Source organism: Cololabis saira, chromosome 13, assembly GCF_033807715.1.
Source record: "Cololabis saira isolate AMF1-May2022 chromosome 13, fColSai1.1, whole genome shotgun sequence".
NCBI lineage: Eukaryota > Metazoa > Chordata > Actinopteri > Beloniformes > Belonidae > Cololabis > Cololabis saira.
In genome coordinates, this window is record NC_084599.1 from 18,898,167 (window position 1) to 19,178,217 (window position 280,051).

A 280,051-nucleotide genomic window follows, 5' to 3' on the forward strand; every position below is an offset into this window, starting at 1 on the left:
AGGTTTTCCGTGTCTTTTAGTGTGGAAGTAACTGAAACTTCCTGAACACACTACAAAAGTAAATGTTGTAACGATAAAATAAAATAAGTGCTGAATGTTGCACAGATAAAATAAAATGAGCAGTTATTATGACACTTTTTTTTAATTAGCTATCATTTTCATTATTTGCTTCCACCCTTGAATCTCCTTGAAATAAATAAATGGCAGCTTTGTGCTAATAATGATAAGACGTGAATTTGTTTTGAGAACATCACACAGTATTTAATCACATTTACATTTCTCATCAGATCACAATTTATCACTACTGTTATCACTTTTACTGGTTCATTTTTGTAATTCACCATTTTTATCATCTTTATTTTTATCATTTATTTTTTTGTCACTTTTACCTTTTATACCACTCAAACCGCTCAATCCCTAAAGAGCAGAGAGAACTAAGGGACCCCGTTATGATTGATGTTAGAATAAAATGCCTGACTTTTTGATCCAATTTTTCTCTGTCATTTATGAAAGTTTTAATATATGACCTCAAACATGACACTTAAAGTGACGTGGAGTTTTTTTGTTTTTCTTTCCATGTTGAAATATCAATGTAAACTTCACATGAAGTTGTTTTGTAGGAAGCATGTAGCTCTTGTGATCTCGGTCCCTAGTATCAGCAAACACCAGCCAAAGTAGCTTCCGACTCCTGTCCTGTCTGTCTCACATCAACAACACTGGAGCTAGTTCACAAAGCTACAGTGGAAATCACTTAATAAGAGACTCAAGGAAGTACTGATTAAAGAGAAGCTGAGAAACTGAGCAGGAGACTGAACATGAGCAAAGCTTGGGTAGCGTCGTAATAGTAACTACTATTTGATGCCTATAGAGGGACCTCTGACCTGAAGATTTCCAAAGTTCCTGAACAAACTAAGATATCGTTTAAGCACTTAAATATGTATGCTAATTCCCGGTAATCTTAGTCTTGCATAAATTCCGGTTAATATTTGTGACACTGCAGGATTACCTCCATCTCATCGGCGACAGACTGTATATCTGCATGTATGCCTGACCTCTCAGGTTGTGTTTTTACCACCTATCATTTTTATTCCCCTGTCTCTGTGTGTTAGCTAAACTCTGAAATGCAAACACCTGGAGTGAAAGCAGCATTAAGAGGAATGTATTTGTAACCTGCTGAAGCTGGTTGATGAAGTAATTACCCAGAGTGAAGCCTGTGAAATGAAATGAGCACACCCACAACGGGGCGGCCACGGCATCGGCACATCTGCTAGGTTACTGGCTGAGACTTTAGGCAGGGTAATTCGCAGAAACTAAACTGTAAAAAGCAGAAATGTGAAAGCAACTGTTTTGAGAGGGCATAAAATAAGTGTGGGGGCAAGGAAGAGTAGACTGTTCGTCAAGAAATAATACAGGTGCAGCAGAGAATATTTGCAGACATTTCACCATTGAAAAAACTGCTAATCTTATCGTTGTACATGCTTTCTCAAGCCTTTTGCCTTTTGTTTTCAGTTTATATTTTTTAGTAAAGAAATGACCAAATATGTCATGATGCCCATGTGACACAGAAGTTAATTTTATCCGCCCCCCAGATTGAGGTCACTTGTGATGCAAATGACAGGATACACTTTAGTTCAAAATGTCCGACGGGTAACTTATTCCAGCCTGTTTCAGTTGTACCAACTCATTTATTGCGCTTGTTCTATTAAATGTTTCTAATGAACCACAATTCAAATGGAGTCTGTGATTTTCTTTTGTCAATTTAGAATTTGAATACATTATCATTAACATTTGTATTACATTTGTTAGTTTATAGCTGCGTTTTCTTTCCTTCTGCATGTTTTTTTTCCGACAGGGACATCTGTCTCTACTTTTAAAGTCCATGTTTTGGAAAAATGATAATATAAAGTAAAATGATAGTATAAAGTAAAAACACTAAGATGTTTCACACACCTTTAAGCATCAATGTAGTTCAAAACATGTTGTAATGTTGGAAAAGAGAGAAAGAGAAACCATCAAGAGGCATTTTACTGATTTTATTACAGACAATCGTGTTCTGTGACGACTGAAACACACTTCAAAAGACGTTAGGTGAGATTTATGGCTGTGGTATGAAAGTGTTTAAAAAGTGAGTTAAAAAGATAATGTTTCCCCCACTTCCTCTAGATACAATATTAAGAGACAATTAAAGGAATCTACAAGCACATAAAAGGGCTACCTGGAGACCCGTTAACCCCTCAGACCGAACTACTGGCCTAACCAAATGAGCCACACGTTGCTTATTAGCAGAGGTGGACAGAGTACTCGACCCCAGTACTTGAGTAAGAGTACAAATACTACTGGTCAAAATTTACTCCGTTACAAGTAAAAGTAGCTCAGTCAAAATATTACTCGAGTAAGAGTAGAAAAGTACTTGCTTTTAAAGGTACTTAAGTATCCAAAAGTAAATGCTTTTAAATTTACTTTAAGTATAAGTAAGAGTAAGAGTAAATTTCTTATTTTCCACATCAGTAAATTATTATATTTTTTCTAAATTAATTTAAGGATCTTTTAACTCTTTTTTCTGAGAATTCGATGTTGAGTTGTTGAAAGCAGAGAGGTAGTTCTGCTTCGGCAGACACAATAAACATTTGAAAATAAATGTCTGTGGTTTGTCTCTGCCCTCGTTTTTTACTCGGTCGAACTCCGAGTCCGGCTCATTATCAGACTCAGACGACTCAGCGGATTGTCTTTCTTCTCCTGACGCAGGCGTAGCCATTGTTGCGGCTCTGTCTTGACTTGTTGCGGCTCTGTCTTGACAAACGCAGGCTACTTTGGCGCTATCGTTTTGAGGAGGCTTGACGTATTTCCGCTTTACGTACATCCCAGTGGAGAGCGTGCACTGTGATAGGTCTCCTCCTTTGACAAAAACAACTTGTGTCCAATAGGATTTTAGGGAAGAAGAAAAAAGAGCAGACCTGAAAGTAACAAGTACTTTTCAGCCTTCCTAGAAATTTACTCGAGTAAAAGTAAAAATATTTGTCTTGGAAATGTATTCAAGTAAGAGTAATAAGTACCAAAGAAATCTAATACTCAAGTAAAGTACAAATCCTCTGGATATGTACTTAAGTACAGTACTCAAGTAAATTTACTCCGTTACTGTCGACCACTGCTTATTAGTCGAGCATTGCAATTTTATGGAGCCAAGGTAACAAATGCCACAGAAACACCTCACTCTGCAACAAGGGAACTTCGTTTAAACCATTTCATAAGGTGGCATCCACATCTCTGCGATGGACCATCACATGGCAGAAACACGTTCTGTGGTCGGATGAAGCAACACGTTTTGTCTTCAGACTACATCTTCATCATCTACTGTTCATTTCAAACGCTCCAGTCCTTCAAGTAAATAAATGAACTGCAACATTACAAAATCAGAAAAGATTTACCGCCCCAATTTATGAAAGAAAAGTCAATGTAAGAATCAGTTTTTTGTTTGTTCTGATTCGAGTTTCAGTATTTTCCACTTGTTTTAGTAGCGCCACAGAAAATGTTTAGTTGGTTTTTAAATGAATGCCATACCTGAGGGCTTTGAGCACCATGTTGTTGCAAACCAAATGATGCTGCGGCAAGTGCAAAAGCATTTTGACGTGTTAAATTTTACAACAGATGAGCTCAAAAACTGTCAAGAGGTTCAACCATTCTTGTCACATGTCAATGTTTTGAGAGCTCCGAAGTTCTTTAAAGTCAGGCCCAAAATCAACCTTTTTTTAAATAAATAAAAGTGTGGAAAAACAGGCAAAAGCATGGGCAGGAACAATTCTGGTCAGACCACCAAAAGTGATGATAAGACTGGGTGTAGGAGACCTCGACGAGTGTCTCGCAGCTGAATTCCCCCAGGGTAGACGGGCTCATCGCCCCCTCTTGTTCCCTCCATCAGCTGCTCACACGTACGACATCCCACAATACACACACACTTACCCGCGTGTGCGCAGAGTCTGGGAATGCTGAAGAAAATAGCCCTCATTTATTATTGCCACACTCCCTCGACTCGTCCCCTCGGTTCAGCGGGTGCGCCGCCAAAGTACGTCTTCAACCAACAATGTCACACAATTACCTCTTAACTGCTCAAACAAATAGAGCGACCCAGAGAGTGACATCAAATCAAAACTGTCACAGGTGATTGAGTCTAGTCATCAAGGCGACCCAGCCGCTACCTGTCAGGAGAGTGAGGGAATGAAGGGAAGTGCGTGAGAGAGTAGACAGAATGTGATAGCTGCCTTATAATAGACCCCTAATAATGTATAAACACCCCCTCTCTCTCTCTCTCTTTTGCCCGCCTCACATTAAAGTTGGGCGAAGAGTGTACGATGCCCTCCTTTTCTGCTGCTCCGCTCCCTCTCGGGACTCAGGATGGAGAGAAATGGCGGTGAATGGAGTAATGATAGGGAAAATGATAGAGGGGAGATTGAAATTTCCATCCTCTGAACCATGCCAGCTCTGCTCCTGAAAAGACATTGGTTGCTAATGGGGTTAGATCACATGCATGAGAGTTTGTGGGCTGAGTGATGTTGACACTGAAGACAAAGATGCAGAAAAACAACAACAAACTACAACACTTTAGAAAGGACAACCCCCCCACAAACCAAAAAAAAAAAAAAGTCTGAACCCTCTGCACAGGAAACTCACGCATGAATCCAATCAGCAGTTGATGGCGGTTGTGCAGCTGCGATGCAAAGGATGCCAAAAAGGTGCAAGCGGGAATTCGAAATGGGGGAAAAAAAAAAACAACTAAGAAATAAAGAGTCTGAGCAGAAGGGTTGAACAAGAGCAAACCAAGGGGACATTAGAGACATGATGATGTTGTCAGTGTCTGATGTAAATTCAGCAATGACACAGTCAACGGACACGGCTGACTGCTCGATGCAAGAGCGCACCGGGGCCGTGACACTGACAAATGGAATATTTCAGAGGACTTAATCAGAGGAAATGGGGTTTGGTCTGCAGGTGACACAAGTCCCGCTTCAGCGCTCACAAAAAGAAAACTGATTGCCTGTCTTGAAACCCCCCCGTGTTTCTATTTCTCTGCGGCTGTCTGTCTCTCTGTCACTTAGAGTGGGTTTGCTCTAAGCGTGTGAAACAATTAGATCCAATTGTTTCAAGAAGAGAAACACACGGAGGCACGCGCAACTCTTCGGGAGAAAAGTGACGGTAATCAAGCAAAAGGAAATGAAACAAAGGAGTACCAATGAGTTCCTGGACTGTTGGAAAATATTACTTTTCTTTTTAATAAAAAACACTAGTAAAAGGTATACAAAATGATTTTACAACAGTTCCTTCTACAGCTGGTGTGACAACAAGCACATTTTTTGGTATGATCACACATTAATTCTGCAGCACTATGCAAACACAATGACAGGGCAATGGTGCTAATCCCTCCCCTAAAAAACACCACGTACTGAAGTCAGCACAAAGGCAAAACTACAATATACTGGCATGTAATACTAACACGAGTACAAATACGCTGTGTGTACCGGTTTATAACCAGTGGAAAGGCGATGCAGAAGGAGAGAAAGAGGAGGGGGAATAATAGGCGAGGATACAAAGAGAGCACACTCGGGAAAAAAGTTTTTCACCTTCAGCAGGTAACTTTTTTGTGTACCCATATTCTCAATTCTCCTGCTGGTAATTAGCTTTATATGAAAGTGGCTCACAGGAGAAAAAAAAAAACTATCAAACCAACCAAAATCCATCTCCGGACATCTCTGTTTCCTGGATCTGGCATGGCATTGCCACCAGAAGCTGGGATGCTGATATCAGATTGCTGATTTGGTGCCTCAAGTCCTGCAGTCCCACGCCGGGCATGAATCACGGCGAGGGCCCGATGCCCTGTCACAGCGGCTGCAGATCAATGATAATTACCACGTTGACATGAGTACGCTTATTACTGAACAGGATCAGGGACAGGGGCCCGAGCCGCGGTGGCCGTAGGGGCCGATCGATAGCTCAGGAGTAATGGCTCTCTGGGGCCCTAGATTGGACTTTGCCACTAAACAAGCCATTACAGCCGCACGCATGACAGCTTAGGTCTAGATATGCGTCCTAACTCTCCTTTTCCTGAAGGGTTCCTTCTCAGAGCTCGCCTCACTATGGCTCCCACATGCCTCAGCACTCAATCTTGTCGTGGACCGTTATGGGCAGGCGAGACACATGCCTCTGGCTTTGAGACGTGTTAACCAGAAGTGAGTGATTAGGGGAGGCATGCTGCTATAACACAGTGTGTTCCTGTGCGACACACCGGAGAAAGGGGCCTTGCAATGTGACCTGATGATTGCCGCCGAGTATTGAGATCAAACACAGCAGCACCTGTGTGTGTAGTGTACACACAGCCTGCACACAAACAAAACACACACAAAAGCAGCACATCAATACGTATTAGCGATGCTGATCCGTCTATGGCAGCCCCTCATCTTCTTTTCTCTTTGATTTTTACCATTTCCCTCCTTCAGATCCCTTGTTTTTTTCCCCTCTCCTTTTTTTTTAATCCGGTCATACCTGTAATCGCTCTCTGCGACAGGAAACTTCAGAGAATCAATTAGTCCTCGCCTCATCCGGGAGCCAAGACGATTCCTCTCGACTTGAGCCGCAAACTCCTTCTATCAGGAGTCATTCTGCCTGCCTAACACCCAGACTTCTCTCTCCTGAGCCCGGATAGGTTTGACTCTAAGCCTCTAAAACGTTGACAACCGAAAGCGCCTTTTTCTCTGCAAGCCCTAACCGCCTGCCTCACCCCGGCCCGTTTTCCTCTTTTCTACCCATCGTTGCTTCTAAATAAAGAAGGATTTGTTTTTTACTCCGTGGCAGAACCGTGATAATACCGCTGCGTTTCATCCGCAATTAAATAAACAGTACATTTCCAAAGAATTCCAGTTAGATAAGAGCGGATATGAGAGGTGAAGCTGAGGACTCCCGGCCCTGCTTTGTCTCTGGGAAGTTGGCCACTGAAGAGAAAGCTTTGTTTTTAGATGCCGCCACATGCCACAAAGGAAACCGCAAACCTGGGACTCTTCTGCCAGCTCCAGCAGGCCCTTCAGCCGAGACTAGAACAAACAGAACATTGAGGGGTCAGATTTAATACCCCGCCCCTGCCTTTTGTATTCAGATTAAAGACTAAGGAGGATTTGAAGGAGCCTGGAGTCTCTTGTTAAAAGACTGTGTTCTCCACTTAACCTGCAATTTACCTGTCACTTAAACCTGCTGCAGCAATCATCCACACCTCTGGAACTGAAAGGAGATGTTTTTTCCCCCCCTTTTTCACGTTTTCACAACTTTGAAGAGGGGTTTTATGTTCACTTGATCCAGTGAAAGTGGCATGATAAATGCTTGGACAGATGCTGATTAAACCGGTGACGGTCTGCACAAGATACTTGGAAATAAGTAGAAAACAGTTTGGCAATAGAGCACTCGCTTTCATATACGGCCAAGTTTTCTTCCAATATACCAGAAATGACTTTTCGACCAGTCAGACTGTTCTGATGGGGTTGAATTCAGTGTGTATTCTCCGGAGTGCCATGAAAGAGATGCCCGCGGGTCAGGCAGCCGAAACACGCCGCCGAGCCTCTTGACTTGATTTGTATTTCCAACCATCCTCATCTGCTCTACTGAAAAAAATCCTGCCGGAGAAACCCGACCCTCCTTTTTTCCTTCCCCGACCCTCTCACAGAAGCAGAGCATGATTCATCTCCGCCCTGCAAACTAAAGTCAGGGGAGTGAATGAAAACTGCCGTCATCATTCTGCCCTACCTCATCCATTTCATCCTCTCCTGTGAGTTGTCTTGGCCTCGACTGGACGGCCATAACGTCCTCCTAAATCTTCCCTCTGAACAGAACTTGCAAAGGTGCATGGTAGCAATAAACTGGGCCATTTGTTTTCAAAGCACAGGCAAAAGGAGTAATAGGAGTGATATGAAGACATTATCAGTCGCTCACTTGCTGCCAAATCCTTGGAAGTCACTTCTGCTCTCCTCTTTTTTTTTTAATAATAATAAAAAAAAAAGCATTTGCAGATGCCCACCAAACAGCCACAAGACTCTTGATGGAGCTTTACACAAGTCTTTGATACGTCCCTTAATCTCCACTAAACTATCCCACTGGTTTTAACACCCTCACGCATTAGCCTATGTCTTATAACTTAAGAGTTTATCGTTATGCACTAAATTTAGACGCCTTTACTTAAGACTCAAGGCAGCTTGGAAGCTGTGTGCATATGGCATGGGAAATTATAAACCTTTCTAAATGTAACAAAGAAAGACGAAATGTTCATTGTTTTAGGACTCAGGGCAATTGAGCCATGACAGATTTAAGGAGCAATCATCTGGATGGAGGAGATACTGTGATTTTCCATTTCACTTGTCCGGACATTCTGATCAGAAAGAAAAAGCAAATCTCTTTAGAGAAGGGCAGGCCCGAAAACAAAAGTCACTATTCTGCCGAAGCCCCTCGTCTTGATTTTGTTGTGTTAAATAGTCTCACTGTCTGGTGTGTTTTATTTTTAGAACTTGTTCCTTCCCCTCATCTCATCTTTATCCCCCTCCTCCTCAACCAAACCTGTTTTCTCCAGCACCCCTGAGAGTCATGCGTTGTGGAAGAGCCCACCTGCCCGCCACGTATCCAGCCCATCCCCAGTGGGCATCTGTGTCAAATTCCAAAATTAAAACCCATTACTGAGCCATCATCCTGCTCATAATACCGTCTAACGACCTCATTTCCCTAAGTGTCAGCCTAGTCAGTCATCAGAGGCCCCGTCAGCTCGACCGCTCGTGTCTGACGCTCCTGGACGCTCTGGAGCAGCGCCGCTGTCCCTGAGCACACCTCAGTCTGCACTCATCAAAAACAGGATAGAAAGCTCAATCTCTAAAAATATGTCAAAGCAGAGAGAGCGGGGACACAGGGGGTAAGAGACTTTGGAATGACAGTGCCGGGTATTTCATTTACCATATCCACTCTATTAGTCAGAGTGGTGCAGTCAATCAGAGCCCCATTTTGATTTGAGGGGAGTCAGAGGAGCGAATTGGGGACGCGCCAAAAAATGGCTAACGGTCACGCCGTGGCTAGTCCAGCTCAACTGAAAACGGTTTGAGGAGCTGGTGGGTACAAAATGGATTATTACCATGTGGATCCAAAATGTCACCGTCTGCCCTTGTTGAGTTAGGATCCAGTACTGAGCATGTGCAGTGAGATGGGGAGGGGTTGGGTTGAGGAGGAGAGAGTCGAAAGCTGTACGCGTGCACGTGAGCGTGCTTGTGAGTGTGAGCTCACTGTCTCCTCTCCAGGTCTCCCAGCGCACCTTTCTGTGAAATGATTTGGTAAATATGGAAAGGGGCCCCTAGGCCACACAGGCCCGGCTCCTCTTTAGGACGGGATAATTGACTCCTTTTCCTCCTTGATAATTCATTGCTTGCATATGCCAGCTAATACATCAGCTGGAAACTGCCCTGGCCCTCATCTCCCTTGACACACACACACACACACGCACACACACCACTACCCAGAGGAATGAGCGACTGCAGAGACTGAGCATGAAAAAAATAAAAAGAATGGGGATGACAAATGGGAGCACTTCTAGATCTATGAATGAATTATGTCTCCTAAATACCTTGAGCAGAGGCAACTGTCAGCTGGCGTCTATACTAATCTGGGACAAAATATGACCAGCTCCGCATTAAAAAGGAGGGAGCGGGTCTGCTAGAGAATGAGGCGAGAAATGAACGAGCAATCAGGCCATTAAAATGTGCTGTCTGATTCAGCTTTGGCGGACATTTGCACATTTATCACGAGTTACGGAAATATAACCCTCCCCTCCCTCCACTTTTGTCATTTTAATACAGCCCCTTCCGTTCAAATAGATTAGGATTATTCCAACAGGACAAGAGAAATCATTTGTTTTACAATAGCAGAGTCAGCACTCATGGCAGTCATTACGAGTTAGATGGAGACTTTGCAAAACTGAAAAGAAGGATGATATTAATGGCGTTTCATTTCAAGAGGTGGGACGTTAAACGTTTGTTCTACCTCCCGACAGAGGTGGAGATGAAAGACAAATGGTTGGTACAAGATGCCACATCTGTGTTTGAGTTCAGTCAGTGTGAGACACATTAGGTCACTCACCTGATGATGATTATGTTCGTACGCAGGGGTCAAAGACACGGCAACCTTGCTATTGTTCTATCTTTTGATTGTCTGGGAGGGTGATGCATATTACCTGTGGGAAATGTATTTTTCAGAGCCAACCTGGTAGTGGAGCACGGCCGCAGGAGGATCACCGCATCACTCTCAAACACAGCGAGGAGGAGGAGGAGGAGGCCCAAGGACATCGCAGCATAGTCAGAGGCAATATGTAAGCTGTGATGCATTCAGGGCCCGCTCTCTGTGGATGTGAGAAACTCCTCAAAGCAACAAAAAAGAAGATTTCAACAGTGTGCTTATGAAGCATTTTAAATACAACAAAGCAACATTTAAAACACATATTATTCTGAATATTTAGACACACTATTTGTTAAAGTTTTTACATATTTTCTCATTCCGTTAAAACCTGGCGTATGTGACTAGCCATTTAAGAATATTTCTTGTGGGCCGTAAAGATACTTTTTTGTCTGATTTATTTTTCCACAAAAAATTGGTCATTAATTTTAAATACTCTCTACCTCCTCAATTAAAAACATCTAAACTTTTCATGTCAAGGATTTATTAAGATGCAAAATGAATAAACTAGCTGTAATGTTACACTCAGATGAGCAAGAACACACCTCTTACTTGAGTGAAAGGGAAAAGCAGCTCCCTGGTGTTAAACTCTGCACTTGCTGACTGCTGACACATTAAAGACAAAAATACTGAACTGATCTGGTGGTTATGTTACGCTGCTCGGTTGAGGTTCAGCTGTCCCGGCAGAGTGATAGATGACTACAAATAATATATTGTTTCCTATCTTACAATGAAACATTTCTATCAACTAAATGTTGAGGATAAAATGGGTATCTGCCAGCAGCAAATTATTTATGAATTCGTATAAATAACTGACTAAATTCTGCTTTTCGACTAAACATTAAAAGCTAAATAAAACCAGATCAAATTAAGCAAGCAAGCTCTTTTAGGTCCAAATGAAGCGGCCGCTACCTGGAAGACAAGCATGTGAACGGCGACACCGCCCCCTAGTGTCCAAACGCAACACTGCACCTTTTGACATCCTCGTTAGCTTTCCTCTCAAAAATCATCTGGCAAACCATGTAAACAAAATGTCTTAAGACACATAAAAATGCGGGTTTTTTTATTTGTTTTTATACAAAAAAGGTTAATTTATTTTAAAATGACATCTGCTTAACTCCCACGACAAAAACTAGTCTCAAACACATTTTAGACTACAAGAAAATAAGATTAAAAATAATAATCAAGAGTTTTAATTTGTACATTGTTTCCAACTTAAAAAGGAAAAAAAACGATGTGTTTCTTCGCGATTTATTGGGAGCCGTTTTTTATGAATAGCCCATGCTTATTTTTTTTCTCCACAAGATGGAGTCAAACCACCAGAGACTGTAAAAACAGTGTCTGACATATATAAGGAAAATTTTGTTTTTTATTTTAATGATGAAAAACCTTTAGTAATTAATTCAACTATTAGATGTGATTTCAGTTCATTGTATGGTGTCTGGGGTTATTAAACATTAAACTGAATCAGCCTTTTGTGAATCACTGACCTCTCAGTGACACAGACGCAATCGTGCACCGTCTGCCTCATCATTATTCAATGCATAATTACAACTTATTACTTCGATGAGTGGGGTGGAATGACTTAATGACTGCAGCAAATTGTCTGTTTTCATTTAACAACACAATTTCCCACATGGGCCATAGTAAGTGTGGTTAATATGAAGGGAAAAGACTGGAATGGTTGTATGATTGAACAGATAGGATTATATCACCGCTTCAGGGAATTGAAAATTATGGTGAAATTTTCAATACTCTTTTTTCTGTTTTTAAAAGTGACATTATTTAAAAAAAAAGATTTTTAAACAGGATATTTGTATTACCGGTACTCCTTGCTGTCATATCCCTGAGTCTGTGGATACAGTGAGAATGAGTGTGTGCACCTCTTCAATCCTGCTCTAATATTGACATTGCTGGTGTGTGTCCACATGTGCGTTAGTGTATTTATGTGTGCAATATTGTTCATTTTTTGTGGTGGTCAAAGTAACGCGGCTAGTGCTATACAAATAAAGTTTATTTGATTGACTAATAAAATCTAATCTGGTGTTTGAGGATGTGACCATTACCCACTCAAGTGTAAAAACATATTTCTATCCTTTCGGTTGTGTTGGACCAAACAAGGAGCCTGGAGCACCAGAGAAGGACAGGAACACAGTTCTCGTATCTTTCCGATAATGATTATTCATTTTACTTGTAAATCTCTCTGTTATGTCGACTACATTTCCAAATTAACTTGCACAACGTAAAAAAACGATTTCAATTTACACAGAGGATTTAAGATGGTTAACTTTATAAATGCACAATGACATCAGCACACATCTGTTTTATTCAGGAAATGCTATATTTTGAAACATACAATAAACATATATGTAAATGCTGTTATAATAATAATCTCATACTCATCCATGACAGTTTAAGTAGTTAATGCTGTATGATGTACGTTTGTTTGTTACACTGTATCCAGCCATAGAGCACACAAGAGAAGCCATATAGATATGGTCAATGAAAATATATATAAAAAAAACCTCAAAATTAATTTTTGCTGGTAAAGATCAAAGAAGAAAGGAAAGTTTTACACATTTCACCATCAGTGGAGTTGAGAGGCTGTTACAAAACTGTCTCATCCTTAAACAAACAGCTGCTCTGTTATCATAGTGCCAGTTATTTACAGAACAAGAGGTGTTGTACCTAGAAATGAAAGTTGGGGAATATTTGGTTGCTACATTATTATTTGTGTGTTCAATAACACAAAAGGAGTATGATTTTTCCAATTCAACTTTTAACATTTGGTCAAAGATTTTTTTTCTGTGCACAGTATCATCCCCACTGGCTCATTCTCTTCAAGAGACCTTCTGTAATCCTAACTGGCAAACAAAAAGGGGTGTTCTCAGTGGAGGCTTCAACCAGCATCCCCCAGAGGCTGCGATCATCTCTCTGCTCCTTTTCCACTGATGCCAAGTGGTCATGCTCAGAAGGCCACCTGCGGTGTGCAGGAATAGAGCCAGTCTGGGGCTTAGAAATGAACCCACATGATAAAACAAGTCAAAACACCAAAATAAGATCACATTTTTGAAGCTCCTTGTCAAATAACAAGAGTTTACTGTGTGATGGAACATAAAAAGCTGTTTTTTTGTCTATACGGTTTTATCAAAGATTAAATGAACTGAAAAAGAAACTTAAAGTAATTCCTTATAAACTGATGAACCGACTCGACCGGTGAATGTGATGAAAACCGTTATCAGTCACTTTTGAAGTTATATGCACAGTTGAGAAGAAAGAACACTCAAAGTTGTAAAAGAAGAAGCAGAAAATATGACGGGAACACAATTAGAAAAGGCAACTCTGCCCGGGATGAATCCCATTGTGCCATCCCTCAGAGCAGCGAGACCTCATTATTACCTCCATAAAATAAGATCAGGTTGCCAAGACATGTCATCCTCCTCATATAAACACTATCAGTCGTATTCCTGACTCATCTGATAACAGAGTCACTTACACAGCTTGATCTACCGACGTATTAAAAAAAAAATACTCCCAATAACAGCAGGCAGGCAGCTTTGTCATCTTTTCCGGTGGTTGAGCTGCACCAGGGGATCATGCGATTTTTCCCTGGCTGTGTCTCTGGACAGCAGATGTATAATGATGAGTAAACAGGCCTCTTGCTTTTTGCCAGCAGCTCTTGTGTCAGATGCCCACTGATGGGCAGCATGTCAAGAGGCAGGTGTTTGCACTGACATCGCTGGTGTCTCTAAGATAACAGTGGACTTATCTTCGGCCTGCACACCTGTCATGTGCAGTTTGACAAAGGCGGGTTTGTTACACTGTTATTTCTCAGCGCACGGTTAAATATTCATAACTCCCACATCCACATATCTCTGTTGTGTATGTTTCCCAACATAAAACACAGAAGGTCCACTTTTATTTATATATTAATTCATAAACAGAGAACATGAGGATTTGTTACACAGCTCAAGGATACATCGTCCCTCACCGCAGTTGATGCAAGCCGCAGAAAGAAACAGTCACAATGATGCCAAAGTTTGCAGGAGACTGTGACAACGAGGAACAGCTATTAACACGCAGAGATGCTTGAATTAACCAAAGTAATCCATATCAAATGCAAGTTTTCCACAGTGACTACACAAGCTGGCAGTAATTGCTGATAAGATAACCTTCAACCGGGAACTTAACACATAACGATATCCTGTGACACCAATGAACAATTACAGCCACTACATACACACAGTGACTGTGAGGCGCACAACATCTCAGAAAACACAAGAAAACCAAAAACCCAACAGCTTCAAAGCGTCTCAGAAGGGCTTCAGAAGTCACAGCTAAACAGAAATCACAAAACACTGAGATGCTTTTCATATTTCTAACTTTTAAAATATATAATACTGTGCTGTCTTCAGCTTATCTATTGTTTTGTGCATTGCACCTCTGGATTAAGTCTGGGTGTGCCTGTTAGTCATGCATGATTACCTTTGCCTGTTTATATGTTTTAAAATACAGATCAATCTTATCAGTTTCATCAGACAAATCCATCCTGTTAAGAGACAAATAAACAGCCACTTAAAAAGTCAGCTGCAGAATAAAGTCCATGCTACGAAGAGGAAGTGTTTTGGTCAGGCAGCAGCTGCGTGGAAGTGCTCCCCTTGTCAGAGGTCAGACTTGCTTTATCTCTGGCCTCGTCAGACATCTCTGATGTGCACAGCCCACCGACGCCATCGTGGCAGGAAGGTGGAGTGGCGGGACCCCCATGGCTGGAGCCGGACTTGTGTGAAGAACTGGGGGAGTTGGTGAGGCTGAGCTGGACACCCGTCGTGTCCTGAAGGGTGTGCTCACTAGTCTCCATTTCAAAAGCTGTCGTCCCCATCCGCATCAGCCGCCACTTCTCCCCTCCTTTGGCTTTGCCGGCCACATGGGCTGGGGGTCTCCTGCTGACCATGCAGCAGGCTGTGAAGAAAGCCAGGGCTATCAGTAAGAGAAGAGGCCCGATGATGATGGGGGGGTTACCTGTAGGGATGAAAGTGCCAAAGGCAAAAGCTCCAACAAGGGTGATGTTTATGCCCGCTAGAAGGACACAGAGGCCACAGGCGCAGCACAGAGCCGGAGAAGGCAGGCTCTGGTGCTGCAGGGCGCGCTGCTCGGAGATTTTCCTGGGAGCGGGTGCTTTGGAGGGTTTATCAAGTAGCACCATGTCTCATCTGAAGCCACCAATCAGATGCAGCGCTGCATTACATCTAACAGAGATGATGACACTGAAGGAGAAACATGAAAGATGTCAGAAGCTGAATAAATGTCATTTGTTTTATTTAATGTTTCTTACATTCAACTGTGACTATAATTCTTTCAAACACATTTCTCAAATTATAATCACTCAGTACCTCATATAATATTTGAAGAGCTAAATAAACAATTTCTGACTCAGTACAACACGCACAACTTTCTCTTGTCTCAGTCACATTTAGTGGTCATGCTGCCAGTTGTAGGCAAACAAAAAAAAGAAGAGAAGACGCTAAAAAACTGAAAATCCCAAAGCCATCATCACCAACATTATCACATTCTTCTGAATCACTTACCTTCTATCAGAGCTGCAGTCCTGTGGGATATTGTACCGTTTTTTTTGTCCCTGGCATCGCAGGAGCTGCTGACTGGATGTGATCTCTCCCTCCTGCAGGTGGACAGCAGACTGAGCTGCTGCTGCGCTGTTAATCACTCACCACTGGAAATGCTGCGGAGCCCCTGAAACTCTGTCAAACAAGGTTTACCGTGTGATTCAGTGTTGAGTGTGAATGAATGTCTGACTAAACAGAGCAATGGGAATAGATGTTAGAAACAGGTGTACATGATGTACGGGTGGATGTGCGGATGATTATCTGGCAGTACATTTCTATAAAAGCAGTGCAAAGGGGATGGATAATCTTGCATGTTACAACTACCTGTCAATTGAAATAACTGTCTTGTGGTGCATTTTAGGCTGTTTAAGAGGCTAATGTTTCCTCCAAAGTGAAATAAATCTTAACAAAAACACAGCACCTGAGAAGAGAACTACTTAGTACTAGTAGAACAAGACAATTACTTACAGTAAAATGATGAAACAGATATTAGACAAGATGCAACATTTTAGATCCTTTTATTGAGAGCACAGCGTGCCAACACATTTGCTCCACACAGCTTTATGTTCAAGATCCAATTAGAGCTTAGTGGGATCTCCATTATGTACCAATTATTGTATCTCATTTTGATACTATTACAAGCCGAGAGGGGGAAACAAGTTCTGTTATGATTCATAAGAGTGCGAGGCCTTTAACACAGGTTGTTTCCTCATCTCTGAGAAAACCTCTGTCAATTCCTGCCAACCTATGAAGGCCCTTAGTTGCTATAGGGATGGGGTGTCTATGGCAACGGACTAAAGTAAGGGGACATGTTTAATGAACAACACATAAAGTTGACACAATTAAGGGAAGTAGAGGTGATATGCTGCCATCAGGGGTTCTATAAAAATATAAACTACATTTTCAAATAACACAAGCAAAAATATATATATAAAAAAAAAAATCCAAGCAAATGTCACAGATATTACAAACTCAAAATCTAAAACAGCTTTCGTCACTCTCCATTGGCACAGTCACAAAACCACAGATGCATTTTTTTTTTCAAAATATACATACAAACACACACTTTAATTAAAAAAATTAAAAATCCCATTCATCACAGTAAAGATGCTTTTAATCCCACACCAAGTGAAACATCTGTGAAACATCATTAACAAGTCACTTCCATTTGAACTGCCTACCAACAATGGAAAACTAATGCAATTCTCACAGTTCAGTTAATCCAGCCTGAAAATACTGATACAAATTACTTAAGACATCAAGAAACCAAACATGCCTTCTTGCAGAAGTTAAAAACTGAAATGCAGCAGATTAGTGATAAAGCTCAAGAGAGCAATATATGGGTGTTTTACAATACTCCCCCCTTCCAGGTAAACTAAAATGTTTATTTCAAAGTACATCAGTGCTACAGGTAGCTTGTGTTGAAGGGAAAGCTAGAAACAGTAAGAACTTCAATATCTCTGCACCCCTGAAACTTCTATAAAACCCACCCGTCCTCAGGTTGTTGTATAGTTCAACATAAACCCTAACCAGTAAAACTGAGAGAAAACCTGGGCTCCTCCAGGTGTCAACCATTTCTTATCTTCATATATAAAATATAAATACACACACATCCACAAACATGCTTTTTTTTTTTTTAAAGAAAAACAATAGTTTCTTTCTAAAATTATTTTAAAAGCCTTCCCTATAAGATAAATAAAACTTGATAAGATGATACTGCATTAGTGTAACAACAGCAGGACAGCTGTGCTGTACTGTCTAAAGCTGTTTAGGTAATGATATGCACTTCAATATAAACCGCTGGCATAAAGAGAGGTCTGTACTGTTTTGGATCAACATAACACATAAATAAATCTGTAAAGATTAAGTTAATATCTAAAAACTAAAGCTATTCTGAGGAGGAAGCCTTTGTTTGAAAATGAGGCAGCTTAAAACTGTTTTCAATCAGGAGGTTATTGTAGAGGATTAACCATCCCCTGGTGCTCAAACACTCTAGATGAAGAGATTACTGGCCATGGAGAAGAGCTTTAACACCAGTGACAGTCATCTGTGATACTGTGCGGCTGTTGCTGGTCTAAAAGGTTTCCTGTGAAAACAAAAACACCCACACACAAATAAAAGAGCAGGCAATAGCTGAAATCAGTGCTGGGCGTAGTTGTGCTGGTGTTTCAGGCTGCAGGGTCATCAGAAGCAGGAGCAAAGTCCCTACTCCGGAGAGCATTGGACTGCGCTCGTCTGCGGGCCAGTCTGGAGTTGGAAGGAGGAGACAGCCTCATGGAGCAGATGATGGCTCCTGCATCCTCCTGCTGCTCATCGTGCTGGGATAGCTGCCGGTTAAAGGCAATGGCTTCTGCTGCAAACTGGGTCAGGTCTTTGGTGCTGCTGTTCCTACAGCAAAACAATGTGGATAATATTAGAGGCATACGTGTGAAGCCATAAGAAAACCCCTTGTCCTGATGGTCCCCATGAGCAAAAAAAAGGCTTCAATTTGCTAAGGAACATTTCTGCATACGTCAAGTCTTACTAAGACCCCGTCCACACGTAGCCGGATATCTGCGGATATCTGCTAAACCGGAGATATTTTCCTACGTTTTGACCTGTCATCCACATGAAAACGCAAATAAACGAAGGTTTAAAAAAACTCCGGGCAAAGTGAAGATTTTTGAAAACTCCGTTTATGTAGATGCGTGTAGACCTGGTGTAGACAGACACAACCGGAGTTTTGCGTTTTCGAACGTCACATTATGCGCCAAAACAACAACAAATCTGCTCTGACGTGCGCCTTTTGTTTACTACAGAACTACAGATGATCCAGCATCTGTTCTCCAAGCTATTAAATAAATGGTCTCTGGTCTTGACCACCGCTTACTGCGTTACACCGACACAGAGCCTACGCCGTAGGGTACGCGGCGACGCGCACCCTACGGCGTACCCTCCGTGGGGGAGAAGGAGACGCGCCTGCCGGGGAGGTGCAGCTTCCCCGGGAGCCGCAGATTATCTACAGGTTAGAATGCTTATGAATGTGGTCGAAAACGCAGATCTTCGGTTATGTGTGGAAGGGGTTTTTTTTAAAAACGATGTAATGTGGATGCAAATTTTTTTATAAACGGATGGGGGAAATATTCGGTTTTAAAAATGTGTGGACGGGGTCTAATACTAATTACTAATTACTTCATAATGCCACACATTATTAAGATCTAGTCATCAATACCTGTTTTTCATTCCTACCAGAATATACATATTTCAAGATGACAACACCAAGATTTATTGTGCTCAAATGATGAAAGAGTGATTAAGGAGCGCAAGACATTTTCAATCATGGATTAGCCACCACAGGGTCCAGACCTAAGACCTGCTGGAGAGGACTTTATGCAGCTCTCCCATAATCAAGACAAAAGCTCAATTATCAGGCATCATATCACTGATGTTTAATTCATTTCATTTGAGGGATTAATAGAGTATTTCTGAAATGAATTGAATGTGAATCTTGGCAAGAAATGAATGCAACTCAGGCAAAAATAGATATTGACATTACACAAGTTTGTACCACAGTGAATACTTGCTGTGATCAAATCCAAAAGGTGCACCCAAAGAATTTCAAGTGCAGCTTTTTTTTTTTTTTTTTTGACAAGGCTGTGGATCGACTTCAGTGACACAATTTTTTCAGTTGAGTTACTTTTCACCCATGCACTAATCGGCTCCTTGCTCCTCTACTTCCTTCAGATGACTGAGACATTGCTTACCCTAAAAGATTGATCATTCACTATAAAGTCCTAAAATTCAAATACATCCTCAAATATCCACCATACTGTCTAAAAAAAAAAAAAACAGTATGGATTTTTATTTTTGCAATGCAAGACATAAGAAATTAAAAAAAAAAAAAAAGGGGGATGGGCAAAAAGAGACTCTTCTCTCCCATTCAAAGTTGCATACATGTTTGGATGAGCCCATTTCCCTCCTTTGATTCCATCTGCTCAAATTATATTTCAAAATAACTTATAAGTGTAGAAATGCAAGACAAACCTCTGCAAAACATGAGGAGTTGGAAGACCTCTCTCCGGGGCATTCTGTTGAATGAGACAAAAAAAAAAAAAAAAAAAAAAGAATAAGCTTTATGTCCAGAAGGCAATAGGGGAACAAGTAAAGAAATCAACCATTTTGGCAAATAAATTACAATGAAACCCACCCCCTGCACCCAGCAGTGTTTGAGGACCTGAGCAGCACTGAGGCGTAAAGTGGCATCTCGAACCAACAGCTTTGATATGAGATCCTTGGCACCCTCTGTGATGTGAGCCCAGTCCTTGTCTGGAAACTCATACTTGCCTTGCTGGATGCTTTCAAACAGGTGACTCTGATGAAACAGGGTCAGATATCATCTTGTAAAACAGTTCAGCTGCCAGTGTTGAAGAAACGCAAATCTTGTGAGGCAAAAAGTGAATCTTGTGAAGCAATAATTTCATGAAGCATAATTTCTCTTAGAAAAAGAGTTTTATAAACAGTGAACGTACCTGACATGCTCTACAAGTTTCTCCTCGATCCCAGCCGCAGTCTGTGCCACAGTGGCCAATGAAGGGGGGGCTTCCACTCAGCAGGATGTAGAGGATCACACCGAGGCTCCACAGGTCACAGCGCTTGTCGTAGAAGGAGGCCTCATCAGTGAACACCTCCACCACTTCTGGAGCCATATACTCTGCTGAGCCACACTGAGAGGGTGGAAATTGAAAATACATAAGAGGCAGCACACTCTTTACCCATTAAATTAGGTCTGTGTGAAATGACATAAGTCTGCATTTACTGGTGTGGTGAGCTCCGGAGTTGTTATAGGAGTACAGGCACTGCTGAGCTTCACGCCACTTCCCAGATCAAAGTCACAGATTTTTACCGGCGATACCTGAGTGGAAAGATGAAAACATGCACATTATATCCTGTCACAAGCTATAACTTCAAAAGGTAATTAAAACCTTTCTATCAGCTTTAAAGGCCAGTTACCCGATCAGTGTATTCACATAGTATGTTCTCCAGCTTTAGGTCTCTATGGGCAATGCCTGTGAAAAAGCACATTGACACCATGACAAAGCTGGTACATAAAAGGCAAAGAAAAATAGTTTTTTCTTTGTACTTTGGTAGCTTGTTTATACCTACCTTTTGTATGTAAGAAGTCAAGAGCTTGGGCAATGTCCCTGACTACTTTACTGGCTTCCAGTTCATCAAAATGCCTTCGGTTTTGGATGTGTGTAAGGATGGAGCCTGCAAAGGGAGAAAAAAATTATTTTTTCCCCTAAAAAAAAATAACACAAACTAAGTGAATGAGTTTAGGAGACATCCTTTTTGTTCGTTATTCATACTTACCTCCACACAGCTTTTCAAACACCAAATAAAAGCAGGAGTTGTCTTCAAAGAACTGTATGAGTTCTAGAATGTTTCTGTGTAAAGACGATTTGAACCAATCATAATCTGTTTCATTTAAAGTTGTTTACGTTTTATGAAATAATGACTAAATGCCTTACTTGTTTCCTTGGCACTGGTAGAGAGTCTCCACTTCTCGAAATACTCTGCTGCGGCTGTGCCCAGCACTCTTTTCAATTATCTTTGTAATGGAGAATGCAGAAATAGCAGTTAGTTTCCAAAATCATGCTGAATTTAAAGCATCACTCTCTTCATCTTTTAGATACATTTTGAAAACTTAAAATGACAACATTTATATCACCTTCACAGCATATTCCTGCGCATTTTGCAGGCTCACGCATCCTTGAACTTTAGCATATGCCCCCTGACCAAGTACTTCATCAGTCAGTTTATAAAGATCTGAAAAAAGTGAATGTTCATCAGGTGAGAAAATAACAATGTCATGTTTTTGCACTTTTTGCATGAGTCTCACAACAGTTTTTGTTTCATTACCATCAAAAGTGCCTGTGGAGCTGTCTGTTGCCCGAGTCCGTTTCTTTTTCTTTCTTTTAGCTGCATCTGGGATGTTCACTGGCTGGCTTGCCTCGATTTCTGCATCAGACCAGACAAACGTATATGAAAACAAATGAGTTAGAATCTGTACAGATTTTGCTAGCGTATTTTAAAAAAAGGTTGCACACCTTTAAAGCGTGTCAAATAAAGCCTAAGTACCTCCTGAGCCGTGGGAGAGCTGTCTGGCTGGCTGGTTTCCATTCTCCTGAACTGCCCCACAGTTTTTCCCTGCTTGGCCCACAACCAGTGAGTTGCCCTGTAGCAGAGTGGAGGCCATGTATAGGGAAAGTGTGAGAGTAACAAGAGAGAGGCCGGGTGGTGTTACAGTAGAGAAAACACGAGAATCAATGCAAAGTTTTCTCACGTGGCTTGACCGTAAAATACTAACACTACTTTTGTTGTTGAATGTTGGAATAATAATGTGGATTTATGTTAATGCAACAATGTGGGTCAAATATAGTTATCTAGTGCATGTGGTTGCATGTTTACTACAATTAATCTAGTCATTATGCACCTTCCTGTGTGGCAACAGTGTGATAATGAGAATACAGGAAATGCTAGCACTAGTCTTACATTACCCTGGGAATTACCAGAAGTATTTACACAACTATTGACAGTACATGACTCATGGAGAATGATGAAACTTCTATCTTTCATGGCAGATATCCTTGACATTTTCCAGACTACTTTGTGGCAGGCGGTAATAGTCCAACATGTTCACGAAGTGAAATCATCAATGATAACAGAGCATGATCAGACCTGTAGAGATTGCTGGATGGTTTGCAGCTCCGTCATAACACTGTGCCTCACCATATCTGCCAACTGAGAGATCATCACAAATACACTCAGTGAGTCAGGAAAACACTGCTGGGGCATGACTCTTTGTAACAACGATCCAGTACAAAACGTTGGGGAAATGAACAGAACTTGAGCTATCAATCATCCATGTACATGTACTAGTACATGTACATGTACCTAAACTTCAAATATTTATTTGTGCGTACAACAAAAAGAAGTTTTTGTGTATCAGTTTGTGGAATCAAACTGTGGAATGATTTGAATTTGGAGTTAAAATGTACAAACATAAAACAATTTAAGAAGAAATATAAAGACAGTTTATTTGAGGTATAAAAATGAAGACTGTGTTTAAAGATCAGCAGCTGTGTGTGTTTTGCTATTTCGTCATGTTGTTTTATATGTTTGTATAGATATACGTATTATATTTATATCATAGTTATATTTCGATCATAGTCATATTATATTTATATCATAGGTACTGTATATTATATTTATGATAGAGCTTACATTTGGTATTAAACAGGTTATTTTTGTAAAAATTATATATATTTATTTATAAAAATTAGTGTATAGTATAAAACGTAAATACAGGCATATAATTTATGTTTAGTTGTGGAAAGGGGGTGGGATTAAATAAATGTATACTTCCTCCCACTCCTTTTCGAACATGTAACTGAAATATGTGTTTTGATGTGTTTTTTTGTCTTTATGTGGTGGAATAAATAAAAACGAACGAACGAACGAATGTAACACGTGTATCAAAGAATTGCTTCTGTAATAGTTTTCTTTACTATCAAATCTAGTGAAAGCTGGAGAAAACACTGGAAAATTAGGTTACCAAACATTAGAAACTCCATATCTAACAACTTAGAACTCAAAAGTAGTGGGTTGACATTAATAAAAACATTAACAAAAAATAAAACAAAGTCCCTTTTGCCATGAAAGTGCAATATGTGATCATAAAAGCGTTAAAAGTGTGTGTACAAAGCGTTTGTTATTGTTCTTAACCTGTGCAAGCTATTGGCCCGCTAGCATTGACACTTCTTAGCTTGTCCTGCCAAATATGATCAATTTGTTTGTCTGACCAAAACACCCGAATGAAAATGTGTTCAAATAAAAGCATAAACACAGTCACCTCTCTGACCTGAGTTCCACTCCAGCCAAATCTCTCCAGTCAAAGCCTCTGGCAGCGGGGGTTAGCTCTCATCGCTAACTGAGATCAATCAGGCCGACAGCAGTGACGCAGCCGGCGGGAAACCACATAAACAGATGTTGGCCCCGCCCCTTCTGAAATCCCGCCTCTCCTATTGGACGGGAACGAGCCAACCCATATCACGTGACTTGGCCTGTGCTGCCGCCACGCCTCAATCCACGTAGTGGGAAATTTTGGAGCGTGATGTAACTGCACAGTCTTTTCATTTTAAACCATTTAGAAAGGTTTAAAAGTGACAGAAGGTACTATTCACACTTCAAAGAATACGTTTTTGGTTTTAGTTTTTAGTTTTTTTTCTTTAATCTTATCCAGTAAGATCTTTTTTGTGCCTTACATCTCTCACATTTCTTATGAGTCATAAAAAAAAATAAAGACAGAGCGTAATAAAGTTCAAGGTGTTATTTTATGTCTATCATCAAATTTAAACAACAAAAACACAATATATAAAATAGTTCACAATATTCACACACTGTATATAAAAACACATAAAACAAACAAATTCACATGCACAAAAGGAGACCAAAAAGAAAATGTAGGGTGGAGCTATAGTCTAACCAACACATAATATAAACATTTCACAGCACCATAAGGACTGTAGGTAACATCTCCCATGAAGATACAGCGCAGCCACATGAAAAATAGTTATAAGATATGCTTGGAAAACCAGAAATATAGCTGAACATAAAAGTTTTCCTATTCTGGAGGGTTGTGAAGCTGATCTTCTCTCATGGGGCTCAGAAAAAGTCATAAAACAAGCTCCTTCATCCACTTGGTCCTGCTCAAATGCATATCTTCTCTGTCATCTCTCTCTGTAGGAAAGAAAGCAAATTACACGTTAAGATACACGTCAAATATACTGTATATGTATTGTATAATGAGATGAAAAAGGGAAATTGCACTTTCATTGTCAAGCATAACATATTTTGTTGCAATCTGGAAAGTTGTTGTTCCTCTAAAAGACCAACAACAGGAACAAGCCTTTATAGCTGACGGTGGAACAGTAAAATAGATCTGTTTACAAGATAGGCCTACATGGTTTCCCAGTATGGTGACTTTAGTGTCTCTTCCCTATTTCATTTTTCAGAAGGAGTTACACTACTCAGGCTTGGTTATGATGATAAGTGATACTTGAAGTGGCACTCCTTATTTGATCATATGTAACAACTATACAAAGTCTCTCATTATTAAATGACTGCAAGAAGTCAATGAATCCTCTTACAAAGCTTATTGCTTCACACCAAGTTATTTTTTTTCTCTAAGCAGTTTCTTATGTCATAAAGAATGGGATATTTTTACTTTTACGGAGCTGCTGCCTAATCTCATTGTACCAGTATAATGATAATAAAGGCTTTCTATTTCTATTTCTATTTTTCTATTCTATATAAACTTATTATTTTAGACAGAAAACACACGAAAAGGCAGAGTTGTATCAGTATAAATGTGCTTTCAATTCAATTTTCAATTAAATTGTATTTACATATCATCTATTACTATACAAGTTGTCTCTAGGCTCTTTCCAGAGACCCAGAACATGACCCTCAAGCAATTATTACATAAACAATGGCAGGTGAGAACTCCCCTATTGGGGAGTTTTAATATTTTTTGTACTATATGTGTGCAAAATGTAATCTCACTTAGCATGCGCACAAAATTATAGATGGCAAGGGGGCATATGTTCCGCACAGGACAAACATTTATGACAAAGCTACAGATAACCATCCCATTAGACATCCTCCATCTCTCCCATGTTACAGCTTTCCACCCCCACCCATCTAAGGTCACACTGAAGACTCACCAGGGGCTCTAGTTCAGAATTATCAATGAGGTTGAACTCTGAGATGAAGTAGTAGTAGTGTTTGTAACAGGTATTAATGTGGGCCTCGGCACCCATGCTGCAGATGCTGTCAAAATGATGGATGTAAACATGCACAAACACCCTGAAGAGACGACTCAGAATCTTCTTACACACTGGCTGGAAGTTCTTTGGGAAAGGTACACCTACAGTGAAAAAAGGAGGAAGACGTGAGTAGATTCCACCCCCCAAGAATCATTAAATTTAACATAAAACAGTCATGTCATACCTGAAATATTTAATTTAGCAGTAATGTAGTATTCAAATTTCTTGTCAACAGCCTTGATTTTTGAGTGAAAATGGGAAATTCTGAGCACTATTTTATTTCCTTGCCCTGTAGGCTGTAATGTGTGGAATCTATAGATGGCTAACATAATACAAACACAGTGGTCCCATTGAAAACACATCAGTGAAAAAGTATGCCAGCGCTTTGTGTTGACAAAACTGACCGAAGCCCCTCATAGAATTACATTCCCACACATATTTAAGTAAAGGTGAAGTATCTCCGAAGTACATGAAGTTTTCCTTGAAAAGCTTTGACCTTTTAAGTAAAAAAGACACTAGACTGACTATAAAAAGGACTACGAGGATCATTGCACTCTTCACACTTCTATGGGTTCCCCTCCAGCCCACGTGTGCGATACTCCACACAGAGAAAAAGAGAGGGAAGCAAGCTTAACAAATTGCTGAGGGCTAATGCATAGACAATACCATATTTAAACGTGTGTGGAAATGTCATTTTTTATCTCACATAATTCCAGTGCATCTATACTATTAAAGAAAATCAGAACTCCCTGAGAGATCAGTGAAAAAGAAATTGAGACATCAGGGGTAAAATCTATACAGGGATGCCCTAGACTGATGCATCCACGTGGCTATTTTAGCGAGAATGCAAACTGATGCACTACCCCTGGCTTATTGAGGGAATCCTCACCTCTAATAAATGTTAATTGTCAGATTTGCATTAACATAAATTAAAACCACTTCTACTCTAAATGCCAGCACAGTTTTGTAATTAACCTCTTATTGAACTTAATCATTGCATTTGAATGCTTAATGAAGCAGAACAGCATCACACCCACACACTGTCAGCTCAGCACTGATGCGCCGCATCATTGCGATTGTCAGTCATTACGCAGATTACACATTCAATAACAGCCTGCACAGCTTCATTTGTAGACTCCTCACACACACCTACTCTGGTGGGGAAGATGTCTTCATTATTGATGAGTGACTCTATCCAGTCCATGAGCAGGTTCATGTACTTCAGAGCCGGCAGCTTGGTGGGTTTCTTGTAGTCCTCGCCATCCTGCCATCTGTACTCGTACCTTAGTCCCCCAGACATGATGGGGCACGTTCGCTCCGTACAGTATTCACTCACTGTGCCATAGATCAGGTTGATCCTGTTAAAGAAATCCACCACATGAACCGCGAGCCAGTCGTTGAGGTTCTCTCCCTCCGGTAGCTGAACTACTTTTCTCAGGTCCAAGCCCGACTTGAGCGACGCTTGGGCCTTCTTGTAGAGTTCGAAGCGCTGCGTGCCGGGCTCAAACCGTTTCCTCGGCCTGAAGGTTTTGTCTTTGCTGAACACTTGTCCGAGACACAGCGCCATTGGACAAGTCGATCCCCCCGATGTAAGGGGAGAATAGGCTCGCCACGATATTAATTAGGTTTGACTTTGTGACCTTTGCCGAGAAAGGGGGAAACCAGGTCACCAGAGGTCAGCGTCTGTCACGTAGAGATTGCAGGGAGCCGTTGTTTCGGTCGGTGGGATGTTTCTGCGAAGCAGAAAAACAACAGAGGTGTTGGATTTATTTGATCAAAGCAGCAAAAGAAAAACTAAAGCATGTACATATCAATGTCAGATTGGGGACAAAGCAATTTAGTTCAAAAAAGGCATGAAAGCCGAGCATGGTCAGAAACCTGAAATGAGTCAGACGATACCAAGTACAATGCTGTACATTACTGTTGTTGTGCAAATTAAATGCATCCCTGTCAGGACTATAAATAGAAACTTAACTCCTGAAAGACCAACGACCAAAATGGGCCTTTTAATGCCCCTTGTGCTCCATGAGGTCAACATTACCTAATCACAAGATTTGAAGTCACACCAGTGACTAAAAATAGGATGAATTTACTGAAGCAAGAGTCAGGCCAGTGGAGTCAAGTTTAGTTGGGAAAGTAAATCCTGCAGTGTGTCTCCCTATGAAGCAATTCTTAAGAGCACACAGAGAGAAGTTTATTCAATTAAATGATCTCATTGCTCAGATCTGTGACAGAAAAACCCTTTAAACTTGGTGTTAAAAATACTGAACTAATGGAAAACAGATGAGCAGTTCCTCCTTTGGGATATGGATATGAAACACAGTCAATAGATGACTGATTCCTTTTTCCTAAGCTGTTATCCAGCTGGCAGGTAGTATGCGCCAATTAGGACTGTAATCTAATAATAAATACGCAAAGTATTCTGATTAAAATGAACGAATGAATGATTGAATAAATCATTGATTAAATGAAAATAGCTGGCTGTACAGACAGGGTTAAGAATCAAGAAAAGAAAAGCTTTAAAACTCGACAAAGAAATAATTGGGGTGGTTTATGTGGAAGACAGCCAAGCCAACATTTTATTGCATTACCGTAGTGACACTTTGTTAATTTAATAATTTCATTTTAGATATTTGGTTGCACATGTTGCCTGCATAGATCTGACACACAGGCACTTTCAAGGCAGTGGTTGCAACATGATACTATATCCGCATTTGTGTCATGAGTTCCATTTTGAACAGATCTCTCCATTTCCTGCGGTTGCTTTTCTGAATCTGCTGTGACCTAAATAAGCAGAAGTTTGTTTTTTTTGTTATTTTCAGAATCAACCAGACACACGACAGACCAAGCACCGGTGCAGATTTTTGGGGTGGCCTTTTGTTGCTTCAGTGACTAAACCCACGCCCCACAAACAGCTATGTGTGAGGTTATAGCTTGCCCAAGTTATGTTTGTGAAGCTAAGAATGCAAGAGTGATGAAAGAGTGATAATGCAAAGAGCAGTAATTACATAGAAGGGATGTCCTTTCTTTGTTTTCTCAGTTTAGAACTCGCCAGTGGTGGAGCATGAAAAGTGGTCACAAGATACTGCTGAATGGGTTCATAACAAAAAGACATAGAGAGGCACTGTCACAGTTTGGCTTGGAGACACGGGGAGACACACTGTCTCTGCCAAGTATGAAACTTTCTTTTTTTGTTTTGTTTTAAATGACTTAAACATAAGAGTGGTGACAGAGATGTGAGATAAATGACTTGAATTACAACCACTTTGCATCTCTCAACATGCCTCAACAGCACCAGACTGAAACGTGTCTGATCACGAGCAGTGGCGGACCCTCCTCACATGATTTTCTGGTCTTTATGGAATTTACCACGAACCCTGGAGACAAATAAAAGTCCTAAAACTCATAGAGATGAAGAAAAAAAACTACAGGCAACAGACAGTACAGACAGGGTTAAAGAAGCAGAGTAAAAATGGAAAAGCTTTCTGCACTGTACCTGACTGAGATCCTGCTGCGGAGACTTTGGAATGTGGCAAAGTTGTGGAAAGTTCAGGGAGGATTGAGCTCCCTGCAGACATCAGCTCCAGCTTTTCTGACCCTCTGGCTCATATGAATCTTTAATCTTTGCTGGTTGCTAACAGTCCAAAAGGTTCAAACTTTACTCTGGAATACAGACTACTTCACAGTCAAAGGAGGGGAAAAAAATTGTTTGGCTCCTCTTCCAGTGAATGATGTCACATCCTGACTTTGTCCATTGCTTTGCTGCTCCGCTGTCTGTGTGTGTGTGTGTGTGTGTGTGTGTGTGTGTGTGTGTGTGTGTGTGTGTGTGTGTGTGTGTGTGTGTGTGTGTGTGTGTGTGTGTGTGTCTGCATGTTGATGTGTTTGTGGAGAACCAATAAAATGAAAGAGAAAAAGGGCTGGAAAAGGGCCTTTCCACGCCCAGGATCTGCCCTTTTTCCTTACTGGCTTTTTTTCTCTTCATCTTCTTCTTCTTCTGCTTCCTTCTTTGTCATCCTGTAAAGCGGAGCAGCCAGCCCACTTATCTCAGCAAAAGCCCGGCCCCTCTGGTAAAGGTCCTGAGAAAACAACCCTTTCTCTTAAGCCACATGTAGGGCAGAGGGAGCAAGAGTGCCCACAAATATTTCTGGATGTCTGGCAGGCGACATGGCCATTTTCTTGAAGTCTCAGTAACATATTATTAAAATTCCTGACCTTATAAAGACACTGTTGTGGAATTTACAATATAGGCAGAAAAAAGCCACTTGCTGCACGACTCAAGTTTCAGATCATCAGCAAACAAGATGTGTTTGTCTGAAACTATTTACCTTCCATAAATCTTTAGGGGCTTACTGTTTTAAGAAAACAGACTTGAAATGAATGAATGTCACTGAAGTGTGGCGGCTATCAACTTCTGTGTTTGTGGGGTTTGGTGGTTATAGGATGAAATGACACATTGACATTCAGGTGGTTGTTTTTTATAATTTGTGCTGTATGGAAAAATAAGATTGTAAGTTTAACTGCAAAATGGTAGGATTTCTGATTTAAAAAAAAGTATTTATTTATCTGCGATAAACTGGCGACGTGTCCAGGGTGGACCCCTGCCTCTCGCCGGTGATGAGCTGGGATAGGCTCCAGCAGACCCCCACGACCCTGCCCAGGATAAAGCGGTAATAGAAAATGAATGGATGGATTTATTTTTAATTTCAGAATAATGAGAATTTCTCTCTTTTTTTTTTTTTTTAGATATGTTTAATGATTTTCCTTAAAATGAAATGTTCACATAGCTTGACTGGGTTGAAACAGCTAAGGCAATTCCTCATGGTGATGTTTTAGCACTAGAAACTTCTGACAGGCTAATTGAAAACAAACAAAAATAAATGATCATGGACTTTCACAAGTCATCCTTAGGTATGATGTCCAGACACATTCATCTCTTTTAACAATAATATACAAGTAGTTATAAATGTTATGGGAGTACACAGTCATCATACTGTTCAGGAAGAAGAAGGTGCTCGTCTGTAAGATGTGAAATGAACCCCAGAACAACGACACAAGACCTTGGAAAGACCTGAATGAAACAAGGTGGAGAATGTCATCTACAGCAAAAAAAAAAAAAAAAAAAAAAATTCTGTCGTGACTCTAAAAGCCACACAGCAGAAGAAAGCCACTGCTCCACAATCCCCATTAAACAAATCCGATTACAGTTTGCACCTGGAGCCAATTATCTCAATTTTTGGGAGTGTTTCCTGTGGTCTAAAGGGACTAAATCCAACTGTTTGATCATAATGATCATTGTTATGTTTGGTGGAAAAAGGGGTGAGCTTGCAATAGTATAATAGTATAGTATAGGGGAGTACAGCATCATGTTGTGAATCTGCTTTGCTTGAGGGGGGACTGCTACCCTTCAACAAATATACGGAATCATGAGGAAGGACAATTCCTTGAGTATAGTAAAGCAACATTATAAGACATCACCTGAATTGAACTCATATTTGAGTACATACACAGTACCCGTTAAATGTCTAGAAACATTTCCATCCATCATCTATACCCGCTTTATCCTTTTGCAGGGTCACGGGGGTCTGCTGGCCTGGAGTCTATCCCAGCTATTTTCAGGCGAGAAGCTGGGGTTACACCCTGGACAGGTCGCCAGTCCATCGCAGCGCCACATATAAACACACAACCAGACACACTCACACTCACACCTAGCACCGGGCAATTTAGAAACACCAATTAACCTAGCATGCATGTTTTTGGACTGTGGGAGAAAACCGGAGTACCCGGAGGAAACCCACGTAAGCACGGGGAGAACATGCAAACTCTACACAGAAAGACCCTGCTGGGCATGGGAGTCGAACCGGGGACCTTCTTGCTGTGAGGCAACAGTGCTAACAAGCCACCGTGCTGCCTAGAAACATTTATTCAGTCAAAATAAATAGCACATTATGTCCAAACCTTGACAGGCACTGTTTATTCTACATTAAATTTTGCCCGTCTGTGACAGTGACAAAAAAGAAGAAAAGAAAAAAAGGTTTGCAGAAATCCAACACTAGGGGTCGCCACGACTGTAACTATACCATTTTAAGACACATGATAGTCCAGGCATTCAGGAAGTGATGAGTAAAGTAAACATCCTTTTTACAGGCAAGAAGGGGATGTTCTCAGTGCATCTCCGTTTTGTTATCTAATCGTAGTGTAGTCAGTTAGGAGTATACTATTGAGTGGACTGCACAACCTGTGAAGGTAGTGTCAAGTTAAATGAGAGTGGTCAGATTGTGTTACTGTTACTACACAACTACAGACAGAATACATTGCAAAACTGGGAAACAATGAGAGTCCAACTGAAAAATGTGTTTGTTTAGGTAAGTTAGAGTTTAACAGTTTTGGTCTTACCCATCCATGTCAATATAACTAATCAGTGAATTTTCTGAGCGTGAAAATTAGCTAAAAGTAATTGAACTCATAAGTCTTTGTGTCAAACTAATGCCACTGGCTATAATGACTGGTCTCAAGTAGAAAGTGAATCCAAGCGTATAGCCCTAACCACAGTAAGCCTATTATGATGAAAATAAACAGTCATATTCCATTTTAATGTGAACCAAAGAGACAAGTTTCTGCTGTCGATAGATTTTAATTAGGAACACATGTCAGAATTTCTGCAAATACATTAAATGTGCTTCTTCAAGAAGAGCTTTTGCATTAGGTTATCATATTAACACATTTCGTGTCAAGAAAGTCATGGCAGAACAGCTAAAATGTTCCAATTTATGTAGAAACAAATGCTAAACAAAAAAAAAATCCTCTGCTGCTCAGCACAGTATATACTCTGTAAATATATCGTAAATATATTATATTATAATATTATACGTATTAATGACATTTTCATTCATATGTTTAAAAAATGTATCCAGTGATAATTCACAGAAAAGAAGGGGGTGAAAAAACTGGTGAACTATATGATCAATTAACCTTGCTGATTGCGTGGGTTTTCTCCGGGTACTCCGGTTTCCTCCCACAGTCCAAAAACATGCATGTTAGGTTAATTGGTGATTCTAAATTGCCCGTAGGTGTGAGTGTGAGTGTGTCTGGTTGTTTGTCTGTATATGTGGCCCTGCGATGGACTGGCGACCTGTCCAGGGTCGTGTAACCCCTGCCTCTCGCCTGAAAATAGCTGGGATAGGCTCCAGCAGACCCCTGTGATCCTGCAAAGGATAAAGCGGGTATAGATAGTGGATGGAACCTTGCTGATGCCCTTTGCTCTATATTTCTCTTAGTGTGACAGTAATCGTGAAAAAATGTGACAGAGGAGGAAATAGAAGCAGCCAGACCTTTTTCCCCAACTCAGTACTGTACGTTTCCATTATTCATTAACTTTATGCCTTTAATTCTAACCATCTTAGATAACAACATGCCAGCCACATAAAGTTTCACATAAATGATAAAAGACTCCCCTCCAATGTATTGTATATGTATGTGAATACACATTATGCGAGTGTAAGTGAATCGGACATCTTTTTAAGTATTTAGGATCCGGTTTTGTGAATGCAGTTCTGTGTCACAGAAGTAACTACATATAGATTAATGTTAGTGTGACATGAGCAGAGAAGAGACAAGGACAAGGTTGAAGGTATTTGTTTTAGTTATTTACATGCGCATGAGTTATAATCACTAACGCAATGAAGGTTTCTGACACGTGTCACAACTTTGCATCAGGGATGCCACTGACTTACTGTCGCCCTTCATTATCTCTCTGTATCACTAAGCTGCTCATCAGGAAGTCAGTGATAAACCGTGACACTGAAACATCGGGCCACTTCTATCACCTTAAAAAATAAATAAATAGAAAACAGTGATTGTGGGATCACTTTTACACAGTGAATATCAGAGACTTTCTTGTGTTGTATAAACTGACACATACTTGACACAAAGATTGGATTACAGCTCTGTATGTAAGACAAAATATTTCTGCTGTTTGACAAAAGGTACAAACAGACCTTGATCCTATCTTAGCATCACACTGTGCTGCGCGAGACCTTTAGGCTCCTAAGTAAAGTTATGTTTATTTACCTTTGTTTTCTACCTGCAGTGCACCGTGGAGGAACACAAACACTGAAGACGGAGTAAAATGTGCTGCTGCTCAGACGTGCTTTCAGCTTAATTCGATTCAATTCAATTCAATTCAATTATTTATACAGTATAGCGTCTATTACAACGCAAGCTGTCTCTAAGCACTTTTTAGAAACCCAGAACATAACCCTTGAGCAATTATTACATAAACAACGGCAGGTAAAAAACTCCCCTAGTGGGAGAAAAAGCTTAAGCCAAACAGTGGCAAGGAAAACTCCCCTTGAGGAGGGAACCTTGAGCAGGACCTGGATCATAAGGAGGGACCCTCCTGCCTAAGGCCAGCTAGCAGAGCAGGAAAAGGGAGATCAGAAAGAGAGGATGAAGAACAGACAGAGGAGAGACAGAGACACAATGGTTTGTTGGTGCACTACAGTGATGACTACAGATTTAGACAGCAGACACTGGGTTGGTCAGAAGCTGGGACTGCAGGTCAACATGCAGCTCCTGAGGCTCTGGCCTGCAAACAAGCACAGAAGAAAAATGGAGACCAGCAAAACAAACTAAAGAACAAATGAGAACAATTATGGTTATGAGATACTTATAACTGAGGGTTGATCTGAAGAAAGGAAAGAGAATAAGAGGACAGGAGAAGGGGTGAGGGGTAACGCTCAGTGGATCAGGTCGGTGTCCCCTTGCAGCGTAGGCCTGTAGCAGCATATCCACAAAGAAACTATGTTTAAGACGAGTCTTGTCTTGTCCTGTAGCTGCAGCTATGACTACTGGCCCTAACACACTGGAGTTTACACCAACTAGAGGCTTTTTTTTTCATTTCATTTCATTTATTCCATTCATGGTATATCTTCTTAACCATGTTGTACAAAATTCCAAGAAGTACACATTATCACCATGAAAGAAAAGGAGCAGGAAGAAGAAAACTTATGATACCTGCGCCCCTCTGTTAATACAATTACATTGACTTGCTGAACACCAACAAGAAAACAAACAAAAATACCACTATTCTATCTATTTTTTTCTCTTTCTCCTTCTTCTTTTTTGTAGGCACTTATCTTTTCTTTTTTAAACATTTTCTTAAGCTGACACAAACTTGTGCAACTTTTCAGTTCCTTGCTTTGTCTATGCCATATTTTTACACCTGTAACAGAAATACACATTTGTTTTATGTTTAGCCTTGCAAAAGTATGTTTGAAATCAAATTTAAGTCTGTTATCCTCATCCTCCAGTCTGAAGCTTTACTAAACAGAGACGTTTTAAGTTTGGTTTTAAAGGTGGAGGGTGGTGTCAGCCTCAACCTAAATTAGGTTAATAGCTCTATTATTTATGAATCATTTATATTTTCAGATATTTTAGTGAGCTACATCATTTGCCAGATTAAATTGCCAACAAATTACTTGAAAAAAAAACGGCTGAATGGACTGAATGATTTCTGAATGTTTCTGTCAGTGGCGTCAATTCAGTCAAAGCTAAGGTATGGCAAGGTTACGAGTCACAGAACTTAACTAGAGTATCAATCAACACGTCCAGCAAATACTCATCACAGAAGTCTGATATGGAGCTTATCTGTGTAGTCAAGAAAATTTGAACTTTTTCAAATGCAGTCTCGCTCACTGCAAAAACTCAAAATCTTACCAGGAATATTTGTCTTATTTCTAGTTAAAATGTCTCATTTTTAGTCAAAAAATCTAATTACACTTAAAACAAGAGTCATCACCAGAAAAATAACTTGTTATTTGACCATTTTCACCTGTTTCAAGTACATTTTCACTTGAAATAAGTAGAAAAATCTGCCAGTGGGACAAGATTTATCTTCTCATTACAAGCAAAACAATCATGTTCCACTGGCAGATTTTTCTACTTATTTTAAGTGAAAATCTACTTGAAACAGGTGAAAACGGTTGTTTTTGAGTCTTTTCTTAAATGTAATGAGATTTTTTTTTACTAAAAATTTGACATTTTAACTAGAAATAAGACAAATATTCTTGTTAAGATGAGTTTTTGGAGTGTATAATATAATAACTAGTGAAATCGATCATGTTCTGATTTGCATTTGTAGATATTCTATATGTATTAAGTAATAGAATAATCAATAAAAAGAGAGTAATTCCATAAATGTATTTGAAAAAACAAACATTTACATTTAACCCTTGAAGCAAAGGTGTGGCGGCTGCCATACCTTGCCATACCCTGGTTTCTGTCATTTTTTAGAGGAGCACCGTCGCTCAGACAACAGGAACTGAAAAGTAACGGAAACCAACAGTGAATTCTTCCACCGTGAAGCGCCCATGGATGTATTATAGAAGCGCCTCATCGAGTCCGTGTTTGGGACGTTTATTCTCGATAAAGTCGGAGGAGTGTCCGTGTTAACGGCACTCACGGACCGCAGTTGGGGGGAAAAAAACTCCACCTTTTTTTTTTCTTCGTACCTCCATCAGAGAGGGGCGGCTTTCTCTTCAGGGGCAGATTTAAACGGAGAGGAAGAGGAAGCGCCGCTAACTTTACGCAGCAGAGGCGCGCCTTGTCGCCTTATCGCCTCATCGTCTTTCGGGAAACCGCGGACGTTTTTCTCTCAAAGTGAGTACATCCTCGCTCCGAAAATCACACAATTTGAGGGTTAAAAGGTGTAAATATCTGCGTTGTGGTGTTTTACTTTTAGGTTTGTTTTCTGGCGAGAAGGTTTACGGGAGAAAGGTTTGAACGCAACGCCTCAATGAGTTGATCAAGGCGGATAGATACAGTTTAGAAAATTAAACTTTGGTATTTGAAAAGGCTCCTAGGAAGAAATTAAAACATGCTTTTCTGTGTTTTTTTCCGTTCTTTCCTCTTTAAGTTAGGCGTCACCCCGGACTTCATGTCCGGTGTTGTAACAGACGTCACAATTACGCGCTTGTCTTGTTTGATTTGCATATTAATTACACTCGTTATCGGGGTGAGTTAAGCCTGAATTATGGTTCCGCGTTAAATCGACGCAGAATAACGCCGTAAGGTACGCGTACCCTACGGCGTAGGTCTCTCTGCGTTAGTGTAACGCGGAACCATAAATCAGCCTTCAAGCGTGATGTCACAGATGTGTGGGTGAGCAATGGATGATCAAAACTTCCCCTCAGTCCTGTCATGTGAGGATGCATGTCTTCATTACCTACCGAGTCAAAGCCAAGCTCTTAACACATGTTAAAAGATTTGCTGTTTTGGGGATATTCCTAAAACTACTAGGTTAATTCTAAATATTGAAATCTGATACATCCAAGGACCTTGCAGAGAAGCGCTTTAATACAAGGAATCATACATGTCAAGTTTTGGATTTAAAAATAAGGGATATTTTCCGCCACCCGCTGTCCCACCAGCCCAACCGAGGTCCAGTATTACATTTTAAGACAGATTTAAGAGAAATCTAAAATAAGTACCTGTCAACCACTTACAATCTACAACTAGGTGCTCAGAATCTGACAGGCCGACCTTTGTTGACACTGAAATGCTGTGGACATTCCTATGTATGTAATTCCTATAATAGAGCCTAAATGAAAACACTAAAGGGAATTAAAGCACACTTATTTATTTTAAATATTGTTAGTGTATATACACATTGATTTACATGTTCTTTTAATTTGTCATTTTCACTCATGTGGCTCTCTAGTATTCACTGACTGATGACACAGACGCATGTTTCTGAGCTCCATCCTGCTCATCTTTAGGAAAGCAAATTCGGTATCCCATTTTTACAGATATTTACACAAAGTCTTCGCTTTTTTGGCAGAATTGCCTCCTCTCTCGTTTCATCCATCCATCAGATTTGTTGTTCCGAGTTTGTTCCTGTGTTGCCACTAACCTTGCGAGAACTGCCCCCCAGGCTACAGCAGGTGGCAGTTCTCGCGAGGTTAGTGACAATTCAGTTTGGAGAGACACAGGAATGCTTTTTAAAAATTATTATATTATAAAACGGGAAATTTACAGGAAAATACTAAGGACTGCGGGAAAAAAGGGGAAAATACGGTAGTTTCCCGGCCAAAACGTGAGACTTGACAGGTATGCACAGAATACTGTATGAGTAGAAGCTGTTACAGTTTTAATGACACCCATATTTATTTTCCAGTCCCTCTAAAGTACACACAGGATCCCGGCTCTCTTAAAACTGAAAGGAAAAGAATCCTCGGTCAGTTTGCAATAAATATCATTGCAAACATCTGTAGGAGTCGGTCTCCTTAAATAGAGTGCAGTCTGTGGTTAGTTCTGAGGGAGGTCACACCTATGACTGACCTTTGCCCATTGAGTAGAGTCGAAAACTGTAGAATGGAAAGTGGGATTTCCTTTCAAACATTGTGTTTTTTATTTTGTGTACACATTATCAAGGCTGACCAATATAGGGTTTTCTGTGGGATTTTTTTTTAGTTTTTTTTTTTTTAGTAAAATTGCCTATAAATCAGCTTTCTGATTAATTAGTTCCCTCCAATATGATCGCTGTAATTTCTGTTTTTGAATCTGAATAGATTGAGATAGCAAATATGGATGGTCTTTCAAAACTTTGATAGAAGAAGCTAGTGTGTTTGTTTAAATAACTTTGTCCTTATGGGAAAAAGAAGAGATGTCTTTATAATGTACTGTGAATGTTGCACACAGAGAAAACCATTGGTTTTTTACATGAAAATCAAGCGGGTAATTTCTCACAAACGAATCCTCATTGATGTTTTTGTTTCCACACAATTGTCCAACAAGTTAGATTATGCATAACTGACTGACTGTTGACTAAGCAAACATTGGCTGCAAAGAACAATGGAGAGATAAAGGCAGAGTCTCAAGGTCAACCCGCCCTGGTGTATCTCTGTTAATAATGTAAATAGTGGGGCAGCACTGTGTCTGTCATTGCTTCTATGTCACATTTTGTTATCACTCCATCAGCCTCCAATGTTAATCTGACCTGATGGGCTTGTATATTTAGGATAGTAATGTTATAGTAATGCCGATGTTAAAGTATAAGCCTCAGCTGATACACTGACATTTGCTCTTTTAAACTTGTTGTTTGTCAAAGTGTCCTTCAGTCTGATCTCAGTATGTTTTTGTTTGAGTCATACTAACCACAAGTGACCGCAAACCGTTAGTCTTATAGCGCACTGCCTGGTAGAGAGGAAACCAAGTTTGTATCATATTTTAAAAGACGATCTGTTTGGGGAATTTAAAAAAAATAGTTCTAGAACATTTGACATTTTTCTATCTTGCTCTGATAGAGGCATCTTTAATCTTCCCTAGAGTCCTTGAATTAGATATAGATGTGCGTACAATCGTCATTTACCTTGTGTCCGACTTTTGTCTTAAAATGATAAACTTGGAACATTCATGAAAGGATTTATGGATATTGTAATCATGCTTACTGTTAACAGCCTGAAGGAACGAACATTTCTATGTTGCATGGTGGTGATTATAGTAGTTAGAGGTCATTGTGTAAACAAATAGTGGTAACACAAGATTCCACCTCTTTGTCTGAAATGTACTTCATTGCCAAAATAAATGATTGCTGACATTTGGTGCCCCGCCCCAATTTTGATTATTCCTCGCACAGGTAAAACTATCATCAGTTTGTAATGTACTCATCCAGGGAACGGCTCTGAAGCAGCAATAACACTTAAAAGACAGATCACCAGACAGAATTGTTTTTGTGAAATGGTGCCTATAATTTCATTTGAGATTCTTTCATTATAGATTTCTTGACCAAACCAAGCTTCTTATTAATATATAGAGTTTGATCCTATTTATTTATACATAATTATCCATATTCTAATCAGAGTACCTGATTGGTCTGTCACTGGGCAGTCTGGCCTGCATAAAGGATGGCCATTTTCATATACCAACAAAGTATCTATGCTCCTTTACATAAGGTCTAATGTGTAGGATGTAGTGAGATCTAATGGTGCAAACTGCTAATTTCACCTGTTCAAATCCACCCACACCCCGCTCTTTTTTTTCCTTTGTCTCCAAAGATTTCAGGGACTGTGAATGAACCAAAAAAATGCAAATTGCAATTGTAGCGACGAGGCCACAAAACAACAATAGCTCAGTTACTTGAACTTAAACTTAAACTTAAACAAGGACTTAAACCTTAAACTAAATAGTTGCTGCTGCCTGGCGTCCTCTATGGACTTAAGGAATCTTAGTGGATACCCAGTTAAAGGAACTAAAGTGAATGGGGAGGGCAAGGGTTAAACAATAATCACTAATTTAATATCACACAAAATATATACAAATTCCAAATAGATAATTTCTTATTATTAGCGCAACAGAAACAACACACAAATTGATTTATCTAATCTAAACCTTATGGAAATATACAATGCCTAATTAACCCTATTTAATCCTATTCTAATGTCGACATGTTGCCCGGGGGTGGAGCTCTGTGAGATGGAGGTGACAGGGATGCAGAGTCCTGAACACAGACGAGAGGGGTGAGCAGGGGGAGGGGCGTCCGAGCCCCGCTGCTGTTCAGTCGAAGGGGAGGGTGGAGATGTCCGCGTTCCGTGCGGGATGAGAAGGGGGCGTGGCGGGCTGATGAAGGCAGTCGGCAGGCAGGTGGTCCGGTCCTCAGGACAGGGGAACTTTCCCAGATTGTCCGACGTCGGGGTTTCAGCCGTGAGCAGGAAGGATGCGTTAGCATGAGCTAACGCGGCTAACTGGCTGACTAGTCCAACTTACTAGTCAGCAAACTCCGACCAAACTACTGTACATGAGACAGTACAATCTTCAGGAGGTATCCTCCTCTTTAGAGATAAGCAACGTTACTTATCTCAATAGAAAGTCACAACTTAATGACCAACAGTTATCTGCTCGACACGACGTCGACTCCTCTCAGCTGTTCTCACTCTCAGCTGTTCTTGCTCTCAACCACCGATGCGCGCTCCCGCGGGCTCCCGTTGGAACCAAACGGACCGTTAACGCTCTTCCCGCGTGCACGCACACACACACAATAATAAAGTACATGCTGTCACGTTCTCTACAATAACATAACACAGTACCGCAGCATAACATAAAATGCAACATAAAAACGTATGTAGTGCATTAACATAACTTTTTCATGCAGAAAACATAAACCAAATATAACAAATAAACAAATAATATAAAAATAAGATTGTACAGGGGCTGACTCTAGCTGGGCTTCAATACAGCAATGTTATATAGAAGGTGGTGAAGTTTTTGAATACAATTTTGTGGTCTGAGTTGGTTCATATTATCCGTCTTAAATGTACTCTAAAGAATGTTGCCCAAGGCACTAGGCGTTGTATTGTTGCAAAACTACAGTGAGGAAGGAGATCTGAATGTGTGTCACTTTGAACCGTAACTTCCTGTATACCACACAGTTCAAAGGCTCAGGGACCTGGTTTACTAACCTTCATGTCAGTCACCGTTAAACATGGGTAAGAAATAGTAATTGCATCAGGAGCTTTTTTCTTAGAACATTATTTGCACAATTTAAGTAATTTCCTAAGCCATGCTGCTTTGTGAGTCTAGACATTTCACAAGTAATGACACCAAGGGATCAGGCCGATCATAACTATAGTGATTTACAATTCACGGCCATTAATAGTCGGGTATACCACAATATATATTTATACTGTATAAAATTCCTACTATTAATTTGTGTAACTTCTAAATATGTCAAGATTTTTGATGTCTAATAACCAAGGACCACCTGAAAGAATAGTATTGAGTCCAAGGGGTAGGAGTTTCATAGGTTTTTTTTTATTTCTTCCCACTCCTTTTCGAACATGTCAAGACTGCTGCTGCTACAAAAAAAAAGTGTCTCTCTTGGATTCATTGTTTAAACGTTCAAGCATGTCAGTTACTTACACTATCATGTTCGAAATAAATATGTTTGAATTTAATTGAAATTGAACATTTGTGTCACATGATGATGATGATGACTATTATTACATGAACTCTCTTCTGATCAGAAGTCGTCTCTTTGATTTAGTGAAAAAATTAAACCGGGTTGATGGAACGAGTGAAAAGATTGCACAAGTTGCATCATACAAATGTGAGTTAAGAGAAATAAGGGAAAATACAAAAGAAAATATAGGAAATGAATACAAGAATTAAACGAAGTGCTTAAAGAGGAACAGAAATGTTACTGTCAAAGTCACTGGTGTTAACACACAGCAGAAATGTGACATTTTAAGATATTAAACACACTATGTCCTCCTTGAGCAGCGGGAATCGCACAAGCAATGACAATAGTTTGCATACTTAAAGAGCTGCACAATTTAAATGATGTGTGTTTGAGCATCAATAATTGCTTTTCATAAAAGGGTTATCTTAAGCTTTGATAAATGTTATGAGAAGAAGTCTGACTACACATCTAGATTGTTTGTTTTTTTTTAATATGGTTTACATTACAGTGATGAGGAAGTGTAGCCAGTTTTTATTACTTGATTTAAATTTTCAGCTTTTCTTTAACGCTATGGAGAGACCACATCACTTGGGGTCAGTTTCCCACCTGGTCGCTGGTTTAGACAGCTGGATCATCTGATTTTGGGAAATTAGGTCAGAGGTCAAATGATCAAATGTAGCAATTTGAAACTGTATTAAAGGGAAACTTTACACTTCTTTTCACAACTAACACGTTCTTGAGTCTTGCAAGCTCTCGCTCTGTCTCTTAAAACAACAAAAAACAAACAAACCTTCTGCACCTTTTAATCCATATTTACAATCTGATTTGCTTTGTGTGCATTTCGGAGATGAATAATTGCAGTTATCTGTGGAAAGTTACAGAAACCTGAGTCGTTGGTGGGTAATACCTGCAGGGGAGATGGAGAGGGAAGGAGGGGCATTAAGAGAATGAGACTAGTGTTTGGTATGAGTTGTCTGAATGGTTGCAGGTAGGGGTGATACGCCCACCCACCACAACACGCACAGCACAATGAACAGATAGTAGGATGTCTGAGGCAAGTTCAGCAGCATTCCTACGCTGTGGGTGAACAATCTCTATACCCTCCTGGCTACGTTTTGTCTATTTAAATGCTCTCTTAAAAATGAAAATATTAAATGCAGGAAAAGTTTCACACAGCATTTGAACTACAGAAGTTGAGTTTTTGTTGTTGCTATTATTATTATTATTATTATTATTATTTTATTATTATTATTATTATCATTACAATTATTATTATTATTATGTTCTTCTTATTATTTTTATTATTAGTAGTAGTAGTAGCAATGATTTTATCTTTAAAAAATACTTAATTACTTTTATATTTAAATGTATTTAAAGTGAGTGCCAAACAAAAATAAAGAGGAAAAAATGAGTGCAGATGTGTGTCTGTGTGAGTATGCGCGCTCATGTTTTGACCTGTCAGATGCCCTCATACCCAGATGGCCCTGCAGACTTCACAAATATGTGATGTGAAATAAAGAGGAGCTTTCCTGAAGGAGGAGCATTTTATCAGTTCCTCTTTGGTATGGAGCTTGTCACCTTGCAGGCAGGACTGGAAAATACCATTGTTTTTGAAATGCGAGACATCCTGTTAAGTTGATATAACGACCTGATATTAGATGTTGGCTGGTTATGAGGTTTTTTATTGCCAATGACAGGACTGGAAAATATCATTGTTTTTGAAATGCGAGACTTCCTGTTAAGTTGATATAACGACCTGATATTAAATGTTGGCTGGTTATGAGTTTTTTTTATGACCAATGGCGGAAATTTGGGCAACTGATGGACACTTTATGTTATGTCTTTTATTTTTTTCCCCTTCAGTTTTCTCTGCGTGTTAATCAGATATGTATTGTCTAAAATGCCTTCATATTTAGTTGGTGTGGATTATTTAGAAAAATAAAAAAAGACTGATTAGAAGACTTGCCAATCAATTGTTCTATGTCTTGTTGATATACAGTACTGTCAAGTTGTAGAATAATGCTGCTGACACTGAAGCAATTTGATGATTCTTCTAAGCTGTCAGTAGATTGCAGACTGGACAGGATGCTCAACTAAAGCTTTTACATCAGTTTCTCATGGAAGGTCTTGGAGACCCAACCTTTTCAATTGCAGAATAATTAGGAATGCGCTGAATATTCAACTGGTGCTTGGAATCAGATGACTTTCATTTTGAATGACCCCCCCCCCCCGGTCAAGTGAGCATATCATGTGCATATTGGCTTATATCCTCATGCTGCAATTGCATGATTTCAGTGTGGAGCTTTTTACTGAATTGGGAAGATTAATTCAGCTGCCCAACCTCTGTCAGTCCCCCGAGGGCTTTAGGAAGGCTCCCACTGAGTAGCACAGGTGCCATCTGCATAGGGGTGGCCAAAAATATTGATACGGTAATATATCGCGATACAAAGTCTCCCGATACGATATCGATATTCAATGTATGTATTGCTGTATCAATATTTTTGCCCACCCCTAGCTGCACTTTATTTTGTGATTTCAGTGTGGGTGAGACACTGCATTTTATTTTTGTCATTTTAAGTCAGGGGCAAGTAGCTGTACTGTATTTTTGTGATTTCAATTTTTAGTGTGGGTGAGACACTGCATTTTATTTTGAGTATTTTTTATCTAAGAATAATGCACACACTGCACTTTTCATTGTGTTTCAGTGTGTTTTTTCATGCAAATATGTTGCATAATTAAAATGGAAAGTTTGAATTACATTGTTTTGACTCAGTCTGTCCAATGCATTATCACTATCATCTGATGTACATATATACAACTTGGATTTTAGGATGTGTAATGCATTTTTAAATTTTTCGGTGAACTATGTAGAACATCGCGATATATCGGGATATATCGCATAATCGGGATATCGCAATTTGTATCTTATCGTGGCTCAAGTATCGTGATGCGTATCGTATCGCGAGGTCCTTCCCCATACCCGCCCCTACATCTGCAGCATGGGGCCACTGGTTGGTTGTCTTGTTTTCCATGGTGGGCTTTTGCCTGGCAAGAGAATCCACATGTCTTATTTACGTCTGGCTGTCCATCAAATGATCCCACTGTCAGCACCTTGGTATGTGAGTGCAGCTGATGTACATGGAGATGGAGGGTGGGTGCGATGCTCCCATCCCACGACTCCCCATCTCAGGTTTGCATGGGCTGTCCGTCGTGTGAGTCTGGGTATTCACTTTAGGCACAGTTACACAGGGCTTTTAACATGTGCAGTCATGGTCTGTTATACACACTGGAGAAGAGAATTTTAGAGGCCATGGTGTTTGTAAAGTGGAAAAGAGGTTAAAATGTGGTATAGATTGTTAAAAACACTGTCCTTTTACATAATACACAACATGGAGCTTAAGGTTTTCCAGTGACGGAGAGAAGCTGTACAGCGTATCCTGATATTGGTACAGTAACACAATGACAGTCAAGACTCTTAAAGTCCCTCTGAACATTTGGAAAGAGCTAGTGCTTCAATATATTTGTTGCATATACAGTTTTGCATTTACAATTTTGTAAAATATCAGCAACTTTTTTTTCCCTCCACATTTATAACTTTGCAAGGTTACACTGAGCTTGTATTAAAGAGGGCATGAAATCACTTGTTTAAAAATGTTACTTGTTGTTACTATAGTGGTTTCTAACAGGCCGTGAGTCAGGATGCAACCTTTGAGTATAGTTTTCATCACATTTCTATCAAGTGTGTCTCGAGTCGGGGGGTAACTATTTTTGTGAACTTCCATAGATAGCATTTGAACATCCTTCCGTTTTTCACTCCATGTGTCTTGTGTAGTACAGTGGAAATGAGGCATGTTCATAGAACAAGATGACTATCTTGCACGAGCCTCAGATCATGCAAAAAAAAAAGAAAACAACAACAAAAATTCTTAGTTACAGGAAAAACCTGCCTGGTCAGACTCAAAGCACAAGATTGTGTTTATTGACAAGCAAGTGTGTACGCATGTGTGTGCAAAGTTTTCAGATCTTTGATTTTAAACAGCCAAGTTCAACTCTTATCTACTGTAACACGGACTTTAGAAATGTGGTAGACGTGCTTTGGATTTCATTTGACTTATTTCATTTTACAGACTCTTTACATTGATTTATTGGATGAGAAAACAACATAGTCAAATTCTCAAATGTTGTTCATATTGACAAATAACAACCTTTATCACTAAGACTTTTTAGATGCATTTTTTTTCTTCTTAAGCCAGTAGAATTTACAAATTTGTTGACATTGTGACAGAAACAACGTGCTTTCTCCCAGTGTAGGAGGTTAAGAGACTGTTACTTTTATGTTCCTGTTTGGGACAGCTCGGCGTGGCTGGGATTTTCTATTGGACACAATGAAACTTCTTTTACTTAACCCTCGCTGAAGAATTTAAACTATTATTGGCATTAGAAAATGAGTATAACTGATGCATAACTTGCTCACTCATTTTTTTTCGTCTTTCCCTGTCATGGGCTTAACGATCCATCCCTGAGCAAATGGTATCATTTAAGATTTTTGCTTAAGAATACGTTTGGGAAATACTTAAACTATTACACTTGATGTGGGCCATTTGAGTCACGACATTGTCTCTCCTGAACCGCAGAGAAAGAAATGGAAACCAATTTCCAGTTGCTTCATGGGTGTAAGCCGTGCAAAGAGCCGGCGAAGGCGTAACAATGACCCCCTTCATGATAACGGACCGCACTGATTTCTCGCCCTCTCCCTGTGAATAATATCATCAGCCCACCCCCGAGAGAAAACGTACAGGGCGACTGGAGCGGGTGCAGGGTGTGACCAGGAGAACAAAGAGGAGGGTGAAATGTGTTGAAGGGAAGGGCGGTGGTCGTTGCATCTGGCTTCTTTTTGCTTTCATGGGTTTTGTGGTTTGGGTTTAAAATTGGGTGCAAACTCTGTACCTCTAAACCCAGTTGCGCTGTCCCACGTGGACAGTGCAACACACAGCACTCACTCACACAGCACTCACTCTTCTCTCTCTCTTCCTCTTTTTTGCTCTCCCTTTCTGGCTCGGCCTCTTTCCTCCCTCTCCTTGTGAGAGCGAGTTATTCATCCACTGTGTGAGTCAGGGAGGGTGGGGATTTGGAAGACTGCTGTACCAGTCACACTTTGACAGTTTACTTTCTTATTCCCCTTCCCCGTCTCTCTGTCTCTCTCTTCCTTCTTTCTTTTTGCTGCGGCCCACCCTCCCTTGCAGTCTTCAGAAGGGCTTTACTGAACCACCGATATAAGGGGAAAATTCAGTTTTTAAGAAGGTAAGTTTCTTAGTGTTAAATAGAGGATGAACTGACTTGTTTGAAATCTGCTCTCATGCTTGTATTTTCTTGGGTAGTGTTTCTCTTCTTTTGGATCTTGGGGTTCTTTAATATAGGATTTCCTTCTATAAAAGACACATTTATAATGATAGATGTTTCTTGGCAACGTATTAAGGATTTTTCTTCCCCCTTTCCTTAATCTGTTCTCCAGTATGTTCATCATTAACTTCTAACCCGTGAGTTTGAGCTCCCTTTTTCCATCCCTATGATTCATTGACATGACTCTTGGGCAATGCCTGAGTCTTTCCTTGATAGATGTAAATCAGGCGCTTTGGAAATAAATGGGTGGTTGTGTTGGGACGTGTTGTGTTTTTTGTTTGTAGTTATTATTTTAGTAATTTAACTCAACTTTATGCAGATTTGGTTAACAGAAGTCAAAGTGATGTAACTTGTTTCTGCTGAGAAGGTACAGAGGGCATTCACTAAGGTGCTTAAGTGGTCACATGTCCACAGCTAAATTGCATCACTGTGTCATGGGAATACTCGCAGGCACTTTTTAGACCCCCTCTCACAGTCGTGAGAAAGTTCTTGTCCTCGTGTGGAGTTATTACAGTAGCACAGATGTAGCAGTCTGCATGCAAACCACTTTATTGTGTGCTCACCCAGGATCCTGATGTCATCCATGAGCCTTAATTAATGGAGATTAGAAGCAGTCATTATGCAAGGGAACACATAACTACATAGAAGCGTTTTCTGTTGTGAAATGGTTGTTCTAGTTTCACATAGCTGAGATGGTTGTTTTTTTTCTATCTTCATCTTAATCTCAGGATAATGAAGAGCTCTCTTCTCTTGTTGGTGTTTCGATCACGAGATTATCCCCCTGACTTGCACAATCATAAAAGTCCACAGCAAAAGAGTCACATGTTTCATATTCACAGAAATCTGAAGGTTTTTGTTGTTTTAAAAAAAAAAATTTAAACTACAGAACTTTTCTTCTTGGAAGTTTGGTTATGAATGCACACTTGTATAAAAATCTAGGATCAATGTAAGATCAAATATAAACTAACGTAAATAAGAGCTTTATAAGGAGTTCACTTGTATCAAAGTACGTGAGCAGAACAGAGATGGGAGAGAAGCAGCTGACTGTAGCTACTTCTGTTTGGCTTGTGTTGACAGTCGATGTAAATAGTGTCCTCCTGTGATAGTGATGATAAAATGGCAAATATTCACAGAAAATACAAGTTGAGCTTCACACAAGCAAGAGGTTGAGAGTTTGCAGACCCCGCACAACCCCTGATCTGCTCATTGCTGTGTAAATTACCTGCAATTCAAAGAGGGAAAGCTAAAGGAGTGAATGTTAAAGAGATGGATCAGTTTAAATGTTCATTGTTTCTCTTTGGAACAAGATCAAATCTGCACTGCGGGTGCAGGCATGATAGGCATTTTGTTAAAACGTGAGTTGCCTATGCCTCGGAGCGCATCAGAAACAAGCATATCTTTAGATTTTTCAAATGCCATGTACCTGGCCTGTTATGCAAAACCAGAATGTGCATGTTTGATGACATGTCAGTCTTGTAAATACGTCACGCCAGTTTTTATCATACTAAAGGAAGGATATTCATCAGTAGTGTGACTGACAAGTGAGTCTGGAATGCTGACTTGTCTGGAACCTAACAGGAAAATCAGCGTGGAAGAAGATGTGTTTAAAAAGTGCTTAAAAGTAATGTGGTGAACGACTGAAAAGTTGTGGCATGGGTATTTACGAACATTAGAAGCACCCACTTAGTAAGATATGATCTGTTGTGTAGTCTGTAAACCTGGACTCTTCTGAATCAGTTTTGATATATTAAGTGTACAGAAGGGAAAGATGAGACAATTTATCCCTAGAGGTTTGTGGGGAAAGAATTGTCCTTTTTTTTCCTCTTAAGGATATAACAGAATTACTATACCTTTTCAGATTAATTAACTGACAAAGCTGCAACTGTTGTCAATGCTTTTTCTCTCAATGCAAGTTAGTTTCAAATAGAAAATACTGTTATTAATTTTGTTCAAGTGTTCAGTGAGACACTTTTTTCAGATTGAAGAGCCATTGGGGCAAATATAGTATAACCTTATAGTGAATCTCCAGGATTTCTTTACAAGTCAATTTTCCTGCTTGATATCTTCAAATACAGAAACATGATAAATTGATCCACTGGTCTGGATTTAGTTTTTTATGTCCTGTAGAGCTGCAGTTAACATTTAACTTATTTTTTTTCTTCTCCCTACATCCGGGTCTTGCCCTTATATTTAAATTGCAGCATCTCCTTGGACTCTGATCTGGCCTTCACGCAACACGCTGAAATTATTAGCTTTTAATGATATTGGTTCAAGGATGGCCACTGGCCATGAAAACTCTGAGCATTGTAGATTGTGCATCAAACAATGGCTCCCTCTGGGCGGACCGCACCCTGCATGTCCTTTTACTTGGTGAATGCGCTTTTCAGTTTGCACTTGATATGATAAGCTTTTGTCAATAGAAATGCCTAAGTCCAAAACTGTAGCAACATTGCTTGGTGCAGAATGAGCAACATGGCTCTTGCCACTGGTGAAATACTTATCGCTGCATTTGGAGTGATGCATTTAGATTTTTGCAGCCAGTTCCTATTAAATCAGTTTCAACAAAACAAGAAGGATGACCTGGGCTGAAACTTGAACAGTCAGCTTTATGTCAATATAAGGGACATTCTCCCAGTTCTCTGTGGCGCCTCCTCTCTGATATCAGGCCATGTCGAATGAGCAGTCAAAGCAAGGGCAAAGCCTACCGGGACTTTCACTCTCCTTCTGTTTAGCGGCGGGATTGTTTAGTCTGAAGGATGAGCTGTTTCTCTGTATAATTGTTTTCAGTCTTGCTGAATCATGAAATGCTTCACGCTGAAGTATTTTATTTTCTGGTCAGAATGGCTCACTAAAGAGACACCTGAAGGAGAATACCAAAGTTTATTAGTTTTTTTTGTTGTTTTTCTTTTCAGTATCTGGAAATGAGAAATATTAACCCTAATAGGATTAAACAAAAATTTAAAAAGAATAAACAATTTAAGTTCTCTCTTCCTCTCCTCCACAGGTAATTGCGTCACAATACAAGAAGCCATTATGCTTCGGGAGATCCAAGAGCTTGGCTCACATGCCAAGGATATCTATGACTACCTCGTGGCAGGAATTGGTAAGTACTATTATTGTTTATCTGCGAAAATCATGCACCTTGCACTTCATTGTTTTCCCTCTTTTTCCCTCTGTTTCCTTCTAGATCCACGGGTAGCGGAGTACCCGCTGATGCAGAATCCAGTTTCCATGAGTGCAATATTGATGAGCTACCTTTTTTTCGTAATGTACCTTGGGCCTCGGATAATGGCCAACCGCAAGCCCTTCCAGCTTAAGGAAGCCATGATAGTCTACAACTTCACGCTAGTTGCACTATCGATATTCATCGTATATGAGGTAAAAATGTCTTAAATAGTTGGATATTTCAAATGACTTCATGCACATTTAAAGCGTTTTTACACAATCTTAGCAGCAATATTTCTGTTTTGATTTTTGTACAGATTTATGTTTAGACTCAGGTTTTTCCACAGGTGACTTAAGTATTTAATCGGAAAGTTAATAAAACCATCTTTTCATTTCTAGTTTCTGATGTCCGGATGGGCCACAACCTTTACCTGGAGATGTGACGCAGTTGACACCTCTAACAGTCCTCAAGCCCTACGGGTAAGTTCTCAGCTACTCAACTGCTACCAGTAAGTGAAATCAGTGGCGTTGTTGTTAATTGGAGCTTTTTTTCATTACTAGATGGTGAGAGTTGCATGGCTCTTCTGGTTTTCTAAAATCATCGAGCTAATGGACACAGTAAGTCCAGTCGCTTTCACCAAATGTCTAAGTTCTGAATAAAAGTAGAATGTTGGTCAGCATTCCTTCAGATGAATTAAATCAGCATTTTCTCTCTGTTAGATCTTCTTTGTGTTGAGGAAGAAACACAGCCAGATTACATTCCTGCACATCTTCCACCACTCGTTCATGCCCTGGACCTGGTGGTGGGGAGTCAGCTACGCTCCTGGTGAGTACACTTTCAGTTGATCTGAAAATAATGGAATCGAGGAACAAACCAGCCACAATCTCCTTTGTTTGGTGTTTGGTTAGATGGCCCTGCAGGAGACATTGTGTATCGTGTTTGTAAAGCTTACAGTTGTGTGTAGTGATAAACTGATTAAAAAGATACTGTGCATTTTATTTTTAATAATTTTTATCAAAGTTGGATTTTTGTCACCTGCCCAGACATTATTTTGGTGCCAGGGGTTGGTCTAAACGCTTTTTTTTTTTATCACTTAGGTGGAATGGGATCCTTCCATGCCATGGTGAATTCCTCTGTGCACGTCATCATGTATTTCTACTACGGCCTCGCTGCTTCTGGACCTCGTTTCCAGAAATTTTTGTGGTGGAAGAAATACATGACTGCCATTCAGCTGGTATGTATACCCTGTACTACTGTATGTACTAAGAGATGCGCTTAATTTGTTTTACTCTTAATTCTTATTCCATGGACCTTTTTCCATCTCGAACGGTTTTCTTTTTCTCAATTTTTTAATGTCAAATTAATATGTTTACGCTAAAGGCAACACATTATTCTACATCTATCTTCATCATGTACATGACTGACTCCAAGCTTTATTTTATTGTTTCCTCCGAAACAGACCCAGTTTGTCTTGGTATCTCTCCACGCCACTCAGTATTACTTCATGGACAGCTGCGACTACCAGTTCCCCATCATCATCCACCTCATCTGGGTGTACGGCACCTTCTTTTTCGTTCTGTTCTCAAACTTCTGGGTGCAGGCTTACGTGAAGGGTAAGCGACTGCCAAAACAGGAAGGTATCAATACAAAACAGTATCAGAACAGCACAGCAGCATGCACAAAAGGCAAGCATAACGAGAACGGAAAGCGCCATGAAAACGGGAAGCTCTGCGAGAACAGCAACGGCATCAACCACGAAGTTTCCAATGGCACCAGCAACGGCTCCGCCCACTTGGAGAACGGAAACCCCCAAAACAGCAAGATGAAGAAGGCTTAAGGACTCTGAAAGTAACTAAGAAGTATGAACCAGTCAGCCTGTTAAAACTACTACGGATTCCAAAGATAACTATGTCTGACTCTTTTCCAGCTTTTAGTTTTTTGTGCAAAACATGGGAACAAATGTGGTCAATGATTTCCACAGCTGGGGTTCCACATTCGGTCGGTTTGAGTTGTGGACCCATCTATGGGGCACGACATATGAAGAGAAGATGTTTTGACATAAATGTTTTCATCTTCACTGATTAATGCAAGCAGCCTTCTAGTTCAGTTTCACACCAGTGGCCTTTCAGTCCACCTGTTGACCTGTCCGACCCCCCCCCCTGTGGACAGATGACTGTACAGTTTTATCAAACTTGAACATCCAGTTTTGTAAATAGTTTTACAATAAACAAACAAATGTAACTCATTATATTGGTGTGCTTTATACTTTCTAAATTTTGTTACAATTCCTTATTTAAAACTTAATTGCCAATAAATCTTCCTTTTAAATAATCCTTCCTTCATATATTTTTGTCAGATTTGCAAAAAATAGTCTTTTAAATGATTAGATTTCTTCTTAACAGTTTTACTTCCAAGATATCAGGCCGTTGGGGCTCTCGGATACGGCTGCGTTGCAACAAAGAAACTATTTACGTTAGTTGCATGTGCCTCTTGTCTTGGCCATCCCGAGTATGTGCAGTACGTGGGAGGTAAACAAAAGATCCATTATGTTTTGTTTTAAAAAGGATTCCTGGCACGAGGCAGAGAAAAGCATTCTGCTGACGGGATCTACTTCCACCCCACTCCACCATCCACTCATAAATGATCTGGTACTTTTATTAAAACAACTAAGAAAGGCTTTGTTTATAATGCGTTAAAGCTGTAAACACAAGCTCAACCAACCAGAGGTGTGTGTTTGCTAAATGAATAGCATCCTTTGCAGTTTTATATTTGTAATGCATATATACAGCTGTAACAGTCCATCAAATTGTATTCATTTATTTAAATTATTTTTTTCAGCAAAAAATCTTAAGTGGGTTAAATTCAACTTACTATCAACCAGCCAACGACTGAAGCAGTTCATCGCTCCTAAATGGTGTTGCAGGGTAACCAAGGAGCCCTGAGTTCCCCAAATACTTCCATGATAAATCCTGACTTTCTGATGAACATAGTTTATATTAATCAATTTGAGAATTTCCTTATGTTTGCTCACATATACAAAAGTTATTTTCTGATAAGGGTTCACAAACATTTCTGGTGCTTGAGAGAAGTTTAGTATTGCCAATGCCTTTTGTGTCTGTCTCAATTCATTTCAATGTGTTAATGTTTAAATTCTTGTAATGATTGTTGAAAAAATGCAATAAATGAAAAAGCATGAAGGGGTGGCGTCCCGACTAAATGACCACTGACTCTCAGTCAATATTTCAAGTTTAATTCCAAGCTGACATTACATTTCATGAGCAGTCAATTAAAATTTGTCTGGTGTGACGAGATTCTCAAGCATTCCTCCAGTGTGCATCACATTTCTACAGAGCTACTGCATACAGTTCTTAAAGTTGTTGTCTTTTTCTGTTTTAGAGTCACAGGGCTGAATCCAGATCTCACTTTAGAGGCGTACTCCGTATGGGAGCGTGTGCTGAGCAGTGTGACATGAAGGGCGCTAAGCTATGAAGATGTTAAAACAGTGCAGACGCTGCACCCTGATCTGATTTGGGGGTCTACCGTTGATTTCACGTAGTGTAGTTTAGGTTTTGGCTGAGTGAAATCAGAGGGCCGCTAAAAGTCAGACTGCTCGTCTCCCGGCATGCATGAATGAGATACGCGAGGACCTTGGATGTGATCCTGGTTTGATATTGCAATTTTTTTTCTTTTTTGTTGTCCTGGAAGATGATTATAGACACAACTGTCTGTCTTAAGTGACGTTCTCCAGTATATAAAAGATGAGTTCCATCACATTGGGCTCGTCTTCCCTCTTCCGCCCCCTGCTATGGATAACTGGGATCAGTATACTATCTAAAGCATTGAGGTACTGGGAAGGAAGGGGCTGCCCGTTGCTCCCAGCGACAAACCCCACCTGCAATTAGAAAAGAACATACACTTACTTTTAATACAATCTCACACTTGTTTGAGGTTTTCATTCCTAAAATGGTAAACTTAAGAAAAATGTTCAGGCTGCCAGGAGACTCTGGGATAAAGGAAAAGAGTTGATATTAGTTGATATTAATAACTAAGAAGCAATTGCAAAAGAAAAGGAAGTAATCAGGCATAAATATCTAGATGATATTTCATCCTCATCTTTTTCGGACCTCTTGCGGGTCAAAAGTGACACGGAGACCCAGCTTGGCCATCCCATCTTCTTTCAGCAGTTTCAGATGGGGACACAGTGCCAGGCAGAATGCCCGGGCGATCCGCTCTGTAAGTCGGCTGTGCTCAGCAGAGTCAGTCGCTCCCCTTTTTGGATTTTGGCCCCTCTGCAGGAAGAACACCTGCACAAGCAGAGTTCACATTAGTGTAGAGGGTGCTCGATAATGCTGGTGGACTTGATGCTGATATTTGTAGCTGATCATCACACATACTTCTGTCCAGCGAATTATCTTCCCATTTTCTTTGTATTCAGACTTCTGGAACATCTTCGTACTGCTGATAGACTCCATAGATTTCCCATCGATGGGGCTTATGACGCTGAAAAGCACAAGTATTGTTTAGGGGCCTGACTGTACAGTTTATTACAAGTCAATCAATCAATCAATCAATTCATATTTATTTCGAGCAATAAACATAACATAAGTTACCTGCGTGCAACATAAAATTAAACAAATACCTTTTATCAGGTTTTTCAGGTGCAGGTTCAAAATACAAATTAATTCGTCAACACTCGAAAGGGAGTGGGAAGAAGAAAACTTATTTAATCCCACCCCTGTTTCTCATTAACAACTTGACAGATTTTTTTTTTTTTTAAGGCTTCCTCCTGTCTCAACATTTGAACCAAAAAAATGAAAAAAAGACCTATATCAAATTATAATAAAAAATTTTCTACAATTCACCTCACCTAAATTCACACACATTGTGGCCACGAAATGCAGATGCATTACAAGTGACTAAGATGGATGTTTATGTTCATTTTTATTATAACCTGAATATTTGTCACCTCCTACTGATTAGCTCTTCCAGTTGTTTTCTTATCATCAGCTCCCAATCATAAATGATCTGAAATGTCATTAACTCTTGGCTAACCTTGTTCCGTTGAAATGACCACATGAACTTCAACCAGCTGGACACACTCACCCCTTGTTCACAGTGCATTTCTCCTCCACCCACTGTAAACAAACAAGCTCCTGGCTCTCTGATTGGTCAAGCCGTCCACATGTGACGGTGTAGTCTTTCATCTCCCGGAGCGACCGGCGGATCTCCCCCATGGTTTCCACGGTGACCTGCACCATGAGCCCATCTGGGAAGAGGGGACAGCGATACAGAAGAAGCACACACACACACACACACACAAACACACACACACTCTCTCTCTCAACGTGTGTCAACATGCATACACTCCTACACAAACAGTGTTAAAATGTACGCGGACACACACACACACACATACAAAGATCAGCAGACTCTGAATAAGACAGTTCTGAGGTAGGGATGCTCAACTTTTGACAACAGAAGCTGTGAATTTCCTGCAAGCGGGAGGGAAAAACTAAAAGATGTGTCTGTCTGGCCTCCCTTCTTGGTGGATATCCTACCCTCGACAATGCTGGACTTGGCCAGGTATCCTGCAGATGGTTTCAGGGCACTACTGAATATAAAAAAGCAGGATCCAGTGACTGAAAGACAAAAAGGAAGTAATGTTTCAGTCTCATTTAAATCAACGAGACAAACATGTTGTGCCATCTAGTGTTACATGACCGGGAGTGCAGCACTATTGTCCACTTGAGCTCATGTTGCAACTGTCAAATACAATCTTGTAATATTCAGCGTTATTTTGGACCACAACTGGAAAGAGAAAATGCCTGACATCTTGTGATAAAGTCGTGCACTGTGAGGTCACCTTTGCGAGGCTGATTGTGGATGCTGATGGCTTGGGTTTGGTACTGGCCATCATCCGTCTGCACACAGATGAGGTGGGAGTCTGCGGTCTCGTTGAAGCATGCTCCGATTGCCAGCACCTGCTCGTTGGACTTACTCAGGGCTTTCATCAGCTTTCATTAATTAACAGAAACAGGCAAAAGAAAAGGAGGCTTAGGAAAAATGACAGACACAGTTGATACCTCCTTGTGGCTTCATCTTACTTCATTATAGCCAGTGGTCGGCATCTTTATGCAGGTCCTCTGAGCTTCCAGATCCACAGTGAGTCCCGGTACCATTGGTAGGCTGTATCGGTAATTCCTAAAGTCCTGATGAAGAAGAAAAGAAGAAGAAAGTCAGTCTCTTTTAGGAGAAGTTTGGTAGAAATTGTGAAACCAAAAATCTGACTGAAGCTGGGAAATGTGATTTTGTAAGAAGTGACAGCTATTACAAAATATCATACTCACCACTAACAGTCTCATTATGGTGTGGCCTATTTCCCCAAACAAGGGCTTCCTGAAACGTACACTGTACAGAGGACACGGGTAAACTGCAAATAGAAACAAACGGGGATGACCAAGGGGAAATCCTGTTAGCAACTTAGCTGTGAGATTTTATTGAGTTGCTCTGCTTACATCTGTACTCAGCCCCCAATCGCAGCATGAGGCGAAGGGGGAAGGCTTTGGCCCAGGCCACCTCCGCTCTGTGGACCAACAGGCCAAAGAGGTAGGGCTGGTTGGGCAGAGGTAGACCTTGGAGGGACTGGAGGGTGGAGCGGACGTACATGAAGCCTGCATGATCACTAGTGCCTAGGAAGCGACTGCCAAACAGGAACAGTGACAGGTGTTTTACAACCTTCCCTGTGGAAACAAAACAACAGAGGGACGGATGAGCAATGAGGAAAATGATTCTGATAGGCAGGTAACGTTCAGTGTACAGTACGAGTCGGGACTGGCTCTGACCTGCGACCGTGTCCCTGTACAACTGGATGAAGTGGCTGAAAATGTCTTTGGGGAAGGTTTTCTCTTCAGGCAGGCACTGAAGCAGCACCACCACCTCCACTTGGCCAACAGCATGCATTCCCTTAGTTGTCACACACCAGCACTTCCTGTTCACATCTATGGCACAATCAAAGCACAACCTGAGTGGAGAGTAGGAATGGGCGATATTTTACCGTTCACGATAAACCGTCAAAAAAATTCCCCACGGTAAGAATTTGTCATCTCGCGGTAAAAACGATAAATTGAGGAAATGAGAAAGAAAGAAAGAAAGAAAGAAAGAAAGAAAGAAAGAAAGAAAGAAAGAAATTAGCCTGAAAGAAAGAAAGAAATTAGCCCGAAAGAAAGAAAGAAATTAGCCCGAAAGAAAGAAAGAAAGAAAGAAAGAAAGAAAGAAAGAAAGAAATTAGCCCGAAAGAAAGAAAGAAATTAGCCCGAAAGAAAGAAAGAAAGAAATTAGCCTGAAAGAAAGAAAGAAATAAAGAAAATTAGCCTGAAAGAAAGAAAGAAAGAAAGAAATGAGCCAGAAAGAAAGAAAGAAAGAAAGAAAGAAAATTAGCCTGAAAGAAAGAAAGAAAGAAAGAAAGAAAGAAATTAGCCTGAAAGAAAGAAAGAAAGAAATTAGCCTGAAAGAAAGAAAGAAAGAAAGAAATTAGCCTGAAAGAAAGAAAGAAAGAAAGAAAGAAAGAAAGAAAGAAAGAAAGAAAGAAAGAAAGAAATTAGCCTGAAAGAAAGAAAGAAATTAGCCTGAAAGAAAGAAAGAAAGAAAGAAAGAAAGAAAGAAAGAAAGAAAGAAAGAAAGAAAGAAAGAAAGAAATTAGCCTGAAAGAAAGAAAGAAAGATGATGACACTTTTTGTATTGGTATTTTTTTTATCGTTATCGGGATAAATGCCAGAAATTATCGTGATACATTTTTTAGTCCATACCGCCCATCCCTAGTGGAGAGGTAATTACTTATTCTTTGTTTTAACGTCGTAACATACACTTTGTGCAGTTTATGAGATGCAGCACAAAGAAACAGAAAGGAAGAGATGAAGTACGTACAGTTGACCAGCTTGACCATAGCCAGCAGGTTGGCATTGAGCACAAACACCAGCGGCTTGGGCCTGCCGCTCTCCAGCTCCTGGATGAGCAGCGTCTCAGAGGGCTGCTCCTCCACAGTGTAGTCTGAAGATACAGCAAACAGGCTTTCTGTTTTCTTTTTTCTTTTTCTGATGTGCTGTTCCATAAAATAGATCTAGATAACTGTATGAGGGCATACTGTATATGTGCAAAAAAGGCAGTGCAAATAAAGCTAAGTAGAAGGTTAACAACTGTTCAAGTGTGGATTTGGATACATGTAAATTTTCAGAATAAACCAGTTTAGATGTTTTGATAAAATTGGTCAGTAAGTGCTCTGGCTTTAGTCCTTCATGAACTTTAGAGACTACAAGTATTGTGCTGCCAAATTGCAAAGCATGCTTATTTTTTTGTTTATTTCATCTGAAATAAAAGAGAGAAGAAAGCATGACATGAAGTCTGGAAAATACTTGCATCTGGAGGACTGTAAAAAGAGGCAAAAAGTCTGTTTTTCAGACATGCTGTAAAATTACCTCCTTTGACTCCTGTAGAGGTGAGGATAGGCGGCAGGCCGTCCAAAGGAATGAGGTTGGCAGAGCTGCTCACTAAAGCTGTGGTGCTCCAGCCGTATGGACCGCAGGCCTCCTGCAAATGAATTGGGGCAGAGGAGTGGGGTCACATGACTCCCTGATCTACGAAACGTTGACAGGAATCATTCGTTTGTCTCAAGGGCAAAAGCATGACAGTTAGTCCGATCTGCACGGTATTTCCACAGCATAGTTTTTTTTAGGGTGAACATACACTGATGGCGGTCCCATTTGGTCTCAAAGTTCTCCTGATCTGTGGTGAACCCACAGGACTTTTATTGGGCCCACCCAGCATTCGCTTCATCAGCGGCGAGAAGGACGGTCCCCTCAATGGTGTGGTCGGAGCAGACTCCGACTGCTGATTGCTGCACATTTCATCCGCAAACCACACCCTCCTTCTTCCCCTAGGAGGTGTCCCTGAGAGAGAGGATGAAAGGGTTACTTACGTGTATATTTTTTTTTATTTGTCTTTATTGTCGTCTTTACAACATCAACAAAAACCTGCACTCACTTTTTATGAGGGTTGAATGACAGGAAACGCAAACCCGACCCTCCTTTCCATCCAGATGTGTAAGTCTGAACTTCAGATTGGAACACAGTGCACAGAACACCTAAAAACACACATATGCACGTGTAAACATCACTCAAGGACAGACACGCACACGCACACGCACACGCACACGCACACGCACACACACACACACACACACATTCACATCAACTATAAATTAAGTGAGTTGTGCTTCAAATTTGATCTCAGATCTTTTTAAAACATGCAACGTTTTTAATTTTTAATTACTTTCACCTTCCCACAAGCTCGACAGTGGTGCCTCCTCTTGGTAAATGTAAACTTGACCCCACACTTCATGCAGACCTGAGCTTCAGCATCTGGGACCCACACTGGAGCTACCTCCCCAAGGACAGTGCCTCGATCTTTGGACAGAATTCCAGCGGGGCTCATTTGGGCCTCGTTATCAGGATCCACAGGAAGACCTGCACACTCTCCCATGGCTCCCTCTACTTGGGAATTGTTGTTTTTTGTCCCATCTTCCCCTTCAGATCTGGCTGTCTCACACTGGCTAGGAAACTCCCCGGCCCCTCCTCCGCACATATCCTCTGCTGAGAGGCTGGAAGGTGCACTGACGCTGCAGGAATGCTCTTGTTGCTCCAGTCCAGTTTCCTCCAGCTCCTTCTCCTCAATCACAGAGTCCTCTTTGGAAGGAAGATCCTGGGTTTTCTCTGCTAGCCCTTCTTTATTCTTCTCCTCCTCCAGCCAAACAGCCTCTGCAGCGCTCAGCACCAAGGTGCTGGAGGACTCCCTCTCGCTCCATGCGGAGATGGCAGTCACAGTGCAGCTTCCCTCCTCCAAAATGGCCTGGTGTGAGGCCATTTTGGTGTGGCGCTCCGATTTCTGCTCACATGGTCTAAATGTACTTCCAAGTGTTGCATCCGATGTGGCGTTCGATGGAGATTCTGGTCTGATCTGAGCACAGCCAACATCTTCTTTGTTGAGCACCAGGACAGAGGGTCTATTCAGCCAGTGCTGCTTGGTGTCCTGCAGGGATGGGTTTTCTCCCTCATCTGTTTCAGAAAACAGACAAACATGAAAATCATACAATGGATGTGTTTAGCAGCTGGAATTAAAAAGCAGGGTAGCTTTGGGGACAAAAGTAGCTCTAGTTCAAACTCGCATCAGAATGGGGAAGAAAGGTGATTTAAGTGACTTTGAACGTGTCATGGTTGTTGGTGCCAGACGGGCCGGTCTGAGTATTTCACAAACTCAATCCCATATAGAGCACCTTTGGGATGTGGTGGAACGGGAGATTCGCATCATGGATGTGCAGCCGACAAATCTGCAGCAACTGTGTGATGCTATCATGTCAATATGGACCAAACTCTCTGAGGAATGTTTCCAGGACCTTGTTGAATCTGTGCCACGAAGGATTAAGGCAGTTCTGAAGGCAGAAGAGGTCCAACCTGGTACTGGCAAGTTGTACCTAATAAAGTGGTCAGTGAGTGTATAACTCCTGTTTCAGTAAGAATTAGTCAATAAATTAAATAATACATTACAATTAATTAAAATGACAATAAATAAACAAGGTTGAATAAATAAAAACCTGTATCTGGCTGATGAAGACCTTTAGGAAGACTGAGCAAATTCTCGACTGATGGTGCTAAACCAGCGTAAATTTTGAACAAATGGACTGATAAATTCCAAAGAAGTTTGTAGTTGCAGCGTGTAAATGTATGCTTGAAGGAAAAAAAAGTGCACAATTTCAAAGGAACACATGCTCATCTGAGCACAGGGATGGCTCGTCCATTAGGTTTACATCGCAGACGTAAAAAATATATATATCCTTTATTTAACCAGGTAAAAAAAAACTCATTGAGATTAAAACCTCTTTTCCAAGGGTGACCTGGCCAAAATGGCAGCATAAAAACAATACAACAATACATACAAACACAGACAGTCAGTCACACATTCCGGGGAAACAATAGTAAAACAATAGTAAAATGTACACAAACAAACAAATAGCCATCCTAAGCTTCATTCCCTTTGGAAGTCAACCAACTTTAACTTGCTTATGTGTTTACAAAAGCAGGAATTTCAGAGATTGATGATGGAACAATGACATTCCCTAGAGAACAAAGGCTGTAATGGCGGTCCACTCTTGAACTGACCCCGTACAGTGGATGTAAAATGTTCACAAACACAAAAATTGCATGTTTTTCTTTTTTTTTTAACAATATAAAAATAGAACAACAACGTAAATATCACACTTGTTACATTGCACACCCTTTCACGTCACACTCAAAGCCTGTAGTCAAATGGCAACTGCAGTTAAAAGTCAGTTGTTGCTGCAATGTTTACTTGGATGTTGAGAGTTGCCGTCTTCTGAGAAGCCATGGAGTATAAATAGCTGCCAAAGAAACTATAAGGCTTTCATTGTTGAAAGGCACCAATCAAGAGAGGGTTGCAAAAGAACATCAAAGGGCACTGAATGTATTACTGTCAAAACCACCATCAATAGGAGGAAAAAATGGAGCACCAAAGATCATGACATCCCTCCAAAGTTGATGAGAGGATGAGGAGAAAACTTATCAAGTCAAGTTTATTGTCATTTCTGACACGTGCAACACAATCAAATCAAAATGACCTTTGTCGAAGGCCTACGGTGCCACAGCTTAACAAAAAATTTAACAAATGCGACAAAGTTGCCAATATAAAAATTAAATATAAATTACAAAACACTATTTAAAAAAAATCAGGGACTCAGGTTGAATTTTAAGAGTTTTCTAATAAACATGTTTAATTCTTAAAGTGTTACATGGACTTGCTCCAACTCCCACATCTGACATTTTTCAGCTGAGCACTCAAAGTGGACGCAGGACCAGGGCTTTCTCTGCAGGGGACGGTGTAAATCTCCACAGAACAACTGCCTTTGGACAAAATACACTCACAATGAGAGCATGTACCACGTTTCCAGCTTTTAAAACACAACTCAAATGCTGACTACCGGTAATAGAAAATCAGTTTTGTGATCATGTATAAACATTTCATAATCGTCTTATTTTATGCCTTATTCTTTCATTGTATTAACATTTTATCATATTATTGTATTGTGTGTTTTTCTTGGACTAAGGGTGCAAATTAGCTTGTTAGCTATTATCTGGCACACTTACATCTGTTGTTTGAAGATGTCCATAAACATGCACTGTCCCTATGAAATAAACAAATAGAAAAATAACATTAAAATACTGGAGGCCAACAGCAACGCTGATGTAACATGCAGGTTCTGGCAGGTTCTGGCAGGGACTGGTCACTCCTTACATAATAATAATGATAATTAGGAAAAAAAAGTCACCCCAAATCATGGAAGAATTTGTGTTATAATCTGAAAAGCCGAAGGTGGAACTTCTTGGCCAGGTCCAGTCAGAGCCCAGAGCTGAGTCCCATCAAAAACATCTGGAACGATCTAAAAGAGCCACGAGATTCTCCAACAATCTCTCCAACAATATATATATATATATATATATATATATATATATATATATATATATATATATATATATATATATATATATATATATATATATATATATATATATATATATATATATATATATATATATATATATAAATTCCAGTTATTATTATTTTTTCTATTTTTGTGTTTGTTTGAATAAGTTATTAAAGATTAATTACATTTTGAAAACCTGCGGTTTCCCCCGAGGCTGTGTAGACTTTCTCCGTATAGTCAAGATCTATATGTAGTAAATATGCACAGACGCTGCAGATAATCTGAGCCAAACATTTGATCGTTAAAAGTTAAAATAATTTGAATGTGCAGCCTCCTGTACAGATAAGTGAGCCATCTGCTCTCGAAATGTTTGCATTCATCAGTTTTGATTCAACATAATGATCAAATACCTCCTTCTGCAGCCAGTCGCTGTTTAGTGCTTCCCCTGTAAAGGCTGATTTATGGTTCCGCGTTACACCAACGCAGCGCCTACGGCGTAGGGTACGCGGAGACGCACACCGTACTACGCCGTAGGCTCTGCGTCGATTTAACGCGGAACCATAATTGAGGCTTCAGAGTTGACCCACATGAGCTGGGGAGAGGACAGGCAGCGCAGGCTGTTCATTTGATGGAAATGATGGATTCAGCGTTGCAAAAGAAAGATTCAGGACTCATGGGGGAAAAAAATGGTTACATGATTAATCCTGCAAAATAAACTGCATTGCAGCTACTTAGACGGATGGGGGGGGGAGGAAACAGAAATAATGCTGCGTTCCATTTACCTCGGAAGTCGGAAGTCGGAACTGGGAATGACGTCACAGCCGAGTTATCAGCGTTCCAGTTACAAAGTAGGTAAACAAGTTTGTAGTTCGCATATACCACATGAAAAATGTAAATTACACTATAGCAGCATATATATGCCGAACAATACTTGTATACGACTGATTTAGTGTGACCAAAACTAGAATGAAGTGCTACGAATTTTTACGGAGCTCTCTTCTACTGTTTACAACCGGGGCAGCCATCTTGGAATGTGAACTCGGGGGTGGTGAAGACTCTCCCACTTTACCAGTGGGAAATCCCACTTCGACGGGCGTTCCAGTTGAAAAATCCAACTGGGAACTGGGAAATCCCCACTTCCGAGGACAAATGGAACGCGGCATAAAACAGCAGGGTCTGGTGTGCGGGTCTGCACCATGCACGGTCTGCACCGATCCGGCTCACTGCGCGCTCTCTTCCGGGACAGTGACGCATTCAGTACATGTGCTCATCCCCAAAATGTTGGGAGGCAGAAAGAAAGAAAGCAAGTGGCGGTAATGCGACACGTATACCCCCGTTACATCGGCTCAGGCCGGGCACTTTCACTGAGAGGATGCTCTCTGTGCGGGCATGTCCTAAGCAGCCGCACACACGCCCGCTGAAGTGTATCTGTGCAGCAAAGTGCTGCCTCAGCGTTTCCTCTTTTCCCTTTAATGGGCAAGCTGCTGCTGCATCCTTTAACTCACACGCACAATAAACGAGACTGTCATATCATTTCCCGCCTAAAAATCCACGCACTCCCTCTTACCTTCTGTTATCCCCCCCAAAAGGCTTTCGTTGTCGTCATCCCGAGCGGAGAAGAACTTCAGCATTTTATCCTGTTACATCTGAGCGCCGAGGAAACAGCAGTGCATTGCTCACTCACAAGCGGAGGATGGGATGATTCCCCCCTCTCAACCCCCCTCTGTGAGATCTCCCCCCTCCCTGGTGTCTCTCTGCAGCTCTTTGAAGAAACTCAAGAGGTGTGCAGAAATGTCCCTCCCCAGTTTGCTGTCCAGTCAGCCCGCAGGACTGCATGCAAGCCAAGACCACAGCGCTTTTGATGCAAGATACATAAAGCAGCCTCATGCACAGTCTGTCATACTGTAGGAACCTGCAGTGGTTTCACTAAGTCAGCACAAAAGAAGCACTGAATTATTTCCACTGTGATTTCCACTCTGATTGTTGAGGGGGGGGAGAGGACATCCGCAAAGCCTTACCAGTGACCACAGAACCATATATAGGCCCTACGTAAAAAAGTAAAAATGGTAAAAGTCCAGTCTATGTGCACACACGTGTACCTCGTGTCCATTTGCCTTCTTTTACGTCTCATCAACGTTCTCCACCAAATCTGCACTACAGAGCAAAATGGAAACAGTTATATAACAGGAGGAAAGCAGAACATCATACTCTAGTTACTTAATAAGATGCAAAATAGATGTCCGTTTGTATTTCCAATAATTACAGTTCACAAAAGGTCAGTCAATAAAAATGTTTTCCTTTAGTCAAGTGAGAGACTTATAAAAGTTATCTGGGATGTCGCCATCCTCTTTTTCACTGTCCTTCACCTTTAGATCAGGGGCGTCAATTGGGTATGGCAAGGTATGGCAGCCGCCACACCTTTGCTTCAAGGGTTAAATGTAAATGTTTGTTTTTTTTAAATATATTTATGGAATAACTACAAATGCAAATAAGAACAACATGATCGATTTCACTAGTTATTATACACTGCAAAAACTCAAAATCTTAACAAGAATATTTGTCTTATTTCTAGTTAAAATGTCTCATTTTTAGTCTCATTTTTTTTTTATCTCATTACATTTAAGACAAAATTCAAAAACAACCATTTTCACCTGTTTCAAGTAGATTTTCACTTAAAATAAGTACAATGGAACAAGATTGTTTTGCTTGTAATGAGAAGATAAATCTTGTCCCACTGGCAGATTTTTCTACTTATTTCAAGTGAAAATGTACTTGAAACAGGTGAAAATCAAATGGTCAAATAACAAGTTATTTTTCTGGTAATGACTCTTGTTTTAAGTGTAATGAGATTTTTTGACTAAAAATGAGACATTTTAACTAGAAATAAGACAAATATTCCTTGTAAGATTTTGAGTTTTTGCAGTGAGTGAGACTGCATTTGAAAAAGTTCCAATTTTCTTGACCACACAGATAAGCTCCATAGCAGACTTCTGTGATGAATATTTGCTGGACGTGTTGATTGATACTCTAGTTAAGTTCTGTGACTCGTAACCTTGCCATACCTTAGCTTCCACTGAATTGACGCCACTGCTTTAGATCTTTGTTTTTGAGAGCTGCAGTGAAACACGACCACCCACCCACCCAGGAGACATATGCACAAGGGAAGTCAAACCAAAACTTAACCAAGCAAGTGACAGTAAAATAGAAGTAAGTCACAAAGGAGCACACGCAAACCAAACCAAACGTGGAGAACCAAGAAAAACTTCAAGAAATCACAAGAAACAAAAACCAAAGCGCTTTATTATAACGCTACAGGCTTTTCCTTTTATCCCCTGTCTGCTGCCTCTTCCTCTGTCACATCAACCAACTGCTCATACTCTTATAACACATCCAGAAATCTCCTCTCTGGTTTTATCCATTTTCTCCTTCTTCACATGTACTACTTATTTCCTCATTGTTCCACCTACTTCCCTTTCAATTACACATGTATTCTGTCTTTCTGAAGCTCTTCATTCCTCTTTCCGGCTGACCTTCGGCATGAGGGTCCCCTCTTATGATTCAAGTCCTGCTCAAGGTTTCTTCCCTCCTAAAGAGGAATTTTTCTTTGCCACTGTTTGGATTAAGGTTTTTCTCCCACTAGGGTAGTTTTTACCTGCCGTTGTTTATGTAATAATTGCTCAGGGGTCATGTTCTGGGTCTCTGGAAAGCACCTAGAGACAAATTCTGTTGTAATAGACGCTATATAAATAGGATTGAATTGAATTCCCTGTAGCGCTTATCTCCCCCTCTCCAGGTTTTCTTCCAACATCTCCCTACTCTCTCTACAGATCACAATGTAATTTGCAAACATAGTCGTCCATCGAGACTCCTGTTTGACCTCACAGTCCACCTATCCATCACAGCAGGCAAGAAGGCAGAGCCGATCCTCGATGCAATCCAAGAGGCAACATCGATCTTGTTAGGCTGATTCAATCCAGGAAGTCTTGGTGTGATGATATATGACCAAATAAACTGGAAACCCCATGTTTAAACATGTACATGATGACCTTTCAAGAAGCACTGCAGTACAAATCCTAGACCAGAAATCACTCCACATTCTCGTCTGTTCATTTGTCTTACCAAATGTTACTGTGCAGACTTTTATGACTAAAAAAAATTACATTATCACCACTAATAACATTATTGAAAAGACTGATACGGAGACCACACAAATTCAATATTTTTAAAATCAAGAGCTCTACAATTGGTTCTTTTTCAACCAGCACAGCTGATGTATAAAGTAACAAACTATGGAGGACCAAAACTGACATAATTAAAAATTAAAGCAGAAACATATATATATATTTAGTTTTTCCTTTTCCTTATACGCGCATTCTTGTTTTTTACATTCCCTGTTTCCTGTTTTTACTTTACTTTATGCTTTTCTGCCTCATTATGCAAACGAGGAAGGCTGCCCTTCTTGGTCCAGCTCCTCTACTATTGGTCAATAAACAGGAAGGAGCAGGATTGGGCCAATATTAAGACTATTGCGCAAGCTAAAGACTAAAACTGATAATAATGAAATCAAGTATAATGCACAACCGATGGTGACACACTGGGATAAACACACACCCCTCACATTCGTTGAAGTGCATGTCTAATGCTGCTCTCACAACCTTTTTGTTTTCACAGTCAGCCCTCACTGAACACTGAATATTGTCTAATGGGTGAATTTCTTAAATGATCCATTAATGTTATGTGGTGTAGGGTAGACACGGGGACATTATAAAACCAACAAAGCAGCTAGTGTATATTACCTTTAAATCTGGACATTATTAATATCTTTAGTTTTTGGGTTGCGCAATAGTCTTGATTTTGACCCGATCCTGCTCCTTCCCTGCAGTTCTTTTAATACAGTCAACACATCCCCACTTCCACCTGAAACCCATCTGTTAGTCGTACCTCACTCTTCGGCACTGTCATGCTGCCCTCATTAGTGTCCTGTACTTCTCTGCTGCTCCAAACCTCCTCATGCAATATTCCAATTCCTCCCTTGGCACAATGGCGTATGCTTTCTCTAAATCTACAAAGGCACAGTGCAACTCCTTCTGATCTTCCCTCTACTTCTTCATCAGGAATCTCAAACCAAAGTTTCACAAGAAGGTCACAAGTTATAAGAAAAAGAGGAAAGATCAAACTTCAGGGATTCAATTTCCAGATATTACATTTGACATTTGACTTCATATTACTTTCAGCACACTTGGGGAAACTGGGGAATGAAAGGGCACATAAATTGTCAAAAGAAGAAGCCAAACAATAGAGGGTTGAAGTAAAATATTGAATCATCAAAAAGCATAGTGTGGAGAAAAATAAATGATTAATGGCAAAACAAATAGGATAATAACACAAAAGGTGGTACTCTTTTTCAAGCAAAAGTGAATATCTTTGCGATCACGGCCAGGTGGTGCAACATATTTTGCAGTATGCAGAAACTATAAACACGGGAGACATGATCTGGTGGCAAACCAATGAGAAGCAAGACTGACAGATATTAATGTTAAAGGTAAAACCAGTAGTGGTAACACTATCATGAAGGGCACAAAACTGATATTTGGGTTCTTGAAAATAACTGGACCTGAGTGATGGCTATAAGCTTTGATTGATGGAGACTGAACTGGAAGGAGGCATGCCAGCTGATGTAAAACACCACAGAAGAAGTATAAGACGAACTCCTTGTTTGTTTTCCTCCCCTGCCCTGTCAATGAGATGACTTCTGAGCAGTACTAGTTTAAGTTTCCTTTTTGTCACTGGCAGAGTGACCAGTCATTAGAAGACCAGTACCATGATATTATCAAGCATCCTCTCTCCTTAAGAAAGAATTGTTCATTTTGCAAGAGAAGGGGTCATATCCAGCATCTGCAGCAGATCAAGGGAGCAAAGCTGATGACCAGCAGGTGGCGCCACATCACTCTATATTAAACTTGAATCAAGACCAGACTAGGACAAAGTGGTCAATGACACAAAGTAAAGAAATAAACAGAATTTTATTAATCTATTTGATTGCGTACTGTAGATGCAGTTGACAGAAAGTAAACATTGATTCTTGTTGATGAAAACACAAAGCGAGAGCGAGAGAAGGGTAGGTGGTGCAGCATCGGTACCAAGAGTGCCAAGAATCAATGAGGTTGGAATGAGAACAGCTTTGAAGGAAAAAGAAAAATGGAAAGTTCACAATGACATATTGGCAGAAGTATAACAGTGTCTAGGAGAGAAGCGACGCAAGTATTTAACTAGATTGTTCAGCATCTTAGACGGTGAAAGAAGGCCTGAATAATGGAGGAAAAGCACATTAGTGCTGATTTTCAAGAACAAAAGTGTTGTCCAGAACTCGGATCTGAAATACAAAACAAAGACACTTCCAATCCACCCTTCTCTTCCACGGATGCACCGTTTTTTTCCCTGCAGCTTCCAGCTATCATACAACCTAAATCTGGACTTAAAATAAACTGGATGCCTGTTGAACCAAGCAAGTAACTATATGAGAAAATACAGAGTACAGACTACGGCCTCAGCAAACAACAGGCACTGATTCATCTTTAAAGCAGCTTCTTGTCAACACTTATGCCTTAAACTGGCACGTGACGCCCACAGCACAGATATTCTAATTTTTGTATGAAGTTTAAAATGCTGTTGGTGCATTCAACAGATTGTGGAAAAATTTAATTTCCTATTTGCCACCAAACTGGCAAAAGTAAAGTTATAAGTTGTATTTATTTATTTTGAATTTAAAATGTGTAACAAGGACTTGTTGATTGAATTTTGTGGGCATTGGTTTATCCACAACTCTGTTCAGGTCCTACCACAGCATTTCAGTCAGGTTGAGGTCTGGAGTTTGACTGGGCCAGAGTTTGGGATTATTATCCTGATGCATGAACACATTCATTCAAACTTTAGCTATTGGTTAGATGCTCATCAGTCTGGAAATGTCCACAAAACCATTTCCAAACAAATTGGAGTCCATCAATCTACATTGAGAAAGATTAGGCGAGAAAAAACATTCATGAAAGTTGCATATCTTCCCACCAGTGGCCTCCTTTTATCTCAGCCCGGTGGTTGGTACCAGGCCACAACAGCCCTCTGAAACCCTCAGATGTTTTCACTTTAATTGACTCCAGTTTCCATGCTTTATTTCAGCATTCGTGTTGTTGAAAATGCTTTCCGCTGCAGATGATGAGCAACATTCTCTGCATCCAGCACTGCTTAGCTCCTCTTCTTCTCAGGACACTGGATTTTGTAGCCAACTCTGTAGGCCTGCAGGTACACACGAGCCTGGTTCATCCTGGAAACATAAAAGGCAAGAAGAAGCTATCACATGTTGATTTAGTGATACAAATCCTTCAATTCCAGCCAGATTACAACTTCATGGACTAATTAATATTGGACAATGCACTTGTAAAAGAATTAACCTGTATTTAGTGCAAAGCTGGACACCCAAGGGTCCACATCGATCAACATAACTTTCCCTGAATGCCTTCCTCACTGCCCGAGCCATACTGACCACCGTGGTGACCACAGGGCATGTCCTAAGATGCACACAAAGACAAATATTCACGTGAGTAAGACGTAGCATTTTCAATCACAGCAGCCGGAACTGCAAGCAGCTGAGTTTAGTTTCACACACTTACAGCCTCTCACAGCGGAGACCTGCCGTGCCCTCCGGACAGGTGCAGGTGTTGTGAGGGCTGCAGGTGGCTCCATGTTGACACGGTGGGATGCAGGGTGTGGTCACAGCTGCAGACACACAACACAGCCAGCGTCTTCATGTTGAGTGAAGATTCACGTCTTTCATCCGCATATATGCGCACATTATTCAACAGTCATGCACCAACCTGTCTCACAGTGATGTCCAGTGAATCCTTTGTTGCAGCGACACCTGTTGAGGCCTACGCACACTCCACCGTTCTTACAAAGCTTCTGACACTCAACAGGCTCTGATAGAGAAAGAATAGGAATAAAGCGTTTAGTCATTTAATTTAACATTCCTGTTAGTTAAGGTTGGTGATAAGAAAAAGCATTCACTTATAGCAGGACAATAACAACTGGCCTGGATACTGGACTGTGTTTGCTTTCTGGGCTTTCTTGAAAGACTGAATTTTAGTTGTAAAATACTACATTTTATCTAAAATCAAGGATCAAGGCTTCATAGTGGCAGCATCATAGTGCAAAAGAGTGTATATACATACAAATGTAGGCATATTTGTTGGTAAAGAAAGAAAAACCTAAAAGAACTTGAAAGTGACAAAAGTAATAAAAACAAAAAGAAAACTGAAGAGGTGTGGTACGTTGCATTCCTCGATCCTCTGAACAGATTTCACTACTGCAGCTCTGTCTTCTCTGTCATGTTGCAGCAGCAGCAGCAGCAGCAGCACTCTGTAATGCAGGAAGTCAGCGTGTTTTCCATCACACACTTGCAGAAGGAGGTGAGGATATTCTTGTTCAGGCCCACCTTCTTCCGTTTCCTCAGGAAATACAGATGTTTCTTTCTTGATGATACCGTGTGTCTTATCTGACTAACTGCCAGAGAGGTGCACACAGACATATTTATGACCTTGAACCGTCTCCACAGTTGTGTCATCAAAGTCGAAGTTATTCTGCTTGAGCCACCGTTCCACTCCATCCGACGCTTGCTTGTGCATGTACAATATAGTTTTTATCAATAACTATTCAGTGCAGAAGGCAGTTAGTCCAGCCCTCTTTTTTTTCCCTTTGTATCTGTAGAGAGCCATTCCTTCACATGGGATCATGTGATTTGTTATAATTTCTTATCTTTACAGACAGAAAGCAATAGAAAAAACATATGCTAGCAACAGAAAATTTGCAATCTTACCTATCTGGCATCGAGCGCCTTGCCATCCACCAACACATGTGCATTTGTTGACATCTACGCATCTTCCCCCATTTTGACAGGCAGGAGTGCACAGAGCTACAAAACACACACAGTCATATAAACACACGACTTGATAGAGTCTTTTTCTCAGTGATATAACTCGTATTTAACCAGTCAATCGAGTCATATATTAAACACAGAAAATGACAAACTGCTGCTCCCGAGGAGCACTGGCATGTCTGGTGTAAAGCACAAAAAATGTGGTGATACTCTGTCACTCACGCAAAAGGCACTGAGGGCCAGTGTAGTCGGAGGGGCACTGGCAAGTGTCAGGGCCCACACAGCGACCGCCGTTAGCACAAGGCAGCTCACACACAGCTCAGAGAGAAAAAGGGAAAAACACACAGAGATGTCAGACCACAGAGTCACAGATATAGCTCAGTTTGACCAAACATGAGCTTGGGAGCATCTGGAACAATAAAGTATTGCAGTATGTGCATACAGTATACAACAAACTCTGCAAATAAGTTGGCTCCTCCCAATACAGTTTATCATTTTGTTGAACATTTTCCCTTCAAACATAAACTTTTATGCAATTTGCTTGCACGATCCCACAGAGAGAGTATACCTGTGTGGCAGCCTGCTCCCATCCAGCCAGGAGGGCATAAACACTCGTCCCAGCGCATGCAGGTTCCTCCATGCGCGCAGGGTGGAGAGCATGTGGCTGAAACACACAACCAACACCGGCTTATCCACTCAGTCCCTACAGAGACGTCAGCTTGTGCATTTAAGCCACTAACACTGAATCTGTGTCACTGTACTTCAGAGAATGTTTCTGTTTTGCAAAAAACAGAAAAGAGAACAAAAACAGCATCGGTAGAATCTACATGATTTTGTTTTGTGAAACATTACAAACCATAATTGCATGCACGTCCTCCTTCTTTTAGGATTTATTGGGTCTAACTTTGGGAGTGTTGGTGTAAAACAAGAGCAACATTTCTGTCCATCGTTAAAAAACCCATCAAATCTGAGGAACTGATTGAAGTGTGGATCATTAAACCTCAGCTGCAGCAGCTTATTATCTTGTTAACAGAATCTTGATGTATTCAAAATGTCTCAAATTGATATTATTTAACCAGTTTCTGGAAAAGTTTAGGTTGACTTATGTGTTCTGCACGACAAAAGTATATCAAAACAACTGAAATATCACTTTAAATGCAAAATGTGGGATTGGTGGATAGCACTGTTAGTTAGCACTCTTCCCACACAGCCAGAAGCTCCCAGCAGGGTCTCTCTGTGTGGAGGTTGTATCCTCTCCTAGTGCCTTCATGGTTGTTTTTTCTTCAAGTACTACAGCTTCCTCCCACCGTCCAGAAACATGTATGTCAGGTTTATTAATGATTGAAATTTGCCCGTAGTTGTGAGAGTGTGTTAGTTTGTCTAGTTGTGGTCCTGTGATCGACTAGTGATCTGTCAGGGTGAACCCCTGCCTTTTGTCCAAGGAGAACCAGGGTAGGCTCCAGCAGAGCCCTGTGACCCAGAATAGGAATAAATAAGTAATGATAAGTGGTGGATGGAATTAAACGACAAAATATTGTAACTACATTTGTCTCAAATCCAGAAGAAAAAAAACTACTCCTTTGTTACAGTCTGTTATATCAATAGCAATCTGTGGCCAGAAATACATTTAATATTCATAACAGCGCTTTTATTAGTGTAGAATTATATAAAATAAGAACAAATTAGCTTTAATTACTTTTAAACATGTCCCCCTCACACTTCAGCTGTGCTGACAAACTCTCTTAGGGATTAAGTGGGGGTTCAAGAGATTGTAAATTGCGCCACTAGATGTCACTTATGCTGCAGGGTGGAGTTATAAATCAGTACTGGCACTACCTGGTTTAGATATTCACAAAGTAGACGAGAGAAGGAGATGTGTACCTGAGCAGCCCACGCCAGGATAACCCGGAGGACAGTCACAGCTGTTTGGCGCCACACATACGCCGTAGTTCTGACACGGGGGATCACACGTGGCTGGAGAGAGGTTTGTTAACATTACAGTCCAGTGCTTTTTAAAAAAAGTATTATTGGAATGATATTTGTGAGTATTTCTCAGTGAGATTTCTCCTGGTCATTGTGTGAGGTGCATATTGTCACGACTCACGCCGGCACTTGTCGGGCTCATCTGTTCGAACGTCGTAGCCCTCCCTGCAGCTGCAGTTGAAGCCTCCAGGATGGTTCACACAGAGCTGCTCACAGCCTCCGTTTGTGAAGTCTCCACATTCGTTCACATCTGACAGCGAAAGACACACCGGCACGAATTTCAAAACAGTGCACTTAATGATTTAAGAAAAAAAGGCATTGCCTTAATGCTGAACTTTTACATATTAACATCAACATTTATATTAAGAAAAAAGGGGACACACACAAAAATGCATAAGCACTGCTACAGGTGCTACAAATAAAACACACCTAAAACACAGAGAATTAACTGACCCTCAGTGAATCTGACCACTTATATAATAGCATGGTTTGGCAGTTTGCTGGTCTCAAGTATTCAGGTGATTTTCAACATTATACCAAGGAGGAAATACATCAGCAAAGATATTACAGAGGGAGTTGTTGTATAGAGATTATTCACAAGCAGAAAAAATTCAAGACAGTTTCCATTTTTCCCGGGAGTGGACGTCCCATTAAATTCACCACAAGGTCAGAGCATGCAAAAACTACATGTAAGGCTCTACAGGCCTCAGCATGCTTAAAACGTTAACTATAGTACAATTAAATGGTTATCTGGGTACTTTGTATTAGCTATACTACTTATTTGTGCTTTGCACTTGTCCTCTACAAACATTTCACAACTCCCATACGTATGTGCAGGTCATTTAGTGCCGCAAAATGAAAACTCCAAATATAATAATGTAATAATAATAAATATAATTAAATATATATATATATATATATATATATATATATATATATATATATATATATATATATATATATATATATATATATATATATATCTTTTCTTTGTACATCCATAGTAACAAAATGTGTATCTCAAGCTGACTGGGAATCTGTGCATTCACGTCAGTCAGGTTAGACAACTATAAGACTTTCATTGCAAGATTATATACAATCAATGCATCAGGCTGATTTCAACTTATTCAGTCTGATTTCTTACACAAACATATTAGTGCTGAAGTCACTTAACAAGCTCCCAGTCAACATAGAATTTTAAAAGGTAAAATTAAACTGAAATCCTTTCTATTCTCACAGGCCTGCAGTTAATAACTGTGTTTGTGTGTGTGTGTGTGTGTGTGTGTGTGTGTGTGTGTGTGTGTGTGTGTGTGTGTGTGTGTGTGTGTGTGTGTGTGTGTGTGTGTCTAAGTAGTTTTTATTATCCATTGTCTACATAAATCCACTGAATGACTTCCAACACAGCAGCAGATCTACAACAGAAAGGTGGAAACAGAGAAGATGGAAAGTCTTGCAATGGCAAAATTCAACCTACAGGACCTTAAGAAGAGTATAAATGAGTGTATGTAAACTTAAATTGGACGCAAAAATGATGTAAAGGAGAACGGAACAGAATATCTAACATTTGCAGAGTCCATGGACCTTTTTCACCCAGCTGATTTAATATGTTTTTATAAACTTTTTAAGACCGACAGGTGCCAAATGAATAAGAATTTGCAGCAATAAGTGTTTACAAAATAATATCTGGATGGTGGTTTCAGCAGATGGCATTATTATTTTGAAATTTGATGCGATTTAAATCAGTTGGCCCAACACACGTTCCTCTAAACCATCACCAGCTGTCCTTTTACAGCTTGATCCCAAGAGGGAATAAAGAGACAGAGCAGAGTCTCACCAACGCAGCTCCTCGTGTCTTCTCCCAGCTTCCAGCCCGCTGCACAGCTACACTGGATGTGGCCCTCTGCCCTCACAGCACATACGTGCTCGCATCCACCATTTCTCCACTTGCAAGATGTAACATCTGCTCACATGAAGAAGAACACAACTGAACATTTATATATTGCAAAACTTTATAGTTCAAAATGGGAATCAATTTTGCTAAGTTAATAAACACAAGCCAGTAAATGATCAGAAGAAACAGCTCTGTATGAAATGCAGAACTATTAAGTGCTATTTTCTACCCAGAACATTCCAACTTTCAGAGTTTAAGAGAGTAAAATATAAATTTGTAAAGAAGCTTTGTCACAGTTTGTCCTCCTTTGTTTCTTTTGAATAGAGACGCATCATGTCTTCATCTAGAGTAACCTCAGCCTCTAAATTATGACAGTTCCAGTATTATTTTTCTTTGTCTTATTTGAATGTCGAAGCATATCTTTATTCTGAAATTGCAAATGAACACATAATGAGACATAATTTGTTCCAACCCTCATTCAGGTGACAGAGCGGTTAAAATTGAGACATGTTTTAATAATGACATAAGGAAATAATCTAGGTGAATATTTCCAATTATTCTTTTGAACAAATCTTTTACAAATCTGGTTTAATTTTTTTCCCTTTCTTTTGTTTAACATGAACCAGCCTGGCCAGCCATCTTAACTGTTCCTTTTCAATTTAAAGAATTGGTCCGGCTCATCCGGATTTGAATTTGATTTCCAGGGAAATTGGCCGATGGATGCAGGAAAAAATTCCTCTGGACACCTTTGAGTGGGCATACAACCAAGAGACGTGAAGCATGTGACTTAGGTAGAGCAACAATCAGACCAGTATCATCAAAGTGGGTCAGAGTGGCACGCAGTGGAATGAAGATGCCAGTGATTAACTGTCGTCTGTTTTACAGTAAAAACATATAAATACAAGATGTTATTTGCAATCCTGCAGCCATTTATTTTGTCTGGAAGTGTGACTTTTAGATCAGTCATCACATAAATCCTGACTGGAATCGATCTGGTATGTTCTGTGCTGCTGGAAATGGTTGGGATTGGGAAGGGTACCAAAGCCATTTCATGAAGGAGAATTTAGATGAAGTAATTGAGCATACTGGCCGGGCCAAACACACACAATAATGTAGTGCTGTGCTGAGGCACGTACTGGTGCATCGGAGGTTGTCTGTGTCCAACAACAGGGGAGGTGGGCAGTGACATGCGTATCCTCCTGGAGAGTTGGTGCAAGTTTTAGAGCATCCGCCATTCTGGAGTTTGCATTCATCAATGTCTACATCCACACAGAGAAACACAGGAAAAACTTTGTTAACTTCTTTTCTTTCTTTGGGCACTTGTATCTCCCTTGTGAATGCCATCGCCATTGAAGTCAGGCTTTCTCATCTCACTTCTCTGTCTAAACGTACCCCTAGTACTCCCACATGTCCAGCCAAAAAATACGCATTTGCAGAAAACAAAAAATGACACATTCGTAGCAGTACGGATGCATTCTGGTAAATTGCTGACAATTAGCTAGTTTAAATGGCTGAAAATGAGCCGGAAGCTGCAGTATTAAGTGAGTGAGTATCTGTGAGCAACTGACCCACGCAGGCGCGGCCATCAATGTGCAGCTGGTAGCCTGGCCTGCAGGAACACTGGAAAGATCCCAGAGTGTTGATGCAAATGTGATCACAGGTCCCATTTAGAGCTCGACACTCATCCAGATCTGTGGGATCAGAGACATTTGGATTATAGTTTTGACACAACTACAAAACTACTGTTAGATGTCCCATAAGACCCCACTCAGTCAGCAGTGCTATTTATGACTCAATTATGAACACATTTTTGCAAAGCTGGGGAACAAGTTATGGACTGCAGTGATAAGTTGGCACAATCATTTGTTATACTGTTACTCTTCATAAACACATTTGGTAATTAACTTACATTCACTGTTTCTCACCTATGTATATTGCACTGAAAATGTAGATCCAGGACTTTACAATTTCTTCCAAAACATTATTCAACTGCTACTACCTCACACACAGGATTGATGCCAGAATGTCTCAAATTTCCAGAGAGGTGTCATAGTGCAACATGTCAAGGAAGCAAACTGTCTATTTTTCACAAGCAAAAGCGCATGCTACTGGATTAAACGAAGAGGAACAATGTGAACGTGATTCAGAGGATGAGAGACGGCAGCATGAACATTTGACTGCAACCGGTTCCAGCTGTACGTCTATATTTGGTCAGGACCTGCTTATAGTGGGATATGAAGGTGGTGTAAGATTTTGAAATGTTACCAAAAGTACTTTTGAGAAATACACGAAAATGTCATCTGCAGGAGAAAAACAACTAACTTCAGCAAGCACTGTCAATAATTTGCAAAATAGATAGATAGATGGAGATGGATAAAAAGTGTCCAACTACTATTTTTCTGAGACCAGAACACCAGGTAACCTCCTGTTTGGACTACTTCTCTCAGTTTGGTGCTTTACCTGTGCAGTTGTGTCCATCCTTGTCCAGCTGGTAACCTGTGGCACACTGGCAGGTGTACCTTCCATGCTCATTGGTGCAGTTGTGTTCGCAGTGGCCGTTGTCCATGAGACACTCGTCAATGTCTGTAAACATAGACAACCTCGAAGGACTGGTGGTGTGGAAGTACTGGGAGCGTCATACGTGTTGTGGACGAAAGCACAAACAAACGACAGCCCATACTCACCAAAACAAGTGTGCCCGTCTCCGTTAAAGCCCTGATAACACTGGCAGAAATACGAACCGATCACGTTGCCGCACCGAGCGTTAGTGTCGCACCTGTGACCACCTGATGCACACTCATTCTCGTCTGGAAAGAGAATGGGATTTTTGCAAAGTCACATCCCCAAAAAAAACCCAGTTAATTTCTATTTCACATAAATTCTGCCTCCAGGGGTCATTTTAATGGAAGGCATAACTGCAAACGTCAAAACTTGTGCACACATGGAAGTTGACCCTGTCGCTGGCAGTTTTCCACGGAGGGATATAAGCATTAATTTCTTACCTTCACAGTATGTGCCGTTTCCCCGGTAACCGGGCCCACAAACACACTTGTAGCTCCCAAGCGTGTTTTCGCACACACCCTGACCATCACACACCCCAGGATTCTCCAGACATTCATCCACATCTGTGCCGAAAAAATGATATAATTACAACAGTATTTTTTTTCCCCAGTTTATCCACTTTTTTTCAAACGCAGTATTTAAAAATTCTCATCACAGCTCTTTAAGAAATCATGACTGTGGTTAAACAGGGGGAGAAAACATGTTTTCAACCACATAAACACAGATTTGCTGGTGGTACAATTGTGGCTTTGACCCCTGAAACATAAAAAGCAAGCACCATAAGCATGGGCGGTCGCCGTACCTTGACACATGGTGTAGTCCGGACACACGGCACCTACAGAGCAGCAGTGAGGAAACGTGCAGAAGTGTGAAAACAAAGCAGAGATGTCAAAAAGAAAGCAAATGAGGGATGTATCGAAACATTTTCACTGGACATGAAAGGAAAGGTCTCATTTGAAGACGAATGCAGGAGATACAGGCAATGACGCAAACTAACAAGGAGGCAAGCAGAAGCAGCCGGCTGCAGTTTTATATGCGTTCAGGGAGCTCTGTACTGTTGAGAGAAGGCCAAAGAATCTGCTGTACCGTCAGCAGATGCTATGACTGTGTGTAAAGAGAGAAATACTAATCCAACTTTGGACATCCGTCTGAACCTGATGTGGTGATATTTAAAGGTGCGTTTACCGGCGCAGGCAGGAGTCTCTGCCCTGAAGCCCGGCTGGCACTGACACAGGAAGCTGCCCGGAGTGTTCACGCACACGTTTCCCAGTTCACGGCGACATTTCTCCTCGAAGCTGCACTCATCCACATCTACACAGGGGAAAGAACAACAACTCTAAACAATGGCTTATTTTGTTATGAATCTTTATTTCGGCTTGTACAGAACAAGATGAAAAGGAAGAAAAAAAACAACATTTCTTTTGCCGAAAAGGTGTAGGCTGAAGCCGTAGCTTATAGTGCCTACCCTTTTTTCTTATGATCAGCAAAAATATGAGACATTAGCTTTTACTCAGTGAAAACAAACAATACATAAAGAAGAAAAAAATAAGTAAGACAAAATATAAAATTGACATTTCACATCCTAGAATGTTTTTGATAGTTTACTTTATAATTATAGTGTTTTATATTTATTTACAATATTTTCTTTAAACAATTTCTTAAACTTGACGATAGAGCGACACATTTTTAGGTTGTTATTACAACTATTCCAAATTTCTCTAGCCTTAAATGATGTACATATCTTTTTAATATTAGTTCTTGCTGTCGTCATCTCAAACATGAGTTTCTCCCTCAGGTCATAGCGGGTTTCTTTTATCTGGAACAGGTCCTGAATGCAGTTTGGAAGCAGTTTCTGCTGGGCTTTAAAGGCAAATAAAACAGTTTTCTGCTCTACTATATCATGGAATTTTAAGGTATTATATTTAATAAAAAGATTATTTGTTGGTTCATAATAGTCGGTTTTATTAATTATCCTTAAAGCTCTTTTCTGTAATAGAATTATTATAATTTTATAATATAATCATATTCAAGAAGAATATCTCATAGAAAAGTCCAGACAATGACCCCCCATCTAGCCCTCTCTGTTGCAAACTTAAACTTATATCTTAGTGCTTGACAAGTGTTTCCCGGAGTACTCATTTCCCATGTGGTTATGTCTGCTCTTGATACATGACAGCTTTTTATGCAGTGCAGTCTGCAGGACTGCAGACCCCAGGGGACCATGTCCGGTCTGCGTCTTTGCATTTCTATAGATTTCTTGATATATTAATATTATGCACTGCGGAAGTATAAATAGGCAAAACCTGTCTTAGCTTTCTTTGAACATTATTTTCAAACATTTGAACGATTTTCTTCCACATTTGTTGACAATGCCGAGATCCTCTACCCATCTGTCCCCCTCAAAGACTCTTCATGGATACGGCTTTAGTACCAAATCGTCATTATAATCACATGTTGATGTCACCAGTGAAAATTATTTTTTTTTACATTTTTTTAAAAACCATTGTTTAACCCCTCACAAGTCCTTTACAAACTTTTTTGTAATATTCTGTATGCCTAAAATGACAAAATATGTGTATTTTACCACATAAAATAAAGTTAACTGATAACAGCCAACTGAGTCTAAGTAAATCACAGCTTTCAAAACTGTCCAAACGTTTTTTCCGATTGAGAGTTGGATAGTCATGGATCCCGGTGCTCCCATCAACCCCACCTACGGTGCCCCCATCAACCCCACCTACGGTGCCCCCATCAACCCCACATACGGTGCCCCCATCAACCCCACATACGGTGCCCCCATCAACCCCACCTACGGTGCCCCCATTAACCCTACCTACACAGGCTTGTCCAGTTAACGCCTTTACATGTCCCACGGGACATGAACAGGTGAAGGAGCCCTCGGTGTTTCTGCATTCCACTCCATCTGGACAAGCCAGCAGACCCGTCACTGCAGCCAGCGCACACTCATCTATATCTATAAAATCCATAAAGAGAACATGTTATAACCATACTACAACAAAATCGCAGCAAAAAAAAAAAAAAGCACATCGCAGAGAAGAGAAACTGACAAACCCTGGCACCCTCCAGAACCCATCAGGTAACCACGGATACAGGCACATGAGTAAGAGCCGGGGGTATTAGTGCAGCTGGCATGGAGGCCGCATGGTCTCTCTCCTTCACATTCATCAACATCTGTTGAATGGAGAGAGATAACTGGCTCTAGGTATGTATGACACAGTGCTGAACATTTCAGTGCACCAATATAGAAGACAGACTCCAGCAGAGTGACCTGACCTGTCCTTTTTCAAATAAATGCCTTCAATCATTTACACAAAGTATATTTTCTGCTTTGCATTAGGGGATAAACATGCACATCATCCCCTATAATCTTTGGTTCGGCCCTCTGGGTCTGTCTTTGTCCTACCTTTGCACTCGGCTGCTCCCTCCAGAGCAAACCCCGCAGGGCAGGTACAGTTGTCACCAACCTCCACTGTTCCGGATGGACAGCCACAGCCACTCTTCTGCATCACCTGATTTCCTGGACACCGAGGAGCAAACGTGGAGCTTTCGGGAGGTGGAGTAGTCAACAGAGCTGCTAATGTAGAAGGAAAGATGGGGACCATGTAGGTAGAAAGTTCATGGTAAGTGATAAAGACAACGATAAAATAAAAAATAAAAAAATCAGAATACTCACTTGTGGTAGGTGTCTGGTTCTGTGCCGGTTCACTTATGTTTCTAATTTCATTTTCAATCACCTGATTCTAAAAGACGGGAAAGCAAAAATAAGAATTTAATAATAAGATAATTAAAAATAAATAAATAAAGCCACAAGTTGCAGTCACTGGGATCCAAGACTAATCACAATAGTAGCAATCCACAGTTTAATGGCTTCTTAAATGCTCCTCTCAGATGAAATTTTACCAAATCTAGTCCAAGAAACGAACAGAAAGACACAGAAATTTTCACAAAATTAAATTTCGTGACAACTGTAAGAGGCTATGCAAAGGGGTTTGTTTTCCAACCCTTTTTATATAATTGTAACTGTTGGCAATCTTGAAGGAATAGAACTATGGTTATAAGATAAATTGAATCAGAGGAACTATGAAGAATATTTCTATCCTCTTTAACTTTCAATATAGAAGCAAAAACCTATATTTGTTAATAATAGCGCTGCTGACTGGCCAATTCATTCCAAATTCGGTGCATTCATCCCATTGCTACCATGAATGAGCCTAAAAACTTGAATGTGCATGAAAAATTGATCATGCACATTTGTGAATGTTGGCCTTTAAAATGTTCTTGGCTGTTTAGTCAGCCAACGTTTTGCACATGTGCCAAATTTGAGAAGAATCAGAAGTCGGATTTAGGCTCTACAGGTTAATGAAAAATTATTGACATGTGCAAGCTGTAGCACCAACTCCGGACCAAATATCACCAAATTTGGCACGCTTCTAAAGGATGGTGCACCCAGCACCCAGAATTGATATTGAACTTAGTTAGGTTTGGATTAGTACACATGATACGGGCCATACAGTAACTTTGCACCACATTTACTTAATTTCTTTGTTTTATCATGCTAATTATACACTAAACAACTTGCAAAAACTTCAGAACAATTTTTAAGAAGATTCAAACGCTTCCAGACCTTAAGATTTTAAAACAAAAGTTTCAAATCTTAGACTTACAACTGTTGATTTTGCAGGATCATAATTTCCACAACTACAACCACATTCCTTTTCATTTTCATTTTCTTCTGACTATGGACATTTGTCTGCGGCTTAAAAAGCCCTTCTGAAACGTTACCATAAATATAAGGTTGGCATAAATTTGAGATGGACTCTCCAATGAAAATGATTTCAACAACTTTTCATGAGAGTTGTCATTAGCCATTAAAACCACTTTATATAACAATATTGCACCTGACAACATGGAGGGACATAGTTCTGCTGCGTTAACAGAGCCATGGACAATGCTGCACTAAAGTCCAGTAATTGTCCTGTAATACCATTGTGTCCCACTAGAGGTTGAACTATGTTTCATCTTATGCCAGGTCTGACTTGTGAATGTTACCCCCATGTAGTCAGATATGGTATTGATGCATAAAGTGGCTGTAACTGTCATTGATACCAGGTTTTGTAAAAAAAACGAAGAAAAAAAAAAAACAGATAAATGATTTCATATTATTTTGTTGAAGTCTTACTTTTCATCTCTATGAAAAAAAAAGTAGCAAGACCTTTTTTATGGTGGAAATAGGTGAAAATGGCTGGGTTTGATTCAGGAGCTTCTAATGAATCAAAGAGAAAAATGACTTATCACTCTGGCCATACGTTTCATGCCACCCAGAGAACTGCCAAAGGTCAGGCTGAATCTATAAAAAGGGTTTGGTGTCTTTACTATGTCAAGTTGTTGCTGCTTAAACACTCAGACTAGTTGCTACAACAGTTTTTCCAGCATCTTTGCTTCTTAGAGCTCCACAAAAGTGCAAGTCTTTCAAACTGAGGGTCACCGACTTCACTGGCTCGGCTCCTGAAGGGCCCCATCGTCAGGACTTCATTTTCATTTTCCTCCAGGCTGCTCAGCGGTTCGGCCGCCAACAGAACCAGCATCGATGCCGAGACGAGAGTCCAGAGGAGAGTCATCACCTGAATGTGCAGCAGAAGAGGGAGATGAGGTCTGCAAGTTATTATTTATCAAAATACTCCAGATACCCATTTTAAACCTCTGACTGTATTATTTAATTAATTATTTAGATTTGTGTTACGCTGTCCTTTCAGAACACATCATTGTTTTATGTTTGATTCATTGAACTGGTTGCAACCCAAATCTAGACGGCAATTTCACTGGCTTCAGTTCCTTTTTAAATGTGTTTATTTTCACTGTCCTTCATATTTAAAAGAACTCATGATTCCATATAACTCTCCATACTCACTCAGACATATGAATTATCCTTTTTTCTTTGTTCCTAGAATTTCAAAAGAGGTTGATCATTTCATTTTAAAGCTCCATCAGATTGGAATGGTCCTCCTCTCTTTTTGCGTTCTATTACCTCTTTTCATTGCTTTAAGTTGTCATTATACTCTCATCTTAAAACAAATTGCCTATGTTTTTAATTTATTTATGTATTTTTTTGTCCTTTTTTTCTATTTTTTTCTCTGTTATGTTATATTCATGTTATTGTTACGGTTATTAATCTATTTTGTAACTAGACTTATGTGGGTAGGGGTTGTGTGTGGGAGGGGGTGAGCAAGATGTCTGTTTGTTTTATGTCATGTATGTCTATACTGTAATGTGATGTATTGTAATGCTGTATGTTTTCTTGGGACCCCCTTGAAAATAAGATGGCACATCTCAAGGGGCTATCCTTTAATACATTCAGATATACTGTAAGTCTGAACACACAGCTTTCTGTCGGAAAACACAACAGTTCTAGTTAAACATGTTTAGGCACGCAAAGCGACACGGGGGTAAAACAATAAAAGCACCCTGCTATTAACACCCCCCTCCTCTGTCTGTACTACAGAACAAAAGAAACTCACTTAACTTTATTCTCCTGCAGTCGCAGGTTAAGTGAATTGTTAAATTGATTTGATGCTGTCTAGTTTGTGGACAAATAAGAGCGTGATCCTGGAACACTTTTACCTAGTACACCTCCAGTGACATGACAATCGCGACTGCAGGAATAAAGAAGTTGCGTGTTGATGGGAATTTGTGAAACAATCTTACCGACAGAGATTGGGTCGCTCTCAAAGCCGCTGGTCGGGACGCTGAAGACAAACCGACGACTTTCTCACATAACAATGTTGCGTTTTCCTGTGCAGATGCGGACGCGTGGGTCGGGGGCTTAATGATCCAGCAGTGACTCCACATCCTGTCCCGCAGCTCTGCACTTCCCATTCCACAAATCCCGAGCAACCGCAGCAGGAGGAGAGTCCAGTCTGGATGCGTCTCAAGCCTGATTTATGGTTCTGCGTTAAATCGACGCAGATGATACGCCGTATGGTACGGCGTAAGGTCTGCGTTGGTGTAACGCGGAACCATAAATCAGCCTTCAGTGGTTTCGCTGTCAAGCCTCCAAACATGGGGAAGTCAACATCACAGGAGAGAATCTCCTATGAAATACATAGATAGCCTACATGAATAAATAAATCGATAAATAAATAAAAAGAGTTTAAAAGATAGAAGATCATTTCCCACAAGACCCAGATGGTTTATAATTGGCTTACTCATATTTTCATGATCATGTCTACAGTAATTTTTTTCATCTTCTTTTTTAATTTTTTTATTATTTTATTTTCATTCATGTTCTACATGCAATTTTTATGATATATTATTTATTTTTATTTTTATGATTTTGTATCCTCATAACTATTTTGTTAAATGTTATTAGGTGGGGGCTCCTCATAAGCCTACTGGCTTGCTCGCTCCTCCCTGCACAGTTTCTTTTAACTGCACTTATTTGTGTAATGTTATTTTTTTATGTTATGTGCTAAATAAAACTAAACTAAACTAAACTTATAATTGGCATTATAATTTAAGGCGTGTTAGTCATCTTGTCACGACGAGATGTCTCCTTACACTTTATTATAGTTTAATTTATCCTTAACTCTCATATTGTAATATAGTTTGGGCAAATACTTTTCCTACAACTCTTCACAAAATTCTGGTCAGAAACTGCACAAAAACATTTTGTTAGGATTGCAACTCGATCAGTCACATATGCTTCATCTACTCCTTTATTTCAGAAACTCCAGATTCTTACTATTTATGATATCAATATTTTTCAGATATGCGTTTTTATTTATAAGATACATTCAAGTGAAGAGAATATTCCTGAACAGTTCAAGACTTACTTTAAATCAAATTCACAGGTTCATTCTTATTCAACTCGACAATCCTCAGATCTTCATCCTCCTAAATTTCTCACTTGCAGAGGTCAATTTTCTATGAGATTTAGGGGCACTAAGTTGTGGAATGATTTTTCCCACTTGACAAAGAGCTCTTCCTCTTTGAAATGTTATAAAAGACGTTTGAAGGACCACTTGACTGCTGTTTTGTAACTGTTTTCCCAATGTATTGTACATGTATCCATGTTTTATTTTTTTTTTTTTGCTTTGATATTTTTATTAGGGGGTAAGGCACAGTTGAACAGGAATAAACAAAAAAAAGATATACAGTCTACCTCCTTTTTTTTTTTTTTGGAATTAAGAACAGAACAAAAAATCCACACAAAACAATGACAAATACACGAAAATTATTATATTCTTATATACAAGTAATATTTAAGTGTTTAAGCTAAACAGTATGAATTAAAAAAAAATAGATAAATAAAAAGGGGGAAAAAAAAAAAAAAAAAAAAAAAAAAAAAAAAAAACCCAAAAACAAAAGAAAAGTAAATAAAAAGATAAATAGAAAGGAAAGAGAGAAGAGAGGGGAGGGGGGGGATCCGTCAATCAGGAGGCAGGGACTGGAGAGAGTGGAAGAATGTGAGAAAGGGAAGCCACTTATTATAAAATTTGTTGCAACTACCCTTCAGTGAATATTTAATCTTTTCCAGCTTCAGAAAAAACATGGTGTCGTTGAGCCACTGGGTACTAGAAGGAGCCTTAGTCGACTTCCAGTGGAGAAGAAGGTGGCGTCTTGCCAGTAAGGAAGTAAAAGCCAAAATGTCTTTTTGGTTTGAAGTAAACCGGCCATGGTCCTCTGGGAGCCCGAATATGGCAACATGGGGGGAGACTTTTATATTCACCGAGAGTATTTTTGACATGGTGTCAAAATAATTCGACCAAAAGCGAGAAAGTAGTGGGCAAGAGTAAAACATATGGGTTAAATTGCAGGACGAGGCATGACATTTGTCGCATTCGTCAGTGACACTGGGATAGATCTGTGAGAGTCGAGCTTTAGAAAAGTGGACTCTAAACAGTACTTTAAACTGTATAAGTGTAAGACGAGCGCAGGATGAACTTGTGTAAATTTTTTTAAGAGCAGCGTCCCACCAGTCATCCTCCAAATTTAGATCCAGTTCATCTTCCCAGGCAGCCCTAACTTTAATAACTGGAGAGAGATCGAAAGACAGAAGGTCATCGTAAACCTTAGAGATCAGTGATTTTTGAAGTGGATCATGGTTTAAAAGCACCTCCCACTGTAGAGTCGGCGGAGAGGATGGAAAAACTGGAAACAAAGCTTTAGCGCAGTGTCTAATCTGAAAGTATCGAAAGAGATGAGAAGGCGGGAGATTAAATTCACCTGAGAGATCTGCAAAGCTGCGAAAGATACCATCCTTGTAAAGATCTCCAAAACTTTTCAGGCCCTTATTATGCCATATGAGAAAGGTTGAATCTGTAAGCGGAGGTCGAAATAAATGATTGTTCAGTAATGGAGCTAAAGTAGATGCTGACTTAAATTTGAAGTGTTTCCTAAATTGATACCAAATTTTAAGTGTGGAGTGAACCACTTGATTATTTGTAAAGACAGAGAGGTTGGATGGAATAGATGAGGTAAGTAGAGCAGGTAAAGAGGATGAAATGCATGACTGTGCCTCCAATTTACACCATGGCATATTCACCGATTTGAACCAAAATGAAATTTTTTGAATATGTGCTGCCCAATAATACAGTTGGAAATTGGGAAGTGCCAGTCCGCCATTGAATTTACATCTCTGAAGTGTGGATTTGCGGATTCTAGGAGCCTTCCCACACCATAAGAAGTCAGAAATAGTTTGATCAATTATTTTAAAAAAGTGTTTTGGTAAGAAAAGTGGAAGACAATGGAACAGAAATAGAAATTTGGGCAAAATATTCATTTTAACTGCGTTAATTCTTCCAATTAATGAAAGAGGTAAGCTTTTCCATCTATGGAGGTCAGATTTAATTGTAGACATTAAAGGTGAGAGATTAGCAGAAAAAAGAGAGCTTAACGTTCTGGTTACGTTGATCCCAAGATACCTAAAGCCGGAAGGACTAATCTTAAAAGGGATATCTGACTGTACGAGCTGTGTTGCTGAGTCATTAATGGGATAGCATTCACTTTTAGATACGTTCACTTTATAGCCTGAGAAAGACCCGAATCTCTGGAAAGCAGATAAAATTGAAGGAATGGAGAGGACAGGATCCGAGACATATAACAGTAAGTCATCAGCGTAAAGTGACAGCTTATATTCTGTTCCCAATCGGGAGATCCCAGTAAAAGTGGGGGAGGACCTCAGAAAGATTGACAGGGGCTCTATAGCTAGTGCGAATAATAGGGGAGAGAGGGGACACCCCTGTCTGGTGCCACGGGCTAGAGTAAAAAAATTGGACTGAATGCCATTAGTGGAAACGCTTGCTTGTGGAGACGTGTAAAGGAGACGAATCAAAGAAATGAACCCATTCCCCAGCCCAAACTTCTTCAGTACAGTAAATAAATAGTCCCATTCAATCCTATCAAATGCCTTTTCAGCATCGACTGAGATTACGACTTCAGGTGTTGTGGTGATAGTTTTAGAGTGAATAATATTTAAAAGTGTCCGCACATTAAAGAATAACTGTCGCCCCTTAACAAATCCTGTCTGTTCATTTGAGACAATAGTTGGCACAATGTTCTCCAAGCGATAAGCCAAGGCTTTAGCAAGGATCTTAGCATCTACATTTATTAACGAAAGAGGTCTGTATGAGCCGCAGAGAGTTGGATCCTTATCTTTTTTTAAGAGGAGACTTATGGAGGCTTGCCTTAAAGTGGGAGGGAGAGTGCCATGTTCCAGTGATTCCTTATAAACAGCATGCAATAAAGGGGACAATTTATCCTGAAATTTCTTAAAAAATTCCACTGGAAATCCATCAGGGCCAGGAGCTTTGTTATTTTGCATACTTCTCACAGCGAGATTAATTTCTTCTACCGTTAATGGCGAGTCAAGATTTTTAGCAGCATCGGAGCCTATAACAGGAAAGTTGAGGCTATCTAAGAATGAATTCAATTCAGTGGAGCCAGATGGAGATTCAGACGTATATAAAGAGGAATAAAATGAGTGAAAGACAGAATTAATGGCGGTGGGATCCTGATGCAATGAGCCTGATGAATCTTTTATCTGAAGGATCATACGTGAGGCTGCCTGGCGACGTAGCTGATGAGCCATGAGCCGACTTGCCTTGTCTCCATGTTCATAATATACGGAGCGTGATCGTAAGAGAAGTCGCTCTGCGTCATTAGTGGTAAGGAGATCAAATTCAGTCTGTAAATCGACACGTTGCTTAAGAAAACTGGGAGAGGGGCAAGTAGCAAGTTGTTGGTCCAATTTTGTGATCTTAATAGAGAGTTCTTGTAATTTGGCTTTCCGGGACTTATTCAAGTGAGCAGAGAAGGAGATAATTTGTCCCCGCAAATATGCTTTTAATGATTCCCACAGCAGTGAAGATGAAATTGGTTCCATATCATTTTGATTTATAGAGATGTAATCATCAATTTTAGTTGTAATAAAATTGGTGAACTTATCATCTGAGAGAAGTAATGTATTGAACCTCCAAGATGTTGAGTAGCGTGGCTGTGAAGAGAACTGAATATCCAAAGAAAGAGGAGCGTGGTCGGAGATCACAATAGGATGATAATCAACAGACAGTACTTTGGGAATTAGTTTAGCATCAATAAAATAATAATCAATCCGAGAGAAAGATTGATGCATCTGAGAAAAGAAGGAATATTTTTTGGTACAAGGGTTATAAAATCTCCAAGGATCGGTGCAACCGTTCTTGGACACAAAATCTGAAAGAGACCTCGACATTGAAGAAGGAGTCAGATTTCGTGGGCTGGAGCGGTCTAGTTTGGGGTCAATTACGCAGTTCATATCCCCGCCAATTATAAGAAGACTGTCGTTCAATGAGGGGAGACATTCAAAAAGCTTGTTCATAAAGTGTGGGTTGTCAAAATTGGGGGCATATATATTAACTAATAATATGGGAATATGAAATAGCGTACCCGCCACAATTAAGTATCTGCCGTTTTTGTCTGAAATCACCTTAGATGCTGAAAACTGCATTGACTTACCAATTAATATAGCAACCCCCCTGGCCTTAGAGTTGAAATCAGAGTGAAACACCTCAGAAACCCAGGGACATTTAAGTCTGACCTGGTCTTTGGTGCGCATGTGGGTTTCCTGAAGGAACACTAAGTCAGCTTTAAGACGTCTCAGGTGAGCAAATATTCTCGATCTCTTAATTGGACTCCCCATGCCTTTAATATTCCAGCTCAACAACCTCACAGAAGTACCAGTATTAGTGGCCATATGTTAAATTCCTAAAGATAGAGATGTACCGAATGCGGATCCCCAAGGAAGGAAAGGAAAGAAAGGGATGGAGGGAGGAAAGAAAGAAAGAAAGAAAGAAAGAGGAAAGAAGAAGAAAAAAAAAAAAAAAAAAAAAAAAAGGGGGAGAAAAAAAAAAAAAAAAAAATACAAAATAAAAAAATAAATAAAAAAAAGGGGGAAAATTGAAAACAACAACAAACTTAACCTACTGAACCCCCCACCCCCCACCCCCCAATTGCACTTACAACGACCCCATCTCCAAACGATGGAGAACCCAGTGCAAACTCCAGAAGGAGTCAGATCCCTGAAAAGAACACTTACGGCTTTAAGCATAAATAACAAGATAATAACTAACAAGCTTCGTGTTGAGCTCCTGCAAGCCCAGCAACATTAACAGAGAGGTACAACCAATCACGACCAAGTTAAACTGAAAACCACATACCGTGTATATATGGGAGAGAAAAAAAAAAAAAAAAAAAAAAACCGACACTGATGAACTGAAAAAAGTTCAACTAGACTTTGAGCGACGTGATGAAAGCGCTGGCCTCCTCTGCCGACCTGAACTCCCTTTCTGCGCCGTTGTGGGTGATGCGGAGGCGGGCGGGGTACAGCAGACCGTAGCGGATCCCCGGGATCTCGCGGAGCCGGCGGCGGACGTCATTAAAGGCGGCTCGGGCACGGGCCGTCTTCTGGGTGTGGTCGGGAAAGACAGAAAAAGTCAACTCTCCACACGTAATCCGTTGCTGAGCCCTGGCTCGGCGCAATATATCCACACAGTCTGTATGATAGTGCAGACGGGCGATGATGGGACGAGGGCGCTCTCCGGGCTTCGGCTTCGGCTGGAGGGTGCGGTGCGCCCGGTCCAGGAGAGGCTCCTTCTCCAGGCTGAAAGCCTCCTTGAGCAGAGAGGGAATATCCGTAACAGCAGAAGAGGTGGAAAAATCTTCAGGAATTCCCACGATCCGTATGTTATTGCGCCGGGATCTCGCCTCCAGATCCTCGCATTTACCATCCAGCCTCATCAGTTCAGCTGACAGATGCTCCACTTTAGCCTGTAAGGTTGTGATGTCATCGGTGCAGGATGAAAGAGATGTTTCCATTTCAACCACGGTGTTCTTCAGAGCGCGCACATCAGACTGGATGTTTGTAATGCTTTTTGATAATTCCGACTTCACCGCTTGCAGCTCAGTCTTGATGCTCGACAGGTTTTCATTTAAAGCAGTCTGAAGCTCCGATTTAAAAACAGCCGCCATCTCAACGCGGAGTGATGCGAGCAGCTCGGCCTTAAAGTCGTGTGAAGGAGCGGCCCCGGCGGCCTCGGCCAGGCTGGACGGGGGGTCACCACGAGGCGGGGATGCTGCGTGCGGAGAGGGCCGCGGGGGTGGTGCGGATGGATTGAGTTTTGGAGGCATTTTGGTCGGCAAAAATACGGGGCCAAAGTAGAATAATGAAGGTCGGGAAAAATAAACCGAAGGAAGATGAAAAAGCTGTACCAAAAATAGATATTTTTAAAGGTTGTTGCAGGAGCTCAAAAAAACACGTCCTAGTCCATTAGTCGCTACACCGGAAGTCCATGTTTTATTTTATTATTTTGTGTTTCACTCATAGTGACATGATAATTTCTACCATTAGTCTTATTTGCTCAGAGTCAATACAAGTTGTTAAAACAATATCTCACGCACACTCACACACACACTTATTTTTTGTCTGTATTCTTTATAATGTATATATTGCATTATTAGTTTGCCATCACTTTTGTGTAGTTATACTTTTTGTTTTTGTATGTTAATCTTGTGTTTTTTACAATATGTGAAATTTTAATAACTTCGGTGGAGGCTTCAAATAAGCCCATTGGGTTTTTTGCCTCTTCCTGCACCGTATAGTATTTATATCTGATATTTTCTTGTATACCTTTAAAACTGTGCAAAACAATAAACTAAACTAAACTAAATGGTTCACAATGGGAATATTTTGTTAAATCAGAATAAATTGGCTACCATTTTTCCTCATGCATGGGGGTCAAATGCAAGGGCATGAAAAGATTGTAGTGATATTCAGCCCAATTATTTTACTTTAGAGAAACACACAAAAGCCTTCATGAAATCCTACTTGAAGGAATTCTAATAACCCTTCTGCTTATCTCAAAGGACTGAGAGGAAGCCAAAAAAATCCACTCCTACAGACCTCACAGCTACGGATGGCTGGGGCATATTTCAGAAAGTGTTTTTTGTGCAAAGTGTGAGTATGTTAAACTGAGCCACTTGGACCACTGGAGGTCACCAGAAGTCTCAGACAGTGCCAGTCATACTGCAGAGCAGGACAAATATTGAATGTAGAATTACAGAAAATAAATACCTGGTTCAAGGGGAACACGCTATCTCTTAATATCAGAAAAACTAATTTCATTTTGTTCAGACCTAATAAATCTGTACCACTCATTGATCACGTAATTCTCAAAATTGAAAATGAGGAGTTAATGAGAGTAAGTTCTACAAAGTTCCTGGGGGTCCTCATAGATGAGTCCTCAAATTACTAACTCCACACGGAGCATCTCCTGACAAAAAGTCTAAATATGTTGGCCTGTTTTTTAAATTAAAATATCATCTGCCCCTGTCCACACTCATAATTACCGGTATGTACAACACTCTCACCACACATTAATTACTGTTAATAATGTTATATGGTACAACACTTACACCACTTATCTTAAGAAACTTGAAGGCCTTAAAAAGAAGATAATAAGAACTGTGTCATGGTTCGAGTTTAATGGCTCCACATCCCATGTATTCCGCTGCTTTGGTCTCCTTCGGCTAGAAGATTTAAATGTGGACCAAAATGCCTATATGAGGTTCCAAATTGTAAACTAAACAAATATTGACTGAGCTCGTTCCAATCATTGATCCACAGCATATCTATAAAACCAGAAAAAAACATCTCACCTATGGCAAAAAAGAAGACTTAAAAAATTGTTTGTAGGAGAGCTCGACGGGCCTTGAAATTCATCTCCACCTTTCAAAAACAGTTAAAGACCAAATAGCTTTGTTCATACCTGGGACCACTTGTAGCACCTGTAATTGACAGATCAGAGGTAATATAATCTGTGCTGTGAATGGACTGTAGGATACTGTCAATGTATGATGTGTTTTTGTTGTGTTGTTATTATAAATATACTATAACTGTATGTAATTGTATGTATCCAGGCTGCCTCTATAAGCTTTCAATAGCTTCTACGGAGACTATGTGAACATGATTTGCTATGTGTGTGAATAAAACTTAAAGCATAAACTAAACTTAAACAAACAGTATGAAGCAACTGTACGTTACAGTCACTACCCTCTTTCAATAGGCGCTGCATTTCCTGCTCTGCTGGGAGACTTTCTACCTTATGAATTTCTATGGGTTTTGCTTCCTGCTTTAGATTTCGGTCTTTATCTGCTATTTGACACTGCCAGCTGTCAGTTTGGCTGTATATGAGTCCTTCAGCCTCACCTTGATAATTACTTTGACATGACTGAGGTCCGCTGTTATCACATATCTCATTTCTTTTTTTCATTATTAGGAATCTTTACAATGTATTTCATATATATTCCCACTGTTCTGAAAGGACTGTCTTTGTATGGAGTGGAAATAATGGAGAGCTCCCAGTAATGGGTCCCATTAGTTTGTTATTAAGGTTGGAGTTATTTTTTCTAATCATCAAACTTCTTTTAATGGCTTTTGTTAATTCTCCTCTCCATTTGCATGTGAGTCATGCACACACTCCTCCACAGATTAAACGTACCATATTATTCTTCTCATTTTCCCATTCCCATTATTTTATTGGTTAGTTTGCTTTGTCCGTGTAAAAAGTCTACTGTCACAATCATAACATTGGTTTCCTGTGTCCTTCTAAAAACAAAAAAATGATGATATTCAGGCCACTGCTTTAAAAAAAATCCTTTTTATTTTTGAGTTTATTTTGGTGGAGCAAACAAGATTTTTTTAAATAACTAAAATAAAAATGATGTTATTTCACAAACCATTAAAACACCACAAAAAGGCCCCATGAAGTTTCATCACCCAAACCTAAAAAGGGCAGTGACGGTAAGAGCCGACAATAACACATTATACATTCAGTTTAAGGCAATACATTACGTACACTGAATAAACATCATTGTAATACAAATCACAGACGGAGCAGATCTAAGGATCGCACTGATTTATGCTCCCATAGTCTTGTTTTGTAACTTTTGATTACATCCATATTTATTTTCCAGCCTTAATGCTCGGTCACACAAAATAAAGGAAATTAATTATTATCATGTGAAACATCTGGGAGAGACAGTCTCCATTAAGTGTCAAAAACTAACCTTTGCTTGGAGAGTATTTTTTGTTCAGAACATTGTGTGGTTTTAGTTTGTGGACATATTATCTAGAAGTCAACCAACATTGGTTATTCTATGGCTGATAGTCATTTTTTTCTGTTTTTTAAGTTCCACTAAACAGACAATGGCTTAATCGTTTAATCCTTCTACTTTTAAGATCACTGTGCTCTGTTTGTGTGAAGACTGAAAAATAAATACGGATGGTTTTAAAACTTGTGCAAACCAAAAAGAGAAGGGCTTTTCACAGTCTCTTAAAAACTCATGCAGCTGTTAGCACTGTACAGCATATTGGCGTGAATAATAATAATATTTTTGAAATCCTTTTGAGTTATTACAACAAGAAATAATGAAGTTCTCTGCTGAAAAGCAGCTGGCAGTGGTAATGCAGGAGGGAACAACCAGCTCCAAAACTCCAGCATAGATCGGTTCCTGTTACGATGTCTGGGGTAGATGGAGTCTGAAATTATTTACATCAGTGAAGCGGTCAGACTTTCAGGGCAATCCAGGACCCAGACCAGGAACAACTTATCCAAACTTCTTCTTCTTTATCTCTGCCATCCATTTCAAGTCATCCTGCTTTTGCTGTACCTCAAAATGGGGAAGTCCAAAGACTTTTTTCAGTGTTTTTGCTTTATTTCATTATTAGATTTGCAGTTATATTGTTCACTTACAGTAACTTACAATAATAATAATGTTCTACCGGCACTGTGTGAAATAACCATAAATCCATTTGTCCCTCTCCCAAATGACGTTTAACTCTCTGTACACTGCAGGGCAATGGTCCTCGATTACAGAAACAAAGTCAGTTGAAATGTTTCCCACATGAGCAAACGTTTTTAAAGATCAGTTTAACAAAACACATTGGAGTGGAGCAGCAGTGAAGCCTGACATTCGTTGAGTCTCTGTGCAACAAAGGAACTACATGCTCACGAACTGGTGACTGGCTATTACGTGTTTTTGTGCTCGTTCAAGGCACGACTCCAGACGAGACTGTGGCTGCGTCCCAATACTCCCCCCCGCCCTCGTTTTCTTCACTAACCCTAACTTTTGCGCGTTCCCGTGAAGGTAGTGGTGTCCCAATTCCTCTTTTCACCTAGGGGGAGGGGGCATAACGAGGGCTAGGGGCTGAGAATAGCCCCTTCAAATCGAGGGATTTCAGATGCTCACTTGGCGAGCGAGTGGGTATGAAAATTTCCCAGAATGCTTTTGCCGTAGGCTCTGCGTCGATTTGACTCGCCGACCGAAGGCAAACAGGCAGACTCGTCTCAGAGAAATACAGAGAAATAATCCTGTGACTCGTCAGATTTGTTTTGGATGTTTCTGATATAATAGTCTTCAGAAACCACAAAGTAATCCAGCTGTTATCTGGGTAATTTACACACTTTCAGATAAAGTTGCTGAAGAACACGCCAGAATAAAGGGATTTATGGTTCCGCGTTACACCAACACAGAGCCTACGGCGTAGGTTATGTAACCTACGGCGTAAGGTCTGCGTCGATGTACGCGGCGACGCGCGCCGTACGCCGTACCCTACGCCGTACCCTACGCCGTACCCTACGCCGTACCCTACGCCGTACCCTACGCCGTACCCTACGCCGTACCCTACGCCGTAGGCTCTGCGTCGATTTAACGCGGACCCAAACTCCGGAGCCGGCAGACAGAAATCTCTAAATTTCGGAGCAAATTTCTTAACAGGCGTAGCTACAACTGTTAGATTTCATCTATTAAACCAACATCTTCCTAAATGATTTATTTCAGCCAGCGTAATTCTCAACAGAGCTGCCGGGAGTTTCTCTCCCGGGACGACGCAGCAGCTTGACCCGGCGGACACGTCTGTTTTCGGGCTGTGAGCTGAGGCTGCTCCCCGGGGGCGGCGGCTCTTCTCATCTCGAAAACATCGGGTCAAATTTCTTAACAGGCGTTATTTGGATAAACTGAGCTGAAAAAATATTAAAACTTAATAAAGTGCCATATTAACAGCGCTACAGCTGAAATTAAAACAGCTTTTGGCTCTCTGCTTCCTGATTAGGTTAGGGATGAAAACGAAGGGGAGTAGGAGAAATGGGACAGGAACCTGGGCCAAGTGCCCTAGATCTCAAGTGCCCTAAAATCTCCCCCTTCTTTTTTAGGGGTTAGGGAAGAAAAGAAGGGCGAGTGGAGAAAAGAAGGGCGAGTGAAGAAAAGTAGGGGGAGTATTGAGATTGGGCCTGTGTCTTACAGAGCGATCAATGGCTCACTCCACTTCTTAAAACCAGCAGCTGTGAACACAGCTGTACAGGCTGGAGAAGAGAGCTGTGGTTTTGTATCTTCATGGTATTTTGACCAAAGCATGATTCACATAGCTAAATAAATAAATAAAATCACCAAAATTTAATGTGAAAAAAAGGCTAAAAAGAAAAAAAAAGGTTTGAACTTGCATTTTACTGTGTTCTTCACAGAGAGAATTATTAATGAAACAAAATAGTGCCATTGGACAATGTGAAAGTAATTAATACTAAAGTCCTTTGGGCATCAGTAAACTACAGCTTCAAGAACAAAGTCTGAAGTATCACACTTTAGAGGGACTGTCAAATTTAAATCTAGAATGTGATATTTGAGGATATGTCCACATAGTGAGGAAACTAGAATTCAAATGCCACAAGTCCTGTTTCCCTGAATAAAAACAAAACCTATTTTGCTTTGCAGTTGCTGTCTATTTAGTTGTTGGGCCAAGCCTCCAGCTCAGCAAAGTTATAATTCCTTTACTTGACGGGTAATGGCTCAGAGGAAGTCTAAAAGCCAACCTTTCTATGTGGCCATTGTGCCAGTTTGGAAGATGCTAATGAGTATTAGCAGAAGCTGTCATGTACAATGTGTCTCTGTGTTAAATGTCACGGGATTGCATTTTAATAACTTTTCACGCCGAATGTTCACCTCACTTCTTAGATTCTGGCTGCAGAACTTCGCTGCAGGTTGGAATAGCTTGTAGGCTGACAGGCGTCAGTGATGCAGAGATGACGATGAGTTGCGACTGTTACCGTGAGTGCTGTACAGCTTGCTCGAGAAAATATGCACTCACGCAATGCTGCATCCTGGCCTGTCATTCTAATTATTTTCCTCGCGATACAAAGAAGTAGTCTTGTTTCTCTGGATATCACTTTGATTTCTAGGGGACAGTGCCAAAAGATGAAGAAGAAATCGCTTCTGGACACGATTGGATAGGACAAGTCAGTGAAATGAAGCAAGTGATGCAGGCAGAGCGACAACCAGACTACCATCAACAAAAAAATCCAAAATCACATGCAGTGGTGGAGGAACGTCGGTTTTGCAGTAAAAACGTGTTGATCCAGGGAGTTATTAGCAATTTAGCAGCCATTTAGGTCGTTTTAAATGGTTACTCTTTAGTGTTTCTGTATGAGTCGTCACGTAAACCCCCTGCCACATCGTGTTTGGTTTGGTACATCATATACCAGTGGAAATGCCTGCGCATGGGAGGTGGTCCAGACCTATTTCACCACAGGGGGTTTTTGAAAAGTGAATAGGTATGGCTGGCCAGATCAGCAATCCCGTGCGAAGCTTCAGTTAACAACAGTCCTGCAGGAAGATGTCAGAAGGGCGTGTCCATCTGGCTGCCCTTTACAGCAGGCGACACCACTCCATAACTCCTCTCCTGCCACCTCAGAAGCTGCATGTGGACCTCTTTCTGCACCTGTCAAACACACACATAAACACATGGGGTTCTCAGCACACAAGGTTGGGATATGATATTCTGAATCATATTTTGGAAAGTTGATTTATTTCAAATTTAGAGGAGAAAACACATGTCATGTATTTAGTATATTGCTCAAGGAACTGGAAAGCTGTCCAGACTAAATTCACCAACCAGAACCTCTTTATATCCCAATATACATTCAAAAGGGACAACTTACTTGTAAACGTTCATGTTTTGAAGATTAGTGTTTATGAAGCCAGACTTGGTGTCAACAGTGTTACACTTAAAGCAGCACAACGTAACTTTCAGCTTTTGTTGAGTTTGGCGTCTCCTTTGGACAAAAGCGGTAGTGCTTTACCAGTAGTTTGGCAGGGTTCCTACCATGCTCCTCCAAGTTACATAGTGCCAGTGAAGGCGATACAGACCCCCTCAGACCATGACAGAGGTGTCATTAAACCTGTTGGAAGTTGATATACCATCACAATGACTCTGGAAATATTAGATTAAGGTGGAAAAGTTACATAGTGCTGCTTTAAGCAAGAAAAACAGTCAAGGCTTTTATTCTGAAGAGAACATATATAGTACATGTAAATTAAAGGAAACAATTCATATGACAATTAATGGACTTTGAGGTTTTATCCCTTTGGCCTTACTGCACATTGACATGGATTTGAGTCATTGCACATTGAGAGTTAAACAAAGGCAAGTGTTGCCCCGGGGGCTGATGTGGAGTCAGCCTCACATTATGCATGATGGTTACGTAAGCTCTCAAGGTCCTTCTCTCGTTTAATGAGAGGAAGACTGTTATTTCTGAACTTTAAGCCCCAGCATATCTAAACCTTTCACCTATCCCTGGGATATGAGCTGAAGGAGATTGATTGTGCAGCAGAGCTCCATAAATCACCTGTGAGATTGTTTTTAAATACCATAATGGTTTAGAGTCGTGTGGTTTGTACTGACCTCTTGATTTAGAAAGCAGTAGAGGACAGCAACAAGAAGCCCCTGCAAAAGAGATTATGTCTATCAGTAAAATTTAGATTCATTGACAGGTATCCCATGGTTTAAATGTCTGACACAAATGAGAGCTGATATGTTCAGAAATGAGTAAATCTTTTCCTAAAAGAAAAAAGTCACTTTCTTTTTAAGCTTTTCTCTTTTAAAGATTACCAAAAATCACTGTGTTCTGCCCACTGGTTTGGCTAAATAGTCAATACCCCTTTAATCCCTTACATGAAATAATACACAAAACATATTATTATTATTTATTTTTTATTATATATTGAAATTAAAGACACCCCCAATTTTGTCTTTAACAGATTCTTAGTAATTATTATTTTGTATCATTATGAATACAGTGGGTCATTTTATGCATTTTTAAAATGTATTTCTTTTATGTTTTTATTTTTTTTATTGAATACAGTATTTTTTTTAATTATTGGAGTGGTTCAGAGGTCTCAGAAATTCATGTATCAAATATGTTACATTCAGAATTATTGGGTATCTTAATGCACTGCTATGTCCTTTTTATCTTTACACGCAGAAAGGAAGAATAAGTATGGTATTTTTCATTTAGGTGAAACAAGAGGGGTCACCGGCAAAAAAAGTAAACCAAAAAAATTCCAATTTAGGGTTCAACATTTAGTTGAGGACGTCATTGTGGCTCTTCTGAGTTTGCTTGTCTGGATGATGAAAATACCCTTCCACGCAACCTTTTCTAGCAATCCCATCAACACAGCTGAACTCTAATTCTTAATTCTACTTTCATTTATGTGTGAAATATGTGTACAGATGCAGAAAGAAAAGCAAGCTCAAACACCTGACTGACTTTTAGTTAGAGAGTTTGAGCATGAGAATAAAAATCTACTCAGCATGCAGCCTCAGTGAAAGGTATTTACTCTGATAGGATTCACTCCCACACCATAACACAGAGCGTGAAACACAGATTACCATGAGGGTTTGCCAAAGAGGTCATAAAAATGTGGTTTTGTGAGAACAAGAAGTGGCTAAAAGGGATGTTTTTTGGTTTGTATCTATTAGGTAATTTGACAAATAGGCCACTTGTCACATATATCCTTCGGACTTCAGGAAATTGGATCAATTTAAAAAACAAAACAAAAAAAACATGGTATAATGAGTCTGCTTTCCAAGATACAACTGAAACAGGATTCTTGATACGAGCTGAGCGACAACGTCATGTCTGTACCTGGAAGGATCCGATGCAGAGCTCAATACAGAGGCGCAGATTAACGTTTAAGTAGTCGGGCAGGAAATTGAAGAACATGTAGTGGGTTCCAAACAGAGGGATGAGGAGCAGGGTGGACTTGGCCAGTCGTCTGTTGCACAGAAGAAAAGAGATTAGATGCGGTGGTGACCTGAGAGAGCGAGTGAACACTTGTCTCATTTAAATGCTATTCCTGATATTTATGATAGCCTCAAGCATGCAAACACAGTGATGTTCACATGGCCAGACAAGGGTTCTTCTCTCCGTTTGCAGCTTTTATTCATGATTCCAAAGATAGATGCAGGTATGAAAAACTATATACAGGTAACTGTTGCGATTAAGTCAAGTATCAGGTACTTCTAACGAACAGCATAAGGGCATTGGCAGTCAGTAAGTGAGATTATTTCAATTAGAAATTCAGACAAGTGTTGGTCTAGGTGCGTGGAAAAGCAGATGTGACCTGACTGAGTAGATTGAAGTTCAGTGGCGACTGTATGAATTATTCAATACCTGCTGAAGTGTATCAACAGTTTCTGCACAACTTGCATCTTCCAACATCAAAGTGCCTGCCTCAATTTAAAAAGTGTTTTAAAAAGTGTCACTCTCCTCGCTGAAAAAGACGAACAGTTTAACACAGTATACAGTGAGATGACCTTGAAAAATATAAGACTGTCTGGAAAAGATGAATTTAAATCTAAAAAAACATCTCGCTCCTAAGAGATTCTTATATGTCCATTTCTCTTATAAACAGATCTCCAGAGTTCAATCTTTATTTCAACTATAGAAGTAATTGACAGATGAGAACTTGCATCACTGCTGATTTCCAACTGTCTACAAATGTGTCTATGGAGAAAGGATACTGTACCTGTACTGAGAGGAGTTATTGAACTGGATCAGCCGAGGGTTGAGCTTCTGTATCAGGATTCTGATGATGTTCACAAAAAGCATGAAATTGACCTGTTGTTAGAAAGAAAAAGATTAGTGAAAAAAATGTTTTTGTTTTAACAGGTTAACGTTTTGATCGGCGGGAAGCTGTACCAAGTGATGCTCACGCCAACATAATTATTGAACGCCATGGCAACAGTGCGGGCAGCCAAGTGTGTAAATGACTTGGACAGACGTGACATGGATTATTTGCACTCTATTCTTGTGGTCTCAAAGGAAGTTTTTTCTTGTTTTCTTAGCCCGTTGTGCCAAACGTGTGTCTCTAAAATAAAACTGCACAAATTGTCTACATTTAAGACTGTATTATGCTTTACGGATGATTAACAGTTTATTATTTTGTTTGTTCCAGCATAATGGGAACATTTACCGCAATGGAAACAACAATTGGGCCCTTGATGATCCACCAGTAAGGCGAGTCCTCGTTGATGTCCCAGCACCTGCAGGAGAAGACATTTTGACATCGCACCAGCATCACATACTCTGAGCTGAAGTTAAAGTATAACAAAGATAACTTTCCAACAAAAAGATATCGAAATGCTCAACTATAATGAAGAAGTATTGAGGTAGTATTGTATGGTGATGTTGAATAAAATAAAGGTTTCAGAGATCTCAAACTGTGTCTCATGTCTCTACTAACTAAAAGATCATTGAATCCAACTTTGAGCAGCTAAAGTATAGTGGTTTTTGAAGTGGAACTGGTCTGAGGGCGGCTCAGTGCTCTTAAGATGGTTTACCATCTGCCAAATCAAAAGATGTGAAGCAAAAGCTAACTTCAGTGTCATGGAAATAGTCAGAGTAAAAGTGAGTACAATTCTTAAAGTAGTTGGAAAGTTAAAAGCATTGAAAATAAATCCTTATTCTCTTTTAAACATGTATAAGTGTGTATTTTAAATTATTGTGACTTTGAAAACAGAATACAATACAAACTCTGTGTCCTCAAAATACACCCTGGATCCAATCCACAGGACTATAAAGACAACAGGAACACCTGCGGGGAGGTAGGAGACCAAACATGTAATCAAGACACACCGAGGGTGGCGCAATCGTAACTGCACAGCTGCAACTGTACAAGCCTGTACTGATCAGTGGTTTTCCTGACACAAACTCCTTGCCATTAATTCTCGTTAGCAAGTTAAGTGGCGGCGAGTGTTTGTTGCCGTCATCAGTGACCTCTGTCTTGCAAGTCTACGTATTGAGATGTTGAATTACATTATTGGGGATCAGCAAAGGGGGGGGGGGACCACATTTTGTCGGATTTGTTTTCTCAAGATGTCACTGAGGCATGCAGGAGAGTTTTGAGCTATACAGTATTTCCTCTCTCTCTTTTTTTTTAAAGAAATTAGCTTGATTCTTTGTTAAACTTCCTTGAAGCAAAGAACTGACAAGCAAGGAAACAATACTGAAGTCTTCAGATTAGGTTTGTAATTGTGCCTTTGATTTTAAAAGATGTTATATCCGTATATATTTAATTAGTCAATAGTTTGGACATAAACACATTGTTGTCAACAGTAGAGACGAGACCAGGTGCTAATACATAACATTTTAAAAGACATTTTCTTTGCACATTAAATTTCAGAAAATTTCAGTGATAAACCAGCATCACGCTGGTGACCATGTGTGACTTATAAAGAGCAATTTGCATCAATTGAAATATGTCACATATGTATTTAACAACAAAACAAAACAAAAGAAAAAAACTATAAACTGAAAACGATAAGTTTTAACATTAAGAAATGTTTTCCAAACTGTAAGTTTGATGATTGGAGACACAAGAGACATTTCTAATTGTACAAACCACAAGTTTTGGAGATACTCATTTAAAAAATCAGATCTACTAAGATAAAAAAAAGAAGCTTAAATTCTTGCAGTAAAAATATTCTAGCCGCATAAACACAGTACAGGAGCTTCTTTACATAGAGGTCTTAATAAGATGGGCAACACTTATCAATTATATACAAAGTTATTTGGGATTTGTGTCACCTTTTATGCATGCAATGTCTGAAAGCAATATGGTATTAATGTCGTCGTTGTTCACCACCCTCCGTACTCTCTGAAAATATACTCACCCCATCCCAGCAGGCTGAAGCCCCAGAGACACTGGCGACTGTGGTAGAAAGATGAGAGCAGCAGGGAATTGAGGTAGAGCGCCTCCACCAGGAGCCAAAAGAAATTTGCCATCACACAGTAGTGACAGAAGACCACAGAGGTCTTACAGGCAAACTGGGCGGCAAAGCAAGGAAGAAAAAAGGGGACAGAGAGCAAAAGCAGAAGCAGGCATTTCGGTGCATAATTACAAAAACCAGGGACATTTGCCCAGAGGAACTTCTTAACTCTGCCAATATCCTCCTGAGCAGGGTATAATTATCTTACTGTGGAGAGGGTGCAGTGGTTGGTGTCATCACTTGAGAACAGTGTGGCATCCTTTATGAAGACCGCCACAGATTTCAAGATGAAAGTAATGAAAAGCTGGATGTGAATAAAGTTCCTGGAACATCGCAGCCTCCTGGATGAAAGAACAAACCAAACAAAAACACATTGAAATATATTAAAAAAGGAACTTGGTTTTATGTTATACTATAACTACACTTCAAGTCATAGCTGGCTGATAGTGGAGATTAGTTCACCTTCATAATTATCTATGGCTTATTGCATCACTATATTAAAATATGATTGCTTACAGTCATCTGCATATTTACTGTACAAATTTGTATTTGCTTATGTACACTTTCATTTTATCCATTTTATGTTTTCATTTATTCATTTTCATTTCATGTGCCTCACTTATTTTCTCCTCTCACCACCTACCAGTCTATTATCTCTAAAATAGTGACGTAACCATGCAGGTTGTTTTTCTGTTTCCAGTTTTCCCACTAAACTAAGTGAGCTGGGAGGTCTTTGTGGCATTAAACGTGGTCTGTGAGGATACCAAAGGGATAATCAAAGTCTTTTATATGAGGCACATCTGTGGGGCAGAGCAGGAAAGAAGTCGTATTTGGTGTGTGAAAACTTGGCTGCTGTACTGACAATGATTGCAATCTTATTATTTTTTAAATTTCTACACTGATGACTGGCAGCCATACAGTAATTAAAAGCTTGAGTCTCTTTGATTCATGTTCGTTTTCTTTTTAATTATTCCACAAACCTCTCGTGGGTCGTCCTCTTAATTAAGTATGACTGGAAATTAAGCCAAATAATGTTCTGCGTAAAATTCAAGGAGTTACTAATAATCATCAATACTTTTTGATACCAGAACCCTCTGGACCCAATTTGCTCATACCTGAAAAGCAAGAGGATGAACACGGCAAAAGCCAGCACCAGTAAAGAAATGCTGTAGCCGATGGTGTATATGAGCTTCACGGTGCTGAAGTACAACTCCTCAGTCTGGAATCAAGATGGGAAAAAGGACATTTCATGCAAAGACATAACACTTTAATATCAAAGCTGTTCAAACACAAACAGGCTTCAATATGAGCTTAATGTCTCATAATGAGACAAAATTACAGCAGATTCAAACTCAACTCCGGTGAAGAGACAACTGCAGAATAACAACAGGAAAAGTCTTTCTTTTTTTAAGCTGTTAGAATATTTGGTATCCTCTGAAAACTACAGTAGGTTTCAGTAGCCTTCTCTTTTTGTAAAATTAAATCTTTTTCGGCTACTAGCCAGAGATTAGCATAACAATATTCTGTCCGTGGAAGATACACTCACATTTACATGTGAATGCATCTTCTCTTCTGCTCCAGAGAAACAGCTTCCCAGTTGGCTTTATTTTCATTTTACTTTCATAAAATGCAACTCTTGAAATTCAAACATTTAGTTTTATTTTTTTTTATTTCAAAAAGATGGTCTTGTGTCTCCATGCTGCTGCTGTTTATCCTCCTGCTTGTATTTTTCCCTCTGACCTCTGCGCTCCCAGTCCCCCTTCTGCCTGACCTCCCAGCTGCCTCGTCTCCGCAACTCTTACCTCGGGAATGTCATCGTCCACATTGCAGGCAATATGGTACGGTGGGAAAAGCGTCGACCAGCCTCTGCTTGTGCAGTTACGGCTCACTGACCCTTCAGAAAGATTTTGAGAGATTAAGAAGTCAGCAATGCGGTAGAGAGCTTAGCGTTTCCTTAAAGTCAGAATAGATTTGAGTGAAACTTTCTTCCATTTAGCCACACACTCACTTTTGTTCCACCACATTTGTCAATACTGAAATGTCTCAACAATTATGGCCAGCATTGACTGACATAACATCCCTTACATGATAAATAATAACTCTTTTTTTCAGGTTTCACCTGCAGAACTAAAGACGTGTTTTCCGTGGGGCACTGACAGTCTCTTGGCTTTCCTTGTAGCCATTCAGAAGCTCCTTTCACTTGTATACTAGCATGTTCATATATTATTCTATTGTTACGGGTTCAGAATGAAGTTTACAGGAGTCCCTGAGGAAATGGGAAATATCAACTTCATGCAGAGACAGTCGATGGAATTTAGGTCAAAGCTCGTGACTAGACTGCAGATATCTGTCATTTTTAACAATTATTTGGGTTGGCTTGGAGGTTTGTGCTTTATATAGAAGACCCTTGCTCTAAAATGCTTCAATAATCTTCTGATTTCATAATTACTTTGGCATATAAAAGCACTTTTGCATTGAAAAACAATCATTTGTTGACATTTATAGTCTTCTACTTTTACTTTTACTACTTAGGTGTGTCTCCTCGGTTTCAGCGTACCGAATATATATATTCGGTATATATAATATATATATTTTTCCATATATTCCACAACGTATTCAAGGTTGTCACTAATTCTCACAAGGACAGGATATCAACTTGTGTGATATTTGTGTTTTGTGGACATGTTGGCATGTTGCTTTCAGGTCATATCAGAGTAACTTTCCCACTTGTGAAATGTCAGCATCGCGGTTTAAATCACAAACTGGGAAAGTCAGTATTTTCTGAAAAGCTGCCATATGACCTATTTCTGCTACAACAAATAAATGGTGACGCCTCATGAAAATTTGGTCCATTGTTCAATCCAACGTACATATCTATTTTTAATCTGTGCACTTATAAATCTGTCATCATACAAAAAAATGCTGAACTGTAAAAAAGTATGCTTGTAAGTCGTCCCGGCTTGACCGTTCATCCGATATGACATGAGCATGGCATGTGCATTTAGCCAGAAGCATCGCCGCGCTCACAAAGCTCAAATACTTGATGTTACTCTTGCTTGCTCTTTTTTCAAAACATCCTGGTTTTTATTGTCTGTGCCCACCTTTAAAAGCTACGTTTTTATTTGTCAGGAAAGATTTAATTAGATTCCATTAGATCAGTGGTCCCCAACCCCCGGGCCGCGGCCCGGTACCGGGCCGTGGGTCATTTGGTACCGGGCCGCACAGAGAAAAAAAAAAAAAAAAAAAAAAAATATATATATATATATATTTTTTTTTTTTTTTTTTTTAATTAAAAAATTATTTCTGTAGAATCCCCGACTGATGATGGATGACTCTCAAACTGATGGTTCACAATGTTTTTATTCCTTGGATGTAAATACACTGCAAACACACCCTAAGAGCTATAAAAGAATAAAATAAAATAGTTAGTCTTTCTACATTCATATAAGTTTAACTTAAATACAGACCGACGCAGCTGCTCGCTCGGTCGGCAATAAAGCTACCGCAATACATGAGCGACCAAACTCAAGCTGGACATAAATACGGTATAAAATTTGCACAAATCCTTATCAGCAGGTGCTTTTTGTGTCAGTTAGACACACTTTAGCATTCCTGACACTAGTTTAGTCTTTCAGACACACTTTCTACTGCCGTTAAACTTTTACCGTTAAAGTCTGAAGCGCCGGATGTTTACGAGTTATTATTATTATTATTATAGCGAAAATACCACAGTTTTTAATGCCGTCATTTTATTTAGTTTTTATCAACTACACCTTTAGATTGGGCCGTGAAAATATTGTCAGACATTAAACCGGTCCGCGGTACAGAAAAGGTTGGGGACCACTGCATTAGATGATCCATGAGATAATCTGGCAAGCCTACTTTAATCCCAGTGCACCAACAAGACCCAACAAACCACTGAATGAAAGGAAATACTAACACAAAACCCATTTGCTGAATGAGCCCAGGATTGTTTATTTGTGCTGTATGTGATCGTACGGTCACCTGTGTTGTTTTTGAAAAGAGAGAAGACAGCAGGGCAGGCTTTCTGGACGGTTTCCCCGGCAACGGCCTGAGGCCAGCAGGTGACTGCATCCCAGAATGGTCGGCAACCTGTTTGGGAAACGTTTTGGAAGAAAAAGAAATTAAGTAATGTGAGGAATGGATTAGTTAATCTGCAAATAAGAGAGGGAACATCTTAAAAAACAAAACAAAAAAAAAACAGTTAAACTATATAATCAAGTGGAATTTCACAAAAAGTCAAAACTTTGTAAACATTCATCCCATCCATCCCCCTTCTGCATACAATGAAATATCACACAAAAGATTGCAAAAATGATTAACTACAGTAGCTGATATTTATCTTACGCTCAATTTCATGTACAAATAAAGTAAATTTCATACGGCGGCTACAGCCCGACTTGGATTTATACGAGCCGCTGCTACAGGAAACACACCTTCTGTGCTTCGGTTTTCCTGCTCTGCAATGTACTGAAGGCAGTGGCGCTCCTCCTTCTCCAGCTGAAACATGTATTCACACTCCGGGTGCAGACGTGACCAAGCCTAGAGGTAGGAAACAAAGCATACAGGGAGAGCAAAGGGGGGGCATGCTCCATTATGTTTGGCGATATATAAGCAGGTGGACTCTGTGCCCACTAAAGCCATCAGGAAGGTATTCCATTTGCTGAAAAGTAAAATAAGTGCTACTCCTCTTTGAAAGGGCAGTGACTCATGTTGTTCTCCCACTGACACTACCTGTATGACAAAACACACCTTTTGTCCATTTGTGGCACTCAGGACGATAATCTTTCATTAAAGTGCACAGAGAAAGGGAGTTTGGGTGATTCATTAAAGGACTTGCTTCTTGAGGATGAAGAAAAATATCTTAGCCTCCAACCACTCTGTCATCCATCCATTTAATTCTGTTCAGAAATTCTTTGGTTTGTTTTCCGTTGTCAAAAAAAGAAGAAAAAGAATGATTGGATTTGCATTTGGGGAGCTTGACATTTATTTCCGACTTCAACAGTTGAATATCTTGTTTCTGAGAAGGCAGTGGATTGATTGAAGGTAAACTGAAACTAATGTGAGAACAGGGTTGATAGAGGAAACAGGAAAAGAGATGAGACCTGCATGAATTTATAAACTATAAGAGCAGTTTGGTGCTGTTTATAGTTTTTTATTGCTCATTTTCTTCTCACTGAACAGTTGATATGCATAAAAGATTCTGAAAAAGATTGAAGTTGTAAGGTCATGAAATTCAATTTCTGTGAAAGATTCATGCATTTTTCTAGGCATTCATATCAATAAATGAGCACACAGGGATTTTAAGACTAAGTCTAAGGTGACACAAAAAACTCTATGCGGACTATTTTTGAAAGAATTGTGTCTTGATTACAGTCTGAATGAAACTAGACCGTATGAACTGTATGGCCGTATGTACCACATCAGGGAAAATGATATGAAGCCATAAAATGCTACAAAATCAGGGTTGTAGTCTCTTGGCTGGTGATGGGAATAGCCTGTGGTTAGTTGTCATCCCCTTAGCTGCTTTGTGGTTGGTGCTGTCTTGACGTGAGCATATTCATTTTTATTTTAAAGGTATTATGGCTTGCTGTGCAGCTGGCTCTGCTAACAGACAGCTGCGACCTTTTAGGTTGACCTGGAACGGTTAGAAGGCAAAGCTTATCAAAGCTGCCTGAAGCAGCTACCTTTGCTGTGGTCTGAAAGCTGTTCTGGCCAGAGTTAACCAGGGGACGGCAGCTGGACCGCCTCAAGCTCATCAGCTCCTACCTCTTGCAACAGCTCCGCTCAAGCCTCCCAAGTTGACTGACTGAAACTCGAGCCAACGAACTCCAAAGCAAGTACTGCTGGAGCTGGCATGAGAACAATAGCAATTGATTATTGTTCAGTTATCTGGGCATCTGCACCTAAGTCTGAGCTTACAAAGTTACAAACAGCTCAAAATAGGGCAGCTAGACTTACTCTTAACTGTTCTTATAGATCTAGTGTTGACCGAATGCATTCTTGTCTCAGTTGGCTGAAGGTGAATCATAGGTTATCTACCAGTTTATTATTATTTATTCGAAACATTATTCATAGCAGGCATCCCACTGCCTTCTCAAATCAGATTAGTTATAGTGCAGATGTTCATCATTACAGTACCAGAGCTTCAACTCAGCGTCAACTTACATTACCAAGACCAAGAACTAATTCAATGAAAAACACTGTTGTATATAGAGCAATTTCATCATGGAACACTCTTCCTTTAAATATTAGGAGCATTCAAAACAAGAAATCATTTAAAAAACATGTTAAGTCATTTTTTAGATTGGAGAGTTAATAGTGTTATGTTATCATTTTGGGAACTGTGATTTATGCTTTTCTTTTTCTTCTTTTCTTCTCTTTTTAATTGCAATTGGATCTGTGTATGTTTTGTAACTGGAATTGTATGTTATTGTGTATTGTTGTTTATATTGTACTTTTTAAATAGGACCCCAGGAAGACTAGCCTGGCGTTTGTGCGTCGGCTAATGGGGATCCTTAATAAACATAAACATAAACATAAACATAATAGCAAAGGTGTGCTGAAACGTGCAGCTGTAGTTCAGAAACGATTCAAGCTGTCTATGTTCACTTCTCATCTGAGGTCTCATCTTATTGTATATATATGAAAATATTGCTCTGCTATTAAGTAAATCCTTACTTTCAGTTACTCATTTCATGTGTTAAATATAGCGTGATATTCACCAAGTAAATGATTGTCTCATTTGGATGAAAAGAACATGATAATACTGGGTTTTCCTAAGGGCAGGGTTATTTTAGGATAATCATAATAATCATAATAATCAGCTGGAGACTTCTTCAGTGCCACTTCAAAAACTAACCATACAGAAGATCTTTGGGAGAGCATTTACGCTGTGCTAAGCACCAGCAAAACATGAATAACTAGTAGGCGTTTGATAATTAAACTCTTCTGGTTGTTTTTTTGTTTTGAATTTCTCTCTCAGACTCTAAATGAAGGCCAAACCAAGGAGACTGTGTTTGATCCTCATGCGCATTCCTCAGTTAAGACTCTCGGTGCACTTTTTAATAATGCCTTTATGTTTGATAAACAGATTTAATCAGGAGTAAGGTCAAGATTATTTTGACTGAGGCTGTTTTCTAAAGTCAAGGTCCATCTCCCTCTTAATGATCCGGAGAGAGTGATATAATATCGTGCCTTGAATACTGCAGTTCCTTGTGTGCGGGTATGGACTACAAGTCCATCCAACGTCTGCAGCTGCTCGACTTTTAACTGGTGAGAGGAAAAGGGACCACATCACACCAGTCTTGACTTCTCTCCACTGGCTTCCAGCTTTCAGTTCAGGGTTCACTTTAAACATTTATCCCTGGCACCTTTGTATTTGACTGTGTTACTTCATGCTACTCCAGCCGGAGCATTAAGGTCATCCAATCAGTTGCTTTTAGAGGTGCCAAGAACACAATTCAGAACCAGGGGCGATGGAGCTGTTATGGATGCAGCACCTAAATTATGGAACAGGCTTGCACCGTACATAAAGATCTGCTCCCATGTTGGGACTTTTTAAATCTCTCCTGAACACTCATCTATTATCCGTAGCTTTTGACACAGACTCAGGGTTTTATCTCAACAGTTTTTATGAGTTGTATCCTTTTAACAGTTTACTTTTTGCGTCATTGCTACATTAAACTTTACAACCATTTAATCTAATTCAATGACGTATGACTTTTGAAGATTTAGTTGGGAATTCAGAGACCATGTTTTGTTTTTGTTGGTGGAAACAAGTGGAAAGTGGAAACAAGGTATGACGAGTAAAAACTACCTGGCTCTTTAACTCTTTACATAAATTATTTGTTTCCCTCTTTTTACTTGTGGGATTGTGGATTTTAATTTGATTAGAGCAGAAACTTGCAGAAACGGCTCAGTTTCTCAGTCAATCTCTCCTTCATTATTTAAAAACAAAAACAAAGACGGTGTTGTCTAAATTGCTGAAATCAAGGCTTCAGAATGAATCGTCGACAAACTGGCAGTGGATATCAAACATGCTTGGTCTTTGTTTTTTTCTTCTTCAGTAGGCCAGAAAGTCCACACCTGCCTTCAAAATATCCACTGCCTGCTGCAATGTTTTCATGTCTTTTCCTTCATTCTCTCTTTTTTGTGGTAAATTCTTCTTTTCATACAATTAGTACATACAAATAGTTTCATACAAATATTTTGTCACAAGGAATTTCATCCAAAACAATACAACGACAATATAACTATATATGTATATGTATATATATATATATATATATATACAGAGCCGCTTGAGAGATTTGCAAGGCCCTGTGTGAAATGGTGGGGGGGGGGGGGGGGGGGGCCTCGCGAAATTTTTGGGTTTTTCGGGTCGGATTGAGTGTCTATATGTGCAATTTTAACTCTCCAATTAGCAAAATACTGGATACCTTCCCCTGCCTCATCATCATCTCTTGCCTCGACGAGGGGCCCCGCGGCTGCTTGAGACCCGGTCGGATCGGTGATTTTTGTAACAAATTTATCAAACGAGCCTTTCAGAGAGGCATTAAACTCTTCCATTTTCTTTAGTTTTTTTCTTTTTTCATCCCCTGATGGAAATTTTCTGAATCTGTCTCGTTCTCTCGACATTGTGTGGCAGTTTGTTCCAACTCCATCGTCTGGATCAGAGCAGCTTGTGTCTGCGCTTGGTCTGATCAGTTGTATTGAACAACAGACACGCACATCATTGCACATATATTTATTGATATGCACAGACTAGTACACATTTAGGTCTGTAATGGAATGTGTCTGTTGATATTTATAAGGGAAAAAAAAAAAAACGGCCCATAGCGCGAGGCCCCTTGGGGCGCGAGGCCCTGTGCGGTCGCACGGTTCGCACACCCCTTGCGGCGGCCCTGTATATATATATATATATATATATATATATATATATATATATATATATATATATATATATACATATTTACATATAACTTTGTGGCATTATGGCAGCTGGATTGGTTTAAGGTTTTTTCAGCCCTTTGACAGATGGCCTTTGATCGATTACAACCATGACTTTTCCTGGATTGGAACAAAACATACTCAAGCCCACAAAGTCTGCAGCATTGGTCTGATTGGCTTTAGACATTTTAATGTGGAAATATTACATATTTAAACCTCTTTACTTGCAAGGATGGTGGTAAGTGGATGGAGGGGCTAAACCAACACCACCTTGGCTTAAACTGAAACGATCCATTTATTTTGTTCTTATTTTCTTCATGCAGCTGGTGACCTACAGTGGTCTCAATCTAAAGGTCAGAGCAGGAAGCTGGGTCTTGTTTAGTTTGCTAGGACATGATTCACCAACAGTGTGCTGCGTGATTAAATGTCCTCCATCAGTGTGGTTCTGGGATCCTTTTGCATCCTTTGAACACAAAGCAGGAATATATCACCATTTTCAGACTGTTGTAACAAAAGCTCATTTTGTGCTGTTAATTCCAGGCTATTATTTCCATTTCAAATTTAAAAACAGACAAATTTGTTCTCATTTACTCGCCCATCATTTCCTGTCTTCTGTTCTTTTTTTTTCTACTGTTCAAAAAGCATAAATCATTTCTCCGCGTGGGTCTTGAAGACCCTATGAAACACAATGTGATGTCAGTGGGGATGACAGCGGTGTGTGCACGGGTGTTTGCTCACGGTCGAGGTATTATTCACGTGGCGAGACCTTAATGCGTTCAGTCACTTCATGTGGCTGTCTCTTCTTTACAGGGATGAAGGCAAGTTCTCATGATGTTAATCAGGGTAATCTAAAGTCAGGGCTCAAGGCTTATACTTACAATTCAAGTGATCATAGCTTTCCAGAAAAAAGTCAGTATAGTGTCCTCTTTAGACCGAGATATGAGAGCCGGTGTGTTTGTGTGTGTGAATGTGTAGACAGCCGATGTACGGTACATTGAAAAAAAAGACAAAAGTAGAAAAAAAATGCATGTGAAAGAATCAGGCATGTCATCTTGATGCCTGTCCATTTTTGTAATTACTCAAAGGAAGAATGCTTTGCATTTTCTTTTTCCTATGTTAAGTAATCTTCCAGCTGCCGTTTGAGTTGTTCTTTTAGTTTGAAAGAGATTCACATCCAATCAATGCAGCAGGACAACAAAAGATGTCAAACAGCATGAAGCCATCTCATCTGCCTCCTTCCCATTTCCTTTTAAAAGAGCTGGAAATGTTTCCTCGTGACACGTCCCCACCAAACTCTTAATGAAATAAAGCTTCTGAAGGTACATTCCCGTGGGTTCACAGACGCCTCTCTGGGAGAAGCAAATCCCTGCCAGCCACCAGATTTCTGAGTGCTGTTTCAAAGGAGGAGCAGCTGCATGCAATAAATATTTCCGTTAAAAAGATCTAAGAGTTTCTCTGCAGGGTAAACACGATCAGCACGATCAGCACCTTCACAAATGCATGGCCCTTTACATCGAGTAAGATATGAAACTGTTGGGGAAAGGATAAAAATTTCAGGGCTGTTGAGCCAATCCTGAAAAATAGCTCTCGGCGAAGTTACAAAATGCAACATAGGAAGTATGGTAATTCAAAATGTGCCCATTTTTTATCACTGTTAGACATTGAAGTGCAGAAAATGACTAAGGGGATTAATGATTTCATGAAAAATTTAGTGAAATTAACACATTTTTAAAGAGGATGCATAGTTTGTTCCCTGAAATTCATCAGGATGATATTTTCTGTTTAGTCGTGTGCAATAACTCACTGTAGCCCTTATTTTATGTTGAGCCATTAATGCATTTGTCTTCTCACACTGACACAAGTCATGGCATTTTCAGAACCAAGCCAGTTTTCTTTTTTACTTGTAGTGACAAATAAACTTCAGCATCACATCAAAAACAGCAACAAAATAAACATGATATGAGAAACGAGTTGGTTATGCACATAATCATGTCAGCAGGAAAATGTTTTCCCCCATCACTTTAAGTTTAGTAGGAACAAATTATCCAGGCATGTCCTCATTACCCCCGTCTCTGTTACCATCACGGATGGATGAAAGTGTTGTTAACCCCTGATGGCTTTCGCTCATCCTAAAGCCATGTTATTAACATGATACAAAGTGTAAATGTGTAATTTAGTCAACAGTTATTTGTATTACAGTTCAAAGGCGAGCGAGGAACACAGGTTTGCATTGTATTTGTTTATAGCTGCCTTTTAATTATTTAAACTATTCTGAATAGAGATTTATTTATATTTAAATGGCAGAATCTGCTCTCTCTCTCGAGTCATATAAAGGTAAATCGTACCAGAATTTTTGAGTCTACAAACATGGCGCATTACAATAACTGCTTATACGATCCCCTAGCTGTTGACTTTTTAGCCTAAATGTTTCAGAGGAACTGTGTGTAGTTATGGGTTTTGTTAATAATAGTGTGCTCATGTATGTACTATGCATTGAAAATAGTCAGTGTGACAAAACAGTAACTTTAATGTAAAACATTTACTGCAATTGAATGACGATCCAAACCTTATCCCAGTGTATCCAGCCAAAAAAGTAATTGTTCAATCATCACTTTATATTTCCATGTGTTGTGTGATCTACAGTTTTTCAAGCTTTATTTTTAACAGCTGGTTTAACTAAAACATAACACATCAATTTCATCCAAGTAAATGAAAAAAAGCGTAATAAATCTACCTTCAATTATTGGCGTTTATGTTTTCCTTGTCGGCAAGGTTTGGCAAAGTTACTTTTGGATCATGACAAAATGAACACTAATAATCACAATGATGATGTTAATGCATTGCATTCAATAACGGTAACACTACTGGACCGAAAACCCAGTCATTAACTGTTTCTTGAAGAATTATTTGAACAAAATTTGCATCTGTCTTTCTGTAAGTATAGATGACATCTTACCATCTGTTTTTTACTTTAGATACCTGTAAATACTGGGAGCTGCGTCTTTCCCATCTTATATAGAAAGACTAATAATTCAGCAAAACTGCATTTCTCAATTGGACGGCATAACTAGGCGCTAGAAAATAAAGTCTAGTTATAGACAAATGACACATTTCCAAAGATATGATATGCATATTTTTAATTAATGTCTCCCTTCTGCACTTAGCACAGAGGGGACAAAACACTGTTCTTCTGTTCTTCTTAATGTGATACAATAAATTAATCTTGTTGAAAACACATACTCATGTAGATAAGTTATTTAGCACGGCTTGAGTAAAGTGCTAGAAAATTTTTGAATTACACGTTTAAAGTGCTTGAATTTCACGGGGGGGAAAGTGCACCCTGTGGTGTGCAGCACGTCTAAAGGACAGCGGTACAGTGTTCCCAACTGTGGTTACATCAATATGATTTCTGAATGAAGTGAGCGTTATGGCATTTATTGTTATACAGTAAGTATAGGTATCCTTTTCTGTCTGTGTTGGATTTCAGTGACATTTAGATTGGCTGGTCTCGAGCCCCTGGATGCTATTTTCCACTCTGCAGTCGTATTATCATCACTGGGAGCTCCACTCTGAGGTCGAGTGGCTCTGAGGTGTGATAGATGGCAGGTTGTAATTATTTATAGACCCTTGCTGGTTATTTACACCCTGACACTGCCGCCTTTATTGTCGGCGCTTATTACAACACTGTTAAATGACAGGATTACATTACAGTTTCTGGCTGATTTTTACTTGATTTATAAATCCAGTATGTATACACATTAAACACATTATACACATATATGTATACATGTATGTATACACATTAAACTGGATTTGGGGGATTTAAATTAAGTCATTCATTATTTTACTTCCAGGGTCTGATTTCAAACTTTAGTTATTAAACCGTTCTTCTATGGTTTATGTTTTTTTTTAAATTCTTTCTTTTCTAGCTGTATTGTTAGTGCAAAAGTTATATTTTCTTATGCATTAATGTTATACCTTTTATTTGCTTGCTGTACAGCACATGGGTTGACACAAGCAGTTTAAAGGGCTTTACAAATACAGTTGGTATGGATTTATATCGTTCTCATTTTTTTCTTGGATTTCTATCAAGTAAATGGGATGTACGTATTTGCATGTATAACCAAAATAAATCAAGAGTAAATCGATGAGTTAGGGAAGACCAGAGGTTCAAATAACTATAAAAAAAACTAGTAGCAAAAGGAAACTTAACATAACACGGTGGAACATTGCAGTAAAACAAAACTACAGCATTCAAAAATTGGGACATTATCTTAAAAAGGACTCCATCACAAGAGTAAAACAAAAACCACAATTTCAAGAATTGTGAAATTTCACAAAACACGACAAAAACTAAACAAATACATTTCTGAATCCAAAATAAAATATCAAAAAAATGTAGGAACAGAGAAAAAAATTGATTCATCTTCCCTGTAGGAAAACCTGTGCTCTCCCGAGACCAACCCAGACGACCTGGAAGAAGGTATCAGCCAAATGTAACACCTCTGATACGGAGCTCAGCTTTCATACGAGGGGGATGCTGTGAGGACATCTTGTGAGACATAGGAATTGGAAAACAGATGAGAGGAAATGAGGGTGAGTATGAGGGGGTGAGGAATGAAGTGAGTCAAGGGCACATGACATGTCCATGCAATTTATCTACAATACATGATGTGATGAAGAGAGACAGTACGCTGCATTTGGAAGAATGAAAGAGAGACGGCAAACGTGAGAACGAGAGTGGGGAGGCTACATTAGGTACATCTGGATAATATGAATCCTGAAACCAAATGCAAAGCCAAAGGCTGCATCACCCTGCCAGATTAGCGCACGGTGAAAATGCTCTCAGAGAGGTGAAGCCCATTATCCACGAGCACCAGGCTTGGTTTTCAGATGTTGGGTTCTATTTTTAAGTGAATCAGGTGCACTTTTACGCTTGTGTACTCTGGAGCCGCATGGACATATAAAACATGTTCTGTCCTTCAGGAAGAGGGCACAAACAAGGTCAGCCTCTGAAGTTCAGATTAAATACACACAAAGGAATATTTTGACACTCTTTCAAAATAAGTTCATTTGTTTTCTTGCCAAGAATGAGCAGATAGAAGATCCAGGCTGGAAAAAGCAAGGTGGAGCATCTGTTTGTTGTGACTGTGTTTTCCTTTGACAAATGATTGTGTGTTTTAGGGATAGTTCATTATAAATCCCAGCTGTCCCGAGCAGTGAAAGAGAATGAAGAGGTGGGCGGTGATGAGTGCATGCCCTGTTCCTCTCTGTGCTGCACTGATCATCACACCACCAGTTTGCTTGTTTCTCACATTTCTATTCTGTTAGGAAATTAGTGAAGTGGCTGTGCAATAACAGCCCCGTAAAGCTGTTGTGTGCGCTGATGAATCTGACATGACAAACTGTGTTAGTGTGGCATGTGCACAGTTCTTTGCCTGATGCACCTCTTCACAGCTGACTGGACAGAACTTGTAAACAATTTGCGTTCACAATGTGGCCGGTACTGGACAATAAAAGTCAGCAGCAAAAGTAAGGAGCTCATAGTGGACTTCAGGAAAAAGAAGGGTGACACACATGACCCCTCCCATATCAGTGCCATGTCTGTTGACATATCTCCAGCTGCAAGTTCCTGGGGACTCACATCTGGGAGAACCAACACTGTCAGTCTAGTTAAGAAGGCCCATCAGTGCCTCTTCTTCTTGAGGACACTGAAGAAGAACCACCTGTCTGCTGACATCCTGGGTGACTTCTGTGCGATTGACAGCATCCTGACCAATTGTTTCACAGTCTGGTACGGGAATTGCTCTGATTCTGACTGCAAGGGACTGCAGTGGGGAGTGAAAGCTGCCCAACGCATCACAGGGACTCCACCTCCTGCCATCGAGGATGTCCAGAGGAAGAAATGTCTGCACCGGGCACGCAGCATTCTCAGGGACCCTTCTCCCCCTCTCATCCTACCCGTATCTCTTTCAGCTCCTCCCCTCCACAAGGCAGGAGCCTTCAGAGCAAAACCAGAACAGTTTCTCCCAACTGAAGTCCCATTGACCCTTCCCTGTCCCTTCTCCCTCTTCACCGCTTACAATCAATCACCATAACTGTACCTTACACAGCCTCACTGTAAATACACATATTCTTTGTATATGTACACACTTACACTGTATATGTATATAGTTACACTGATTACTGTTATATTATTTTCCCAGTGCTTTCTTCACTACTGTATATAATCATTGTAGATCTGTTCACTGCACATCATAAAGAACACTTTTTTATTCTTAATACTTCAGATACTATTTATATAGCACTTGCTACTCTTGCACTTATGGTTAGATGCCAAACTGCATTTCGTTATCTTGTATTCATACATGTGTGATGACGATAAAGTTTAATCTAATCTAATCTAATTAGGGTCTAATTTATTTCAGCAAATAGTGATAGTAAAATAAAACGAGCTACAACATTTTTTTTCTTGATGTATCAGTTGTGTTAGGAATTAATCTTTAAAATGCATTAAGAAAAAGTGAAAAATATCCACTTTAATATCCCAAAATCCAAAGAGTAAGGCTTAGTCTATTTTTCACAGGAGTTAAACTAAATAAATAAATGATACTCTTTACTTAGCAAACAACTTATTTTGGCATTTCCCTTTATAGATGTCGTCTTTGTAGTGAATCATCATGTTCCACATGTTGATTTGGCAAAGACTTTCATGTTGGATGCCCTTCCTGGCACAACCCTCTGCACTTATTCAGGCTTGAAACTGGCACTATGAGCGGCTGGGGTAACTGGGGTAACTGGGGTAACTGGGGTAACTGGGGCAATGTGTTCAGGACAGCTGGCATGTGACGAGATCAATGAGGATCGATCCGGTAAACTTCCGGTTAAAGGGCAAGTGACTCTTCCCAGTACACCACAACCACACCCTAACATTTAATAGTTGCATCCAGACTCAAAGATGGAAGTAGAGTTATACTGTATACTTGGATATCTAAATATATGTATGTTCCATTCAAACATAGCTAAATCCATCTACACAAAACATCCTTCCCTGTTTCACATGAACCATATTATTCCACATGGGCAAACAGATAATATTTTGCAATGACGGCATGAAAATGTACCGTATATGTAGTCAGACTGGTCTCTTGAATGTGACAGTGATCTTACTGGACTGAAATATTCCTCACAGTCACAAAATCTCAGTCTAGAGGCATGCCTTCGAGATGTGTGTATGTGTATGTGTATGTGTGTGTGTGTGTGTGGGGGGGGGGGGGGGGATAACACCACTTTCATATGAGAATCTCCTGTGAGAAATGTTTCCATGCTTGCCCCTTATGTCATAAGTCCCAACACACACACACACACACACACACACACACACACACACACACACACACACACACACACACACACACACACACACACACACACACACACACACACACACACACACACACACACACACACACACACACACACACACACACACACACACACACACACACTGATGCAAAGTCACTTAAATCTATCAGTTATATTTGAACCTATAAAAAGGAGGGGTCTTACATATTTAAACATCTTCTTAACAATATCACCTCAAAGGAAGCTGAGGGTTCACGCTTTAAGCTCATATTCATCATGCAGCTGTAACTTTTTATATGTAAAATAATATTGTCAGTGTAAGGCTATCCATAGTAGATGGAAGTCAATTCACAGTCGACAAGCTGCAGATGTGTTCTGTTCATTTAGCATGTAAAGGTCCAATTGAGGGAGCAATGTTGGACCTGTGTGAAGGGCCAGGTGCCTGCAGGCATGTCTCCATTAAATACGACGCAAGTCTTCCCAATAAAACGATTCTCCTAATTACTTTTCAGCTTTACAATCTATGATTTCCTATAGGTTGCTTCAAGTTATAATTTAGGCTTCTCTTGTTCTTATTTCAAACGCATGCAGTTATAATGAATCACTCACTTGTCGGGCCAAACACAGAGAGAGAAAGATCCCTGTGATGCGGAGATGGGGCATGCTGACTCGTCCTCCTCCGGAGTCCAACTGCAGCGCTCTGAGGCTGAGCATCAAGCCTCAATTATGGTCCCGCGTTAAATCGACGCAGAGCCTACGCCGTAGGATACGGCGTAGCCTACGGTGTGGGCTCTGCGTTGGTGTAACGCGGAACCATAAATCATCCTTCAGTCCCGGATGGGCGGGATGCTGCGCTCTCTCCAGGTGAGAACACACTTGTCAGATGTGCAGCAACACAAAGCGGGAATTACGATATTTACTTTCAAAGTAAAAGCCTCACCTTTAAGGTGCCAGTAAAAAAGGCTTATGAACTACTTTTTTTTTTTTTTTTTTTTTTTTTTTTACATCACCTCTGTTATGCAATGAATACAACAAATAAGCCATCCTAAAAACGGGGGGTCTACGGGTGATAAGTTGGGCTTTATTCGTACACTACAAGCTTGTATTTTATTTTGGAGCAAAACATAATTTCCTGCTTCTCATTTGACACCTCGGTAATTGCCACAAATGTACCCTTGTGTCTTGAAATTTACATACATACCATAGGTTTAGTGAAAATATATATATATTTTCAGGGGTGGAAAGTAACAAATTACATTTACTCACGTTACTGTAATTGAGTACTTTTTGTGAGTAATTTGTAATTTTCTAAGTAGTTTTTGAAATATGTAATTTTTACTTTTACTCAAGTACATTTTGACCCAAGTATTTTACTTCGCTACATTTGAACCCCCTCACGTTACTGAGTACAAAATTTATGGTGAAAATCTTGTGGGCATTTTATTTTGGTTTATTGTGAATAGCAGGATCCTGCAGCATTGGGCACTTTATTTTGTGTTTGAATACTTTGATTCTGGTTTTAGTGTTGTCGGTTGGACAATATGACTGAAAATAGTTTGCACTTTACAGTACAGGTTGTGACTGTCCTTTTTGACCTGTTCTGCGGAAGTAAAAGGATCATGATACTGAGCTCAGCTGAGCTTTTACAAGTGTGGATGTGTACTTTAATATGCCTCGAAGTTGATTAAAACAACTTGTGCTGGATTTGATTCGTGACTCATCCTTTTTTTGCATTAAATAACTGAAAGTAACTTTTACTCAAATTACATTTTAAATGAAGTACTTTTGTACTTTTACTCGAGTACATTTTTAGATGAGTACTTTTACTTTTACTTTGAGTAGAATTTAAGCAAAGTAAAGATACTTTTACTCAATTACAATTTTTCAGTACTTTTTCCACCTCTGTATATTTTTTAGTTTAGTTTAGTTTAAGTTTATTTCAGTCATATACAGTATACAACAACAAGGGACAACAAGGAAGAGACATTTTTTTTAACAATTTGACTGAAAAAGGCTCAGGCAGAAGCAGAGCTTATTAATGCCCGCCTACTACACAATTTAAGCTACACGATACATGGTGTCAAGTGTGAAGAAAAAAAAAAATAGCAAAAAAACAACCAAAAAAACAAACAAAAAGCAAACATATGATATACCTATACTGTACATACTGTACACTTGCATACATACTGTACATGTACACACGTAGATGCATATACATATCTCTTTTCCCCTTTTTTCAATTACAGCCATAACTCCCAAATATAAATACACATAATGATTTTTTAAACATAACAAATGAAGTACATTGCTTAAGTTTGAGATCATCTATTCCACAGCTGGACGAAGAAGAAGACTGTATTTTTTTAAACTTATTTTATCGCTTTTGGTAACAAAAATCTGCATCCATCTCTTAACTCATATTTACTCTCAGACGCTATGAAAAACTTCTGCACACTGTCTGGTAATGTTTTATGTTTTGCTTTAAACATGATTTGCATTGTTTTATAATAAACCAAGTCTCTAAACGTCAGAATATGAGAATTAAAAAATAATGGATTAGTATGATCATAATATCCCGCTTTATTTATTATGCGTATAGCTCGTTTTTGTAGTAAAACAATTTTATCAGTCATGGTTTTAAACGTAGATCCCCATAATTCCAGATGTTAAATAAGGAAATATTAGTGAACAGTAAATTAAGTATAAACTTTTATGATTTAGCTAGCATGTCTTTCGTTTTGTACATGATTGCTATTGATTTTGTGACTTTCCCTTAAATTCAACATGTTTTTTCCCAATAAGTTTATGATCGATCACAACACCGAGGAATTTGGTCTCTCAAACCCTTTCAATTTCAGTATTAAATATTTTTAATTTAATATTACTTCCAGCTTGGTTTCCAAATACCATGAATTTGGTTTTCTTTATAATAAGAGATAATTTATTAACATCAATCAAAATGAAAGAATTAATCTCTGATTAAATCTAGGTGGCCTTTTTTAAGTGTAGGCTACTTTGAGAAAGCTGAGAGAGAAATACAAGGGAGGCCACAAGGAGGTGCACTGGTGTCTTTGTTGATTTAAAATTAAAACGTTGATGAGAATGCTAAGGCAGGAATTGTGTTAATGTTTGCATGACGAAGCCTAGAGAGACAGAAAAGTATGTTGAAGTGGTTCAGGACATGTATAAAAGAGCAGCATGACAACGGTGAGATGTGTATTAGCAGTGACAGTCTGCTATCAGGTAGAAGTGGGACTGCATCAAGCAGAAATGTCAACCTCAAGGCCTGTGGGCAAAATCTGGCACCTCATTTTATCTTGATAACAAGGACATGCCTCTTGAATGGCAATCAATGTGTGTCTTTTATGAGTTGTTAAATGCAGAGGAAATTATGTTTAAAAAATAGAAAATGCATTTAGGTGCAGTAGTTATACAACCAGCCCTCTGACACAAACATTAAGGCTGATGATATAGAGTTTGACACGGAAAGAATTGACCCAGATCCCCCTCTTGTTTGCCATAGCTATGGCTAATAGGTTGACGCATGAGGTCAGCAGGATCCTCCACGGACGATGGTGTTCGCAGATGACATTGTCATGTGTAGTGAGAGTAGGGAGCGAGCGGGTTAGAAGAAAACCTGCCATGCAACACATATGCAAGGTCATTCGGAGCAGGACCGAATGCCTGTGTGTAAATGACAACAGAGGAAAAAGAGAAGGAATGGCGAGGATGCAAGGATTGGAGGGGAAGAAGGTTGAGGAGTTTAAATACTTTGGCCAAACGGTTCAGCATTGGGAGTCTGAAAAAGAGGTGAAGAAAAGACTGCAGGCAGCGTGGAATGGGAGGAGAAGAGTTTCTGGAAGCATCTATGACAAGAGTCGCAGTGAAAGGAAAGGAAAATGCTTAAAAGATGGTTTGAGACCAGCCCTCATCTATGTCTTAGAGACAGCAGCACTCAGCAAGAAATGGGAAGCAGAACTGGAGATGGCAGAGTTGGAGACATTGAGATTTTCAATAAGCGCATCAGCGGAACAGAGAGGATAAAGAAAGAGATGAGATTAAAATGGTTTGGACAAATAGAGGAGGAGAGATAGTGAATAAGTTGTTAGAAAGGCACTGGAGCTGCTGGCCGGGGAATGGAAAAGATCAAAGGGAAGATTTCTGGATGCAGTGAAAGAAGATTTGCACATGATTGTTGTGGCAGAAAAGATGCAGATGGCAGACTAAGATGGAGATGGATCCCTGTAGAAAAAAAAAAATTCTAATGGTTTTGTTTCGTATTTTTGTATATCTATATTTATATATATCAAATTTAAGAAATATTCCTCCTGTAGTCTCATTAAAATGACTTGTATTATCTGAAGGTTTGATACACAGTACACAGAATACTGTCTAATCATGTGTTTTCTAAAGCTTGATGACAAACAAAGATCTCTCCCGTTTACACAGAGCTCAAGAATCTTGTAACTATAGCTGCCCGCTGTTGTCAGATTGAGGAGAGAAGTTTGGAGAAGTAAAATGTTGATCTTGAAACTGTGAAAGTCCAAACAGACATGCAGTGTACCAGACAGATCAGTGAACGAGAGACACGTCATCACTCTCATATTTTATTCATGTTTACTTGGTGTTTGACACATTTGATTTGAGTTACAACACTCAGCACCTGTCACAACGATTTTCCACACTTTTTTACTCCCCTTAAAAGAATCCTTCAAAAAAAGTAGGTAGAAAAATCTGTCCCTGTGCAAACTATTTGACCAATATCAAGAGTTTTGTTTATGACAATTAAAAATATAATTTGCAAAGTGCAGGTCTGTAGAGGAAATAGGATGAGGATTTGAGTACAATGTGCATATATTACCATCCCTCAGAAGTAGAAAAGTCGTCATATGAAACACAAACCGACTTCTCCAAAAGCAGGATGTATTGCTGGCTAAGTAGTGTTAAGACCGAGTCCACGAGTGACCCAAAACAGAGTGTAATCTAATACTACGTCAAAAACAACTCCAGAATTTAAAATAAAAGCCAAATGTGGAAAAAAAAAATCCCTTTACTTGATACAAACATATGTGACTGTGCTCAATGTGACTTAGGTGAAACCTTGTGTGATGGTTTGTGAGGATAACAAATGGTCACACATACCATTATTAAAGCAAACTAGTCCCTGGCCAGTAGAACTAAAAGGCACTTTAAAGATACAGTGGCTCTGTAGCTGACAATCAATAGAATAATTTAACTTCAAGCCGCTGTAACAACACAAACTATCTAGAGTCTGAACGTACACGGTGTAGGTTCAGCGCAGGCTGGATGGAGAAAGCTGGTGTGCAGGTTTCCTCACAAAGTAAGAAGTCTGTGGTGTTCTGTTAGTTCCTTCTGTGTTCTTTTAGGACATGCTACCGAGACGACTATGTTCTCATCCTGAGGTTTGCACAAAGGTTTGTGCTTTGTTATGAAACACAAACTGTGCTTTTTAAAAGCTAATTTCAGAACTTGCAGCAAGTAAAACACTGGCCTGCAGTTCTTCGTCTTTGTTTTTTTCGGGGTAGAGGGGGAGGTTACAAATAAAAGCACAAATTTAAATAAAAAAAAAAAATTCAGGTGAATTTAAAAACATTGCTAGTGCTACTTGTGATGATTGTCCATCTGCAAAATCTTACAGCATATTTGGAAAAAATTCAATTAAAGAAAAAAATTGAAGACTCCTAAATCAAGAAGATAAAAAAAAAAAAAAGAAGAAAAACCAGAGTAACTTGAAGAAAAGTATTCAGATTACTTGGAGACTATAGGAGACTACAGTAAATGTGCTCAAACTTGCATAGCTCTAACATTATAAAACAGTTTTCCTTTTTTAAACAATGACTTACTTGGGTGACACAACACCTCTAGATCAAATAAAAATCAACATTTCTAAAATATAAAAACACATAAAACACTTGGTTTGCAGCACAGAAGAGGAGGAAAAGCCACTGAAATGTCAACTTGTCAGTTTCCCTTCAGCCGTCACAGAGAAGGCGACCTCTGCGGGAGCGTCTGTAGAGTTACACATCAGGGGCCGTCACTTCCGTCGTAGATTATGGGCTTCTCCATGGTGAGATGGTAAAAAACCTTCTTGGAGATGAAACTGTTGAAAAATAGCATTTAATCAAAAAATCAGGAGACACTGGGGGACAACAGACAGCTTAAAGACCAAATGCACATGCAGACACAGAGGATGATGAAAATTATGCTTCTTCTATTTAGAAGGCATGAAATATCTGTGCACTTCGTACCGTGAGAAGGAGTTGTCAAAGATGAGGGTGTAGAGGCCGGGGTGCCGCACTTTCAGCTGTCCTTGAATTGTCTCTTTATGGGAATTGCAACGAGTGAGAGGAATGAGGACCTGAGAGCAGAACAGAAACACTGGTCACAAGTAAATCCCTGCACTGAAACATTTGCCAGAAACGGTCCAACTTCTCCTCTGTTCTGGATTATTTATCATCGAGTGGAAGATTCCACTCTAACTTTCTCCCCTAATAACACCAGTTCTCCAGACAAATTATTAAACCAAAAGCAGAACGTTTTAGCAGGTATATAAAATGAACAATTGAAGGAAAATAAAAGTTCTCTTTCATGTTCCAAAGAGAAAATAAGAATGAAGTTTGGTTTAAAAGAGAAAAGCTGCTTTGTTTTAAACATGGATGCTTATAAAATAATCTGTTTTGTAAATAAACTAAAATCATGAGCAGATAATTTTTCAGTTGTCCTATTGAGATTACATGAATATTCATGCAATACGTTGTTGACTGCTGGCGTTTACCCACTATCAATGCAATGTACATAAATTGTGTCATTTCAAATGATTCACTTTAATTGCATGTTTTTCTTTTAAATAATATACTGTGTTTAATGAAAGTGGTGAATGGAAGCTTTTTCTTTATGTCGTGGTTGGACTGATTAGATGATCCTGCCTTGTAAGTGCTCCTGGCAGATGTTGCAGTTCATCCGCATCTGCAGTCATTCCATCACTCTGGTATTGTGCTTTATGTTTAGTATATCATTTGTGGTTGAGTTGGCTTTTCTGACCTCTGCTGGGCCAAACAGCACAGCAAAAATCAGAAACAACAGAGGACAGAGACAGTAATCCAGATACTGTCAGACAAATCATCTTGAGCTAAATAATGAGAAAGATACGAGTTTACTTTCTGAACTCTTTGCATCCTTCGTGGAATCAACTGTCCTCAATATGGACTCGCCAACCTAACGTTTCTGTTCTGTTGTGTAGTAATGACAAATACCAAAGGGTATCTTGAGGACAAGCATTTCAGAGGAATTTCAGGTTTACATAAAAGCAGTCCTGAAAGTGAATGTGAACGGTCAAATTAGATCTTTACCAAGTCAAAATTGTATCAGGATTGAACAATGTGGCTCGTGATGTTACCAGGGGAAACAAATAGTCATTATCAATGTTACTGAATGTCTTTTTAGCTGTCAATTAAGTCAAATGTTTAAGACAAGAAAGAAAGAAAAAAGAAATATCACAAAATAGAAAACACTAATAAGAGACGACGGCACAAGGGGAGGTCATAAATTGTTTAAAGCCCCTGACATATTCAGTCCAGGATGTCCACACCGTCAACCTGCAGTGGTTTTCACAGGCTCATCATCGTTGAAAGATGAAGTAAAGTGGCCCGATTCTCTGCGTAGATCACACAACACACTGTGTTAAAGTTAAACCACATGCAATAAGCAAGTCTACCTTTGACTGTTCCACCTGAGTGTCACAGGATTCCCGATAAACAACGCTAAAAGAGATACTCTTGGGTTCGGAGGAAAACACCCAGCTAATACTAGGCCCACAGTCGGCCACAGTGACGGTGATGACACTGTAACAGCTGGATTTGATGAAGAGCTCTCTGGAACCGTCACCAAACTGAGAAATCTCATCAGTGCTGAGGGGGACAGCCATTCTGTAACGATAGATTTTAGTTTAAGGAGCATTAGAGACGTATTTATTTGTGAAGGGACTAATCAATCATGCCTGTATATAACAGATCAAAACTAATACTCACGTGATCTCTCCTGATTTGAGAAGGTTAATCTCTGAATCCTGAACAGTGGGCACTTGTTCCTCATCAGGGGTCACATCTCCTGTGCCTCTGCAAAATCCAACACAGAAAATCCACAAAGGGAAGAAATTATTTTGTGAAATATGGAGACATGATAAAAGAGAGGAAAAACGGTTTATTTTACCATGAGTCACTGCTGGCTGTAGCCAACAGTGCTTTTTTTCAAATTATCTTGGGAACATGCATCATGGCCGTGCATTTCAACTGGACGATCAATTTTACCCTCAGATTAGTGACTGTGCATTGTAATGGACCATCAGAACATTTTTGTACATTTTAACCCAGTTGTATAATGTTAGACAAATATATGTGCTTAACTTTGATAAATGTCTTGCATGGCCACATCTTCAGCTTTGTGTTAGACCTAGACACCAGATCCAGCTAAGACATACATGCATTACTACTCGCGGTGAATGGCCACCCAGCATGGGTATTCCAAGAGTTTAGATCCTCGAAGTCAGTCTAGCTGGACACTAACAAGTAGTTATCTGCAACATCACATCTTTACAGCATTAATGCTAGCATTAAGCTTTAGAAACCTGAAAATCAAGCACCTTCTGTTGGGGAGGTTTCCAGAGCGAAACATAATGGGAGTTTACGCAATTGAAAACTGGAAGAGGCATTATCCACGGAAAACCATGAGTTAATTCTTAGTTACAGTGCAACAACAAAGGGATCAGTGAGGAGGACAATAAGTTAAAACCCCTTCAAGATTCTGTATTTGGTAATTTTGAATCAAGCAACTCTAATACTACAGAAAACTTAATGTCCTTTCTGTTGTCTACATTTTATTTATATCATTAAATCATCAAAAGTACATGTGAATGTGTTTTGATTTACCCTTTCAGATTGAAGGTGTGTTTTTGATAACACAAAGTTCTGCATATGCTCACTGCTGGGGTGTTTTGTGTGTTTTCTTTGTTTCTTTTTTTTTAGTGACTGACTGACTTTTCCCTCTGAAATTCAAAGGAATCAAACTTCTTGAAGATGTATTACCTTCCATCCGGATGGCAATGTCAATTCGAACTGACTGGTGTGGAGATCCGAGCCGCCAAAAGCAGATTTTGATTTGTACGTGCAAGTTCTCAGTGTACCTCAGACTTCCATCCTCTATCACATGAATGTTTCAGTCAAAAAATGACAGCTTTTTTTGCTATTTGGATGCAAAATAAAATCTGAAATCCAGATCTCTACACCACTGAGCAGAGACCAACCGGCATCTGCTTTCCATTCACCTCATCCACTGGAGCATGAGCTATCCATTATCAGAACTCTACACCCTCTAGCTCAGACTATCCCCACGATGACAGAGGAAAAAGACAAGCAGCACAAACAGATCAAAGTAACACTTCAGATCTATTCAATCTGGGCCTTTGTTAAGTCAACCAAGAACTCAGGGACAAAAAACACCACAGTACTAAACAGAGTAAAAGAAGAAAAAAGACAGGAAAAAAGGTTGTTCCTCCATATTAACCAGGAGTGTCTGAGAAATTAAGAAGGATATTTTCCAAGCATGACATCCCAGTCCACTTAAAATCGAACACCACCCTCACACAAAGCCCAAAGGCTCAGCTTATTTAAGTCCAGGTTGAAAACACACCTGTTCTCGGCTGCATTTGAATGAAGTTCCAAACCTGCAATTTTCCTTTTGAGCTTGAGTTTCAAAACTTGATCATATTTTAACTACTGTTTTTATCTATTCTTCTTTTTTGTTTAAATTCTAATTCATGCTTTTTATTTTCTGCTATGTGATGATGTTTTAATGTTTCTGTAAAGCACTTTGATTCAACTTTTGGAAATGTGCGAGACAAAACCCACAAACAGGAACTGAGTAGCACTGCATATGACGTCCAGTGCAGTGAGGAAAGAAACTAGACAACATCTCCATAAACACCTAGCAAAACACAGGTAAACAACTTACAGAGAACAAAAGCCTTTAATGACTCACCAGTGATTGGGATACAACTTGAACAGCGTATATACTTCAACCTCCACCATAAATCAGTTTAAACTGTCAAAATCCTCTGGATGAATAATGAAAAATCTTACAGAACCAAAAAACAGAAGCCAGATTATCTTCATTTAAGCCTTGGAGAACTACCATTGTCTGGATGACTGAGAATCTACACCAGCGTGTTCACCAAAGTGACGCGACCTCCTGCCACACCTCACCTGAATCCCACAGCTCAGCCCTCAGATAAATGTTACACTTACATTTCCATTGCTCCTGGAAGCCGTAGGTCTTGTTCCCCCTCCAGGGAGCCTCCCGTCGTTTGAGATGCAACGTCACTGTCGTAGACGCCATTCACCTCCTCCTCTGTGATGATGTCAAATGCTCCGTCATCAGACCTGTTACTGGGGTCGATAACTGGGAAAATAATTACTACAGTTAATTTTTCTAAATTTAAGTAATGACATTAAAGCAGTAAACTTGTTTTAAATGGAAATAAAACACAGAATCTCATTACTTATGCAGTACATGCAAGAACTACATTTAACCAAAAATGGAGACATGGAGGAGCAACACTTACAGCAAATAAATTTGGTTGGGGACACATTTATCACAATGGTGCATTACTTCTTCTCTCAACAGCACTAACAGTTTGGGAATCGTAAATATCAGTTAATGTAGTGCAGACAGGAAAAATACTGTCCACTTCTTTCTTAATATATATAATATAATATAATCCAATTTTTGGGGCCTATATTATACATTGTTTTTTATTATTATTTTATAATCTACCACCTATTTTAAAGACCTTTCATGAAAAAGATTCCTTCTGGATGGCAGCATATGTTCTTCAAAACTATTCAGCATTTATGATGACTTCATGCTACAGGCATTAAAGGACGCCTACACCAGCACTGATGCCGGACCTTAAACAGCATCACACAAACACACACACCATCTTTTGTACAATGATTTCTGGGATAGACACTCCGTGGCCCAAAGCACGATGAATGAGGTATACAAAACATGTGGATGGATTTCAGCTAAGCGTGGGAATGGGAGCATTTTTGTCAGGAAATGTATACATACCGGTACATACATACATTTAATTTTTCTTCCTTTTCCCTATACATGCATTCCTTGTTTTTACATTTCCTCGTCTCCTCATTTTACTTTACTGTATTGATTTCTGGAAAATCTAAATATATACTTATATTTCAGCTTTTATTTTTAATAATGTCAGTTTTGGTCCTCCATACTATACTGTACATCATGTCTAGGTGAATTCAAAGTCACGGGCTGACGTGAAATCAACACAGATTAGAACTGAGGCTGTTGTTCTCATATTATTAACAATGTTTACAAAAATTGGAATTTAAAAATGTAATTTCCTGTGGACACGGGTAGATTGTGCGTAACCTCTAACAGTGTTTCAGTTTATTGTTTTGGGAGAAAAAAGCCATCTTTCTCCATTATTTCAGCCGGGACCATATCTTTAGCAATGTTGTAGGGTAATCCAAATATTTTTTAGTCTGTTTGCACTTATTTCTTTTGGGGGGTAAATACAACTTGCAGCGAGCGTTGAAGCAGAAGGTAGACAGGGCCTGGAATTGGCCTGTTGCCTTGGTTTTGTGGCACTGACAGCAGCAGACCAACGGTTATAGCGCTGTTGTACATGGCAATAAAGTCGGTTTATAAGAATCTTTGTCTAGAAAAAAAGAGCGACAACAAATACCCATAACTATGTTCTTCTCTCGAAAGACACCTGCACCGCGGGCTTTAGAAGAAAAAGACGCTACAGAGTGAGTCAGGATGCAGCGGCATCAGAAGAGCAGTGAAATACGTGCAAATCACAATTTGTCCTACTGTACTTATTGTATTTTTTTCATAATCATTTTTCATTTTCTCCTGTTCAAATCCAATAACTCGGGTCGCGGTGGGGCGGGGCTGATCTCTCCAATCAAAGCCTTGTATTATCATTTAAAAAATAAAATAAAGGTTACTACTTCACGGATTTCCACGGGTTCTTTTTGGAATGTAACCCCCGCGAAAAACGAGGGATTACTGTATATTAACATACCAATATATCGCCCCAGCTCTATAAGAGCAAAAGCTGCTATGAAGAGCAAGTAGCTCAACACTATACCTCCAATATCAGAACAGCAATTGCACCCTACGAGTGCAATCTACTGAATCCAAGTAGCTTTAGTTAGTGTCTTAGCCTGAAACTTCACTTACATTAACCACCAGGAATATTTAATGGGTATGTTCAATAAAGACATGAAAAATTATAATTGTTTGGGTGTCAGCTTAATCACACCACGTTTGTCTATTATTGACTTGAAGATGAACATCAGATCACATTTTATGGCAAATTAGATCAGAAAAAACACTGATTTCTAAAGGGTTCGGCTACTTTGTGTGATGGAGAGGAATGCATTCCAGTCAACAACTATGTCACTCCAAATAAAATTAAAATCTTGATTTATCAAAGCATGGGACAGTCTTCCACTTGGCCTTATGCCATCTGGGATGAGGCTTGACCTAGAAAAGGCTGCAAGCATTACTGGGTCTGGTTTGTTTACGTTTTTAACTTGGATTTTTGAGTGCAGAGATAACCTGTGTCTACTGACATTTCTGCAGAAATGCAGGTATTTCTGCAGACATTTGTTTTGGGAAGTGCGATTTGAAAATAAAAGTTAAACAATGTTTTTCTCCTGATTTAAATGTCACCATCTTCCCTTTTGTGTGCTAAATAAAAGATTCAAACCAAAAGTTTCGATCCCTCTTCCTCACTGGTAAAAAAAAAAAAGTCTTTATTCTCATTTCTGCTTAAATATGTCCTGTTGACCTACTGTAAGAGCGAGGACAGGGGAACAACGTGACTTACCCGTTACCCTGGGAGTGGGTTTATACGGAGCTGGTTCCAGAGGTGGCTGAGGTCCAGCTCCAGGGGGAGGAGGCAGAACATCGGAAGGACTCAGCTCTGCTTCTGTGAACCTCTCCACCACCGCACTGTGCTCGGTGTAGCAATCTCTGCAGCACCGCTCCTTCTTCCCACTGTGCTTGGTCATCACGAAGTTGTTGCTGCAGTAATAACAGAAGATGCGTCCACAAAGCCTAGAACAGTAGAAATAAACAAGTTACAAACAAGTCACACATGTTGTGACAGAGCTGCTGCATGCAGCATGCAAATCCAGTCAGGGTAGGACCAGCCTTGAGCAACTACAACAGGCTTGACGATGAGTTAAAGCAGACCTGCAGTGATGTCTGCGCAGCCACCAGGTGAACTGGCCCTGGCAGCCCAGACAGTGTGTGGCCTCCTTATCCACCAACCACCAGCGCTCTTCCGCTCGCAACTTCTGCTCAAACTCCAAAGCGTCTGACTTCTGCCACAGAGCATCTTTGTCCCTGGTGGAATTCAGAAAACACAGAAGTACACAGGAATTTAGTGTCATTCAGTGACATCTTAACACATGTTGGCAGGTGTTTGGAAACTCATAACCTGCACTTATACATTACATGCACAGTAATTTTGTATATAAAATTAAATATGTACTTAGACTAAACCATAATTTGGTGGAGAAATGCTGCAGATACTAAACAATGGAACTTTGCAAGGAACTTGAATTTCCCCAAACCCCAGCTGAAAAATGCAGAAGGTGACTTATGATACAAGAGTCCACAAGGCTGAACTTGTGCACAAATGCCACGGGAACTGACTAAATATATTGTTTTACCCCGCTGAGTATAAGAGCTTTGGAGGTAACAGCGTCACTGAACAGAAAAAAGAAATCTGTTATCTGCTTCAGTAATGGTTCCCCACCATACTTCACTTCCTTTATCCCTAACCTTTCCATAATTGCTGTTGACTTCTCTTAACAGAAGAATCAATTCAAACCAGACATTTCCTAGTGACCATGAAAGTGCAAGCAAAAGCAACAAAATGCTTGAAATTCAAAGAGAAAACAAAGCTGAGTGCTACTTTCATTGAAAATCCCTCTGACTGTTTCAACTGACAGCATTTTGGGTAGCGTTTACAGAAGGAGGTCATACTTTATAAGCTCAATGAGCCGCTCTTCAAGGTTCATCTTGGTTCTGTTGAGGTCATCGATCTCTGCAGTCATCTTCAGATGCTCGCTTTGCTTGTCAGCTTCTGTTGCCTCTAGTTTCTGCTTCAGTTCCTCACACACCTTTTGCACATTAAAGTGTGCCTCTTCAGCACTAAGAAGAGAAAACAGTGAATCAAAATCTTCTTTATTCGTTGTGATATGAATTGATGGTAATGATGTTGACATCCGCACCTGGTTGCTGCGTTTCTGAGCTGCTGAATCTCGTCGTTATTCTCACGAATGGTTGCTTCTGTCTTTGTGATGTAATCATCTTTCTCGCCTATTAGTTGCAAATATTCCTCAGTGGCAGCCTTTAACAAACATTGTGAAAAACATAAAATATTCATAATCACAACCCTGATAGCAAAATATGAGGGAATCAATGTTGAAATATGGTTAGGCAGAAACATTGAATAGATGTTGAATCCATGTTGAAGCCTGGTCTGAGACAAACAGAATACGTTGATTCAACATTGATTACATGTTGGCATTAGAATTGGATGATTGATGGTTAATCCACCATCAATCATCAACCTTAACCAAAAATCAACCTTTTTGACCATAATTCAACACTGATTTAACATCTTTTGCTACCTGTGTTGGTAGGTTATGAACTCAAAGCCAGCTTTGAAATCAAATAATTTGATTAGAACCACATATATTTTTCATCTATTATTCATTCTGCAATCAAAGAAAGGAAACTGTTTTCACAATCAAGGAGCCGTACCAGCTATTAAAAAAAAAAAAAGTAAATAAAACAAACGGCTAAATACTCTAAAATCATCAAATGTTCTTACTGATTACATAACAGTTCTGTCTTCGGCTATGTTTCTCCAGTTCCATGCATTATTTCTTTAAACTCAAAAATATAAGCTCATCCCTAAATGTCTTTATCCACACTTTCCATCTCTACAGCTACTGGAATCATTACTAAAGTATGGACAAAAATGGGGGATTTTGTGCTTTTTCCCTCCCAATGCGTTTCCCGTGTATAACATTATGTATTCTACGCAGACTGCACACATTTGACCATCACCAGTCCAGGACATATGAAATGCATGTATTATTGCAAGACACAAACCTCTAGTTCAGAGACTTTGGCGTTCAAGGTGGACACGTTGCTCAGCTCTTCCTCCAGCTGAGCTTTCACCGCGTCCAACTGTTCATTAACACTCTGAAATGTGAGATTGATAAAAAGAAATTAACATCTGAATGCTAACAAGCAGGTTGGAAAAAAACTATTACAACTTCAAATACTAATATGAATGAATGCAGTGAATCCTAGATTTGAGATCTAATTAATTGCAGAGTATGAATCCATGATATTTTGTCTTCTCTTATCAACTTCATTTCACGTTTATACACTTTATCCATTTCTGTATATAAGGCATCCAACGCATTCTTACAAAAATTGGGGTCCACAGTAATTAAGTGCTAATAAAAGTAAAAATGGTACATGAATAAGAATTGTGTGCTTAAAATCCTCAGAGCTTGAGGTTTTTTTTAAGTGTTATATAAAGAAAAATGACAACATTGCAAACAAGTAAAAGATTTACCATCCAGCATCTTTTTGAATGGGTTAAAGCCTGAAAATATTGCAAGGAGATTGCTAAAGGATACAAACTTTATTTCCATATTCACAAGGGGCTGGACCCTAGTTCAGATGTCTCTCAGAAAGAGGAGGGCTAGACCCGACACCCTGTTTCGTTTGAGCGGTTTGGTCAGGGCTGGACCAGCCAATTCAGGTGAGTGTTCCCACTGCAAGTCAGACGGCCACTGGCCATGCAGGGTTTAGATAAAACGCCGAGCAAGGCGTCATACTAGTGCGACGACAACAATGGAGGTCATCCAGCTGTTTGTGTTTCTTCTGTTTGGCTTTTGGTTCTTTGTATGTACAATACATGCCGCACTATAAGAGACAAGGTTGCGGCTGACCAAGAGAAACACAGCTGAAAAGAGAAGAACACTTCTTGCTTTTGCCGTGAGCAGTGATGTTTTTATGTCCGCCGATGAACAGATTGTATAAAGTTGGTAAGACATAATATTAAAAATCTGGGTTTGTGCTACCTGCAATTAAATAAAAATCAAAGTCAATGAAGGATTTTTTCCCCCTACTGAGTATGGTACCAGTACAACATTTGGACATGATGACAAAATGAAGAGATAGGTTGGTCCATTTGATAAAAATTAATTAACTGAACCCCATTTTATTTTCACCTCAATCATTTAAAAAAAGGATTGTCTTGATCGCATTACAAGTCACGATAATCAGTCATGATTAAATTACCTTGATCTGGACCTGGTGAGTCATGCTCTCTGAGCTCATATGGAACTTGGCAGCCTCCACCTCCTCTCTGCAGGACACCTTGACACTTTTCATGTTGTTCTTTGTCTTTTCCAGCTCTTCCTTGAGCTCCGTAATAGTCTCTGGAAGTGCCTCTTTTTGTGTTAGCTCTTTTTGTAAAGTGTTTTTTTCAAGCTGCAGGCCTTCAATACAGTCCTTCAGTTGTTCTACCTTCTTTTCTAAACCTTCAATTGTAGCAGCGTTGCCAGCCCATTGCTCTTTGAGGTCCTCCTTTTCTGCACTTAGCTTACAGATGGTCATCCCCAGCTCTGCCGTCTCAGTGTTTGCTCTGTGCAGACCCTCGCGGATCTCATTGTTCTCTAATTTTAGTCGGTTGTTTCCAGCTTTCAGGGTGGACAACTCTTCTCGGAGGGCAGCCGCAGAGATGGCCAACTCCGCATGGGAAGCAACCTCTCGATCACGCTGTTCAGTAAGGGCTTCTTCTTTGTTTTTGCACTCCATAAGCTCTGCTACGTGGTTCGAATTCAATGCTTCCGTTTGGCCTTTAAGCTGCTCGGTAAGAGACCTGAGCTCATCTCTTTGGGCTTCTGTCACTTCCAATTGTGCTTGGGATTTCAACTTTTCCTCCTCAGATCTCTGCGTTTTCACCTTCAGGTCCAAGACGTCTGCTTGGAGCCTGGACACCTCTTTCATGCTAAGCTCCAACTGGCCTTCAACCACAGTTAATTTAGTGGTAACTTTGTGCTTATCCTCCACTTGAGCCTCATTCCTTTCCAAATGTGACGTCTCCATTGCCTTTTTCTCAGATGTGATCCTTTCGATCACCTCTGTCTGTCTGGCACAAGTTGCTTCTGCGTTGGCTTTGGCAAGTTCAAGCTCCTTTTCCTTAGTCTCTAACGCTTTTAATGTGGACAACAACTTTTCAAAGTCCTTCTCTTTATTCTCTATCTGGGCCTCTTTGGTTCTTAGCTGTTCTTGAAGACTCGCCTCGTTTTTGCGTGATGCCCCCAAGTTCTTCTCCAACTCTCCGATCTGCCCGTGAACATTCTTCAAGTCTACCTGCATGCGACTTAGAGCTGCTTTCACAATTTCCTGCTCCTCACGCAGACTCTGATTCTCCTGCTCCAGCCGCTCGGAGGTCATCTCCGACAGCTTTGCAGCCATGGTGGCGCGTTGCAGACTCTCATCCAGCTTGCGGTTTTCCTCACGTAGTCTCTTCTCTTTTTCATCTACTGTCATCTTGGTGTCATCCAACTGTCCTCTGAGCTGTTTCTCCGAGGCCCTTAAAGTTGCCAATTCAGCCTCAAGCACTTTTCTGTTTTCTATCATCTCTTTCTGCATCTCCTCATTTCTACTCACTGTGTTGAGAAGTTTTTCTTTTAATTCCATTAGACCGGCACACTGCACCTCATAGTCTTCAGCCTTTGCCGCCTGTTCTTTGATCATACCCTCGTGTTCAGCGAGGCTGGAGGTCATTTGTTCTCTCTCTATGTTTAAGCTCTGGTTCTTGGCTTTTAGTTGCTGTAATGCCTCACTGCTAGAGTTCAGCTCTGCGTCTTTCCTCTTGAGGTGCTCTGTAAGGGTAGCAACTTCTCCTTCTAAAGAATCTCTCAAACTGCAAACATTTTTTTGTATTTCATCTATATCTTCTTGTGCCCTCCTCTTCACCTCATCCAACTCTTTCTCTTTATCCTCTAGAGATCTTTGGAGGTCCTGCAGCTGCCTCTGTAGGTTGTTTGCCTCCTTGTCCCTCAACGTCAAGCTCCCCTGCAGCTTTTCAAGGACACTGCACTGTTCCTCCACTTTCACCTCCAACTTAGCCTTCTCTTCAGACACAGATGCAGCTAATGCTTCAAGCTTGGTTTCACTTTCTTTTACTGTTGCCTCCTTGAGTGTCAGCTCCTCCTCTAGCCTTATTGCGTGTCTCCTCTTGTCTTCCATCTCACCTACAGCCTCCATCTTTCCTCTCTCTGCCTCTTTCAATCGGTCCAACAACTCGTGAATCTTCTGTGCCGAGTCAAAGTAACTGGCTGCCTGCTGGCCCTTCTCATTGAGAATCCCATCCAACTTGGCCATGAGCTCTACGTTCTTCCCCTCTGCAGCTGACAGCTTCTCCTGAAGTAAGACATGCTGAACATCCTTTGCCTTTTCCCCTGTCCTAAGCTCTTCAACTTCTTTAGACAGAGTCTGCTCTCTATCCTGACCAGCCTTGAGTTGTGCCTGCAAGCTCTGGTGCTCCTCCTGGGCAGCGAGTGACACATCAAGCTGTCTCTGAAGCTCCACAACGACTCCCCTGAGCTCAGAAGCCTCCTCACCGAGCTGCTGCACCTTATCAAGTAGCTCCCGTTGCTTTAGCTCTGACTGGTCTAGCTCCAGACGAAGGTCCTCAGCTGTGCTGACATCTTCTATGCAAGCAGGCAGAGACTCATTCAGATCATTCATAAGACCCTGTCCATAGTCGGGGCTGGAAGGAAACTCGTGTGCTTGCTAGATGTTTGAAATGGAAATAAGCCAAGAAGGGAGGGGGTTTATGAATGGATTTAAAGTTATGAAAATACAATGTTATTTGAGACAAATAACTCGTACCTGTGAATAGGTACTGGCCAGACTGGTGATACTGGAACTGCGACTAGGTGGTTTCCATAAGTGGCCAAGTGAATTTGCAGATCCCAATGTCCTCCTGTTGATCAAAAAAGAATGTTCTTGCTGCAAACATCACAGCTGCCAAAGAGATTGTCTGGTCTTCTTTGTTACCTTGCAAATGTTGGCCAGGAGGCATCAAGATCATGACCTCTAGACGCCACGTCAAACTGCACCTCGTTGAGCTCATACAGGTGACTGATTATATCGACACTAAGGTGGGGCTTCAGGAATGGGCTTCTTGCATAGTACCAGTCACTGTGAGAAGAGATGTGAAGGAAAGATCAGAATCACCAGAAACAAGAGCAGCAGGGAATCCCATATGTGAGATGTCTGAGCTTCTGCATGGATCATCTGAAAACATCTGAAACTTTAACCCGCAAGTAGCAGCTGCAATAACATGACAGTTAAGCTTGTTTTAAAGGATTAGTCAAATATGATGAAAACTTGCTGCATATATGCAATATGCTGCAGTTTTCTGATGCATTTATAACTTTTAAACCATTGTCATGTGGCCACTATCAAGTACTTTTAAAGCTATGATGTTTTCTAAGGTTGAACGCAGTACAACTTGCAACACTGGCCAGTTCAATGGTAAATGAACAGTATTTATATACAGTAGAACTTTTAAAGTCTTGTTGACCACCTAACGCAGTTTACACAACAAACCACATTCACCTGTCACCACATACATATGTATAAAGAGCTCTCTTGGCCTACAGGAATTTGCTCAGGTACATTTTTCTACTAATTCTAAGCAGTGCTTTTACTATTCCACACAGAATAACACTCTCATGAATGCATCAGAGGCAATGTGGGGTTCAGTGCCTGGCATATGGACTGACATATGGACTGGAAGACCAGGAATCAAAGTACTGACTTTCCCGTTGGCGGATGACTGCCCGATCTCCTGAGCCACAGCCGCCTCATAAGTCTTACAACAGGATCACGTTTATTTTGCAGAAGAATGTGAGAGACAAAGCACATTTTCTTTTTCATAGAGTCTGATCTTGTTTTAAACCCCTCACTTTTGTGCAAAAGCTTATTCTGCCAATAATCAATAAAAGCATGACACCTGGACCATATTAAGTATTTTAATAAGAGATTTAAAAAAAAAAAAAAAAAAAAAAAAAAAAAAAAAAATGTAAAACATAATTTTGAAGCATGTTTCTGAATATTTACTGTTGTTTCGAACACTCATTTATCATTTAAATCAACATGATTACACATTAAAGATGCATAACTACAGTAACACACACACCCTTTTTGACTTTGGTAAATTCCTACAAATTAAAAACACTTCCTAATACTGAAACAGTTCTTCATGTTTCTACTTCTAGCAGAGAAAATAGTCCTGCTTAGCATTAAAGCCTGAATGAAACAGGAAAAAAAGAATAAAAAGAAACTAAACTTAATTAAATGGAGCACAAGCAATATTTTCAAAGCATATTTGGTTCAGTTTCCATAAATGTTATTTTACCCAACCTGTCTAAATCTAGCAGTATGCCATGGCCTCTATGCAGGTTTTATAATACACTGAATTCAGGAGAAATCTTGTCATTAATACTACAATTACTATTGAACTTTTATTTAACCTGGAAATTTCACAAAGGTCAAGGATGTCTTTTAGAATGTCCTGGTCAAAAGTGGCAGTGCAAATTAATCAAAGATCAAGATAAAGTAATCAGTCTTTGCATCTACATAGAAGGATAACAAAGGATAGCAAAAGCTCTGACAGTTTTACCTGGTGACTTTCTGGTTCATTAGGCACTGCTGCAGCGTGTCAGCCAATCGCTGATGTACGAGGGAGTAGCGGATAAATGCTCGGCCTTTCCCCAGAGACGTCTTCAGCTACCAAAGCAAAAGCAGACATTACTTTACACATAGCTTTTAAAAGGTGCTTAATCACACTCAAGGGACAAAATACATCAGAGAACATAAGAGAATAAAAAAATAAAATATTCCAAGACCCCAAAATGAAACTTTCTTATTTTTCCTATAAATTATACACAATTAAATAAAGAAAAGAGATAAACCAAAAAAGGTTAATTAGGAATTAAAATCACATGAATCATAACAAGCCTATTAAATTCATAGATGTGTCTTGAATCTCATTTATTAAAAGCACCAAAACCTATGCAGGATTGTAAAAGGAATAGGATGAAAAAACAGATTTATCAGCTTGCTTATTATTTAAGGGCTTACATAATTAATTTGTGAACTGGGTAATATATCAATGTTGCTCTTAATGACAAGAAAATCACACCTCAGCAATGGATTTGACGAAACGGATACCATCGTTGGCTCCTTTTATCTTTGCCAGACAGTCATTGAAATATTCCCAATAGTCTTTCTTAGTACCAAGAAATGATGTCTTCTCCTTCTGGTCAAACTGAAAGAAATATAAAAAAAAAAACAATTTCTAAACACCTACATGAAATCTAATAAAACAAGAGTAGTTTAACAGAGGAAAGGCCACCAGAAGAGTAATACATCTGAAGAGGTTCAATTTAAAACATTTATTTATTCATTTCCCAATGACGTACTATGTGCAAAGATATTTTTGTAATTCATGTTGCATTTTATATGTTTTCTTGACATTTTCACTGAGTATCTGGGACCCATTGAGTCTAATGTGACTAATCAGTCAAAATCCCACCTGGAGCAGATACTCCAGTTTGTAGGAGAATCTGTGTAGATTTGTGCTGTCATCTGTAATTGGCTCCCCAGTTTCCCTGTACTCCTTTGCAAGCTCTGCAACGGCCTCTGAAATTCAGATACAATGTCATAAAACCAAACCAAGAGTAGTGATTGCAATAGAGTTGATCGACATAGCAGGAAGCACATATATTAACCCTGGAAAACACCAAAATGCAAAGTATAAGCAACACATATTGTAATTACATCTTACATGAAGCAATTACAATTAAAAACAGAAAGAAAACACAGCTTTGTGCACCTTAAATGTCAAAAAAGGAAGGAAACATATATGCACAAACAGAGCAGATGATTGAAACTACAACACATTTTCAATTGTCTATTAACCCATCTTTGTCTGCAAGTAGGCTGTATATTCAAAACTTGCCTCGTATCCATCGTAAAAACTGGAAAGACACCCGTGATGGGTGCACCCTCAGCAAACACTGTCTGTCTCGCTGCATGCTGACAGAGGCTTCTAGCACACCCTAACTACAAAAACATGAGGTCTGATACTTGCTTTCCAAAATGAAGTGACTGTCAGACAGTTCCAAATAGTGGGGCAGCAATCTGACAAAGTTTGTGAAATCACACGTGTCTAACTCTTCTTTCTCCTCCTTTTTTCTCTCTCCTCCCTTTAGTCAATAACGACATACCATCAACGCATTCAAACACACAAAGAGGCACACGCTGACATTAGGCTGACGTACCATGCAGATCTCGGATAATCCTCTGGAGTTGGCTCTCCCCGACCGTAGCCCCAGCAGCCATGGCCCCACTTCTCGCTCCCTGGCAACCAGAGGTCACAGGGTTACATCCAGTCTGCTGAATCAGAGAATTAGAAATTGTGTGACACAAAAGACTTTCATGAATGATTCAAAGTTACTGGTTTGTAGTCACAAATAAACCGAGTGGATTCACATAAATATGCTACACATCAATAAGAGGTCTGATAACAGCGAGACAGCTCAATTGGTACAAAACATTCTACCATATGGATAAAATCAGTCTAACAAATATGCATGTGTAGTTTTATTTGAAACAGTTTATAACAGAGGAACCAGTGAAAATAAATGTTTTGGGTTTTTTTTTCCCAAATAATTTTGGCTTTTTTATTGGTTCATTTGTGGTTGATTAAATGTGATCCACTCCCATGACAGTGATTTCCATTTGGTCATGTGTAATAAATCCAGAGCAACCCCATCAATATCTCAGCTGTACCTGACCAAAAATGACCAATCACGGTTTTTGACATCACTGTAGCCTCATGACAGGGTCACATTAATATATAACAGCAATGGATGGCCAGAATGTTAAAACACAGACACAAAAAAAATCTGACAGTGACGAGGATGGATCAGATTAAAACCAAGCAGAATCAGAGGGAAACCAGGGTTGAAGGCCCTGGAGACAAAGTGAAATGGAGTTAGATTAAGATAGTTTGGATACATAAATAGGAGGGATGATGAATATAAGGTAGAAGGATGTTTGAGTGCTGGCAGGAGAAAAAGAAAAAACTAAAGAGAAGATTGGTATAACAGGGGAAGATGCAAAAGAGATGGCAAGATGGAAACATGTGATGTCCTTTAAAAGAAAGGTTAAATCCAGAAGAGTAAGACAAAGAAGAAAGAAAATAAAACAACGTTTGATCTTGAATTTAAGGCTAGAAATTGCTTACGGTCCATCCATTACATCTATCATGTGGTCACACTTTGCAAAAGCTCACATAGTGAATGCAATCTGGCAAAGAATGCTGGAAAATGACCTATGTGACTGCATGTTTAAATTACCCATAAACATGTTTATTTAGAGAGGTACTACTTCACTTACAACGTCCTGAAATCATAATAATCTCAAACTTCTACAATAACTAGTTCAAGTTGATATTCAAAAAGGTTGTATTTCTAGCAGACATTACTGGATATTGAAATCGGCGTAAATATCTAAGTGAAATAAACAAAATGTCAAATAATCATGTTGCATAACCTCTCAATATATGCATATCAAATTTCATGAACAGACAAGCCTGTTGAAAATGTTTTCCCGACCTTAGATTTGGTTAGCTATAAAGTAGTCAAATTACGTAAATGGGGGTAAAACATCAATAAAAACAGATTTAACAGTTTTCACAACTCAAGTTATGGCCCTCACGGCGTAATTATGACTATTTTAAAGTAAATAATACAACATACTTGAGAAGTCAGCTGGCAACTTAGACGTAGTTTCACAACCGTCCCAGTGACGTAGCTTTGACGACTTAATCATTTAACAAACGAAAATAACCATGACACTGGTTGGAAACAGTGACTTAAATAATCTAATTTCATTCTACACTTTTTCTAGGAACCAAAAAACACAAGACTAACAACTTTAACATACTTTTAGAAATGAGTCAAACCCATAACAATCAACACGGAGCGTTTAGCGTCAGACAACCATGCTTAAATGATCTTGATTGACATGAGGCTGTCCAATGACGAAGCCTAATCCAGCAGTCTGACCAATGGCTATGAGGCAGGTGGGCGGGACATAGGAGGTGGATAGTTTGGTTGCAGAGTAAGAAGTAAACAGTGGGGTCATGTGACGAAGTCACGTGAACGAGTGTCCTACTTTTCTTTGGTTGAGTGGAAGACAAAAGGAAAGGAAACATTTATATCAGAGTTTAAATAGCAGGGCAAAGTACGAATGACCTTCTTTACATGTGACCTCAAGTCTTTCATGTATTTTAAATGTATTAAAACTGCAGCCATATCCACTATAACTAATAACTAAAACAGCGTGATATTTATCACGTTTTTGAAATACTGGGGAATACTAAAAGCCATTTTATTCTCCCCCAAAATATGGCTTTGTTCTCAGAATGGGCACCTTTTTAAGTTTTTAAGTTTAGATAGAGTTAAGAGAGATTGTACTTTTTTTTTTTTTTATTGAACATGCAATAACACAGTATCATAACATTTTCTCGTAAGGACATTAATACATTTTAAACATGAAGTGGAATGTTGTCATCAAGTATAAGCCATGTACAAAATATATATATACATATATATATATATATATATATATATATATATATATATATATATATATATATATATATATATATATATATATACATGTAGAAATGAAACAAAACAAAACAAACAAAAAGGGGTTGTTATTTTAAAATACAAGTAAAAACATTTGCATATATTTTCAAAATCAGGCAAAACAAACACCATAACAAAATAGGAGCAAGGTCTGAGGCATGAATCACAAAAGCAAAAAACAAGATATGTCGTCACAAATCTTTTTAGCCATTTTGCTGGAATCCATTTTTTTGAGGGACAAAAAGAACAATTTAAAATCATTTAAAAACCAATCAAAGGAGGGTTTACCATTTCTCCACTTACAGCAGTGAATATGATATTTACCCATGAGAATAATTATATTAATCATAGAGAGATTGTACTTGGTATTCAGCAAAGTAGGAATGACATGTCATAATTTTGAACATTGATTTTACTTATGGTAAGCCTTGTAATGTAAAATGAATTCATGTTGTATTTAATTTGTGGTTGTTTTGAAGTATTTTATGTCTCTCTTGATCATTTTACATCTCTTTATATTTCTGTTTTGTTGTGGTTAAGTACGTTTACTTCTCTACTGCCACTGCTATACATGTTTTACATGTTTCTGTGCCTCAGCACACCTGATTCAATGTAATGGTCATCGTCAGCTTGTCAGCAAGGTCTGCACTAGTCTGTCACAGTCATTTATATTAGGAAGCGGGGGAGCAAACATGCAGGGCAGCTCGATGACCTGCCTACCCCTGTTTGAATGAATACTTAACCTTTACTGTTGTGACGCCCACCTGTGTCCCACAGTGACCCGAGTAGGCTCAGCATGTCAGTGCACGGGCTGGGCTGGACCCGGTTGCTGAGGACAAGATTGGAGACACCTGCACTTGAGGGGGTGGAGCTGTTCAAAGTTTGGCCACCTCTCCTTAGGGTAGCTTTTGTTTGGCAGGCACCATGCTCTAATTTCTGCTTTTTAACAGAATGTTTTTTTTTTTTTTCCTTCCCTCACCAGCATTTTTGACTTTTTCTAACACTCACTGATGTACTAAAGGTGTTGCTGCATCCATTCATGCCTTACATTCCCCTATTCATACACACTAGACATTAGTTTGAGTCATTTTGGTATTCACATAAATACAATTTTATTTCATTCATCTGCTTGTTGTCGTGTCCCTTTATTATGTAACGGTGTGTTTGAGCCTGCTGTTAAATAAATAAATAAATAGATAAAGTGGAGAAAACTAAACTGCAGTATATTTTTGAGTTTTCAAGCCAACTCACACATTTAAGTTTTAAATACCACCACAACTACAAATTTGTTTAGTTTCCACATGTCTTATAAGTTTGACTGCAAGTCAGTGGTTATTGGGCTGGGGGTGTCTGGGGCTGAGCCCCCGCACGTTAACTGCTTCATAAGGCACATCTAAATCATAATTCTAACAATATTTTCAACAATTAAGACAATGAAACTCCTTTATGGAGTTGCATTGAACTGCTTTATCTCCTGAACGCAACAGATACAAAGGACTGACGTCATTTGTATCTGTTGCAGGAGGAGCAATTCAATTCAGTTTAATTTTACCACTCTGGAGCAGAGAGATCATGTAACACAACGCTGAAGTTAGTTTCTGATTCAACAGATAGTTTATAGTTTTATTTGGATCCCCATTAGCTACAGACAAACTGCAGCTATTCTTCCGGGGGGTCCGACACATAATACACAGTACATTACAACAAAAAAATAAAAGCAAACCTAAAGAGATAGCACATAAAAAAAGAAAGGAAAAACAGAAAAAAAACTGACGGACTATTCTACCACATTTTAGAGTAATGCGGCTTTATATTAGGTCCATTTCAAAAATCACAATACTTAAACTGCCCAAACTTGGTTTAAGTTAACTTTTAGATAGTAAAGAATATCTAAACCACAGGTGGTGTTGAAGTAATCTTGTTGAATGTTATGTATTAAAAAATTATATTACTGGGCAAAAATTTTTGAAGTATTGGTTATTAAAGTTTGGTCATCAAGAAGTTCTGGTTTAAATTATTAAGCTTGTGCTTGGAATTAAGAGCGTTTCTGATATAAATGTTTCAAAACCCTATTTAGTTTATCAGTGATAATGAGTTCTGTCTCTAAATTGGGGTTGAGGGGGCTGGAATCTATCTCGGCTGAGAAGGTATACCTTGGACAGGGCAATGGTAGTCCATTTGAACCAGAACCTTTAAGCTTTGTGCAATACTTTAAAGTTTACCCAATATTACATTTCAGAACTATTTGTGTTGTGCCTTGCGCTCTACTTCAGTTAGATTTTTTTCTATTGTTTTACCAGAATTCATGCCCAATCTTTGAATTTTGCCCTCTCGAAATGAAGCTTCTCTGAAGTATGGCTGTACTAACCCAGTAGAATAAGGAGTTGAGTCATCCAGACCAGGAGATCCAGGAGATCGTGAAGATATTGTTCCTCTACACTGAAAGGACTTGGTTGAGGTGATTTGGGTAGGATGCCCACTGAATACCTTCCAGGGGAGGTGTTTCAGACCTTTTCCCATTGAAGGACGCTTCAGGGAAAACCTGGGACTCACTCGAGAGATTACATATCTTGGTTGGCTTGGGATTGCTTTAGCATCCACACGGTAGAGCGATAGGAGGTGAGTAGGGAGAAATTATCTCTGCTCTGATTGCTGCCCTTCACAATCTGGTCCTATAGCCTAAGCAAGAGAAAAATGGATTGATGGATGAATGAATGGATGGATACTGTAAGACTAACTTTTAACAAGAAACATGATAAACTGGCTTATGTTGATGTACTTAAAAGTGCAATCAAACTATTCTTGTTGAGTGAACTTAAAAATCACACCAAAATGAAGAATTTTTAATTTTGTGTTATTAGTGTAGTTTTTCATGAGCAAAAGAAAGAAAAGAAGATACACAACACTGCATGATGTTTGGACCAAAATATAAGCAAACGTGTTTTCAGCAAACACGTGAGCCAAATAGATATCCTTGTCTACGTAAACCCCGACCCCAATGTAATAAAGGTGTTGCCTCAAAGCCAAAGCGGGAACTGAAATGACTTCCGTTTTTACATAAAAGCTGCTACCCAGTCAGCTTCCCTTTGAGTACAGTGAGTGTCTCACATCCATCAAGACGTCAGTCCCATGAAGAGAGAGGTATGTTTATTTTTACCCTTAAAATGTTATTTTGCACACACTGGGATTCACTGTCAGATCAGCAAATTCACACACTAATTGTGTTTTTCCATTTCATTTTGTCCAGTTAACCAGTGATGAATAGCTCCTTGTCTGAGAGCTTCGAATACAACTTCGACTATGAAGATGAAGTTTGTGAAAAAGCCGAGGTGGTCAGATTTGGATCCATTGTCACTCCGATTTTCTTCTCCATTGTTATCACATTGAGCCTGACAGGAAACATCCTTGTTCTTGTAATCCTCGCTTTGTATGAAAATCTTAAATCTCTAACCAATGTCTTCATCCTCAATCTGGCCATCTCTGACCTTGTCTTCACTACTGGTCTCCCATACTGGGCCATTTACCACATCTGGGGATGGCTGTTTTCAGAGACTCTCTGCAAAGTTGTGTCTTTTGTCTTTTTCACTGGATTTTACAGCAGCATCCTCTTCCTGACGATCATGACCATCTACAGGTATCTGAGTGTGGTCCACCCTCTATCTGACATGAGAGCTCCAAAGCTCAGCACTGGGATTTTTTTGTCTTTCCTAACGTGGGCAATCAGCATTGCAGCAGCCATGCCCTCGCTGCTTTTCAGCTCCCTCATCTCGATCCACCATAAGGAGGAGCACTCCATGGGTTGTGAATGCAACACAACACTGTGGAAAACCGTTGGCATCTTCCAGCAGAACATTTTCTTCTTGGTTGCGTTTGCAGTGATGGCTTTCTGCTACATTCAAATCCTCCAGAGAATCACAAGAGCAAGGTCCCACACGAAGAACAGAGCAGTCAAGTTAATTTTCTGTATTGTAGCTGTGTTCTTTGTTGGCTGGGTTCCCTACAACGTGGTGATCTTTTTGAGGGTTTTGGCTCACTCGACTTTGGTCGAATGGTCTAAAGACTGTAATATCAGTGTCCAACTTGACTATGCGTTCTATGTGTGCCGGCTCATTGCCTTCTCCCACTGCTGCTTGAACCCCGTCTTTTATGCATTTGTTGGCGTGAAGTTTAGGAGCCATTTTAAGTCAATTCTGCATCGACTGTTCAGGCGGCAACCTCCAGCTGAGGAACAACAGGTCAGATTGCAAAACCTCATCTCACAAGGGTCTATGTACTAGATACACACACACACACACAAACAAACACACACACACACACGTATGTATATATATATATATATATATATATATATATATATATATATATATATATATATATATATATATATATATATATATATATATACATATATGTATATATATATATATATATATATATATATATATATATATATATATATATATATATATATATATATATATATATATATATATATATACATATATATATATATATATATATACATATATGTATACATGTGTGTGTATATCATCATCAAACAGCTTAATATGATTTAGATTAACAGGAAACGCTCTGCTGGTGCAGACACAAAGAGATCTCAGGAGTTTCCTCATACCTGCACAGTGCAGCTAAGGACCGTTAGTGCAAATACCAACAATTAGGAATGTACAATGATCATCAAATCAAATCAAACTTTATTTATATAGCACTTCTCATACAAATAATGCAACACAAAGTGCTTAACAAAAAACAAATAAACATAAAACATACATACACATAAAACGTATTAATAATATATATATATATATATATATATATATATATATATATATATATATATATATATATATACATGTGTGTGTGTATATATATAATCATCAAACAGCATAATATGATTTAGATTAACAGGAAACGCTCTGCTGGTGAAGACACAAAGAGATCTCAGGAGTTTCCTCACACCTGCACAGTGCAGCTAAGGACCGTTAGTGCAAATACCAACAATCAGGAATGTACAATGATATAGTTTCTCCAAATTCTAATGTGTTAGACGCAAATTCATAACAGACTGACTGGTGTAAGATAAAATGTGTTGATAGTTGTGTTGAACATAAAAATATATGTGCAAAGATGTCCCTTTGTGACATTAATATAATAGGCAAAGGGTTTTAAATGACCACACAGGTTTTAGTTTTTTCAATTCTCAATTTATACAGACCCAAAATGCAAAAATTGAGATCCGACTGAAACAGAGTTCAATGACAGTAAATTGGAATAGTTAGATCCCTATTCACAGTTCAGTGCTTTGTATCGTCTGTAAATATATTCTCATATCGAAACTCTTTCATCTTGTAAAATGTAAAAATGTAAAAAATGTTAAAAAAAATGTAAAAAAAATCTTTGCCAGCTTGGGCATATCCTTGTGTTTCATTAAAATCAGAATGTGAACATTTAAAACTATCTTAAAACCCATTTTTATTCTTTGGCTTTTAACCTTAGCAAGACTTAGTTTCTCTATTTAATCTCAGGTGTTTTAATCGACTGTGTTTACTGTGTTGAATTTAAAGTGTTCTTAATAAGAACATGTGATGTCATGTTTTAATAAATGTCTGACGTTTGTATTTGTTTTATGTCTCTTATAGTCTCTTAAACTGTAGTTCTTGGTATTTCAGCCATGTGCAGCACTTTGTTTTAGTTGTGGTTGTTTTAAGTGATTTATGAATAAAGTTTGTGTAGTATGTTATGGTACAGTATATGGTATGGTATAGTATAGTATGGTATGGTATGGTATGGTATGGTATGGTATGGTATGGTATGGTATGGTATGGTATGGTATGGTATGGTATGGTATTGTATGGATGAACAATTTATCTTGACATTTTTATAAAATCTCCAAATTAGACATTACATTTTTGCTCTTGTCCTTCACATGTTTCCCAAATAAATTGTGCTTTCAACTGTATTAGTCCATTGTACAGCAATAATCTTGTAAATATCACCATGTTTGTATAAAGTATTCTAAAAGCACATCATTTTGTCCTTTAAGGAAACAAACAATATTTTCTTCGTGAGTGTGGCCTGGTCTCGTTTTTCTGCCACTGCAAATTGTTGGTGACGGCATACGGTGCATGAACATGAGACTCTTGTTTTATAATTCTTTTCTTTTGATGCCATTCAAACTTGTGATTTGACTGAGTCATGTTTTCTAGGCTCAATAACAAACCTGTTTATTTATCTTTTATGATCATAATTGACTTTAGACGTGGACTTAGACCTTCAGACTCAGCCATATTTCTTTATAAAAAAAGGATTATTAAGAGAGATTCTATTTATTTATTTCATTTACGCTTGTTTGACAGGGATAAATGCATTAAACACTGCCTCATTTAAATATTTCAGTTAGAAAACTCTCGCGGTAAGTTTGAAATACTTTATTGTAACACGTACTTGGCTTTGCCGTTTAGGCTCCATTCAAGCAAAGTTTATCAGGTGTACACATAAGTACAGGGTCAGCATATAGCAAATGAGGTAACTAACATGTTTTGCTTTTAGCCAGGAAACTGTGAACGAAATCTGAATTATGGCTTTTATTAAAGGTAAAGGGGAATACATTATTTGAACATGCACACCAGTGGTCGTAGCACAAAACACATTTTGGACTTTAGCCCTTCAGAGTCAGTTACATATCTTTTGATGCTATAAAGAAAGTCCTACTGAGAAAGAAGAGCAAATAAAGGAACTAACATGTTTTGTTTACCAGGAAACTGTGAAAGTAGTCTGAGCTACAGCATTACGAAAGGTGAAGGGGAAATGATTTATTTTAACCTCTAACTGTGTGTTGGAGGGTTTCAGCTCTCCTATCAAACTTGCATAGTCTGTGTTTTGTTCATTGCTCTCCGGCACACACTGCATGACCAACTGTCCCGTGACATACTTGCGACTGTTGTAACACATTATTGGGTGAAGTATGTTAATATTTCATTTAAAGGTAAAAACATAAAAAGAATAAATATATATATATATATATATATATATATATATATATATATATATATATATATATATATATATATATATATATATATATATTATTAATACGTTTTATGTGTATGTATGTTTTATGTTTATTTGTTTTTTGTTAAGCACTTTGTGTTGCATTATTTGTATGAGAAGTGCTATATAAATAAAGTTTGATTTGATTTGATGATTCTACTGTCACATAAGATAATATTAGGTGTATTTAATATTCCTTGAAGATGGTAATGACACTGTACAGTCTTCGTTGCATTTCTTTTGCTCTATAATCCTTTATTTGTTCGTCCAAATCCCCCAAAATTAGTATACTGAATTTCTGGTATGCCATGTTTTATTATACCTGCATGTAAATTTCACAATTGCTCAAAGGTTATATTTGAGATATATTTGAGCCTCCTCCTGTGTACCAAACAGCATCCATGCTGTTTTGCCCAGGATTGGGCGAGGGAAGTAAAGCACATCAATGCAAACTAAGGTCAGACTTTCAAAATAAAATGGGAACTAACTACGAAACCCCAAACCGTGACAGTATGTATAGTACATATATAATTTATATGGGTATTACTAAATGAGCTATACCATCTCATAAACCCCACTGCCCTTTTATGTCTGCTGACAAGAGAATCAAAAGTTATAGGTGTATTCAGTGCTCATAACAACATCTGGGTTTTTCTGTGTTTTGATGCTGTAGCAGTTCCTACCTGTGCAAACATTTAACACAATGGTTAGCAATATTCACTTGCTCAACATCTCTTTGCAGCATTAGTTTTGTGCTCTATGAATGCTAACCTCTGCACTATTTTATCCCACAAAAAGCTGTTGGGAGCTAAACTCAGGATGCCCTCTGCTGACACTTTGCTGTAATTTGCCAGATGTTCATGCAGTAGTCTGGTTTGAAATGCTGGCAAAATCAAAGTATACACAATAATTTTCATAATTTCATAAGGGTGGGGGGTGGGGGTTAATAGTATGCTCTTATTTTATAATATTGCATTTTATCCCGATGATACCACAGTATAAAACCCAAAAGGACGTTTAACACATCTCTGTTGGCCGATTCTCACTGGAAAGAGCCAGCTAACAGAAACCCATGGGTGATAAAAATACCGGTACATGCACTGGGATGGAGCAATTCTGATCGATCGGTCTGTTAAAAACTGGACCCAGTTCAGCACATTAATCCAACAACACTGCTCTGGAGAATCTAAATCAGCATATAAACCAGTCATAAACCCTCTGCTGATCCTACAGGCATTTGCAAACTGGCACTCCTTTGGTCCACAGGAGGTTCAGCGCGTCCCATCATGGAGCATTACGCACAAGTGTAACCCCATATTTATATGTTTAATCAACAATTAGACTGATTGCTACACAATGTATCAATAAATATTATCCACTGCTTTAGCATCCTATGTACTGTATTTTAAATATGGATGTATGAAAATCAACTAATGTTATTTTATATGTAAATTATATGTAAATTGGAGTAAATATGAGATTACTTCATGTTCAATTATTTTAACAATGATGATAGTTTTCACAGTATGGATTCTCCTGTCTAGTCTTGTGTTTATCACACAAAAAAGAGAACTACTACAGAGAGGCAAAAGAAGTGACTGCACTTGCATATGCAACTGTCTGAGTAAAGAAAATATTAACTAGTTCACCTCACTTTCAGTATTGTACACACCTTCTTGTACCAGGTAAGCTCATTTCTGAGTAAATATTTAAACAGTTTTAATACTTCCAGTGAATAACTGCGTGGAATGTCCTCTGAAAACAAACCATTCACTAGTCAATGATTAGAACAAAAAGAGTGAGAAGATATCAGAGAGGAGGTGATCAAATTCCTAACCAAAATCATCTATTTTTTACTTGAACAACTCTACAACGCGGTGGACAAAGTACATAGGCTGGGCCAGAAGAATAAAACAGAGATGGCCAGGTAGGTCTTCATACAGGTCGGTATGAGCTCTCCAGGATCAAGTATGGAAGCTGTCCAGAAATGCTGATATGTGCAATGAATTAAAGCTATGATTCAGTGACGATCTCTTCAAGGAGGACTGTGACGCACATACTTGCCTACTATGCTGGACATTGGACATAGGCTGATTAAAGAAAAGTACATTATCTGTATGTTCCTTCTGTCTCTCCAACACAAGGTATTCAAAGTATATTTCAAGTTATAAATACTCTTATTGTGAAATGGAAGGTTAAGGCAAAGAAATTATTATTATTTATTGTGCGCAAATTTGTGGCTTTTTTATAAAAAAAAGATTTTGTTAATGAGATAAAACTAATTTCACAGAAAGTCTTCATTCATTTTAATCCTGCAATGACTCTGCTCTTACTCAGGACGTTCAAATGACACTTTTGTGGTTATCTTTAAATATTAAAGGTTTGAGAAACAGCAATAAGCGAAAGGCAGTATTTCTTTTTTGCAAAGGAACAACCTGGAGTTAATTTTTTTTTGCTTTTAGGAGAATCATTCAATTGAATGCAATGTTAAATTCTGGAAATCTCAATAGAGAAGCAACAACTTTGTTGCGCCTTTTTTTTTAATCACAAATGTGATACTGAAGTTCACTGATTTAAAGGAGCTGTATGTAAGAGCAATAATAAAACGAATCATAAAATGACCCCGATAAGTCAACAGACATTTAAAAATCATGTTAATTTCAAATACTTATGTCACTGACAACAGCACTCAAGCCAGGATATTCCAGTTTAAAAAGAGGAGTTGCAGCCCTCAACTGATGTTTATGTTGTCATTTTTTGTTTTGGTCTGAAGCTCCACCCTCCACCTATCTCCCAATCACAAAGTCAGTATTGTTTCGGCATCCGGGTTGCCAGCTCGGCTCTAATTATCGCAGCCATGGCAGCCTACGTTCCTGCTGCATTCTGCAGCCTACCTGGCAACCTCTGGTCGGGGGGAGGAGGGGGAGGGTACACGCCGCTCAACAATATCTTGAAAGCAGGGGCGGATCTAGGGGTGGGGCCATGGGGGCCGAGGCCCCGCCTGTAATCTGATTGGCCCCTGAAGTGCCCCTGTTCTGTCAATCAACGGGCAAACTGAGAATTTGATGATCATTGCTGCAGTTCCACCCCCAAACTACTGGTGACACCTGTTGCGTCAATACAAGTGAATAGAAGAAGAAACAGCTCGGTGCACTCTAGGTGGGACAAACCAAACATGTGTGTGCTGCCGCGGCACAAGAGACTCGCGGTCCACTCTTTTAAGAGCGGACCGCTCTGCCGCCGAGTTCCGCGGCGCGCAAGAGAGGGCCTGCCACGGGGTCTGTGCTGCGCCTGCCTGCCCAAATTGAACATTTTTTGATTTCACCGCTTAAAGCTGCTTTGTTTGCGCCGCGCACACGGCCGGGTGGGCGCAGAATCAACACAGAGTTGGCGCGGGATGGTGGATTTTATCATATGGGGACAGATATTTTGCGCTGATTACAAATAATATAATATATTACAAATAATAGCACTGACCAAAACACCTGCAGAAATACTGCAGGAATGACATAGCAGCAGTTAAATGCAGCCTTCTGTAAGCTTTAAATATCCACTGGGCTTACATCAAATACATCAAAACACAACAATAAAAACTGTTTTCTGAACTTATCAATATGACTCTGTCCTTCACAGGATAAGTAACATGGATCACTGCAAAAACTCAAAATCTTAACAAGAATATTTGTCTTATTTCTAGTTAAAATGTCTCAATTTAGTAAAAAAAATCTCATTACACTGAAAACAAGACTCATCACTGGAAAAAACAACAATTTTCACCTGTTTCAAGTAGATTTTCACTTGAAATAAGTAGAAAAATCTGCCAGTGGAAATCTGCTTGTTTCAGGGGGGATGATTTGGACCGTTTTTATTTCAGGGGGGGATGATTTGGACCGTTTTTATTTCAGGGGGGAAGCCATCCCCCCTCATCCCCCCTCAACTCCAGTAATGTTTGTTGCTAGGCGACCGAAAAAAGTTTTTCCGATCTGGCGCCCTTTTCCCACTGGTTTGGACGTACAGTAGCTACAGCTCAATTTGCAAAATGTATTTGTCCCTGCTTCAAAGACAAGCCCTGGCTTTAGTTCTTCTGAGGAGGAGACGAGCAGCAGCAGCAAGGAGGGTCCATGAAATCCTCATGAGAAGACAGGATTCGGGGGAATCCAGGCTCGTTGGAGCTACAGCTCCATGATGACCAGGTCTACTTCAGATTGAACAGGGAGCAGTTTGACAGCCTGTTGGGGAGTGGGTCCTCAGCAGGATGACAACCACCTTCTCTCCTATTGGACGCACCGAGATGCCCTCACAGCGCGATGAAATAAAAAAATGTTCAATTCAGGCGCAGGCAGGTGAAACGCCCGTGGCAGGTGGCCTCTCCCGCGCCGCCAAGCTCGCCAGCAGAGCGCGCTGCTCTTGTGCCGCGGTAGTACATACACAATGAATGGGAAAGCCGGCGGCGGTCGCCGCTTTGCCTCTATGTGAAAGGGGCTTAATACTGTTGGCCCCTGAAGGTTACATTTGGCCCCATAATGGCCCCTGTTTCAGAAAAATCCTAGAACCGCCAGTGCTTGAAAGTGACTGCAGTACCAGTTTTGGCCATTTCTTACAGACGGCTCCTTTAAGGTTTAAGGTCATTTTTGGGAGTTATTGTCTCCAGATTCATTTTAGTAAATATCTGGGGCTTTGATTTATCATGCCAAAAACAAATAAATTCTATAAGCCAGGCACACTGAACTATACCAGCTACAATCAAAACTAAAAAAAGATTTTTACATGGATTAAGCTAAAGTTGCATTTATTTGAGCTAGGGTAAAATTGATTGGAGAAGGAGAGAAAAACTGTCCGTCAGACAGACCAAGAAGATGCCATTCAATCAATGGGATCTTGAATGGCCTAATCTTGAATTAACAATTTTTCTGATTTGAGGCTCAATGGGTTGTTTTTTTTCACCCTGAATATCGTTGGTGACGGCATACGGTGTATCAAGATGAGTTTCTCATATTTCTAATGGCATTAAAACTGGTATGACTAAGTCGGGTAAACACTAAGTCAATAAGAAACCTGTTGATTTATGTCTGATGTCTTTTATGATCACAGCAGTCATTGTAGCACAAAACACATTTTGGACTTTGGCCCTTCAGAGTCAGTTAGATATCTTTTGACACTATAAAGAAAGTCAAAATGTGTGGGAGGGTTCAGCTCTCCTATCAAACTTCCTTAATCAGTCTTTGGTTCACTGTTCTCCGGCACACACTGCATGACCAATTGTCCTGAAAGGACAGTTTATTTCTTCTGTGACATAATTGAGACTGTTGTAACACGTTAATGAGCGAAGGACGTAAAGATTTCACTTGAAGGTAAGACAAATTTGTTGTTTATGATCACTTCATGTATTTCATGTATCATTTACTTATTTTTGATGATTGTACTTTTTTCAGATGTGGATGTTGATTTTGATTGGACTTAACATCATCTCAAAGCTACATGGCTATTCAAACGGCAGAGTCCCAGAGTCATGTGAATCAATGTTGCCTGACCATCGCCGGAGTGGCAATCCGGTACTTCCTCAGACATCTGATCCTCCCTTTGAGGTTACATATGAACATATCAGCAGCAACAAATATCCTGTCAAAGGTAAAAAATATTGATGGACTCCAACTGGAAATGTGTTCATCACAACTCTCTCTGCTTTATTTGTCATTCTAAAGTTTCCATATTCATACCTTAAATCTGATGTATTATCCATCGATTTCCTAGTTACGCTCAAAAGCATAGGATCCACTCAATTTAGGGGATTTATGTTGGAGGCACGAGAGGCCAGTCTCAATGGGGAAGGTCCTGCAGTTGGTAAATTTACATTAGATGACCCTTCTATCAGTCAACTTTTACGATGTAATGAGTTAGAGGTAAGAGATGTTCCTAATTTACAATTAATAGACAGCATTAAATAGCATTCATTTTTGGATTTAGGGTCCTGAAATTATTTTCTACCTGTCTGTTTTCAATTATTTCAGGGCTCAGCTGTTAGTCACACATCATCTCATGAAAAGACCACAGTCACTGTCTTCTGGACGCCTGTGGGAGAGGAACAAGACATTATTCTCAGGTTTCTCTCACCCTATTTTCACTGAACTCTTGAAGTTGAATTGCTCCCTATTTATAGGAAATATTACAATGCACATTAACAAAAAAATAATTTTCATGTTACAGGGCCACGTTTCTTAGGAACTTTAGAACTTTCTGGGAACCTGTGACTATCAATGTAACTTCATTACCAAGTACTTCCCGGCCAACAACTTCAGCAAGTACGTCAGAGCCAACGACTAAAAGCTGCTATCCAGTCAGCTTCCCTTTGAGAACAGGGAGATGTGACTGTATGTGTTGTGATGCGTGTTGAGAGGGAGTGAATGAGTGAGGGAGTATGTGTATGATGTGTGGAGATTGTGGGATTATGTGACTGTTTATTAGGGCCCATGCACTTGCAGTGCGAAGGCCCTATTGTATTTGCAGGAATTCTTCTTTTTCTTCTTCTTCTTCTTTTTCTTCTTCTTCTTATTGTTCTGACAAAAGGAAAGCCTTTTTGCCCCCCTAAACATGCCCAAAAAGTCACCAAATTTTGCACGCAAGCCAGGCCTGGCGAAAAATGTGATATTTAATGGTTTGCATTCATGGCCGTGGCAAAATGGCTCAACAGCGCCCCCTTAAAAACTTGCCTTAAGCCCCACAATACGGTTTGACGTACATGCACGAAAATCGGTACACAACTGTATCATGGCGCAACTTAAAGAAAAGTCTCTTGGCGTCATGTCCGAAACCGAACAGGAAGTCGGCCATTTTGAATTAATTGTGTAATTTTGGCGCAATTTATGCCATTCCTTCGGCATTTAATACGGCCCGAACCGTAACGTACCCCCAAGTGTGTTATACATCAAAATCACGCATTACTTTTTCTCTTTCAAAAGCGTTACCTTGGCGACGCTAGACGCCAAAAAGCACGCCCACCCTTCATCTGATTGGTTCAGACAGAAAAAACTTTGCGCCTCAAGCCCCATAATACGCTTTGACGTACATGAACGAAAATCGGTACACATATGTATCATGTCGCTACTTAAAGAAAAGTCTACTGGCGCCATGGCCGAAACGAACAGGAAGTCGGCCATTTTGAACATTCTGAATTAATCACGTCATTTTGGAGCAATATATGCCATTCCTTCGAGAATTAATACGGCCCGAACCGTATCGTGAACCCAGATGTGTTATACATCAAAATGTGCGTCTCCATCCTGCGACTACGCGCATTACTTTTCTCTTTCAAAAGTGTTACCGTGGCGACGCTAGACGCCATAAGGCGCGCCCCCCTTCATCTGATTGGTCCATATTTGATAGTTCCCCAAAAGTCACCAAATTTTGCATGCAAGGCAGGCCTGGCGATAAATTTTTTCAGCTCCCTCATCTCGATCCACCATAAGGAGGAGCACTCCATGGGTTGTGAATGCAACACAACACTGTGGCAAACCGTTGGCATCTTCCAGCAGAACATTTTCTTCTTGGTTGCGTTTGCAGTGATGGCTTTCTGCTACATTCAAATCCTCCAGAGAATCACAAGAGCAAGGTCCCACACGAAGAACAGAGCAGTCAAGTTAATTTTCTGTATTGTGGCTGTGTTCTTTGTTAGCTGGGTTCCCTACAACGTGGTGATCTTTTTGAGGGTTTTGGCTCACTCGACTTTGGTCGAATGGTCTAAAGACTGTAATATCAGTGTCCAGCTTGACTATGCGTTCTATGTGTGCCGGCTCATTGCCTTCTCCCACTGCTGCTTGAACCCCGTCTTTTATGCATTTGTTGGCGTGAAGTTTAGGAGCCATTTTAAGTCAATTCTGCATCGACTGTTCAGGCGGCAACCTCCAGCTGAGGAACAACAGGTCAGATTGCAAAACCTCATCTCACAAGGGTCTATGTACTAGATACACACACACACACACACACACACACACACACACACACACACACACACACACACACACACAAACACACATATGTGTATATATATATATATATATATATATATATATATATATATATATATATAACTATATATATATATATATATATATATATATATATATATATATATATATATATATATATATATATATATATATATATATAGTACAGACCAAAAGTCTGGACACACTTCCCCATTTGTTTGAATGAGAAGGTGTGTCAAAACTTTTGGTCTGTACTATATATGTATATATATATATATATATATATATATATATATATATATATATATATATATATATATATATATATATATATATATACATACATGTGTGTGTATATATCATCATCAAACAGCATAATATGATTTAGATTAGCAGGCAGACACAAAGAGATCTCAAGAGTTTCCTCACACCTGCACAGTGCAGCTAAGGACCGGTACAAATACAAACAATCAGGAATATACAATGATATAGTTTCTCCAAATTCTAATGTGTTAGACGCAAATTCATAACAGATTGACTGGTGTAAGATAAAATGTGTTAATAGTTGTGTTGAACATAAAAATATATGTGCAAAGATGTCCAAGATGACCACACAGGTTTTTGTTTTTTCAATTCTTAATTTATACAGACCCAAATGCAAAAATTGGGATCTGACTGAAACAGAGTTCAATGACAGTAAATTGGAATAGTTAGATCCCTATTCACAGTTCAGTGCTTTGTATCGTCTGTAAATATATTCTCATATATAAAACTCTTTCATCTTGTAAAATGAAACATTTTCTTTGCCAGCTTGGGCATATCCTTGTTTTTCATTAAAATCAGAATGTGAACATTTAAAACCATCTTAAAACCCATTTTTATTCTTTGGCTTTTAACCTTAGCGAGACTTAGTTTCTCTATTAATCTCAGGTGTTTTAATCGACTGTTTACTGTGTTGAATTTAAAGTGTTCTTAATAAGAACATGTGATGTCATGTTTTCATAAATGTCTGACGTTTGTATTTGTTTTATGTCTCTTATAGTCTCTTAAACTGTAGTTCTTGGTATTTCAGCCATGTGCAGCACTTTGTTTCAGTTGTGGTTGTTTTAAGTGATTTATGAATAAAGTTTGTGTAGTATGTTATGGTACAGTATATGGTATGGTATGGTATGGTATGGTAGGGAATGGTTTAGTATGGTATGGTATTGTATGGTATGGTATGGTATGGTATGGTATGGTATGGTATGGTATGGTATGGTATGGTATGGTATGGTATGGTATGGTATGGTATGGTATTGTATGGATGAACAATTTATCTTGACATTTTTATAAAATCTCCAAATTAGAAAAATTGCAGTGTTGTCAATCAATAAATGTGTGCTCTTGTCCTTAACATGTTTCCCAAATAAATTGTGCTTTCAACTGTATTAGTCCATTGTACAGCAATAATCTTGTAAATATCACCATGTTTGTATAAAGTATTCTAAAAGCACATATGGAACCCATTTTGTCCTTTAAGGAAACAAACAATATTTTCTTCGTGAGTGTGGCCTGGTCTCGTTTTTCTGCCACTGCAAATTGTTGGTGACGGGATACGGTGCATGAACATGAGACTCTTGTTTTATAATTCTTTTCTTTTGATGCCATTCAAACTTGTGATTTGACTGAGTCATGTTTTCTAGGCTTAATAACAAACCTGTTTATTTATCTTTTATGATCATAATTGACTTTAGACGTGGACTTAGACCTTCAGACTCAGCCATATTTCTTTATAAAAAAAGGATTATTAAGAGGGATTCTATTTATTTATTTCATTTACGCTTGTTTGACAGGGATAAATGCATTAAACACTGCCTCATTAAAATATTTCAGTTAGAAAACTCTTGCGGTAAGTTTGAAACACTTTATTGTAACACGTACTTGGCTTTGCCGTTTAGGCTCCAGTCAACCAAAGTTTATCAGGTCGGTGTACACATAAGTACAGGGTCAGCATATAGCAAATGAGGTAACTAACATGTTTTGCTTTTGGCCAGGAAACTGTGAACGAAATCTGAATTATGGCTTTTATTAAAGGTAAAGGGGAATACATTATTTGAACATGCACACCAGTGGTCGTAGCACAAAACACATTTTGGACTTTAGCCCTTCAGAGTCAGTTACATATCTTTTGATGCTATAAAGAAAGTCCTACTGAGAAAGAAGAGCAAATAAAGGAACTAACATATTTTGTTTACCAGGAAACTGTGAAAAGTAGTCTGAGCTACAGCATTACGAAAGGTAAAGGGGAAATGATTTATTTTAACCTCTAACTGTGTGTTGGAGGGTTTCAGCTCTCCTATCAAACTTGCATAGTCTGTGTTTTGTTCATTGCTCTCCGGCACACACTGCATGACCAACTGTCCCGTGACATACTTGCGACTGTTGTAACACATTATTGGGTGAAGGATGTTAATATTTCATTTAAAGGTAAAAACATAAAAAGAATATACATATATATATATATATATATATATATATATATATATATATATATATATATATATATATATATATATATATATATATATATATATATATTATTAATACGTTTTATGTTTATTTGTTTTTTGTTAAGCACTTTGTGTTGCATTATTTGTATGAGAAGTGCTATATAAATAAAGTTTGATTTGATTTGATGATTCTACTGTCACATAAGATAATATTAGGTGTATTTAATATTCCTTGAAGATGGTAATGACACTGTACAGTCTTCGTTGCATTTCTTTTGCTCTATAATCCTTTATTTGTTCGTCCAAATCCCCCAAAATTAGTATACTGAATTTCTGGTATGCCATGTTTTATTATACCTGCATGTAAATTTCACAATTGCTCAAAGGTTATATTTGAGATATATTTGAGCCTCCTCCTGTGTACCAAACAGCATCCATGCTGTTTTGCCCAGGATTGGGCGAGGGAAGTAAAGCACATCAATGCAAACTAAGGTCAGACTTTCAAAATAAAATGGGAACTAACTACGAAACCCCAAACCGTGACAGTATGTATAGTACATATATCATTTATATGGGTATTACTAAATGAGCTATACCATCTCATAAACCCCACTGCCCTTTTATGTCTGCTGACAAGAGAATCAAAAGTTATAGGTGTATTCAGTGCTCATAACAACATCTGGGTTTTTCTGTGTTTTGATGCTGTAGCAGTTCTTACCTGTGCAAACATTTAACACAATGGTTAGCAATATTCACTTGCTCAACATCTCTTTGCAGCATTAGTTTTGTGCTCTATGAATGCTAACCTCTGCACTATTTTATCCCACAAAAAGCTGTTGGGAGCTAAACTCAGGATGTCCTCTGCTGACACTTTGCTGTAATGTGCCAGATGTTCATGCAGTAGTCTGGTTTGAAATGCTGGCAAAATCAATGTATACACAATAATTTTCATAATTTCATAAGGGTGGGGGTGGGGGTTAATAGCAGTGGTGGACAGTAACGGAGTAAATTTACTTGAGTACTGTACTTAAGTACATATCCAGAGGATTTGTACTTTACTTGAGTATTAGATTTCTTTGGTACTTATTACTCTTACTTGAATACATTTCCAAGACAAATATTTTTACTTTTACTCGAGTAAATTTCTAGGAAGGCTGAAAAGTACTCGTTACTTTCAGGTCTGCTCTTTTTTCTTCTTCCCTAAAATCCTATTGGACACAAGCTGTTTTTGTCAAAGGAGGAGACCTATCACAGTGCACGCTCTCCACTGGGATGTACGTAAAGCGGAAATACGTCAAGCCTCCTCAAAACGATACCGCCAAAGTAGCCTGCGTTTGTCAAGACAGAGCTGCAACAAGTCAAGACATAGCCGCAACAATTAATTTAGAAAAAATATAGTAATTTACTGATGTGGAAAATAAGAAATTTACTCTTACTCTTACTCTTACGTTTACTTAAAGTAAATTTAAGCATTTACTTTTGGATACTTAAGTACCTTTAAAAGCAAGTACTTGTCTACTCTTACTCGAGTAATATTTTGACTGAGCTACTTTTACTTGTAACGGAGTCAATTTTGACCAGTAGTATTTGTACTCTTACTCAAGTACTGGGGTCGAGTACTCTGTCCACCTCTGGTTAATAGTATGCTCTTATTTTATAATATTGCATTTTATCCCGATGATACCACAGTATAAAACCCAAAAGGACGTTTAACACATCTCTGTTGGCCGATTCTCACTGGAAAGAGCCAGCTAGCAGAAACCCATGGGTGATAAAAATACCGGTACATGCACTGGGATGGAGCAATTCTGATCGATCGGTCTGTTAAAAACTGGACCCAGTTCAGCACATTAATCCAACACAACTGCTCTGGAGAATCTAAATCAGCATATAAACCAGTCATAAACCCTCTGCTGATCCTACAGGCATTTGCAAACTGGCACTCCTTTGGTCCACAGGAGGTTCAGCGCGTCCCATCATGGAGCATTACGCACAAGTGTAACCCCATATTTATATGTTTAATCAACAATTAGACTGATTGCTACACATCGTGTCATTAATGTATCAATAAATATTATCCACTGCTTTAGCATCCTATGTACTGTATTTTAAATATGGATGTATGAAAATCAACTAATGTTATTTTATATGTAAAGATAATTGGAGTAAATATGAGATTACTTTATGTTCAATTATTCTAACAATGATGATAGTTTTCACAGTATGGATTCTCCTGTCTAGTCTTGTGTTTATCACACAAAAAAGAGAACTACTACAGAGAGGCAAAAGAAGTGACTGCACTTGCATATGCAACTGTCTGAGTAAAGAAAATATTAACTAGGTCACCTCACTTTCAGTATTGTACACACCTTCTTGTACCAGGTAAGCTCATTTCTGAGTAAATATTTAAACAGTTTTAATACTTTCAGTGAATAACTGCGTGGAATGTCCTCTGAAAACAAACCATTCACTAGTCAATGATTAGAACAAAAAGAGTGAGAAGATATCAGAGAGGAGGTGATCAAATTCCTAACCAAAATCATCTATTTTTCACTTGAACAACTCTACAACGCGGTGGACAAAGTACATAGGCTGGGCCAGAAGAATAAAACAGAGATGGCCAGGTAGGTCTTCATACAGGTCGGTATGAGAACTCCAGGATCAAGTATGGAAGCTGTCCAGAAATGCTGATATGTGCAATGAATTAAAGCTATGATTCAGTGACGATCTCTTCAAGGAGGACTGTACATACTTGCACATACTTGCCTACTATGCTGGACATTGGACATAGGCTGATTAAAGAAAAGTACATTATCTGTATGTTCCTTCTGTCTCTCAACACAAGGTATTCAAAGTATATTTCAAGTTATAAATACTCTTATTGTGAAATGGAAGGTTAAGGCAAAGAAATTATTATTATTTATTGTGGCATTAAAACTGGTATGACTAAGTCGGGTAAACACTAAGTCAATAAGAAACCTGTTGATTTATGTCTGATGTCTTTTATGATCACAGCAGTGATTGTAGCACAAAACACATTTTGGACTTTGGCCCTTCAGAGTCAGTTACATATCTTTTGACACTATAAAGAAAGTCCTAAAAGAGCAAACAAAGGAACTCACATGTTTCTTAAATAGGAAAAGTAAAGGGGAAATTAATTATTTTGACATCTAACTGTGTGTGTGGGAGGGTTCAGCTCTCCTATCAAACTTCCTTAATCAGTCTTTGGTTCACTGTTCTCCGGCACACACGGCATGACCAACTGTCCTGAAAGGACAGTTTATTTCTTCTGTGACATAGTTGAGACTGTTGTAACACGTTAGTGAGTGAAGTACGTAAAGATTTCACTTGAAGGTAAGACACATTTGTTGTTTATGATCACTTCATGTATTTTATGTATCATTTACCATACTTATTTTTGATGATTGTACTTTTTTCAGATGTGGATGTTGATTTTGATTGGACTAAACATCATCTCAAAGCTACATGGCTATTCACACGGCGGAGTCCCAGAGTCATGTAAATCAATGTTGCCTGACCATCGCCGGAGAGATAATCCGGTACTTCCTCAGACATCTGATCCTCCCTTTGAGGTTACATATGAACATGGCAGCAGCAACAAATATCCTGTCAAAGGTAAAAAATATTGATGGACTCCAATTGGAAATGTACACAACTCTCTCTGCTTTATTTGTCATTCAAAAGTTTCCATATTCAAACCTTAAATCTGATGTATTATCCATCAATTTCCTAGTTACGCTCAAAAGCATAGGATCCACTCAATTTAGGGGATTTATGTTGGAGGCACGAGAGGCCAGTCTCAATGGGGATGGTCCTGCAGTTGGTAAATTCACATTAGATGACCCTTCTATCAGTCAACTTTTACGATGTAATGAGTTAGAGGTAAGAGATGTTCCTAATTTACAATTAATAGACAGCATTAAATAGCATTCATTTTTGGATTAAGGGTCCTGAAATTATTTTCTACCTGTCTGTTTTCAATTATTTCAGGGCTCAGCTGTTAGTCACACATCAAATCATGGAAAGACCACAGTCACTGTCTTCTGGACGCCTGTGGGAGAGGAACAAGACATTATTCTCAGGTTTCTCTCACCCTATTTTCACTGAACTCTTGAAGTTGAATTGTTCCCTATTTATAGGAAATATTACAATGCACATTACCAAAAAAAATATTTTCATGTTACAGGGCCACGTTTCTTGAGAACTTTAGCACTTTCTGGGAACCTGTGACTATCAATGTAACTTCATTACCAAGTACTTCCCAGCCAGCAACTTCAGCAAGTACGTCAGAGCCAACGACTTTACAAAGTACCTCCCAGCCAACAACTTCAGCAAGTACGTCAGAGCCAACGACTTTACAAAGTACTTCCCAGCCAGCAACTTCAGCAAGTACGTCAGAGCCAACGACTTTACAAAGTACCTCCCAGCCAGCAACTTCAGCAAGTACGTCAGAGCCAACGACTTTACAAAGTACCTCCCAGCCAGCAACTTCAGCAAGTACGTCAGAGCCAACGACTGTAGTAACAACAATAATTCCTCCAAATTGCAATTGCTCCTGGAACCTAGAGGTAAATTAAATCCGTCAAAATTTTCCAGACACTGTGGTACACTGTGGTAATATTTCTGAACAAAACGTATGTGTTTTCTTTTACTTTGTTTCAGATCGCAACTGTGAACCTTGTCTTTAAAGAGTTTGAAGGGGTGTGTTATTATGAAACTGCATGCATATAAATAGAAGTTACCCATGCTGAGCAGATTCATTGATTTTACACTGTATCTCTCATTAGACAGTACACAACATACTCACTGTCACATTTGCCAAGATTTCCCTCCGTCATGACCTAAATAAGGTAAGACGTGAAATTGAGGTCTTTTAATGCAAGGCGCAACTGTTTTTACACATTTATTTTAAATGCTTAGATTGTTTCCTGTGAATTTCTTGTCTGTTGGCTGTTGGGATGATTCTGGATCACCCTGCTGTTAATAAAGGCATCATCAGTAGAAGTTATAAAGACTTTATGATCTTTGGAGGCTAAGTAGAGAGTTCACATTTGCCAAACACTACACAAACTCTCATCTATCTCACTATCATTCATGTCACTTAAGATAATATTGAGTGTATTTCATCTATTTTGTAGGTGGTAGGTGCAGTGTGCAGCCTTCTTTGCATTGTTCCTGATATATTAATCCTGATCTGTCTTTGCATCGTTGAACCCACAAAAGTGAGTATACTGCTAGCGTGGCTTGTTCTGTTGCATGCCTGTATGTTAGTTTCAGAATTGCCCAAAGGTTGTACTTGAACTGTGTGTAAATGTGTCTGTTTAGGTCACTGCCATAGCTCTTGTGACTGCGGTTACAGCGATAAATTTGATAGAACTGGTGATTGTGCTGTTACCAATCGAACTCAGTCATGAATTGTAAGTTCAGTTTTACTTCCTGTACCAAATTTGTTGTTTTGACTTTCACAAACACATTTAGCACATAGGTTTTAATTTCCCTTCTGTTCTGTTAAAGGAATCGGATCCGTGATTATGCTGTTGAAGTATGTTTCATTCTCAATCACATTTTTGTAGGTAAGAACTGCAGTTTTAATTTTAGCCATTCTCCCATTTTAACCAATGTTTTAAAACTTTATACAGCAACACTTGTATAAATATGGGCTTAATGGATGCAAAGCCGCTAGGGTCCTTTCCCATTGAGATGCTGAGGTTACAAACTCTTTGAAATGATGGATTTTGTCCTCATCACTTTCTATAGATAATCTCTGAAACAACAACTGTATAAACTTATTTTTTCTGCACAATTTTTTATTTTCCATCCCCACAGAAATGTCAGGGATCCTAAACTACTAGAAAAGGAAGCAAATCCAGCTGTGTTAATGGTACATAATGTAGTTGTACAGACACCAAGCCGACAATATTAAGTTGTTAGGAGACTAAATGATATATAAATAACTTATTTTCAACGCGGTTACTTCGACTACTTACCACGGAAATGCCTCCAAAGTCCATCAAAGCGGGGAATAACCCTCCAGCTAACCCGCGGCCTGCTGCTCATGCTGTCTCCTCGCCCCGCGGTGAGTCTCCTCCTCCGGAGAGCACCTGCGCCGCGCCGGGTCCCGCCGTGGAGTTCAGCCGGCTCAAAACTGAACTGCTCTCCGCTCTTCGCAATGATGTTGCGGCTATATTTAGGACAGAGCTTCAGGCAGCACTGAACGAGAATTTAACGTCCATTAAGTCCGAGCTGCTTTCCCTTAAAGCGGATCTTTCTGGCAGTATTTCCTCCATGAAGGCGGACGTCGCGGGTCTTACAGCCACGGTTGCTGGGATGGAGCGGCCGCTCTCAAGCTGCTCAGACGACATAGTTGCTCTCCAGAAAAAAGTTGATCAGTTGTCGAAAGAATGTGTGAGGCTGGAGGACAGATGCGAGGATTTGGAGTCAAGGTCTCGTCGGCAGAACATACGGATTATTGGTGTCCCGGTGGAGGATCCTGACTCTTCATCTGCAGCCGGGGTTTCCAGGCTCTTGGCGGAAGCCTTCTCCCTCGGCGCGGAGCCGGTGGTGGACAGAGCCCACCGCACTCTCATGCCAAAATCGAAGCCCGGGGAGCGGCCCCGCGCAATAGTGGCCAGGCTCCATTATTACACCGACTGCGCTGACATCCTCAGAAAGGCGAGAGAGCGGCAGCGGATAAAAGTCCGGGATATGACCATCTCCGTGTTCCCGGACCACACCGCCAAGACAGCGCGGGCGCGCGCTGCCTTTAATGACGTGCGCCGTCAGCTGTGGGAGATTGAAGTCCGGTATGGATTGCTGTATCCCGCCCGGCTGCGTGTAACCCATAACGGCCAGCAACGTGACTTCACGTCGCCAGATGAAGCCCTGGCATTCATCAGGAAAATAAAAAAAGTGACTACCAGCTAGTTTTCTGGGACGATTTATCCAGCTTGCTGTCCATGCGGGACTCTGGCCCGGGGTGAGTGAGTGAGTCAATTCAGAAAATGGGTCTTTATGTCGTAATTGTTATTTTATTTATTTATTTTTTTTTTTTCTCGAACTATCAATGGGAACAACACCGTTTAAAATTGAAGGCCTAATCATTTCTCTGGTATGATGCCTTGATTAGAAAATATGCACACATCCCTGTCTATTGTTTAATTTGTGTGTATGTGTGTGCGTGTCTGTGTGGGTGTGCGAGTGCATATATGTATATATCATTGTTCTACAGGCCAAAGATCTCCTTAATTTAATTAACGTTTGTTGTTACCCTGACAAGACAGCGATCGTCAGAATGGCTCAGATTGTTGGTTTCATATGCCTCATATTTTATTTTATTTTTTTTTAAGGTTTTAACTCTGCAGGAGCTAATTTTGTTTCTGTTTTTGTATTTAGCTTTATAGTCGAAAGCATCTCTTTTCGAGAATGGCTTTCTTTGAAGCCAGCACGGCTGTTTCCATCGTTTGGGGATGGGATCATCTAATGTGCGTTGGGTGGGTGGGCGGGGGTTATGGGATGTTGGCTTTTTGTCTCTGTAGGTATGTATATACTCCTGAGTTTTGTTTGTTTTGGTTTTCCCTTTTACCCCTTTTCCTTATATCTCCTCTTGTGGTGGGTGAGTCGGTCTTATTTTCTCTCAAAGAATGCCTATATGAACGATCGTAATCTGTGCAAGCCTGATACTGGATCAAACATTACATTCACTTGCTGGAATGTTAAAGGTGTGAATAATCCAATTAAGCGATCAAAGATTTTTTCACATTTGAAACGCTTGGACACTGACATAGCTTTCCTTCAGGAAACTCATTTGCGAAATAAAGATCATTTCAGACTCAAACGTGCTTGATATGGCTTGACGTGGGTGATATTTTTCATTCAAATTTTGAGGAGTAGAGGAGTAGCAATTTTGATCAACAAAAGAGTCAATTTCTCCGTCTCCAGGACAATATCCGATAAGAATGGTAGATATCTTATTGTTGCGGGCACTCTATACTGTAACCCTGTATTGTTGGTGAATATATATGCCCCTAATTTTGATGACCCCAATTTTACGGATAGGCTGTTTGGCAACCTCCCTTTCTTAAATACGCATATTACAATACTGGGCGGTGATCTGAATTGTGTTATTAATCCTTCTTTGGACCGTTCGAATCCTCGTACTTTGACTCAATCCTCTATGTCAAAATCTATTACCGATTTTACAGTCAAGAACGGGCTTGTTGATCCGTGGAGGTTCTCACATCCTGTAGATAAGGAATTCTCTTTTTTTTTCACAAGTACATCAGTCATATTCACGTATTGACTATTTTTTTGTTGATGGCTCTCTTCTCCCCAAAGTTACTTCTGTCGTATACCACCCAATTGTTATTTCAGATCACGCCCCTCTAACTTTGAATATAACATGGTCTGAGCGCCCCCGTTTTTCTTCTCCCTGGAGGTTTAATTCATTGCTTTTATCCAACGATGCATTTAATGTTTCTATATCTGCTTCAATAGATGATTTCATTGCATTAAACAAAACAGATTCTACCAGTTTTTCGCTAGTATGGGAATCACTCAAAGCATATTTGCGAGGACAGATTATCTCTTATTCAGCATACGCCAGTAAAATCCGCAGGGCTAAATTACAGGAGCTCACATCTAAAATTCAGGACACAGACAGACTAAACTCAGTTAACCCAAGTCCGAGTTTACTGAAACAACGGCTTGATTTGCAGTCAAAATTCGATCTTTTAGCGACAGCCGATTCTGAACGGCTCCTATTACGCGCTCATGCCAACTATTATGAACACGGCGATAAACCAAGCAGGTTATTGGCTCACCAATTAAAAAGGCAAGCAACGTCGAGACTGATTCCCAGCATTAGAGATTCTACTGGCACACTTACCACCGATCCAATCGCCATCAACACAATTTTTAAGTCATACTATTCCTCTCTTTATGAGTCAGAATCTCCACTTGACACAGCAGAAATGACCTCCTTTCTTGATAATATCACTGTCCCTACTATTAATTTGGATGTGGCTAATGGCCTCGATGCTCCTTTCAGCTTGCAAGAAATTGCTGCCGCCATTGAAGCTACGCAAAGCAACAAGGCCCCTGGTCCCGATGGGTTCGGAGCTGAGTTTTTCAAAAAATTCAAAGACAAATTAGCCCCCCTTTTACTTTCAATGTACAATGAGTCCCTTGATCATGGCTCATTGCCTCCCTCTTTAATGCAGGCGTCCATTGCCCTCCTTTTGAAGAAGGACAAGGACCCTGAATCATGCACTTCTTACAGGCCCTTGTCTTTACTGAATGTGGATGTCAAAATTTTAGCCGAAGCACTAGCAATTCGTCTTGATAAGATCCTTCCTAGCATCATATCTGAGGAGCAGAATGGTTTCATCAAGGGACGCCAGCTCTTTTATAATGTTCGTACACTTCTTAATGTGATTCTCTCTAAAGATTCTTCTCCGCTCCCTGAAGTTGTTATCGCGATTGATGCTGAAAAAGCGTTTGATAATGTCGAATTTAACTATCTTTTTGCAACACTTCATAAATTCGGAATTGGACACAGGTTTGTATCTTGGATTAGACTTCTTTACACTTCCCCTCAGGCCAGCATTCACACCAATGACAACTACTCCACTTATTTTACATTATCACGTGGCACGAGACAGGGCTGCCCTCTCTCCCCTTTGCTATTCGCTCTATCCGTCGAACCACTTTCAATTGCTTTAAGAACTCTTCCCCTATTTCGCGGAGTCTCTAGGTCCAATGTGGAACTCAAATTGTCACTTTATGCAGACGACCTCCTTTTATATGTATCTGACCCTTTAACCAGCATTGCACCAATATTATCTCTGTTGAAGAATTATGGATCCTTCTCCGGCTATAAGGTCAATCTTCACAAGTGTGAATGCTTCCCCATAAACTCCTCTGCTTTACAACTCAAACAATCTGATATCCCCTTTAAACTCAGCCCGTCGGGCTTTAGATACTTAGGGATTAATGTGACCCGCACTCTGCCCTCTCTTTTCACCGCTAATTTTTCCTCACTGGTAACTCGAGTGAAGGCGGACTTACAGAGGTGGAACTCCCTACCATTGTCGCTGATAGGAAGAATTAACACAGTGAAAATGACTGTATTGCCTAAATTTCTTCTTTTGTTCCAATGCACTCCTTTATTTCTACCAAAATCTTTTTTTAAATCACTTGACCAAATTGTTTCCAACTTTTTATGGGCCGGTAAGACACCCAGAGTGAGGTATTCGCTTCTCCAAAAATTTAAATTTAATGGGGGTCTAGCACTGCCAAACTTTATGCTTTACTATTGGTCAGCGCATATTCACAAACTAATTTATTGGCTTCAGTCTCCTGAGTTATTATGGTGCAGATTGGAGGCTCAGTCACTCTCTTCATCCTCTGTAACGGCCCTACTCTCCTCCTCTTTACCATTGAATCCCTCTAAGTTTACAAATAGCCCTGTGGTGCTTTCCTCCCTTAAGATTTGGTCACAGTTTAGGCGCCAATTTAAATTTGCTTCTCCATCCATCTATACACCTGTTACTAAGAATCATCTGTTCCCTCCATCACTAATAGACACCACTTTTATGATTTGGTACAACCGGGGCATTAAGCACTTCAGGGATCTATATAAGGATGGTATCTTTTCCACATTTTCAGATCTGAGGTCAAAGTTCAATTTGCCTGCCTCCCATTTGTTTCGCTACTTCCAGCTTCGACACTGCGCCTCTGCTCTGTTTCCATGCTTCCCTTCCCTTCCTGCGAACCAACCGTGGGATGATCTTCTAACTATGAAACTCAGTCAAAAGTCTCTGATATCTAAGATATATGCACTGTGTATGACATTTGATGATCATTCTGTAGATAAAGCTCGGGAGGGTTGGGGACGAGAGTTGGGCCTTGACTTCACAGGGGAGCTGTGGGATAAAGCTATCCGTAGCATACGATCTAGCACGCCTTGCGCTAGACTTGAACTTATTCAATTTAAGGTGCTGCATAGAGCCCACCTATCAAAATCCCGACTATCGGAAATATATCCGAATGTTGCAGACCTATGCGACAGATGCCAGGGTTCTCCCTGCAATTTAAGTCATATGTTTTTCTCCTGTCCTAGGTTACAGAAATTTTGGAGTGATTATTCTGTGATCATGTCTAAAGTTCTGGGTAAAAAAGTTGTTATGGCCCCTCTCTTAGCAATATTCGGACTCTCTGTTGACTCCTCACATATCAGCCCCACACAGTCAGAAGTATTGGCTTTCACATCCCTTTTAGCAAGACGTTGTATTTTACTTTCGTGGAAATCCCCCAAGTCTCCGTCTATTTCAATTTGGCTTAGTGATGTTATGTTTATTCTTAAATTGGAGAAGGTGAGATACTCCGTAAAAGGCCACTCAGCTAAATTCGTCCACAAATGGCAATCCTTCATAGACCACTTTACCGCGTTGAAGACTCTACCCACCGACTGACCCCCCCCCCTCCCTTAATTTTCTTTTCATTTCCTTAATTTGTTTTTTATTATTATCATTTATGTTGCATTTTATGTTTTATTTATTTCCAGTTAATGGGATATTAGTTATGGGCATCTGCATTTACCACTGCATTTGTTTTTTGTATGCACTTTTGCTCATTCATTACTTTCCTCCTTTGATCATTTCTTGCTCATCTGTTTATTTATTATTTGACGCTACAGAGACTCTGTTCCTTAGTTAGGTTTTGTGTGTTTAAAAAAAAAAAAAAAGGAGACAATGTATAATGCATATATTTGATTACATGTTTCCATGTTTTCATTGTATGTTGTTTCTTATAAAAAGATCAATAAAAAAAATAAAAAAAATAATAGGGCCCGAGCACTTGCAGTGCGAAGGCCCTATTGTATCTGTAGGAATTTTTTTAATTCTTTCTTTCTTTCTTTCTTTCTTTCTTTCTTTCTTTCTTTCTTTCTTTCTTTCTTTCTTTCTTTCTTTCTTTCTTTCTTTCTTTCTTTCTTTCTTTCTTTCTTTCTTTCTTTCTTTCTTTCTTTCTTTCTTTCTTTCTTTCTTTCTTTCTTTCTTTCTTTCTTTCTTTCTTCTGACGAAAGGAAGGCCTTTTTGCCCCCCTAAACATGCCTCAAAAGTCACCAAATTTTGCGCGCAAGCCAGGCCTGGCAATACACTTGATATTTAATGGTTTGCATTAATGAGTGTGGCAAAATGGCTCAACAGCGCCCCCTAGAAAACTTCGTGCCTCAAGTCCAACTAACGGTTTGACGTACATGCACGAAAATCGGTACACCTCTGTATCATGTCGCAACTTAAAGAAAAGTCTCTTGGCGCCATGGCCGAAACCGAACAGGAAGTCGGCCATTTTCAATTAATCGTGTAATTTTGGCGAAATTTATGCCATTCCTTCGGCAGTTAATACTGCCCGAACCGTAACATGCACCCAGGTGTGTTATACATCAAAATGTGCGTCTCCATCCTGCGACAACGCGCATTACTTTTCTCAGTCAAAAGCGTTACTGTGGCGACGATAGACGCCAAAAAGCGCACCCCCCCTTCATCTGATTGGTCCATATTTGATAGTTCCCCAAAAGTCACCAAATTTTGCATGCAAGCCAGGCCTGGCGATAAATTTGATATTTCATGGTTTGCATTAATGGCCGTGACCTAATGGCTGAACAGCGCCCCCTAGAAAACTTTTCTCTGTCCTAACTTTTGAACGGGTTGTGATAAAGACATATGGGTGGTGTCATCAGACTCGGTATTGAGTCCTTGACCTTCCTTGGTGCAAATCCCCGCCCCTTCTTCTGATTGGTCGATATGTGATAGTCCAATAACTTTTGAACGGTTGGACATAGAGAGTCGTGGGTGGTGTCATTTCTGATATGCTTATGGGGGGAGGTGGCCATGAGTGCGACGACCCGTTCATCGCTGCTTGTAGCTTTAATTTAGTTTTATTTCAATGAGGACAGGCATTGAACTCTGTCTTTTTTATATTACGGGCTGTCAAGCTGGCCCTGCCAATAACTCACCTCCAAGAGTACACTTAATCACGGGTGTTGTTTCTTTTATTTTTAAAACCCCTGATTGAAAAGCCCAAGGTTCGCCAATGGGTAAGTTGAAGTGTCAGGAAATGCCTGTTGGGATTAGCTCTGCTATTCTTTGAGTATGTAAGTAAGTATATATACCAGAAAATAGGTACACAAGGAAAATATAATCCATAAAGCACAAAACCAACACAATACCAACGGACAGAAACAGTCAGAAAATCACCACTTTTTTAATCTAAAGTCCTTACATACCTCCCAGTGTGAAATGTGTCATGAAAAAGAAAATGATTAATGATTATTCTGTATGTGTGTCAGACATGAAATCACCAGGTTTTTTAAGTATATTTTGACTGTGTGTGCACCTGCATGTTATCTTAGGGTTAGGGTTAGTCATGGTTAAGTATGTGCAACAGGTAATGTATTTATTTCTAAGGATATTTAATGCAAAACAAGGCACAGATGGGACTTTACAGAAGAAATATACACTTTATTAGGAACGCCTGTCCAACTGTTCGTTAATGCAAATTTCTAATCAGCCAATCAAATGGCAGCAACTCAAAGCATTGAGGCATGTAGACATGGTCAAGACGATCTGCTGCAGTTCAAACCAGCATCAGAACGGGGAAGAAAGGTGATTTAAGTGACTTTGAACGTGGCATGGTTGTTGGTGACAGATGGGCTGGTCTGAATATTTCAGAAACTGCCGATCTACTGGGATTTTCACGCTCTACCATCTCTAGGGTTTACAGAGAATGGTCCGAAAAGGAGAAAATATCCAGTGAGCAGCAGTTCTGTGGGCGCAAATGCCTTGTTGATGCCAGAGGTCAGAGGAAAATTGCCAGATTGGTTCAAACTGATAGAAAGGCAAAAGTAACTCAAATAACCACTCGTTACAACCAAGGCCTTCCTTAGTATTGTTGCTGACCATGTCCAAATTTTATGACCACAGTGTACCATATTCTGATGGCTACTTCCAGCAGAATAACTTGCCATGTCATAAAGTGCCAATCATCTCAGATTGGTTCCTTGAACATGATAATGAGTTCACGACTCAAATGGGCTCCACAGTCACCAGATCTAAATCCAATAGAGCATCTTTGGGATGTGGTGGAACGGGAGATTCGCATCATAGATGTGCAGCCGACAAATTTGCAGCAACTGCGTGATGCTATCATGTTAATATGGACCAAACTTTCTGAGGAATGTTTCCAGGACCTTGTTGAATCTATGCCACGAAGGATTAAGGCAATTCTGAAGGCAAAAGGGGCTTGGTACTAGCAAGGTGTACCTAATAAAGTGATTGTATCTTCTGGTGAAGAATACACCACAGGATCTCCCCAATCTGTCAAATATCAAAGTAGCCACTCGGCCTTGGAGACATGCACACAGCTGCAGACATGAATTGTTCTTATTGGCCTTTTTTGTAGTTGAAGACATGTGCAACGAGTTGGTATCTGCCTACACACTGTGCTAGGGCTTTTGTCCTCTACTAACTATAGAATTGATCATATTTATATCTTTTTAAAGACCGATCATGAGGGCATGAGTTTGTTTCTCTTACATTTTGTTTCCATAGGAAATGTACAGTTGGGGCTCATGTAACACACTGATGTGTAAATAAATTGGAGGGTACAGTGATATCAAATCAGAGGCTCCTAAACCCATGCATCCTTTCTTGACAAGATTTGAATACCTTATATCCTTGAAGATGCAGAAAGTATTTTCCAGACAGTGTTGCATGTTGCTGATTTTGTTTCCAAATTTCTATCCAGTGACTTTCATCTTTGTTGGGATTGACGACAGTGAAGATTGGAACACAATAATGCCTTTTATCATGGCTTTCACAGTATGGATATTCCTGTCTCGAATATGGAGTCTTGTGCTCATCATTCAAAAAAGAAAAATACTGAAGTGTCCTGATACAGTCACAGTAATGGTGCGTGTCATCTTGATCATCTTCTTGGTTGGAACCATATGTTTTGCCATACTAATCACCTTGGTGGACGTGTTTTGTGTTAGGACTTAATCATACCTAAGTCAAACCTAAAATATGAATCTGTTAATGATATTTCCTTGTATGCATATAAGTTGGACTTCTGTGTAAAATGTAAATAAAACAGATTGCAAAGATTTGCAATTCTCATTAACCCATATTTTAATAGAACATAAACAAGACATCAGCTGTTAATACTGGGAAATTTTGTCATTTCGTGGAAAAAATAGGGCAATGTCTAACATTCTACAGTCCCAGTTCTAGCTGCTCAGCAGTCCTTGGTTTCCTCATGTGCAAAATGGTTTCTACTGATGGAAAGATCTGTAATGCAGGAATGCCAGTTTAACACCTGGACTCTTCCCCTATGAAGCCACCCTGTTGTAATGGATGCAGTATGTGAGTTAACATCATCTTGTTGAAATATGCAACACGTTCCCTGAAAGAGACATTGTCTGGATGGAGCATATGTTGCTCTAAAACCTCTATGTTCTTTTAAGCTTTGGTGGTGCCTTTCAAGATGAATAAGGTGCCCATGCCATAGGCACTAAAACAACCCCATGCCATTAGAAATGCAGGCTTTTGAAGTGAAGTGCTCATAACAAACTTGATGCATCCTCATCTGCACTCTGTAGGACATCCATGGTTTGCAAAAAGAATTTCAAATTTGAATTCATCTGACCACAGAACAGTTTTCCATTTAGCCTCAAACCATTTTAAATGAGCTTTGCTTGAGGATCATGAGCATCGACTTTTGACTTTCAACCTTTTCCCCACACAGATATTCCTCTATTTCTCTGAATCTAGTAATTATATGATACAATAGATGATGGTATCTTCAAATTCTTCACAATTTTAAATGATAAACATCTTTCTGAAATAGTTTCAATGATGTTGTTTCTATATGTATTTTGTCACAGATTGGTCAAACCCCTGTCCATCTTTATATCTGAAAGTTTTGCCCCTAGGAAGTAGCCCTTTTATACCCAGTCATGTTATTGACCTGTTGCCAGTTAACTTGACCCTCAACAAACCACATCTCTGGCCCCCACAGAGCCCCTTTAACATTTTTGAGGGTATAAAAAATGTTAAATATCACCAGAGTGTCAGACAGTTCTCTGTTTCCAAGAAAACCAATCTATCCATACTGTTTATTGAGGACACTATTGTTCAGACAATAGAATTCTATAGTATGGAACTGATCTTAGTTAACAAACTTCACAACCAACCAGCACTTTGAGGAGATGGGTGTAGGAACATTTTGTGGGCGAAAGGAGCATGATTGAGGATGAAATTATAGCAAAGGGTGTCAAATATTTATACCAGTGATCTTCAACTCTGGTCCTGAGCTAACATTTTCCATGAAATGGCAAAATGTCTCATTATTAACATCTGATATGTTGTTATTGTTCTAGTTGGAATGGAATATGTATTTACAAGATTTTCAAATCTTTCTGTTTTTATTAACATTTTATACAGTCTGCATTTTTTTTGGAATAGGGGTTGTAAATGCATCAAGTGACTTTTTATGAGAGTGAAACCCCTGTCTCACTAGAAGTACCTCTATAATTACACATTGTCATGTACCAGGTAAGGTAATATCTGAGTAAATATTTGAACCGAGTGTTAATACTTCCAGTGAATACCTGTGTGGAATGTCATCTGAAATCAAACCATCCTAAACTACTGTGTTGCAATATGTTGAGATCTTTTGGATGTATATATGTAAACAGCATTTATGATCATGATAGTCATAAAATATTGTTTTACTGTTCTGTTTTGTAACATAAACCCATAAACATTTCTTTGGAAGTATGTCCTCTCTAATAAAAGTCAAACACCTGTCCAGAGCTTCTCAGTAATCTCATTAAATCACAAGTCTCCTCTCTCTCTCTCTCTCTCTCTCTCTCTCTCTCTCTCTCTCTCTCTCTCTCTCTCTCTCTCTCTCTCTCTCTCTCTCTCTCTCTCTCTCTCTCTCTCTCATTCATTCGCAGTGTTGGGCAAGTTACATCCAAAATATAATACATTATATATTACTAGTTACTGTCATTTGAAAGTAATTAGTTACATTACAATATTACTATATCTGAATTGTAATGCGTTACACTACTTGTGTATTACTTTTGAGTTACTTTCAACAAAATAGCAAAAAAAGATAAATCTTGTCCCACTGGCAGATTTTTCTACTTATTTCAAGTGAAAATTTACTTGAAACAGGTGAAAATTGTCAAATAAGTTATTTTTCTGGTGTTAATTTTCTGGTGATGACTCTAAATGTTGAAATAGCAGTAAAACCACATTCATTGATGAAATGACATAAGGGATGGAAAGGAGGGATGGCAGTTTTACAGGGGGGATGATTTGGACCGTTTTTATTTCAGGGGGGATGATTTGGACCGTTTTTATTTCAGGGGGGATGATTTGGACCGTTTTTATTTCAAGGATGATTTGGACCGTTTTTATTTCAGGGGGGATGATTTGGACCGTTTTTATTTCAGGGGGGGATGATTTGGACTGTTTTTATTTCAGGGGGGATGATTTGGACCGTTTTTATTTCAGGGGGGATGATTTGGACTGTTTTTATTTCAGGGGGGATGATTTGGACCGTTTTTATTTCAGGGGGGGTGATTTGGACCGTTTTAATTTCAGGGGGGGTGCCATCACATCACCCCTCATCCCCCCTCAACTCGAATACTGCTCACACGGAACTCAGAACTTCTTCATAAATAACTCCCAGAGAGAAAAAAAACACCAGCAAGCTAACAAACAAACCAATAAAGCTCTCAGAGTTAACAAAACGAACCAGCAATCAACAACTCGCAGCTGTTTTAACCTCTCCTCCTGATGGGCTGCAGGTGTGGTTTAAGGCTGATTTATGGTTCCGCGTTACACCAACGCAGGCCATATGCCGTGGGTTACGCGAACTACTGCGTACCCTACGGCGAAAGCTCTGCGTCGATTTAACGCGGAACCATAAATCCCCTCTCACAGCGCGACTGACTGTGAGCCCGGCTCGTGCTCCTCGCCGCGCGCAGCTCCTCGCCGACTCCGCGCTCATATATATTTAATAAATGTATAAAGCCCATATATTAATAAAGCCTCACTTGGCCGAGCCCTAACGCTGAGACCATGGTAGATTTAAGTTACACGCGGACACGCCGCACTGTTGACTTTTCCCTGCCGGCTTTGCTCACTGAACAGTCCCCACACAAACAGTGTCCAGCGGCGCTACGTTCCGCCGTGCCGCGTTCCCAACGCTTTTTTCTGTTGTCGGGATGTCTCGCGGACGCGGTGTTGGTGAATTCTTTAAAAAACAACAGCTAAACGGGTTAAAATGCGTTGTAACGCGCGTTACTTAGATTGTAACGAGTAAAATATTACCGAAAATGTATTAGTAATGCGTTATATTACTGCGTTACAGCAAATAGTAATACATTACTGTAATTGCGTTACTTTTGTAACGCGTTACCCCCAACACTGTTCATTCGTAAAGCTCCAGCCATGCTTCATGGTGTCAGTAGAGTTTCAGTAGAGAAGAATTTCATGTTTTTCAAAGATGAGGTTTTAGTTGAAATCCTTTCAAGGCATGGTAAACTGGTTTCCGCAATTAAAAAGATTCCAATTGGAAGCAAATCCCCTTTACTGAGTCACGTAGTGTCGTTCAGGCGATCCGTATTCATGGTTTTGAAAGACAACAAGGATGATTTGGACCTAACTCTAAACGTGAAGGTGGATAACTTTAGTTATGCCATCTATGCTTCAACAGGTGTTATGAAGTGCTTTGGTTGTGGGCAAACAGGGCACCTTGTTCGTGCGTGTCCTAAGGAGAAAGAGAATTCTAGTGATGTGAAAAAAAATCACGGAAACACTAATAGGACAACGCCTAATGGAGCTGTGGTGGTTGAGCAGGCTGCCGAGATGGGTGCGTCTGCTGTTGCAGCACCCGCTGTATCCAGTGGGACTTCGTCTGCCTCGAGCGAGTCGGTAGGGGCAGATAATGCGTCCCTTTTGCGGGAAGAGGTTATCGGGGTAAACCCGACTGATAAGCCAGTAGGCCTACATACAGAACAAAGTTCTTCCTGAGATGATGTGGTAGACACAGAATCTGAGAGTCAATCCATACAGAACTCGCCCTTTGGCATCAGTTGTCTTGTGTGGACCCTCCAGCAAAATTGCTGTCAAAGATCCAGTCAATCCTAGTGGACTTCTTCTGGGATAAGCTTCACTGGGTTCCACAGAGCATCCTATATCTACCTAAAGAGGAAGGTGGACATGGACTTGTGCACCTACAAAGTAGGACAGCTGCCTTTCGATTGCAGTTTGTCCAGCGTCTTCTTATGGGACCTCTGGATTCCGGCTGGAAATCTGTGGCATGTGCCATTTTACAGACTTTTGATGGACTGGGGCTGGACAGAACTTTGTTTTGGATGGATCCAAGGATTGAACGTCAACAAACTCCCTGTGTTTTATCGCAATTTGTTTAAAGTTTGGTCTCTTCTAACAGTGCAACGCACAGGAAGCACAGTGTCTTTGCATTGGCTTTTAAAGGACCCCCTAATCTTTGGTTCTGTTTTAGATATGTCTCTTGAAAAGTCTCTTCTCGCAGTCACACATAGCCTTCTTAGGTCTGGAGTCATTACTTTGGAGAGTTTACTCAAGTTAGCAGGACCAGATCTTGTTAACGCTGAACAAGTTGCCAGTCAACTGGGGATGAGATCTGTTCGAATAGTAGCTCAGTTACTTAAGAAATGGCGGGCCTCCCTTACAAGAGAACAATTACAGATGTTGGCAGACTATTTTAGAGGGCTGTGCAGTTCAGACTGTAAGGATCCTTTTCCCAATCTTTCATTGTCTCCAAATTTGACAGGTTGTACTGGTCCGTACTTCTGGCAAGTGTTTATATAAACTGTGTGTGAAGTCTTTTAACAAAAAGTCTCTGGACAAGAGGGTGGAAACACCCTGGTGTACTGTTTTACAAATGGGGAAAAATGTTCGACCCCAGTGGAGAGCACTATACAAGTCACCCTTAGCCAAAAGATGTAGGGATTTACAATGGAGGATTCTGCACGGAGCAATTGCAGTTAATGCCTTTGTTTCAGTGTTGAATCCTGTTGTTGATCAAGAGTGTCCATTTTGTTTTGTAAGAGAGACTGTGTTTCATGCCTTCATGCAGTGTGTAAGGTTACGACCATTATTTGTGGTTCTACAGTCACTCTTTGATCATTTTAATGAAACATTTTCAATGGAGACTTTTATTTTGGGTTTTAAATATGTGCGGAAACATCGTTTCAAATGTCAGCTGATAAACTTCCTCCTAGGTCAAGCAAAATGTGTTAGTCGTAGAAACAAAATTGAGCAAACTTCTAGTGACGACATAGTAATGGTCTTTTCAATACTTGTGAGGTCTTGCATGTTAATTGATTTTCATTTTTATAACGCCATGATGAATATTGAAGCTTTTGAAGACATTTGGTGTTATAATAGTGTATTGTGTATGGTTGCTAATGATGAATTGCAGTTTGCACATTTCTTGGAGGATAAAGCATGACTTGACCCTCGATTTTATCTATTTATTTTTTATTGTATTGTTAATGTGATTGTACTCTGCACAAAGTGATCATGTATTATGTGGCAAGAATGTAATAAAAGGTTTTTGAAAATTAAATTCTCTCTCTCTCTCTCTCTCTCTCTCTCTCTCTCTCTCTCTCTCTCTCTCTCTCTCTCTCTCTCTCTGTAAATATTTTCTTTACGCATTTATCACTTCATCACTTCATCAGAACCTGTAGGTTTTAAGTTTACACTTTGAGTAAATTTACAAGGATCTACAGGGATCAAACATTTTATGGATACGTGTGTGTGTGTGTGTGTGTGTGTGTGTGTGTGTGTGTGTGTGTGTGTGTGTGTGTGTGTGTGTGTGTGTGTGTGTGTGTGTGTGTATATATATATATATATATATATATATATATATATATATATATATATATACGGGGCTGCACATAAGTGGGCCGCCAGAGCGCATGCGCTGTCAAAATCCACAGTGCGCTGTCAATCTTGTGCTGCGAAGCGCTTTTGCGTACCAACAGCTGGGGCTCATATTATTGGTTATGGCCAAACCAGAATACTGATATTGAAAAATCTATTGCGAGAGCTTTTCCCCAGAACTGCCACTCAAAGTTGGTACTGGCCAATCACAGCGCGTCCTTACTCCCCCTCCATGCTCGTTGCGGCGGTGGGTTGGGCAGGAAGAGATGGAAGGATCTATCATCACAAGCAGCTTTACTGAACAAACCCCGACACGTCTCGTCAAAATGTCCAAGAAGCAAGCGCCATTAAGTAATTATTTTGGCGTTCCACCACCACCAACTACAAAGAGACGCCAAACTGAACCACTACCCGAATCGAACAGAAAACGTGTGTTCGCCGAGAAGTGGCTGCATGATGTTACGCGGCGAGGCGTACCGTACGTTCGCGTTCCCGCGTATCCTACCCCGTAAGCTCTGCGTTGGTGCAACGCGGAACCATAAATGTGCCAGTGTCCGTCACTGCATGCAGCAGTTTCCTGCACCAGCAAGACGCTGCTCTCTGATTATGGCTCAAAGTTTATGAAAACCCCAAATAAAAAATAAATTTGAGAATATTTTATGAAATCAATAAACAATTCCATCATCAAAATTATAACAAATAAAGGTTCAACATATCTTGCTTTGCATGTAATAAGACTAGGTAATATATTAGTTTCACCTTTTAAGTTGAATTATTGAAATAAATTAACTTTTACACCATATTCTAGTTGAATTATTGGAATAATTTAACTTTTACACCACATTCTAGTTGAATTATTGAAATAAGTTAACTTTTACACCATATTCTTCACCTGAAGCAATATTCTACACCTTGGCTGATGTGGACATACATAGCATAGGAGGCTATTTCAGCTGCTATATGGTTGGCTGTCTGTACAGTCATGCAAGTTCAATGCTATTAAAGAACACATTTTTTCATATAAAATAAACACATTTTTATGCAGTTTAGAATTTTGGGGCTTTTTTTTGGCTCCTGCGCTGCTGAAATCGGGGCGTCCTTTATTTCTATTTCTGAAAGTTGGCAACCCTAGGTGCAAAATATGCCGTGAGCATCCCAATCTGGCCGATAAAAACTGTAACTTTTATACTGACTCTACAGACTAACACGCACCATAATTTGTTAATTCATCTTTATAAGTGAATAAAAAGTTTTGCCTATAACTTATTCCTGCATCCCTCTTTTATCGATCCGGCGAGACGGGTCACCGCATTTTTGGAGCCCCAAGTCACATGTCCAGGGGCTCCTCTGAGCACCAGACCAAAATAATTATGTGCAGCCCTATATATATATATATATATATATATATATATATATATATATATATATATATATATATATATATATATATATATGTATATATATATATATAGGCTAAATATATATAGGAAAAATAAGCAATGTAAAACATTGATCTCAATAAAAAACAACTATATGAATAATATGAATGCTGAAAGCGAAAACAGATTTAAGAGATGGAAAATGTATTCATGCAGGAAATGTATTAATTTGCAGTTGAACAGTGTGTGGATGCAGAACAACAACAAAACATCTCAGAAGAAATGCATGGCTGACTGCCCGCTGAGCTGGATGTATATAGTTTTTCCAGATTTAAATATGTGAAATGCACACTAATAATTTAATAGACAGAGTGGTGCAGAATAAAATGTTGTACATAGTTTTATAAAATATAAATATACATAGCTAGTCCCAGAAAAAAATCCCATGTGCCATAAATACAAATATACAAATAGGTAATGGTTTGGAATGGCCAAACAGGTTTTTATCATTTGCTAGTTGTACTAGTTGTATATGTACAGTTACTAGTTGTATATGGACCTCAATGCAAAAATTCAGTTCTGACTGACACAGTGACTGACAATACATTTGAATGGTTACATTCAAGCTCCAAGTTGAGTGTTTTGCATTTTCATGAAAAACATTCTTAGGTGGCAATGCTTTCTTTTTTCATTTGAACAGTCTGGTTTTTATACCCTCAGCTGTTTCCGCTAATAGGTGCTTCCGGCATCACAGACCCACTTGACTTGCTTCTCAGCGACATAGCGTGCCACTACATTCTGTCTGAGACGCCAACCAAACAGAGGACATTGTTGTTATTACTACAGCTGGAGAACTCAACCCAAGGGCCACATATTCTACTTCAGAAGTATGTTCAGCCTGTGGGGGAGGCATGTCATCTGTGAGATTAATCAAACTTCTGAGCTAGTTTCTGTCCTTATGAACCGTCACATGCGTTTGATATACTCTGGGGGTTGACTGGCCTGGTGACTTCCTGGTTTGTCAATGGCCCATTGTCTTTAAAGGTTAACTAAGGGTTAGTTGGACGCATCTGTTTCAAGACCCCCATGAGAGTTCCTGTTTTTAGTCAGGAAGGCATTTGACCTATGTGACCCGTTGCTTTTAAAGACTTTAAGCTAAAGATGTCTGTTTGTTTCTGCATAGCACAGATTAGTTCATCTTTAACTGAAATGTCACATGTGTGACCTTTTAACCTCGATGTCTGTTCCTCCATCTGTTTCCTCCCATTGTCCATTCAACTGTCTACTATTGGCTGTCTTAAAATGGTCATGTTCCTGTCACAAATTTTCAATAAAAAGGTGATGCCTCAAGAAGATTTTGGGAGAAGAGCTTGGGAGTACTCTGTGAGGGCCTGCGTGCCCTGCACTCCTCTGCTCTCCTCTCCACATTTCTGCAAGAAGCCAAAAAATCATTCTACAGTCTCTGTGTCTTTCCTAAGTTATGAATTTATGTTATGTTGATTTAGGGACCCAAAATTTGGTGCCGAAACCCGGGACCTCGATCTGTAACCTTGGAACGGCGCAGATCCAATGGGCCATCTAAAACTGTCGACAACCGTTCCAAATCTGGGACGGGGCCCACATTTGGTCCTGCGCTGTTCCAGGAGGTCCGGTGACGAGGTCCCTGAGCTGAGGAAAGACAACTAAGAGACTGGTGAGACCTCTTCTTAGTGAAATTCTGTGTATACTAACCGGGGGTTAGTGAAAAAAGTGAAAAAAAAATGGTCTGGGACCATTTTTTAAGTCGGGGACTTTTAAAAGACACTATTGCCTGGGGCTAGTGCAAAAGCCAACACTCACTCGGTCGAGGACCGGCTTTTAAAGGTCAGGGGACTTTAAAAGTACAGGATAGCGAGAAGAGGTTTCTTGGGAATGATTTTTAATGGTGTTTGTTTAATATTCTTGTCTACTGTTTGTCTTGTCTGATGTTTATGACAGGAAACTGTCTATGTTCAATGTTGGGGGGTTTCTTCATAAAGGAGCATGCACTTGCATTGCAGCATGCAAACAAAAGATTAAGAGTCTCCTGATGATTAATCTGGAGACAATTTTCTGGCATTCCTTTTGAACTTGCTACTATAGAGCTTAACAGCAAGTGGATAAGGCATTATTTGATGGAATGCTCCCTTTGGTCCAACGTTTTGTAACTATGAGTTATTGATATATATTTATATATATATATATATATATATATATATTTATATATATATAAGTTCACTAAGGACTAGTGTTTTACGTTGCAGGAGAGTTGCTGCACGGACAGTTTTGTGTGGGAGGCAACCGAGCATGAACGGCCAGGACTGTTATGTGATTAACCGGTTTGTCACTGGACCGTTATGTTATTAACTGGTGATGGGAGGGGGGATCTGGGGGATCTGAGGGACGTAGAGACCCCCTATCCCTAGAGGATCATAGGTCAGACCTGCCGACCTGCCAGGAGGCAAAGGTCAAGGAGTGGGACAACCACTTATCTGGGGAGGAGTCAGGACTCTGGCAGCCCTGACCCCCCTCTATCCTCTGTTGACATCCAGCTCAACTTCTAGTTGGCATGCAAAATAATGCTGCGAAGCAAACCAGTACTTCCAAGAAAACCTGTTCCCCCTGGTGGCTAAATTGAGCCATGGGAAGTCCCATGTCTCAAACAGGAGGGAGGAATGGTATAGTACACGAAATATAAGTATTCAAATACCTACTTTAAAAATTCTTTGTAGGAGCAGGCCTAGTGGAAGGAACTAATGACACTGTTAAAGCTAAGGCTCAGCTCAGCTAAAGCTAAGCCGATGAGACCACTCTCGATGTGGATGAGCAAATTGTTTGCTGGAAAATGTTCAAAGTTCTTGTGAGCTGCTGTTTTTTCCTCTCCCTCTCCTAAGCAGGAACTGCTGAAACTGGGTGACCAGGTCCTGAGTCTAGTGGTGAAAGGTCATCACCCCGTCAGGACGGCCCTTTTGCTGTCCAGATCAGGATACCGACAGTAGTAAAGGCTGCTGAACGATCTACTGCGTTAAACAGTTGCAGTGAAGGCTAGTGGGAAATGTTCCAGGCCTTGAGTAGGCTGGAAGCCGGACGGTCTTAAAACCCTTGTCCGCTGAAGAACTCATCTGACGCCTACTCACCAGCTACGGCCTGAAGATGACTAGCCCAAACTGACTGGCTACAACAACCTGGAGAGGAGTCCGAGAGATGGAAGAGACTTTTTCACTACTGAGTCATGCTGACATAATGACTGAAATTATGATTCCGACTATCACTGTCCTTGTACTGTTCTGTGTTTTCATTACCTGTATCATTCTGTGAAGTTTCATAAGAACAAGAGGAGGGAAATGTGAGATTAATCAAACTTATGAACAAGTTTCTGTCCTTAGGAACCTTCACATGCGTTTGATATACTCAGGGGGTTGACTGGCCTGGTGACTTCCTGGTTTGCCAATTTATACCCTCAGCTGTTTCCGCTAATAGGTGCTTCCGGCATCACAGACCCACTTGACTTGCTTCTCAGCGACATAGCGTGCCACTACATTCTGTCTGAGACGCCAACCAAACAGAGGACATTGTTGTTATTACTACAGCTGGAGAACTCAACCCAAGGGCCACATATTCTACTTCAGAAGTATGTTCAGCCTGTGGGGGAGGCATGTCATCTGTGAGATTAATCAAACTTCTGAGCTAGTTTCTGTCCTTATGAACCGTCACATGCGTTTGATATACTCAGGGGGTTGACTGGCCTGGTGACTTCCTGGTTTGCCAATGGCCCATTGTCTTTAAAGGTTAACTAAGGGTTAGTTGGACGCATCTGTTTCAAGACCCCCATGAGAGTTCCTGTTTTTAGTCAGGAAGGCATTTGACCTATTTGACCCGTTGCTTTTAAAGACTTTAAGCTAAAGATGTCTGTTTGTTTCTGCATAGCACAGATTAGTTCATCTTTAACTGAAATGTCACATGTGTGACCTTTTAACCTCGATGTCTGTTTCTCTGTCTGTTTCCTCCCATTGTCCATTCAACTGTCTACTATTGGCTGTCTTAAAATGGTCATGTTCCTGTCACAAATTTTCAATATAAAGGTGATGCCTCAAGAAGATTTTGGGAGAAGAGCTTGGGAGTACTCTGTGAGGGCCTGTGGGCCCTGCAGTCCTCTGCACTCCTCTCCACATTTCTGGAGGAAGCCTTAAAATCATTCTACAGTCTCTGTGTCTTTCCTAAGTTATTAATTTATGTTATGTTGATTTAGGGACCCAACATCATCTACCAGGGCCAGCATGTTATCATCCCCAAGACACTTGGAATGGGTTGAGACTTTGGAGATGGAGGGTCCTTGACCACCAATAAACCACACTCCGGCAATGACGTACCACACAGTTCAACTTTGACCTCCAAGTAACCAAATTGGGGGGTAGGAAGCTGTTTGGTATCCACCAAGCAGGGGACAACTACTCCATCCATAGTATCATCCAAGCATGGGCAAGCAGAAGTAAGCTTAACCACAAGCTTATTTCCTTAAAGTACTGGTGAGCCAATGGTTGCTCCCCCAAAACTTTAGCTCCACAGTTCAGCGGGCAGTGCAGATGTTGACAGTTAGGGACAGTGAACTTTTTCAATATATTCCTGACCTACCTTTAAAAAATGTGAGGTGGCGCACTAGGACCAGGCTTGGCCCTAGCCTGTCCATGGTGCAACCTCTTATCGTCAGCCCTCAGCTGTATAACTAAATCCCACAATTCCTGCAGCTCTCCCTCCATTATCTCACAAATATAAATGACCAAAAATACTAGTGTTAAGGCTGTAAGTAGTGTAAGTAGGTTGTAAGTAGCAGCCCACTGTTGATTTCCCTGAAAATACGCATCCTTAGATATAGTCAGTAAAACATAATCATTTCAGGCAACTCATAACTCCAAAAAAACGTTTAATGGCATTAAAATAGTCAGACTGACTGACTGCAACATTGAGGACAGTTGTAATGCTAGTTACAGGACACACTTTAGTTTAACATGTCACTATCATTATTTGATTATGTTTATTTTATTTCTGAAGTGACGGTGGAAGGCTACAGGAGAAATACATGTTCTGTTAAAGAATACACCACAATATCTTCTCATTCTTTTCCAGCTGAGCAGCATGAATGCTGTTTTGGGCACTCAAGGCATTTGAAAAGATAATAGCTACGTTTGAACAAAAAGAGTGAGAAGATATCAAAGAGGAGGTGATCAAATTCCTAACCAAAATCATCTATTTTTCACTTGAACAACTCTACAACGCAGTGGACAAAGTACATAGGCTGGGCCAGAAGAATAAAACAGAGATGGCCATGGAGGTCTTCATACAGGTCGGTATGAGCTCTCCAGGATCAAATATGGAAGCTGTCCAGAAATGCTGATATGTGCAATGAATTAAAGCTATGATTCAGTGACGATCTCTTCAAGGAGGACTGTGACGCACATATTTGCCTACGATGCTGGACATTGGACAGCATGTGAAAGGCTGATTAAAGAAAAGTACATTATCTGTATGTTCCTTCTGTCTCTCCAACACAAGGTATTCAAAGTATATTTCAAGTTATAAATACTCTTATTGTGAAATGGAAGGTTAAGGCAAAGAAATTATTATTATTTATTGTGCGCAAATTTGTGGCTTGTCACTAAATTTTTATAAAAAAAAGATTTTGTTAATGAGATATAACTAATTTTACAGAAAGTCTTAATTCATTTTAATCCTGCAGTGACTCTGCTCTTACTCAGGACATTCAAATGACACTTTTGTGGTTATCTTTAAATATTAGAGGTTTGAGAAACAGCAATAAGCGAAAGGCAGTATTTCTTTTTTTGCAAAGGAACAACCTGGAGTTTTTTGCTTTTAAGAGACTCATTCAATTGAATGCAATGTTAAATTCTGGAAATCTCAATAGAGAAGCAACAACTTTGTTGCGCCTTTTTTTAATCACAAATGTGATACTGAATTTCACTGATTTAAGGTCATTTTTGGGACTTATTGTCTCCAGATTCATTTTAGTAAATATCTGGGGCTTTGATAATCATGCCAAAAACAAATAAATTATATAAGCCAGGCACACTGAACTATACCAGCTACAATCAAAACTAAAAAAAGATTTTTACATGGATTAAGCTAAAGTTGCATTTATTTGAGCTAGGGTAAAATTGATTGGAGAAGGAGAGAAAAACTGTCCGTCAGACAGACCAAGAGGATGCCATTCAATAAATAGGATCTTGAATGGCCTAATCTTGAATTAACAATTTTTCTGATTTGAGGCTCCATGGGTTGTTTTTTTTCACCCTGAATATAGTTGGTGACGGCATACGATGTATCAAGATGAGTTTCTCATATTTCTAATGGCATTAAAACTGGTATGACTCGGGTAAACACTAAGTCAATAAGAAACCTGTTGATTTATGTCTGATGTCTTTTATGATCACAGCAGTGATTGTAGCACAAAACACATTTTGGACTTTGGCCCTTCAATTCACTCACTCACTCACTCACTCACTCACTCATCTTCTTCCGCTTTATCCGTTCCCGGGTCGCGGGGGCAGCAGCCTCATTAGGGATGCCCAGACTTCCTTCACCCCAGACACTTCCTCCAGCTCTTCCGAGGGGAGTCTGAGGCGTTCCCAGGCCAGCCGAGAGACATAGTCTCTCCAGCGTGTCCTGGGTCTTCCCCGGGGTCTCCTCCCGGTGGGACATGCCTGGAACACCTGCCTAGGGAGGCGTCCAGGAGGCATCCGGTACAGATGCCCAAGCCACCTCAGCTGACTCCTCTCAATGTGAAGGAGCAGCGGCTCGACTCCGAGCTCGTCCCGGGTGACCGAACTCCTCACCCTATCTCTAAGGGAGCGTCCAGCCACCCTGCGGAGGAAACACATCTCGGCCGCTTGTATCCGCGATCTTGTCCTTTTGGTCACTACCCAAAGTTCATGACCATGGGTGAGGGTAGGGGCGTAGATTGACCGGTAAATCGAGAGCTTCGCCTTTCGACTCAGCTCCCTCTTCACCATGACGGTCCGGTACATCGACCGCATAACTGCGGACGCTGCACCGATCCGTCTGTCAATCTCACGCTCCATTGTTCCCTCACTCGTGAACAAGATCCCGAGATACTTGAACTCCTCCACCCTTCAAATCAATTCAATTCAATTCAATTCAATTTTATTTATATAGCGTCTAATACAACAGATGTTGTCTCTAGACGCTTTCCAGAGATCCAGAACATGAACATAAACATAAACATAAACATAAACATAAACATAAACCCAGAGGAATTATTACATAAACAATGGCAGGTAAAAACTCCCATAGTGGGAGAAAAGCTTTAAGCCAAACAGTGGCAAGGAAATACTCCCCTTTAGGAGGGAAGAAACCTTGAGCAGGACCAGGCTCATAAGGGGGGACCCTCCTGCCGAAGGCCAGACTGGGGTCACTGACTTCAGTCAGTTACATATCTTTTGACACTATAAAGAAAGTCCTACTGAGAAAAAAGAGCAAATAAAGGAACTAACATGTTTCTTAAACAGGAAAGGTAAAGGGGAAATTAATTATTTGAACATCTAACTGTGTGTGTGGGAGGGTTCAGCTCTCCTATCAAACTTCCTTAATCAGTCTTTCACTGTTCTCCGGCACACACTGCATGACCAACTGTCCTGAAAGGAGAGTTTATTTCTTCTGTGACATAATTGAGACTGTTGTAACACATTAGTGAGTGAAGTACGGTAAGGTAAGACAAATTTGTTGTTTATGATCACTTCATGTATTTCATGTATCATTTACTTATTTTTTATGATTGTACTTTTTTCAGATGTGGATGTTGATTTTGATTGGACTTAACATCATCTCAAAGCTACATGGCTATTCACACGGCAAAGTCCCAGAGTCATGTGAATCAATGTTGCCTGACCATCGCCGGAGAGGAAATCCGACACTTCCTCAGACATCTGATCCTCCCTTTTGGGTTACATATGAACATGGCAGCAGCAACAAATATCCTGTCAAAGGTAAAAAATATTGATGGACTCCAACTGGAAATGTGTTCATCACAACTCTCTCTGCTTTATTTGTCATTCAAAAGTTTCCATATTCATACCTTAAATCTGATGTATTATCCATCGATTTCCTAGTTACGCTCAAAAGCATAGGATCCACTCAATTTAGGGGATTTATGTTGGAGGCACGAGAGGCCAGTCTCAATGGGGAAGGTCCTGCAGTTGGTAAATTTACATTAGATGACCCTTCTATCAGTCAACTTTTACGATGTAATGAGTTAGAGGTAAGAGATGTTCCTAATTTACAATTAATAGGCAGCCTTAAATAGCATTCATTTTTTGATTAAGGGTCCTGAAATTATTTTCTACCTGTCTGTTTTCAATTATTTCAGGGCTCAGCTGTTAGTCACACATCAAATCATGAAAAGACCACAGTCACTGTCTTCTGGACGCCTGTGGGAGAGGAACAAGACATTATTCTCAGGTTTCTCTCACCCTATTTTCACTGAACTCTTGAAGTTGAATTGCTCCCTATTTATAGGAAATATTACAATGCACATTAACAAAAAAATAATTTTCATGTTACAGGGCCACGTTTCTTGAGACCTTTAGAACTTTCTGGGAACCTGTGACTATCAATGTAACTTCATTACCAAGTACTTCCCAGCCAACAACTTCAGCAAGTACGTCAGAGCCAACGACTTTACAAAGTACCTCCCAGCCAGCAACTTCAGCAAGTACGTCAGAGCCAACGACTGTAGTAACAACAACAATTCCTCCAAATTGCAATTGCTCCTGGAACCTAGAGGTAAATTAAATCCGTCAAAATGTTCCAGACACTTTGGTACACTGTGGTAATATTTCTGAACAAAACATATGTGTTTTCTTTTACTTTGTTTCAGATCGCAACTGTGAACCTTGTCTTTAAAGAGTTTGAAGGGGTGTGTTATTATGAAACTGCATGCATATAAATAGAAGTTACCCATGCTGAGCAGATTCATTGATTTTACACTGTATCTCTCATTAGACAGTACACAACATACTCACTGTCACATTTGCCAAGATTTCCCTCCGTCATGATCTAAATAAGGTAAGACGTGAAATTGAGGTCTTTTAATGCAAGGCGCAACTGTTTTTACACATTTATTTTAAATGCTTAGATTGTTTCCTGTGAATTTCTTGTCTGTTGGCTGTTGGGATGATTCTGGATCACCCTGCTGTTAATAAAGGCATCATCAGTAGAAGTTATAAAGACTTTATGATCTTTGGAGGCTAAGTAGAGATTATTTGTTCACATTTGCCAAACACTACACAAACTCTCATCTATCTCACTATCATTCATGTCACTTAAGATAATATTGAGTGTATTTCATCTATTTTGTAGGTGGTAGGTGCAGTGTGCAGCCTTCTTTGCATTGTTCCTGATATATTAATCCTGATCTGTCTTTGCATCGTTGAACCCACAAAAGTGAGTATACTGCTAGCGTGGCTTGTTCTGTTGCATGCCTGTATGTTAGTTTCAGAATTGCCCAAAGGTTGTACTTGAACTGTGTGTAAATGTGTCTGTTTAGGTCACTGCCATAGCTCTTGTGACTGCGGTTACAGCGATAAATTTGATAGAACTGGTGATTGTGCTGTTACCAATCGAACTCAGTCATGAATTGTAAGTTCAGTTTTACTTCCTGTACCAAATTTGTTATTTTGACTTTCACGCAAACACATTTAGCACATAGGTTTTAATTTCCCTTCTGTTCTGTTAAAGGAGGCGGATCCGTGATTATGCTGTTGAAGTATGTTTCATTCTCAATCACATTTTTGTAGGTAAGAACTGTAGTTTTAATTTTAGTCATGTTTATCTTATTTACCAGGGCCATTCTCCCATTTTAACCAATGTTTTAAAACTTTATACAGCAACACTTGTATAAATATGGGCTTAATGGATGCAAAGTCACTAGGGTCCTTTCACATTGAGATGCTGAGGTTACAAACTGTTTGAAAGGATGGATTTTGTCCTCATCACTTTCTAAAGATAATCTCTGAAACAACAACTGTATAAACTTATTTTTTCTGCACAATTTTGTATTTTCCATCCCCACAGAAAGGTCAGGGATCTTAAACTACAACAAAAGGAAGCAAATCCAGCTGTGTTAATGGTACATAATGTAGTTGTACAGACACCAAGCCGACAATATTAAGTTGTTAGGAGACTAAATGATTCCAATTTATATTGTGTCATTTAATAGGGCCCGAGGACTTGCAGTGCGAAGGCCCTATTGTATCTGTAGGAATCTTTTTTATTCTTTCTTTCTTTCTTTCTTTCTTTCTTTCTTTCTTTCTTTCTTTCTTTCTTTCTTTCTTTCTTTCTTTCTTTCTTTCTTTCTTTCTTTCTTTCTTTCTTTCTTTCTTTCTTTCTTTCCTTCTTTCTTCTGACGAAAGGAAGGCCTTTTTGCCACCCTAAACATGCCTCAAAAGTCACCAAATTTTGCGCGCAAGCCAGGCCTGGCAATACATTTGATATTTAATGGTTTGCATTAATGAGTGTGGCAAAATGGCTCTACAGCGCCCCCTAGAAAACTTTGTGCCTCAAGTCCCACAAACGGTTTGACGTACATGCACGAAAATCGGTACACACCTGTATCATGTCGCAACTTAAAGAAAAGTCTCTTGGCGCCATGGCCGAAACCGAACAGGAAGTCGGCCATTTTCAATTAATCGTGTAATTTTGGCGAAATTTATGCCATTCCTTCGGCCGTTAATACTGCCCGAACCGTAACGTGCACCCAGGTGTGTTATACATCGAAATGTGTGTCTCCATCCTGCGACAACGCGCATTACTTTTCTCAGTCAAAAGCGTTACTGTGGCGATGATAAACGCCAAAAAGCGCCCCCCCCCCCCTTCATCTGATTGCTCCATATTTGATAGTTCCCCAAAAGTCACCAAATTTTGCACGCAAGCCAGGCCTGGCGATAAATTTGATATTTCATGGTTTGCATTAATGGCCGTGACCTAATGGCTCAACAGCGCCCCCTAGAAATCTTTTCTCTGTCATAACTTTTGAACGGTATTGAGTCCTTGACCTTCCTTGGCCTAAATTAGCCCCGCCCCTTCTCCTGATTGGTCGATATGTGATAGTCCAATAACTTTTGAATGGTTTGACATAGAGAGTCGTGGGTGGTGTCATCGGACTCGGTATTGAGTACTTGACCTTCATTGGCCTGAATTAGCCCTGCCCCTTCTTCTGATTGGTCGATATGTGATACTTCAGATTTTCTGCAATAACTTTTGAATGGTTTGACATAAAGACTCGTGGGTGGTGTCATCGGACATGGTTTTGAGTCCTTGGCCATAATTGGTGTGAATTAGCCCCGCCCCTTCTTCTGATTGGTCGATATTTTATAGTTCTTATTTTCTGCCATAACCTTTGAATGGTTTGACATAGAAAGTCGTGGGTGGTGTCATTTCTGATATGCTTATGGGGGGAGGTGGCCATGAGTGCGACGGCCCATTCATCGCTGCTTGCAGCTTTAATTTAGTTTTTATTTCAATGAGGACAGGCATTGAACTTTTTAATATTACGGGCTGTCAAGCTGCCCCTGCCAATAACTCACCTCCAAGAGTACACTTAATCACGGGTGTTGTTTCTTTTATTTTTAAAACCTCTGATTGAAAAGCCCAAGGTTCGCCAATGGTCAAGACGATCTGCTGCAGTTCAAACCAGCATCAGAACGGGGAAGAAAGGTGATTTAAGTGACTTTGAACGTGGCATGGTTGTTGGTGACAGATGGGCTGGTCTGAGTATTTCAGAAACTGCCGATCTACTGGGATTTTCACGCTCTACCATCTCTAGGGTTTACAGAGAATGGTCCGAAAAGGAGAAAATATCCAGTGAGCGGCAGTTCTGTGGGCGCAAATGCCTTGTTGATGCCAGAGGTCAGAGGAAAATTGCCAGACTGGTTCAGACTGGTTCAAACTGATAGAAAGGCAAAAGTAACTCAAATAACCACTCGTTACAACCAAGGCCTTCCTGAGTATTGTTGCTGACCATGTCCATCCCTTTATGACCACAGTATACCATATTCTGATGGCTACTTCCAGCAGAATAACTTGCCATGTCATAAAGTGCCAATCATCTCAGATTGGTTCCTTGAACATGATAATGAGTTCACGACTCAAATGGCCTCCACAGTCACCAGATCTAAATCCAATAGAGCATCTTTGGGATGTGGTGGAACGGGAGATTCGCATCATGGATGTGCAGCCGACAAATTTGCAGCAACTGCGTGATGCTATCATGTTAATATGGACCAAACTTTCTGAGGAATGTTTCCAGGACCTTGTTGAATCTATGCCACGAAGGATTAAGGCAATTCTGAAGGCAAAAGGGGCTTGGTACTAGCAAGGTGTACCTAATAAAGTGAATGTATCTTCTGGTGAAGAATGCACCACAGGATCTCCCCAATCTGTCAAATATCAAAGTAGCAACTCGGCCTTGGAGACATGCACACAGCTGCAGACATGAATTGTTCTTATTGGACTTTTTTGTAGTTGAAGACATGTGCAATGAGTTGGTATCTGCCTACACACTGTGCTAGGGCTTTTGTCCTCTACTAACTATAGAATTGATCATATTTATATCTTTTTAAAGACCGAACATGAGGGCATGAGTTTGTTTCTCTTACATTTTGTTTCCATAGGAAATGTACAGTTGGTGCTCATGTAACACACTGATGTGTAAATAAATTGGAGGGTACAGTGATATTAAATCAGAGGCTCCTAAACCCATGCATCCTTTCTTGACAAGATTTGAATACCTTATATCCTTGAAGATGCAGAAACTATTTTCCAGACAGGAATATCTTGTCTAGATCAGTTTATTTTAGCACATTTTCACTCTGTGAATGTTATATATCTTCTGGGTACCTGGACATCCTGCTTATTTTTTCACAGGAAAGGGGATTTTGACCCTGTTGTACAAACATTTGAGAAAGGTGGGGTCAGTCAGGTTTCTTCCCCTGACAGCCCTATAGCACAGCTTGTACTGTATGATTTCCTTAGACAGTTGGTGTTGCATGTTGCTGATTTTGTTTCCAAATTTCTATCCAGTGACTTTCATCTTTGTTGGGATTGACGACAGTGAAGATTGGAACACAATAATGCCTTGTATCATGGCTTTCACAGTATGGATATTCCTGTCTCGAATATGGAGTCTTGTGCTCACCATTCAAAAAAGAAAAATACTGAAGTGTCCTGATACAGTCACAGTGATGGTGCGTGTCATCTTGATCATCTTCTTGGTTGGAACCATATATTTTGCCATACTAATCACCTTGGTGGACGTGTTTTGTGTTAGGGCTTAGTCATACCTAAGTCACACCTAAAATATGAATCTGTTAATGATATTTCCTTGTATGCATATAAGTTAGACTTCTGTGTAAAATGTAAATAAAACAGATTGCAAAGATTTGCAATTCTCATTAACCCATATTTTAATAGAACATAAACAAGACATCAGCTGTTAATACTGGGAAATTTTGTCATTTCGTGGAAAAAATAGGGCAATGTCTACCAGTCTACAGTCCCACTTCTAGCTGCTTAGCAGTCCTTGGTTTCCTCATGTGCAAAATGGTTTCTACTGATGGAAAGATCTGTAATGCAGGAATGAACACCTGGACTCTTCCCCTATGAAGCCACCCTGTTGTAATGGATGCAGTATGTGAGTTAACATCATTTTGTTGAAATATGCAACACGTTCCCTGAAAGAGACATTGTCTGGATGGAGCATATGTTGCTCTAAAACCTCTATGTTCTTTTAAGCTTTGGTGGTGCCTTTCAAGATGAATAAGGTGCCCATGCCATAGGCACTAAAACAACCCCATGCCATTAGAAATGCAGGCTTTTGAAGTGAAGTGCTGATAACAAACTTGATGCATCCTCATCTGCAGTCTGTAGGACATCCATGGTTTGCAAAAAGAATTTCAAATTTGAATTCATCTGACCACAGAACAGTTTTCCATTTAGCCTCAAACCATTTTAAATGAGATTTGCTTGAGGATCATGAGCATCGACTTTTGACTTTCAACCTTTTCCCCACACAGATATTCCTCTATTTCTCTGAATCTAGTAATTATATGATACAATAGATGATGGTATCTTCAAATTCTTCACAATTTTAAATGATAAACACCTTTCTGAAATTGTTTCAATGATGTTGTTTCTATATGTATTTTGTCACAGATTGGTCAAACCCCTGTCCATCTTTATATCTGAAAGTTTTGCCCCTAGGAAGTAGCCCTTTTATAGCCAGTCATGTTATTGACCTGTTGCCAGTTAACTTGACCCTCAACAAACCACATCTCTGGCCCCCACACTGCCCCTTTAACATTTTTGAGGGTATAAAAAATGTTAAATATCACCAGAGTGTCAGACAGTTCTCTGTTTCCAAGAAAACCAATCTATCCATACTGTTTATTGAGGCCACTATTGTTCAGACAATAGACTTCTATAGTATGGAACTGATCTTAATTAACAAACTTTACAACCAACCAGCACTTTGAGGAGATGGGTGTAGGAACATTTTGTGGGCTAAAGGAGCATGATTGAGGATGAAATTATAGCAAAGGGTGTCAAATATTTATACCAGTGATCTTCAACTCTGGTCCTGAGCTAACATTTTCCATGAAATGGCAAAATGTCTCATTATTAACATCTGATATGTTGTTATTGTTCTAGTTGGAATGGAATATGTATTTACAAGATTTTCAAATCATTACATTCTGTTTTTATTAACATTTTATACAGTCTGCATTTTTTTTTGGAATAGGGGTTGTAAATGCATCAAGTGAGTTTTTATGAGAGTGAAACCCCTGTCTCACTAGAAGTATCTCTATAATTACACATTGTCATGTACCAGGTAAGGTAAATATTTGAACCGAGTGTTAATACTTCCAGTGAATACCTGTGTGGAATGTCATCTGAAATCAAACCGTCCTATACTACTGTGTTGCAACATGTTGAGATCTTTTGCATGTGTATATGTAAACAGCATTTATGATCATGATAGTCATAAAATATTGTTGTTGTTCTGTTTTTTGTAACATAAACCCATAAACATTTCTTTGGAAGTATGTCCTGTCTAATAAAAGTCAAACACCTGTCCAGAGCTTCTCAGTAATCTCATTAAATCCCAATTCTCCTCTCTCTCTCTCTCTCTCTCTCTCTCTCTCTCTCTCTCTCTCTCTCTCGGTGCATGCTGGGAGTGTGAGCTGTGAGCAGGTGGAGGTGCGAGTGTTTGAGTGACTTTTTTTCCGTTTTTTCTTATGGTGATGGGTTTTGATTTAACATAGTTTATTTGTATAGTTTCACACCGTTTCACATTTAGTTTCTTTTGAGGGGTTTGGGGTTTTCTTTTCTTTTTTTGATCCCTTGTTTCGGCGTCTCGCTGTCGGCGTGGCTGACGCCATGGCCGGCGCGGATTTTAAATCCCTGACGCGGAAACATGGGATTAAAATCAGCACTGGGTTCCCCTGCAGCGTGGAGGAGATCGGGTTGGCTCTAGGGGAGAAAGTCGGACACAGCAGTGTGAGATCGGCCGCTCGGATGAACAGCGCGGTGGTCATCTTCCTGGACCAGGTGGAGAAGGTGAACCAAGTCGTTGAGACGGGAATCACGGTGTGTGGGAGTTTGGTGCAGGTGCTCCCGCTGTCGCTGCCCGCAACTAGGGTGGTCCTGAGTAACATCCCACCATTTATTACTGACGAGTTCATAATTCGAGAGCTTTCTAGACACGGCAAGGTGGTTTCACCTGTCAGAAAGATCCTGTCTGGATGCAAGTCTCCGTTGCTGAAACACGTTGTGTCGCACCGCCGACAACTTTATATGATACTTCACAACAGAAACGAAGAGTTAAACCTTCGTTTCCAAGTGAAAGTAGATGATTATGAATACGTGATTTTTGCCACCACGTCAGTAATGAAGTGCTTCGGCTGCGGGAAAGGGGGACACACCGTGAGCTCCTGTCCAGACAAGGGTGATCCGACTCCGCCTGGCCCGGGAGAGACTCCCGCTGCTCGGCCGGGGCCGGAGCGGCGGGGAGCCGCTGCCTGGGGGGCGGCCCCCGTGGCGGCGGACCCCGCGGGGGGGGGTCCCCCCCCCCCCCCCGCCCGGGACACCGGTCCCCGGGACGTCGGCCCCCGGGACATCGGCGCCCGGGACGCCGCCCCCCCCGGTGGCGGCTGCGGCTTCCGAGCGGCCGAGTACAGCTCCGCGGATGATGACGCGGGGATCCGCTGCTGTGTCGGACCCCGACGGGGTGAGTTCTGTTACACCGGGTGTTTGTGTGAATGATGTGAGTGAGTGTGGAGCACAAGGTGAGAGGGAGACAGCAGGAGAAAAAAAGGTGGAGGAGGCAGGAGGACAGAGTATGGGTGAAATGGGAGGAGGAGAGGTGGATGAAGTAGCGGGACAGAGTGTGGATGAGACAGGAGGAACAGAGGTGGGAGAAAAGAAAAGAGTGATGAATGGAGAAAGTGTGTGTGGTGAAAATTAAAAAAAAACAGAAAAAAAGGGTGAGCAGGTGAAGACGACTGGTGAGGAGGAGGGGCAGGCAGGTGAAAGACTGGAGGGTGGACACAGTGAAAACAAAGGGTCATGGGCAGAACAGGTGGAAGAGGAAATGGAGGGAGTGGCAGAAGGACTGAATGTAAGGGCAGCAGCAAAGCGAAGGAGAAAGACAAAACATACAATTGAGACAAAAACAAGTAAGGTGGGAAAAACAGAATCCCAGAAAACATGTAGTGATGATGATGATGATGAGGACAGCGAGGAATGGAGTACAGACAGTGAAGCAATAACACTCAGTCAACGTAAGAAGATGTACTCGGCAGGGAAAATAAAAACATTCCTGCAACAAACAAAAAACCAGCACAACGTAAAAGTTGAAGATGGGTTTCCTGACCTTAAATTGTTTTGTTCTTCGGCCAGGCTTCACATGACTAACAAAGATAAGTCTGGCCTTACAACTCAGGAAATTTTTAGGTTAAAAAAACTAGTGCTGAAAGCAAAAAAACAAATAAATGATGATGAAAGGAATAAGTGTTTTAATTAATTTATTGGTTTTTACACTTGTTTTTATCATCTCATTTAACATGGATGTTTTTAAAGTGGGGGTTTTAAATGTTAATGGTGCAAGAGAAGCGAAAAAAAGAGCAGTAACATATGAAACAGCTAGAGCAAAGAAAGTCGATGTCCTCTTTTTACAAGAAACACATAGTGATTTTAGAAATGAGACGGATTGGAGGAGGGAGTGGGAGGGGGAGGCCATTTTAAGTCATAACACTTCTTTAAGTGGAGGAGTGGGCTTCCTCCTCTCCAGGGCTTTTAAACCCAACTCACTGGAGGTCCAGCAGCTCGTTGAGGGGAGATTGCTTTTACTTAAAGCTCAGTTCGACCATTTTAAAGCTGTTTTTATTAATGTGTATGCTCCAACAACCGGTGCAGAGAGGAAGCAGTTTTTACAACACATCGATGGTGTTTTAGATAACTGTGCGTCGGAGGATTTTTTATTCTTGGGTGGGGATTTTAACTGCACGGAAGACGCGACTTTAGATCGCAACCATGCAGAACCTCATCCAGTCTCACAGCACGTCTTAAAGCGGCTGGTCCACTCTCATGGCCTGGTGGACGTTTGGAGAAGGACCCATGCAGACTGCAGGCAGTACACCTGGTCCCACCTCAGAGAGGGCAGGGTTTCTTTAGCCAGGTTAGATCGTATTTATTGTTTTAAACACCATTTTAATGTGTTTAAACCGTGTGATATTTTACCTGTTGGTTTTACTGATCACTCACTGCTTTTATGTAATGTTTTTATAGGAAACATTTCACCCAAAAGTGCATATTGGCATTTTAATTCAGTTTTAACACTTGATAAGAGTTTTAGGGAGGCTTTTATTTTTTTCTGGGATGTTTTTAGACAGAGGAAGGGTGATTTTAGTAGTCTTAAGCAGTGGTGGGACCATGGTAAGACTCAAATCAGACTCCTGTGTCAGCAGCACACCCTCAATGTCACAAGAGACATCACCAGATCTATGAGGGATCTGGAGACCGACATAGTGGACCTAGAACGCTTAAGTGAGTCCACAGGAAATCGAGGTTATATTGAAAACCTCAAAGTAAAAAAAATGGCGTTAGCGGACCTGTTAGACAGGAAAGTACAGGGTGCACTGGTCAGGTCCCGGTTTCAGAACATCAGGGAGATGGATGCTCCCTCTAGCTTTTTCTTCAGCCTGGAGAAAAGGAACGGACAGAAGAAGGTAATCCACACACTGCTATCTGACGCGGGGCAGGAACTCATGGAGCCAAGCCAGATAAAACGCCACGCTGTGAGTTTTTACTCCAGTCTGTACAGAAGTGAGTACAAGGAAGAGCGAGCTCTCCTAGAGGGGTTCTGCAACGGACTGCCTCAGGTCCCCGAAAGGACCAACTCACAGCTGGAAGCCCCCCTGGAAATGAAAGAGCTAACCGCCGCCCTGCAGGGAATGCAGGGACGGCGGGCTCCAGGCATTGATGGACTCACCACGGAGTTCTACAGGGCGTACTGGGACATCCTCGCTGAGGATGTCCTAGCTGTTTTTAACGAGTGTCTGGCCTCTGGCTCCATGCCGGTGTCCTGCAGAAGAGCAGTCCTCACACTGCTGCCAAAGAAGGGGAACCTGCGGGACATCCGGAACTGGCGCCCCGTGTCGTTGCTCTGTGTGGATTACAAGATTCTGTCCAAAGTACTGGCCTCCAGGCTGGGGAGGGCTATGGAGCAGGTCATCCACCGGGACCAGACCTACTGTGTACCCGGCAGGTCCATGGTGGACAATGTCCACCTGATTCGGGATGTTTTGGATGTCTCCAGTTCATTGGGTTTAGATACTGGTCTGATTTCTCTGGATCAGGAGAAGGCTTTTGACCGCGTTGAACACAGCTTCCTCTGGACAGTAATGGAGAAGTTTGGGTTCAGCGCTGGTTTCATAGCTAAGGTCAAGGTGCTGTACAGTGATGCTGAGGGTGTGCTGAAGCTGAACGGCGGTCTGTGTGCTCCTTTTAGGGTGTGTAGAGGTGTCAGACAGGGCTGTGCTCTGTCTGGGATGCTCTATGCACTCTCCCTGGAACCTCTCCTCCATAAGTTACGCTCTAGCCTGCAGGGTTTGGTTTTACCGGGTTTTAATGAGAACATGATTTTATCGGCATATGCAGATGATCTTATTGTTTTTATTGGAAGCCGGAGAGACACGGACCTTTTAGCCGACATTGTGAGGGATTTTAGTACAGCTTCTGCAGCGAGGGTAAACTGGAAGAAAAGTGAAGCCCTCGCTGTAGGTGAATGGCGTGGCGGTCTCCCGGCTCTCCCCCAGAACCTCCAATGGAAGAGAGGAGGTTTAAAATACCTGGGAGTGTTTTTGGGGGATGAGAACAATGTGAAAAAAAACTGGGACACCGTCACTGAAAAGATAGAAGGAAAAATGGCCAAATGGAAATGGCTACTCCCTCACATGTCTTTTAGAGGAAGAGTGTTGGTTTTAAACAACCTTGTGGCATCCCAGCTGTGGCACAGGTTAAACTGTATAGACCCCCCCTCTGGCCTGCTGACTGAAATCCAGAGGAAGATGGTGGATTTCTTCTGGGGGGGTCTGCACTGGGTGCCACAGGGGGTGCTGTTTTTAGCCAGGGAGGAGGGGGGACAGGGCCTCGTCCACCTGGCCAGCCGGACCGCCACTTTTAGAATCCAGTTTATACAGAGATACCTCACAGGTCCGGCGGATCTGGTGTGGAGAGATGTGACCAGCTGCATCCTCAGACGTGCGAATAACCTGGGGTTGGATGATGTTCTGTTTTTAACTGATTCTAAATTTTTAAAATTAAATGGGTTACCTCCGTTTTATCAAGGTGTTTTTAAGTCTTGGGCTCTTTTTATTAAGAACAGATGTCCCGCAGCCGACTCTCTGCACTGGTTGTTGAGAGAACCACTGATCCACGGAGCCAGACTGGACGTCAGCAACGACGCGACGCCTGGATTGACGGCGGCGCTGGTCCAGTCTGGAACCCGCACTCTGAGGCAGCTGGTGGATGCAGTGGGGCCGGCGCTGAGCGATGCCCGAGCCCTGGGCTCTTTGCTGGGGCTGCAGTCTGGTCGGGTGGCCCAGAGGATCCTGGAGCTGTGGGCAAAAAGGTTTTCGGGAGAAGAGAGGCGTCTCCTGGTGGACTACTGTGCCGAAAAGGAGAAACCTGACCCTGCAGACCCCTTCCCTGACATCGTCCTGAGCCCGGGGCTGGGGGAGCTGACCGGCCCCCTACTAAAGACAACCAACGAAAAGAAGATGACGCTGCACAGGGCTGACAAGAAAGCAATATATGCAAACTGTGTGAAAAGCATCCACAAGGTCGGACTGAGCAACAGACCCTCCACTATATGGACACAAAAAATGGACAGAGATGCACAGTGGAGGGTCTTATACAAACCTCCCCTCAAAAAACGAGCTGGTGATCTCCAGTGGAGGATTTTACATGGTGCTGTTGCTTCCAATGGTTTTATCTCTGTTCTTAACCCTACTGTTTCTAACAAGTGTTCTTTCTGTGATTTTAAAGAGACTGTTTTCCATGTTTTTACAGAGTGTTTGAGACTTACTAGTTTCTTCTCTCTTTTAACCATGGTTTTTAGTCTTTTTAATGTGGCTTTTAGTAAAGAGGTTTTTATCATGGGAGCTGGCTACAGGCGGAAGGAAAGGCAGAAGTGGCAGCTCCTAAACTTTTTAATTGGTGAATCAAAGATGGCCATATACATAAGCAGGAAGAACAGGGTTGAGAACAAAGGAGGGCAGGAGGCCAGAGAAGTGTTTTTAACCAATGTCAGAGCCAGGCTCTTTTTAGAATTTAGATATTGCAAAAACATTGGTAATTTAGATGATTTTAGAGATTGTTGGTGTTGGGAGGATGTTTTATGTTCTGTGACGAACAATGAGCTGCTACTTGCACAGTTTTTAAGGGACTAATTTATTTTAATCTATTTTAAACGTTTTATGCATTAACACTTTAATGTGAAACGTCTGTAAGTTTCCGAATGTAAATAAAGTGTTTTTGTAAAAATCAAAAAATCTCTCTCTCTCTCTCTCTCTCTCTCTCTCTCTCTCTCTCTCTCTCTCTCTCTCTCTCTCTCTCTCTCTCTCTCTCTCTCTCTCTCTCTCTCTGTGTAGGTTTTAAGTTTACATTTTGAGTAAATTTACAAGGGTCTACAGGGATCAAACATTTTATGGATACGTGTGTGTGTGTGTGTGTGTGTGTATATATATATATATATATATATATATATATATATATATATATATATATATAGGCTATATATACTGTCTAGGAAAAATAAACAATGTAAAACATTGATCTCAATAAAAACCAACTATATGAATAATATGAATGCTTAAAGCAAAAACAGATTTAAGAGATGGAAAATGTATTCATGCAGGAAATGTATTAATTTGCAGTTGAACAGTGTGTGGATGCAGAACAACAACAAAACATCTCAGAAGAAATGCATGGCAGACTGCCCGCTGGGCTGGATGTACATAGTTTTTCCAGATTTAAATATGTTAAATGCACAGTAATAATTTAATAGACAGAGTGGTGCAGAATAAAATGTAAATATACATAGCTAGTCCCAGAAAAAAATCCTATGTGCCATAAATACAAATATACAAATAGGTAATGGTTTTGGAATGGCCAAACAGGTTTTTATCATTTGCTAGTTGTACTAGTTGTATATGTACAGTTACTAGTTGTATATGGACCTCAACGCAAAAATGTATTTCTGACTGACACAGTGTCCATTGACAATACATTTGAATGGTTACATTCAAGCTCACAGTTGAGTGTTTTGCATTTTCATGAAAAACATTCTTAGGTGGCAATGCTTTCTTTTTTCAATTGTCTGGTTTTTATACCCTCAGCTGTTTCCGCTAATAGATGCCTCCTCCGGCACCACAGACCCACTTGACTTGCTTCTCAGCGACATAGCGTGCCAGTACATTCTGTCTGAGACGCCAACCAAACAGAGGACATTGTTGTTATTACTACAGCTGGAGAACTCAACCCAAGGGCCACATAATCTACTTCAGTAGTATGTTCAGCCTGTGGCTGTCTTAAAATGGTCATGTTCCTGTCACAAATTTTCAATATAAAGGTGATGCCTCAAGAAGATTTTGGGAGAAGAGCTTGGGAGTACTCTGTGAGGGCCTGCGGGCCCTGCAGTCCTCTGCGCTCCTCTCCACATTTCTGGAGGAAGCCTTAAAATCATTCTACAGTCTCTGTGTCTTTCCTAAGTTATGAATTTATGTTATGTTGATTTAGGGACCCAACATCATCTACCAGGGCCAGCATGTTATCATCCCCAAGACACTCGGAATGGGTTGAGACTTTGGAGATGGAGGGTCCTTGACCACCAATAAACCACACTCCGGCAATGACCTACCACACAGTTCAACTTTGACCTCCAAGTAACCCAATTGGGGGGTAGGAAGCTGTTTGGTAGCTCTGAGTTCCAGCCAATGACAGGATTGAAGCTTCTCCTGGCCCCAAGCATCAAAGTGCTGGTGGAAAAAACTCTCTGTAATGGTTGATACTATCAACCCAGTATCCACCAAACATGGGACAACTACTCCATCCATAGTATCATCCAAGCATGGGCAAGCAGAAGTAAGCTTAACCACAAGCTTATTTCCTTAAAGTACTGGTGAGCCAATGGTTGCTCCCCCAAAACTTTAGCGCCACAGTTCAGTGGGCAGTGCAGATGTTGACAGTTAGGGACAGTGAACTTTTTCAATATATTCCTGACCTACCTTTAAAAAATGTGAGGTGACGCGCTAGGACCAGGCTTGGCCCTAGCCTGTCCCCGGTGCAACCTCTTATCGTTAGCCCTCAGCTGTATAACTAAATCCCACAATTCCTGCAGCTCTCCCTCCATTATCTCACAAATATAAATGACCAAAAATACTAGTGTTAAGGCTGTAAGTAGTGTAAGTAGGTTGTAAGTAGCAGCCCACTGTTGTTTTCCCTGAAAATATGCATCCTTAGATATAGTCAGTAAAACATAATCATTTCAGGCTACATTAAGAGCTACTTTTTGTTCAAAACTTCAATACAAGTCAACATGTGAGGAATTGAATGTTGATACCATCTACATACATTGCTGTCCGTGTTAATACCCTAGCTGAGTTCACTAATGCATGTTTCTATTTATAACCTTCAGCTATGTGCTTGGTGGCATTGGTGATACTCCTAAATGACCTCTGCCAAAACACAGAACAATAGCAACCACTTAGCAAAAGACTGAGATTGCTGTCCAGTCCTTGTATCCTAGGTTATATTTATGACAATGCTACTGTTTGTTGAGATCTACTTGTAAATCTTTTCTTACTTAAAGGTATAGTCCTTGATTTTGGAGAGCTAGCAAGATTTGAAATTGGCACTTCCTCTAAGCCCCACCCCCTCCTCCCCCTCCCGTCAGCGCTCCGTCCAAAGCCATGCCCCCACAAACTTTGGGGAACGCGCTTTTGCAGGAGTCGAGTTTTCCAGGACATTTTAGACAGCACTTTTTCAACAAAACTACCCCATGTCTCATTCCCAAACGTGCGTCCTGCCCACCCAATCAAAATTATGGGGATCCTTTATTTTTTTCTAATTAAATTTTTTTATAAATACAAAAAAATATCACAGAATATCTGTACTGTTTCTGATTGGGTGGGCACTGCGCATCATTTTTAGACACAACAATGAACGTATATCGCGAAAGTTGTGTCTCGGCGGAGGGACCCGACATCCCAGCAAAATGAGCACAACAGAGAAGTTCAGAACAGCACACACAGCACACACTGAAGGCTGATTTATGGTTCCGCGTTACACCAACGCAGTATGGTGCGCGTCGCCGCGTACCCTACGCCGTGGGCTACGCCGTACCCTGTGTATATTCATACTATATACACTGGGACCCTCTGAGCCCTGAGCCGAGGAGGACCCGTGGGAAGTGGACACGGGGGCTGGAGGCAGGCTGGAAGCAAAGAGAAGTGAAGAGTGCGCACATGGGACAGAGGGGGGCGTTGGCGGGACTTAAAATGAAGGCATCTGATTGGTTCTTTCCCCCCTGCCAATCCTCTGGTCCTCTGACCAATCCGTGCCATTCAGAGCGCAAAAAACAGATTGGTCAGAGTTTTTACAGGATTAATGCTGTCAGAGAGGTCGGATTTTTTTCTTTCCTTTTTCTGAACACATTATTCACTGGCTACTCTCAGGATTGAAAATATATCCTGGCTAATAAAAAGTCAAATACCACAAGTAGGGAGCTTTAGTTTACCACTTTTCCTTAATTGTATGTACTATTCCGACTGGACTGAAATTACCTCTGGAGCTACAGCAATTCTAAAATTACACCCTAACATCTATATTAAGGTCAGCCCATTCACGCTGGAGAAGCAAAGTCTGTGTGTTTTACCCAAAGACTATGGAGGAGCAAAACTGAAATAATTAAACATATTTTGTTTTTCCTTTTCCTTTCACATGCATTTTCATCGGAAAAAGATTATATTTAGTTTTTTCTTTTCTGTATACAGTACATGGGTAAACATACACCAATACATGTATTTAAATATGTATATACATACAAATAAACATTCATATAATATGAATATGTATATTATATACACATGCAAATAGATCACTGCATGTATACATATACACATAAACATCACATACACATGCATAAACATCAAAATATGCATATATTCATACTATATATATATATATATATATATATATACATATATATATATATATATTCACAAAGAACAGAGTTCACAAAGCCTACCATGAAGAGGAGAAATCAGAGGACCGTTACGTCGCCCGGATCGGCGTCACCGGGGCCCCGCCCTGGAGCCAGGCCTGGGGTTGGGGGCTCGTAGGCGAGCGCCTGGTGGCCGGGTCTTTGCCCGTGGGACCCGGCCGGGCTCAGCCCGAAACGGCGACGTGGGCCCGCCTTCCTGTAGGCCCACCACCCGCAGGAAGGACCATCAACGCGGCGGCTCGAAGCTGTGGACGCAAGGTCCCCGGTGCCTGTCGTGGCGGCAATCCTAGAACCCGGTGGTGGACACCGGAAGTACAGGATGCCGTCAGACTGAAGAAGGAGTCCTACCGGGGTATGTTGGCCGGTGGGACTCCTGACGCAGTAGATAGGTACCGGCAGGCCAAGCGGGCCGCGGCTCGGGCGGTCCTGGAGGCAAAAACTCGGGTCTGGGAGGAGTTCGGGGAGGCCATGGAGGAGGACTTTCGGTCGGCCTCGAGGAAATTCTGGAGGACCGTTCGGCGCCTCAGAAGGGGGAAGCAGTACTCTGCCGGCACCGTTTATGGTGCTGGTGGGGAGCTGTTGACCTCGACTGGGGACATTGTCGGACGGTGGAAGGAATACTTTGAGGATCTCCTTAACCCGACTGACATGCCTTCCACTGAGGAAGCAGAGGGTTGGGGCTCGGAGGCGTGCTCATCCATCACCCAAGCCGAGGTCACCGAGGTGGTTCGTAAGCTCCTCGGTGGCAGGGCACCGGGGGTGGATGAGATTCGCCCTGAGTACCTCAAGTCTCTGGATGTCGTAGGGCTGTCTTGGTTGACACGCCTCTGCGACATTGCATGGAGGAAGGGGACAGTACGGCTGGGGTGGCAAACCGGGGTGGTGGTCCCTCTGTTTAAAAAGGGGGACCGGAGAGTGTGTTCCAACTACAGGGGGATCACACTTCTCAGCCTCCCGGGGAAAGTCTACGCCAGGGTACTGGAGAGGAGATTACGGCCGATAGTCGAACCTCGGATTCAGGAGGAACAATGCGGTTTTCGTCCCGGTCGTGGAACACTGGACCAACTCTATACCCTCCGCAGGGTGCTCGAGGGTTCATGGGAATTTGCCCAACCAGTCTACATGTGTTTTGTGGATCTGGAGAAGGCATTTGACCGTGTCCCTCGTGCCATTCTGTGGGGGGTCAGTGAGTATGGAGTCCGGGGCCCTGGGCTGTCCGGTCTCTGTATGATCGAAGCAGGAGTCTGGTTCGCATTGCCGGCAGTAAGTCAGACTTGTTCCCGGTGCATGTTGGACTCAGGCAGGGCTGCCCTTTGTCACCGGTCCTGTTCATAATTTTTATGGACAGGATTTCTAGGCGCAGCCAGGGGCCGGAGGGGATCCGGTTTGGGAACCTCAGGATTTCATCTCTGCTTTTTGCGGATGATGTTGTCCTGTTGGCTTCATCAGACCGGGACCTCCAGCATGTGCTGGGGCGGTTTGCGGCCGAGTGCGACGCGGCAGGGATGAGAATCAGCACCTCCAAGACCGAGGCCATGGTTCTCGACCGGAAAAGGGTGGCATGCCTTCTCCGGGTGGGTGGAGAAGTCCTGCCTCAGGTGGAGGAGTTCAAGTATCTCGGGATCTTGTTCACAAGTGAGGGAACAATGGAGCGTGAGATTGACAGGCGGATCGGTGCAGCGTCCGCAGTAATGCGGTCGATGTACTGGACCGTCGTGGTGAAGAGGGAGCTGAGTCGAAAGGCGAAGCTCTCGATTTACCGGTCAATCTACGCCCCTACCCTCACCTATGGTCATGAACTTTGGGTAGTGACCGAAAGGACAAGATCGCGGATACAAGCGGCCGAGATGAGTTTCCTCCGCAGGGTGGCTGGACGCTCCCTTAGAGATTGGGTGCGGAGTTTGGTCACCCGGGAGGAGCTCGGAGTCGAGCCGCTGCTCCTTCACATCGAGAGGAGTCAGCTGAGGTGGCTTGGGCATCTGTACCGGATGCCTCCTGGACGCCTCCCTAGGGAGGTGTTCCAGGCATGTCCCACCGGGAGGAGACCCCGGGGAAGACCCAGGACACGCTGGACAGACTATGTCTCTCGGCTGGCCTGGGAACGCTTCGGACTCCCCCCGGAAGAGCTGGAGGAAGTGTCTGGGGTGAGGGAAGTCTGGTCATCCCTGCTGAGGCTGCTGCCCCCGCGACCCGGTAACGGATAAAGCGGGAGAAGATGAGTGAGTGAGTTATATAGTGTATATATATATATATATATATATATATATATATATATATATATATATATATATATATGGGATTCAAATAATTGTGTGACTTCAGTGTTTGGTGAAATAGGGTAGATATTGCTGCTTAATTCTTACTTTACAAATCACAGACATGGTGCATTCAGACACGATTAAGAGATAAGATAAGACAAGATCATCTTTATTAGTCATACACAGTAATACACAGTACAATGCACAGTGAAATGTTTTTCATATCAGCATCCATTTGCAAGAATAAAGAAAAACAATCAAAATTAAATCAAATGAATAAGCTGTTATAATAATAAGGTGCATGTTGAAGAAAAAAGAAAAGAGGGGGGGGGGGGGATTCTTACTCATCCTTTCGGTGGCAGACTTTAGGCACTGATAGCGTCGGCCTGACAGCAGGGAGAGGAGGGAGTTTACAGGATGATTAGGCTGCTTCAGGATCTTCACAGCCCTTGATCTCCATCGCTGTGAGACTGGGTTGCGGTTGGTGAAGGTGGATCTAATTGTCCGCTCAGCTAAACGAACCACCCTTTTGAGGGGTGAGAAGTCCTGTTTAGTCCAGCTACCCATCCAGTTGGTGATACTCCCACACAGGATGCTCTCAGTGGTGCAGGTGTAAAAGTTCCTGAGCACTGGAAGTGGGAGCTTGAAGTCTCTCAGGCTTCTGAGGTGGTAGAGACGCTGTCTGGCTTTCTTAACAGTGACTTTGAAGTTACCAAGACAGTTCTTTTGTAAATTTAATTAAGTAAATGTCAAACCAAGATATTTAAAACAGTCCACTTATTCCACAGATCCACTGATGCAGAGTGGATGGAAGACTCTGCTTTTTCCTGACGAAATCCAAAATCAGTTCTTTACAAAGTTTTGCTGACATTCAGCAGATTATTCTCATGGCACCAGTTCTCCAGGTAGATCTCTGTCCTGTAGGCCTGCTCGTCGTTGTGGGAGATGAGCCCCACAATGGCCGTGTTGTCAGCAAACTTAATGGATGACACAGACGTATCCATTATTAGCCTATTATAAATTACCACAGGTCATTAAATCGCCATTTTCCGTTGTATCAAAATGTATTTTTATTGAAATATTTTAGTTCCTCATACGAGTGACAAACAAGTCAACTCTGCTGACATAAAAGGTATATATCAAAGAGGACACTTTATAAAGCATGAATCACACGCTAATTAGATGCAACAAACCTAGCTAGGGTCCTGATGTCAAGGAACAGTATCAACTTATAAATGTTACTTATCAAACACAGCTTTATTTTCATGTGTTTAAGGCACATTTTGAGAATATTCAGTCAAAACTATTCTGTACAAATTTAAAATCACTTCATGAGAAATTGCAACGACTTAAATGGACATTTTCAGTGGTTTCCTTACAACAGTTACAAGGATCAAACATTTTTATACTCAATATACATTACATACATAAGGAACTATCAAAAAATATTTCAATTTAAGAAAAGCTTCACATGTATACACATCTTCACAAAAAGAATTAAGAATATATAATATTTTTCTCAATAAAAGCTAGTAATCTGAATAAGATGAACACTTAAAGCAAAATAAACCCACAGACTTTCAGTGCAAGATTACTTCTTTTGCATATATCAGAATTAAATGGAGGTGTTTCTGTAAATGTCAGTTGTTTCTAACAAATTACGAGAACATCTATGAATTCCTAAATAAAACAAGAACCTTAAGAGACAACAAAACATTTAGGTCCCAAAGAACGATTCGGTGTGATCCATGCTGAGCCAGGGGATGGAGAAAATGTATTAATTTGCAGTTAAACAGTGCTGTGGATGCTGAACTACAAAACATCTCAAAGTATATACATTATAGAGTGCACGCTTTATCTGCCTGAGGAAAACCATTTTATATTAAAATAATTTGTTGGTGAAATTATGTTGTAAAACTTTTTACACATTTATCCAAATCTTATTCAAATCTATGTGAATAAAAACTGTTGCTCCAATTCCATGCGTCCAAATGGAATGTCAGATTAAGTGCAACTGAAGTAAATTCTCATCTTAGAGATCTTTTGAATCTTTTAGTGAGTCAAATATTGCAGACGTGTTTTCCTCTGTGCTCTACCTCCTCCTCTGACACTACAGGCAGAATGAGGTGGGAAATGCGACTCCAGAGACCACCAAACTTGTCAATATCCATTTCATTGAATGCTGTTTGGCTGGTGGAGCCCACAAATTTTTCCTTAACATAGTCTTGGACAATCTCCTCCACCTCCTTCAGACTCAGGTCATGGCTGAGCTCATCTTGAGGCAGCAACACAGTGAACAACAAGAACACCTGCTTGTATGCAGCATTCTCGTGGTCACAGTAGCGATAAAATATGAGGGTAGAACCTGAAGGCAACTCCTCAAAACGATGGATGACTGCTGCAGGTTGATCACCTTCAAAAGCTGCTTGCAGCTGGTTGTCAATATCCAGCTTCACTTTGTCACTTTCTTGACTGGTTTTACTTGCTCCATCAATGTGTAGGACAGATGCGTTGAGTGCAGATGAGAAGGAGGAGGCAAGGCCGTGAGATAGGCAGCGTAGCGTCCCCTCAGCCTTGAGGCCGGCAGTGAGGATCATACTGACTGGCTCTGTAGGGTGGGCTCTTTCAATGTGCTTTTGCAGGTGGATCTGGCTTCTCTTCCAAAACTCAGGCCGCTGACTGGGAAACTGAGTCTTTAGAAGTAATAACCCATCTGTAAACGTTTCTATCTTTACCCCCCTGGATGGACTCCTTGCTTCATTTGCAGTCCTGTGGAGTACCGGGATGATCTTGTATGCCATGTAAGTAGCAGAACCGAGCAGCAACAGGAAAACAAAAACCCCGAGGTACCACGCAAATCCTGAAAGGACAAAAGGGGCACGTCAACATGTTTTGTAGAATCTTGGCTAAAAACATAATGGAACTAAAATGCGTGTTGCATACCTCTACAGGAACTTGCAGGGTTTCCCTTGGTAACCACAGTTTTCTTAGTCCCTTCAAAGAAAAAAAATTGCATGTCTGTATCAAAAGCATCTCACCTATATTGTACGTTGCAAGAGAGTATTATATTATAGATGTAATACCTTGTTTTTTTAGATGAATGGGCTTATTTTGTGCTGGAATGTTATTTACACGTTGTCGCGTTGTGTAGGTTTTCTCCGACGATGCAAGTACACTTGTGTCAAAGCGGTTGACTTTGGGTAAATCTACAGATGAGGGTGCATTTGTTAATGTGAAAATTGATTAAATGCATACTCAGTGCAACTTTCTTTCCTGAAACTGTAAAATATAACAATGTATCCAGTACAATACCTAAGCTCTTAGCTTTGAGCTCCATTGTCTTCTTATACTCAGCCATACTGCTGGTGATCGGTTTATAATGTCTTAGCTCTGGTGCTCTGACTTCCAAGGTGGACTTGGTGGGGGATACGGGTGGTTTTGGTTCTGTTTAAATGGGAAACAGAGGGACAATTATATCTTCGGTAAATGTTATATTTACATACACAACTTAAAATAAAACTACACAGTATTTTTTTTTCCTCAAAAGCAAAATTAAAATGCAATGTTTTCATACCTTTGTTTAATTTTGACCGGTCTGCATCCTCAATCACCAAATGGCTCAATCTGCAACGTTGACCGAGCACCACACTAGGGGATAAATTCCTGTCTCCGAGGGCGTCTGTTTGTACAAAGGCAAAATCTTAATTCGACAAAAGCTACTGAACAAAATGTGACTAAATCTGATAGGATCTAGTATGATTAATCTAAGCTTAACTATCTTGTGGGAAAGGTAACATTTAGATGAAATAGACGAAAAGAAAACACAATAATATGGTAAACAACAAAACTTGAAGTGAGTGCACTGTGGACTGCTACACTTGCTTTTATGCACACACTTTGCTCTCAGAACAACTGGTAGGTCAAAACAGGGAACTATAAACCATAGTTTCATTTTGTATATAATTGATGTCATATCTGAGAATAGTGCTGCTAATTATGTAACCAACAGTGAATTATCATTACTTGTGGCACTAACCTTTGCATATATTTGGTAGATGTATTGCATGTGTAGAATTCTTTACAATGTGCAATTCCTGGTTTTCATTTTTCTCCATTCTCTCAGTTGATTCCTCAAAATCCATTTGATTTTCACTGAGTCCGTCATCATCTGCTCCTCCGGTGTCCAGATGTATTTTTTTACTAGGAGATTCTGTTCAGTAGAAAATAGAAGTAACAGTTGAACAAGAGTGTCGTACAAAGTATTCCTATGGCGCTTTTGCATTAGTACCGCCTTAGCCCGGCTCGGCTCCGTGCGGCTCGTCGCGGCTCTTCCCGTTTTTCCCCGTTTGTTTTTCCACAGCCAGGGGAGAAGTGGGCAGGTTGGGGTGAAGCTGCTGTGACGACGTACTCGATTGCGCAACCGCTTTGTTCGTGTCGGCGCTGATGAGAAATCAGCTGGAGCCGCAAGCGGCTGAGAGTAAAACAGCCCGTCTACGTCCCTTTTGTTAATTCTCTCCTCAGCCACCAGGTTTATGAACATCTGCACCTCAGAGTTGGATCACCAAACAGACGTTTTGCGCTTTATAATAAAATCGCTGCGAGCCGCGGGTCGCTCTCGCGCTGACTCCCGCTTCCTGATTCAAACGTTTGACGGCCCCGCCCCCGACCAATCAGAGGCGTGGAGGGTGATGACGGCCCCGCCCCCCGACCAATCAGAGGCGTGGAGGGTGATGACGTCCCCGCCCCCCGACCAATCAGTGGCGCGGAGGGTGGTGACGTCAGAAATAGTCCCTGCTCAGCCCTGTATAGAACCTCGCTGAAATGGTTACAGAAATAGTATCGGCTTGGAGCGGCTCTGCCCGCCTCAGCCCTAGTGCAAAAGCGCAAAACGGGGCCGTAGCGGGTAGAACCGAGTTAAGGCGGTACTAATGCAAAAGCGCCACTAGATAACTACTTTTTACACCAAACTCCCACCTTCATCCTCCAAGCCATTATCAACAACCCTGGGACCACTGGTTTCTGTAGCAGAAGGCTTGTCTTCAATGCTCTTTTTAGTCCTCTTAAGAGGACCCCTCGGGGTTGGTTCGTGTAGTACTGGAGAAGAAACAAAAAAGAAATAAATCACTATAGGGTTATTGCGCTGGCCCTCTTCATTCACAAACACAACTCTAGTTTGTCAAAAAATGGACTCTGTAAGCATCCTGAAAGAGTCTTATGTTATCAAACTCTAAGATCCTAACAGGAGATAATTAAAACTTTGAAGTTACACAGTTATGGATACGTTTTCCTGTACATTTCGAAGATGCTTGGTCAAGTTTAAATTTGAGGAATTTGGAGGCCAGGTTTTCTCCTTATGACTTTTTTTGTGTGCCAAACCGGTTTGCTGAACAACTTTTATCAAGAAACAGGGCACATTATGGGGTTTTATGAATATCCCTGCACGTGTCATGATCTGAGCATGGAGTGAACTTGCCAGACCTCCCTTTCTAAATAAAAAATGTGGCAAAAGTTTAGAATAATCTGGATTTATGAATATGGATTCTTGTTATTGAAAAATAGACCTAATCTAGTCTGTAAAATAAAAGAAACTTCCCAGTTTGATATGCAACAACAATTGCGTCTCTAACTTCATTGTTGATGTTTGTCCAGTTGGCATCGTGTTGATAAACATCAGGTGTCAAGTAACGAAGTACAAATACTTCGTTACGTTACTTAAGTAGAAATTTTGGTTATCTATACTTCACTGGAGTAATTATTTTTCAGACGACTTTTTACTTTTACTCCTTACATTTTCACACAATTATCTGTAAGTTTTACTCCTAACATTTTGAAAACAGCCTTGTTACTCTATTTAATTTCGGCCTTTAAAAAAAAACTATCCAGTTAAATTGCTCCATCCGGATAGAGTGAATTTGGTTGTGGTTGTGGCACAGATGTTCTTGTCCAGTTTTGTTATTACATCTGTTGCCCTCAGATTCCTGCAACTAAACTTGGATGTACATTCCAATAAAAGTTAGGATAAATGATGACATGCCTCTGAAGTTTGACTTTTTGCACCATTACCATACTTATAGGCAACTAGTCATCATATCTTCTGCTCTCTGAAACACATGTTAATGCTCAATAGTACACATATATGGCTCTTTAATATATTTGCATTATACTAAGATACATTCATTTTCAATGGCTTTTGTCCTTAATGGCTTTTTCCCCCCTTACATTACTTTTACTTTTATACTTTAAGTAGTTTTGAAACCAGTACATTTATACTTTTACTCGAGTAAAAAACTTGAGTTGATACTTCAACTTCTACAGGAGTATTTTTAAACTCTAGTATCTATACTTCTACCTGAGTAATGAATGTGAATACTTTTGACACCTCTGCATCAGAATGCTGCAGATCAACAAACTGAAGACACTTCTGCTTTTAAAGTGGATGAATGATCAATTAAGGGCATCTGATTAGCAAGGAAGTGGATCCACTTTCGGTTCTGTATATTCTTGTTTCTTGAACCCGGGCGTCGCTGAATTCAGTCACCCAGCATGGATTTTCAGATACTGCAAATGTTTTGTGATACTCTTTCCGTATATAAATATATATTTAAAACAGAGTGGTATAAAAGTATTTCCAACGGACCATGAAGACAGATTACAGAAATATATGCAAGTCTTTGCCCATCAAATTATGTAACAATAAAACTTGAGCGGCTGAGGAAAAAAAAAAAAAAAAAAAAAAAAAAAGTACAATACCGGTGAATGAGTTAATTATAAAAATGTAATCGTGTCTGCACTGAACTTTGTGAGCTACAGTTAGCCACAAGGCTAAGCTAAGTAGCGGGACTTTGCTCACCTTTCCCTGACGACTGTCTTTGCGACCGTCTCAAGGGACCCGAACCCTTATTGGTAGAGGTTTTGGAATCCATTGATTATTTCAAATCGACCAGGAATCACCAAAAACTGCGATTAAACAAGTGCCATGCTGTAATGAGAGCAGGTTACGGGAAAAATGACTTCCTTGTAATTGTTTGAACACCGGAAAATGCGGTGCACGTTATTTCCGGTACGCTGGAAACAAACCGCGGAGCCGAAGGTTCCGCTCGGAAATGAGTTATCTGTTGTCGAAACTGAGAAAACCGGGAATTGACGGAGATGTGACTGAGCTCTGGCGTGAACTGGTAATTATTAATTAACAAATATTACCTTTGGGTTTTTAAAATATATTTACATGGTTTTATTTGACAAAACCATATAAGATATCGAACAAAAACAGGTATTGTTTTGCTGAATAAGCTAAATTAGCGTCTTGGCCGATGTGACCTGGTTGTATCCGGACTGCTAGTAAACTCGTTACTGAACAAAGGTTAATCACAATTTTTAAAGTCTGTTTTGTTCATTTAGAGTTTTTGATTCTGTGCTGGTGAGCTAACTGGTGTAATTTATCTCCACGTTGGTCTTTTCACTGTGTGCTAGCAGCTGTAGTAGATTAGCCTTCAAACTACAAATAAAAAACAAAAAAAAAAGCGTATTTTACGTATTTTTATTTGAGTCCAACCTTTAGTTTAAGATGAACTGTTTTGTTATACTGACATTTAGAAAACTTTAGTGCTTTTAAAAGTTCCACTGCGTATCAGCAGCTTTACTACAGCTGGACTTTAAACTCCTATTGACACGTTGTGTGTTGATAAATGTACATGTAGTATATATAAAAAAATGTCAATGTCTTTGAACCACAGTGAGGTGCTCCTATCGGAAGACATGGCAGAGGAACAGCAACAAGACAGCAAGAATATCACTTGCCAGCAAACTGACGGTACTAAAACCAGCCATTTATCACGTTAAATGATGTTTTTTTTTAAAAGGGGAGGGAAAAAAATGTATTTTTATATTAATATTCTTTTGAATAGATTTCATGGACGAGAAAATACAAACATGTGATTTGGACACACCAGAAGATCATGGCTTGGATGGAAAGCAGCCAGGTTCAGAAGGTAAGTTGTTCAAGCAAACGACACCATTACCGAATATGTTTCTGTATAAACTACCAGAGGTGTCAAAAGTATTCACATTCATTACTCAGGTAGAAGTATAGATACTAGAGTTTAAAAATACTCCTGTAGAAGTTGAAGTATCAACTCAAGTTTTTTTACTCAAGTAAAAGTATAAAAGTACTGGTTTCAAAACTACTTAAAGTATAAAAGTAAAAGTAATGTAAGGGGGAAAAAGCCATTAAGGACAAAAGCCATTGAAAATGAATGCATCTTAGTATAATGCAAATATATTAAAGAACCATATATGTGTACTATTGAGCATTAACATCTGTTTCAGAGAGCAGGAGATATGATGACTACTTGCCTATAAGTATTGTAATGGTGCAAAAAGTCAAACTTCAGAGGCATGTTATCATTTATCCTAATGTTTATTGGAATGTACATCCAAGTTTAGTTGCAGGAATCTGAGGGAACGGATGTAAGAACAAAACTGGACAAGAACATCTGAAACAACCACAACCAAATTCACTCTATCCGGATGGAGCAATTAAACTGGATAGTTTTGTTTTAAAGGCCGAAAAGAAATAGAGTAACGAGGCTGTTTTTAAAATGTAAGGAGTAAAAAGTACAGATAATTGAATGAAAATGTAAGGAGTAAAAGTAAAAAGTCATCTGAAAAATAATTACTCCAGTGAAGTATAGATAACCAAAATTTCTACTTAAGTAAGGTAATGAAGTATTTGTACTTCGTTACTTGACGGCAAACTGACGGTACTAAAACAGTTACAAAAGCCATTTATCACGTTAAATGTTGTTTTTTTTTAAAAGGGGAGGGAAAAAAAATGTATTTTTATATTAATATTCTTTTGAATAGATTTCATGGACGAGAAAATACAAACATGTGATTTGGACACACCAGAAAATCATGGCTTGGATGGAAAGCAGCCAGGTTCAGAAGGTAAGTTGTTCAAGCAAACGACACCATTACCGAATATATTTCTGTATAAACTACCAGAGGTGTCAAAAGTATTCACATTCATTACTCAGGTAGAAGTATAGATACTAGAGTTTAAAAATACTCCTGTAGAAGTTGAAGTATCAACTGCAGTTTTTTTACTCAAGTAAAAGTATAAAAGTACTGGTTTCAAAACTACTTAAAGTATAAAAGTAAAAGTAATGTAAGGGGGAAAAAGCCATTAAGGACAAAAGCCATTGAAAATGAATGCATCTTAGTATAATGCAAATATATTAAAGAACCATATATGTGTACTATTGAGCATTAACATGTGTTTCAGAGAGCAGGAGATATGATGACTACTTGCCTATAAGTATTGTAATGGTGCAAAAAGTCAAACTTCAGAGGCATGTTATCATTGATCCTAATGTTTATTGGAATGTACATCCAAGTTTAGTTGCAGGAATCTGAGGGAACGGATGTAAGAACAAAACTGGACAAGAACATCTGAAACAACCACAACCAAATTCACTCTATCCAGATGGAGCAATTTAACTGGATAGTTTTGTTTTAAAGGCCGAAAAGAAATAGAGTAACGAGGCTGTTTTTAAAATGTAAGGAGTAAAAAGTACAGATAATTGAATGAAAATGTAAGGAGTAAAAGTAAAAAGTTGTCTGAAAAATAATTACTCCAGTGAAGTATGGATAACCAAAATTTCTACTTAAGTAAGGTAATGAAGTATTTGTACTTCGTTACTTGACACCTCTGTAAACTACACACCAGTCAAAAATCTTCTTGATCTCCCTTACTGTAATACAGTTTTATTATCCACACCTGCAAACAGAGAGTCAAAAAAACAATTGTGGAGAAGACGTGGCACTAACGGTTCAAGATATTAAATCTTATCTGATGGCTCTGATCCTAGATGGACTTGAAATGATAATAAAACTTTCAATAAAACTTGTTGTTATTATTATAATAATAATAATAATAATAATAATAATAATAATTATTGTTATTATTATTTCTTATAATTGTAATGGTTTTCAATAACTCCACACAAGTTGTACGATTCGATAGTTTACTCAGAACTTCGATAGGCATGTGTAAAAACAACAGGTAGCTGGTAGTAAACCGCTATAACTGTTACGTCACCGTTGGATCTGTTTACCGCACGGCAGTGACGTAACCCTGGCAACGCAGCACTGCCCAAAGGTGCAGCAGCATAGATATATTGCATATATGACAATTATCACCAATTAAATGTGAATCTAGTGAAACTTAGATGGTGAAACATGTCAGTTTTTCCTGCAGATGGCAATTTAGCTGAGCAGCAGTTTTTGCTTATTTTAGGAAAAACTTCCCCTCCAAGAGATGAGGATACAGCAAATATGGAGGACGATAGTCATTGCCAAGCAGATGGTGAAAATCGTGGCGATTGTGATGGAGAGTCTGAAAAAGTCGAGGAGCCTGTAGTGACAGCTGATCGAGGTTGTGGTGAGTGTTCTTGTGCTGGTACTACAACACTGCAACACTTTTCTAACAGAGCTCTCTCTTTTAAAGGGTTCATTAATAAAGTTCACTATAGTGTCAAACTTAAAAGATTTGTTACTACTATGCTCTCCATGTTTTAGATCATTTCAGAATCTTTTTTTTTATTATTGACTTATGGAATAGTGTTTGGCAGCATCACTTAATGTATTCGTTTTTCCACACAATCTGTAGTTAATATCGATAGACAACATCTAACTACATTTCTGTGAGAATAAAAGACAACTCTTGCAGTTGGACTTGGCGTTTTTAAGCTTTATGCAAAGTATGACACATAAATGATTAACTCTTTTGGGAGTCAACCTACTCTTGTTTCATCAGGGGACCACACCAAAGATCCGAAAACACCTGGAACAACTTTTCCACAAGTACCGGATGACGGCAAGGGTGAGCACGTAGACGGACCCACAGCTTTGCCTGATGAAGAATCTTCAGCGGCTGATAACACAAATACTGAAGCTGAAGAAGGTGAGTCTTACCCATCTGAAAGATAGGGGAGCAATGGATCATCATTGATCCGTTCAGTTCAACATCTTCGGTTGGGCACGCACGTGATTTGCGGATTGATTTATGAAAAAAAAAAAAAAAAAAAAGAGAGAGTCAAAAAACAATTGTGGAGAAGACGGGTTAAGGTATGAAATCTTATCTGATGGCTCTGATCCTAGATGGACTTGAAATAATAATAAAACTTGTTGTTATAATAAAAATTAATTATTAATAATTATTATGGGCATGCCAACATAATGGCATGCCCATATTGCGACGCGGTTTTGGAGAACAGCCTTTCACTAGCATAAAAAAAAGGAAACAACCCCTGCAAAAGGGGTACATGCCTTGGGTCTCCCTGAAAAAAAAATTGCGGGAAAAAACCCCCCCATTTTTACCATGCAAACAGTCAAAGTGGCCCGAAGGAGCATTTTGCTAGCATTTTGCAAACAAGCTAAAGTCGCAAAAATCCGCGGGTGTACAGCATGACCCTGCTCTGATATGGGGGAAAAAAAATCCCCAAAAAATAAAACACGCCCAAAAAAACATGAAAATGCAGGCCATATGTTAGTATACAGAAAAGGTTTCCCTTTTCTGATACTTATTCTGCTTCCGCTAATCCTGCACGCTTTTTCGTCCGTTAATGCGGCTCAAACCACAATGTGCACCCATGTATGGCATACATCATTAGATGCATCGACGAGGTGCCAACCCTAAACCCACACGCCCTGCGGTGACCACCGGAATGAATGCAATACAACCATAAACACCTCAAACTGTAAACTCATCCTGCCTGACCGAGGTAAACGCCGTCAGCCTCACAGTTTGCTGTTGAGACGTTTCATAAATAGAGCTGTGGATGTAACGCCGCCGTGTGATGAGTGCCAGAGGTCCTCTTATAGCCCAGAGCGTCACAAACGGGCATCAAACCACCACCGACACGGCCTTCAGGGCACCGGCAACCAATGTAGAGCCACAATATCTCATTAGACATTAAAGGGGACCTATTATGAAAAACACGTTTTTTCTTGTTTTAACATATATAAAGTGGTCTCCCCTCACCCTGCCAGCACAGGGGAGACAAAATACCATGGAATTCTGCAGGGTCTGCTCCCCCCCTTGACTGAGTCTTCCAGTGTCACGTGACCTTTTTTTGAGCCATTCTGAATCTGCGCCTATGGTGACGTCACCATAGGCGCTCATTTCCATAGGTTCAGCCTCCGCTGCTGAAACCACGCCCACAACCAGCTCTCTCCGCTGCTGGAGCGGTGCATCCTTCAGCCAGTCGGACGCGGCGCAGCGGCGGAGCGGATCCGGGTTAAATCATCCAGGTTCCCGGGTGGTTTGGGAGCTGGGTCCTCGGGGATCTGTCCCAGGTCGGACCAGCTTCACTCTCCGAGATTTTCAGGCAAATCTGTCGGTTTGATCCCCGGTAACGGGCGATGCGCACAGGATGCGCTCCGGAGCCGATCTGTGCGCCGGCCGTGGGGTCTCTGCTCTAGTTATTATTATTATTATTATTATTATTATTATTATTATTATTATTATTATTATTATTATTATTATTATTATTATTATTATTATTATTATTATTATTATTATTATTATTATTATTATTATTATTATTATTATTATTATTATTATTATTATTATTATTATTATTATGGGCATGTCAAGTAGTGGCATGACCATATTGCAATTGTCCAAAACGGCCCAAAGGGCAATGTTGCTAGCATTTTGCTAGAAAGCTAAAGTCGCAAAAATCCCACTGTGCAGCAGCGTGTGTACAGCATGACCCCGCTCTGATATGGAAGAAAATTATGTTTAAAATAATTATGTTTATTTGTCCTTTTCATTTTTTTATTTATTTATTTTTCACTGATCCGAAAAATGATCCGATCTGAGAAATGATCCAATCCATTAGTTTTTTGATCCGTTGCACTCCTACTGAAAGCTTGATGTTAAATTTTGGAGCGCAAAAATCTCTGTTCTGCAGAGACAACAGGAAGTGTTTCAAGGTGTCATTGATATGATTTAGGGTTTGTTTTTTCTCTGGGTATTAAATGTTTTTCTTCCTCTGCCTCTGGTCAGATGTGGCCTCATTTTCAAGAGAAGAGAAGGATGTACAGAGTAGCGCAGCCTCGCCACAGATGCCATTTCTGCAGGGCACGTCAGTCGTGGAAGAGTCAGATGTAAGGAGACGTGACGTTGAAACAATTCGCCCTACCACGACGGACTCTACTGAACCTGTAGATGCGACTGGAATTCCTGGAGGTAATCTGAAGATTTGTTGTTTTTATTTATTTTTTCTAATTCTGCTTATTTGTGATTTGTGAAAAAAGTAATTTCAGGTTTAGAAAGAATGATGATAATAATAATAAATAGATAATCACAGACACTCAAGGCCAACAGTGTTTTCCTTTTTACTTATTGCCCCCTTTATTATTGCATAGAATATAATAATAAAGTAAAAAATGAACACATTTGATAAAATTCCTCTTGAGATAATACAGGCGTTTTCTCCTCAGGAAGCGCGTGGTACTTGATAGCTGTGGGTATCGTGATTCTCATAGCCGTGTTGGTGCAGCATCACCTCCAACAAGAACCTCCACCTCAGAAAAACGATTTGCAACGAATAGACATCTTTCTCAAGCAGATGGAAGAAATAAAGACTCAGTTTCCCAACCAGCGTGCAGAGCTTTGGAGTAGAAGTAAGATTCACCTGAAGAGGCACCTCCAGACCATCCAGCCCACGGAGCCAGTGAGTCTGATCCTGACAGCAGGCCTCAAGGCTGAGACGACACTGCACTGCCTAGCTCAGAGTCTGGCCTCCGCCTTCTCTTCTGCCCTAAATGCCTCCGTCCTCCACATCGATGGAGCCAGCACAGCCAGCCAAGACAGTGACCAAGTCAAACTGGACATTGACAGCAAGTTGCAGGGAGCCTTTGAAGGAGACAAGCCCGTGGCTGTCATTCACCGCTTTGAAGAACTGCCTCCAGGCTCCACTCTCATTTTCTACCGCTACTGTGACCATGAGAATGCTGCGTACAAGAAGACTTTTCTAATCTTTACAGTCCTACTGGGAGACGAAGACGAGATTCCTGAAAAGATTAATTTGAGCGCTGTGGAGGAGATGGTGGATGACCACCTTCAGAAAAGGTTTCTCTCTCATGACTACCCTGTATCTTTTGATAGGATGGACCTCGATAAGTATGGTGGGCTGTGGAGCCGCATTTCTCACCTGATCCTGCCTGTGGCAGTAGAGGCGAGAATGGAGCTTAAAGGATGTTAGATGACACAGCTGCCACGATTGTGCAAACATCGAGTCTGAGCTCTAAACTAAAACATATCAATGGCATCTATTCCTGGAGGACTCTCCCCAGTTTGGGGATATTAACAGTGGTTTTAAAGACTTCTTAGTTACACTTTACTAAAGATCATACATGTGAAAACATCAACATTAAACGAGTCTCACTGCTGTGGGAAATTTGAAACAATTACTTTTATTCATCAAAAGAAAAAAAAGCACTTTATTCTTTTAGTCCTTTGACCAAACGCTAAATGAGAGGAGTGGAATGAGGCTTATATAGATTTTGCAGTTTGTGTACAGTTTTAATGGCAACTGCTGCATTTTAAGGTTATTTAATGTAAAATTGATTAATATGTGTATAATAATCACAGCCTGTTACCAGGCAATTATTCTTTTGGCATCACAACCCGGGTTTGTTATTTTTCTTATAATACATGTCTTCTTGGACTCTTGAAAATACCATATTTCCTAAAATACCTGTACATTATACATGTCACGCTACAGTTAGAAATTGTATACATTTAAATTTTAAACGTGTAAATTGAATGTGCCTTAAAATACAAATAAACATGTTTTAGATGAAAACGTTCACTTTTTTTCGCCGCCAGAGGGCGACAAGACCAAAGAGGAAACGTGTTTGAGCAGCATCGGATTAATACGCAACAGGCAAGAACTTTGGGTTTGAAATCAACACCAGACTTGTATTGTGATTTATAAAACTTAATTTTCTTTTCAAGCTGATAAAACTTTAGCGACTGAGGGAAGACATCTGAATACATCTTTGGTGTGGAAATTGGTACACAGATGGGTATAAATGTTGAGGTCTGAAAGAAGGTCAACTCCTCCTCGGAGTGGTCAGGTCCGCCTCCCGTCGGCTCTGCTGCAGCTGCAGATGCCGGCAGATCTCCCACCGAGTGCACTCTTTTTTTTTTCCCCCCTCATTTTGACTATTGTGAAAAAATAACATAGCACTGTAAAGCTTCAAGTGGCTATCTGATCCATTTTTTGGATACGCATCTCCTATTTTGGAATTACAATCAAGCCATGCCATTTTCCTGCAGCTAAACCGACCAGTGACTGTGTCTTGCATCGCATATTTGCAGATTAATTCATTTTATTGGAGCTCTGGGAGCATAATGTATACATTATGGATTGCCACTGCCATATGCTGTGCGTTTTCCTCTCGGGGCTCTGCAGCACCCAAGTTCCTGGCTGCAGATCCCCAGCAAAGGTCTCAACTTGAAGAAAGCAGCGCAGAGCAAAGCGAGGTGCTGCAGGAGGAGATACAGAGTCAAGAGAACATCATCTCTAAGGTGGGAGAAAGCGCATTTCTATTTCTCGTGATGTTATTGTAGACACTTGTTTCATTTTGTGCGTAAAACCTCTGATTGATTAAAAAAGGGGAAAAAAAATCCTTCTCTTTCTCTTTATAGTTGCTGGGTGATTATGACAAAGTGAAAGCCCTCTCAGAAGGCTCTGACTGTGGGTGTAAATGTGTTGTCAGACCCCTGAGCCGGAGCGCCTGCCGGCGGATCGCGGAGGGCCGCGCCGGCGCGCAGGATTTCTACACCGTGGAGACCATCACCTCCGGACCGGGGTGCAAGTGCGCATGCGTTGCCCCCCCGTCAGCCGTCAACCCCTGCGAGGGAGAGTTCAGGCTGAAAGCACTTAGAGAGGCTGGAAAAGACAATATCAAGGTGAAGTGCGATGTTTTCAAGTTTCACAAGCTCTCTGGATCACTGGACCCAGTGGATATATCACATTTGATCCACCAAAAGGAAACCCATATGTTCCACTGAGAGCTCAGTTTTTTTTTTTAATGCATCAAAATTAACATACAGTGAAGTTGGAATCAGCAAAGACTTTGTGTACATCATGCCAGTGAAATAACAACAAAAAGATAAAACATTTGGAAGCACATTCATATATCAATACAATTAGTAACTTAAAGGAGGCCTATTATGGTATCTAATCCCTAATTTAAACAGGCCTTGAATGTCTTAAAAACAAGCTTTTGATTGTTTTTGCTAAATAAATTAAAAATTCAGCCTCTAAGCCATGTCTATCATCTCATTCTCTAACCTCCTCTATGCTGGATTCTGAGTGGGCGGGGAGGCTATGATAATGAGGCTCTGTGCTGATTGGCTGCCTGAATGACGCGATACACCGCTACGAAAAAATAGGCTCCGGCCGGCGGAGTTAAGCCTGAATTATGGTTCTGCGTTAAATCGACACAGAGCCTACGGCGTAGGGTCTGCGTTGGTGTAACACGGAACCATAAATCAACCTTTACACGTGTCATAACTGTATGCAATGCGAGCAAGCGTCAGCGACAAAATCAATTCCATTGCTTTATTTTCTAACTGGTCGCAGCGCTGCGCAGCGCTGCGCAGCGCTGCGCAGCGCTGCGCAGCGCACCGTTTTGAGCTGAACATTTGTCAGACGCCCTGCTTCTATTCTCTTCCTGTCGCTCGCGTTGAAAGCCGGTTGAAAGCGCTGTAGGAAACAGTCATGGATGAGGAACGGCTGATCCAGTTAGTTGAAATGAGAAGTTATCTCTATGATACCTCCTCATTTCACTACAAAAACCTCAATAAAGTGGCAGCTGGCTGGAGGGAGATGGACGGAGAGCATCTGATGTCACGCAGTGCTACGTGATAGTCGGACGCTCGCATGCAGTTACACGGTTTTATAGTTGTGGGCGTGGTTTGCATTTTGGTTACGTAACGAAAATGCGCAGAATCTGAACGGCTCGTAGAAGCCACATCACACTGGACGGCTCATCCGGGCGGCTGTACAGACACTGCAGAATTTGGTTGCTTTCCTCCTTCTCTGAGTTGGCAGGCTGAGGGGAGACCACTTTATATATGTTAAAGCAAGAAAAAACGTGTTTTTCATAATAGGTCCTCTTTAATATCAACCTAATCTAATGGAGAACAAATTAAATCAAAATAAATAAAATAAATAATACAGAGTGGAGGAGTTACATTAGAATAACATTCAGGGGTTTCCATCTTTAACATTGTTGAGGTGTACAAGTATAGATTTACATTTATGATTCTTCATATTCTTTATGGATGTGATAAGGCTTTCAATCTCAAAGAGAAAAAGAAGAATGTTGGGCGATGATTTTGCAAATTTTTGTTTATGAATATGGAACTTCCCCATCAAAAGTACAAAGTTAGTGACATAGTCAATATTCTTCAGGCCATCACTTTGATAAACAGTAACTATATCTTTCAGAGAGAAGGTATAATTTCTATGCACAAAATTAAATATATATGACACTACCTCTTTCCAAAAGGCTGAGGTTTTGGTACATTCATAAAACAAGTGAACAATAGTCTCCTCTTGCTGTCCACAAAACAAACACATACTGTCAATATCTACACATTTTGATATTATAGAGTTAACAGGATAAATTCCATGTACAATTTTGAAATGATCTTCTCTAATTTTATTTGTGACACACAATCTGAAAGGTAAAGACCATGTTTTCTTACTGAGAGCTCAGAGTTGAATGTGGTGCAGATGGTCCCGTTGCATCTCTATGATTGAAAGTGAGTGAATCCGTTTGATGGAGTGTATTTGATATTTGCAGCTTGCCAACATCCTGGAGCTGCTGGAGGGCTCCTTCTACGGGATGGATCTGCTGAAGCTGCACTCCCTCACCAATAAGCTCATTGACCGCGTCGATCGCATTGAGAAGGTGGGACGTTTGAATAGAATAACACACAGTCACGAAAAGACCAAAAAAATTAAGATTATTGAGCCTTTCTTCTAGAGTCACACAACCAAAATATACGTCCCCAGTCTTTTCCATTGATACCTCAGTAATTCATTAAGAGTTTTAAACGCTATCTAAAGGAAAAAAAACATAAACATTAATTAATTTCCCTTCGGAGATTATTAAAGTATTTTGCATTTGAATCGAATTTAACATAAATAACTAAATAATGAGAATGCCACTTTTGAAGTTTGTCCAGAAGATTAGTCCAAGAAAATGCAATCATGGTGAATTTTAGCAGTCAAGCTTGATTTATTTATCTTTCCCAGGTGATTGAGTTTATCTAAAAGCAGATCTCAGGAACAAAAGAAAGAAAAACAGGTTTAGCAAAAATACCCAGAGCTTATATGCAACTCAGACAGGAGGGTTATTTCCCAAATCCATCCGTCTATTCTTTTTCTATTGCTGCTTAATCATGGTAGGGTCACTGGGGTCTGCTGGAGCCATAACAGAGCACTAAGGCAGGGCTTCATTTACAAAATAATTGAGAAAAAAAACCCAAAACGTTTCCTGCATTATGAATTAGTTGTCAGTCTTAAAAACAGCAAGCTGTAGGCATACGTAACACTTACCTGGCCAGTGTTAATAAAGTTGAAAAGGTAATACTGACAAAATAGCTTCACCCAGATCTACCAAAGATTGGTTTTACAGCTGTAACATAAAACATCTGACATTTTTTGTTGTTATTTTGACATCAGTTTCTGCTAATGGCACTACTGTCAGCAGTTTAAAAAAAAAATCTATTTATGTTTTTCTATAAAACACAGAAATTTCAGACTGTCTTAATTTGTTCTGGACTTCATGAAGGTGGTGTCTCCGAACTTCACCGAGGATGCAGTGATACCTCAGGAGAGTCCTCCCACCAAGCCACAGGTGACCGAAAGGCCACCGACTCCTCTTCCTCCACAGTATCAGGACAAGACGAGGCTTGATGAGGTCGACAGAGCTGCAGCGTATCAGAACCCAACGGTGAGAGAGAGAACATTATTACATCACAGTAAATTCAGAACTTTTAAAAGACATTCATTTGTCATCAACATTTGTTCAGTTTCATGGCTCAACAAAAAGGTGTGGCGCAATTAAGAATTCACTGTTGATGCAAAATGTGAATACTTTTTATTGGAAAGTTGCAACCGAATCATATATATATATACCGACTCATTTCCATGAATCAGAATGTTTTCTTTCAAACGTTTTACCCTTTCATGTCATGACAACATTTTTTCTTGTAACATTAGACACATCGGTCAGTTTTTCCAGATCTTTGTAAGACCTTTAGTTCAGCTGATGCACTGATGTCATCTTATTGCTGCATGAAGGATTTTGCTTCACAGATGTTGTGTGTCTGTTTCTTGTCACCAGGAGAGGTACGGAGGGGAAACTGTTGTGGAAAATCCACCTCTCCTACAAATGGATGACTCTGGGAAGGTCACTGAAGTCGGATCTAAGATGACGAAAAGCACGCCGAACAAGGAGCCTTCTGCGAAGACTGGCCCCAATGGAATGATCATCAGAGGGATGACTTTTTATAAATCTGAGCCAGAGCCCATGGTAGCGGATGATGGGGAGCCTGGAGAGCATTGTAAGTGTAAACAACTAGCTCCCTTTAAAGCACATACATTTATAGGTTAAGTTGTTAAATTTGCATAGTTTAGACATTTTCTTTCTGTCATGGCAAGTTTTCCCATGGTACGCAAACTTGACTAAGCCCTCCCTTTTTGCTTTATTAGTCTTTGAATATTATGGATTCAGCGGCGACGGTCCAGTCAACCTCTTCGTCGAAGAGAATCTTCTTCTACACAAAACCCCTCGGTCAAGGGCGAGAGCAGGACGGAGATCATTTCAACCACAAACAAAAGCTCCTGTGCACAATTCTGACAAGATCAGCCAATCAATAGAAGCAAATGAAACTGAGTCCGTCTCAGAAACTCGCAACAGAATCATGAGTGACGCTGAAACCATGTCAGTGGATATGCCTGCAGATGCACAGAGAAGTGTCACATTTGGGCCTACAAGTGGAGAACCCAGTGGGAACACAGCGCCTCAGACTACTCAAGAAGTGACTCCAGAAATCACAACGTGGCAATTTCCTTTGAATGTTGAACCAGTAACCCCTCCTCCAAGCATCACTCCCAAAGAGACAACCCAAAAGACAATAAACACAACCCAACCATCTGACGATACAGCCATAAAAGAAGTGGTAGCAGTATCCACACCAGCAAATACACCCATGGATGAGATCAAAGCTTCCAGCCTTAATCCGAGAAACCAAACACAAACGACACCTGGCAGCACGGCATCTCATCCAACTGTTCTGACACTAAACCCTACAACAGCCGAAACAACTACCAGCTTTATGTCCACAACAGCTTTAACAACCCGCGCCGCTCCGGTACAGCCCACACCTGCTGCCTCGGCACGGACGGAGGCCACAGCCCCACGAGAAGAAATCAGTTCCTCTTCCGTTTCAGACTCGGCGATGCCTCGCAGCACATCTCTGCCTGTTGCCACAGCTGTGCCTACCTCCTCCCCCGCCACCATCATTACCACCACCAGAAAGGCTCCTGGAGTCAAACAGAAATACAAAATCAGCTGGGAGGAGGAAGAAGGGGCAGGAGGACACCTGGATGTCGATGAACCAATGCAAAGGGAAGAGGAGTCATCACCGAGGAAACCTGGTAAACAAGCAATCATTTTGTACTTATTTCCACTGGCAGCTAGTAGTGTGGCTAAGATATTACCAAAATAAGAAAATATGCTGTGAGTTTTCTTGCTCCCCAATGGAAAGGACTAACTTGGCTTGAGGTTTGCATTCAAGAAGAAACAGGGGGATATTTCTCCATAATTTCCCAATGTTTGTACTTCATTGCTCGGTCCCATGTGGAAACCTCACCCTTTGTGATTTAAGCTGCTTAAAAACAAAAAAAAGCTTTTAATTATTTTCAGGCTCCTTGGCATGATGTTTGGATAACATCATATCGCCTCTTGATCGTGACTCATTCCTCTGTCGGGGTTTCTCTCAGGTGAATGTAAGGACACTTTGGCGACTATTTCGGAGCCAGTCACTCATAACACCTTCGGCAGGACAGAGGGAGCGTGGATGAAGGACCCCAAGTCTTCTGACGATAAAGTTTATGTTACAAACTTCTACTATGGAAACAACCTCCTGGAGTTCCGTAACCTGGAGGTTTTCAAAAGAGGTAAGAGCCAACGGTTTCTGTTGTAAACTAGTTTTTGGTTTTCATTGAGTACATCTCACTCACTTCCTTCCCGTTTTTATCAAGGCCGCTTCACCAACTCCTACAAGCTTCCTTACAACTGGATCGGCACGGGCCACGTGGTGTACGGGGGGGCCTTCTACTACAACCGAGCCTTCTCCAGGGACATCATCAAGTATGATCTGCGGCAGCGTTACGTGGCCGCCTGGACCATGCTGCACGACGCCGTGTTTGAGGAGTCGTCATCGCCGTGGGACTGGCGCAGCCACTCGGACATCGACTTTTCTGTGGATGAGAGCGGCCTGTGGATCATCTACCCGGCGCTGGATGACGAGGGCTTCTTGCAGGAGGTGGTGGTCCTGAGTCGACTGGACCCGTCAGATCTCAGCATGCAGAAGGAGACCACGTGGAGAACCGGGCTGAGGAGGAACTATTTTGGAAACTGCTTCGTTGTATGCGGCGTCCTGTACGCCGTCGACAGCTACAATCAGAGACACGCCAACCTGGAATATGCCTTTGACACGCACACAAACACTCAAATGACTCCCAGAATGCCTTTCATCAACAACTACACTTACACCACGCAGATTGACTACAACCCCAAGGAGGGTGTTTTGTATGCGTGGGACAATGGACACCAAGTCACGTACAACATTAAGTTTGCCTATGTCGACCCTTAGTGAGGGATTAATATTCACTTTTAATTTGAACCATTTGAATGGATTGTAGATCAGTCCACATGGTCTTCAGCATTGAAACAGATGAGGCAAAATGTATATATACCCATCAAGATGTTTTTAAAATAAATGAAACAACTTTACAGAACACATCTATTTGTATTTACTAAAAGTATCTGAGCAGGACCGATGCTTATGCAAAGAAAAAAAAAACATTACTTTCAAATCCAAGACCCCATCTTTCTGTTTTATAGATTACATTCACCATTTTTCTTTTAATGCATGTCACAGGTTCTCTGCCTTTTGAAAGAAAACAATACCTCCATTCCAGAGGGACCGACCCATTCAAGGTCAGAAGTATTAATGGAGGATGTTGTCTGTGTTTGACTAAAGATGGTACAGGAGCATCAGTTTACGAGGAACACTTGAGGACAGAAGGTACTACTGCACAAAAATACTACAAACAGCCAAAGAAAGTGGAAAAGCTGTAATTACATTAACACTGTCTGGAAGTAAATTGAGTCAATGTGGAAGAGACTACCGGGAATATTTAATCTATTGTACGTGAACAAGAATTAAATGAATGCAGTAACACAATTTCCACCAAGAGGGAAACGAACAGGAATCTGTAGAAAAAGTCCAGTGTTTATTTTAGTTTAAGCAATTTACAGAACATGGAGGACCAACATTCTCACAATTATTCATTCTGCATTTTCTGTAAGGGTGTCCAAACTTTTGTCTGGTAATGTATTTCTTTAAATCAATAAGGAGAACACATAAAGAAGGCCTGTAAGTGAACAACACATGATTCCTGTGTAATTTTTAAAGGGGCATCTTTTGAAATAAAACAATCTTTTGTAAAATCCTCAAGAGAGGAAAAAAAGAAAGCAAAGCAATTTCAGAATAGTATACCGGTACAACATTTCAACAACATATCCAAAGCTGGCCAGGAATTACTTCAGATTGAAAATGTATCACTTGATATTAAAGTTATATCCATATTAATGTAGATGGAACGCATAAATATAAACAACTGAGAGCCAAAACTGAGCTTTCTATATTTAGAGTGCATTATTTCATTTTTAAATTATTACATCAAAAATCTCAAAACTTAGTGGTTGTAAGTCAAGCATCAGCTCAGCTGTTCAAGAATTTTTTTTCAGAATCAAAGATAAAGAGATGCTTTTAAAGGATAACATTTCCAGAAGCCCAACCAGTGAACTAATAAAAAATCTCCACATAGTCTAATTATTTCTTATTTTATGTACAATGCAAGAGTTTTCTGTTGTCAATTAGAATAAAAACTTCCACAAAACAGTTTGAGAGAAATGAAATAAGAAAGAAATAAGTAAAATTCAAGAAAAAACAAACAAAGCTGAGTTGAAACCATTAAACGTCATAAGTGTACTGTTGCATAATAACAGAAATAAATACGTATTTAAAATACGATTGTGAATATATGTGAAACACAGTGCAAAGACCCTGAAATTAGGTACTAAAATTCTTCATCAATAAGGTGTTGCAAACAGAGCACATGGAATCTTTCAAAAACCAGCCCGCGTCGTAGCGGTCGGCTCGCTGCCTTTCACAGATTACCCGACTTCCTGAGTTTATCAACGGCTTTGTTTGCTGCGCGTAATTAGTTAAGTACGTCTTACAGTTACACAAATAAAATCCTCATTTGGACAGAGATAATATTACAGCACTCGACTTTGCAGTAGATATATGAAAACAGAAACTTGTGCTTCATAACAGTTTGAAAGCTTGTTTGTGTCTTTAATGTAAAGTGGGTAAAAAGAAAAGAAAAAAGAAAAAGTGGACTTGAGGAGAGCTGTAAGAGTTAAAGTATTTGTGTTGTGATGGGGTGACTCAGGGTTCAATGCTCTGCCCCCTGCTGTTTAACAATTATCCTTGTGCGAGGAGTCTGGCGTTGCAGGGAGAAGTCGGTGTTGCCACACAAGGAGCCAGCCGCTGCTCGGACCCCATTACAGACTTCCTTGGCTTCAAGAATGTGGCTGCTGACAGTTTGGGCTCCTTTTCCAATCTAATGGCCGCAGTTGTACTGACCACATTCAAATCACAGACATATAAAAGCAATGGCAGTACACCACATTTTCAATATTTGTTCATCAATCAATAAAAAAAATGTTTCAACTAAAGGTCTTCCATTTGGATTAATAGGTTTTGTTGACGAGTTACCCCAAAAAAAAACAAAAGGCCGTTGCTGACAGTGATGTCACGCAGATCCCATCAGCACACCGACCGGAGGCGCGTTGTTGTCAGTCGAGGAATGCTGGTAAAATGTATCTGTGTGGTTGACTCGCAGCAGAGGTGGGATACTCGAGGACCTGATGTGGAGAATCCTGGTGTCTGTCACTTCACAGTCGATCTGCATCATCACTTGAAACTCTTTGTCCCCTAGGATGCTGTCTGTAGTGGCAAAGAGGAAAGACATTTTATCAGCTCGCAATCAAGAAAGTTAACACAGATTGGTTTGGTTTGGACACAACACACTTCATTTAATCAGGTAAGCTGTGCTCGCCAAACTGTTTTCATTTTTCATCACTACCAGAGGCAAATATGTTTGATTGATTGAGCTGCAGACGCGATAAGAGTCCGCGCTTCAGGAGGGCATTGTCGAATGCGATCAGGGAAAAGGGTGACAGGTTGGATTCCAGATGGACTCCAGAGGTGAGTCACTGCTGGACTTCTCCATCACAGAGATAAACAAAACAGTTCTAAACAAGAGCAGGACATGCAAATCGGAAATGAGAACAGTCTGACAAAAGTGTGGGAAAGATCAGTGTTTAGTAAAGATCCTGGAAGTTGGGTTCAGAGGGAAAAGAGACAAGTAATGGACGCACACATGTCGGGCTGTAAACCTAGCGACTGCAGATATACAAGTCATAATTAAAAGATAAATACTGTATGTTCTCTCACAGTCATCTTGACCCAAAATCAAACAATTACTCTGGCTTTTTCCTGTGAAATTCGAGCTTGCAGACAAACCCTGCACTTTATAGTGGTTGTTTGTGGTCTCCAACATCCAAAGTTTAGTCAGCCTCATGAAAGAATATCCTTTCTAGTGGACAGTTAAAATTCTTTGATGCCAAACAAGTAGTAACAATACATTGAGGGATTGCTGAGAATTCACAAGAAAAGACAACTTAAAATCTGGACGTTTCCATCGTCTGTCTGTGTGGAGAGCATTCCTCATATGGAGCACCCCTCACTCTTATATGACCCAAAAAACTGAGCCCTAGGCGTCTTTAAAATGTCTGCAATAAGTTTAAAAGCTGCTGCCGCCGCCTCCATTTTTCTTTTTTTTTTTGACATTTTCCAGACACCTGTACAAGACATCAACTTCTGCCTCGCTGCATGATTTCCAGGAAGGTATAGAAGCAGGGAGAACTCATCAGAGCGTACAGGAGGCCAAGTGATAGCTCCGTCTGCAGCTGAAAAATTCCAGGGATGCTCACAGCATTAGCATTCGCAGGCATGACCTCTGGAAATCACCCCGTGTGCTTTCATTTAACTATTAGTCCATTACAAGAAGAGGCTTCAGTCTGAAGATGAGCTGGAAAAGTTATCATCCTAAAGATTGATGGGATCACAACGGTTGCAAAATGCTGCCCTTCCTGCACATTCAAGCCACATAAGTTTGGGGGTGTCCACAAATACAAAGTCGCCTCTTAATAAACCATTATGTTCATTGGCTCCTACCATAAGCTTTTGATAGCTTCTCGAGGAGACCAATTCACATGTGTGAGTGTGAATAAATCAAATAAAAAAAAAAAAAAATCATATGGTACACAATATATTTCATAGGATTTCCAAACTGTTTTTTTTGTAACACTATTAGAAAGTGTGAAATTGAAATGAAAAAAAATAATATGAAGCATACAAGCTCACAGCCACGAGGTCTATCATCAAATATCAACTCTTTGAAGTGGCTGCCAAACGCGCCGTCCCACTCTTCATGGCCGTCTTCCCCCTGTTCTACGACAGCCATCTGGACATGCTCCATAAAGCTTCAGCAACACGGCGAGCTGGTGTGTGCTGATAAGGGCTTAATATCTGGCAGCAGTGTAACAGAGGAAACCTGAGAGCGCACCTCAGTGTGATGGCCGTTGCCAGATTGGAACAAATTCTGAGGACACATAACAAAGGAAGCTTTTTTCCTTCCCCCCCTTATTTCAGGAAGGAAGCAAGAAAGTATCAGCAAGTGAAATCACATCTAAAAAGAGCTACTAGCAAGCTTGTGGCTCAAGCTTGATCATTTATATATGTGCCAGACAGCACAGCAGGCTACAAAAGGTGGATGTTTCAGAATCAACCAAAACTACACACAAAAAAAAAAAAAAAAAAAAAAATATCACACCAAACACTAAAACTAGAATAAAATAAGCTTATGTTCACTTTTCCTATTAATTCAGCCAATGTTTATCAGGAACAAAACACAATGCACAAGTCTCTGGTCACTAATTAAACAATATTAACTATTAAAACAATTGACATTGAAATACATTTGTAAATTCCTTGACAGAATAACGGATGCAGCAAATGGGCTGCACAGCTAGGATTCAAGTCTTCACTTGGTGCAAAGTGCGTTTGCTCCTTTGTAACGTAAACCAGAGTCACCTGGCTATCAGGTTACCTGGAACCATCAGGAAACTTAAAAAGAGGGTTGTTTTTGTTGTTTCTAGAACTGCACTCTCCTACGCGCTTCATACACGTGTGTATGAAGCACTGTGGGGAAATGTTTTTACACACACACACACCACTTCTGCATTTTGACTTATTATGACATATCATGCTTTTCATCTGAGGTTATATTTTACAAAATTAAAGACCTAATAATAACCAGATGATTTTTCTGACTTCCTTTTATTTCAATTATTAAGTAAGACCTTAGAATAGAAAGAGTGTACCCTCTTTCCATTTACCGGTAACTGTACGTCTAGAGTCATTTTAAACGCGTTGGTGTGTTGATGTGCAGTAAAATGCAGTATCAGCAGTATCATCTTTCAAAGAACATTAATGTCAAATTATTATTGCTGTAGATGTCATAATATTAATAATTGTTGAGATTTAGCATGGACCAAAGAAGTGTGTGTGTCAGGCTGAATGGGAAGGATTAAACATTTGGCTGGTAAGAGTGCACTCTCTTTTGGCGAGATTAGAGGGTTAGGAAACTCTGCAGAGATCTACTCTGAGCACTAACATGAAGTAAAAATAGACTGCAGTGTGTTGTACCCTTAGCAAATCCACCTGTAAATGATGTCACCCCCAAAACATTCCTCTCCTCCATCCCCATCTAAACATGTCACTTCCACTTGATTGCGCTGCTTTTAAACTGGGATCATTAAATAAACAAACCCTTCAGTCCTTATAAAGAGCCGGTGCTAAACCAGATGAATAATTGGAGGAAAAATCAAACAAGTAACTTTAACACAACCCCTGAACTGTGAACATGAGACAGAAACAGATGAAGTGTCCGTCTACGATGTTCAGTTATTGACCACAACAGACCAGGTGATCACTTCAAACTAGCAGCAAGTCCACCTCTTACAGATGAAAACCATTTGGTGTGAGTGGAAGAAAAGACATTCCTAACGGAGCGCACCAAATGGAGAGCTGGAAAAAATTATCATCCGCTGCAGAGCTATCATGCTTCTTCAAGAGTACAGTGCCTCTACTTCTCTAGGGCTGTCGACCCGCTAAATACATGCACATTTGCACTTAATCACATCAGCATTTTAAACAAAAAAAACATAAATATAATATGCTACTTGAAGACTGTCATCTGTGTGACACATGGGGTTTCATGTCTAAAAAGGAAGGAGCACCACGTGTACGCTGCTGAGGGGAATCACAACCAGCTTCTGCTTAATCAGCTTGTTTTTTCCCCTCCTTGTTTTTATTTATTTATTTTTTATTTTTAAAGCCACAGCCCTCACTGCTAAATTACAAAGAATCTGCCAGAAGGATTAGTGGTATCTTCAAACTAAAGACCTTTGTTGGCTCTCTCTATACAAGGTAACGCCTCATCCAGACAGTTTATTAGATGCAAACACACCTAAGGCAGTCTGGGGAAAAATAATGCTTATAAATGTGTGAAAGACGATGCAAATTGAAGCTCTCTTCCCTCAAAATAGATAATTGTACCTGGAACTGATGCTTCTCCATGAATGTCGCCTTTGTTTGGTCATTTCAGCCATCAGTTAAAAGAGAAGTCTTACATTTCACTATTTGCTGCCACTTCAACGGGTCATATGACTGGCACGGACCTTAACATTCCTCCATGATAAGACAAACCAAGAACAATGTTTATCTTCATCAATGTTCATCCAACATCCCTCTCTGAGGGATATAAAAAAAAAGATCACATGCATCTTCCCTGCTGACCAAGAGGCTCATGTTCCCACTGACTCACTCCCCACCAGGATTGTCCAAACACTAATCAAAAACCGTGTTAAAACTTCTTCATAGACAAACAGAGAGATGAAACAATAAGATGCTTTATAAAAACGCTGCGAGTTCAACTGCCAACAATGACATTCTGTCCTCACATAACCCCCCCCGCCCCCACCTACAAAACACAGTCTCTCTCTTGGCGTGTTCCTTTCAGCTCATTGTCTGCAGTCGTGATAAAAATCAAGCATTGTGGTAATTAAGTCTCAGTATTTGATCAAAGGCAGCCTTTTTCCAGCGGAGCCTCTATTGACCCGACTGACATATTGCAGTTGACGATCCAGCAGATTTGAGGCCTTGAGAGAAACGGTTTAGATGAGCTCATGGAAATCAGGAACGTGTTTACACTTTAATGATTTGTAAAAAGATCAATTTGGCAACTAATGGAGGAAGGATGTCCAAGGTTTTTTGCTGATCAACTGAACAGAGATACTTCATTTTCAACAGTCTTGAGTTTTTTTTTTCTTTCTTCGTTTCTTGTTTATTGTATTTGAGGGCAGGGAATCAATTAAATGAGTGAGTGCATCTCAAGTGGGCTGGCAGAATCCCCCTCCCCAAAGCACAAGCTGATTTCCACCCACTAAGATGAGCTACAGAAAGCAAGAGTAGGAGCAGAGACGGCATAGTCCCATAGTTTACTCAAAATGTAATGTCCTCTTTCGTCACAATCATGCAGCTATTGTGCACAACACTTAGTGGACAGATTGTCATATATTCTTAGACCAAAGTACTTCAATTTCATGTTGGATCATGTGATGCTCTCCTTCTAGCAATCTCATTTAGAATGAGATAAACTAAATTCCTAAAGAGAGAAAAATATTTTTTTTCTAGAATTAACTAAAAGCATAAAAATTAAACAACAGAACATCACCAGAGAAAGCTTAAACGCTATAATATTCCTGCAGAAAGAAGGCTTGTAACCTCATACAACTTATTTCCCTCATTCACAACTTGTGTGTCCAAACTTTTGACTGGTGCTGTGGCCTTAAAATCTAGAAAATTACATGTTTAATGAGTAGCACAAACCGCAGATGCAGAGAGGTTGATTTGAAAAATGAAATACAAAGCAGAGACCAAATTGAATGCATTCACTTGGAGACAGATCTCTGAATCTGCCCTCAGCCTCGGTCTCTCATCTGTTGCACTGAGTTAGAGACTAAACTGCCCAACTGTTGCGTCTGGGGTGCAGCACTTACCATTTATGTTCATAGCAGGCAACACCACAGACATCTTAGGTCGACTTCCTTTGTTGTGGTTGGTGGCAGGAAGGAGGAGATGATCCTGAGGATGAAGAAGAGAAGGTTACCGAGTGGAAAACACATGTCACTTGGAAGCAAATAATAATATTGGGTTTTCATTCATTTAAAGTTGAGTTATAATATACTGATAGAATGTCCATCATCAACTGTGGCCTTGTTGACGATTAAACAGCCAGAAAATGCAACTTAAACCAAACGTATGCTGGAGTTCCTTGAAGGGAGAAGACCACACATGGACTACACGCAGGCTGCTGACACGCCTGAATACTGAGTATGTATTAATTAGTATATTGCGTACTAAATAAATGCGTATTTTAGTCACTGATGTAAGTTGTCCCTGTATATAGCGATGCGATTTCCAAAAACTCAGCTTTAAAGTACCATGAATAAAGAGTAAGGCTATTTTTCATCTTATATTTTCATGTATGAAACACATCACAGAGATATAAAGACACAAGGATGAACTGCAAGCCACCACAGGCAGAGCTGAATCCCCCAAATGAGAGGGTGTGTGGTTGGAGTTTGGGCAGCTTGAGAAACACCAGCCACACTGCTGCTCATCATCAGGAGTCCCCTCAGCTTGTCAAAGTCAAGCACGTGCTGCAGTTACCATGACAACGTGTCACAATTCCTCAGACCTTATTGACAAGATCTACAGTGACGTCAGCCAATGTTTTTCCACGACATCACCTCAATTTCAATGCACACTCGCGTAAAGCCGCAGGTGCTAAAACAACAGCGGCAAAACCATGAAATGAGAGCATAACAGGATTGTCATAATTACTTTCTCGTCTTGAGAGTTGTGTTTTCCATTGCCTCGCCCTATTTCACACCAAAACACAAGACACAGGTGCTAAAGTTGATGGCCGGCAGCAACACTGAAGTAAATATGTCAATTTTTCTGACCCAGCTCTGACCCCACATGCAAGACGAGAGCGACCTCAGGTGCTGCAGAGGGTGAACGTGTCAGGATGAAGTCAGCAAAATATCTTTGTCTTGAAGGACAAAAGTCAAGGTTGGTTCTGATAAAAAAATAAATAAATCTAAATTTAATCCAGAGCTTTGGCAGTCTTGTAATATAAATCACAGGCACTGGAACGAAAAACAAAGGCACACATACTTATGCAGACACACGTCTTGAAACCTAGGAAACAAAATAGAGGAAAACAAAACAAATGAGAAAAGCTAATAAAGAGCTACAAAATAAAAAGCGCCACAATGCGTAAGAAGCCTGCGATCTGCAATCTTTGCCTAATAGTATTACTGGATACCATTGCTCCCACCAAGGAGAAGGTGGTGACAGCTAAAAGACATCTCCATGGAGAAATGCTGCACGGGTTAGAGCTGGAAAAAAAGTGTGTTAAAGCTGAACGCAGGTGGCGGAAAACTAAATTACAGGTTCATTATGAAATTTATAAAGAGAAACTGAGCATATATAATACGGAGCTGAAGAAAGCAAGGGAATCATGTTTTTCTGATATTATTGCCAAAAACAACAATAACACACACACTTTGTTCACTCCTGTTGACAGGCTAACACCCCGCCCCTGAGTCAGTGGAGCCTGAACTTCTATCCAGCCGGGCCTGCAATGAGTTTGCCTTTTCTTTACTGACAAAATGGTATCCTATGGTAGATGCAGGATATGTGCTGCCTGTGTCCGCTCAGAGAAATCATGACACAATTTTGTCCAATCCCTCATTAGAACGTGGATGACATCAAACACCCCCTGAATTTCACCACTTGCTGCGTTGATACTCCGCCAACAGGGTTTTTAAGAGTGTTGAACATTGTATGTCCTAAGAGCTTCTAAACATTGTACGTATGTCTTTGCTTTCAGGTATCTTTCCTCAGTGCCTAAAAACCTCCGTCACTGATCCACTTTTAAAAAAACAACAGTCTAGACAGGTCACTAATCAATAATTTGTTTTTCAACAGCTGTATAATCTCCTAACAATCAATGACTGTTTTGATGTTTTCCAGTCAGGTTTCTGGTTACACTACAGCACTGAGACAGCTTTAGTAAAGGTCCTTAATGACATCTGCTCCAACACGGATAGTGGCAAAAATTCAGTTTTGGTCTTACAGGATTTCAGAGCTGCATTCGACACGGTTGACCATAACATCGTGACAGAATGGTTGTAGAACTGGTTGGGATGTTCTGGTACAGCACTTGCCTGGTTGGAGTCCTATCTAAAAGGCACAGACTATTTTGTGTCTTTAGGTAACTACAAAATCGGAGCTAACAAAAATAACATGTGGGGTTCCTCAAGGTTCAGTTCTGCGTGTAACTATGCAGATGACACACAAAGTCAAACACTGATCAAATCCATTGATCAAATTAAAGAGTGAATGGTGAGGAGCTTATATGCTCTTCACCTATGGAACAGACTCCCAGAATGCATCAGAGCTGCTGAAAGTCTTGGTTGCTTTAAGTCAAGGTTGAAAATCTTTATTTATTGCTGTATTTCAGTAATCCACCACAGTGCACTACAACCTTTATTTCTTGCATCTCATATGTTTAATTATTTTTAACTTATGTCTTTAATTTCTTCTTTAAAACTGTTTTGCTTTTTAATACATTTAAAAAAATTTTTTTTAAGTAAAGCACTTTGAACCGTCTTGTACATGATGTACGTAAGGGATAATGCCCAACGAGTTGCACATTATCATAAATATATGGACAACACGGGGGCCTGAACCGTCCAACGCGAAGCAGAGGACGGTTTGCCTCCACGAAGTCCATTTATTATATAATGTACAACTCGAAGGGCATTATCCCGCTTATACCACGGTCACAAACATAAATATTAAATCAGTTATTCATGCTTTAATGTGTTTTCAGTTGAAATCATTAGTTTTATAACAAGTCACAGCGGAGCGGCTGAGCGGACTATTTAACCTCTCGTCTGCAGCCGTTGTAACCGGGGAAGTTACAAAGTTTTTTAACAAGCCATAACTCAGTTTCCTTGGTAACACCTGAGGGATGAATAATACCTGGAACAATCACTACTGTCCCATAAGATCCTTATGCAATGGACACAATGTTGACTTCTCCAGTAACTAGGACGGACCAGAGACACGACTTAGCAACGGGAGATATTCTAGTCCGCTCAGCTCCGCTCGGCTATGGTACAGTAACAAACGGTAAATATATTTGTTTATTTCATTCTCTTTTCTCTCCTTTTCTGCATCCCAGTCATCAAAATTGTTAAATTCACCAAATAAATTAAAAGAAATGACAAAATCACTCATGTCGCTGTCCTATGGTAGCCGGCTCTTCTTCTCTGAATCTCCGTTGCCATGGTTACCACCTGGCAGTTGATCCAGCGCAATGATATTAAAGTTATAAGGCAATTTGACCAAACTTGTTTTCTAGGTGTAGGTTATCACTTTTAACCTACACCTTTTAACCATCACCATGTCAGCTTAATGCCAAATTTTAGTGACTTTATTGGTGACAAAAAGCATCGATCTTTAACCATATTCTTTAAAACTCTCTAAACCAGGGGTTTTCAATTCCGTTCCTCGTGCCCCCCCATCCTGCTTGTTTGAGATGCTACCCTGCTTCAGCACACCGTGATACAAGGAGCTGTGTCATCAACAGAGAAGTACAGGCCTTGATGACAAGCTAATGAGGACCATTCATTAGAATCAGGTGTGCTGATGCAAGGCAACATCTAAAACATGGAGGGCAGGGAGGCCCGGGGACCAGATTTGAAAACCCCAGCTTTAAACTATGGCGTTGATGAAAGCAGATTCATCACAGAATCAGGACCGGAGGAATCCCAAACAGAAATGGATAGTTAGACTCGTGGGGGGGTTCTTTTTTTGTTCTTTTAAATCTTCGAATGAAGCTCATTTACAGAGAGATTCATTTATAGTTTAGGATTTATATGAACTATTACCTACTTTTATTGGGAGAATTTTGAGCTGAAAAAAAAAAATCCTACAGTTACTCATACTGCTGAGTCTGTAAATGTATAAGCCAGTCAGTTCAGTCAGTCATGGAAGTTTAAAAAAACGTACCCTGCGGAAGGACACGATGTAGAAAGTGTCACCGCGACGATTGAGCTCATCAAAGAAGTCGCTGTAGATGTGTTGAGGTGCATAATATACCTGCAGCTCGCTGCCAGGATTCCTGTTGAGGAATTGTGAAAACAATTTAACCACACAGACACAGTGAAAGCTTTGCAAGCACAATGCTGAGAGAAAAAAGATATAAAATTGCAATGAATCTTAAAATGAATGATATAAATTGGTCAGTAAATCCTTTTTAATAGGTTTAAGTTTGAGCCTTGATGAATGAAAAAGAGAATTCAAATTTCTTAGACAAGAATTTACCCCACACTGAATGATGCCATTTAAAATGTGAACACATGATCACATTTTCAGAGGATCAAAGCTGGAAAGCAACCTACACAAACCCCCTTCACTGACAAACAATGTTCTTTTCTCAGTCTGGCTAAAGCAAGCGAAAGCTGCATCATGCAGAGGGTGACCTATTAAAGAGTTTTTCTTTTTTTTTTTTTTACAGAAATAGTATAAATTCCATTTGCTTGAGCTACGTTACATATAAAATGCTTTTTATTGAGTCCCTAATGTCTCAGGCAGCATGCAAGAGTAAGCCTTTAAAATGAAAGTGTAAAACAGTCAAATAGTCATTGTAAAAACATACAAAAAAAAGGCAACTATTTTTGTTATTCTAAGTCCTATATGAAGGCATACTTTGGCCACATCCGGCTCGGGGGATTAAACAAGCCAGTTTGTTGTGTCTACAGAGGCTTAATGCAATAACATTTGAAAAAAAAAAAAAAACATAAATCCAGCTTGCAAAGCAAAACACAAAAAAAAAAAAAAATTACTTGTGGAAAACTGAAACAAATGCTTGGTAAAAGGCCTTTACTTACTTTTCCTCAGTAGTTTCTGTGTATTGCACCGTGGCAATCTGAGCACTCGCATCTTTATTCTCCGTTTTCTGCCAGGGAAAAGGACCAGAATGAGCTCCCATGCCTGTCAGGTGTCACTCTCTCTTTGTGCAATCCATAAAAACATATGCTGCTAAAATGCATTAAAACACTACAATGTCCTTGTTTTGCAATTAAAAGCAAGTCAAGACACACACTTCAGTTTCCAGATTCCCCTCCACATCCAATTATGGACAAACAGTATATTTAGGCCACATATATTTAGAGCATTTCAATTAAGGAGATGTTGAAATGCAAAATAATACACATAGTAGTCACTTGACTAAGTTCTAGACAGTTTTAATTGCAGCAAGGTGTGAAGGCTAGAAGAGTAAAGAAGTTGACTACAAATGAGAAATAAATACATCCACAGTTTCCTATTCAAAGTAATTTAAAGAATGGGTATCCAGACTTGACTTGCTCTGACAGATTTGGAAAGAAAATATGGAAAAAGAGCAGGGGGCACTAATCCTACAGCTGCCCTCAAAGTGTTATGTTGACTTTCTTAGAGCTGCCGGATTAAACTCAGTTCAAAAAAAGGAGAAATGAGAGGCAGGAAAAAGTGGAAGGTGTGAGCGGAGGTGTAACAGTGGTGAAAGGGAGGAACTGAAATGAACAGAAATTACATTCATTTTGCGATATGTGCAGCCAACCATGACAATCAGATGCATTTGACATGAGATCGATTGATGAATTTTCACGTTTTCAGCCACATGCTGCCGGGACTCACCAGAATGGTCCTGGTGGGTTTGTGGGTGTTGTTGCTAATGTGCCTGGACTTGATCTGCTGCTCTTCGTGACGGTGAACCCAGCCCCTCAGCTCGTGAGCCAGCCTGCCAAGTTAACAGAGTGCTTTTTTTAGTGTGTGTAATTTTAATTATGGATTGGGTACTTTTTGGTCTTCCATATATACGTAAGGAGCATCAAATTATTCATTACTCACTCAACGCATTTGGTCCTGTTAATCGGAGGCTGGCAGGGGGGAGGTGGTCTGAGGAAGGTGTGACTCTTCACCACCATCAGGGCTTTATCCTCAGAGCTAAAATAGAATAAAAAGCACACAGAAGCTAGTTACATTTAAAAAAAACAACAACAACAAAAACTCTACTATAGCCCACGGTGGGTTCATTACCTAAAAGATAAATGGTACCAAAACAGAAATGCATTCAATGTGGTGAAATAATACTTAATTACATTAATACGTTTTATTTTTGCTTAACTTGTCACGGTGACAGACTTGGCAGAGCTTTCAAAACACTGACCAGCTTTGCTAAAGTACAGAAATAAATGTTGCTCTAAACCCTGCTCACAATTATCAGGAAAAAAAGAGAAATCAAGTATGAGCTACCACCCAGTAGGTCACGTCCAACCTGACGATGACAGCAGACTGGAGAAAAAAAACACCTAAAGAGTCTGAATTGTTGCCATATGCCTTTTTACATTGTCCTAATTTGTAGCAAATGGCATTACATAATTTGCTTTTTCAGATGTTATTTTGACTTTTATCCGGATTGTAATACTTTTCCCTCTCTGAGTGGAAGTGACTGCGTGCTCAAGTTAACTGTCCACAGTCAGCACCCACATGAAAGGGCTAATTTTAATAAAAGAAAACAAAAAACTGCCATCAATGTAATCCATCCCTGGATCTCCTATGAGCTAACTGGTTGGCTATGCCTCGTGTTCCTGACTAGTTGCCCTGGAAACTGTTTGAGCAGACATGGGAATCCAGTGACGCCTGATCATACCTCTAGCTGAGGGGCCCATTTTATAACTCGCACACTTTTCTGTTCATTGGAACTCCAAGACTACATTGCAGATCCCTCCCCTCCATCACCCGTCTGCCTGCTGTGTTTGATACTGTCGTCCCTTTTGTAAAAGCTAATGTGTTCCTTTCTGCAAGTGCTGGTTTAATGCAGCTGCGAAAGCTGATCCGACTGATGAATGGTTTAGATTAAGAAGGGGCATAGTTGACACGGAGACCCGACACGCAGCACTGTCTGGCAGTGCCATGAAGACATCAGACGAAATCCCATCGCAAAACATCCCATTCATGGAGATTGCTGGCTCTCAAGAGGATTTAAAAAAAGAAAGACAAATATATAAGCCCTAAAGCCCTAAGCCCTAAAACTAAACTGTTACTTTCAATGTAAGACTGAATGTCAAAATAGGCCAGCCAACAAGCCCGGGGGCCGCGGGCTCACAGCTTTACATTTGGGCAAACTTGGTCATTATCAGCCGTCGAGCGTGTTTACACAAGCCAAAATGAGCTGCACCGGCTCAGACCGAGCACAGGCACAGGTGCATCCTGGTCTCCAAGCGTGGCAGCTAAACACAATGTTGCGATGGGTGTTGGCAGAGTTTTAGATCATTACCTGTCTGCTGTCTCAGAGGAGCTGCTGCTGCTGGGTGGGGGACCCGTTCCCGCTTCAGCTTCTGCCTCCGGCGAGAAACCCAACAGGTGTCTGCCGCTGGGGTGAATGGGAGAAACCTCAACGCTGGAGCCGGGGCCACCTTGAAACAGACTGATGAAATAAACGGTATGGGGGAAGGGAGACAAGAAAACAAATGAGAGCAGAAAAAAATAATCTGGAGCTGAACATAACAGTTAAAAGAATAAATAAATAAAGTGATAGATATTAATGAATGCTGAATTTCACAAGTTTCTCACACTGTATGGATAGAGTCTGAGTTCCTATATTCACTGGACATTCAAAAGTACATTGGGACACACACACACATACACACAAAAGATGCACAGTTGGATTCAGTGGTATTATTGCACTGGGTGGCATTTTCTTTTCAAAGGGATCTGACCACAAGCGGACATATTTTGCATTCCAAAGGAGAGCTCAACAACCCCCCCCCCACCCCCCAACAACACAGACACATCCACAGGTACAGCCGCACACACGCACACACGCACACACGCACTCACTTGAGCAACCTTGTTCACGGGTCCCAGCAAACACCATGTTTAGGCTCTAGAAAACTAAAACATAATTTTCCCAGAGTGGAGCACAAAGCAGACGATCAGTCCCAACGAAGAGATGATTACATCTTTGTTGAGAAAGTTATTCCCAATAGAAAACAAATGTTTTCGCAAAAGGAAAACACAGAGGTCGTGGTTATGTTTGGAGGTGGACCATGAGTTTGAGCTTGCAGAATTACACAATCCTTCAAAAGTGCACACTGGGCGGAGTGAAGCTCTTTTTTCCCAGCGGATTTTTCTATAACAATCTATCACAATTACTATTAAAAACATAGGTAAGAGAAATGGGTATGTGATAATGTTTTATACCCGTGACTTCTTACCAACATTGTCACGAAGTAAACGTCTTTTGCCACAAACCACTACAACGTTTTGTTAATTAAGAGTTATTCAGCCTTATAAACTCTCGCAGTGACATCAGAGGGCTGACAAAAACATTCACAAGCAAAACGACATCACTGAGATCCTAAATGTCACATCCTTTTCCTCCCTTCCATCCTTTACGAATTAGTTTAATAGAAAATGACTACAGCTGTGATCTGGGCCGAGTGCCACACTCATGTGTTGAAATCATGTGATAAATAGAATGAAAGTGTTGATAAAAAACGCAGGGTGATGAATTTTCATTAACGCTAAAAAAAAAAAACTAGACAAAAATCACTAAATCTTGATTTTTTTTTTGGGGGGGGGGGGTCACAAAAAAAAGGAACATATCGCTTCATTGGAAAATGTTCTACATCGTTTTCAGAAAGTATTTTTCTGCTTAATGTCTCACATGAAAGAGATTCCCACAATGAGTCATGTGGCGTCCCATTTGTTTTCCTGCAGTAATCAAATACATCTGCATTCGCAGTGTTACAGTTGGCGGTAACCTTTGTCAAATCTTGAGCTGCAGTATCTACCATCATAAGCGCTCCTTTGATTGTGATTCAGCCACTGGATACCAAACTACATTAATGAGTTGAGATTATAACGCAGAGATCCAGAGTCACACTCACCTCATCGGCCCAACGTTGACCATAACGAACACCAGGATCACCATGAGGCACACGGCTCTCCTCTTGGGTGCCGTTCCCTTCAAGACTGTGTTCTACAAGAGGGAAAGAGGAAACGCATCACAACACAAGCTGCAACTTGCAGACATATTTCTTATTATAAAATTACACTTTTCATCAAATTCTTTAGCAGTTCCTTGTGCTATGTTTCAGCATTGCTACAATTCAGCTTTGTACCAGCACCCTCGTCTCTAGGGGTGTGGCGGTTGTGTGGAGCTGGCAGCAAGGGTGTGGACTCTGGCCCCTCACCTCGCTCAACACGCCCTCCAACTGCCTCTTGAGGTTGCCGTTCTCACACTTCAGCGCCTCGTTCTCAGACAGTGCCAGTTTCAGACGAGCTTCCAGCGTCAGCAGATACTCTTTCTTCTTCTTCCGAGACATTGATGCCGACTCTCGGTTCTTTATCATGCGCTGCTGCCTCTGGGACAACTTAGACTGGAGTTTGAATGCAAGAAAAACACACACAAAAAACAAACAAGTTACTTCATTGCTCATGTTAAGTTATGCATTTCATCCCTCATGTTTAACTAACCCAAAGAGTAGCGAGAGTTAGTTATTGTGTGAATGCAGTGAAACATCTGTGTAGCCACCTGCTGGACTGTTAATCATAGGTCCCCTTCACTACTATGACATTTTTAAATTCTCATGGCAAAAAAGAAAAAAAGCTATGGATTATTTTGTAATTTTTCTTTCGTCTAATTGTAGAAAATTGTCATGGGAAATAAAATAAAAATATGCTGATACAACTTAAAAACTAACAAGTGGTGTCTGTGAGCAGAAGTTTAAATTAGAGATGCTGAGATATAAAATGACTCCAAGTCCAAACACTGCCCTAAAAAAACCCGATAAGCTCCTGTTGAAAATATTTATTTCACAATCCTCCTAGAGGTCAAGAGGTCACCCACGATGTCTGTGTTCTATATGTGAGCAAAAATGTGTTTATGGAGCGTGTCGCTTTTTGAAGAATGGGGTCATCACCGGGGGCACGAGACATCATCAGGTCTGCATGGAAGAGTCCAGCCATAACCAATCCTAATTACTATCATTAGTGTCTTTAACACTGAGTTAATCGGTGAATAAACTGATTATATTCACCGTGTTTCTTTTCAGGATCATCTATGAGAGGAATCTTATGTAATAAATTAGCACAGCCCTAAAATATGTACAAAAAAAATGAAATAATGACTAAATAAGGACAAGGTTAAGCACTGCAATTCTTTCCAATTGACGTCAGTCAGTTGAGAATTGAAATCAAAGTCCCGTGTGCAAACACAAATAGTGCATTTCTTAACATGTCCTCTTGTAAAGTAACTCGGCCCATGGCACTGAACGCCATCATTGTCCATCTATCACCCAGTCTTCCCCGCAGTACCCTTCTTCAAACACTAACATCCTCAGCAGTCTCTAAGATCACGGGCCCTATAGCTCTGGCAATTAAGTTATTTGGATCACTGTATTTGTGTTCTGTCTCCTGAGAAACCCCTCTGTCTCCCAGACCAAATCTGGGAGCCGTGCCACCAGCTCAAGCCTGGGAACACTGCAAGTAAGTAGTTACCAGGGAGTGGAGAGCATGGGGAGCCTCATGACGCCTCCACCGTAATGCCGAGGAGAAGAATGTGGGACAGAGGGCAAAAAAAAAAAAAAAAAATGGCAGAGTGGCATTTCTTAGTAAAGCCACATTAAATGGGAGAGTATAACACAGATACAGGTTCAAGCTCTGACCGCTTGTGTCGGTGGGAAAAGTCAACAGGGATCGGCCCATGCCCCCCGCTGCTCCTGTGAAAATGTACAGCAACTGGAAACAGCTGCTAGTATACAGAGTCGTGCTGTATGTCAATGTGATAAGTGCCATTATTATGCCACATGGTGATGTTCAAAGGGTAATGACTACTCGACAACTGTTCAGTGGATGAACAGTGGGGGGGGTCAAGAGTTACCAAGGAGATAACAGCTCCTAGTAGGTCTGATAGCCACATTCCTGTTGAAGAAGTCCTCTTTCAATTCAGGATCTTAAGGGATACTCAAGAAGGAAGCATGCCATTGACTATTACCTTATCCACTTGGGAGGCACTTCATTTAACAGTTTGGGTGATGAAAGGAGGCTTATTTTACTGTAGGTCATCTGTTACTGTGGTATGTGCTCCACAGTTGAAGAAAAGCTGTCAAGTTTATTTTTTCTGCAAGACTCATTATGTTTTTGCATTGCACTTATCATGTGCTCAGCATCATTAAATCTGCATTTTAGATCCCCAGAGAATGTAGTTGAAAATGCTGTGGCGCCATAATTATACATACATACATATATATTCAACAAACCCATCTCATTTTACTGATGAATCATTGTAATCAAGGCTTGTATTTTCATATTTTTGTTTCTATAAAATTAACTCTTCCATACTTTGTTTGAATCTGGTGCATAGCTATGTTCTTGTTTGTTCAGAATAGTAAATGAAATGAAAAAAAAAAAAAAAAAAAAAAAAAAGGTGTGTCCATTGGGCTCAACAAGCTGAAACGTACAGATTATAAAAACGCCATCTCGCAGAAATGCTTTAGAGAGCGATAGTTCGTTCAAACTGCCTTGCAGGTGCCTGGGTGATGCAAAATAAGACAAACAACTGCTTTAACTGGTGGGTTTGTACCTTAGCTCTCCTGGGGTCTCATGAAGTCAACCCATTCCAGTAATTACTTTTTTTTTTTTTTTTTGAGGACCACCAGTTTGTATAAAACATACACAGAAGTCATACACCCACAGCTAAGTCCCCTGCTGTGCAGGAGCTCATTACATTACACCGACCCAAAGCCCTGATGGATGTTTACAGCTGTCGCAAAAGGCTTCATCCTGCACAACACCTGCCTGCAGCATGTAATCGTTAACAGTCGTTTAAAACCCAGGCTTATGTGGGATAACTATATGTCTAAAATACTCTACTATTAAAAACAAAAAAACAAAAACAGGAATAGTTACACATACAGACATATGGGAGGTACAGATACAGCAACACCTGGCGCAGGCACGCCATCTTTAACAGACATTTTATGAGTCCAATAGCTCACTTTTCTGAGTGAACACAGCTGCACAGGGTTCGACCACATGCACACTCTAACAAAGTGCTTCAGTCGGCTCCAGAGAGTCTTTGACAGAAAGTTTGACCAACATCGCTCCACAGCTTGTGTACCAACAACGTAAAGGTTCACAACACCACAACATATTTTTCCTGCCTTTACAAAAAATGAAAATGGACAATTCGTTAGACTATTCATTTTTAATCTGCACTACTTTCACTTGAGAAATAAGCGTAAGCATTCAACTCACTCCCCTGACAATTAAAAGGTGCAGACCCTCCGTTTTAATCATGTATTGTAAACTTTATTGATTTTGTTAGAGTCACGAAAGACGGGCAGGCATGCTTGTTTGGCCCTTTGGAGTCTGGCATTCCTTCACACCACTCTTAGAAAAGTGTGCCTCTCCACTCATTTACACCCATGACCGGTGGACGAGCTCCAACACCGCTGACGTCAAGATGGATTGTTCAGACTAATAAAAACAAAACACTGTGACATTAGGTCGTGACTAATGTTATTCACTTTCATATACATTACGGCCCCATGCCAGACATGGAGAAATTTAAATAAATGCTCTGCGGTTGCGTGTTCAACAATATCACACGTAGTTCTTGGCTTGTTTTTTTATGTATTGTTGCAGCTTTGTTTTCACTTGAATGCTAGGCAGTGGATGAAAAACACTGAATGTGGAAGTTCCACCCTCTAAACAAATAAAAACTGAGAGGGAGACATTGGGAGGGTACATTTCTCAACTCACTAAAAGGTCAGACAAGAGAAAGAGTTCAGAAACACCCGCATCGAAGCACAAGCTTCAAGAAAAAAAGAGAGGGTGGCTTTTTCACTGTCATTTACAGCTTAAGTTTGCACAATCAAAAAAATGACAAATCCAGAAAGACAGACAAGCAAACAACTCTCACGTCTTTAAAAGAAATATGAAAGACTCTCCCGCCCACAATGCACGCACCAAAACGTGCAGTGCAAGACCACAAGCACGCACCATAAACTAAATACACTGGAATAGTCTTCTTTTTGACTTTTAATTGGCTTGAACAGTTTCTGCTGCAGTTAACAGCAGCTCCCCAAGAGAGTCCCTAACATTTTTGTTGCATGTCAGTGCTGTCATTACACCAACTGGGAAGAAGCAAATGTGTTTTATAGACATATCATGTACATCTTCTTCACTGCAGCTGTCCTGACATCATCCCTGAAGGCATCACCCCAGCCTCAGGAATCCCCTGAACGACACATTCAAAGTAGCGGTCCCTTATTTTGTTTTGTTTAAGTCTACACTAACACTGCTAGTGCCTAGAACAACGGTTCATGGTGACGACCAGTTACAGTCTGTTATGAAGTAAAACTTGTATCAAGTCTTGAAACTACTGAGATTATTTTCTCATTATTTTTGAGTTTGAGTTATACTTTAATGTCCACTAGGGAAATTTGTTTTAGGCATCAAATACATGCATAGCGTATAAAAACACATACAGACAGCAACAGATATCAGACTCAATACCACAGTAAAATTAGTGAGAAACCAAGCAGCAGTGAACGACATTGCACATACCCTAGGCAAAAATTGCATCTATCCCAGAGCCTCATTTCATTATTTGGTACAGTATGAAAAGAGCAAGCACAAAGAATAAAGACAAGCTATTTCCTCATTAGCAGCATAGTAGTAAAGACGTAAAAACAAGGACCGACTACTACTGGATCAGTCAGCAGCTTAGTTACAGCAGATCAAATCTGTCCCCTACCTGTCCTGGGGGGGACACTGCTCTCTACGGGGAGGACAGGTAGTTTATTTAATAAGGAACAGGGAGGTGGGGGAAAAGAGAGCTTGTAATGATTACTCTTATATTTGAAGACGTGGATAGCTACTTCATTGCCACTTTGATTAAGCTGTTGATTTTGTTATTGAGCTGAACAGAAAGTGCGCCATACCATGCTGCAATACTGTACCTAATTAGACTGCCAAGTACAGCATTATAGAATGTCATCATGATTGTGGAGCTTACTCCAAACAGTCTCAGCCTGCGAAGAAAGTGCAGTCTCTGTGCTAGTTTGCTGCATAAGTAATCAACATGCATGTTCCATTTCAGCAAGTTATCTATTTTGACTCCCACGTACTTATAAGAGTTTACCTGCTCGATGGTAGACCCCCCCAATAGCTACATAGTTACAGGTACGTGGTCAGTGACTTTTTTGGGGTCAAAGATCATTTCCTTAGTCTTAAGAGTATTTAAGATCAAGTGGTTACTCTCACACCAGTCCACAAAAGATGTGATCTCTTGGAGATACACAGAAGGGCTGTCATCGGCACACAACACACTCAGGATTAATGTATCATCTGAGAATTTTATGAGCGTGTTTTTAGAATGACTGCTTCTGCAGTCATTAGTGTACGCCGTGAAGAGGAGGGGGGAACACACACCCCCTTGGGGCACCCCCATACTACTAAACTTAGTGCATGAAAAGGAGCTTATTAACTCCAACTCTATATGGTAAAGACAGAAGTGAATGATTTATTTGACTAAGTTCTGGTCTACAATGAATAAATGTTCCTGGGATGGCGTTCTATAATAAACATGGTGCACTGACTGGCAGGGCCCATTAAGCATAATAGTTTTTCCTCTTTAGTGTGGAAAAATGCATTCATTATCATGAAAAACAACTGAATTGTTTTCCGACAACACTTTAAACCAAAAAATAAAGTTAATGACTTGTGAAATGAAAGCAAGTGCTGTAAAGGGTTAAGATGAGGGAGTTTGGGTTGGACGAGCTCCAGTAAGAGTGTGATCATGGCAACGGCAGTTACAGAGTGGGCAGCTATACATGCATGTCTGCGCAGGCTGTGCATAATAATGAAGCACACACAGACGAGTCCCTGTATGTCAACAGAGACAAACTCGACGATCTAATAAACCATGTCGGTGAGGCAGCGACTTTAAAGCAGCTTGTGACCCTGAAATAATACAGATTAGAGAAAGAAAATAACAGAGAACTAAACCCCTCCACTGAGCACAAGTCAGCTATGTGATATTAATTGGTGCCTAATATGCTTCTAAAATGGACAAAGTGGAAAATAAAAAAGTTTTACTAATTAGCTAAACGGATTATACAAGGCCTTTGTTTGGGTAGTCGTACGTCTCATTGGCCTTGCAGTGGGGCTTGGGAATACAGTGTGCTTTAAATCAAAACCCCAACAATAGATGGAAGAAAAAACATTGTTTGTTGGATTCAAACAGAGAAATAAATCTGTTTCCGTTACAGCAGCAGTAGTTTTAGTCGTACAATGTGGCGTCTAGTTGATGTCACGACTCAATAAACAAACAAATGAATAAAGTAGGAATTGCAGCTCTTAGGTCACAACATACGACACGGTAGATTCATGGGGGGGTGGTAGTCTAGTGGCTACAGAGGTGGGCTTGGTCAGGAGGACCCAGGTTCAAAACACAGAATGGCAACCAAGATGAATCACCTTGGGCCCTTTACCCGGGCAAGGTGTTGTGTTTGTTCTCTCAGATGTTTGTCGCTTTGGATAAAAGCGTCTGCTAAATGACAGTCGTAGTAGATTCATTTTTCTCTCTAATTAAATTAAATTCAATGTGGCAACAAAAATAAGTCAATAAACTGCTTTCTGTGCGTGATCATACATCTACACGGTGTGTAGTATCTCTTGAATCCTGTTGACTGTTTACGGTGAGTCAATTAAGACAAACTATGAGAATGACAACAAAGTACGGCTGCAAATCCCAAGTTTCATCAAGATCAATATCATATCGATTGACTGGATGATGATGTTTACCAGTATCATAAAGTCTGCCATGATACTGTTTTGATTCTGGACCTCCTGATTAATACAAGATAATATTTTATATTTGTTGATTGATCACAATCACTTCCACTCATTTCAAATCGCAGTCATTTATTTTCTCATTTTTACTGGGTTCTGCGAGACAGTTAAATAACAAACAGTTGGTTCCTTAAATAATAACAGACTACTAAAGGTCATTGATAACACAGATCGATTGATCATTACACCACTACAACAAAGTAGTTGATATTTTGTCTTTCTGGATAAAAGTAACTACATCAGTTGCTGTTGTCAAAGCGTGACATCTCAGTGTTTAGCGACTTACGTCATCATCTGAGGAAGGGCTCCGAAGTGTGACAGAAACCAGTGGCGGTGCAGCTACGGGGACAGGCTTCTCTTGGCTGAGCGTTGGCATGGTAACCACGCTGCCAGAGATGGCCTGTGGTGTCTGGATGTGCAGTAACTGGCTTGGCTGGGACAGCACGATGGAACGACCTGAACAAGAAACAACACATGCATATTTTCAAATTGCAGGTTTTCACTAAACTCTAATCATACTTTTACTGCACTGCTAACTATGCAGACTCTTATTATGCGTCTACATAAATGTGTTCTTGTGTTATAATTACTATCATGAGAGTTGTACAGTTGAAGCTGTGCAGAGGAACCCAGTAAACTCGCTCCCTTATGAAAGTCATGACTGACCAACTGATGCAAGAAACATAAGGTTGCAGTTACTGCTGCACCACCCCACAGCAGACAATAAAGTAAAAGTTTCTGATATTTTATCAGCCACATAAAACACTGTATACCATACTGGATGATCATTTCTTTCAAAAAAGAAAAAAAAAAGGCCAATTACATTTTTTTTTCTCTACATATACAGGAACTGAGTGGAATGTGTACTGCTATTTGTTTATTAATAATTACGCAAAAACTTCTAACTTGGAAAGCTGGAGCGCAGACAAATCGAGATCTCATTGCATTGCATAGTGAATCTGGATACCTTTTGTTAAACTCTGAAATGAAGTACTGACATTTCTGCGGACTTGGTCTCCACAAAAAGGGAATCAGCGAGAGGAATAGGTCACGGTCCAATCAGAAGGCTGCTAATTTGAGCCCAGACACATGTTATACATTAACTAATCTTAGGACTTGTGTGAAAATCTAAAAATGACTTATGTCATATTTAGAAGAGAAAAGAAAATGTTAAAGGGTTGACAATGGATTTCGGAAACATTAATGTCAACTGTATGACAAAGACTATTAACCTGCTTTTGACTAGAAATGAAATCAGTTTCTATCTCAATGAGCCTCCAGTTGCAAATGGTACTGTTCCTCCAAGAGCTTCTCCACATCAACCTCTTGTCTTTAACTTTAACAGGGCTTTCTGTGTTACAGCGCAGGTACAGATTATAGTTGCCACCTCGTCTGTGGTCTTTAACTTCCACATTCCAGACTGAAAGGTGTATGACTTATGTGTCTGAACACACATACACATGTGCCCACATTTAAGAGCTAAAAGAAATAAACAAGATGTATAAAAAAAATGCAGCATTTCCAAGTCAGTTCAATGTCTTGCTCATGTAGATGCCGGATCCAGGTCAGCTTTCCCAGTAGGCCAAAGCCAGGAACCATTCATTACAGTTACCCTGCAGCCTTCACCTCTAATGCTAAATGATGTGTCACTGCTAATCATCTGGAAGGGTTAACTAGTTCTTCTATCAAATATATGGGGTGTCAGCACCCTGACTTGTACACAAGTTCACTATCTGTAAGAAGAATTCATAAGGTCATATGTCAAACACAGCTAAAAGCATAAGTCATTCTATTCCATAAAATATGAATCAGTTAGTAAATATCCCCAATTTCTTTTGTTCAAATAAATAAATTAGGCTGTCCTGCCTAACTGTGAAAATTGAAGAAATTTTAAACCAACAAGAGTCATAACTCTGGGCAGGCTTCATATGAGATCCATCTGGGTTTTTACACTTGGATTAAACAATCAGCCATCTCGGCCAGTATGAGACAGACAGCGGAGCCAAGTTCAAGTTTACTTCTTGAAGGGTCAGATTCTCCGCCCACAAGGGTCCCATGCAATGACATATTTACGCTGGCTTAGATATTCCTGATGTAACAACATACCATGCGAGCTAAAACCACAAAAAGGACAACGGTGACTTTTATTTACGACACACATAGCAACCCATGATTGCCCTTTCATTTTAATGGGGGTTGAATGCATGTTTATGATTTGCTGTTCACGCTCCAGACATTTTTGCAGAATTTGGACATATTTTGGTTACAAGCATTGAATGTCAGATTTAATCAACATCATTTCACTATAAAGCAGATTAGTGTGCCCAACTGAGGTTCACAGCTGAGGAAGAAGTAAGGTTATAGCACCATCTTCTGGTCAAGACAGCAACTATATTACTGTTTGTGTATAAACAGCAACCAAATGTATTACTAATCACACACTATCAATATAGTAGCATGTCTAAATGATAGTTATGAACAAATTATTCAGAGTAGTTACTCTTACAGTTGGCTAATCTTTTCAGTGTAGTAGTCTGATGCAATAAGGAGTAGTGAGTCGATATACAAAATGTGTTGCAGTGTGAGCTCTGACCTGGAGGGGGCGCTGGTTGAATGCTGACCGGAGCTGGTTTCACCACAGGCAGAACGGTGGTCTGCAGAGGCTGAATGATGATCGTCTTGGCCTGTAAGGTGGCTGCTGCTGGAGCCAAGGGCACAGCTGTGATCATTGGTTTAGGCTGGATGGAGATCTTGGGACCAGTCCGGATTGGCCTCTTGACTGGCTGAGCTGGTTTAGCTGTGATGTGTGTATATTGAAATGTTCATGGGTGGATGGGTTGAGATAATAAAAACAAAATTCAAGTGAGTAGAGGTAATGCTTACTTCAGGAATTTACAGAAGTTTGATGGTTGAGATTGCCTCACCTGGTGCCTGTGTGGTCCTCTTTGTGGCTTTCTTAGGTGGGGGAGAGATTTCAGGAAAGCCAGTGGTGTCTGGCCAAACTGACAATGGAGAGAGAGCCTCATCCTGGATGGAGAAACACATCAGACTTTAAATCTCATGTCTAGCTGTATGGAGAAAGTGGTTGTCAGACTTTTCGGAAGAAACATTCCTAGGTCCCCACACCAACAAGACTACAACAAACTTATCAGTGTAATGCAAGTAGGTGGGAGAAAAAGGATCAAGATCAATCTTTCATACTTTCTTTCATGATTTAGTGAAGTAGTCAAACTAGGTTTTTGAAATTGTCACACGATTACTCCATTAGACTGCATTTTCAAATATAAATACTAAATAAAAATCGCAGTTTATTGGAGCAAAATAAATGATACTCCATCAGTCTTTGCTTTTCCCTAATTAGATAAAATTGACATAAAATGTTCATTAATGCTGACAACCATATTAATCTGATTACTTGCCATTGTTTTCAGTGTAGCTATTTCATAGCCACTTTATACTGCATGTAAAATATATGACTTAGGCGAACTAGATAAAAAGATCCACTGCCCTTGACGATATGCAAAGACGAGGTGTCCTTGGATCGTCATGGAGATTAACAGACACAAGTGTGCCGACTGTTAGGCCATAAAAATATGTAACCCTGATCCTTGTTTTGACACACTGTGAAAACTTCTGACTGATAAATTATGCTAATGTGGCTGAAGTTGTCAGCACCTTTTTCTTAACGAGGGGTTAGCCCACAGCTGAGATTGACAGTGAATCATTAGTCTGACAAGGTGTTTAAGGATTTTGCTAATAAGCGTCTCAAGCGCGTGTGTGTGTGTGTGTGTGAACATCTCTGTCCAAAAGGAAAGAGCAGCTGTCGATGTTTGAAGACCATCTGGATGAGCGTTTTTTTTTTTCTTTTCTTTCTTTGTTCCAACTGCATTCAACGGTGGGGACATATGTAAATACTGACAATGGTGCTCATTTGCATTGGAAATCTAATTCAAATAGAGAAAACTAGAAAAGGCTAAGAGTTGAAGATGGTAACTTACCTGTATGGAGTAAGGAGACGAGGTTTCCACAGAGACAGGAGAGGGGACGGAGCTCAGAGAGTGGGCAGGTGACAGAGAGTCCACGCTCACCTCACCATCTGGATGCACAAGGACGCAAAGCACACGAGGCACTACTCTTACCCCAGTTGCATTTTGCAATTTATAAATGCAAATCTTTTTCAGCCAAAAAAAGCCCTAAGTAAACAGTTTGACTATTTCAATTGAAAAAATAACCTAAAAGTCTGATTTAAACATAACAGTTCTTGCAACAGAAAGCCATAATTGACTGATCCAGCAAATCAGGTTTGACTGCAATTATTTTGCAGAAAAGTAATAAAGAAAAACGTTTGTGTTGCTGCACCTGTGCATGTGCTGCTTGTGTCGATTTCATTCCAAGGAGGAATGTTGAGGTCAAAATCCAGATCTGGACCTTCAATACTCTGGGAGAAAAAAAAAAGTGTTATATTTACCTATATCTTTAAATGAAATAAACAACAGACATCATGGGAAATACAAATTTCAAACAGCTAGAGAAAAATAAAACTAAACTTTTCTTTTTCCTGAACTTATTACAATACTGCCAAATGTAATAAAAGGTTGTACAAATTAAGAGTTGGAATCCGAAACGACAATTAAAACCATTGAAAAAGCATAGCTAATGAAACTCCTGTGTCACCCGTCTTTACGTACTGTAACATCCAGTGCAGACGAGGCAGAGCTCTAACTTTACTGAGAGGGTGAATTACTCACGTAGCCAGCACTCTCGAGGGCATCCAGCAGCTCATCTGCATCTCCCAGGTTATCCAGCTCATCAAACAGGCTTATGTCTGCATAAAAACCACCATACACACAACACAAAAGGCGTCAGTAGTCAGAGATCGGCTCTTACCGTTACTGGTACAAAAAGACCTTGAGTGTTTTGGAATTAAAATAGGAAAGATATCTATATTTATGAAATTGATTGGGTTTTTTCATGCCATTTTCATGACATTTTAGTGCTTTAAGAATTAAATAAATAAATACTCAGACACTGTTAGATCAACTTCACGATTACTGACACGAGTAGCTGAGGGACTTTGCGCGTTTGACCTTGCTACCGGCTGTTCAACACCAGTGACACGTTTAAGAAAGCAGCACGGATTCTGACTCATTTCTGAGTGATGTTGTCTGAGGACTTTGTCAGTTACATGTGCAGTTCATCCGTTTGATTGAGTGTTAGTGTGGCAGCTTCATTGTGGCGGGGGTGTAAGGTGAGGGAGGAAAGAGACAGGCCGTCCGTCTGTGAGTGCCGTCCTTCACTCTTATGCACAAATTTATGATCACGTCACATCCCAAGGACATGAAGTCAGTTGACTTCAGGATAAATCCAATCAGACTTTGCACAGAGTGAAGATTATGAAATTGCAAATAAATGTTATCCCATGGCTGAAGCACACAGATGTCAGACACACATTCAGGCCGAGAAGATTTGGTTACTTTTAGTCAATCTTGGATCTGTCATGAGATGAATGCTCCATTTCCCCGGTGGCAAGGAAAAGTCTTTTATTCAGGATTTCAAAGCCAATTTTCCTTTCGTGAAAGTCAAACATGAATAAGTGCCAACCTATTTCTGACAAGCATATCAACAATGTTTGGATTTTCAGTCTTAAGCATTGTTTCTTTCTTGGTTTTAGAGTCACTGACAACCTTGTTAAATCAGGAGTTAGTTACGTGTTGGCTTGGAATCAGAGAGGAGAAAAAAAAAGTACAGACATGGCACTAAAGCTTATGGCAATGGTTGTCATTTTTTTAATGATCAAAGTTATTTTGATTTATATATATATATATATATATATATATATAGTTATACATGCCTAGCTGTTTTTGATCAGTTTGAGCCCATATCAATGCCCTCACTGTCTGATGTTGTTCGTGAGCTACGGCCCACTAACTGACTCTAGGACAGTATTCCCTCTCGCCTTTTTAAAGAGGTTTTTTCCTTCACTTGGTTTTTTTATTCTTGTTTTGATTCATACCTGTTTTAGCTCAGAGTGTTTTCCAGCTCCTTTTAAACATGCTATTGTGCAGCCACTAATCAAAAAGCCAAATTTGGACCCCTCCGTTCTTTCTAACTTCAGCTATTCTGGTGACCTTAGATTTGACCGCTGCCTTTGATATTGTTGCATAGGACCTTGTTGTCACGCCTGGAAAACTCTGTGGGTATCAAAGGTTCGGCTCTCATGCTGCTTCAGTGATATTTGACTGACAGGTCTTTTTCTGTCCACTTGGGTGATTTCTCCTCCAGTCTGGCCTCTCTTAAAGCCGCGTTTATACTTGCAGTTCAGAACGCGTACGCGAGACGCAGGATACGCGTGACGTCACGTCTCGCGTATCCTGCGTATCCTGCGTACATTTGACGCGTCGACGTGCACGTTCTCAAAAAGACACTGAACGCGTACGCGACCTGCAGTTCTCGCTCTGGCCGCTAGTATCGCTGTTCCCGGTCTGATCCCGGCTGGCACTGCTGCTCTCCCCTGGAGAAAGTTCCCCGTGCATATATTTATGCAATATTTAACTTCCCCCCAGGGTTTCCGTTGTCCGGTAAAATATGCCGAAGTCCGGTATTTTATAATCTCTCCGGTCAAAATACCCACTGGTGCTGCGGGACTAGAGTCCCCGGGAGTACCGCGGATGCCGAGCCCCGGCCGCCGAGCCCCGGCCGCCGAGCCCCGGCCGCCGAGCCCCGGCCGCCGAGCCTCGGCCGCCGGGGGTCGGCCGACCCCCGGCGGACCCCCGGCGGAGCCCCGGCGGCCGAGCCCCGGCGGAGGTACGCGCCGAGCCTCGGTGCCTCCCGGAGCCGGGAGGAAGCGGTGCCGGGAGCCAGGAGTCAATTGACGGGACTTATTTTATTTTAAATACTCTGTTTTTCAATAAAAATACTATTGAATGACTTGCAAATGAATGAATGAATGACTTGGAATCATATTAGGAACAATACATTTTTTTACCATGTTAATCTTTCTTATATATTGACATCTACTTCTCCATATGAACCTAAAATTAACTGGATTTATTGTTTGGTCATTCTTGTTGAGATGGGTAAGGAGAATGCTGGATAAATTAGTCTGGAAAGACTATCCACTTTTGATAATAAGCAATAATAATAAGATAAGATAAAATAGTCCTTTATTACTCCCTCAACGGGGAAACTCACGTAGCAGCAACACACACACACATACAGGGAAGGGGGTAAAACAGTAATATAAATAAGTAATACAAATTAATAAAGAGTAATAATAATAATAATGCTGTGGTTTTATATAGCTCCTTCAAGGCTCCCAGAGCTTTACAGAGATCATTATTCATTCACACACATCCTCCCGGTAGCTCCGTTTGTAGCCGCAGCTGCCCTGCAGACTGACGGAAGCGTGGCTGCCATATCGCGCCAAACGGCCCCTCCGACCACCACCAAACATTCATACACACTCATACACATTCACACGATGTTATAATCTCCTACATCATCCAATATTGTCCTGTAAAAGTGTTTGTTTTTCTAATCGGCTACCGCTGCTGCTGCTACTACTTCTGCTACTTAATATAAGTAGCTTTTCCAACTGTTGCTCTGCTTACTGCCCCCTATCGGTCACCATCGGTATGACAGGCTCTACTCGGGTGGTACGCGAGGTCAGCGCGAGGTACGCAGTGGAGCATGAACAGACACGTTTGCAGGGTACGCAGGATACGCAGCCACCTGCGTAGAGTATATTCCCGCCTTAAGGGCTGTATATACTTGCCGTTCAGAACGCGTACGCGCGACGCAGGATACGTGTGACGTCACGTCACGCATATCCTGCGTATCCTGCGTTCATTTGACGCGTCGACGTGCACGTTCTCAAAAAGACACTGAACGCGTACGCGACCTGCAGTTCTCGCTCTGGCCGCTAGTATCGCTGTTCCCGGTCTGATCCCGGCTGGCACTGCTGCTCTCCCCTGGAGAAAGTTCCCCATGCAGGTTCCCCTCAGGGTTTCCGTTGTCCGGTAATTGCCGGACTTTGTCCGGTAAAATATGCTGGAGCCCCGGCCGCCGAGCCCCGGCCGCCGAGCCCCGGCCGCCGAGCCCCGGCCGCCGAGCCCCGGCCGCCGAGCCCCGGCCGCCGAGCCCCGGCCGCCGAGCCCCGGCCGCCGAGCCCCGGCCGCCGAGCCCCGGCGGAGGTACGCGCCGAGCCGCGGAGCCGGGAGGAAGCGGAGCCGGGAGCCAGGAGTCAATTGACGGGACTTATTTTATTTTAAATACTCTGTTTTTCAATAAAAATACTATTGAATGACTTGCAAAGGAACAATAAATCAGATGGAATGTCTATTTATAAAGGAAAGATTGTAACTATTTCAGTTTCAAGACACCATTCATAATATTGAAATCGATCACATTCAACATCATCATAGTTTTTTACCATGTTAATCTTTCTTATATATTGACATCTACTTCTCCATATGAACTTAAAATTAACTGGATTTATTGTTTCGTCATTCTTGTTGAGATGGGTAAGGAGAATCCCGGATAAATTAGTCTGGACAGACTATCCATTTTTGATAATAAGCAATAATAATAAAATAAGATAAAATAGTCCTTTATTACTCCCTCAACGGGGAAACTCACGTAGCAGAAGTACACACACACACACACACACACACACACACACACACACACAGGGGAGGGGGTAAAAAAGTAATATAAATAAGTAATACAAATTAATAAAGAGTAATAATAATAATGCTGTGGTTTTATATAGCTCCTTCAAGGCACCCAGAGCTTTACAGAGATCATTATTCATTCACACACATCCTCCCGGTAGCTCCGTCTGTAGCCGCAGCTCAGCTGCAGACTGACGGAAGAGTGGCTGCCATATCGCGCCAAACGGCCCCTCCGACCACCACCAACATTCATACACATTCAAACACATTCACACGATGTTATAATCTCCTACATCATCCAATATTGTCCTGTAAACGTGTTCGTTTTTCTAATCTGCTACCGCTGCTGCTGCTACTACTTAATATAAGTAGCTTTTCCAACTGTTGCTCTGCTTACTGCCCCCTATCGGTCACCACCGGTATGACGGGCTCTACTCGGGTGGTACGCGAGGTACGCATGGGTACGCAGGGAGACGAACAAACACGTACGCAGAGTACGCAGCCACCTGCGTAGAGTATATTCCCGCCTTTACTTGTGGGGTGCCCCAAGGCTCCATTTTGGGTCCACTATTATTTTCTTTATATATGCTCCCTCTGTGCTCTGTTCTCCGAAAGCATGATGTTTCTTTTCATTGCTTTGCCGATGATGTCCAAATCTACCTTCCTTTAAAATGAAAGTGTAAGGACTCTCTGCAGCCTCTACTAGCTTGTCTTAAGGACATTAAGGTTTGGATGGAACTAAATTTCTTGAATTTAAATGAAAATAAAACTGAGGTTATTGTGTTTGGGCATCCGGCTGTTTTAAATGACTCTGATGCTCTGGGCCCCCTTGGTTCCAAAATGAATTATTTTATTAAAAGCCTTGGTGTCACTTTTGATAGTGATTTTAAATTTGATAACAGATTGGGTCCGTAGTTAAAGGTGCTTTTTTTCAGTTAAGGCTCCTGGCCAAAGTGAAGCCCTACCTATCTCCTAAAGACTTGGAGAGGGTCATTCACGCCTTCATTACGTCACGGCTAGATTACTGCAACACTTTGTATGTGGGCTTAGATCAGCGTTCTGTGCGACGCCTGCAGCTAGTGCAGAATGCTGCTGTTGACTGTTGACTGGCACTAGAAAGCTTGACCACATTACCCCGGTTCTGGCCTCCCTGCACTGGCTTCCTGTTCACTACAGAATTGATTATAAGATTTTGCTGTTTGTTTTTAAATCACTGAATGGCTTGGCACCCCAATACCTTACTGAACTTGTCCACACTCACACACCAGGTTATTAGGTCTTCTTTGAAAACTTATTTATTTTCTTTGGCTTTTGGTGTACGGTAAATAGTGGCCTACATCTGTGAGAAGTTATTGTGCACTTTGTGTGTCTGTTCTTTGCCGTCTATTTTCTATTTTTTATTACTATTTTATTGACCATCCTAGTACGTTAGTGATTTTATTGATTTTATTGTTTCTACACTCTGTACTGTATTTTCTTTTGGTATTGTTTCATTTTAAATGTACACTGTACAGCACTTTGGTCGACCTCTGTCGTTTTTAAATGTGCTATATAAATAAAATTGACATCGACATATTTTAGTTTATACAATCAACAGTGGTGTTTTGAGGGAAAAAAAACGGTTTTATGTTTTTTTCTTTTGTTTTTTGATCATGGTCTACAACAACTTTAAGGCCCAGTCCCAATACACCCCCTTACCCCTACTTTTCAGCACTACCCCTAAATGTTGCACGCTCCCGTGAGGGTAGTGGTGTCCCAATTCCTCTTTTCATCTAGGAGTAGTGCGGAAAACGAGGGGTAGGGTGTATGAATTTAACCCTACAGAGCGAGGGTTTTCAGATGCTCACTAGCTGACCGAGGGCTAGAAAAATTTCCCAGAATGCTTTACGTCATCATTTGCAGGCTGAATAAAAACAAAAAAAACATGGCGCACCAGTGTTTCCTCTACATTCATTCAGCAGTGGCGGCCCGCCACTGCTGAATCATAGCCGCCACGCCTGAAAAAAAAATTCTATTATAATTTTTTATTTTTTATTTTTTGCAAATGCACCATCGCCGCATCTCTCCACCTTCACAGCACAGCCTGTGTGATGATGAGCGCAACGGTGGGGGGAGGGGAGGGAGGGAGGGAGTGGGGTGTTTGGGGGATCCTATTGGAGTTAATTACTCGCGAGAGCGCGGCCTAAAGTGACATCACGTCAGGCACCAGGTCAGAGTCAGAGTCAGAGTCGTCGTAAGAAAAAAAAAAAAGGAGAAGTTGCCGTAAGAAATAAAGGCAGCGAATTACCGGAGAAAAGGTAGACTTATTAGCCAACTGAGGCGGACTGGCCATCTGTGTGATCTGGAGTATCACAGAACGGCCAGTAGTCCAGGACGGATGGCGGCCGGCCACAGTGTTAGGGCTCGGCCAGGCGGGGCTTTATAAATATATGGGGTTTATAAATTTATTAAATATATGAGCGTGGAGTCGGCGTGGCGAGGAGCTGCGCGGCGGACAGTGAGTCGCGCTGTGAAGCCTTGATTTATGGTTCCGCGTTAAATCGACGCAGCAACGTACGGCGCGCGCCTCGGCGTAACCTACGCCGTAGGCTCTGCGTCGTTTTAACGCGGAACCATAAATCATCCTTAAACCACCTGCAGCCCGGGAGGAGAAGTTAAGGAGCGGGGCTGCGAGTTGTTCATCGGCATTGCTGGTTCGTTTTGTTAACTCTGAGCTTTGTTGCTTTGTTTGTTAGTTTGCTGGTGTTTTTTTTTCTCTCTGTGATTTTTAAGTTATTTGTGAAGAATTTCTGAGTTCCCTGTGGGAGTTTTTCTGTGTTTTTCTATTAAACTACGCCTCGTTTTGGCTAAAGTTTAACCCGGTTTTATTTTTAAAATTATCTTCAAAACATAAAAAGAAATCGATCAAAAATCAGAATTAATACAGAAATTATTGGTGCTGTAAACATGTGTCTTTTTGGAAAGGTACACAACATGGACTTTGGTAGAATAAGAACAAAAGTGCATTTGGATGAAGGGAATGTCATCCTGACTTCCCACATGAAAAAGATTGTTGGAAACAGTTAGGCACCAAATATAATATATTTAATTTTCTCAGATGGCAAAAATAAGAACTTTATTGATCCCACATAGGAGTAATTCATGTTATATCAGCTATAGAGAACAAGGTAGTGCCGAAAAACAATATATATCCCCCCTCACAAAATTAAGAAAAATAAGAGAAACATATTTTCTCACCAACAAAACATATTTAAAATTTTCCAAGTAACAAAATAACATATTTTTCGGGCAATGAAATAACATTTGAACCATCTTTCAGACAATTAAATTTGTTCATGAGAAAATATGTTTCTCTGTTTTTCTTTTGTGAGGGGGGAGCACACAGTCACAAGAACACCTGGAAGCATTCATGCTTATGACCACAGAGAAAGATCCTCATGTCCCTTGACAATGACAGAGTTGCAAAAAAAAGTGACCTGTTGAAGAAACTCTTTATCCCTAAACATTGAGAAAAATGGCATTGCTGGTTTGTTTTTTTAGGTTAGTATTCAACCTTCATTTCTATGTGAGTATTCAAGTTAAACTGTATATTTACACCCTCTTTACATTGTGATTTTTCATAACTCATACAGTGTTGTGTATTTCAGATACCTGTTTTGTATTGGTTCAACCAGAGGGACTGAGTTAGAGAGTATTCAAGTTAAACTAGAATACTATGCTCTTAACACAACATCTAGTCAAATCAGTGCTATTGCTATAATTTGGATAGAATAGTATCATGAGCCACAATTAAGCATTGTGACACTCATGCCAGGCGTTATTGTTGTTGAGTTTCCACACGCCGATTGCTTTGGGCCAGGCCTAGTCAACGCCGCCGCCTCCAGCGGGAAGCATGCCCCCACTGCTGAAAAAATTCCTAGAGGAAACACTGCGCACATTTCTTATTTTTTAGTGAATAAAATCAATATTTTGAGTTAGTTTCTGCATAAAAATGTGTTTTGATTACATTTCTAGTGAGAAATATATATTTTACTTTCATAATATTCACTCACTGGATGTACATAATCACTCGTTTGCCCGTTGTTCGCAAAGATCTCGCCAGAATAAAGGCTGATTTATGGTTCCGCGTTACACCAACGCAGAGCCTACGGCGTAGGTTACGCGGCGACGCGCGCCGTACGCCGTACCCTACGCCGTAGGCTCTGCGTCGATTTAACGCGGAACCATAAATCAGCTCCCGAGCCGGCAGGCTGTTGTCATCCCGAAAACATCGGTGCAAATTTCATAACAGGCATTATTTGGATAAACTGAGCCCAGGTTGGGGATCTTAACGGTTACTTTTACGCCTGAAAAAATATTAAAACTTAATAAAGTGGCATATCAACAGCGCTACAGCGGAAATTAAAACAGCTTCTAGCTTGCTTTTATCTCTCGGCTTCCTGATATGGTGTGACGTATGTGCAAACGTAACAACGCAGTCGCTTACGTACCCGCACGTAAACCACGCAGTGACGTAGCAAGAGGTGTCCCAATCCCTAGGGAAGATTACAAGGGCCCTACTCATTTTTAGGGCTAGTGGTAGTGAGTGAGGTCTAGTAGTAGAAAGTAGGGAGTGTATTGGGATTGGCCCTAAAACCACACCTTCATAAAACATTTCAACTGTTTTAGAGGTGTGCTTTAAAATCCAAGTTTTAATTAGAAAGTGTGTGTATGTGTGTGTGTCTCACTGTTCATTCAATTTCATAATGTACACATCCCAGTCACAAAACCGGTTGTCCAATTTCAAGGCAAATCCATAGAGGTCACTTGTATGTTACATCAAGCTAGAACTTACAACTCTCATCCATGCCTTCAATCACATCCAGATTCAACTACTGCAACAGCATTCTCTAAGGCTCGTCCTCCAAGGTCCTCGATAAACTTCAACACATACAAAACTCTGCTGCTCGCCGGCTCACTCACACCCACTCCCGTGACCACATCACCCCCAGTCCTCCAGAGACTCCACTGGATCCCTGTCCCTCAACGCATCCATTTCAAAGTCCTCCTCCTCACCCACAAAGCCTTCTACAACCAGGCCCATCCTCCGATGCCAACCTCCTGTCTCCACCACTCACAACCAAGCACCGGACCTGGTGCACCGGACCTGGGGCGACGGAGCCTTCTCCATATCTGCCCCCTCTGGAACTCTCCCCGCTCACATCCACAACTGAACACACTTACCCACCTTCAAATCGCATCTCAAAACTCACCTCTTCAGAACAGCTTTTAATGTGTGATTTGTTTCTTATCCTTTATCTTATCTTTTACCTATTACCTTTTTTTTAATCCTGTAGTTTTTAATTTAAAATGTTCTTGATCTCGATGTTTTATCTTTGTGTCTGTGACGCGTCTTTGAGATCTTTTAAAAAGCGCTCTATAAATAAAATTGATTATTATTATTAACTTATTTTTCACCTTGAAGCAAAGTGAAATTTCAATAAAATTTCATGTCTAAGCTCTCTAACACCAATTAGATGAAAAAAAAACATCACTGCAATAAAAACATCACACAATTAAGATAAAGAATGGCAGGAAAAAAAAAGAATTATAAGATTTTGGTGGAAAATGACATGCAACATTTCTGTTTATGTAAATGTAAGTGTTGTAATTAAACAAAAGTTTATCTGTAAGTAGAGCTAAATATATCAAATATTTATTTTCATCACACTATATGTCTGTAACATGTCAGGTGAGGCAGCATTCAGTGATTCTGCTCCTCACCGGGGGAACAAACTTCCTGCAGACCTGAGGTCTGCTCCAACTGTCAGCTCCTTTAAATCAGGCCTAAAAACATTACTGTTTACTGAAGCGTACTCTTAAATTAAATACTTACCTGCTGTACTCTACTGCCCTTACTTTTTAACAACTTGTGCTTTTTATTATTTGATCTCTTTTCTTATCATTTTACTGTTTAATTATGTCTTGCCACTTTTAATGTTGATGTAAAGCACTTTGAATTACCTTGTGTTGAATTGTGCTATACAAATAAACTTGCCTTGCAACATCAATGTATGTATGGATTAGGGGTGTAACAATATATCGTGCCACGAAATTTCGCGATACAAAAACGTCACAATACGTGTCGTGGAGGTGACGTGTATTGCAATTTTGGGTTATTATTAATATGAATATATTGTGTTGACTAGTAACGCGCATCCTACCTAATGAACCCTGAATTACCAAAATAACCTTAACAAAAATAAATCTCCTCTTACACTTATAAGGTGAGCATGAATAAATCTTTTTTTATTATGTAAAATTGTATGTATTTATTTACTTTTATTTATTTATTTAATTTTAGTTGTTAAATTTCTGGAAAAGAAAAAAGTCAAATCATACATGAAAGAAACTATTCAGTTTGTGGCGAAATATTTGTACTTGTATGAAACTGAAGATGCATAATGCAAACCTGACCTTCACTTTTAGTTCAGTTTGTGGAAAATGGTTGGCCTGGCTTTCTCTTTAAAACTTAAACAGTTATAAAGCATTACAAACTGGAAAAATAGGGCAAACACACAGCATTGTTTTGTATTTTGTGTCTTTAAAATAAAATACCATTTTTCCAGCCATATGTTCCACATTCAAGGTTGTTAAAAAAATACTGCTATAATATCGTATCGTATCGTGACCTCAATATTGTGTATCGTACCGTATCGTGAGATTAGTGTATCGTTACATCCCTAGTATGGATACAAGCTAGAATAAATAGTATACTTTTATACAGTATTTTCCATTTATTTCTACCTATTTTGACATTAAAAATGCGCTGTGTCAATCGAGAAATATTCCTGCTTTCAGTGCTAGTGTGGTTTCGATGTTAAATACATAGTTGTGTGTGTTTAATCCCAGGGCTGAGTTTTATTTACATCCACACTCCCCAGGTTACATCAGCTACTTAGCTCAGGCTAACTGGCTAACCCCCACGTTCAAGCGTTTCTGTACAACTTCAGACTTTATAAACGGGCCAGACTTGTTTAGCAACACTTATACATGTCTTATACGCTGACTTTGTCGCTTCTATAACAAGCTGTTGTCAGTGTGTGGGGTCTTTCTAGAAAGACTGCTCCTTACCCCACTCTCCTCCCTGGTCCTTACAGCCGGTGCCGGCTTCACTATCCATCACAGGATCTGGTCGACAATTTCTGAAGTCTAATATTAAGTCGGATGACATTCTCTTTTAAATTCATGAGTAACTTTTCACGCCGTAACGAGTTGAATCCAAGCGGAAACGCACATGAAGCTGTCAAGCGATAAACTTCCTCTAGTAACACGTCTGTCTTTAGCGCACGTCTACGGGAGCCGCGGAGGGACAAACAAAGCCTAGCGCTTCTGTACGTGCGATGCTTCTTTTGGCCACAAGAGGGCGGGATAGCAGTGTCCACCCCTCGACACCGTGCTCTCTGGTTGACCTCTGAAAAGGGTAGAAGAGTTCATGATCCTCAGAAAACAGGTAAAGTGACTCAGCAATCAAAAGTGAAATCCTAAAGTAAACTAACGAGGCTTATGCACCTACACCTCTTGGAGTATGGATGAGAACAGTATCATATTGTAGCTGTTGCATAAGCAGAAGAACATCACAAAAATGTCAAATGATTTGTACGTACGAACTAAAAAAAATCCTTGTGATTCACTTTTGTATTTCTCGGGAACATCTCACTTTCCACAACCATTTCTCATTCACCGAGAAAAATACACTGTTATAAAACCATGCACCATAGTGATTTTTTTTTTCACCTTACACATCATTTATGCTTTATTTAAGGGTGGTGGTCAAAATGGTCACGGTTTGTCAGTATCGCCACGCAAGCAATCTGAACATAGGAACAAGTGGTGACTCATGAAAAAACCTTAAGGAACTCACCTAAATTTATTGAAAATAGGATTTTTTTTCCCTATTTTTATATTTTTTTAATATAAATATATAGCGACCCGATTTTATCTAATAGAACCTTAAGTTTTAAATAGGCCTATAGCAAACTATCTTAACCTTTTATAGGGTAGTCAATAAAATACTTTAAAAAAATTTAATTTCAGGTTAGTGAATGCTGTTGAATGCAGCATAGTGATTTAATTCAGGTGTCAAATCCCAGGGGAGGGACCTAGATTTCAGTTGTGTGGAGACGGGCTAGGTGTGCATAGGTTTTGAATTGTTATCTTTCAATTCGGGTTTTTAACTTGACATTTATTTGACAATTTGAATGTATGTTGTGCTCGTCTGCAGTTTGGACGGATTGCAGGTTCCTCTATGGGACGAGTGTGTCGCTGAAGTACTTTCAGGTGTGAATTGTGCTTTAGTGTCACGGCATCAAGTTCAAGTATCTGGTTTTAAAACCTATTAAGCTCATAGGCAGTAGACTCTATTAAAGAGTAAGTATTGAAAACATACAATTATAAATAACAATAATAATAATCAAAAATCTCTGACTTCCCTTTTTTACTTTGAATGTGGTTTAATTGCAGACAGCATGAATCCAAACTATTTCACTCCTACTTCTAATATACTTTTCATATCCATTTCAATCTACTCCGGGTCACGGGGAGGGGGGTGGAGCTCAGCTGTCACCATGTTTTGGCTTGTCAATCTATTTCTGGGTTTCAAGTCTGAAAAACATTCTAAAAACTGTTTGGATGGAGGGAATTTAGGGCTAGTAGAGTTAGTTAAAACAGAATATATGTATGTATGATACCACTTTTACGACCACAAGCTGCTACTAATAATAATAATAATGCTATTTCTCCATGTACAGTCAATCACATCGTTTAACTATTTAATGAATTTGGATGAATTCCAGCCTGTAAAGGGCAAGGTTGCAGGATTAAACGTGACACCAATCTTTAGATGGCACGGCATCAAGAACCATCATTCTTCAAAAGGCGATATAACCACACTGGCAGGGAATTATTGTGGGAAACTTCTTTTCAAGTACAACAGTGCAGAGTGACATTCACAAACGCTACTTCAAACTTCATCTTCCAAAAATGAGCTTTTGTTTTCCCAGAAGCTGCATTTATGTTAAGAATGTCTTCGTTTTGAAACACAAACAAAATGTAACAGCAACGACTCCTGTTGCACACCTTAAGGCCTGTTTATGAGAAGAATCTGATGAGATAAAATCTGAACTACGTTCCCAATGTCTTTCAAGTGTTGTGAGAAGAAACGACAGCATTATAAGTGCTAAAAATGGAAAAAGCTTTGGTGTCTACGTAAATGCAAAAAGGCTAATTAAGCTCATAAATAAAATAAAGCAGAGGGGACAAAATATGGAAAAAGATTATGGCATATTATGGGTTTTAAATAGTCTTTTTTTCATTCTCCATGCATATGGTTATTCAACATTCTTATAATTATGATTGTCATTCAGAAAATAAATGTTGTTATAGAAAATTATTATCATTTTAATGTAATATTGTGATTAATAATACATTTATCATTATTATTATTATTAGCACACTTTTCAATCAACATCATTTGACAATTACAGATCAAATATATACATACACTTCATTGGATACTGAAACATGGACATCCTATATTTATTATGTGAGAAAATTACATGGAAAGACATCAAATATTTTAAATTCGACCAGCTCTTTTAAACTATATTCTTTGACGCTGGGATGTTGAGATGCCATGGTCATCAGAGACTCCGTGTGTTAAAAATCAGCAGCAGGTGTACATTGAGCCTAATCCCTCATGGGCATTTCAGGACATGGCAAGATTAACCTGAGGTGGTCTGGTTCAGCTCCTTGCAAAAAGAACAAGTCCCTAGTCTGTCTTAACTTATTACTGCAAGGTGATGAGTAATATAAAGGTCAACCATCTGCCTGGAGTCTGCAGTCCACTTACAGTGTAATATAAATCCTCTGAAAGCTATTTTGTAAATTAAATCAATGATACTCCAACATTTTGTGCATATTTAGGTCTGTGTGTGACTCTGTCCAATGTTGTAGTCCGCTCTTACACTGTTCAAACATCCTTAAGACATATAAGTGAATACTTAGATGTGTAGTGATGATAATGACAAAGCAAGCTTGTGTGAGTAGTAATGGATAGCATCTTTTGTCTGCAACAATCTAAGGCTCATCATATTGATTGTCTGTAAACCCCCATAACACACAGACATGGACGGCAGATTAACGGGTTAGCCTCATACTATATGTTGACTGAACAGCTTAGATTCTGCTTTAATGTGTATCCCCTTTTGGCCAAAAACCACAATTTACAATTATTTGAATCGTACCACCCAAGAGAATCATCACATCTACGTCATAATCTCAACTTTTTGGAACTTGAAATGCTTTCCCCACAACTTTTCACAAGATGTGGAATCAAACAAGTGTTCAGTGCTAAGTTTAAGGAGAAGCAGAAGTCAAAACCACATGATTTAAAGATAAAAACAACATCCCAGAATATTTACAAAGGGCTTGGATGGCTGTACTCGCTGCTGTTTGTAATCACGATAGGTAAAGATGATGAAAATCTGCATTGATCGTCAAAAAGTCAAGATGAAAGTAAACTCTGACTCCCGTGCACACTAAAAGGCTTTTGTTCACTAATTGCTCAGAATTGTTACCATCACTGTGTTATCTTGTTAAAATGGCATTGTTGAAAGTAAATGTATAAATGAAATAAGAAACCCCAGTGCTTTCACAGGGAGCAAAGAAAACAAAACCAGAAAAGAGCCCCATGCTGGTCATGGGACAATGTAAACCTAATTATGCACAAAGGAGGAGAAACAAAAGATGATGTGATTCATGTGGCAATGGGCTTTTAACTGAAGTAAGATAGGCTGAGTCTGTTTCACTGTTTTAATTAAATACATTAAGTTGGATTGACACCTGTTTTTAGGCTGCAAGAAACTGTTTCTGCAACTGAGTTCCCTGGTCTCCGATGTTGAGTGTATGGATTCTTGTTCAGTATTTGTGCTGTTGCATTTATGCACTGGTGTTCTAAGACAAAGCTCTCATCCATTGATTACTTTCCTCACATGCGGCCACACAGATTTAAAGAATGTGCTACTGAACCATGAACATAGCTGTGTAAAGAAGCAAACCAATACACGCCTCTTCTGAGCAAAGAGAAGCAGCTTTGCAAAAACGAAGAAGCAAAAAAAAGGGAGCTTGAGTCACATTTCATCTTTTGTGTGCCAGATTGATGACCTATGAGATGGATGATGTTCTGTAGTGCTGTGTGGCATTGTCTTATCCCGGCCTGCACAAAGAAGCACAACACTTATCATCTCAGGCTCATGTATAGAGCAGGGGGCAGGGGTTGTCAGAGAACTGAAGAGGGTCCTGCAGGGTGGGGGGTGGCGGGGCTCCCTCTGATAAAGTGTGATGGAGATGGGCTAATGATGGTGGAGGCAGATGGAGAGGGCCATCGCCCATGACAACGCTGCCAGGACCTCCATCCTGAAGCCAGAGGACAGGGTGCAAGAAAAAAACAAAACAAAAAAAAATGAAAAAATCCATGACCTCATAAAGATTTGGTGTGTGTGTGTGTGTGTGTGTGTGCGTGTGTGTGTGTGTGCTTACACTTTAATACATAGATGCATGAAGTCATGTTTTAATATTACCTCAAACAGGTGTTTTTTAATCTTTTCTCTCTCTTTCTTTAAGGTTTCTTTGGCTTTGCTGTGATTTACAAGCAGGTGGTCCATAGGTTTGTTGATCTTAGTTTAGGATTAGGCTTAAAGACATTGTTTGGTGGGAATGGGGCTGTGAATACAAAGGGATTAGTGCAACGGGTTTGTTTTTGAGTGGGGGAAGTAGCAATCTGAAGTTGATGGATTGGATAATCACCAAAATGAAACATTTGTTAAAATATATCAACTTTTCAATCAAAACTATTACGGAAACAAAAGATGCAGATTACTTTGGTCAACAATATAAAACAGATATAAACCTAAATATTTTTCTTTTTAGAATTTATCTTAAAGCAGACCCTAAAAGAAAAAGAAAAAGGAAGCAAAAAGAAATGCTTTGATATTTGGACTACCTGAAAACCAGAGGTTATTTCAGTCTTCCAGTTCCCACGTCCCTCTCCAGGCACAACAGTGAAAAAGCCAAATCATCTCAATGTCCTGAACCATGTGCCACCATTAGGAGCAAACAAAGAGGGATCTGACAGATGACCACTTTAATGCCCCTCTGACTTTAATGAATTTATACGTTATGTGGCCCTAATAGAGGCTGGCGCGGAAGGGCTGGCGCGAGGCCATAACAAATGAAAAGCACTGATTAGTGCAGAATGAGTTGAGGAAAAAAGTGTAATTCATCTTGGTTAGAATCCTCCTGCGCTCCTTTATGGGTCGCTGTTACAAGGACGGTGGAGCCAGGGGGGTGGGAGTGGGGTGGGGGGTCCCATTAGCGGGGAGGGCCCAGAGGGCCTGCTGAGTGGTCATCGGCCCGGCGTTGACCGAGCGTCTGCCCGCTCTGCACTTCAGCTCCGTGAATGCCTCCGTGCAGGCTTGACTCCTGAATAACCCTCCCAGGAACCGGGGCCGTCACCCCTACATGACCCCGCAATCTGAACAGAGGTGCATGTATCAGGGTGGGGGTGGGGGGGGGGGGGGGGTTCCCCAGACTGTGACTCACATTAACAATTAGGTAAACACAGGAGGGGATCCCCCCTCAGAGACAAAATAAAGAAAAGAGGGGACATAAAAGAAAAATATAAGCTGTTTATAATTTTCAATACAGTTTCAATATGCATGAATGCTTAATTAGACATTTATTTTTAAAGTTGGCTTCCAAAACTAAAGATGGATGCCTTTAATTGACAGGTCTGCAGCAGATTCTCGTTTTATAATGATTTACAGAGTGTTACAGAGTGTAAACAGTTTCAGACATAAACCAAATGATATCACTTTCAGATGGATGGAAATTGCCGAACAATAGGCAAGGTAAGGCAAGTTTATTTATAGCACAATTCAACACAAGGTAATTCAAAGTGCTTTACATTGACATTAAAAGCGGCAAGACATAATTAGACAGTAAATAACAAATAAAATGAAATAAAATTCTGAGAAAAGAAGATAAAATAATAAAAAGCACATAAGCTGTTATAAACTGTTTATAATTTTCAATACAGTTTCAATATGCATGAATGCTTAATTAGACATCTATTTTTAAAGTTGGCCTCCAAAAACTAAAGATGGATGCCTTTAATTGACAGGTCTGGAGCAGATTCTCGTTTTGTAATGATTTACAGAGCGTTTAAGTGTAAACAGTATCAGACATTAAATGATATCACTTTCAGATGGATGGAAATAGCCGAACAATACTAGCAGCATACGCTTAATATGCAGTCTAAAGTCCAAACCAATCTAAAATGATGTTTTCAATTTCTTAATGGACTCACTTCTTTGCAATAGCCAAACTGTTAAGGCTGATTTATGGTTCTGCGTTACACCAACGCAGACCCTGAGCCGTAGGGTACCGCGGTCGCCGCGTACCATACGTCGTAGGCTCTGCGTCGATTTAACGCAGAACCATAATTTAGGCTTTATTATCCCAGATTATGAGAAAAAAGGAGACTGGGAAAGGCAGCCAGCCAGGGGCGCCTCCAA

General features: G+C 40.2%; 16 protein-coding genes and 1 long non-coding RNA gene across 28 annotated transcripts; 8 read left to right on the forward strand and 9 right to left on the reverse strand.

Annotated features, from left to right (window-relative positions):
• Positions 1-12,624: 12,624 nt before the first annotated feature.
• On the reverse strand, positions 12,625-15,918 carry LOC133457779 (transmembrane protein 275-like). Its single transcript, XM_061737110.1, has 2 exons — positions 15,822-15,918; positions 12,625-15,500 (listed from the first exon to the last, which is right to left on the reverse strand). The coding sequence occupies exon 2, from the start codon at positions 15,437-15,439 to the stop codon at positions 14,843-14,845; it is 597 nt and encodes a 198-aa protein (XP_061593094.1). The 5' UTR covers positions 15,440-15,500; positions 15,822-15,918; the 3' UTR covers positions 12,625-14,842.
• Positions 15,919-16,356: 438 nt separating this feature from the next.
• Positions 16,357-23,842, reverse strand: mknk1 (MAPK interacting serine/threonine kinase 1). The gene is made up of 14 exons (XM_061738125.1): positions 23,749-23,842; positions 22,575-22,637; positions 21,975-22,071; positions 21,756-21,854; positions 21,565-21,662; positions 21,365-21,444; positions 21,207-21,280; positions 21,000-21,104; positions 20,847-20,902; positions 20,653-20,748; positions 20,366-20,560; positions 20,044-20,208; positions 19,881-19,924; positions 16,357-18,245 (listed from the first exon to the last, which is right to left on the reverse strand). The coding sequence occupies exons 2-14, from the start codon at positions 22,626-22,628 to the stop codon at positions 18,026-18,028; spliced, it is 1,383 nt and encodes a 460-aa protein (XP_061594109.1). The 5' UTR covers positions 22,629-22,637; positions 23,749-23,842; the 3' UTR covers positions 16,357-18,025.
• Positions 23,843-24,128: 286 nt separating this feature from the next.
• On the reverse strand, positions 24,129-29,563 carry mob3c (MOB kinase activator 3C). 2 transcript variants are annotated; one of them, XM_061738127.1, is made up of 5 exons: positions 29,220-29,563; positions 28,732-29,100; positions 26,873-27,456; positions 25,622-25,824; positions 24,129-24,635 (listed from the first exon to the last, which is right to left on the reverse strand). In XM_061738127.1, exons 3-5 carry the CDS (start codon positions 27,288-27,290, stop codon positions 24,606-24,608), a joined length of 651 nt encoding a protein of 216 aa, XP_061594111.1. In that variant the 5' UTR covers positions 27,291-27,456; positions 28,732-29,100; positions 29,220-29,563; the 3' UTR covers positions 24,129-24,605. The 2 variants fall into 2 exon arrangements, with proteins under 2 accessions (XP_061594111.1, XP_061594110.1); XM_061738126.1 differs by lacking the exon at positions 28,732-29,100.
• Positions 29,564-36,220: 6,657 nt separating this feature from the next.
• On the forward strand, positions 36,221-53,461 carry elovl1b (ELOVL fatty acid elongase 1b). 3 transcript variants are annotated; one of them, XM_061738131.1, is made up of 9 exons: positions 36,248-36,379; positions 46,919-46,976; positions 50,080-50,178; positions 50,263-50,453; positions 50,640-50,720; positions 50,802-50,858; positions 50,961-51,066; positions 51,339-51,475; positions 51,701-53,461. In XM_061738131.1, the coding sequence occupies exons 3-9, from the start codon at positions 50,109-50,111 to the stop codon at positions 52,076-52,078; spliced, it is 1,020 nt and encodes a 339-aa protein (XP_061594115.1). In that variant the 5' UTR covers positions 36,248-36,379; positions 46,919-46,976; positions 50,080-50,108; the 3' UTR covers positions 52,079-53,461. The 3 variants fall into 3 exon arrangements, with proteins under 3 accessions (XP_061594114.1, XP_061594115.1, XP_061594113.1); XM_061738130.1 differs by lacking the exon at positions 46,919-46,976 and having other exon boundaries at positions 36,221-36,379; XM_061738129.1 differs by lacking the exon at positions 36,248-36,379 and having other exon boundaries at positions 46,770-46,976.
• A 14-nt stretch (positions 53,462-53,475) lies between these two features.
• Positions 53,476-64,468, reverse strand: zfyve9b (zinc finger, FYVE domain containing 9b). Its single transcript, XM_061738128.1, has 16 exons — positions 64,356-64,468; positions 59,572-60,347; positions 59,278-59,377; positions 58,981-59,183; positions 58,713-58,824; positions 58,165-58,287; positions 57,084-57,239; positions 56,757-56,981; positions 56,589-56,671; positions 56,346-56,450; positions 56,105-56,255; positions 55,800-55,880; positions 55,345-55,507; positions 54,636-54,741; positions 54,366-54,545; positions 53,476-54,133 (listed from the first exon to the last, which is right to left on the reverse strand). Exons 1-16 carry the CDS (start codon positions 64,417-64,419, stop codon positions 53,972-53,974), a joined length of 2,790 nt encoding a protein of 929 aa, XP_061594112.1. The 5' UTR covers positions 64,420-64,468; the 3' UTR covers positions 53,476-53,971.
• A 4,324-nt stretch (positions 64,469-68,792) lies between these two features.
• On the reverse strand, positions 68,793-85,022 carry si:ch211-221n20.8 (uncharacterized protein LOC100034409 homolog). Of its 3 annotated transcripts, none has more exons than XM_061737112.1 (23): positions 84,874-85,022; positions 83,661-83,792; positions 81,845-81,911; positions 81,575-81,742; positions 81,223-81,342; positions 80,984-81,124; positions 79,336-79,461; positions 78,953-78,985; positions 78,591-78,713; positions 78,273-78,395; positions 78,049-78,171; positions 77,157-77,279; positions 76,725-76,847; positions 75,532-75,657; positions 73,819-73,947; positions 73,596-73,688; positions 72,283-72,378; positions 71,937-72,032; positions 71,655-71,750; positions 70,657-70,758; positions 70,453-70,558; positions 70,234-70,350; positions 68,793-70,106 (listed from the first exon to the last, which is right to left on the reverse strand). In XM_061737112.1, exons 1-23 carry the CDS (start codon positions 85,015-85,017, stop codon positions 70,028-70,030), a joined length of 2,586 nt encoding a protein of 861 aa, XP_061593096.1. In that variant the 5' UTR covers positions 85,018-85,022; the 3' UTR covers positions 68,793-70,027. The 3 variants fall into 3 exon arrangements, with proteins under 3 accessions (XP_061593096.1, XP_061593095.1, XP_061593097.1); XM_061737111.1 differs by having other exon boundaries at positions 81,575-81,745; XM_061737113.1 differs by lacking the exon at positions 78,953-78,985 and having other exon boundaries at positions 81,575-81,745.
• A 9,401-nt stretch (positions 85,023-94,423) lies between these two features.
• ghrhrl (growth hormone releasing hormone receptor, like) lies at positions 94,424-120,860 on the reverse strand. Its single transcript, XM_061738137.1, has 13 exons — positions 120,752-120,860; positions 108,262-108,367; positions 107,810-107,917; positions 105,607-105,698; positions 104,920-105,023; positions 104,013-104,145; positions 103,709-103,862; positions 102,570-102,630; positions 102,010-102,079; positions 101,563-101,654; positions 100,680-100,809; positions 99,437-99,478; positions 94,424-98,473 (listed from the first exon to the last, which is right to left on the reverse strand). Exons 1-13 carry the CDS (start codon positions 120,854-120,856, stop codon positions 98,372-98,374), a joined length of 1,299 nt encoding a protein of 432 aa, XP_061594121.1. The 5' UTR covers positions 120,857-120,860; the 3' UTR covers positions 94,424-98,371.
• Positions 120,861-124,737: 3,877 nt separating this feature from the next.
• On the reverse strand, positions 124,738-144,365 carry fyco1a (FYVE and coiled-coil domain autophagy adaptor 1a). 4 transcript variants are annotated; one of them, XM_061738136.1, is made up of 18 exons: positions 144,145-144,365; positions 142,663-142,741; positions 141,915-142,021; positions 141,522-141,647; positions 141,000-141,106; positions 139,370-139,513; positions 139,202-139,295; positions 136,598-139,102; positions 135,392-135,484; positions 134,503-134,621; positions 134,255-134,422; positions 133,457-133,609; positions 133,089-133,318; positions 130,462-130,615; positions 128,191-128,277; positions 127,878-128,088; positions 126,412-126,521; positions 124,738-126,263 (listed from the first exon to the last, which is right to left on the reverse strand). In XM_061738136.1, exons 2-18 carry the CDS (start codon positions 142,721-142,723, stop codon positions 126,188-126,190), a joined length of 4,545 nt encoding a protein of 1,514 aa, XP_061594120.1. In that variant the 5' UTR covers positions 142,724-142,741; positions 144,145-144,365; the 3' UTR covers positions 124,738-126,187. The 4 variants fall into 4 exon arrangements, with proteins under 4 accessions (XP_061594120.1, XP_061594118.1, XP_061594117.1 ...); XM_061738134.1 differs by having other exon boundaries at positions 142,663-142,774; XM_061738133.1 differs by having other exon boundaries at positions 142,663-142,777.
• Positions 144,366-148,136: 3,771 nt separating this feature from the next.
• Positions 148,137-149,353, forward strand: xcr1a.1 (chemokine (C motif) receptor 1a, duplicate 1). Its single transcript, XM_061737114.1, has 2 exons — positions 148,137-148,182; positions 148,289-149,353. Exon 2 carries the CDS (start codon positions 148,299-148,301, stop codon positions 149,316-149,318), a length of 1,020 nt encoding a protein of 339 aa, XP_061593098.1. The 5' UTR covers positions 148,137-148,182; positions 148,289-148,298; the 3' UTR covers positions 149,319-149,353.
• Positions 149,354-149,556: 203 nt separating this feature from the next.
• On the forward strand, positions 149,557-161,586 carry LOC133458342 (uncharacterized). Its single transcript, XR_009783937.1, has 2 exons — positions 149,557-150,243; positions 160,712-161,586. It is a non-coding gene; the product is annotated as an uncharacterized LOC133458342 (long non-coding RNA).
• On the forward strand, positions 157,270-160,105 carry LOC133457782 (chemokine XC receptor 1-like). The gene is made up of 5 exons (XM_061737115.1): positions 157,270-157,463; positions 157,545-157,740; positions 157,864-158,012; positions 158,121-158,212; positions 158,317-160,105. The coding sequence occupies exon 5, from the start codon at positions 159,375-159,377 to the stop codon at positions 160,068-160,070; it is 696 nt and encodes a 231-aa protein (XP_061593099.1). The 5' UTR covers positions 157,270-157,463; positions 157,545-157,740; positions 157,864-158,012; positions 158,121-158,212; positions 158,317-159,374; the 3' UTR covers positions 160,071-160,105.
• A 3,993-nt stretch (positions 161,587-165,579) lies between the features above and the next one.
• Positions 165,580-179,467, forward strand: LOC133458343 (putative ferric-chelate reductase 1). 3 transcript variants are annotated; one of them, XR_009783938.1, is made up of 11 exons: positions 165,580-165,937; positions 166,024-166,219; positions 166,338-166,486; positions 166,595-166,686; positions 166,791-167,172; positions 167,267-167,305; positions 167,392-167,454; positions 167,594-167,826; positions 167,930-168,021; positions 168,119-168,177; positions 177,410-179,467. XR_009783938.1 is itself a non-coding variant. In XM_061738138.1 (11 exons), exons 2-11 carry the CDS (start codon positions 166,024-166,026, stop codon positions 177,661-177,663), a joined length of 1,410 nt encoding a protein of 469 aa, XP_061594122.1. In that variant the 5' UTR covers positions 165,580-165,937; the 3' UTR covers positions 177,664-179,467. The 3 variants fall into 3 exon arrangements, 2 of the variants coding, with proteins under 2 accessions (XP_061594122.1, XP_061594123.1); XM_061738138.1 differs by having other exon boundaries at positions 167,743-167,826; XM_061738139.1 differs by having other exon boundaries at positions 167,743-167,826; positions 168,119-168,173.
• Positions 179,468-192,634: 13,167 nt separating this feature from the next.
• Positions 192,635-200,159, forward strand: LOC133458344 (ferric-chelate reductase 1-like). The gene is made up of 11 exons (XM_061738140.1): positions 192,635-192,747; positions 192,829-193,024; positions 193,148-193,296; positions 193,405-193,496; positions 193,601-193,820; positions 193,915-193,953; positions 194,040-194,102; positions 194,397-194,480; positions 194,584-194,675; positions 194,775-194,833; positions 198,117-200,159. The coding sequence occupies exons 2-11, from the start codon at positions 192,829-192,831 to the stop codon at positions 198,368-198,370; spliced, it is 1,248 nt and encodes a 415-aa protein (XP_061594124.1). The 5' UTR covers positions 192,635-192,747; the 3' UTR covers positions 198,371-200,159.
• Positions 200,160-212,337: 12,178 nt separating this feature from the next.
• LOC133458348 (torsin-1A-interacting protein 2-like) lies at positions 212,338-219,182 on the reverse strand. 2 transcript variants are annotated; one of them, XM_061738143.1, is made up of 8 exons: positions 218,986-219,181; positions 217,110-217,229; positions 216,172-216,345; positions 215,710-215,814; positions 215,448-215,579; positions 215,219-215,341; positions 215,079-215,129; positions 212,339-214,995 (listed from the first exon to the last, which is right to left on the reverse strand). In XM_061738143.1, exons 1-8 carry the CDS (start codon positions 219,056-219,058, stop codon positions 214,196-214,198), a joined length of 1,578 nt encoding a protein of 525 aa, XP_061594127.1. In that variant the 5' UTR covers positions 219,059-219,181; the 3' UTR covers positions 212,339-214,195. The 2 variants fall into 2 exon arrangements, with proteins under 2 accessions (XP_061594128.1, XP_061594127.1); XM_061738144.1 differs by lacking the exon at positions 217,110-217,229 and having other exon boundaries at positions 212,338-214,995; positions 218,986-219,182.
• A 23-nt stretch (positions 219,183-219,205) lies between these two features.
• On the forward strand, positions 219,206-226,991 carry LOC133458349 (torsin-1A-interacting protein 2-like). The gene is made up of 8 exons (XM_061738145.1): positions 219,206-219,310; positions 219,869-219,945; positions 220,040-220,123; positions 220,998-221,081; positions 222,433-222,576; positions 222,952-223,098; positions 225,208-225,390; positions 225,645-226,991. Exons 2-8 carry the CDS (start codon positions 219,891-219,893, stop codon positions 226,406-226,408), a joined length of 1,461 nt encoding a protein of 486 aa, XP_061594129.1. The 5' UTR covers positions 219,206-219,310; positions 219,869-219,890; the 3' UTR covers positions 226,409-226,991.
• Positions 226,992-227,326: 335 nt separating this feature from the next.
• On the forward strand, positions 227,327-235,425 carry olfml2ba (olfactomedin-like 2Ba). Its single transcript, XM_061738141.1, has 8 exons — positions 227,327-227,739; positions 227,860-228,123; positions 230,028-230,135; positions 231,021-231,182; positions 231,576-231,795; positions 231,944-232,891; positions 233,237-233,413; positions 233,498-235,425. Exons 1-8 carry the CDS (start codon positions 227,563-227,565, stop codon positions 234,109-234,111), a joined length of 2,670 nt encoding a protein of 889 aa, XP_061594125.1. The 5' UTR covers positions 227,327-227,562; the 3' UTR covers positions 234,112-235,425.
• atf6 (activating transcription factor 6) lies at positions 234,734-273,757 on the reverse strand. Its single transcript, XM_061738142.1, has 16 exons — positions 273,552-273,757; positions 262,515-262,591; positions 262,126-262,204; positions 261,765-261,862; positions 260,691-260,793; positions 260,360-260,563; positions 258,053-258,222; positions 251,100-251,285; positions 250,794-250,885; positions 249,179-249,328; positions 247,750-247,845; positions 247,537-247,639; positions 246,750-246,817; positions 245,869-245,980; positions 241,779-241,863; positions 234,734-236,538 (listed from the first exon to the last, which is right to left on the reverse strand). Exons 1-16 carry the CDS (start codon positions 273,649-273,651, stop codon positions 236,345-236,347), a joined length of 1,917 nt encoding a protein of 638 aa, XP_061594126.1. The 5' UTR covers positions 273,652-273,757; the 3' UTR covers positions 234,734-236,344.
• Between the last annotated feature and the right edge of the window lie 6,294 nt (positions 273,758-280,051).

Bases quoted from the DNA above. Each gene is read 5' to 3' on its own strand.
- LOC133457779 (XM_061737110.1), bottom strand. From the start codon at position 15,439: ATGGTGCTACTTGATAAACCCTCCAAAGCACCCGCTCCCAGGAAAATC.
- mknk1 (XM_061738125.1), bottom strand. From the start codon at position 22,628: ATGGTGAGGCACAGTGTTATGACGGAGCTGCAAACCATCCAGCAATCT. The intron at 20,903-20,999 runs GTAGGTATAAAC...GCTTTTTCACAG, and splicing joins TGACTTCTTACATACAAAAG to GCATTGCCCATAGAGACCTA. The intron at 20,561-20,652 runs GTAAATGCAGAC...CCACCCTCTCAG, and splicing joins CTCCGGAGCTCACCACACCA to TGTGGCTCAGCAGAGTATAT.
- mob3c (XM_061738126.1), bottom strand. From the start codon at position 27,290: ATGGCGCTGTGTCTCGGACAAGTGTTCAGCAAAGACAAAACCTTCAGG. The intron at 25,825-26,872 runs GTGTGTGTGAGG...TTTTCACTGTAG, and splicing joins CATCTTCCCCACCAGAGTAG to GTGTACCTTTCCCAAAGAAC. The intron at 24,636-25,621 runs GTGAGTCTTCAG...TCTTTCCTACAG, and splicing joins ATTCTGAACTAGAGCCCCTG to AGAGAGATGACAGAGAAGAT.
- elovl1b (XM_061738130.1), top strand. From the start codon at position 50,109: ATGCTTCGGGAGATCCAAGAGCTTGGCTCACATGCCAAGGATATCTAT. The intron at 50,179-50,262 runs GTAAGTACTATT...GTTTCCTTCTAG, and splicing joins CTACCTCGTGGCAGGAATTG to ATCCACGGGTAGCGGAGTAC. The intron at 51,476-51,700 runs GTATGTATACCC...CCTCCGAAACAG, and splicing joins ACATGACTGCCATTCAGCTG to ACCCAGTTTGTCTTGGTATC.
- zfyve9b (XM_061738128.1), bottom strand. From the start codon at position 64,419: ATGCTGAAGTTCTTCTCCGCTCGGGATGACGACAACGAAAGCCTTTTG. The intron at 56,982-57,083 runs GTCAGAGCCAGT...TTGTTTCCACAG, and splicing joins GTACAGGGACACGGTCGCAG to GGAAGGTTGTAAAACACCTG. The intron at 55,508-55,799 runs GTAGGATATCCA...CCCTCTTCCCAG, and splicing joins CAAGTCCAGCATTGTCGAGG to ATGGGCTCATGGTGCAGGTC.
- si:ch211-221n20.8 (XM_061737111.1), bottom strand. From the start codon at position 85,017: ATGTGGAGTCACTGCTGGATCATTAAGCCCCCGACCCACGCGTCCGCA. The intron at 72,379-73,595 runs GTACACATCTCC...TGTGTGTTTCAG, and splicing joins TCCTGGCGTGGGCTGCTCAG to CCACATGCTCTCCACCCTGC. The intron at 70,107-70,233 runs GTTAATTCTTTT...TTATGTTTCCAG, and splicing joins CAGCTTTGCACTAAATACAG to GATGAACCAGGCTCGTGTGT.
- ghrhrl (XM_061738137.1), bottom strand. From the start codon at position 120,856: ATGCTCAGCCTCAGAGCGCTGCAGTTGGACTCCGGAGGAGGACGAGTC. The intron at 100,810-101,562 runs GTACAGTATCCT...TCTGTGCAACAG, and splicing joins AATAACTCCTCTCAGTACAG to ACGACTGGCCAAGTCCACCC. The intron at 99,479-100,679 runs GTACAGACATGA...TCTCTTTTGCAG, and splicing joins TCTGCATCGGATCCTTCCAG to GGGCTTCTTGTTGCTGTCCT.
- fyco1a (XM_061738132.1), bottom strand. From the start codon at position 142,416: ATGCAGCGAGACAGACAGTGTTTGCTGAGGGTGCACCCATCACGGGTG. The intron at 128,278-130,461 runs GTAAGTGTAACA...TGGATTTTGCAG, and splicing joins CTTCCAGGAGCAATGGAAAT to AGGCACAGGAGATGTGACCC. The intron at 126,522-127,877 runs GTAGACTTGCTT...TTCTGCTCTCAG, and splicing joins CTCAGGTGGAACAGTCAAAG to GTCCTCATTCCTCTCACTCG.
- xcr1a.1 (XM_061737114.1), top strand. From the start codon at position 148,299: ATGAATAGCTCCTTGTCTGAGAGCTTCGAATACAACTTCGACTATGAA.
- LOC133457782 (XM_061737115.1), top strand. From the start codon at position 159,375: ATGTGCGTCTCCATCCTGCGACTACGCGCATTACTTTTCTCTTTCAAA.
- LOC133458343 (XM_061738138.1), top strand. From the start codon at position 166,024: ATGTGGATGTTGATTTTGATTGGACTAAACATCATCTCAAAGCTACAT. The intron at 167,827-167,929 runs GTGAGTATACTG...GTGTCTGTTTAG, and splicing joins GCATCGTTGAACCCACAAAA to GTCACTGCCATAGCTCTTGT. The intron at 168,178-177,409 runs GTAAGAACTGCA...ATTTCTATCCAG, and splicing joins TCTCAATCACATTTTTGTAG to TGACTTTCATCTTTGTTGGG.
- LOC133458344 (XM_061738140.1), top strand. From the start codon at position 192,829: ATGTGGATGTTGATTTTGATTGGACTTAACATCATCTCAAAGCTACAT. The intron at 193,297-193,404 runs GTAAGAGATGTT...CAATTATTTCAG, and splicing joins TACGATGTAATGAGTTAGAG to GGCTCAGCTGTTAGTCACAC. The intron at 194,676-194,774 runs GTAAGTTCAGTT...GTTCTGTTAAAG, and splicing joins ATCGAACTCAGTCATGAATT to GAGGCGGATCCGTGATTATG.
- LOC133458348 (XM_061738143.1), bottom strand. From the start codon at position 219,058: ATGGATTCCAAAACCTCTACCAATAAGGGTTCGGGTCCCTTGAGACGG. The intron at 215,580-215,709 runs GTATGAAAACAT...CCATTTAAACAG, and splicing joins CCGGTCAAAATTAAACAAAG to AACCAAAACCACCCGTATCC. The intron at 214,996-215,078 runs GTATGCAACACG...TTGTCCTTTCAG, and splicing joins CCCTGCAAGTTCCTGTAGAG to GATTTGCGTGGTACCTCGGG.
- LOC133458349 (XM_061738145.1), top strand. From the start codon at position 219,891: ATGGCAGAGGAACAGCAACAAGACAGCAAGAATATCACTTGCCAGCAA. The intron at 223,099-225,207 runs GTGAGTCTTACC...GCCTCTGGTCAG, and splicing joins AAATACTGAAGCTGAAGAAG to ATGTGGCCTCATTTTCAAGA. The intron at 225,391-225,644 runs GTAATCTGAAGA...TTTTCTCCTCAG, and splicing joins TGCGACTGGAATTCCTGGAG to GAAGCGCGTGGTACTTGATA.
- olfml2ba (XM_061738141.1), top strand. From the start codon at position 227,563: ATGTATACATTATGGATTGCCACTGCCATATGCTGTGCGTTTTCCTCT. The intron at 231,183-231,575 runs GTGAGAGAGAGA...TCTTGTCACCAG, and splicing joins CAGCGTATCAGAACCCAACG to GAGAGGTACGGAGGGGAAAC. The intron at 231,796-231,943 runs GTAAGTGTAAAC...TTGCTTTATTAG, and splicing joins TGGGGAGCCTGGAGAGCATT to TCTTTGAATATTATGGATTC.
- atf6 (XM_061738142.1), bottom strand. From the start codon at position 273,651: ATGTCATCCGACTTAATATTAGACTTCAGAAATTGTCGACCAGATCCT. The intron at 258,223-260,359 runs GTCAGAGCTCAC...TTTCTTGTTCAG, and splicing joins TCAACCAGCGCCCCCTCCAG to GTCGTTCCATCGTGCTGTCC. The intron at 251,286-258,052 runs GTAAGTCGCTAA...TTCAAACTCCAG, and splicing joins GCCCTTCCTCAGATGATGAC to TCTAAGTTGTCCCAGAGGCA.